This window comes from Ursus americanus, chromosome 16 (genome assembly GCF_024610735.1).
Source record: "Ursus americanus isolate L20-20 chromosome 16, mUrsAme1.1.p, whole genome shotgun sequence".
NCBI classification, from domain to species: Eukaryota; Metazoa; Chordata; class Mammalia; order Carnivora; family Ursidae; genus Ursus; species Ursus americanus.
The window spans coordinates 47,423,811-47,654,065 of NC_142142.1; the positions used below are offsets into that span (position 1 = coordinate 47,423,811).

The 230,255-nt window shown below is 44.0% G+C and overlaps 2 protein-coding genes and 2 long non-coding RNA genes across 12 annotated transcripts in view; 1 reads left to right on the forward strand and 3 right to left on the reverse strand.

Annotated features, from left to right (window-relative positions):
- The window catches only part of LOC148108804 (uncharacterized), a 10,476-nt gene extending 6,498 nt beyond the window's left edge, over positions 1-3,978 (reverse strand). Inside the window, exons 1-3 of one of the 2 annotated variants that reach the window (XR_015727041.1) lie at positions 3,720-3,978; positions 2,869-3,075; positions 127-216 (exon numbers count right to left, since the gene is read on the reverse strand). This is a non-coding gene — a long non-coding RNA (uncharacterized LOC148108804). The remainder of the gene's footprint in view (positions 1-126; positions 217-2,868; positions 3,076-3,719) is intronic. The other variant, XR_015727042.1, reaches the window with a different exon arrangement.
- A 22,154-nt stretch (positions 3,979-26,132) lies between these two features.
- LOC123792674 (uncharacterized) lies at positions 26,133-157,877 on the forward strand. 8 transcript variants are annotated; one of them, XR_015726990.1, is made up of 6 exons: positions 26,133-26,247; positions 42,778-42,906; positions 57,414-66,753; positions 66,963-68,017; positions 151,397-151,496; positions 154,923-157,877. It is a non-coding gene; the product is annotated as an uncharacterized LOC123792674 (long non-coding RNA). The 8 variants fall into 8 exon arrangements; XR_015726989.1 differs by lacking the exon at positions 154,923-157,877 and having other exon boundaries at positions 151,397-154,016; XR_015726994.1 differs by lacking the exon at positions 154,923-157,877 and having other exon boundaries at positions 57,414-65,207; positions 67,922-68,017; positions 151,397-154,016.
- On the reverse strand, positions 50,678-58,070 carry SC5D (sterol-C5-desaturase). The gene is made up of 4 exons (XM_045797998.2): positions 57,861-58,070; positions 56,950-57,082; positions 55,257-55,357; positions 50,678-54,710 (listed from the first exon to the last, which is right to left on the reverse strand). The coding sequence occupies exons 1-4, from the start codon at positions 58,068-58,070 to the stop codon at positions 54,255-54,257; spliced, it is 900 nt and encodes a 299-aa protein (XP_045653954.1). The 3' UTR covers positions 50,678-54,254.
- Positions 154,219-221,220, reverse strand: TECTA (tectorin alpha). The gene is made up of 23 exons (XM_045797992.2): positions 221,157-221,220; positions 217,829-217,962; positions 214,868-215,155; positions 210,903-211,040; positions 210,430-210,595; positions 206,378-206,790; positions 200,252-200,822; positions 197,679-198,271; positions 195,746-196,319; positions 189,818-190,419; positions 181,690-182,251; positions 174,372-174,571; positions 170,328-170,711; positions 168,095-168,381; positions 166,207-166,502; positions 163,309-163,419; positions 161,902-162,104; positions 160,757-160,920; positions 160,069-160,317; positions 156,653-156,815; positions 155,409-155,496; positions 155,026-155,142; positions 154,219-154,352 (listed from the first exon to the last, which is right to left on the reverse strand). Exons 1-23 carry the CDS (start codon positions 221,218-221,220, stop codon positions 154,252-154,254), a joined length of 6,468 nt encoding a protein of 2,155 aa, XP_045653948.2. The 3' UTR covers positions 154,219-154,251.
- Positions 221,221-230,255: the final 9,035 nt, after the last annotated feature.

Here is a 230,255-nt window from a genome sequence, read left to right on the forward strand (position 1 = left end):
AGCTGCTGCTCCAAGTCATGGGGCACACTGCGCCTTTACAGCTCCCATACCTGGTGGGGAAGGAGGGCACCCCTACCCAGGGAAACCCCGTATCAGCCCCACTTGAAGAGCAAGTCAAGTCATCACCTGGTCTTTGTCCTTGTCATTCCTCTCCAGGAAAATTTGGAGTGGAGCCAAGGAATCTGTATTTTCTTAAGAGTTCTCCCGGTGATTTCACTGCACAGACAGATTCGAGAACGTTAGTGCAATCTTCCCAGTCCAATTAAAAGGGTTCGTGAAAGCGCGTCTGGCTGAGCCCGCTGGCTCAGTCTGTGTTTCGCAGCCGGAGATCGGCAGCTCAGGAGCCCCATGAAACAGACAGCTGTGTGATCAAGTGTCTTCTTTTAAAGAGCACTCGGGCCTTGATGTGAGATCAGAGTCCTAGCGCTTAAGATCAGATTCAACAAGTGTACAGAATTCTTAAGAGGGAGAGAGGCAAGAGGTGATTTAGGGACGGGGTGATGTGGGGACAAGAAGGGGGCTTTGGGCAACATAAAAAAAGAGGCCACGTGGGAGGCAGACAAAGGGAGTACGTACACCGGGAGGTGGAGGGAGGGCCCAGGATGAAAGGAGTGAGGATCCCGAAGACAGGCCTGCTTCCTTAACCAGCTAAATACAACCTGGAAACTGCCGTTGACAGGGCACCTGCTGGTTGACAAGCATTGTGCCAAATATTTTAACACCTACTTGATTTTCCACAGCAGTCCTACAACAAAGGCACTGCTAGTCCCCTCTGGCAAGTGCAAAAGTTGAAGTTCAATTACCTTGTCCAATGAGGTGGGAGGGGGGAGGTGCAGGCTTTACAGCCTTAAGGTAGGGTGAGGTTGGGCAGGAGGGGCAGGAAGGAGCATCTTTACAGAAAAACTCGAGCTGGTGACAAGGACTCCTGTTGTCTTTGGTCCTTTGTTTTCCTAGACCTGTCCCTCTGTGGACAGTCTCAGCCCAGCCCATTCCTGAGCATGGAAGGAGGCAGCTAACCCCAGTGAGCGCCTACCGCGTGCTAAGCACTGTGTCTAGGGATCTTTTAGAGCAAGGAGCTACCCAAATATTGTCCTCTGCTTCTAGCAATGGCGTGCTGTTGTCACCAGTGGGAAATCTATTGACTAACCCAGCCTGGTCTGCGTTACTGGACTGGTTGCCTGTGATATTTACTCACTGTCTTGAGCCTTCACAGACCCCGCTGGGGCCTGGATGCCATCATACCTCGTCCCCATCAGCCCTCTTCCCTATATGTTGGGTTCTGTCCCCTGCGCCACTGCTGCTCCGATAGGATAATCACTTGTAGACGGAATGTCACTGCTCTTTTAGCTTTAAATCTGTGTTTCCCGGAACTTTATGCTGCTGTCCTCTGTCCACTGGATTTTATCACCCAGGGTTGCCAAGCTTCTCTAAATACCATAGACAAGGCTGCAGACTCTTGGGAGACAATCCTCCATTCAGTTCATTCATTCATTCATTCATTCATTCATTCATTCATTCACTCATACATTGTCACTGAGCTCTTTCTATGCCAAAGGTGCTGAACCAGCAGCTGGCTAGGATTTGCGAATAAAATGTAAATGAAACAGTCCCACGTCCATGAAACTTAGAGTACATACAGTTGACCCTTAAACAATATGGGGGTTAGGGACACCGACTCCCATGCAGTAGAAAATCTGCATATAACTTTTTTTTATTTTTAAAGGTTTATTTATTTATTTATTGGAGAGAGAGAGCATGAGAGCAGGGGGGAGGGGCAAACGGAGAGGGGAGAGAGAACCTCAAGCAGACTCCGTGCTGAGCGCAGAGCCCCACACAGGGCTCGATCTCACGACTCTGAGATTATGACCCAAGCTGAAAGCAAGAGTCAGGCGCTTCACTGACCGAGCCACTCAGGTGCCCTGAAAATCTGCGTGTAACTTTTGGCCCCCCAAGAACATAACTACTGACAGTCTACTGTTGACCAGAAGCCTTACCTATCCCCAGAAGGGATAATATGAGTAGGAGATTAACTTATATTTTGTACGTTTTATATTGTATTCTTACAATAAAGTCAGCTAGAGGGGAAAAAATGCTATTAAGAAAATCACAAGGAAGAGAAAAGACACTTGAAGTATTGCACTGTATTTACTGGGCCAAAAAATCTGCGTAGAAGTGGATCCATGCAGTTCAAACCCGTGTTGTGCCAAGGTCAACTGTATCAGCTCCCACAGAAGACAGCAGGGGTACCTAGACTCACGGAGAAGGGGAAGTCTCTGCGGGAGTGCATTTAAGTGGGATGAATTAGCCAGACAGAGATGGGGAGAAGAGGATTGCAGGCCCAGAGAAGAGAATGCATGACGACTGGAAGTAAAATTTGGGGGTAGGGGGGCACTGAAGAACCTGGAAGAGGGAGAGGGAGAGGGGGAGGGAGAGTCTCAAGCAGGCCCCATACCCAGCATGGAGCCCAAAGCAGGGCTCGATCTCATGACCCTGAGATCACGACCTGAGCCAAAATTAAAAGTCAGATGCTTAACCGACTAAGCCACCCAGGCGCCCCAACGTGTTACTATATTTTTTAATGCATGTGTCACATTTTGTCATGAGTATCTGGCTGCCTCTCTCTTCCCACCAGCCTAGGAGTTCGGTGAAGTCCCTGTCTTTACATTCTCAGGGGCCAGTCAAGGACACACCACATAGTAAGTGCTCAATAAATGCTGTACCAGCCCACTGGAGCCAGGGCCCCGGCCTTGGCCTTGTCTGGTGCCTTTCCCTTCCCCAGCACTCTGGTTCCCAGCTTGTGTCCGGAACTTGCCTGAGTTATGGCAGTACTCCCCTAGGTAAGAGCAAGGCAGCAGTACTCGCAAGTACCTCGCGGTATCTCGATACACCAGCCATTCGGATTTTGGTAGCTACAAAGTTTATCTGGGCAAAACTCTGAGGACAAGGTGAGGGTGTGTTGACATCGAAACCTGCTCTCCTTCCTTACTTGCCAGAAAAAAACTCTGTACGTCATTGTTTTTTTAGGTCCTGTGTCCCACAGGATCTAAAGGCAATTCATTTTCTAATTGTTCTCTCCTAAAAAAAAAAAAAAAGAAAAAGCCAAGAATTGAAAGACAAGTCATGTTTATGAAGCTATTAAGAAAAACCACATGCTTAACAACTAGCTTCTAAAAATCTGTTTTTGTGTAAGGTTCTCCTTGGCTTTCAGTGGGTCTGAGGGGATCTGCAGCAAAGCTGTGTTCAGAGCATCTCACTGCCCCTGCTACTTTGGAAGTAACGGCCCGTGTCAGCTTTTGCTTCTTGAGTTTTCCTGCCCTCCCCATGTTGGGGGATCCCCTTATTTTTGGACAGTCTCTGGCTTTAGTCACCAACGGACACGCTCAGCAAATCATTCTGCCCCCCCCCCCCCCCCCCCCCGCCGCCCTTCAGGGGAGACAGTCCTGGTCCGTCCTTCCTCTTAGTAGTTTTCCCTTCAGGAGTCCCATACTTCAGTCACATAAATGACTTAACTATTTCACACACTCACCGACAGAATCACAGCCCTCCTAGACCCCGTCTACCCTTCCCACCCTCCTGATGGACACACAGCAAGGAAACCCAGCCCGCTAGGGCTGCCATTACTGCCCCCGCCATAACGAGCGGACGTTTAATTAGCACTTAGACATGCGAACTCACTCCATCTTCGTCACCATCTTCCAAGGCAGGGACGTCATCCTTACCTGAAAGACGAGGAAGCTGAGGCAGTTGGGTTCCAAACTGGGCTCTTAACCATTCTGCTGGGCTGCTTTCCCTGAACGAGCACTGTAGCAAAGTGGAAGGAAAGCGACCTTTGAGGTTGGAAACTTCCTCGGCTTTGACATTTGTCAGCTGAGTGATCTTGAGCAGCTTACTTGACGTCTCTGAGCCTCCGTTTCATTATCCGTAAAAGAAGTAGAATGTCTACCTCGCGGTAATGAAGAAATAAAACCAGAGGCTCTCGCATCTCTGTCTCTTGAGTCAGCTCTGGAGATTTATTCCTGAATATCTAGGCTGTGTCTTTCATTGGAACCCTTGCTTGGCGGCCATTCGCCTGAAGGTCCTTGGAGGCCAAGGCCTCAAACAGCGAAGGCCGCAGATCTGAAAACCCCTGAAGGTTTCTGGAGGACCACGAAAGCCTTGGAACTTTAGTCCAGGGCCTCCAAGAAGGGGTAGTCCAGGGCGGGATTAAACGTGCAAGGACTTTGGGGACACCTGGGTGGCTCAGTCGTTAAGCGTCTGCATTCGGCTCAGGCGTGATCCCAGAGTCCTGGGATCGAGCCCCACATCGGGCTCCTCTGCTGGGAGGCTGCTTCTTCCTCTCCCACTTCCCCTGCCTGTGTTCCCTCTCTCGCTGGCTGTCTCCCTCTCTGTCAAATAAATAAATAAAATCTTTAAAAATAAATAAATAAATAATAAATAAATGTGCAAAGACTTTGTTAAGGGCGATGTCGGTATGAGAGAAAGGGGAGAGGAGGTTAAGAAGGACTAAGAAGAAGTGTTTTCAGATCACAGATCAAGTCTCACCAGAGGTAGGAAAGTTGGGGAAGGCATCCTGGACTTCTGTGCAGTCTAAGAAGGGCCTGGCAAGGCTGTCAGGGAGTCATTGAGCCAATACTGCTGTCAAAGATGGTCAGCATCCCCCAGGAAGGGTCTGCCTTATGATCCCCACTCCACTCAGTTCACTACCTGGGAATGGCCCCTGGAGGCATGTCCTCTTTGCCCCCACTGGATTCCAGAATCTGGGAGCTGGGGCCCTGGTCCATGATGCTCAGTAACCCTCCTAAATCAAAGTGAGCAGTGATATAAAGGAGAAAGATGCATTTCGTTGTCTTAAGGGTAGAGTATTAGTCTACTACTTTTCCAGCAGCTGGGAAGTTTCCGTCAAATAAAAGATTGGGAATCATTTGGTTTTATTGTGGAGTGGTCCCATCTTTAATATTATAATACTAATCCTCATAGTCTCTGAGAATTCTAGAATGTCAGAGCTGACATCAGATTTTAGAATTTCCTCTACAAAATCTCTGTGAAAGGGAGTCCAAATGTCAAGAGTCCGTCGCTCAGTTTCACTCTTTCTGGGAAGGAAGAGCCAGGGCCATTGAAGCCCTATTAAGTGGCCTTCGCTGTGGTTCTGCCCTTGACTGTGAGCCTCAGCTTCCTTCCTGATCACGTTCTAGCTACATCGTTATCTACCAGTGTGATTCAACCTAGCTATGAATCAGCTAGAATCAGCCAAGGAGCTATTTAATAGTACACATGCACAGACCTCTTTAATCGGTGTCTCTGGGGGTGGGGCACAGAAATCCACAGTTTCAAAAGCTCCCTAGAAGCTTCTCATGGTCAGCCAGGTATGGAAACCCTGAGGAGGCCCATAAAACCTTCTGTTAAGGGAGACGGTGAAGCTGGCAGGAAGAGACTGCCTAGCTGCACTTGAATTCCAAACCAGGACTTCTTCCTTGCTTGGGAACTGCCCTTCCTCTCAGCAGCCATGTTCCTTATGTCTGACCATGTGTCTTTCGTGGCTCAGGCTTGTTTGCATGTGTCATTGCCAGGCCCACGGTTACAGAGCTAGATGGTTCCTTCTGCACTGACCTGACCCTTGGCGCCCTGAGAGGAAGGCAGTCGAGATGTCTCTCTTGCATGTTTTCAGAGGAACTTTTACTAAAGGTCCAAGCATTCCGTAAGCTTGTTACGCTCTCTCGTAGATGAGAGCCATCTTGGTCATGAAGTCAGTAGCATGTCCAACCCAAACAGACACTCAAAGGAATCTGACATAAGAATGCATACCCTCGGGGCACCTGGGTGGTGCAGTCCTTAAGCGTCTGCCTTCGGCTCAGGGTGTGATCCCAGCGTTCTGGGATCGAGCCCCACATCAGGCTTCTCCGCTAGGAGCCTGCTTCTTCCTCTCCCACTCCCCCTGCTTGTGTTCCCTCTCTCTCTCGCTGGCTGTCTCTCTCTGTCAACTAAATAAATAAAATCTTAAAAAAAAAAAAAGAATGCATACCCTCCACGTACCCTCCTGTGGTTATACTGCCGCCTGACAGGCACCCCGCTGACCTCAGAAAACTGACCTCATCTCACTGACAGCTGGCGGCTTACTGCTAGTTATACAGCACTATTTTCTGGAAGCCCTCGTTCTCCAGGCCCCTTCAAAATCCTTGTATATCTGGCTTGGCACCCTCTCCAGCACAAACCCCTGGACTGTCAGCCCTGCTGCCCTACCCCCCTGAGTTCCTCCCCCTCCTGGCTCCTCTCCTTCCTTCTCAGATCCCCTGGTGGCCCTGCCTTCTCCCTGCCTCGTGGTCTGGAGAAGGTGCTGGCCCACTGAGTTTGGTGGCATGACCACATCACTGCTCTATTCCTCTCCTGCTCCCTGTGGGCCTCGTTTCTCTCCCATGTCACAAGGACCATCAGGTGGTGACAGAGAAGAGAAATGGCCATCTTCTCATGGAGTTTAACTTTGTTATTACTTTTCCACTTTGTGACCTTGTAAAGTTAGTTACAATGCCGTCCTGTCCAAGTAATAGTTACTGTAATAGAAAACTCTCTTTTTCTCCCCACTTCCCCCAACTTTGCACAAGTTCCCTCAGCATCTGCAGGATCAGGGGATAATATAAATACCTTGTCCATCTCAACACTGAGCCTCTCCCCTGGACCTGGGGGGGGATCCCTGACTGGGTGGACACTGTGAAGAGCTCCTGTCAGGGTGAGACTCCCTTGGTCTCTTAAGGACTGAGGAGGTCTCATTTCCCTTCTTTGAGAGAGTGTCAGCCCACCCGGAGTGCCAGCTGCCTCCCGAGGTCAAGAGCCAGCTCTAATGAAGGGTGGTGCCGCCTGGCCTTCTGGATGAAGATCGAGTAGACAAGGCTGAAGTCCGAGGCTAAGGGCTCAGCTCTTACTGTGCTTGAGAAATGGCAATGCTATGCTGGGAGGAGTCGATAATTGTTGACAGGCTTTAGAAAACAGAATTATGGGTCAGGCCAGAGGAAGATGAGGTATTGGGTGCACTCAAGGTTCTGACATTCTGTTGCTGCTTTGCCCTGGACATGTGACCTGTCAGTCATTCTGTCATGCGGTACTTTGTAGAGGCCTCTTCTAAGCCTGGGCCGTTCACCAGGAAGGAGACACGCAGAGCCCTGGGCCTCATGGAGCCACGAGTCAGGGGACACTGACTGTCTCTGGGCCACTCTTTGCCCTCCTGAGAACGGCGTTGAGTGATGAAAAGCTAAGAAAGTTGCTTTTTCTACAATGTTTTGAGTATCTGGGAGGTAGACTTTGATTTTGCTTTATCAGTTATGCCCTCTGGTGCCCCGTAGGTTGGGACAGCACAAGGTTGAGATGCGAACGGGGATGCAAAAGGAAAAGATAAGCAGGTAAATAGTAGGGCTGACTTGTCCCTGATGTGTTTAAATGGGGTTGTTGACATAACCTCCCCGAGCTATGCCGTCCTCAGGGTACGCTCATTACTCATTCATTCAGTCAGTCATTTATTAAACATTCTCGGTATGCCTACTGTATGCCAGGCACAGAGCTAAGTGCCAGGAGCTCAAAGTCAAAGAAGACATAAGCCTTGACAGCCTTGACCCTGATAAGCTTGAGTCCAGTAATTGAGCCTGCCATGGTCAGTAAGCAAGTGCATAGGCAGAGGGATGTAAGCTGTAATGAAGGTATATACAGGCTACAGTAGGACACAAAAGAGAGATTGGCCAGTTCTACCCAAAGAAGTCAGCATCTCTTGACCTGATTTGGAAGGGTGGATATGAATTCACCAGGCATCCAAGAAGTAGGGGCAAGGGAAACATGAGCAAACAGCAAGGCATAGTAGAGAAATGACAAGTGTGTTTGTAAAGCTGGGTATGAAGAGTGAAGATAGAGTATGAAGCATATGGTGTATGAAGCAATAGATGTGAAGATAGTGTTTAGGGGCATAATGAGGGCACAAGAGGTAATGATTAATGATGCGAATGGAAGAACAGCCAGCAATCAGAACTTGAGAGACTAACATGCCATGATAAGGAGTTCAGAATTATTATGTAGATCATGTTGAGTCACTGATATTTCTTAGATAAGGAAATGACATAATCATGTTTGTATATTATAAATGTCTTATAAATCATAATATATTGTATGACGTTCCCTCTGGTAGCACCGAGAACAGATTGAAGGAAGGGGGGGGTGTGAAACTAGAAGCAGGGACACCATCCAGAGATGTGTTTGTCAATTTCTCCAGTTAACATTCATAAAAACCTAGTTTGTTTGTTTATTTATTTATTTATTTATTTATTTATTTATTTTAAAGATTTTTTATTTATTTATTCGACAGAGATAGAGACAGCCAGAGAGAGAGGGAACACAAGCAGGGGGAGTGGGAGAGGAAGAAGCAGGCTCATAGCGGAAGAGCCTGATGTGGGACTTGATCCCGTAACGCCGGAATCACGCCCTGAGCCGAAGGCAGGCGCTTAATTGTTGTGCCACCCAGGCGCCCCATAAAAACCTAGTTTAAACTAGCTTAAGCTGAATATATATAGAGAGAAAGCCCTATAGTAGGTTGTAAAGGCTTCAGGCATAGCTGGATCCAGGAGTGCAAACAAGGCCATCAGATCTCTCTCCACCTCTTGACTCTGCCAGTTTTCTCTTGTGTTGGTGTGTTATATTCTGTCGCACTATAGACAGATTGTGTCCACATGGCAGGGATGACGGTTGCTGGAACCCTCAAGACTATATCTTGATTCAGAGGTGAGAGACCCTCTTTCCCCCAGAATCCTTATATCAAATTTCATGGAAGCACTCTGATGGCTCTACATGGAACATATTCTCCCTGTGGGCACCATGATTGTCCAGGCCCTAGTGATGCACCCACCCCGTGGATCAGGAGGACATTTCCCTAAAAGAAAGGCTGGTTATCAAAAGAAGGAGGAACTGAGGGTATTTAGGACAGAAGAAATTACATCTGCCACAATCAACTTCATATAGGTAAAAACTAATGAAGAACTGGGCTTGGGGAGGAAGGGATCGATTCAGTAACTTCTTTTTTTATATATATTATTTATTTATTTATTTTAGAAAGAGAGCATGTGGGGGGATAGGGGGGAGGAAGACAGAGAGGTAGAGAATCTCAAGCAGACTCCATGCTGAGCGTGGAGCTGGAGGCAGGGCTCGATCTCACGACCCTGAGATCATGACCTGACCCAAAACCAAGAGCCAGTTGCTAAACTGACAGAGCCACCCAGGTGCCCCAACAGTGTCTTAAGAAACAATGTTTAAGGAACAGATTTCCTGTACATGACAGTTTCTGTGCAAAGGCTGCTACTTCTGGCCGCCAGAGCTCAGGGGATCTGTTTGCTGAGACTGTTGGGGCTCCTTGCGGTTCAGACTGCCTGTCAGGTGACCAGTTGCGCTGCTAGGAGGTCGTGGGGAGGTGCTGATTTCTGGAGCGCAGCTTTCTTGCCAGGCTTGTTGGCAGAGGACACGAGGATGGTGGCAGTCCCCTCGGGCCTGGGGAAGGGCTGGTTGGCAAGGCTACAGGAGGCTCCCAGCTGCTAAAACTCTCTCAACTGGCTTCACGGACTGAGAGAGGCCGTGGGGGCTGCCAAGGACATGACATTTCTCATGCTAATTAGGGAGGGAGGCAAGAGCCACAGTGCCACGGATTTATATTTCGATGCTGAACATCAGGCTTTAGCTGAGGTTAGGTGAGAGCAAGGACCTCTGCTTTTGGAATCCCTGCCATAGTTTATGTTCCCAGAGCTTTAGTGCTGATCTGTCTTCCAGCGGCTACAGGGGCCTGAGCGCAGCCCCTTCTTACGCTGCCCCTGTGGGGTCTCCTAGCCTGTCCTTCCACCTAGCGCGGACCAGAGCTGAGACTGGGAGGACCCATGGGAGGCAGAGAAAAAGGTCATCTTCCTGCACTTGCTAGTTAGCTAGACTCACCCCTGACCCTGAACTTCTGGAAATCTGTGGGCATCTTTTGCAGAAGAATCACCTTCTATTTTCAGGCGATCCCGATGCTATGTGTCTGTGTGTGTGTGTGTGTGTGTGTGTGTGTGTGCATACACAAGTGCAGAAGGGTTTCTATGGCCTTGGAAGGATGTTCACAACATATTGTTAAATGAAAAAGAAAGTTTCAAAACAGTGTACTATGAACCTGATGTCACAAAATATGGGTACTTCCCTGTGCGTATGTAGTTACAGACAGACAAAGTCTAGAAGAAAGTACACTAAAATGTGAGTAGTGGTTTTCTCTGTATCATAAGATTCCAGGATGGTTTGTATATGTAGATTTTGAATTTTGGCTTCTCTTATTTATTCTTAATTTAAAATTTTTCTTTAATAAAATGTTATTGTAGGATAATAACAATACTGCTACTAGTAACAAACACAATCTAGAATCAAATACCATCCCGACACCTTTTTCCGCATGAGGCCTGAAAACAGTCAGGATGGAACTAAGAGAAATCAAGACCATTGCATTGAACTGAATGTTGACGTCCCCACAAAATGTATGTGTTGAAATCCTAACCCCCAGTGTGAAGGTATTAGGAAGCTTGCCCTCTGTAGGCGATTCTGTCGTGAGGTCATGAATGGGATTTAATGGGCCCTTATAAAAGAGGCCCCAGAGAGCTCTCTCATCCCGTCTGCCACAGTGAGAAGATGGCCGTCCACGAACCAGGAAGTGGGCTCTCACCAGACACTGAATCTGCCTTGATCTTGGACTCCCAGATTCCAGAACTGTGAGAAACGAATTTCTGTTGTTTATTATCCACTTAGTATATGATATTCTGTTCTAGCAGCCCGGACAGACCGAGACAAACTTGAATGTGAAAAGATTCAGAGGACTCTGGCTCTCAGTCCTACTTGGGCTCTTGTGTACGTATGTGACCGACGAGCAAGGAAGTCCAAGTGTGTGGCCCCATCTTGAGGCTCAGCATTCCCTGAGTCTATCCATGTAGGGAATGAGAGATAGGGGATAACTAAACTGACATGGGACTGGGGGTGGAGGTGGAGGTGGCATAGGGAGGTAAATACAAATATGAGAAGAACGTTTGCTGGCTGCGTTGGCGAACTGGAATGACCCATGAACAATGTCCTCGTGATGGGGCTATGACACGAGTAAAATAGATGGAACTCATTCCGTTAAAACAAAGTTTTTAAGTTAGAAAAACCCTTCTTATACTATATTACCCATCTACCACCCAACCCCTATTTCAGGACCATAAACCCCACCACGAGAATTTGAGTTGCTAAGTTTTTTGGAGTCTGACACAGTTGGAAGTGTGAAATGCAGCCATCTGGCAGGACAGAAAGCAAGTGGTTTTGAAATATTTATTTCCATGAAGCATTAGCTATGATTTTTAACCATGTATTGGGAGTTATGAGCAGACTCAAAGCTTGGGGCTCTGGTCAGCCAGCCAGGAACCCTTGGCTGAGCTATTTTTCCCCTAAGAGAAAGCAGGTCTGAGGCTTAACGGCAAAATAATGGCTCCCCTTCAGCTTTGTAGGCCTTTTCGTATTTTTTGGAGGAATCTTGGTTGGGAGAAAAGTGTGCCGACCCTGAGATTAATAACCCAGGATACTCTTGTAGGTCCCATGAGCTTTAAAAATGTTTTAGAGAGCTGGGTAATCAAGAGGAGGGGGGAAATGTCCATCTTAAATCAGTAGCATGAGTTTAAATTTGGGGCTCCCTGGTAAAGTACCTGCAAGGGCCATTACCTTTCGTTAATTACACAATAAACAACTCTTCAGTGAAAAGGGCCCACTGGTTATGGGAGGGAGGCGAGGGAAGGCAGTTTGGTACCCTCTGGACAACAGCCACATCCTGGACCCGGGAGACAGCCTCCCTTTTGCATCTGCGTGCAGCGATGCTTAGCTCTGATGGACCAGCCCCCTTTCCCAGGGTAGGACATGGGTCCCCTTATGCATATCTGGTAAAGTCGTTATGTGCTATTCCTCCATCTACTGTTGTTGGGGGGAAATGGGGGCAACAAAGGCTGAAGGAACTAAGAACAAAGACTTTTTTTCTTTTCTTTTTTTTTTTTTTTTTACATTTCCAGCTGAAGCTGTGAATATCGGATCCCTTACATGGGAGATGTTCTTGGGGCTTTTCCAGATCATTTCAAGAAGGCAGGTGCTTTCTGAAAATGAGCATTCTGCTTCTGGGTTAATTTTTGAAGGCCATCTGTGATTGATTTACTAGAGTGCTAATAAGGTGTTGCTTTCCTCTGTTTTTTCCCCAAAGCATCCTAAACTCCTTCCCGAATCCTGCGTACCCAGCTCAGCTGTAGAGAGGCCAAAGTCGCAGGCTGCGTGGTATTTACGGTTTTATGGGAAGGCTAACTTACGGGCCAGTGGTCTTCCCCTAACCCTAGTGTTGGGCGGGGACGTGGATCTTCTGTTTAGAACAAAACTGCACCTGAGATTTCAGGATTTGTATTAGGAGTATCTTCTCCGCCGTGGAAAATAAAACCACACAAGAAAAGAGTGGTAAGTTAGGGTTGCAGAGAAGGTAGCAGGAGGTAGTGTGTCAACTACGGCTATAACATAATAGCTGCCAAGGAGTGGTCAGATCCTATGCTAAGCCCTTGTCGTGAATGATCTCATGTAATCCCTAGAGCTCCGTGAGGAAGCTACTATGACGACCATACCTATGGTCTAGAAAGGTTAAGTACCTGCCCGAGTCTTTTTTTTTTTAATTTTAATTTTTAATTTATTTTATGTAATTTTTAAAAGATTTATTTATTTATTTTAGAGGCGGTGGGGTGGGGGGAGAGAGAGGGAGAGAATCCTCCAGCAGACTTCCCACTGAATGCGGAGCCTGACTTGGGGCTCGAGCCCAGGACCCCGAGATCATGACCTGAGCCAAAATCAAGAGTCAGGATGCTCAACCAATGGAGCCACCCAGGTGCCCTTGTTTTAATTTTTTAAATTGAGGTATGATTGACAAATAAAATCGCACATATTTAAAGTATACAAGGAGATGGTTTGACACATACATACACTGTGAAGTGATCACCACGATCAAGTTAATTAACATAGTCATCACTTCACATGGTTATCTTTTTTTTTTTTTTTTTTTAGCAGGGGAGGGGGGCAATGCTTCAGGTCTACACTTGTAGTAAATTTCAAGTCTACGATACGTATTACTACCTACAGTCACCATGTATGTCAGATCTACAGAACTTGTTCACCTTATTACTAAATGTTTATACCCTTTCACTAGTATTTCCCTGTTTCCCCATCCCCCAGCCTCTGGCAACTGCCATTCTCTTCTTCCTTTCTTTGGGCTTTACTTTTTTTTTTTTTTTTAAGATTCCGCATGTAAGTGATACCATACAGTATATGTCTTTGCCCAAGGCTGATGGTAACAGGATTTGAACCCAGATCATTTTCCACAATAACTTGTGTCCCTATGTCCAACACTATATTCTCTGGAAGGAAGTAGGGAGAAGGCATTTGACAATTAACCCACCCTCTTAGGAAATTGTCCTCTGAGTTAAAAGAACCATTTCCTGTCTTTAGTCCACCTGCTACCTCAGCTCTGGATGTGGAGCCCGCACTCAGTGGTCTAGACGACCTTGGGTCTCTTTGCACTGGGGCGAATGGGTGTTAACAGAGCTTATTTGCTTAAAGGATTGAGGACTCTCCTGCCAGAGAATTTATCCTGAGAGAAATAGCAGCCAGAGGTGGGGAAACTCTTCGTGTGGTGCCAGCCACTGGGATTTGTCCCTTAATCCCGTCTGAGTCCCACTGAGAACAAGGAAGGAGCTGATTATCGGGTCTATTTCCAGTCTTCTGTTGACATTACTATTGTGTCCATGTGACTTGTTAGAGAAGCTTCTTAGAGCATCACAGAAGACACTTTTAGGGTTGTTTGCCCAACTAGCCCATTTTCCCTGACATTTACAACCACAGGGACAACTCTTGGCAGCCACGGTCCAGCGTTGTGATGGTGCCCACTCCTCGCCTCTCCCCACCCCTACTACCTCGGAAAGTGCAGGCGTGGGCAGCTGACTGACGCTGAACCAGTCAGAGTCCCTTCCAGGAGCTAGGAACTGGGACTGAGAGGAGGTTAATGGCTGGACACACAGCATGTAAACTTGGGAGCGATTTCCACCAAGTGGATTGATGCACCAAGAGAGCTGGTCTTTGGACAGGAGAAAAAAAAAAACAAAAAAAAGCAAATTAATTAGTTACAGAGAGAAGAGCAGAGGCAAAGGTAGAGAGCAGACGCAGACAGCTTTCTTGTCTCTGCTTCCAGTTCCCTTCCTCTGGCCCTTGGCCCTGGACACCCCCGGTTTTTTTTTTAATAATAAATGAATTTTTTAGTGAAGATTTTTATTTATTTATTTGAGAGAGTGAGGGAGAGAGAGCACAAGCGAGGGGAGGAGCAGAGGAAGAGGGAGAAGCAGACTCCTTGCTGAGCAGGGAGCCTGACACGGGGCTCCATCCCAGGACCCTGAGATCGTGACCTGAGCTGAAGGCAGACATCCAACCAACTGAGCCACCCAGGTGCCCCAATAAATGAATTTTTAAAAAAGATTTATTTATTTACTTGAGAGAGAGAGCACGAGCAAGGGGGAGGAGCAGAGGCCGAGGGAGAGAGAGAATCCACAAATAGACTCCTCGCTGAGTGTGCGCTGGACAAGAGGCTCAATCCCAGGACCGGAGATCGCGACCTGAGCTGAAACCAAGAGTCGCCCCTTAACCAACTGAGCCACGCAGGTGTCCCAAGGATAAATGAATTTTTATCTTAAACCCTCTTGAGATGATTCCTAAACTTGCGACAGGGAATTCTAACTTTCCTGAGTTTCATGATTAGGACATCGTATCTATTCACTAAAGCCGTGGTGATAGCTTTGTTTCCCCTGTAGGTACATTGATTCTGCTCAGTCCTGAAGCAACAGTTTATCTTCTTATCTCTTTCCACAGGTGGGAAAGGAGGTATGGGGTCAGCGCCACTGGGAGAGAAACAGCCTTACGGCAAATGTACCTTTGATAGCGAGCCTGTATTATTCTGGAATATGACTGACAACACATTATCTCACTATTTTTTTCCCCTTTATCTAGCCTACAACCCCGAAGATTCTAGGAGAACAAATCATGTCCACAAAAGGACTTGCTTTTCTTTATGTCCCTAAAATGTGAGCCAAGAAGACCAAAGGTCTTGGGGCGCCTGGGTGGCACAGCGGTTAAGCGTCTGCCTTCGGCTCAGGGCGTGATCCTGGCGTTATGGGATCGAGCCCCACATCAGGCTCCTCCGCTACGAGCCTGCTTCTTCCTCTCCCACTCCCCCTGCTTGTGTTCCCTCTCTCACTGGCTGTCTCTATCTCTGTTGAATAAATAAATAAAATCTTAAAAAAAAAAAAAAAAAGAAGACCAAAGGTCTTTGCTTTCATCACAAATCAAATAGATAAGCTGAGGGGCCTACGGGGGTCTCACAACCAGCACGGCGAGGGGAGTGAGCACGAGTGAGGGCCAGGTGGCTCTGGGGATAAATAACCCAGCTGTAGGGTCAAAAGGACTCAAGTCTGATGCAAAGTTTCATGACAGAACCCCACTGCAGTCTCCCTCCTTCCTTCAAGTCCCCTGGAGGGATGGCCGAGAGAGCACCATGGCATCTAAATTAGTTTCCTAGAGCTGCCATGGCCAACTACCACAGACTAGGTCGTTTACAACAGCAGAAATGTATGGTTCCACAGTTCAGGAGGCTAGAAGTCCAAAATCAAAGTGTTGGCAGGACCAGGTTCCCTCTGGAGCCTCTAGGGGAGGATCCTTCCTTGTTTCTTCCAGCTTCTGGCAACCCCAGGCGTTCCTTGGCTTGTGGCTGCCGCACGCCCTGTCTGGCTCTGTCAGCTCCTGGCATTCTCCTTGTGTGTCTTCCCACTGTCCTACGCCTGCACATTTGTATCTACTGTCCTTCTCCCGATAGTGACGTCGGTTGTGTGGGGTTAGAGGCCCACCCTACTCCGATAGGACTTCACCTCAACTGATTACATCTGTGACAACCCTATTTCCAAATAAGGTCACATTCTGAGGTACTGCAGATTAGGACTTTAACATATCATTTTCAGGTAGGGGGAACAATTCAAATCATGACGTCATCCATGGGGGGGTTCGGCAAACTTGAGCTTGACTTGAGGCAGTATAAACGTCCCAAGGGGCCTGACGTCGTTGGTCTGTTAAGCCAGCGGATGCACCTCAGCAAATCTGGTGAATTGATTGGACAGCTTGTCAGGAGACAACTTTTCATGAGGCCCCAAGGATGAGAATGTATCCTAACAGAGGAAATCACTGAGCGGGTGACTTATTTCGTAGTGGTTTTTTTTTTTTTCTTCGTTATCTATAAAATAATACAGCATTTATAATAGATAGTGACTTAGAGTCAGTGAAATCCAATCATATAAACTTGCTTGCTTTCCCTCTTTCTCAAAGTAGTTTATCCCAGTGACCTCAAATCAACTTCCTTAGGAAATGACTCTTCAACTGACTTTGAATTTATTGTTACAAATGATAGCTTTTGTCAAATGCCTTGATGAAAGAAAAGATACAGCATTTCCATTATCTACCAGTCTAGTGACCGTGATTTTTTTTAAAAAAGGCATTAACTCAATCAGCAACTTTTTACTGAGCACCTGTTATATACTATTTATGTTTCTAAATGGGGTTATGTATTTATAGTAAAAAGCACAGATAAGGTCTTGTTCTTAAGCTTTTTTCCCTAGGGTGTTTCTGTCCAATGGAAATATAACAGAGGCCACATGTGTTATTTTACTTTTTGAGTAGTCGTATTACAAGAAGTAGAAGGAAAGAGGTGAAATTAATCTTAATAATGTGTTGTATTTAACTCAATATATGCAAAATATGTTATGAATGAGGCATTTTATATCCCTTTTTATACCAAGTCTTCAAAATCCAGTGTGAATGTTTACCTACAGCACATCCCAGTTGGGACCTAGCCCACATTCAAGTGCTCGATAGCCACTGCGGCTAATGGCTACTGTGTTGGTCAGCAAAGCTGCAGGGAGTGCAGAGAGATAATAAAGAAATAAAGAAATAAGATCATTTTAGATAGGGATATGATCTATGAAGAAAATAAAATAAGGTCATGGGATCAAGAATGACTGGATGGGGTTCTTTTATTCTTTTTTTTTATTATTTTTTAAAAATATTTATTTATTTGAGAGAGAGAGAGTGCAGGTGCAAGCAGGGGGAGGGGCAGAGGGAGAGAGAGAATCTCAAGCAGACTCCCCGTTGAGCACAGAGCCAGACCCAGGGCTAGATTTCATGACCTGCGGGCCCTCCCTGACCCCCCCCCCCCCCGCCAGTCCAAGAGATCACAACCTGAGCTGAAATTAAGAGTGCAATGCTTAACCGACTGAGCCCCCCAGGCATCCCTGGATGGGGTTCTTTTAATAAAGTGATCAAATGGATGAGAAGGACCCCGCTGTGCTACACTGAGGTGGAAGAGGGCAGGAATAATGAGAACAAAGTCTCTGCAGCAGGAAAGAATTGGCAACAGTGCAGGAACAGAATGGAGGTCAATGTGGCTGGAGCAGTGGGGGGTAGGGGATGGGAGGTGAGGGTGGAGAAGGTAGGAGGGGTGGGATGGGACCAGGAAGGAGAGGTAAGCAGGCATCTTGTGGATGTTGAAAGGACTTTGGAAATGAGGTTGATTTAAAAGCCTCCTTTCTTTGTGAAATCACACTTGTTTCTGGTGACTACTACATTCTTTTTTTTTTAAGTATTTGCATGCATTTATTTAATAATCAACTCTGGAATTTTGCTGGGGATTGATATCTACATTTTCCATGTGAAGTTTTCAAAAGCCATCCCTTCTCCCCTTTTGACTGTTGGGACGTTGTCCTTTGGTGTATCCCTTAATTTCCGTGATTTTCCACAGATCTCGAGTCCACACCCGTAAGTTCCTCCAATACTCAGGGATGTAATCCAAATAGGTCTGGAGATGTACACACATTTTCACTGGGTAGATTCTTTTCTTTACCAGGTTGTCCCATATCTTTGCTTTCATTTATCTTTTTATAGTCTTTACACTCTTCAGTTCAATGATATCACTTGATGGAAAAGGCAGAAGGACAATAGCAAGTGAACTCATTCTGCTTTCTACTGGTTGTTTAAATCGTACCATTTTCCCTACCTTCTTTTTTTTTGCTTTGAACATACCAATCTTGGTTGGATTTTTTTGCATGCGTTTCAGCTCATAGAGCATATTGCTTTCTAAATATCAGTGCTTTCATTAATTCTTTGTCTTGGTGTTTACAACAGTCGATCGTGGTACCCCTTCCTCCCATATCCCCACACACCAGGGTATTTTGACTCTTCACTTTTCCTTATGTCCAACATTTGGACAATCCTTATGTTAGTTAGGACTGTCCACGGACAGTTCGAAATACAGCTCAATCGATTTAAGCCAGAAGAAAATGGACGAGTTTGTATGATTGGGAAATTGACTGGTTCCAAGCACAGTAGGATCTCAAATCTCAAAGATGTTAACAGGACTCTGCTTTTGGTTTTGGTGGCGTTTTGTGTTTGGTTGGGTTTTTTGGTGCATGTTTTCTATTTGATTTCATCCTCAGGAGGCTCTTCGGCTTTGCCACGCCAGCAGAAAAAAAAAAGTCTCATTTCTGATAGCACCAGCAAAAATCAGTCCACAGGGGGATATGGTGTTCTCATGGGCCAGGTTTGGGGTCCAGGTGCCACGCAAGCCAAATGGCTTGCAAATGGTAAAGGTGGTTCCTCATGGAAGATTTCTCAGAGCTGTGTTCTGAGAAGAGAGTGTGGATATTATCTAAGTGCAAAATAACACCGGGTCCCTACAGTCTGGTCACAGCGTGGCTGGTACTTGTTCTCTTCTCCCCACGCTCTCCGCCTGTTTAGCTGAGCTGCATTCGATTTTTGCCTGGATTAAAAAAAAAAATGCTCTTCACTAGCCTTCTGGCTTCTGCTTCTTCAGCACAGCTGAATCACGCAATTTCATGGGACACACATTGTAGGAAAATCTATGTGAACACACTGCAACACCGTGGACCTGACTCTTCCCAACTCCCCCTGCCCAGGTGGGTGCCCCCCCAGGATAATGTTCTGATGTGTGATTCTCAAGGCGCCAGCATCTGCAGAGCCCACCAGACCAGGAAGAAAGTCAGAAAGCTCATCCTTGAGAAGGGGCAGAGAGATACCATATTGAACAGGTGGGGCCTGGAAACTGATAGAACAATGAGAAAGAAGATCTGCACTGTATTGGACTAACTGATGGAAGGAACACAAAGCAATACAAGAAACACTGGCTAACCACGAAGAACTCGCGATATGGTAAAGGGAGAGAACCTCACACGTATCTATGATAGATGCGAGTATGTAGGAAGGGCCACATGAGGGGTCCTGCTCATAGCTCACAGATGACTTGTGGCTGCAAGGATGGGGGGGGGTGGGCACCATGATAGAAATGCCAGTTGAGCTGGCCCTGGAAGGATAGGTAGGGTTTTATTGGCTAGGAGGAGGTGAGAATTGGGGTCTGGCAAAGTGAACGGCTCAAGCAAAGACATGGCAAGTTGATATGAGGTCAGAGAATGGTGAGTTGCCCAGATTAGCGGTGTCCTCGGTAGCTAGAGACCTGAGCCCAAGTTTAGGTGAGATTGTGGAGAGTGTTGAATGCATTGGATTGGGGGGATTATGGAAATGTGACATGTGCCAAAAAAGAAGCACAATCCGAAGGACAAGCAGACATTGTCTGGTGGGCTGTGGGGCCATCTGCCCTTTCTGTGCTTTCAAGAGCGCCAGGAGGAGAGCTCTTGAGACCTGGCGTGGGGAGCCCATCTCTCAAGCACTGGGTGGCTGGCATTCTCCTGCTGTCTACGTGAGGGAGCCCGCCTGTACTTTGGCAGCCAGGACTCATGCCTCCACAACTGATTTTAGAGCTATCCTGATATCGAATCCTTATTCTTGGCCCCATCTTTGCCCCCTCCAGCCAGGCTGTGTTTATTTCGGGTTTTCTGGTGAAACTGAGGTGGCCCCAGGGGTGAAACAAGGTCCTGGGGCAGGCAGTGGAGACAGCGTGGGCCCTATTTGTATGCTCGGTGTGTGGTATAAGTTCCCAGCTGGCCAGAAAGGTCAGCCAGGGGATCTTGGTTGTGAAAATAGAAAGGAGCATAAGTTGCTGACTATTTCTTTCTTAATTCTTTCTCTCTCTCTTCTCCCCTGGGTCTGGGAGTTGGGTTATGCTCCTTGCCAGGAGCGTTCCTTCCTTGTCAACTGACTGCCTCTCTTTCTTCCCTTCTCAAAAGGAAGGATGGGTTTCTTGGCTGTATTTCTGGGAGCTTCTGAAAGGCTTTCAATTCTCTGCTGGCAGAGAGGCTGGCTTCAGTGTGACTCGTTCAACATGACATGTTATGTGCGTCAGGACTTTGCCCCAAGGTGTCCCGGGAAACATGCTTCAGCAAGGCGGTCCCTGCTGTCCCCTCAGGGGTTGCTGAAATGGGGGGGCAAAGCATGGCAGAGTTAAATATACATCTGCATGGGGTGACTGCGTGACCAGTGTGGGCGGCTTCTCATTCTCCATGATCCCAGGCCATTTGGACGAGGTCACAGATGTCTCTTCTCGGATCAGGACTGGTTCAGAAAGTGCTGGGCAGTGAACAGATGCCCAGCTGTCCTGTGGGGAGGATTCATTTCTGTAAGACTTTCCAAGCCCTGGGCTGCATTTCAAGAGCCTGCTTCTGCTCTTCCTCCTTTGTTCTTTTGATGGGGTAGGATTAGGAGTCGATCTAAGAAACCAAAGGCAGATGCCTCTCCCCCAGCCCATCGGAAGAACAGGTACTGATCTGTTGGCTGGAGAGATGTCTGGACTTTGGTTGCAATCTACTCAAGAAAGCCCACTGACCTATGTGAAGGAAGCCCACCGCTGAGGTTTGTACGAAGGAAGTCTACACTGCAGGGGGAGAGAGCATCTTAGAGTCAGACAGACCGAGGCAAAAGTCCCCAGCTCGCCCACTTGTCTGTGATACTGGCAAGCCACGTTCAGAGCATCCGTCTCCGTATTTGTTAGACAGGATACTAGCAGTGCTCACGTCACCATGATCATAGAAGGAAGAAACAAGACAATGCGTAGAGGGTTTAGCACAGTGCTTGGTGCTTAGTAAGCCCTCAGTAAGTGATAGGTATGGTTGATAGGAAGGCAGTGGTTTTGTCTTTATTGTTTGGCGCTGATTACCCAAAGGGGGGAATGGTCCCGGGGCAGGTCTCTGCATGCCCCAGACTGCTGTTGCTCCCCCAGTGCAGGCAGCTGTTACAAAATAGCATTAACATGGGAGCTAATTTAACACAGTATTAATTTTAAGATGCAGCTGGGTCATCCCCAGGCTCCAGTGCCTCCCGCTCACGTCTGGCACACTGCCCTGGAGAGACAGTCCTCTCTGTGACTTCCGGATCGACCTCAGGAGGGTGTTGTGGCTCAGTGATCAAAGGGTTGTTAATTTTATACGCATACCATATTAACACACATTTTAAATGGTCTCATTAGTTTTTCTGCTGATATCCAGCTTTGAAATTATTGCTTTGACTGCAGAGCCCCGGCGGACACGAGCTCTCATTATTTTTAGGGATAACACCCCCACACACCCATAAATCTAGGACAGCTGCCATTGGGGTTTTTCTCTGTGGTTCAACTGGTCTATTATATTGGAGAGGTGGTAAGTCAGAAACCACTGCTTTGATGTTTGGTCGGGATAAATGCAGGTAGAGCAAATCAATTGCACAAACGCAGGAAGTGAGCAGGGTGTGTAGGTGAAAAGAATCCGGTGCTACAGTGGACCACAAGCTTGAGAGCAATAGGCGTGTAACTCAGTAGCGACTAACACTGATTATGGTAAGCGTGTGGGTGTCTGTCCCTTACACTCAGCCCAGTTAACCCCCCAGAGAAGCAACATTACACAAAGTAGGGACTCAGTACCTCTTAAAAAATTTCAAAGGAGATTTTCTTTAAGGCTAGCCCAGGGGAATATCTTTGCAACAACCCTTTCAGCTATGAGTGCCAGAATGTTACATTTTTAATTTTGTCTCTCTGCAAGTCTTACAACCATTACTTCTCAGGGATTGCTTTTAAAATAAAAGTTAAACATTATAAAGCCTTGATTGTTGAAATACCTAGCGGTGCACGGTGCTGTGCTGAGCCCCTTTCAAAAACAAAGGTGGCGGGGGAGGGTACAAAGCTCACACTAGAGGATCCCATGGTTCTGGGGGTGCTCTCCCCTATCTGCAGTCAGTGGTGGGTGGTTAGCACTCTCTGTGGCTTCCTCTAACCCTTGGTCTAGAGGCATCCAGTCATGCGGGGCACCCCCAGACCAGGCGTTTAAGTCCCTCCGCCCGCCGCAGAGCAGCCTGAAAAACGTTCGTCTCCCTCTCCTTTGGACAGGTGCCTGGAACAGTGACCAGCTCCTTCGGGCGGGGAGGAGGCATGAGGGATGGGAGCTGAGGACGCGGGGCGGGCCGTCAGAATCAGGCCTTCCGTCAGAAACCGAGGAGATTGAAGGTCATTCTGCAACTTTACACGGCTGTCATCCTTGGCGTGGAACCCTTGCCAAGGAACCCCCGGCTACCTGTAATCCGTCCCGCAGGCAGATGACCGTGCAAACCCTGCGTGTGTGTCTCAGGGGCACCCCCGATGGTAGTCCGGGGACCTTCCGCGAGCAGCCCCCCCGCGGGCGACGCAGAGCCCGCACTAAAGCAAGGGGCAGGGGCGGGCGTTTTGCGGAGGCAGCGCTGCGTTCTCGGTATCATTTGATCTCACAGCAACTCTGTGAAGTCAATGTCGTTATCCCCATTTTACAGATGAGGAAACAGAATTTGAAAGGTATTAAGGAGGGCACGTATTGCATGGTGCACTGGGTGTTATACGCAAACAATGAATCATGGAACATTACATCAAAAACTAATGATGTACTGTATGGTGACTAACATATCAAAATTATGAATGAATGAATGAATGAATGAATGAATGAATGAATGAATGAATGAATGAATTTGAAAGGTGAAGCGAGCTGTTGTCCTGGGTCTACCCACTAGGTGGCAGGATCAGGATTCAAGCCCAGAATCTCTCTGAAGCAATTCCAAATTTTCTAGGGTGACCCAGGTAGGATCTGACCAGTGGAGAAGCAGATCTGGTGTCGCCCTGCAAACTCAGTGTCAGTTGGGAAGTAAGGCCACTAGCAGTTTTATTAACAACTGTCTGATATACTCTGGCTTTTGATTTTTCTTCCTAACACAGGTAAGCATTTGATCGAAAGGAGTCATTAATAGCATTTGATTGTGTGTGTTGAAAGATGTATGTATGTATGTATGTATGTATTTAAGAGAGAGCGAGCCCAGGAGAACAGGGGGTGGTGAGGAGGGGCAGAGGCAGAGGGAGAAGCGACACCCCACTGAGCACAGAGCCAGAAGGGAGGAATCTACCCCAGGACCCTGAGATCATGACCTGAGCCAAAACCAAGAGTTGGCCGCTTAACCGACTGTGCTACCCAGGCACTCCTGATTGTATGTTTTTAACATTTTTTTTTTTAAGATTTATTAATTTATTTGAGAGAGAGAGCACGTGCACAAGCAAGGGGGAGAAGCAGCCTCCCCGCTGAGCAGGGAGCCCAGAGTGGGACTCATCATGGGACTCAGAGATCACGCCCTGAGCCGAAGGCAGATGCTTAACTGACTAGGCCACCCAAGTGCCCCAAGATGTCTGAAAGTATATCAATGTGTTTGAGGTATCTTATCACAGAAAATTTAGAAATACAAAAAAAAAAAAAAAAAAAAGGAGAGAGAGAGAGAGAAAGAGAAGAAATTACCTGTTGCTTGTAATCTTACCAAAACTTAGTATTCTGGTCTTTTTTTCATTGTATAGGCATACAAACACATGACAAAATACAAATTAGACTATAAAAAAATCTTTATTCCTATTATTCCCCTCAACTTTATATAATAAGCATTTTTTGAGAGTAATATTTCAAAAGCTTTCCACAGGTTCTGGGACACAGTAAGTGTGTAGCTATTATTAGTTATGACACAATATTCCACTACATGAGTCGACTATAATTTATTTGACTTTCTGAGTTTGATGAACATTTAGGTTGCTACCCTTCCCCCACTATTATAAACAATTGTATCAAGAACTTTTTGCGTATAAAATTGTGCTTAGGGGAGCCTAGGTGGCTCTGTCGGTTATCCGACTCTTGGTTTCCACTCAGATCATGATCTCAGGGCCCCTTTTGGGCTTCGCACTGGGCTTGGAGCGTGCTTGAGAGTCTCTCTACCCCACTCCCCCTCCCTCTAAAATAAATAAATCTTCTAAAAAAAAGAAAATATTTAAATTGTGTTTATCCATATGTTGTATACCTGAAACGAATGTAACTTTGCCAAGTATAGTCAAAAATGAAAATAAAATAAAAGTGTATCTACGTTTCTCATCAATTTCTTAGGCTAGACCCCTGGATTACTGGGTCAAAGCCTAGGCACTTTTTAATTTATTTGGGACACACATGGCCAAACTGCTTTCCTGGAAGGAGCATACCCATTTAAATTCTTTTTTTTTTTTTTTTTCCCTTTAAGTAGGCTCCACCCTGGGCCCTGAGATCAAGACCTGAGCTGAAATCAAGAGTCAGAATCTTCCCCGATTGAGCCACCCAGGTACCCCTACCTGTTTAAATTCGAACAGCATTGTGGGAGAGGGTCGTTTCTCCAGTTCCTTTCTCACGGAACTTGGGTGAGAGTGTGACTTTGGCGAGAGGGGCTATATTTAAAAACAGTATGGCCCCACGTGCTTCTCGCCCGTGGAGGAACTCAGCAAAAAGGTGAGTTGGCCTTGAGACAATGCCAGTGAGATCTGGGGTTTCCTCTTCGGGTCAACAGTTTGGGAGCTAGCAGAGTTCTGCCCTAACCTGACCCTTGTTATGTATCCCGAGAAGCCCTGCGCTGCTTTTCATGGAGTGTTCGCCCCACTGGTAATTACTTGCTTATCATCCATCGTCCCTGCTGGACCGCAAGCTGCGCAAGACCCGGTCTCTTTCAGCGCACTGAGGTCCAGCACAGAGCCTGGTGTGCAGTGGGCACCCAGTGACCGTTTGCAGTGGGAAAACCACGGCTATACAGGAACATGGCCTCAGGGAAGAGCTTTGAGCTGAATCATCCTCCCATGGCTGTGTGGGGTTACAAATGGAAAAAATATTTCTTTTTTTTTTTTTTTTTTAAAGATTTTATTTATTTATTCGACAGAGATAGAGACAGCCAGCGAGAGAGGGAACACAAGCAGGGGGAGTGGGAGAGGAAGAAGCAGGCTCCCAGCGGAGGATCCTGATGTGGGGCTCGATCCCATAACGCCGGGATCACGCCCTGAGCCGAAGGCAGACGCTTAACCGCTGTGCCACCCAGGCGCCCCGGAAAAAATATTTCTTATATATGATCAAACAAAATAAGCAAGTTACAGAACATTCTGGACTTTATGATCCCAGTTCTGCCGCAGAGAGGGAGCAAGACAGAGAAAAAGGTAGGGAGGAGCGCCAAAGACCATCACAGAGGTGGGGAGACCCAGGGGAAGACTTAAACCCTGAAATATTAACAGTGGTCATTACAGGGAGGGTGAAAAGGTTTCCTTTTTTTGAGTTTGTCTGCATTTTCCAGACTTTATAATGTGCATGAGTTGGAAACGTTTTTTATTAAAATTATTACCGGATCTCAAATCCTTTGAAACCTGTGTGGTATTAATGGTGATTCAGCAAATGTTACCTTATTCACAGAGCCCCTTTAATCAGCTGGAGCCACTTTATTTATGGGCCCTCTTTTTTCTTCCCAGGGCTCTGATTTTTACTTTTACTTGAAGACCCAGGGTGCAGAGGGCACAGAAGAGCTCGCAAAGTTCCTAGCCCTCGGCCAGGCTCGTTCTCCCCAAGCCTGCCAATCTCTTTGGGAAGGCGAGGGAATGATTTTACTGAATGAAGAGGGGATCTGAGGTCAGCATTAAATAGATGTGTTGCTTTTCCCAGAGTTCCCTGGAAAGATCAAGTGACTTCCTCTAGCGAGAAGTTACAATTCGATGATTAACAGAAATTCCTCACAGCTTTGCAGGCTTCAGTTCCTAGTTCCCAAGCACTGGCCTCATTACCATCTCTCCTCTCCAGGGAACAGCAGTCAGAGAGCCCAGTCCCCAGGGAAGAACAGCAGACTTGCAGTTTAAACTCCAGACAGGTAGTAAGGGGAAAGCACGGGGGTGGGGGGGGTGGGGGGGCAGGGGAGAGAGGAGAGGGCGGGAAGGGGAGAAAAGACTGCCTCGATCTCTGAAGGGCTTCCAATCTGTCCAATACTTTTTTTTACTGCTTGAAAATTTCCCTCCTCCTACCCCCCCCCCCCCCAGTGATTGTAGGATCTTATGGCGATAGATACAATATCCCTGGAAATACAGAATCCTGGCACTTTCTGAGATCATACAGAAGAAAACATATAATTCTTTATCAGACGTGGTTTAGAACCTGTGTTTCTCTTTCTGCCTTAATTTCTGGGCACGTGTGCCTTAAACTCATCACAGGCTACTTCGGTGCTGTGACTAGTTGATCCTGGAACTTTTGCCTCCTGCTCTTGCTCCTGGGATCTAATGACTGACTGACTTGGTTTTGTATTGTGATTCGCCTCACAAATGATTGTAATCAGCCTTAGATGCCCTTTGGGGCTGAAGCATGGTATGCATTCTTCGGTTCATTCATTTTCTCTATGGGTTGGGTAAAGGGTGAGCTGCTTTGACGAATGCCTGGCCCCTTTCTTTCTAATGAACAGCCCCTACATGAGTGCCACGGGCTGGCAGGTGAGCAGGGGCTCTGCCCCAGGAGCTCCTTTGAGAAGCCAGTTTCCCGAGTGTTGTGGACGTGCCATCGAATGGGGTGATGTCACTGGGTGATCAAAAGAGAGCCAGAAGCATATGTGCATTTCAGCTTGTAGCAAAGTGAAAGAGTGAAACTCCAGGGCAAACGGGTTATCTTTTTTATATATTTTTTAAATAATAACTTTATGTTTTGGAGCAATTTTAAATTCGCAGCAAAATTGAGCTGAGAGTACAGAAAGTTGCCATATACCCCCTCCCCCAACACATGCATAGACTTTTCCCGCTACCAGCACCCTCCCCCGGAGTGGGACATTGGCTACAATCCGTGAGCTTACACTGACACATCATTATTATCCAAAGTCCATAATTTACATTACAGTTCACTCTTGCTGTTGCACGTTCTGTGGGTTTGGACAAACATATAATGACACGTAGCCACCACTGTAGTATCATAATAGTCTCGCTGTCCTGACAATCCTCTGTGCTCTGCCTATTCATCCCTCCCTCCCCTCTAATCCCTGGCAACCACTGATCTTTTTACTATCTCCATAGTTTTGCCTGTTCTAGAATGTAATAAACTGGGAATCATACAGCATGGAGCCTTTTCAGATGGGCTGCTTTCACTTAGTCATATGCATTTAAGTTTCTCCATGTCTCCATTGGTACCTTGCAGACGGTACGTCGTGAGACTCCTCAGCTTGTGAGCCAATTCCTCATAATAAATCTCTTTATATACATACCCTATTTGTTCTGTTTCTCTGAAGAACCCTGCCGAGTATATCCCGAAATACAAAATCCTCTGTAGAATCCTAGAAATGCAGTATCCCCATTTTGAGCTCCTTTTCTGGACTCTAAATTCCTTGAGGGTGGGAGTTGTACCTTTATTTATTGCTGAATTCATTCAATGATGATTTTTTCCCAAATAACATATAATTTACCAATAAGAATAGCAGTGATAGTTCTCATTTATTTTGTGTGTATGCTATGCCAAGCACTAATGAGCTAGGTAATTTATTTTACCTTAATTATCATACCACAACAGACGAATGGATAAAGATGTGGTTCATATATACAATGGAATATTACTCAGCCATCAGAAAGGATGAATACCTAACATTGGCACTGACATGGATAGAACTGGAGGGGATTATGCTAAGTGAAATAAGCCAATCAGAGAAAGATAATTATATGGGTTCACTCATGTGGAATATAAGAAATAGCACAGAGGATCCTAGGGGAAGAGTGGGAAAACTGAATGGGAAGAAATCAGGGAGGGAGACAAACCACGAGAGACTATTGACTCTGGGAAACAAACTAGAGTTGCTGGAGGGGAGGCAGGTGGGAGGATGGGATAATCGGGTGATGGGCATTAAGGAGGGCACGTGATGTAATGAGCACTGGGTGTTATACGCAACTAATGAATCATTGAACACTACACCAAAAACTAATGATGTATATATCTTGGCTAATTGAATTTAAATTAGAAAAAAGAAAAAAATAATTATCATACCAAACATACCAAAAGGTAGTAGTATCCTTATTTTGCAGATTAGAAAAAGACAAGTTGTTGAGTAAAGACACAGAGCTAATAAGTGGTAGATCTAGAATCAGAAACTAAATCCGACTTCAAGTCTTACTCTTTTTTTTTTTTTGCTACTAATACCCTCAGTATACAAAACACAGCTTTTAGAGGTCATTTATCAAATGAAGAGGCTTGTCTAGATGACCTCAGCCAGTCCATCATGCATTTGTTAAGTACCTACTATGTATCAGTCAATGTGCTGGGTGCTGGGAACACAAGGTTGAAGGGCATGATGTTTCCTAAGGGAAAATGTCTAGTTAATAGACCTTAACTGCACTAAGGTGAATGGCCTGGGAGAGACATGGGAGCACAGACAAGCGGCCCATCCTAGGAATTCATGGAGGGCTTCTGAACGAGGTCTTATCTGACTTGAGTCTTAGAGGAAGAATAGAAGGTAGACAAAAGGTGGGAAATGTAGGGAGGATACGCTAAGGAGTCCAAGCAGCATGAGATCCGGGACTTGGAGGGACCCTCCTTTTCCTTTCCCGTGGCTTATGTCCTTGCAGAGGAAGCTCCCCTATTAATTCCTACCCTCTCTCTCCCTTTACTAATCATAGTGGCTTCTGATGAGTAAATCTGACAAGAGTGATTTGAATGTGCCTGATTCAGCTTTCGTGTCTTCCAAATGGTAGTGAGCTCTTTATGGGGAGCTCATGTTTGTCTCCTTATGGGGTCCACAAAGAGAAAGCCCCCTTGTGTACAAATAAAAGCCACTTCCTCTAGGATAGACTTTATCTGTAATAAAGGGGGTATGTTGGTTTTTCACATGTGGTATCCTTGTTGTATTTACTTAACTGATTCAGAACTCCAGCAGGGAAGAGAAGTGCTATGTAGTGGGCCTTCTAGAACACATGTAATGGGAATGTAAGGTATAAAGTGGGAAGGGCAGAAGAAGATGAGTTTCAACAGATTTGGAAGGGCCAACTCATGGACTACCTTTGTCTTAAAGGCCATGGGAGGGATCCCTCTGACTTTGGTTTTAAGGTGTGGGGTAACCCACTCAGAACTGCATTCTGTAGATTAGCCTCTCTGGCAACAGGGTAGAACATGGATGTTGGCAGAATGACAGAGATAAAGTCAAAGGTGGAGAGACCAATCTGTAAGTTACTACAGCTGTGTGTATCAGAGAAGGTGAGACCTGAGTTACGTCAGGGGACAAAGCATAGAGAATGATCCGGTAGCTGGCTGGGAGACCACATCAGTGAGACTTAATGATTGGCCACTTGTGGTGGAATGAATTACAATAGTCTGGGGTGAGTCCCCGTTTTCTGACTTCAGTAGCTGAGTGGATCATAATGCTTGTTACCAAGAGAGAAAACAGGAAAACAATCTGGTTTGGGGAAAGTGAGGCGATGATGCATGTAGTTTGGGCCATGCTGATTTTTATGTTTGGGATCTCCAGGTGAGATGTCCAGCAGCCTACAGTTGGGAAGGGATCTCAAGTCCAGTGGTGATATTCGTCAGTCTGGAAGATTTCAGTTTGGAAGCCATCATCCTCCCTTCCAGGGAGGGGAGCCTTGAAATCATGACTGTGTGAAGTAGAGTAGGAAAATAAAACAGTGGGCCAGAAGGAAACCCTTTGGGGAACGCAAACATTTTAAGAAGTTGGCAGAGGAGGAAGGCCCCAGGAAATAGGACAGAAAGGAATGATCAGACATGCAGGAGGAGAATTATGAGAGATGTCAAAGAAGTAGAGAATTTCAGGAAGCACTGAAGTCAAACCAGCAGAAAAGCCCAGTTAGACTAAGACTGAGGGGTATTCAGTGACCATTTGGAGGTAATGCCCTTGAAAGCAGTTTGAGTTGAGTGGTATGGTCAGAAGCTGGGGGCAGTGCGTTGAGAAGTGGGAAGTGAAGACCCCATGGAGAGGGGCTATTTTCAAGATGCTTGTCTGGGAAGCCAAGGGGACATCCAGAGAGACTTTCTCCTCTTAAAGTCCTTGAATCTTGATGTAGGGCCGAGGGCAAGAAAGTAAATTTATAGAAGAAGGGGGATTATGGATGGAGCAAGGCCCCAAAGAGGAAAGGGGTAATGAATGAAAGGCTGACATGGGGGTAGGGAGGAGGCTGTGTGCGGGCTTGCGGGGGGTGGGGGGGTGGGGGGGGTGGGGGTGGGAGGAAGGATTTGATGGTGGTGGTTTTCCTGAACAGGAGAAGAGATGCCTTCTTCCCTAAGACCCTGAAGGTGAGGGAAGGGCGTGTCCAAATGAGGTAAGCATTGTTTCGTTGTTGAAGCAGATTTTGGTGAAGGCTGGAGGAGAGGACAGAAGCAGAAGTTCATGCCCATGGCCTCAGTTTTTTTGGTGAAACAGGAGGCAAGCCTGTGTGCTGACATGGTGTTGGGACTTGAGAAAAGACCAGAGGTTGGTCATGAACACCGGGCAGAATGGGAGAGGAGACTCTAACCAAGGGAACGCTTATCTACACTGGAATTGGCCTGGTTAGAGAGGACAGAAGACAGGAGTTTGCCACAGACTGGGTGCAAATGGCAAGAGTGAGCTCGCTGAGTGATGTCCGAATTACTAGTGGTGGCAGGAAGGGCATGGAAGCAATGGAAACACAAGAGGGCGTCAGCAGGTGGCGGTTTTGTTCAGTTACCCGACTCTGCAACAATAACTAATATTTGAACAGCTCTTTACGTTTGGGGAAATGTTTTTGCAGACATATTTCACTTGGTTTTCAAAGCGGTGCTGCGAGGCATATGTTATTGTGTCCCTGTTCTGCCGAGACAAAGCGAGCCTCCCAGAAATAGTCTCTTACTCAAGGTCAGGCAAGTAGCAAAGGCAGGTTTTTGGTCTCCAGGCTTCATACACATACAGTTTGATATTTAAAGACGTCGGTGATTCAAGTCAGGAATAAAAATGTATACTGTGGGTTGCTTTTTCTAAGAGTAGGGACGAGTCTTTTCTTCTCTCCTCGTGACCCTAAGTACAGGGCAGCCGAATGGCTCACTGATGCGATGTTTACATCAAGGTGAGTGTTGGCTTTATCTGGCTAATTGGCCCGCCCAGCCCACACTGGTCCTCGTTCACACCTCCCCGCTTCTGTAGCTGCTGGTCTTCTGCCTACGAGATTCTCCCCGCGGATGTCTCCTGGCCAATTCCTACATCTTTCACAGCTCCCCCATCACCCTTTCCAGAGACTAAGCCAAAGACGCTATTTTGTGCTCCTAATAGTACCCTGGACTCTTATTCCATCACATTGAAATTGTGGCCTATACACCTGTCTCTCTCACTAGACTGAGAGCTCCTTGACACCAGGGACTGTGTTCTCTTTCCATCTCCATATAAAGTGCCTAGCACAGTACTTGGTGCAACTATGGGTCAGTCACCTGCAGATACGGAAACTGTGACCCTGTAGCATGACTCCCCCTGGAAGCCAACTAAGAGCATAAAAGTTAGTTCATCACACAGTCCGTCTTAACTGTTCTTCTGCTGAGAAGACAAGATGTGGCAGAAGTATTGAGGGGCAAATAATGAGCAAAGCCTTTCCTTCCTTCCCCCAGACTTGTCTTCTTTTTCACATGTGGAGTTCTAGTATTTCTGTCCATCCAGAGCCTGGCTCCTTTTCCCCACCTCTGCTGCTGCTGCTGGGCCAAACCCACGTCCTCTCTGGCCTGGAGGATTGCAGCAGCCTCTTCGCTGGTCTCCTGCTTTCCCTTTCCCAGGGGACAACCTGTTCCCCACATAGCAGCAGAGCGGTGCTGGTACGGGGCAGGTCAGAGGAAGTCGCTCCCCAGCTCACGAGAGATGGCGTTTTCTCATGCCGGTAAAAGCCAAAATGCTTTCAAATCCTTTCCGTGCTCCAGGCGAGCTGGGCCTTGCAAACTCATCGACTCCGCCTTCTGTTCACCTACACTGGTGTCCTCATTATTTTTTAAGGCACCAGGGCCACTCCCCCCTCAGGACCTTGCCTTGGCCTTGCCTTGCCTGGAATTTTCCTCCTCCCGATTTCATTATCACTCTCTTCTTTGCTTCCTCAGCTCTTTGGACTCGGCGTGTCCTTGGCATCACCCCTGGCCCTCCATCAGACGTTATAACTTCTGACTCCTAACCCCTGACAGGGGGTATCCATCCCCTGCTTTTATTTTTCTACTAAGCACTCAACGCTGACTAGAATGCTACACATTGTACTTACTTGTTTATTTTCTGCCTCCCCCAGTGGGGCATGACTTAGAACCTTCTGGTTCATTTCTGTATCCCTCATGGGCAACGGTATCTGGCACAGAGTGGGCACCCCATGAACATTGAGCTGAATGAATGATTTCTTTTTTTTTTTTTTGAACATTTTTAAAAAAGATTTTATTTATTTATTTGACAGAGAAGGAGACAGCCAGCGAGAGAGGGAACACAAGCAGGGGGAGTGGGAGAGGAAGAAGCAGGCTCCCAGCACAGGAGCCTGATGTGGGGCTCGATCCCAGGACTCCGGGATCACACCCTGAGCCGAAGGCAGACGCTTAACGACTGAGCCACCCAGGCGCCCCTGAATGAATGATTTCTGATTCATGTCTGACCTCTTATCTCCTGGTTAAAAATGATGGTTCTCCAAAGCTTTCATACCCATTGATTTGGCTTGTTTAATTAGAGTACATTCTTGCCAGAAGTAGAGAGCTGGTTTACACTCTGTGCCTGTTGATTAACGTGACAGTCCTCATAGCTCAGCTGCATCTGTCCTGTGTCCCATCCACGCCTCGGCTTGTCCCTGCCCCACCACTGTTTCCTTGGACTCCCTCTACGTGTCCTGTTGCCTTATCTCGGGAAAACCTCATCACTCCTGGAGAAATCCTGCCTTCCCACCAGCTTCTGCTGATTTAATCCTTGCTTTTTAATCAGATAAAAGGAGGTGGGGGTGGGAGTGGAGAATGTACTCAGACCCTCATACATCATTTTGTGGAAGAGAAAGGCTGACATTTTCATTGGCAAATAAATCCTGGAGCTCTGGGATGGAAGGGACCTAAGAGGTCAGCTCATCCATCTTCACACCTGTGGGCAGTTCTGTATCGAAAAACCAGCCCCCAAATGCAACTGTCTAGCCTTTTCTCTGACTATTCTCTAAGGAAGCTCCTTCCCTGACCTCCTTTGATAAGACATTTTAGTATCTTACTGGAAAATATAGAATTATTATAGAAGCACTTGCAGCGTAGTGAAGGGACTGGGTGACAAATGGACAATCTGGAGCCCCAGGCAGGAGGCTGGGCTCAGAGGCCAGACCACCTTGGGTTTGAATTTTGAATCGACCCCTAACGAGCTAGGTGACCTTGTACAAGTGAACGTCCAAAACAGAGATACTTACCCACGTATGTGTGTGTGTAAATAATAAGTCTATGTGCTCCACGGAGGCTTCTTCTCTTCTTCCTTCTCTTCCTCTCCCCTCACCCGCCCAAATGCATTTCATGTTTAAGAAACCAGCCAAGTCTTCATTATAGAATTTTCGAGTCCAAGAGAACCCCCAGCTTGGTGATCCCCCAAACATTCGCAAAGGACTATCCCTAAATCATTCCCATTTGAACATAAATACAGTTGATTTAGAGGACAGACAACGCAGGCTATAGAGACTGTATTTCAATCCCAGCTTCAAAATGTATCTGCTGTGGGACTTGGGGCACTCCTCTTCTTACACTCTTCATTTCCTCATCTGTAAAATGGGTGTAAATTATCTGCTACCCTATGGAGTTCTTGCAATGATGAAATGAGATTATGTATGGAAAGGGTTCAGCATGGTGCCCTGAAACTTAGTATGTGCTTAATGCACGGTAATGACTTAGTATGTGCTTAATGCACGGTAATGATGATCATAACAATATAGCTAACATTTAATATAGGTCCGGTGTTAAGAAGGACTTTATAGGGATTTTGGCTCAGGTCAAGGTCTTAGGGTTGTGAGATCGATCTCTGCATCAGGCTCCGTGCCCAGTGCAGAGTCTGCTTGAGATTCTCTCTCTCCCTCTATTCCTGCCCCTCCCACTGCTCATGTGCATGCTCTCTCTCTCTCTCTCTAAATAAATAAATAAAATCTTTAAAAAAACAAAAGAACTTTATAGATATTAATTCATTTAATAGTAAATGCTGGTACTGTCATTACCATTACTGTGATCATGTTTTAAAGACCCACGAAGGGGCGCCTGGGTGGCTCAGTCGTTAAGTGTCTGCCTTCAGCCCAGGGCATGATCCCAGGGTCCCGGGATTGAGCCCTGCATCGGGCTCCCTGCTCTGCTGGGAGCCTGCTTCTTCCTCTCTCATTCCTCCTGCTTGTGTTCCCTCTCTCACTGGCTATCTCTCTCTCTCTGTCAAATAAATAAATAAATAAAATCATAAAAAAAAAAAAAAAAGAGAGAGACCCATGAAAAGGGGCCCCTGGGTGGCTCCGCTGGTTAAGTTGAGGTCATGATCTCGGGGTCCTGAGACTGAGCCCTGCTTCAGCCTCCCTGTTCAGCGGGGAGCCTGCCTCCCGCTCTCCCTCTGCTGCTCCCCCTGCTTGTGCTCTCTTTCTCTCTCTGTCAAATAAATAGATAAAATCTTAAAAAAAAAAAATTAAGACCCATGAAGAAACGTGGTTGAGTTCTTTCCCCCTCAAAGGATCTATTATTTGCTATTAAAGCCAGTGAGATGCTTCTAAGTCAGTGTGAGGGGTTGATGTCTATTCTGATAAAGAGAAGGGATGGCGGGCTCAGAGAGCTGGGGTGGAAGGAGCAGTCTGCAGGAGGAGCTGACCCACTACCCTGAGTGTAGGAGCCGGTCCTTCCTGCGGAAGCGCTGGACACTGACGTTCATTTCTCCAGTCTGAAACAGTAAGGATCGGCAGGGCAGTGGTGTCCTGGGTCGGAGAGGGGAGACAAGGGCAGCCGTAGGACTCTGGGGGGAGTGTCCCTCAGTTTCTATGGGTTGTGAGTACACGTCTCTCCAGAAGTATAAGTGACAGGAAGGGAGGGATGTGTGATTTCAATCCGCAAAAAAGCCATAGCAGGTCACCCTGACCTAACAAGTAGAGAAGCTTGATTTGTGCCTACCAATGGCGTTAATAGGGCTGTCAAAGCATTCCACAAACATTTTCATTTGGCTGCAGACAGTTTCTTTTTTTAATTATAAAAAAAAATTATAATGATTATTTTTAAAATCATTAAAGAAGACTGAGCAAGAGAAAATTTTGGAGACTCTGTATTTCAATTCATCATGAAAGAGAAAGACTGCTTCATATTAAAGGTGCCTGTGGCTTCTGAATACCCAGATGATTCCTGACACAGAGAGATCTTAGGTGTAATTGTTTTCTACACTAAAAGGTGGAGATGGGCCATTTAAAAATAATAATGCAATTCCAGTTAGCAATTCAGGTTACTGAGCCTGAAATGTCCTTCCATGAATTGTTACGCTCTATTGAAACTCCCAGTTTGCTTTAATAATGTTTCAACTTTTTCGACTGTGAAATATGAAGGCTAGCTGCTTTCTGAGAGCATTGCTGAATGGGTTCCTGAAATACTCAGGGAGACAGCAGGGGAACGGGGATCACGTTTATTAGAAAGTGCCCCTCCCACTCACTCCCCCAGCTCCAGACACAGCAGCCCTCTTTCATTCAGCTCCTACCGCCACACCCAGGACCTCCGAACCCAGCCCCTCCCTCCTGCAGGTGCCTCTTTATGGGACAGTTTTTCCCTCTCCCGTTCTCTTGGTTGTTGGCTTCCTATCCCTTAAGTTCAGGATTAAATTATCATCCCCTAAGAGACATTTGCTGACTACGTCGTCTACGACTCCAGCTTGCAGTGTGCTGGTGTTCCAAAGCAGGCATCAGCTTATCTCCTGTTTGTTTCCTTGTCAACAGGAAAGTCTACTAGACCCTAAGATCCATGAGGACAGGTGGACGGGCTGTCATCTAGGGGAACCCAAGAAATATTGGTTGAATGAGAGACATAAAGCTCAGTATTTCCTTTTAATTTATCACACACTTATAGAAAATATACTACAACACAAGTCCTTTCTTAGCTCTGTTCTTAGATCTACGTAGGAAATTCATACAACTTTATTTAGCTGAAGATGGGTGGCATTTGACCTTGGGTTATTCAAGACCCAGAATAAGATTGTCAAAATGTATTACTCAGTGACATCAGCCTTAGCAAAGAAAAAAAAAAAGTATATATATTTAGTTATGTCTCTTCAGGCAAGGCAACAGAAGCAAAAATAAACAGGACTGCATCAAACTAAAAAGATTTTACACAGCAAAGGAAACCATCAACAAAAACAGAAAGGCAACCTACTGAAAGGGAGAAGATATTTGCAAGCAATATATCCAATAAGGGGTTGATATCCAAACTATAAAGAACTTGTACAACTTAACAACAAAAAATCCCAAACACCCTAGTTAAAAAGTGGGTAGGGGATCTGAATAGATATTTTTCCAAAGACGTCCAGATGGCCAGCAGACACATGAAAAGATGCTCAACATCCCTCTTCATCAGGGAAATGCAAATCAAAACCACCACGAGATACCACCTACATCTGTCAGAACGGCTAGTATCAAAAAAGACAACAAATAACAAGTGTTAGGATGTCAAAAAGAAGGGAACCCTTGTGCACTGTTGCTGTTGGTAGGAATGTGAGATTGATGCAGCCACCGGGAAACAGTATGGGGGTCCCTCAGAAAGTTAAAAATAGAAGTACCATACGATCTAGCAATTCCACTTCTGGGTATTTACCCAAAGCAAATGAAAACACTAATGTGAAAAGATAAATGCGCCACTATGTTCATGGCAGTATTATTTATAATAGCTGAGATATGGAAGCCACCTAACTGTCCATTGATAGATGAATGGATAAAGAAGCCTCGGTATATGCGTGCACACACGCGCGCACACACACACACACACACACACACACACACTGGAATATTACTTAGCCATTAAAAAAAGAAATCTTGCCATTTGTGCCAACATGGGTGGACCTATAGGGTACTATGCTAAGTGAAATACATCAGAGCAGAGAAAGACAAATACTGTGCGATTTTATTTATATGGAGAATCTGAAAAACAAAATGGAAATGCACTCATAGAAACAGAGAACAAACTGGTCATTGTCGGGGGGCGGGTGTGTGTGGAGGGATGGCTAAAATGGGTGAAGGGGATTAAGAGGTAAAAACAATTCCGGTTATAAAATGAATAAGTCACAGGGATGTAATGTAGAGCATAAGGAATATAGTCTCTGATATGTAATACCTTTGGTGACAGATGGTAACATGTTGGTCATTATGTAATGTATAAAAATATCAAATCACTGTGTTGTACACCTGAAACTAATATAATATTGCATGTCAACTATAATTCAATAAAGAGGGTATTACGGAACTAAATAGAGTTTGATATAAGGCTCATCTCCATTTGAGTAGTTGAGGACAGAGCTCTCTTACTATTTAAAAGAGAAATGAGGGGCTCCTGGGTGGCTCAGTTGGTTAAGCATCTGCCTTCGGCTCAGGTCATAATCCCGGGGTCCTGGGATCGAGCCCTGTATCAGACTCCCTGGTTAATGGGGGGGGGGGTCTGCTTCTCCCTCTCCCTCTGCCCCTCCCGCCCCCCCTCCCCCATTCATGCTCTTTCTCTCTCCTCTTTCACTCTCAAATAAATAAATAAAACCTAAGAAAAAAAAGAGAGAGAGAGAGAGAGAAATGAAAATGCCCTGACCTCGGGCCCTTCATATCTACAAAGCCAATGTCTTATACAGCACGGGGACAAAAAATCATGGTCCCTTTCCTTTCCTTATAAAACTGTGAAAGGTAAAGATCAATCTCAGACTCTTAATCACAGCTGGATTAAGAATCCACTGTGTGCCAGGTACTGGGATAATGCTACAGAGTCCTTGGTGTAGTGATTCTCATTTTACTAATGATGAAAATGAGGCCAATAGAAATTAAATAACTTTCCCCAGTCTCCAGACTTAGAAAGTGGCATGGGGCAAGATCCAAAGCCAGATCTGTCCAATGCCAAAACTCATATACTTAGTCCCATAACAAATAAACAGTCGAGCTGTGAACAGCACCGTCTCAGCCTGCACTACACAGAGCTAGCAGGGAGCATCCTAGGAAGCAAGTTAAAGAGAGAGAGAGCTGTCTAGGTTGTGACCTTTCCTTGGAATATGTCATCACAACACATACAGAACATCCTGAAAATGCACCCAGCGAAGGCAAGGGTGACATTTCTGAATAATTAAATGCAGAAGGACACAAGAATGAGATAACAGGAGTAGGTAGGATGATTGGAAAGCCTTTGAGAAGGTGAATATAATTCACAGATTTTAAGAAGAGGAGAAAGGGATGAAGGAAGGGAGCCCAGGACTGTGGTTTCCAGGGCGGTGACTCCTGGCCCCTCCAACACCATTAGCTGGATGGCTTGTGGCTTGTGGCCTGAAATAGAGCCAGAAAGGATGAAAAGGATGGACAGGATATCACGTGTCCCAAGTATAGCCCACATTGGCTGTGAGCTTCTCAAAGAACCAGGGCAGTGACCTTCAGGAGATGAGTAAATCTTCCCTCTTTGCTGTTGTGAATAACTAGCTCCACTATGATGAAGGGACACTGGCCTGACATCAGTGGTTGCTGGCACTTTCGCTGGAGTAGGACCCATGTGAGTATGGCTTCCAAGACGGAGCCATCAACGCTGAAGTCATTAGAGTGTATATTTAGAATGAGGTGAAGGAGCTTCTGTACCCTTGTATAACTGTGGGTTCCCGAGCTTGCTACACGGGACAATGAATACAAGGGATTTTTGCAGAGAAGGTTCCCAAAGAGCTAAGATCTGAAGGAGTATCATGACGATTACTTGGGGAATGTTCCTGTCTATGTAGCTGGGTTGGAAAGAGAGAAAATGGTAGATTGAGTTCTAGCAAGGGGAATTGGGTTCTTGCTGCTAAAGAGTCCTCCTAGGAGGAAGATTTCATAGGTCCTTCTAAAAGGAAAGTGCTTCCTCTTCTCGAAAATGATACCACCAAAAAAAAAAAAAAAAAAAAAGATCTCTGCTTCAGCTGGGAGGATTAACTCTTCCTGGCTTGGAACATTGGATTCTGCCTGATGTTAAGACAAGGAAACACCAAATTTGTGCCGCCTCCCTGTGCCCTCCCTCCCACCCTCCCTCCCCCAGAATGAGCTCCAGATGAATAAAAGCAGGATTCATTTATTCTGTTGAGTTTCTTCAAACTCTTGGGCTCTGTTTGTGTATATTCTTCTTGGTCCGTGCTGTGATATTTAGTACGCACTTAAGGAGGATATCAAAGAAAGCACTTGCTTATTGCCAGCGTTTCATACAAGTGTCTGATCAAGTTCAGGTTACTGTGCTAATTATCATCCTGTTCTGTAAAGTTTAATAGAATTCGGCTGCCATTCGTGATTACGTGTTCATTCAACTGCTCAGAGGGGGGAGAAACATTAAATCTGGATGTGTAAGGTGAATTGTTTTAATTCATCTAACCATCAGATTTGATCATAAAATATTTGTTAGAGTAAGATACACAATTTTGGTCTGAGCTAGTATCTTTAGTAAGCCCACCATCCACCACCAATTTTCACGAGTCTCTTACCTTCATAGTCTCTCTTGACCATGAATTACATTTATCTAAATTTGTTTTTAAAAAGACATTTTAAGAATTTTCCCTCTGTATCAAATTCCATGAATGCTTTTTGGAAACTTTCTCTTCATAAGGAGTATGTTGAAAAAGGTACCCCTTATTCCCTTTTCTCCCTCACAGAGAAAAAGAGAGTGGCCAGACAGGAACACTCTCAAATGCTTGCTAGTGAACCCACAGACGTCGCAGCACCCACACCCATTCTCTGCTCCTTCCCTCCTGTGTCCACAGACACGTATTCCTCCTCCTGTCCACCGCCGACTGCTCTCCTTCTACTCTGAATCTCGGCCTCGCCAGCCTCGAGCGACCTCCGCCCAGACTTGCTTCAACTCCCCCCGCGCAACCTGTCACTTCCTTCAGTACTTAAATATCCTCCAAGTTTCTCGTGTTTATAAAACACCCCCCACCTTGACCCAGTGCCCAACCATCCACCCCCTGGCTCCATCCTTGCCTCACATTTGCTGCTGGACTTTGTGAAAAGCCATCTGTCTCCATGTCCTCACCCACCAGTCACCGCATGCCCCCCCACCCCGCCCCCGGCGGGCTAGCTCTGCTCCTTCTATGCCACCAAGCTCACCTGAGACCTCCTTGCGTTAAATGCATTAGAGGCGCCTCAGCCCTGAGTTTGCTTGGCTAGTCGGCCACATTTGTTACTACTGACAGTTCTTTCCATGTTGACGCAGTCTCTTATCTTGGCTCCTGCAAAGGGCTCTTTCCATGTTTCTTAGTTGGTTCCCCTTCTTCTACTGGACCTTCCAATATGATGGAGGCTATTGTCTTTGGTTCTTTTTTCACTCAACACATATTGCCTGAGCCCCCTCTCTCAGTGCCCTTACTAACATCTGTATGCTGCTAACTTCCAGATCTAGACCCCTGCCACCCCTCCATTCACACAGCAGCCAGCGTATTTCTCACGCGCTGACCTCAGCCTGTTACTCCATTGAACACACTATTTAGTGTCTTCCCATCACTCTTAGGATAAAACTGAACCTCCTTACCTTGCACACTCCAGCCTCAGTCTCTTCCCATGCTCCTCCCAGAATTCCGTATTCCCACCATGCTAGACCTCCATCCTCGTCTTTAATGGCCCACGCTCCTTCAACTCCCAACTTCTTTCCTCCAGTTCTTTCCATCTGGAACCTTCTTCTGGCCCGTCCACCTGTCACCTGCAGATCTGTGATGAATGTTGCATCCTTTTGGAAGACCTTTCCTCCCCACCAAGCTAAGTTAGGTCCTGCTGCCTTGTGACCCCATCACATTTCTGTATATTTCCTAGGAAAATATTCACTATACTTTATTGATATTCCTGTTTAATTGCTCACCGCTCTATCCCACCTCCCAGCCCAATGCCCAATGTGCAGCAGAGTCTCACAACTAGTAATTGAATGAACAAATTTACCTAAACGATGGTAATAACATTATGCGAACGTTCATATCTGAGAATTTTCACATTCCTTCCATAAGGCAGTCCTTGCGCATTCTCCCATTTGCTAATCAACTGCTAGTTCCAGCCCAACCTGTTCATCCGAGAACAGCTAGGCTCTTTAATAAAATTGTGGAGGAAAAGGCTGCAACACGAAATGACAGCTGTGTTCCTCTCCTGTTGTAGAAAACTGGAGGGAGTTTCATTGAAAAGGTGTCTAACATCCGATTTAAATAACTCATGGCTTTTATTCCCTTTCAACTTGCTGGCTAATTGGCACATATACTCTGCAACCTGCTTTGAGCGGTATGATTAATGGCCGATCATGAAAACACTGTCCCTTAAACATTTAAAAATGTCTATTCCCCTGGCTTTATTAACTCTTAGACCTTCGTTTTTCCAAGGAGAGGGAAGCACTGTGATTTCTAATGGAAAAACAGGATTAACTAGGCAGACACTAGAGCTTCATAGAAAAAAAAAAAATTCAGGAGCATACTAGTTTCATATAATTGAAAAAAAAAATCTTTTCTACCTCCTTCTGGGTGAGACACATGTAATTGGAGTAAGTGTCTTCCTGGGGCCGGTGGTGGATGTTCATCTGTCTAAATCTTGCCCTACTGCTTTTTTAGACCTGCCATTTTGTAAATATATTTGCCTGATGTTTTCTCTCTCTACATCAGGACCCCAAACAGTGGAAAATAACCTGAGACCAACACGATGCTTTGTGAGAAGCTGCAGTTGACGTTTCCTAACCCATCAGAATGTGGAGAATGGCTCTGATACCCCACAGCACCGAGGGCGCCATGCTGCCCCACGGGGAAGAGATGTGGGCATGTGCATATGCTGGATTTTATTTGGGGGGTGTTGGTTTGTGTATCTCATTGTTGAGCCTAAAATAAATGGCCAGGAATAGAACGGTGGAGATTTAAACTCAGTCAAAAGGAACATTGCAGGGAGGCTGGTTGAGGGGTGAGATTTTCTAAAGACAAGGAGGGAGCAGATGACCTTTCCAGAGCCCTCCGTTCGGCAGATTTTATGATTCCGTGCACGTCCTCTGTCTAGACATGAAGTGTGGATGCTCTTGCTTTTGCTGCTGTAGCGTGGGGGAAAGCAAAACCGCTCCACCTACAGTCTGTTCCGGGAAACTACTCAGCCTCAGCCAGGAAAAACAAAACAAACAAACTGGGGAGAAGAAAACCCATTGGAAAGACTGTAATTTCAGTCTATGATATTCCCTCCAAATTACATGTAATTTTACTTCAGCCTTTCAAAATGACTGTCATTTTAATACCTGTGTTTTGCAGGTATTAAACTGTGGCTATCAGTATTTACTCGTATATTTGGCATCTAATATGTAAGACCGGTGCACGAGAAAAGGAAGAGATGGGAAATCTGGCTCTTCCTTTGACAAGGGAGGAACAAGCCCTGGAGAGGTAAGTTAGCTGCCCCATGTCAAGATCCAAGTGTCTGACTACCCAATAGACAGGTGTACGGATGTCTACACTTTTGAAACTGAGCCAACATTGCAGTACTGTCATCAAACTTTTGACCTCAAGTCCTTTCTTCTTCCACTCACACGTCCTGCTAGTCACTCTATATTTCAGGCAACCTGAATGCACACCTTGTCCACTTCTGGCCTCCTTGCCTTCCTTACCTCTATGACTTGCAAACTTCCTTCCAGTTCCATAACTTTCCAGATCTTACCAGGCTCAGGTCACAGAAGCCATTATTCTTTCTCAGACACACGGAAGACCTGCCCAGCATGCTTCCCTCTCAGTTGTTCACATGGCTGCTCTCTCTTTCCATCTGGGTCTCTGCTCAAGCGTCACCCCCTCACAGAGGGCTTTCTCAACTACCTTATCTAAAACAGCACCCTGGGAGTTCTTCATTCAACACGAATGAAATGTATTTTTAAACTTTCATTTATTCTGAAGGGTAATACATATACTGAGTGTTGCCCGGAGCGCAAAGCCTTCCTCAGCCCGCTGGGGTCCAGCTCTTGCGCCAGACCCTCGCTGACAGGGAGTCTTCCTTGTTTGACACCACCTAGTGGCTGCAGGTCTGAATTACTGACCCAAAGGAGGAAGACAGGACGAGGAAGAGAGGAAACACTTCCCTACCACTTTTGAGTCCTCATTCTCGGTCCTAACTACATTCTAAGATTGAGCCTAACATAAGCCTTTCTCTATCAATAGGCACCAAATCTCTAATTTCTACTTAAGTAGCTGGAAGCTTGGCACCCCTAAGGGAGTGGGAACTTCCCATGCCAGCTCTTAATCCGAAAGTCTGATAAACAAATTCCTTAATTTCCTATAGGATGGTACTAGGAACAACAGGATTTTGCAAGGATTGCCCATAACTATCCGATAGGTAATTACACAGTCGTCAAGGGACTTTTTCTATAATTCCAGCTCTGCAAACCCCATGCCAGCTCTTAATCCGAAAGTCTGATAAACAAATTCCTTAATTTCCTATAGGATGGTACTAGGAACAACAGGATTTTGCAAGGATTGCCCATAACTATCCGATAGGTAATTACACAGTCGTCAAGGGACTTTTTCTATAATTCCAGCTCTGCAAAAAAGTTTACATTTGGAGCTGCCCTGCATGATATCGTTAGCCTAGTTGCGTTAGAGGGAATTTGAACACCTGCTTTAGTGATGGTTTGTCTTTCTCTTAACCTTCTCACCAGAGTTACCATGCTGCCTACAGACTCACAATGTGCCATTGAGTAATTCAGCTTATCGCTTTGGACTTGTTTCTTCTGCAAACAAAGGGTTGAACTCATAATCCCTAGTGTCCTCCATAGGCCTAACATTTCATGATTCCATCTAGAAGAAGGGTTACGATGTTAGTCATTCACCCCTGCAAGCAAATTCATTCTAGAGGCTTTAACCTAGAGAAGGAGACGGACAGTGGTGGGAATTGAGCAGTTTTAAGAGCCTCATCACCTGAGGGAAGTAAAAGAACTGGTGAAAGGGCTTTGGTTAGCCGATGTAGAATGAATGATAACAAGGACAACCACTTACTGTGTGCCAACCAGCAGACACTTTGATCAACGTTCTGTCAGTTTCTCTTTATGTTACAGCAGTGTATCCTAGCTCAGAACCAAAGGCTGTGAAATTAAACAGACCTCAGTTTAAGTCCCGAGTTCAAATCCTGCCTTTGCCATATGTCTGCTCCGTGATTTTGCAGATTACCTTCACCTTCCCGGTCTCACATTTATTCATCTGTACGGTACAGAACTTGCCCCCATAGGTTTTTGGGGAAGATTAAGTAGGATAATGCATGTAAAGAGCTCTGTACAAGGTATTACACAAAATATTATTCAATAATGGTAGCTATTTACAATCCTGGAAATGTTTTAATCTCTTAATTACAGGAGTAAAAGTATCAGCTCAGAACCAGCATCTGAACCCATATTACTTTTATGCCATAGATCTTTCTGCTATCTAGTGCTGTCCCAATACTTTGCCTATTACACAGTTTTCTTCTTCTATTGGCAAAGGAGGCTCAGCAGAATTTATGGGCCCAAGGTCCCTAGTCGCATCGAATCTGCCTATATAGCTGTGACGTTGTGATTTTTAATAAGAAATATATATTTGGTCTTCCTCCTGTTTCCGGCACACACAGCTCCTATAACTCTTGGAATTTCTTAAGTGAGGATAGTCATAAAGGTGTCTTTTGTTATGTTAATGAGCTCACTTTTGGACCACACCTAAGGATGGGGTCTGATTGCCAGGAGAACCAACCATATGCTTAGAGGGATGAACTTTCAGTTCCACTCCCTGATTTCCTGGGAGCGGAGAGGAACTGGAGGTTAAATCAATCACGAATGGCCCAACACTTAATCAATCATGCCTACGTAATGAGGCCTCCATAAAAAAACAAAAGGGTGGGTTTGGAGAGCTTACAGGTTGGGGAACCAGAACCTTTCTGCATGCTACCAGGCCAAGCCATGAACTCCAAAAGGACAGAAACTCTTTTGTTTGGGGACACGCCCTATTAAGTCTCCAGCTGGCTGTTGCTTGGTATCCTTTCATATCCTTAGTAATAAGCCAGTGAGTAAACAGGTTTTCTAACATCTAGCAAATTAATCAAACCTGAGGAGGAGGTTGTGAAAACCTGATTTATAGCCTGTGAGTCAGGAGTCCAGGTACCAACCCGGACTTGAATTGGCATCTGAAGTGGAGGGCAGACTTGTGGGACAGAGCCCTTAACCTGTGAAATCTGATGCTATTTCTAACTGGGTAGTGTCAGAATTGAGTTGAAACGGAGGACACCCAGCTGGGGTCAGAGAATTGCTTGGTGGTCTGAACCCCCCTCCCACACTCCCGCACACACCTTGGAATTGGGGTGCAGAACCCTTTTAAAACCCCTATCTCATTTGCAGAGTCCTACTCTTTCCCCATCAATGCCGTAACTTTAACAGACAAAACTCAGTAAGATGGGGAATTCAGCCTGCTACCAGCACAATTCAACTTTGACGTGCATTTCAGAAACGTGGCCCTACAACTACAGGAGATAAGAATTTATTTTAGGGCAATCGTAGAAGCATTTGGGTTCCTTAATTGGACCCTGAACCGGGAATTAATTAATTAATTATTTTTTTATTATATTATGTTAGTCACCATACAGTACGTCCCTATGAACCAGGAATTTAAACTCATGAACTCAGCATCATCTTTGCCTAAGTTCCTTAACACACTTCGAAGCAATCAACCAACCCCTTAACCTCAGCTTCCACTGAAACCTTCTATGCCGCAAGTACTTAGTCCTCCGGAGCCTTGCCTTCCATAGGCACTTGATTACAGGTACCTGCAAGTGATTCTTTCAGTAACTGTTTTGCTACTGCATATCATGGCCTTCCAACATCCCCTTTCATTTTGGAAACAGGGTCATTAATGACTTTAAAGCTCATCGAATCAGAGAAGCAATTGCAGATTAACACAGGATGAATTCAGAACGGATTCTTTTCTAAATGTTTTAATTGAAATATGGTTGACACCCAGTAGTTTCAGGTATCCAACACAGTGATTTGAAAAGTCTGTAGAGATCTGATTCTTAAGATTCTGACCTCCCTCTGGAACCACTTTGAGAGAAAACCCTTTATCAGTATTCCATCAAGAAAGCAAGGATTTGACCACAGGTAACTGTGAAAGCTGGCCACAGTTTATATGAGGTGACTGATTCTGTGTCTGGTGTTGGGATCTGAAGTCTGCAGGGGAGGAAGTCAGGAAGAAAAGATCAATGTGAGGTGGGCATGAGGGGGTGGCAAGGGCAGCCTAGAACTTGGGAGGCTGTGCTGGAAATCGTGATGGTAGACTGGCACCTCTGTCGTCCCCTCACAACTCTGAGACGGAGGGCGTCCGAGCCTTAACCACACATCAGGCCCAGAATTGGGAGGAGCTGAATGGTATCAGAGGGGAGCTGCAGCTGCCATGGGCCCGGATGCTACCCTCTGGCCAACCGGGCGAGCCAGCAGATGAGTTACAACACGACGGGGCAGCAACAGGGTTTCACAGACCGCGTCGTTCTCTCCAAGCACAGAGGGTAAGATGGTTGGGGCTCCATTTCCACCTTCTAAATCTGACATCAAACGACTTGGGTAGCCATGCTAACCTAGAACTGGGTAGGAAAGTACTTCTGGGAAACCCAGTTCTGGCTCGGCGAAGCTGACATGATAGAAGCCCACCGTATCACTGGTCACTGAAGAAATCTCATTGAAAATAGAAAATACTTGAAACTGAATAATAATGAAAACGCAACATATCAAAATTTGTGGCATACAGCCACAGAAGGCCATAGAGGGAATTGTGCGGCTTTAAACATTTATGTTTTTAAAGGAAAAAAAAAATTAAATCAATGATCTGAGCTTCTACCTTAAGAAGTTGGAGGAGGGAAAAGGAGGGAGTGGAAGAAAGGAGAAAGTGAGACGGGCAGAGTGACAGAGAGATCAACTTAAACCCAAAATAAATAGAAGGAAAAAGAGGGAGAAATTAACAAAGTTGAAGACAAGCAATAGAGAAAAATCACCAGAGCCAACAGTTGGTTCTTTAAAAAAGATCAATTACATGCATATTCTCTCAGCTATACTGAGCAAGGAAAGGAAGAAAACAAATTTTCGGTATCAGGAATAAAAAAAAAACCACCACAAAGATCCTGTAAGCATTGAAAGCATAATAGGGGAATGTTACAAACAACTTTACGGCAACAAATTTGAAAACTAAAGTGAAATAAAACAAATTTCTTAAAAACAGTGTATCAAAACTGACAAATGGAGAAATAAAACTATGAAAAGCCTTGTATCTATTAAGAATTTGAATTCATTATAAAAAATCTTCCCACAAAAAGAAGTCCAAACTTGCTTTGAGTAGGCGAAGACTTCTTAAATAGGACATAAAATGCAATAATTATGAAAGATGTAAACCGATAAATTGGTCCTAACCAACATTAGGTAACTCTCCTGTTTTTAATTAAAAAAACACAATTAAGGGGGCGCCTGTGTGGCTCAGTCCATTAAGCACCTGCCTTCGGCTCAGGTCATGATCCCAGCATCCTGGGATGGAGCCCCTCGTCAGGCTCTCTGCTCAGCTCTCTCTCAAATAAATAAATAAATAAAATCTTTAAAAAGAAAAACCACAATTAAGGACACGAACAGGCAAGCTACAGATTGGAAATAACATTTGTAATACATATATACGACAAAGGACTTGTGCCAATATGTAAAGAATTCTTCTAAATCAATAATAGAAAAACCACCTGATCTAAAAAGTGGCCAAACAACTTGAACGATACTTCAGAGAAGAAACACAAAACGCAAAACGGCCGAAAAGCATGAGAAAAGCTGTTGAACATCATTAGTCATAGAAAATGCAAATTAAGCACAAGGAGAGACATTACTCCCCACGCACTAGAGTGGCTACAACTGAAGACTGACAATGTAAAGCGTTGGTGAGGACGTGGAGGAAATGGGCTTCTCATCACTCGTCGTGGGAATGTAAAATGGTACACTTTGGAGAAGAGTTTGATGGTTTCTTATAAAGTTAAACCTCTATCTCCCTTAGGACCAAGCAATTATACGAACAGATATTTACCACAAAGAAAGGGAAACGAAGATCTATACAAAGACTTGTCTGCTTGTTTGTAGAAGCTTTATTCATAATAACCTCACCTAGAAATAACCCAAATACCCATCAGCAGACATGCAGATTAATGAATTGTAATACACTGCAATCGGACAGCAATGAAAAGGAACAAAGTACAGACGTACGCAATAGCGTGAATTTCAAAACATGTAAGCTAAAAAAACCCTAAACGCAAGAGTACATACTTCAATTTATAAGAAATTCTAGAACAGGCAAAATTAATCTCCAGAAACAGAAAGTAGGTCAGTGGTAACGTAGGGCTATGGAGAGATGGCAAAGAAAGATAAAGCTTTTTTTCTGGTGAAGAGAATGATCTGTATCTTCATGGGGCTGGTGCTTCCATGGCGTACACATTTGTGCAAACTCGTTGAACCATGCGGTGAAAACGAGTACATTTTACTGTCTATAAATTATACCTCCATTAAGTAGATTAAAAGGGGAAAAAAAAAACCTAAGGAAGGGTTGGACAAAAGTCACCACAGCAATGGCTCTCGAATATTGGAATGTGCACGGTTTCCAGGGTCCTATTTCTTTCCGTGTTTGGGAACACACGTCAGGAGGCCAAGTGTTCATCTAAGTAAATGGCTGAGTGTGTAAAACTCTCATGCTAAAATAAAGCGATCACAAAATGATACAAGAAGTGAATGAAAGTCTATAGTACAAATATTTTAAAGTTGAGTGATGAACTCTGGATATCATGATGCTATCTTGTGGTTAAGTATGTTTAAGTCTCTGTGAATCCTGAGTTGTCAAGGAGCTCAGAAAACTGTGCTGAGGACACAAGTGTGCCTTTTGGAAGGAGATGAATCAAATGTGTTAAATTTCTTACCAAATGCTTAAGAAAATGTGATTAATCAAATATGTAAACAGTGTCAAGCATTTAGGAGCATTTCATCAGTCAGACTTCTGAGTTAATTGTTGATCGAATAACTGAAAACATGATTTCTCTTTTATACAAATTTTACTGTACTTGTATTTTAATAAGATCAAGTTGAGCCTAGATTTAAGAAACACTATGACTTAAGTGTATTTTAATGACGTATTAACACTACAAGTGTTTTTCTTTCCATACCAAAACTCTGCTTTGACAATGAAGCTCGACAATATAGTTCACACGCGTCCTTCTTGGAAAATTTCTTAAGAAATTTAATTTCCAGGAAGTTAAGTTTCTTCTTATCTCAAAATCTTTTAAACTGGCCTTATGGCTTACAGTAATGCCTTTTTAAAATAAAATTATACAGCAACAAATAATTTAGCTATTTTACAATTCTTATAAAAATATTTACAGTAGATAATGTGACAAGTTTGGTTTTCCTTATGATTTCCCCCTATTTCTAATTCACCCCATCTTTCACCCTCCAGTATTAAGGTGAGAGGACCGAGGGGCTTTTTTCTCCCAGCAATTGATTTCCACTGAGGGCCTATCCTAGGTGTAATGACTGTAATCATTGAACCTAGACAGCAGAGGCATTGAGTGCAATTTACATGAATAATGGCCTCTGCTGACATTTAATTGAGTGTTTCTAACCTATTTAATCTTATTAGGTAGGCAGGATTTTCATCAATTTACAGATAGAGAAGCCAAGGTCATGCAATCTGCAAGTGGCAGAGCCAGGACTCAAAACTGTTTAACTCCAAGGCAATTAGTGTCTGTAGTTCGTCTGAGGTGAATTACGCTCCAGCTGAAGCTATAGGGTGTCCTCCCTGGTTGGTCATTTCTTGGGGTCATCAACCAATAATTCTGATCTATTTTTTTTTTTCCTTTCTGTATCCACAGCACTGTTATGTAGTAACTGCACACTGATTCATTCAACCCTCAGATCAGTACTCACACTACTGTTTCCTATATGGTCAGAATCCACGGTACTGGTGGGTTTTGTGGGTTCCCAGTGGAGGCGTGACTTTGGGGGAAAGAAAGGATAGTGCGTCCTTGGTGAGGACCCATCTGATTCCTCTTTACTTCCCCTTTGACTTCTCCCAGGCACTCAGCAAATGTCAGTTAATGAATAAGAGGTGAATTATTGGTCAAAAAGACAGTGATAAAGAATCTACAGAATTCCTTCAGCAAAGTATTTATTAAACCTCAACCGTGTCTTTTAAGGACACACAGTTTAATACAGTGATGATTCGCACACGGTCTCTACTTTGAGGGAATCTGGGGTCTAGAATAAATCGGGTGCACTTAACAGTGTTAGAGGACAGAAAGCAGTGACTGCTGATAGAAGACTGCCCATCAAGGTTTTTGACTTTGAAGAAGTTGCAAAGACAAGGAAAGGAAGTTCTTTACCCCTTACGTTGTCTTGTTTCTTTGGACATCTTTTTTCATGCTCTCCTCAGCAATCTCCTGGCCTCCAACTTCTCTTCTCTCTGGGTCAATCCTAAATCTTTGTTCTGATTTGTCTCCCTACTTTCCCCCTTCCCCCCAGACACCATCTCTATTTAAATAATCTGCCAGCACTGCGGACTCCGTGCATCAAAACCGGCACTCCGAATTCTCTGCCAGGTCTGTCCCTGACTTCTTGAAGATGGGAAGAGAAAGAAACGTGGGCCAGGGCAATGCGAAGTAGGAAGTTCACAGCATGTAGGGGCAGGGAGACGGAGACACAGCAAAGAACAGGACGGCGCCCAATATGAGTCTCTGGGTTTTTGAAATGTGTTCTTACACCACCTTCCACTTCCTGATTTCTACCGTAAAACTGGAGAACGGAATCTTTACTTTCCCCTTCTGATCTTGAACTATAAAAGGTTTTCCAAGTCAAGGGGAAAGGCCTTTCACTTGATGTTCCTATGGGAAGGAATTTAGATCCTCACTTCCATGAATACTGTCTGAATTCCTCTAATGGAGACGCGGACAATGCAGTGGGCATACCAGGAACACTGCAGGACCACTTAGCATAATATTGCCTAGTAAGACTAGAATTTAAGAAAAAAGGAGGGAGGGCAGAGACTAGTTTGATTATGACTAACATCTTTAGGAAGCTTTCCTCTCCTTATACGTTACGTCCTTTCTTTTCTAGTAGCTATACAGTAGTTAAGAATCTGGAGGAAATGAACACTCATACTCAGAGTAATGGAATTAAGGGCGCCAAGACATGTAGTGGATGGATAACTTGAAATATTCTGGGGGCTCATTCATCTCTTCAGTGCCTTTACTGGGACCCCCAGAAGGAGGAGGATAAATTATGTGAGTATGGCAAACAGGCTAGTAGTTCCAGAAAGCAGTTGCCCCGTCCTCCCAGGCACAATGAAGACACATTTCCCAGAATCTCTTTCAGTGAGATGGGCCATTCAACTAAGTTTTGTCTAAAGGAACATGGGTAAGGGATATGCAGGACTTTTGGGCCCTCTCCTCCTGTGGACTCCTCCAACAAAGAAGACTCTGGAAACTGGAGACAGGCAGCCCTCAAGATGGGAGGAACCTGGGTCTCAGAATGACTGTGGAAAGCTGTCCACTGACCAGAAACATCCACACTGGGCTTTAACGAGACAGAAATAACCTCGGAAAAGTCAATGCAACTGTGTCCCAATTCCCTCATGTCAAGGACTTGTAATGGTGCCTGATCAAGAGTAAAAGCTCATTAAATCTTAGCTGTCACTCACGACAGCCCAAAAGCTTGGGGATGCAGCAGAAGCGGTCCCAAGAGGGAAGTGTAGACCAATACAGGCCTACCTCAAGAAGCAAGAAAAATCTCAAACCACCTAAATTTACACCTGAAGAAGCTAGAAAAAGAACAAATGAAGACTAAAGCCAGGAGAAGGAAGGAAATAAAGATTAGAGCAGAAACAAATAATCTAGAAACAAAAAGAAACCACGCAACAGATCAATGAAAACAGGAGCTGGTTCTTTGAAAAAATTAGTAAAATCGATAAACCTCTAGCCAGACTCATCCAAAAGAAAAGAGAAAGGACCAAAATAAAGAAAATCACAAGTAAGAGAGGAGAAATAACCACCGACACTCTAGAAATACAAGGAAGAGAACATTATGAAAAATACCAACAAATTAGACAACCTGGAAGAAATGGATAAATTCCTAGAAACATACACCACCAATGCTGAAGCAGGAAGAAATAGAAATCTTGAATATTAGCTGTCATTATCCCAGAAAACAACGCCGACTTCTTAATTTCCTCCTTCTGGTGGGGGGCAAAGTGGAGCACTGGAGGCAGGGAGTCAGTGAAAATCACAGGCTGTATCTGTCAGTTACAAAACACCAACTGGTTCTCTAGGATGTTTAAGCAGAGCAACACTGTGATAGTAACTCAGAAAAAAACTATTTTCTTCTGGATCCCAAGCATTACATTTTATGACTGGTCTCTTGCTAAAACACTCAAGTCTAATAAGATATGCAATATAAAAAGAATGTGATACCCCCTTCTTTCTCCCCTTGACATTGAGCATTTGGGGACATTTAAAAGTTCTGACAATCCATGTCATTTATGTGGTTTCAGATTGACACAAAATTTGTAAAAGAATACTTTGTGCTGTTACAGTATTTAACTGATACAGTTTAATAATAGTAATAACCAACTTTTATTGATTTTACATAAATAGCTTATAGAATGCCTTTCCAAGCCACCTTTCTCCAACATATTTATGTTACAACATACAACATTTCTTTATGAAACTATTTGTTAAATCTTTTTGCACAGAAAGTGGGGAAAAGTGAAAGGAGAAGAGGGAAAATAAGATTTCAAAACTAATCTTCAGTGATCGGCTTAAATATTTGGCAATTACTTCCTTTTATAGGAAATTATAGGATTGTAACTTTGAAACATATCAAAAGTGCAGTGCATCCATTTAATTAAAAAAGCAGTAGTGTCAAATATATTATCTGGGCATCAAATTTCCCTTTCTAAATATATTTAGGTTCACATAATTTTATACTTATTAAATAATGGTTTAAAATAATAACCACCAAAATCTTTAAATAATCCCAGATCTGGATTAAATCATGGTAGTATCAGTATTTTTTAAAATTCTAATTTATTTTCTCATCAGTAAAATGTAATATTTGACCATGTCCCCACAGAATAAACTTCCTACGTGTAGGAAGATGATAATCTTATTAAACCTGCTACTAATTGGGTCATTTACTTGGCCATTAATATGTTATATCAGATTTTTGTTGTTTTTCACACTGATGTATCCACTTGAACAAAATACTACAGGTAGTCATTATCATACCCACATTGAAGACTTAACCATTTCTGAAACAAGGAACCATGTTTATATTAGTATCTCTTTGTTATGATGCGCAGTCTTGGTATTATCAAGCACAATGTATTTTTCTTAATGAATATGGGTGGATTAAGGCAAACGGACATAACCTAGTCCCCTCAATAATTTATTCTCTATCTTTATAAAAATTGTTGTTGAGGCTATACAAATTACAGATATGCCCGTACCGAGACACGACTTGTCCTTGAGACCAACACCTAGTATGGTAAGCAGGAGGTTAAAATCTCGGTGTTCACAGCATTCTTTCCTTGATCTACCACCACGATCACTCCTCCGCAGTACCTACCATGTGGACTCTCAAATACCATTTCCTTGCTATGTCTCTTGTTGTATGTATGTAGATTATTTTTCCTTATTAAAAATATTTCATAATATTTAATAATAGGGCAACAATCTACTCAGTCTTTGTCAACTCTCCACTGAATAATTTTTCATTTTTACAACCATTTTCTACATGGCTGTTGCACTTTTCTTCTGTCATCTTCTTCACATAACTAAGTGGTCCCTTCCCTTCAAAGGAGGAAGGGTTTTTGAACGAGCCTCCAATTCTATCCCACAAGGTGAAATACTGTCCAAAGTTATAATCAAAGAACATGTGGTGGTCTGTATGATGGGCTGAGCCGTTAATAAATGGCCTTAAGATTCGGGGAACACGGAAATCACCATCATGAATGGAAATCGTCCAGATATTGACCAAGATGTACAAACTTAAGTAGACCACCTTGTGTAATGGGAAGATAAAAGGGTATATATGGTAAGGCAGACTCTGAAGGAAGCCATCCACAGGGTGAAAAGCATGACTTGCAAATGGAGAAGGAATCTTCCAGAGATGATGAGGTTTGTGTATGCGCTACAGAAGAAAAGAACACAGTTAAGAACCACCTTTATTTTTCAACTTAGCTTTTCATGCTCACATTGTGGAAATGACCTAACTTAAAAAGTCTCTTTAAAGTCCACAAAATCACTTTATAAAATGCACCCCTTTACCTGAAAACAGTACTATTTTAACACAGCCCCTCCAGACTCATAAAGAATACAAACAAAATGCACCTGGTATCTGTCATGACTTGGCTACCCAGGTATTTAATAAGTTAGAGGAAATTCTTGGAAACAGGAAACAGAATTTGGGGGCACCTGGGTGGCTCAGTTAAGTGTCTGCCTTCGGCTCAGGTCATGATCTCGGGGTCCCAGGATCAAGCCCCGCACTGGGCTCCCTGCTCAACGGGGAGTCTGCTTCTCCCTCTACCCCTCCCCTGTGCTTGGGCACTCTCTCTCAAATAAATAAAAATCTTAAAAAAAAACAACAACAAAAAAAACCAAACTAGAAAAGAGAACTTGTAACCACACACTGCTGAAATGTATATATATTTTCTCTTTCCCCTAAAAATGACTCTACCTTATACACAAGCCTGTGATGAAGGCCTCTGTGAATCCAGTAGATCAGCATGTCAGTGAAAAAGAGGAAGGACAGCACACTAACAATGAGGTGAAACCAGCCTAGAAGAGAGAACACGTTAGAGCAGAATCAAGATCTGGCTTCCAGGACCAGAGTTTACTCGGTACTTGTCCATCTAAGGGCACAAAACGTGATCCTAGACTCAAACACTATCAACTGTTTTGGCTAATGCAATACATGATAAATTAATCTCCCTTAACTCTCTGGTATCTGCTGCTTTCCTCATTTCCCTCCCACAAAAACTTGAAGTTAAACAATGATGGCACTTACGAGACAGAAAAAGCATATGCTTAAGGCATCTTTCTTATTTAAATCTCTAAGCATAAATAACACCATTTATTTTTCCTTCATATTAACTTCTGTAAAACATATCTTTACATACGATTTTCCTGCTTAGAATTTTGTTTTCCACTAAATACCTCGAGCCCAGCATTTACCCCATAACCCAACACTTCCCGACCTTTCCCAGCCTCATCTGTTCCTGTACTAACTGCGCTGGTTTTCTCAATGACCTCCCACCATCTTGAAAGCCTTACCTCTGTACCTTGACTTTTTCTATTCCGGGTATCTAGAACACTATTTCTCCTTTTGTTTTTACTCACAATCCTATCCACTTTTCAAGGCCTAGCCAATTCATCACCCTACTGTATAATTTTTGTTCCTTTCCTTAAATATCCAACCTCTTATTTGGACAACAGGTGTGCTGGCACCAGCAAGCCTGGGTTCCAGTTCTTACTTGCTGATCCACCACTTACTTGCTGAATGACCTAGGCAAGTTACTGTACATTAATTTACTCACCTATAGAAGGAACCTAACAATAGGACCCATGTCATAGAAGGGATGTGGAATAAAACAGATTGATACATGTGAAAAGCTTAGAACTGTAGGTGGTACATATTAACACTCAATAAATGTTAACTACTGTTCTTACTTTCTAATACTAGATACTAGAGATGTATCTTCATTAAATAATTTCAGAATTTCACAAAAATTTAGTTTAGGCACTGCAGGACTATCTATAATAGAAAAAAAAGAGGAATAATCTACAGGGGATCATTTAAATAAACGGGATATCTACACAATACACTATAACTAATATACTATATAATGAAAATATGGGCATATATACTACTAAGAAAAAAATCAAAGTCCAAACCAGCTTGCATGGTAGGGTTTCATTTTTGTAACATAAATAATGAAGTAGACAGGCATAGACAAGTGGAAGGATATATGTCAAAAGAGGTAATTTCTAGGTAGCAGGATGGCGGATTTTTAAAACTCTGTCTTTTCTGATTTTTTTCTAATTATCATGTACTACTTGAGGGTTTTTTGTTTGTTTTGGTTTTCGTTTTTTTTTTTTTTTTGAGTCTGAATGCACTAAAGAGAATAGTGAACAAATGCAAAGGTCTGTCTCTGATTATACTCAGCTTCCCCTGGGCACAATTCTATCTACAACCAAGACTTTAAAATTGATCGATTAGGAAATGTATGTATATGGCAAGACATAATACATAAAAACAGAGCACTAAAAACAAGTAAACAACTTGTAATTATTTTCAAAGAAGGAAAAAAGAGGCAGATCGGTTCTTTAGAGAAACCACTCTGTGCTTGATGTTCAGATTACTTACTTACCGCTGGGAAACTCTCCTATGTCATCGTATAATTTGCTGTAACCTCTCAACTCTAGCAGGAACAGTGACACAGTAGGAATACTCATCCATGGCAATGATTGGACAGTAAATGTAATCTCTCGATAGACTTGATTCTGAAAATGAAATTGCCAGTACTTAAAAAGTCACAAAATCTATGTTACACAAAAACTAGCATAAAATTGTCTTGGATTGGATTTTTACAATCTCTTTTATATGAAGGAGCTTGCCACCAAACTGTTTCTGTGAAAATGTTAATATGTGGGAATGCATGAGTAAGGAGAACATTCCTTTTGTAAAGAGCAAATGCAGTAAATAAATTCTGAAACTTTCTCTCCTTCCAACAAAATCTGCATGCTAGATTTCTACATATGGAATAATCATGTCTTTCACAAATAATGTCCACTCCCAACCCTCTCTTGATTTTTTCTTTTTTTTTTTTTTCAGTCCTTGGAGTCACTGATAAATACAACTAACTGGAATAGAAAAATGACTGTAAACAAATCTACAATCGCCTATCTAGCCAAAAAATAGATATGTAGTAAAAACATATTTCAAGTTTGTGAGAGTCAAACATTAAAACAATTACACAAATGTGTGTATTTATTTATTCATCACTATTAGCAAAGAAATTCATTCCTATGTATCTAGGAAGACACCAGGCTTCTAGTTAAAAAAAAACAAAACCAAAAACACAACAAAGTTGGATTCATTTATTTGTTTAAATTCAGAGAAGGAGAGAGGGGATTAGCCCTACCAAGAATATCGAATGCATCTGAGGCTGGTTGCAAAAATTTCACTTAATGGTTATAATCAGTTTAATCTGAAAATCTCACAAATACCTATTATTTTTACTGTAACAGTAGCTAAAACGTAGGTAAGAAAATCACTTACCTTTAAAAATTGTGGATGCTTCATTAATGAATGATCGTAGACAAAATAATAGCTCAGTGTTGCAAAGAAGAAGTAAAGGACATAAGCACCAAGATTTGTTATAATCAGGAGACTAATAGTTTGTCGGAAGATGTCATCCTCAGACCATGAGGCTGGGTAGATGTACGGTGTAAAAAAATAATAATCTGCAGCATTGAGTACAAGATCCATCTTAGCCCCTAAAGGATAGACACGTGCAACAATTATTTACCGATGCTGATATTTCTCAATAAAAAACTTTTGGAAAAGCTATACATGAAGTTCCTGCTTTAATAAGCACTTTTAGTGTGAGGCTGTAGCTACCAGAGTCCCTGAAATACCATCTTTAGAGCCAGAAGTGTTCTTAAATATCATCTCTAGTCCAATCTCTTCATATCATACACAGGGACATCAAAGCTCAGAGAAACTGAGGCCCAGAAAGTTTTTTTTCTCTAACATCCAGCTGATAAGTGGCATCAATGAGGATCTAATGCCATCTTGGGGTTCTGTTCCAATGTCTCCTATGGCAACGTGGCAAGTAGTAAAGATGTGGAACGAGGGCAGGAGGTACTCAGATGTTTACTCCTCTGGCAACAAGTTGCAGCGGTACGTCTCTTCTAAAAGCGCTCTGATTTCAGAGTTTTCCTTCAGTGCTGAGACTTAAAGATAAATTTGCTAGATGGATCTATGCTGCCATCTCAGGGACTACCTGTTCTTGTGACAGAAGGAAAGGCCACTCCCATTGACAGAACAAAAGGAGACAGATAATTGACATTAGGAACTAGAACACATGTATTCCTCTCTCCCCAATCAATACTCTAGATCGGGGGCTGGCAACTGCAACCTTGTAACTAAAAGTCGAGGAGGAGAATGCACAAAAGAGTTGTCTGGGAATAATCTGAAATTTTCAATGGTCTTCAGTCCAGCCTGCCTAGAGCTTGGATCACCCATACGTGCTAGTGAACCAGCGTGAAGATGTTTGCCCAGGTATTTTGGAAGGCTCATTTAAACACCGTGGATGTGAATATATACTGAGATCTCATTTCTTTGCTGTCAGAATAAGGAACATCCTACAGTCTGATGATATTCTCTGCTGGTAAGGTTGTAGGGAAATAGGCACGATCCTACCCTGCAGTGGGCTTGCGAAGTGGTGCCTCGCCTACGTGGAGCAATTTAACAATATGCTACCGCGGTATTCCACCACCCCTGCAAATCTATTCAGCGCTCAGGCTGTCATCCGGTATTGTCTTAGCTAATTCATCAGGGTTATGTTTAGCTGTTTCATGATCAGCAGAGTCATTTTCACCATACTTTCAGACATTTTTCACTACACAGCTTCCTAAATTTCGAATCTTCCCTTCTTAATACTAACATTTGTCTTGAGTAGAGTAGTTCTTCATGATATATCCTAGCTTGTTTCACGATCAACAAAGCAATCAGTGGCATTTATTTATGGTCTTGTCAAATCTACTTAATCAAAACACGGTGAGGATCTTCATTTGCCGTCCTGGGCTGTGGTTTCCCCGTTTTTCATTAGTTCTTGGTCCTCACCACCAGTGTAAAACTTCAGCCATCTGTTTTTCTAGTCTTTAAGTCACTTGGGGTGGTAATGCCCACGCTGCTTTCTTCAGTAGGAGGCCTCACAGACACCATGCCCAAGCTCCTGCAAGCACTCCATGTCTGTGCTATTCCTAATGACAGACGCTTCCATTCATTCTGTTATTCACATAGGCTATCTTTATTTAAAAAAAAAATTTCCTTCTGCAATTAAACCCAAAGGAACAAAAACAGTCCCAGCAAAGACCAGAGATAGGGATACCTGACAGGTGCACCAACACACGGGGGACACCTCAGTCAGCTGGGGAAAGCCTGTACCATCAAATGACTTTGAGTGCCAGTGTTTAAAAAAAAAACCGCAAAAACCAAAAAAACAAACTTCTGGTTTTTCAGGGCTTTTTAGACTCTGAAACTGTGGCTAAGGGACTGGGGACCTGTGTTCCTTTGTGTGACCTCGTTGTTTATTTAACTCACGTATAAACATTTGGATTCTCACCTTATGCTATTTAAAACAATGCAACAATGATTAACCCAATATTGCATAAATGTCTACAAGCAGAAGAGCCAGGACCAATATGAGCTGCATCGGTAACTTTGGCAGATATTGTTAAGTTGCTCCGCATAGGAGCTGCACCACTTTGCAAGCCCATAGCAATGTAGGACCGTGCCCATTTCCCTACAACCTTACCAACAGAATATCATCAACTTTAGGATATTCATTAATCTGATAGCAAAGAAATGATATCTCAGTAGATACTTCTCTTTTCATTATCATGAGTGAGGCTGAGCATCATTCTATATATTTAGGGTAATTTATATTTTTTTCCTGTGAAATTTTGTTTTTATCCTGTGCCCATTTTCCCACTGGGCTTTTAATTTCTTAAAATCAAATTCTAGAAGTTCTTTATTTATTAAGAGTGTTTATTCTTGTTTGTGATAGGAGTTGCAAGCATTTTTTTTTTCTCACTTAGTCATGGAAAGTTTTCTTTTAGAAGATTTATTTATTCATTTGAGAGAGAGAGGGAGGGAGAGAGATGAGAGAGCATGAGCATGGGGTAGGGTCAGAGGAGAGGAAGCAGCGGACTCCTGGCTGAGCAGGGAGCCTGATGCAGGGCTCGATCCCAAGATCCCAGGATCATGACCCGAGGCGAAGGCAAACACTTAACTGAGCCACCCAGGCATGCCTGTCATGGAAAGTTTTAATTAACTGATGTCAAATGCCAGATATTGGTATATATCCTTCATTATACATTGTTAATTCAGTCAAATAACAAGTATCAAGCACTACACTAGGTAATGAGCACATAAATATTGGAAAGATACAGCCTAAATCCATCTGAAAGGTAAGGCAACTATAGAAACAAACAATTACATCAATGCAAGTGCTATAATAAAGGTATATATACACAAATTCTATATATCTAGAAAAGACAACACAACTACCCCAGCTTATAGTAGAAGGCTTCATAGTGACAACATCTGATTCAGGCTTTAAAGGACATTATCAAAAGGAAAAGGTTAGGGATGGCCATTTCAGGTAGAAATAACTTGCAGGGCGTCTGGGTGTCTCACTGTCTTAGAGTTAAGTGTCTAACTCTTCTTGGTTTTGGCTCAGGTCACGAACTCTTGGGTCGTGGGATGGAGCCCTAAGTCGGGCTCCGTGCTCAGCAGGGAGTCTGCCTGAAGATTCTCTCCCTCTGACCCTACCCGCCCCCCAAAATAAATAAATAAATAAATAAATTAAGAAAACAAAAAGAAAAGAAAGAAAGAAAAAGAAATAACAACTTGCAAAGGGATGGAAAAAGTCATGGAATATTCATAACTCACTGGGTGCCGCTGGTGGGTGCAGAACAGTAAGACAGGAGTGAAACAGAAGGGGGAAACTGTTCCAGAATAAAGCTGGTAAAAGGAAATTGGTATCAGGCTGTGAAGAGATCTGTTGCCCTGCTAGGGAATATGACTCTCCCTCATACACGATGGGGAGATGCTAAAGGTTTCTGAGCAGGAAAGAGGTTCTAATCGGACCCATATTTCATAGAAACCACTCCATTAGGAATATGAGTATTGATGAGAAGCAGAGACTAATTTGGTTGCTCCCGTGGTATACTAGCTCAGCAGCTCTGAGAAAACACATACACGTTCACCGGAGATGTAGCAAGTATAAAACCCACAGGGATTGATGACCAATTAAATACTGGAATGTGAACAAGGGAGAAATTTAGGCTGGCTGTGAGATTTCTGCTGGCCTGAGTGGATGCTGATGTCATCATAATCACAACAGGGAATGCTGGGAGAGCTGGCAGATGTGGTGCCACAGGGACAGGGGTATAAAAGGAATGAGGGATTCAGTTTGGGTCTTAAATCTAAATAAGCATAGACTAAAAAGCTTTAAGTCTATATTTACTCTTAGACATAAGCAGTAGACTACATACAAATATGAATCTGAAGTTCAAAAGTGAGCTTGGAGTAGTTGAAATTGAAACCATAAAGAGTAGACACTGCCAAGGGAAATAAGGTAGCAAAGAAAGTACATGAAGTAATAGCCGGAAAGAGACATTTCAAAACAACCTAACAATTGAGAAAGATATTGTGACCGGTAAAGGTTGGTTAAGAGTTTACAGACTAATCTGGATATTACCTACGGTGTCCCATAGCCCTAAATCAATACAGTATGGTACAACCAGAACAGCACAATGCAGCCAAAACCAACTCAAACATGAAGACTCTTCTTTATTCAACCTTTAATATCAGATGCAAGTACTAACGTTCAAAAGATCTCAGTCCTTAACTTTAAAAAACTCTTTAGTTTTGCTTCCATCTGAAGACCATGCTAATTTTGTTGATTTGTATATTCCCTGGACATAATTGCTGTTACAGTAAACCAACACCTGGACGGGAGAAAGAAATGTACTGCAGTCAATCTAGCGGCAGCTTAGATACTGTGAAATAAAACCTGTTTTAAGTGTTTTTAGAATTTTGGTTTCAATTAAATTTGTTGAATGTAATAATTAAATATTCATAAACATGTCACTATACTTTCTGACATCTAACAAAAAATCTTCTGAACTCAATAACAATATGACTTCAAATTTGAAGTTTATATTCAAACCCACATTTGTAAAATAGAGATAACAGATCTTCGTTATAGAATTGTTGTTAAGGTTTAGAGACTAAGTTCCTAGTGTTTGGGCACGATCTGACAGATAAAATAGGAGCTATTATTACTGCTGTTACGGGGCCAAAGCTGAGTCAAAATGGCTTTAAACTAAGGGAGAAAAAGGTGTCATTTGATTTTTCTTTGAAAAATAATTGATGATATCTAATATCAATATTTATTATACACTTGGTACCATAAGTATTAGCTCCTTTAACACTAAGAGTTTGGTACTAGTGTTATAGGTACTAGTATTATGGATGAAGAAGCTGAGTACAGGAAATTCAAGTCATCTGGGGCGCCTGGGTGGCTCAGCCAGTTAAGCATCTGCCTTCGGCTCAGGTCATGATCCCAGAGTCCCAGGATTGAGACCCACTCAGCTCCCTGCTCAACAGGAAGTCTGCTTCTTCCTTTGCCCCTCATTCAGTTCATGCTCTCTCTCTCTCAAATACATAAGTAAAATCTTAAAAAAAATTCAAGTGATCTGCTTGGGATTATCAAGTAAACAAATGCTGGGGCTGGAACTCAAACACATGCAGTCTGGTTACTAAGTCCCAAGTTGTTTTTTTTTTTTTTTTTTTTTTAAGAGTTTATTTATTTGAGAGAGAAAGCGAGAGAGCACGCACAAGCAGGGGGAAGGGCAGGCAGAGAGGGAGAAACAGGGAGCCTGATGCAGGATCGATGTCAGGATCCTGGGATCATGACCTTAGCCAAAGGCAGACACCCAACCGACTGAACCACCCAGGTGCCCCTCAAAATCCCAAGTTCTTAAAGAAAGACTTGAACCAAGTTTGACTGCCTCTTCATCACTATCTCAACTCTTCATCCTTGATTTTTTAAATTCTCAGTGACTACAAACTCACAAAATTTTGCATATAATTTTAAGGCATTTCTACCCCCTTAGGTCAGGGGCTCCACTGACCCTAAGTTAAATATCCCTGACTGAAACAGAAGCTTGTATTATTTTACCTTTACAGAAACAAAACTTTTTCATAAAACAGTTACTAATAAAATACAATTAGGCTAGAATGACTGAGTCTACTATTACTTTGGCTTTACTTTAAAAGTATAGATAATAATATTTAACATTTGTTGAGAAACAGGTATTATTTAAAAGCATATTTTATGTATCACCTTGCTTAATTCTCACAACCCTACTGGGTAGGTACTTCTATAACTCCTACTTTATAAATAGGGAAACTGAGGGCAGGAGTATTTAAATAACGTGTCAAGTAATAACTGGGAGGTATATTCCAGAGTCTGTTCTCTCGGCTTCTACATTATATTATCTCTTAACTTGTATACATACAGATGGGGAATTCTGAGTATCTCATGCTAATTACGTTACATAATAAATGGAAAAGCATTCTGTAAGTGATCAAGGATCATGTATTTATCATTTTTTAGATGCTTATCATTAGAAACCTAAACACACACACACACACAACGACGGTGATATTTAAAGCCAGGTAACTTGCTGGAAGGTTTTGGTTAAAAATATCTGGCTAGCACAAGCTTTCCAGGTTGGAAACTTTTCGTACTGACATTTGGAACTTCACCCATTTATACCATCTCCAAATCCACTGTGCTATAACATATGGATGCCAGTAGACATTATGTTTTCCTTTTACGATGCTAACTTAATAGATTATTTCCCTTCCCTTTTAGTCTTCTCAAACCGTGGATTGTTGTCTCCCTCCATCCTAATTACGCTGCAGTAACTGGGGTTTGTGCTGTAATGGTCAGGAGGTCACAACCTAATTTCTTTGCTCCTTTAAGAAAGAAAAATCTCTCCAACACAGAGGGATATCCGTCTCAAAGTAAAGCATTAGTGTGTTCGCTGGACAGACTGCCTTGGATGACCGATCTGCAAGAGCCAACATCAGACATTTCGTTTTCTGCACGCCTATCTTTGTGCCTGTTTCTTTCGCGTGCGGGCCTCCTCTGCGCCCCAAACCTCCTCTGGCCGGGCAGAGCCCCCACACCACAGGTCTCCGGGCCAGCAGGTGTCCCCTGCGCCCCGCACTCGACGCATCACGGCCCCGCAGGCTTCCGCGTTGCCCGGCTGCCTGCCAATCCCTGCTGCTGGTCACCGAGATAGCCCGGCGCCTGCCGAGAGCCTGACGCTCCCGCGGCGTTCCACCCACGCCTGCCGCTGGTTGGAAAAGAAAGGGCCAGCCGCACAACTTCCCCACCTGAGACCCATCCTGCTGACTGCTCCCCTTCCACTTTCCTCCCCCTCCTCGCCCTTCCCGCTCAGGTGTATTCCACCGCCTCCTCCCGCCCTCCAGTCATCCCTACCTCCAGAGGGTCAGTGGCGGATCCGGCCTCCGCGGGGTCGAAGGCTGCGGGGACCACTGGGCAGCCAGCCGCGGTCAGCCTGCGGGCGAGGCCTGGAGGGGCGTAGCCAGGCACACGCTCCTAGCGGCAGGAGCCGCCAGCCTATCAGGGCCCGCCGGCATAAGCTGATATGACGGCAGATCGCGCGACTTGGCTGCGCGCGGCTCTCAGTGGTCACGTGGGCGCCGCGCGCTCGGCCACGCCCCCTTCGTCCTCCCGTTGGAAGGGAGGGCGGGACGCTGGTTCAGGTACGGAAGCGGCGGAGGACGGAGTTTCAGGTTTTGTTTTTGTTTGCTTTTCAGCGGCCACTACGGGTGTAGTTCAGAGTCTTGCACGAAGCAGGCTTACTGTATTTATGCAGACAGTCCTAAAACCGATGCTTTACCTTGAGGGTAATAGGTATTTCCTTTGAGTTGACTGTCGGAGGCATTTTCCCACTCATGTGAAGGAAGCTCAGTATCTGTAAAACAGTTACTAATATTTTTCAGTCCGGAGCCTGCCCTTTTATATAGCATTGAATGGCTGGAATTTGGCTGAACTAGTTTAGGTAGGTGTTTAAATGACAGGAATCTTTTCATAGAACAGATAAAGCCCGTCTGTGCAAACTAACCGGGAGTATGGGTGGCTTCCTAGAAGTCTGCTTTTGTCTGGGAGTGTGTAGTTTTGTTTATTATTGTGGTTGTTTGCTTTTCTAAACGTAAATTGCGGTCGTCATACTTGTAAATCGAATTCCTGGGAGCCTCAGTGTAGTGCTTCTCAAAGGCCAGCCAGCAGTGTCAGCATCACCTGGGAGTTGCTTGGAAATACAGATTCTGGGGAGCCACTAGACCTCCTGGATCAGAATCTCCCGGGGGTCCCACGAATCTGTATTTTAACAAACCCAAAGTGAGTCTAATGTTTGTTAGAGAACCACTGCTCTAATGAATTTGACCAGTCAGAAGAAAATCTGCTCCTTCGGTTTTGCTCCCTTCAGAGTGTCAAGTAGAAGAAAATGCTGGAAAGTGGGAGATAACTAAGTTTGGGAAAGATCCATTTCTGTTTCCTTATAGGACCATCAGAAGTGCTACCATGTAAGGGGAAAAATTATTAGACTCCAATCATAAAACGCTTTTATATGAATATTGTTTTAAATATCGTGGCTTGCCTCCTGTTTTCTTTTTTTAAATTGCCTTGTAGCAGTATATTTGTTTCAGGTGTACAACGTAATGACTTGATAACGGTATATTCGATTCAGGTGTACAACCTAAAGATGTGAAATTGGTTCCTAATTTCCAAATCACATTTCTTCTTTGTTCTCATTTAATCCTTTAATTTTGGGGATTAAGATTTTTATGTATCATTTCTGAGGAACATAAAAATGTGGTTTGTTAACCTTAAAAATAAAACAGCCAGTTATTTTGCCAGCAAAAATGGGTTTATTTGGGATTAGTAGAGAACTGCAATTTGGGACAAGCAAACTATGGCAAAATCATAGGCAAATCCACAGAACAAAAGAGAGAAACTCTAGTTAATAGAGGAAAAGGGGAGGTTGGGAAGGCTGTTGTAAATAAAAAGTCCATTGGAATAAACTGGGAGTTGGAAGTAGAATGGCTTTTCATTGGCTGAGTTGTGACAGTCTTTCATTGGCTGGGTTGTTGCCAGGGCAGAGGGAAACGTTCCTCTTACTGGGGTAGTAAAATAATAGCAAAATTAAATGGACTTGAAAGATTAGGCTCTTCTTGGGGTCTACAATTGACTAGGAGCGGTAGAGTGTGAGAGCTCCCCCTGCTGGCCTCTCAACTCCATTTTTAGTGAGATTTCCTTTTATTCTCACAGATTTAAAAGGTATTTATCTAGTACAGGGACGCCTGGGTGGCGCAGTCATTGGGGCGTCTGCCTTCGGCTCAGGGCGTGATCCCGGCGTGCCGGGATCGGGTCCCACATCGGGCTCCTCCGCTGTGAGCCTGCTTCTTCCTCTCCCACTCCCCCTGCTGCTGTGTTCCCTCTCTCGCTGGTTGTCTCTCTGTCACATAAATAAATAAAATCTTTAAAAGGTATTTATCTAGTACAAAGTTTCCGCATTTTGTGGCTGTTGTAGGCTTGCCTATGTGGTTTGTTTAGTCCACAAGTATATTTTTCCCTTCACTTGCATTAGGTAATTTCACATTTAAAAAAATGACCTATCGTGAAAGATTGGGAAATCTGACATTGAAATTATAAGCAAACTTCAAATATCCTGAATAGCTAGAATTTTATCATTGAACATGTACTAGATACAATACCACCAGATGGTGATACATGCGTTGAAGAAAACATAAGGGTGAAAGGATCACAATTGATGAGGGCTGTTTTTAGACAGCAAGGTCAGAGTCCCATTCTGTGTGGGGAACCTTTGACCTGAGTGGAGTTAGGGGACTTATTTACTTGGAAGACTCTAAACTGAGATTTAGAGTCTAAATGTTTTTGATGAGCTGGTAGGGCCACTGGCTCACAAACATCTATTTGTATGAATTTAGTTATTAGAGAGAAAGGAATATTCAAGAAAAAGGTAGGTGCACAAGTATCCAAAAACGGATGTAGGAAGAGAAGATAGTTATTTCTCAGCCTGGTGCCATGGATTAGGTTTTAACTTCCAGTATGGTACTTAATATTTTAGGGATCAGAGATCCCTCTGAAAATTAGATGAAATCTGTGATCTCTGTGCCCTGAAAGTACACGTTGCATACAGTAGAAACTCTTCCTAACCGCTATCCACTTAACTGATGTTCTCAATAGCCTTTCTGAAATGTGCCAGCTGATCTCTGGAAAATACTAAAGATTCACAGCTGGTAGCCTTCGCTTTGGTTCACTCCTGCGTATCTGCTTCCACCAACTGAGTGGAATGCTTTGCAAGAGTCAGTTATGCTTGTTACCAATCTATTGATTTCTGATGTACTCCTCATAATTATGTAAATTACACAAATTGATAAAATTTGAGTCTGCAAAGAAAAATAATTATTTGGATTTTTTAAAGATTATTTGAGAGAGAGAGAGCGAGCAAGAGAGCGAGCATGTGTGCACAAGCAGGAGGGGCAGAAGAAGAGGAAGAGAACCTGAAGCAAACTCTGTGGTGAGTGTGGAGCCCATCGCAGGGCTCGATCTCATGACCCCAAAATCACGACCTGAGCTGAAACCAAGAGTCAGAGGCTTAACCGACTGTGCCACTCAGGCACCCCAAAAATTGTTGTTTCTATGAAGACAAAGAATGCTTTGGAAAGACAGCATAAAGATGAGTGCTAATAAAAATAGCTATTGATTTGGGTGTAGGCAAGGTGGTTATGAGAGACTAGAAAGACTTTTTCAAGCCCCAAATCTGGTAGGAGTCTGTACTCAATTTTTTTTTTTTTTAAAGATTTTATTTATTTATTTGACAGAGATAGAGACAGCCAGCGAAAGAGGGAACACAAGCAGGGGGAGTGGGAGAGGAAGAAGCAGGCTTCCAGCGGAGGAGCCTGATGTGGGGCTCGATCCCATAACGCCGGGATCACGCCCTGAGCCAAAGGCAGACGCTTAACCGCTGTGCCACCCAGGCGCCCCTCTGTACTCAATTTGATTTGCAAGAGTCTTTAACTTGTCTCTACTGTGAAGAAATTAGAACTGAAAATCAAATGCAAAGCAGTGGGCATATAGTTTAGGCAATAAAGACTACCCAGAACTCCAGTCAGAGGGACTGTACTCAAAAGAAAGGCCTTGGGGAGTGACTGGGGGATAAATATCTAGGTAAAAATAAAATTCTTTGTGTGTGTGTCTCTCTCTATATATAGATGAGGATGTAGGTTAGGCTTCATGTGACAGACACCCAAAATAATAGTGGTTTTCTCCAGAGAAAAGTTTTTCTTTCACATAAAAGTGTTAATTAACATACTTATCTGTGGTAACAGACCCCCAAATTATAATGACCCCAACACAATAGAAATTTTTCACTAAAAAAAACCAAAACAAACAAAAGCAGTTCAAATGGTTGATCCTGGTCATTGGGTAGACCTCCTTTAAATGGGATCCAGGTTTTTCCATCCTGTAGTTCTACCATTATAACTTTCTGTGTCTTCTCTAGAGAAATGGGAAAGAGGGAATGGAACATGCATAGCCACTCTTTTAAAGGCTTGGTCTGAAAATTCCATACGTCATCTCTCACATTCTGTTGGCTACAACTCAGTTCCATGGCCACTTCCAACTACCAGGGGGCCTGAGAAACGTAGCCTTCATTGGTAGTCTGTTTGTTCAGCTAAAATCATAGTTTCTAGGGGCCCCTGCCTTCAGCTCGGGTCATGGTCTCAGGGTCCTGGGATCAAGCCCAGAGTCGGGCTCTCTGCTCAGTGGGGAGTCTGCTTCTCCCTCTGCCTCTCCCTCGCAAATAAATAAAATCTTAAAAACAAAATAAAATCAGTTTCTACTGCTGTAGTAGTTATCTCTTGCTTTGTAACAAATCACCCCAAAATGTAATGGCTTAAAACAAGAAACATTTACTTCATGGTTTGTGTGGATCAGGAATCTGGATGCAGCTCAGCTGGGTCCTCTGGCTCTGGCTCTCTCAGAAGGCTGCAGTCAGGGTGTCAAGGCTCTTATTTGGAGAGGGCTGCTTCCAAGCTCACTCAGTTGTCTGTCAGCAGCCTCAGAAGACCCACTTCCAAGTTCACTCACAAGGCCATTGGCAGCCGTTGAGTCCTTGTTGGCTATTGCCGGAAAAATTGACTTCTTGCCATGTGGTCCTGTCCAAAGGGCAGCTCGTAACATGGAAGCTGAAACAGAGCAGGAAGGGGAGAAAGCAAGAGAATGAACAAGACAGAAGCCAGAATCTTTTTGTGATCTAATCTCTTCTAGAAGTGATTGCAGTATTCTTTTGTTAGAAGCAAGTCATAGGTCCAGCCCACATTCAGGGGAGTGGATTTCACAAGGTGAGAGTACCAGAAGGCAGAGAACATAGGTAGTATTTTAGGTGCTATCGCAATTGCTCTGAGAGAAGGGAAAGTAGATATTGGGAAACAGACAACCTCTTCCAATGTGTTTATCATTCTTTTTTGTGATTCCACACTTGAATAAGCTTTTATCAATCAACCAACCAATCCCAAATACGTTGGATAATAATAAAAGTTAACACTTCACAAGTGTCAGGCACTATTTTTAGTCTTTATTGGTATTAATGCTTACACCAACCCTTTGAGGTAAATATTTAGCTTTGAGCAATTTACAAAGAAATTGAAGCACAGAGAATTTTTTTTAAGATTTTATTTATTTATTTGACAGAGATAGAGACAGCCAGCGAGAGAGGGAACACAGGGGGAGTGGGAGAGGAAGAAGCAGGCTCATAGCGGAGGAGCCTGATGTGGGGCTCGATCCCAGAATGCCGGGATCACGCCCTGAGCTGAAGGCAGACGCTTAACGACTGAGCCACCCAGGCGCCCCTGAAGCACAGAGACTTTAAATAACTTAGCCAAGGGCACAAAACTTGCAAGAATTAGAGGAAGAATTCTGAGCTCTTTGTAGCTGGCTGGTGGGTAGATTGGCCCTGTGTGAGTGTTGGGCCCTTTTCCCTTGGTCCTCTTTGGATGGTTTTTGTCCCAGGCCTTAGGTAGTTTCCTTGCATGCAGGTGCCAGTCAGTGCTCACCAGGGACCTTCTGCAGGTCTCTGGGATTCTCTCTCTGTGCAGCTGTCTCTTCTCTGACACTCTGTCCGTGAACTTGAGCTGCCTTGGTGTCTCTACACTCTTCACTCCATCTCCTCAGCTCAGGCAGCCCGCTGGGCTCCACCTTCTGTCCCTGCCCTGCATCCTGGAAACTCTCTCGGGCAGAAAACTGGGGCAGTCACTGGACTCAGTCATTTGTTTTCCATTTTTCAGGCCACAGTGTCCTTCATTACCTGACATCCCGTGTCTTGAAAGCCATTCTTTGATTGGTGGTTGTTTCAGGCAGGAGGGTAACTCTGGCCCCTCCTTCATCTTGTCTACTAGCAGAAGTCAGAACTCGTGCTTTAAGTGCGTCCCCGTATCTTCTACAGCATGTAGGAAAGTGCATAACATTTTCGAGAAATTTGTGGCCATCCTTATTGACATCCTGGGACCACGATCCCGTGTTATGGGGCTGCAAGCAGTAACTGAAGGAGTTTTTGTAAAGACTTCTGTGAAGCACGGAGAACAGAAGCAAGGCCTCTTTAGGATCAGGTGACGAAACAAGACACACAGAAGAGAGGCAGCCTTCTCATTTCTTCACGGAACACAGCCTGATTGCAGTGCAGAAGGGACTGGAGGGTATGCTATGTCGTTTTAAACAATCTAGTCTATTTTCATCAAAGATGCAGGTGTGTATTATTTAAAAACAAATCATATATAATAGCTGATAAAGGAAAAAAATAGCTGTGTCTACCACCTAATGTTGCCCTGCCCAGGTAACTATTCTTTACAGTTCCAGCTGTATATTATGCCATGTACCCATGCATTCATATATTAATTGTACTTGCTGTGCCATTTAGGGTTATCTGTCTTTCTCACTTTGAAGCCCTGGGATTAGGACTCTGGGGGAGAAACAATGCTTTTACAGAAAGCTGGCCATGTGACTCCTGTTAAAAACCAAAATTCCGCTCAGTAGATCTGAAGATCTATTGGGCTTTATTCAACCACTCATGAATCGGGCAGCATCCCGTCTTGCAAGTAGAAAGGAGCTCCAAGGAGGTGTACAAAATGGAAGGTTTTATAGGCAGGAGGAGGGTGAGACAAGGAAGTTAAGAGTGAAATGTTTCAGGCAAGGTCTCCTTCCCTTAGGGGAAAGCAGGGGGTCTTCTGACGCAGATCACCTCACTAATGCTGATGAGGACATGCCAGGCTGATTGGATTCAAATTCCACTCCTGGGAGGCTGAAATGCAGTTCAGTTAGACAGGAAGTCTTGGTTGGGCTTAGCCAAAGTGGCTCCATTTTGGGTCTGTTGTTTGTTTTTAGCACTCCATTAGATGCGTTCCATAGCAACAGCAGAACCTAGGATCATTCACAGGCACCAATGGAAACACCTGTAAGTTTCCAAAAATAACGAAGGGAGAGATTTGGTCTGAGACTATGGGTGAAGGAGCAAACGATCTGTGACATTTGAACTGTTAATGTTGATGTGTTGTTATTCATAACTGTGGGCTGGTGGGTCCTGAAGAAATTTGAGTTATAAATAAAAAATATATGCTGAAATAGAATAGTGCACAGACAGAATATTGACTTTCTCTAAGGAACTCCAAGCAGCTTCACAGGTCAAGACTTGAAGGAGAAATGGGAGTTCACCAGTGTCAGGTGATAGGTAGGACTAGAAGGAAAGGAGTCGTTTGTGCTGTGGGTGACAACGTCAAAGAGCATAGCATGTTCTGGAATGTGAACATGGGACTATAAAGCTCAAGTTGAAAATTGTCTTATAAACGAGACTGTGGAGGATGGACTGATGAATGAATTCTATTTGTTGGAATTCTTTTGAAGCCTGGGATGAATTTCTTCATGGGAGAATTTAATTAGCATCTGCCAGGCTTCTGGGGATTCTGCTAATCCAAGATCTCTCTAACTTAAATTGTCAGTTTGAGGTCTTGAATGCTACCAGGATAACAAGAATTTGCCTGAGGGCTGGCTTTCAGCTCTAAATTCTTTTTTTTTTTTTTTTAAGAATTTATTTTTAAGTAATCTCTACCTCCCACGTAGGGCTCAAACCGACAACCCTGAGATTGAGAGTTGCACGCTCTACTGACTGAGCCAACCAGGCGCTCCTCAGTTCTAAACTCTTGCCAGTGATTTCGTCCTTTTGCTCAGTACCAACATTTGAATCTATTTATTGACTTCTATAGTCCCCTGGAGCCAGCGATGAAAATTTTTTAGTGAAGAAGTTTATCCAGACACCTAAGTCACCAATAATCAGAAACAGAATGAAAACCATCTTTCTGATGAAAGAGGCTAGCATTTTATTTACCGGCTGAGAAAATGATTTCCAAATTTCTGTGCTTTATAAAATTTGAGGAGAGGGAAGAACATGGAAATGGCTAGTCCACATGACAGCTGGACTTTTCCAAACGTCTTTTATCTACTCACTGCTTTGCTTATCACCAGTGGACTTTGAATGCCAGAGCTAATTTATTCTGGTCCCAAGGTTAGTTCCAAGAACAATAGTTTTGAAGACTCGGGTCCAATACCAGCATGGTTACCCATAAAGTTTGTAACTTTGGGGATTCATTCCTCCTCTGTAAAACAGAACGCTAATACATACTGTCCCTAGTAGTTTGCTAGGGCTACCATAACAAAGTTACCACAAACCGGGCGGCTTAAAACAACCGAAATTTATTGTCTGACAGCTCCGGAGGCTGAAAGTCCAAAATCAGGGTGCCGGTAGGGCCCCCTGAAATGTTTAGGGAAGAATCCTTCCTTGCCTCTTCCTGGTTTGAGCTAATGGCCCTCAGTCCTTGCTGTTCCTTGACTTGCAATTGCCTTACCTCACCCTCTGCCTCTGCCAGTGACGTAGTGTTCTCCCCATGTGTGTGTCCAAATTTCTCTTCTTATTAAGGACATCGGTTACTAGGATTAAGGGCACATACTACTCCAGTAGGACCTGATTTTCATTAACTTATTATTTCCACAGCAATCCTATTTCCAAATAAGATTACATCCTGAAACACTGGGAGCTAGAATTCCAACATTACTTTTTGTGGAATTCAATTCAATAACGATGTTACTCCCTTCTCTGTGTGCGTCAAAACACATTATAGGTATTGTATATATAGCACTTGTTTTAAAGGCTGCTAACCTTTAAAAAAAAAATTCCTGTATAATTAACATACAATGTTATATTAGTTTCAGGTATACAATATAATGATTCAACAATTCTAAGTGTTACTGTGCTCATCAATGTAAGTGTACTACAAATCCACTTCCCCTATTTCCCCACCCCCCCACCCACCTCCCCTCTGGTAACCATCTGTTTGTTCTCTATAGTTAAGACTCTGTTTTTTGGTTGGTTTCTTTTTTAATTTGTTTGTTTTTGTTTCTTAAATTTCACATAGGAATGAAATTATGTGGTATTTGTCTTTCTCTGACTTACTCCACTTAGCATTATACCCTCTAGATCCATACATGTTGCTGCAAATGGTAGGATTTCATTCCTTTTTATGGCTGAATAATATTCCAGTGTGTGTGTGTGTGTGTGTGTGTGTGTGTGTGAGAGAGAGAGAGAGAGAGAGAGAGAGAGAGAGACATCTTTTTTAAAAGATTTTATTTATTTATTTGACTGAGCACAAGCAAGGGGAGTGGGAGAGGGAGAAGCGGGTTCCCCACGGAGCAGGGAGCCCAGTGTGGGGCTCGATCCCAGCACCCTGGGATCATGACCTGAGCCAAAGGCAGCTGCTTACTAACTGAGCCACCCAAGTGCCCCTACATACGACATCTTCTTTATTCATCTACCAGTGGACACTTGGGCTGCTTCTATAGTTTGCCTATTGTAAATAATGCAATAAACATTCAATTTGGTGTAGTCATATTCTTTGATTAAATACCCAGTAGGGGAATTATTGGATCATATGGTAACTCTGTTTTTTATTTTTTTGAGGAACCTCCTCCGTGTTGTCTCCCACAGTGGCTGGAGCATTTTGCATTCCCACTAACAGTACGCAAGGGTTCCTTTTTCTCAACATCCTCACCAATGCTTGTTGTTTCTTATGTTTTTGATTTTAGCCATTCTGACAGGTGTGAGGTGATAACCTCATCGTAGTTTTGATTTGCATTTCCGTAGTGATGAGTGCTGTTGAGCATCTTCTCATGTGTCTGTTGACCATCTGGATGTCTTCTTTGGAAAAATGTCTATTCATGTCTTCCTCTCATTTTTAAACTCGATTATTTTTTTAGTATTGAGGTGTATCAGTTCTTTATGTATTTTGAACACTAACCCTTTTTTGGCTGTGTCATTGGCAAATACCTTTGCCATTCAGTAGGTTGTCTTTTTGCTTTATTGATTCTTTCCTTTGCCGTGTAGAAGCTTTTTATTGTGATGTAGTCCCAATAGTTTGTTTTTGCTTTTATTTCCCTTGTCTCAAGAGGTATATGTCAGAGAAATTACTGCCTGTGCTCTCTTCTAGGAATTTTATGGTTTTAGGTCTCATATTTAAATCTTTAATCCATTTTGAGTTTATTCTTGTGTATGGTAAAGAAAGTGATTTTTAATTTCCTCGTTGATTTCTTGGTTGACCCATTCATTGTTTAGTAACATGTTATCTAACCTCCATGCATTTCTGTTATTCCAGATTTTTTCTTGTGGTTGATTTCTAGTTTCATAGCATTGTGGTCAGAAAAGATGCATGGTATGCCTTCAGTTTTTTTGAATTTTTTGAGTCTTGTGATCTATTCTGGAGAATATTCCATGTGTGCTTGAAAAAGAATGTGTATTTTGCTCTTTTAGGAACGAATATTCTGAATCTATCTGTTAGATCCATCTGGTCCGATATGTCATTCAAAGCCACTATTTCCTTGTTGATTTTCTGTTTGGATGATCTGTCCATTGTTGTAAGTGGGATGTTAGTGTCCCCTATGATTATTGTGTTACTATCAATTACTTCCTTTATGTTTGTTATTAGATACCTTATATATTTGGGTGCTCCCACATTCAGTGCATAAATATTTACAATTGTTATACCTTCTTGTTTGTTCATTTTGATTATGCAGTGTCCTTCTTTGTCTCTTGTTACAGTCTTTATTTTAAAGTCTGTTTTGTCTGATATAAATATTTATACCCCAGCCGTCTTTTCACTTCCATTTGCATGATAAATGCTTTTTCATCCTTTCACTTTCAATCTGCATGTGTCTTAAGGTCTGAAATGAGACCCTTGTAAGCAGCATATAGATGGATCTTACTTTCTTAGTTTTTTATCTACTCTGTTACCCTGTGTCTTTTGATTGGAGCATTTGGTCTATTTACATTTAAAGTAATTATTGATAGGTATGTATTTATCGCCATTTTATTACTTGTTTTATGGTTGTTTTTGTAGTTCTTCTCTGTTCCTTCTCTTGCTCTCTTCTCTTACAATTTGCCTTCTTAGTGTTATACTTGGATTCCTTTCTCTTTATTTATTTTTTGCTTATTTATTAGCATTTTTTGATTTGTGGTTACTGTTAGGTTTATATTTGACATTTTCTGCATATAGCAGTTTGTATTAAGTAAATGGTCACAAGTTTGAACCTATTCTGAAAGCATGAAATTTTTACTCCTCCAACTCCCCCCCGAAATTTTAGGTATATGGTGTCATACTTTACATCCTTTTATTTTGCAAACCCCTGCTTTTATGCTTTCCTTACTCTTACTTATGGTCTTTCCTTTCCGCTCCAAGAGTCCCCTTTAACATTTCTTGTAAGGTTGGTTTAGTGGTGATTAATTCCTTCAACTTTTTTTTTTTTTTTAAAGATTTTATTTATTCATTTGACAGAGAGAGACAGCCAGTGCGAGAGGGAACACAAGCAAGGGGAGTGGGAGAGGAAGAAGCAGGCTCTCAGTGGAGGAGCCTGATGTGGGGCTTGAACCCAGAATGCCGGGATCACGCCCTGAGCCGAAGGCAGACGCCCAACCGCTGCGCTACCCAGGCGCCCCTCCTTCAACTTTTGATTGCCTGGGAAACTTTATCTCTCCTTCTCTTCTGAATACTAGGCTTGCCAGATAGAATATTCTTGGTTGCAGGTTTTCTTTTCTTTTTCTTTCAGCACTTTGAATATATCTTGCCCTTCTGGCTTGCATAGTTTCTGCTGAAAAATCAGCTGATAGTCTTAAAGGGTTTCCCGTTTCCCTTGTATGTAACTATTTTCTCTTGCTGCTTAAAAATTCTCTCTTTATTACTACTTTTTGCTATGTGTCTTGGTGTGACATCCTTGGTTTGATTTTGGGAACTCTCGATGCTTCCTGGATCTGGATTTCTGTTTCCTTCCCCAGGTTTGGGTAGTTTTCAGCTATTATTTCATTTCTTCAAATGAATTTTCTGCCCTTATTTTCTCTTTCTTCTCTTGCTGGGATCCCCATAATATGAATTTTATTATGCTTGATGATGTCACTGAGTTCCCTAAGTCTATTTTCATTTTGTATCATTCTTGTTTCTCTCTCCTGTTCAGCAGCTTGGCCTTATAATGAAGAGGTCCTGTAGGGTAGTGTCCCGTTCACCAGAACCTGGCACTACAGGGGTGTTTTTATGGGCCCTACTGTTGTGGCTGAGCTGCTTTTCCTGTGGTCCAGTCGGCTGTAATAGCTTCCTTTGCCTGTTGTGGGCACGATTTGGTCCCTGTGTTAGTGGGCCAGTCTGGGACCACCTTGGACTTGAGTTGAGTCAGACCAGAAATCTGCCAGAGCTATAGTAGCACCAAACTGCAGGGTACTCTTGCTGTGTTATCTCCTGAGAAGCTTTCATTGATGGGATTGGGCCTGTAGTCAGACCAGGTATCTGTCCCCAGCCCACTGCTGGGGCTGCAGTCAGACTGATATGTGTGGTTATCTTTCCCTCTCTGGGACAGGAGTCGCTTTGGGATGGTGCTGGCCCCTAATGGGGCTGTTTGCACACTGGTAGGCTTGTGGCACGACTTTGGATGGACTCCTACCAAGGGTGTGTTGGAGCGAGTACGTCTGCAGGAGAATGCTGTGGTGGGGTGTGCCAGTCCACTGTGGGAGCAGAACTGCAGCCACCCTGGAAAACTGCTCAGCCCAGGAAGTGTGTGTGGGGGGGAGTGGGTCCACAGGAGAGCACAGGGGAGGGGCGTACTGGTAGCAAGCTACGTGAAGAATGTTCACTCTGAGCCAGTTTCCATAGGTGTCCATGTATCTAGGCTGGAGGGTGGGGGAAGGAAGTGGTGCCCACCCACTTTTTTGTTCTTGGAGAAGTCTCCCAAAGATCCCTGCCTCTCCAGCACATGCTCTGAGATTAGTAAATAAATCTCCTTCCCATATACCCCAGGCATTGTTCAAACTGCTGCTTCTATGCTGTATCTCAGCAGGGCTGTTTGTTGTGCTGTCTTTTTAAGGGCAGGGACTCCATTTCCTATCACCCTCTCAGATCTTCCAGAGCCAAGCTTGCGGATTTTTAAAGTTCTGGGTGTTTAGCCCCACTGATTTCAAGAACTCATATGTTAGGCCCCTCTGCTTTTGAAAGCCAAGTGTTATGGAGATTTGTTTTCCCAGTGTGGGTCCGCTGTGCCAGGGGTACCTGGTGGGGGTCTGCTTCTCTCCCCTGTTCACACTAATGGCTTCCCTCCCTCCTATGGACAGTTCCATGGGTCAGTTTGGCTCCGGACCATCTTCTTAGATACGGCCCCTTCTCTACATTTAGCTGGGAGAGTCTGTTCTGCCAGTCTTCGGGTTGTTTTCTGGGTTATTTACACTGATGTGGATGTTATCTGGTGTATCCATGGGCCAAGGTGAGCCTCGGATCTTCCTATCCCACCATCTTCCCCAGAAGTCCAGCACTGACCATTGTTTTAAATAAGCTATTGTTGACATACAGCATATCTACTGATAAAAATATACAAATTATTACTGTACATCTTGAAGAATGATCACGAAATTAACACACATGACCATCACCCAGAAAAAAAAAAAAAAGAACATTACCAGTACCCCAGAAGTCTCTTCATGCCCCTTCCTAGTCACAACCATCCTAACCAATGGGAATCACTATCCTGATTTCTAACATCATAGATTTGTTTTTGCCTGTTTTTGAAACTTATATGATTAAAATAATTCACCCAGGTCTCTTTCTGGGCAAACTGAACAGCTAGATGCACTGTTTATACAAGATGAATGGTCTCGGTGAAGGTGTCATTCAGGGCCAACGTGAAGGCAACTATAATGCTACAACCATTTACTTCGGGCTAATGGTAATTTATTGTGCATAACCTGTAAACTAGTTCAATGTTTTTTCTTCCTCAACTGACTGGTGAGAGGGCTGAGTTAAAAGAGAGCTGACAATTCATCAGGAGTAGGTGCCACTCCCAGCTGCTCAAGCTAAACGTTGAAAACAGAACCTCTGTTATATTTATCCTTCTCAATAAATTCCTACCTAGTCTAGTGCTCTTGTAATTCATTCTCAGATTTTGTTCATATAAATTGGCAAAATCCTGCAGTCTTTTTCGTGTATAAGTTCTCTCTTCCTAGGTCTGTCCTGTACACATCCCTAAAGGACAGGGATTAGCAAATTCTGGTTTGTGAGCTAGCTACTCGGTTTTGTAAATAAAGTTTTATCAGAATATAACCATACCCATTTTTTTAAACATATTGCTTATATCTGCTCTTGCCCTACAGCAGCAGTGTTAAATAGTGGTGACAGAAACTATGTGGCCTGCAAGCCTAAAATATTTATTATGTAGCTTTTTAAGAAAAAAAAAATGCCAGCCACTGCCTTAGGTTGTGATAGGATGTGACTCTAGTTCTATGTCTAGATGCAATGAGAGATGGTGGGGGTGCATTTCAGAAGAATCAGAATCTTCTGTTAGTGAGAAAATTAAAGGATCTTCAAGTCTGGGAGGCTAATCTCAGGTGGGAAGATGGACTAATTCCATTGGAAGGGAAGCATACAGATGTTCAAGGGTCTCTTTTTCTTGAAGTGCATAAGAAGTTACATAAGAAACGTGACAAAGCTGTGACTTTAATCTATACTGTAATTCTGCAGTTTTTATTGTGATAATTTAAAACTAGTTTTGTTTTTGGACATATCAACCCCCAAGACTACAAGGGATAGAAGGCTTCTTCAAGGGACTTCAGTTCTCTGGCTCTCTAACAATGCTTTGACCCAAGATTTTAAAGAAATGAGCTTTTATTTTACTTCTGTGGGATCTCCAGTATGGTCTGAAGCAGCTAGCTCACCCATACCGTTATTGTAGTCCTCATTTCCACCTTAGTTTCTATTGCTTCAACAGTGGGTAGTGATTTTTAGTACTATTATTTTTCACTGAATTCCATGGATTACTAGTGTCATTTTCTACTAGGAGGGTCATCCCTGAGTACATGTGTAACTAGGAAAGAAAAGCAATTCTTCATGATATTCAATTCTAAGGATCTGTTTCTTAGAACCCATACTGACCTCAAACTCTTTATAGTTAGGATTCAGATGGGAAATTAGGAAACAGATATTTGACAAGAAGGGATTTAATACATGTATTTAGAGGCCTGAAAAACTACAGGAAGACCTGGAAGGAGTGAAAGTCAGGGAGAATGGCTGTGAGCTTAGAGAAAAGTAGACTGTAGAATCACAGGAAGCGGTCATAGATGATATCAGGTACCTATAGTACTGAAACAGGAAATTCACAGAAGGACTTCCTGGAAGCAAACCTTTTATCTGCTCTCTGTCTACAAGTCTATCTGCCAGTGCTGGTAAATAATGGCTTCCTCATCTCTTCTATTCTTTTTTTTTTTTTTAAAGATTTTATTTATTTAGTTGACAGAGACAGCCAGCGAGAGAGGGAACACAAGCAGGGGGAGTGGGAGAGGAAGAAGCAGGCTCATAGCAGAGGAGCCTGATGTGGGGCTTGATCCCAAAACGCTGGGATCACGCCCTGAGCCGAAGGCAGATGCTTAACGACTGCGCCACCCAGGCGCCCCTTGAACTGCAACAGATTTCTGTATAATGATTTTGTATCCTGTGACCTTATTGAATTCATTTATCAGTTCTAGTAGTTTTTTTGGTAGAGTCTTTATGGTTTTCTACTTACAGTGTCATGTTTTCTGCAAATAATTTCTTCCTTACCAATTTGGATTCTATCTATCTATCTCAGTATTATACTGAATGAAAGTGACGAGAGTGGACATCCTTTTCTTGTTCATGACCTATTGAAATGATCTTATGGTTCTTATCCTTTCTCTTATTGATGTGATGTATCATGTTGATTGATTTGCAGATATTGAGCCATCTACACATCCTGGGAATAAATCCCATTTGATCATGTGAATGATTTTTTTTTAATATGTCATTGGATTTGGTTTGCTAATATTTTGTTGAAGAGTTTTACATCTATGTTCATCAGAGATATTGGCCTGTAGTTTTCTTTTTTTGTGGTGTTTTTATCTGGTTTTGGTATCAGGGTGATACTGGCCTCATAGAATGAATTTGAGAAGAATAGCTATTAACTTTTCTTTAAATGTTTGGTGGAATTCAGCCGTGAAGCCATCTGGTCCTGGACTTTTTTATTTTTATTTTTTTAAGATTTTATTTACTTATTTGAAATAGAAAGAGAGAGCAAGCACCAGCAGGGGGAGTGGCAGGCAGAGGGAGAAGCAGGCTCCCTGCCGAGCAAGGAGCCTGACATGGGACTCAATCCCAGGACCCCGGGATCGCCATCCGAGCTGAAAGCTGACACCTAGCCGACAGAACAACCCAGGTGTTCCTAGTCCTGGACTTTTGTTTGTTGGGAGTTTTTTGATTACTGATTCACTTTCATTGCTGGTAATTAGTCTGTTCAAATTTCCTTTCTTCCTAATTCAGATTTGGGAGGTTGTATGTTTCTAGGAATTTATCCATTTCTTGCAGGCTGTCCAATTTGTTGCCGTATAATTTTTCATAATATTATCTTAAAATCCTTTGTATTTCTGTGGTGCTGGTTGTTATTTCTCCTCTTTCATTTCTGATTTTGCTTATTTGAGTGCTCTCTCTCTTTCTCTCTCTCTCTCTCTCTCTCTCTCGATGAGTCTGGCTAGAGGTTTATCAATTTTGTTGATATCTTCAAAGAACCTGCTCCTGTTTCATTTATCTGTTCTATTGGTTTTTTAGTCAATTTCATTAATTTCTGTTCTAATCTTTATTATTTCCTTCCTTCTACTGATTTTGGGCTTTGTTTTTCTTTTTCTAGCTCCTTTAGATGTAAGGTTATGCTGTTTACTTGAGATTTTTCTTCTTGAGGTAGGCGTGTACCGCCAAAGCGTAGAACAGCTTTTGCTGCATCCCAAAGATCATGTCATTTAACCGCCATGTATTTGTGTTATTCCAGATTTTTTCTTGTGGTTGATTTCTAGTTTCATAGCATTGTGGTCAGAGAAGATGCATGGTATGACTTCAGTTTTTTTGAATTTGTTGAGACTTAGTTTTGTGACCTCTTCTGAATCTCTTCTGAAGAATGTGATCTCTTCTGGAGAATGTTCCAGAATGTACACTTGAAAAGAATGTATATTCCAGTTTTAGGATGGAATGATCTGAATATATCTGTTAAATCCATCTGGTCCAAAATGTCATTCGAAGTTACTGTTTCCTTGTTGATTTTCCGTTTGGATGATCTGTTCATAGTTGTAAATGGGGTGTTAATGTCCCCTCCTATATTTTATTTCTATCAGTTACTTCCATTATGTTTGTTATTAACTGCTTTAAGTATATAGGTCCTACCATGTTGGATGCAGATATATTTACAATTGTTATATCTTCTTGTTGGATTGTTCCATTTATTATTCTATAATGCCCTTGGTCTCTTGTTGCTGTCTTTGTTTTAACGTCTATTTTGTCTGATATCAGTAATTTTTACCCTGGCATTCTTTTCACATCCGTTTTCATGATAAAGCCTTCTCCATCCTTTCACATTCAATCTGTGTGTGTCTTTAGTCTCTTTGTAGGGAGCATATAGATGGATCTTGCTTTTTTATTCACTCTGTCACCCTATGTCTTTTGATAGACGTGTTAAGTCCATTTACATTGGAAGTGCTTATTTACAGGTATGTATTTATTGCCATGTTGTTACTTGTTTTACGGTTGTTTTTGTAGTGCTTCTCTGAACCTTTCTTCCCTGTTCTTTTCTCTTCCGATTAATTGGCTTTTTAGTGATATACCTGGATTCCTTTCTCCCTCTTTTTTCATATCTACTACTGGTTTTTGATTTGTGGTTACCATTCTATTTCTATATAAAAATCTTCTACATATAGCAGTCTACACTAAGTTGATGGTCGCTTAAGTTTGAACCCATTCTTTACACCTCCCCCCGCCAATGTTTTAGGTATATGGTATCATACTTTACATCCTTTCATTTTTGAGTCCTTTGACTGAGTTTTTACAGTTATGCTTATTTTTACTGCTTTTGTGCTTTCCTTACTCTTAGGGTCTCTCCTTTCCACTCCAAGAGTCTCCTTTATCATTTCTTGTAGGGCTAGTATATTGATCATGAATTCCTTTAGCTTTTGTTTGCCTGGGAAACTCTTTATCTCTCCTTCTACTCTGAATGATAGCCTTGCTGGATAGAGTATTCTTGGTTGCAGATATTTTCCTTTCAGCACTTTGAACATATTATGCCAATTCCTCTGGCCTGAGAAGTTTCTGCTAAAAAAATCAGTTGATAGCCTTAAGGAGTTTCCCTTGTATGTAACTGTTAACTTTTCTATTCCTGATTACTATATGTCTTGGTATGATTTTGTTGGGGGCACTCTGTTCCTCCTGGATCTGGATTTCTGTTTCCTTCCCCAGGTTTGGGAAATTTTCAGCTATTATTTCTTCAAATAAACTTTCTGCCCCCATTTTCTCTCCCTTTTCCTTCTAGGATCCCTATAATACAAACGTTATTATGCTTGATGGTGTCACTGAGTTCTCTATGGCTATATTTATTTGAGAGAGAGTGAGAGTGAGGGAGGGAGAGAGAGAGAGAGAGCACACGCGCGCACGCGTGCATGAGCGAGGAGGAGGGGCAGAGGCAGAGGGAGAAGCAGACTCCCCACTGAGCAGGGAACCCAATGTGGGACTTGATCCCAGGACTCTGAGATCATGACCTCAGCAGAGGGGAGAGGCTTAACCGACTGAGCCACCCAGGTGCTGTCTAAGACTATTTTTGCTTTTATTTATATGCACACACACACGCGCACACACACACACACACTTTAAAGATTTATTTATTTTAGAGAAAGAGAGAGAGGGAGAAAAAGAATGTGAGTGGGGGGAGGAGCAGAGGGAGAGGGACAAGCAGATTCTGTGCTGAGTGCAGAGCCCAGTGCAGGGCTCAGTCTCACGACCTTGAGATTGTGACCTGAGCCAAAATCAAGAGTTAGACACCTAATTGACTGAGCCACCCAGGCACCCTTCCGCCTCATATATTTTTAATTTCAGTTATTGAGTTCTTCATCTCCGATTGGTTCTTTTTTATGTTTTCTATCTCTTTGTTAAGGTCTCACTCTTTTCTCATGTCCAGTGAGTATCTTCATGATCATTTCTTTAAATTCTCGATCAGGCATATTATGTATCTCTATTTCACTTAGGTCTCTTGCTGTGATTTTGTCCTGTTCTTTCATTTGGGACATATTCCTCTGTCTCCTCATTTTGTTTCTGTCTGTTTCTGTGTCCCAGGAAAGTCAGCTATGTCCTGTGCTCTTGAAAGTTGTGGCCTTATGAAGAAGAGGCCCTGTAGTGTCCTGTAGCACAGTGCCCCCTGTTCACCAGAACCTGATTCTTCAGGGGTGTCTCCTGTGTGTGTTGCGTGCACCCTGCTCTTGTGGCTTGGCAACTTTTTCCTTCAGTCTACTCATGTGTGATGGCTCTTTTCCTGTTGTGTGCAGTGGTTGGTCTCCGTGGTGTTAGTGGGCCAGTCTAGGGCTGCCTTGAGCTTGAGTCGAGTCAGACCAGGCATTTGCCACAGATGCAGTAGTACCAAAGTTCAGGGTACTTTTCCTGTGTTGTCCCCTGAGAAGCTTTCATTGGTGCATGGGGTTGCAGTCAGACTAGATGTCTGCCCCCAACCCATTGCTGAGGCCACAGTCTGACTTTTGTGTGTGGTTATCTTCCCCTCTTTCCGGGGAAGGAGTCACTTTGGAGTGGTGCCAGCACTTATTGGGGCTGCTTGCACACTGCCAGGCCTATGGCATCGCCCTAAATGGGCTCCAGGCAAACAGTATTGGAGGGCTTGGATTTGCCCTGTGAGCAGGGGAGCAGGGTGGCAAGTGTGGTGGTGTCAGCAAGGCTTGTGTGCTTCCCGTCCACTGTAGGAAGGGCACTTGCAACACCGGGCCTGAGACAGGACTGGCTGGAGGGGGCAGATCCACCACAGGGCAGGGGCAGTACACTTGGTGTTAGCAAACTAGGCAGCGAGTATAAGCACTGCAGTGGTTCCCACAGGTGGCTGTGTGTTTATGCTGGGGGATGGGGGAGGGAAATGATGCTTGCCAGCTCCTTTGTTCCTGGGGGAGTCTCCCAGCCATCTGTCTCTCTGGGGACGTGCTCTGAGATTAGTAAGTAATCCTTCCATATGTCCCAGGTGTTTTTGAAACTGCTGCTTATCATCTTCATCTCCATAGGGCTCTTTGTTGTGTTGTCTCTTTAAGGGTGGGGACTCAGTTTTCTATCCATTCTCCCAGTTCTCCCAAAGCCAAGCCCAGTGATTTATAAATTCCAGGGTTTGGGTGATGGGTATTAATGAGCACTGGGTGTTGTTATGTAAGTGATGAATCACTAAATTCTGCTCCTGAGACCAGTATTACACTATATGTTAGCTAGAATTTAAATAAAAATTTGGAAAGAAAAAAATAAAATGAGATTCCAGGGTTTAAGTCCCACTGGTTCTAAGAATTCATGAAAATTCCCTCTTATTTTCAAAGCCAGATGTTATGGGGACTCATCTTCCTTGTGTGGGCTCCCCTGTGTAAGGGCCTGTGTCTCTCCCCTCTCTGCCTGTGGATCCCCCCCCCCCCAGACAGTCCTGTGATCTGTTTAACTCCCCACTGCATCTCTGCCCTTCCTGCCTCCTTCGATGTGGCCTCTTCTCGGTCTTTAATTGTGAAGCTTGTTCTGCCAATCTCCGGGTCATTTTCTGGGTTATTATACGATGTAAATGTTGATCTGTTTGTATCTGTGGGAGGAGGTGAGCTTAGGGTCCTCATACTCTGTCATCTTCCCTGGAAGTCCATTCCATAGTCTTTTAAAGAAATGTAGCTATAAATGTAAAGATCTCTCTTTAAAAAGATTAAATTTGTCTTTTTTACTTACCCACATAATTTTCTTGTGTTCATTCCTTTCTTCAGGCCTAAGCTTCCATCTGGTATCATTTCCCTGCAGCCTGAATTACTCGTTTAGTATTTATTGCAATGCAGCTCTTCTGGAGATGAAATCTCTCCACTTTTGTCTATCTTAAAATGTATTTTTCATTTGTTTTTGAATGATATATTTTGCTGCATGTAGAATTCTAGGTTATCTTTTTTTTTTTCCTTCTTCTTCAGGCACTTAAAAGTGTCTTTCCATTGTCTTCTGGACCACCTGGTTTCCAATGAGAAGTCAGCAGTAATGCTCACTGTTGTTTCCCTGTACGTAATATATGTGGCTGCTTTTAAATTTTGTCTTGGTTTGCAGCAATTTGAATCTGAGGGGCCTAGGTGTGCTGAGTACTCTGTGTGTCTGTGGTGTGTGTGTGTGTGTGTGTGTACACACTTCTCTTGCTTGGAGTTTGCTAATTAACATCTTTCAACAATTTTGGAAAACTCTCAGCCATTGTCTCTTCACCAGTTTCTTCTACCCCATTCTCTCTTCTTTTTCCTGGTATTTGAATTACATATATGTGTCTCATAGATCTCAGATACTTCATTGCATTTTCTGTCTTTCTAATTTTTGTGTGTTGGTTTATATGACTTCTGTGCTCCTTAAGTTATAGATTGTTTTCTTCCTCTGTGCCCAGGCTGCTTCTGATCCTATCGAATGAATTCTTCACTTAGGATATTTTATTTTCCATTCTAGCACTTCCATTTGATCACTTTTATCATTTCAGTCTCTCTGCTGACATTCCCCATATGTTTGTGAATGTTGTCTGGCTTTCCTATTAGATCCTCTGACATTTTCATGGTTATTTTAGAGTCCTTGTCTCATCATTCCCATGGCCTATCCATCTCTTGGTCTGCTTCTTTCCTCTCATAATCATGAGTTGCATTTTCTTCTTTGTATGTCTCATATTTTTAATTGTACATTGCCCACACTGTATAAAAGAATAGTAGAGGTTAAAGGAAATAGTATTTTCCCTAGAAAACTACTCAGCCCTTCTTCGGTCAGGATGCCTGGAATCCCTAACCCTGTAGAGGCACCAAGTAAGTACCAGTAAGACCTCAGAAATTTCTTTGTTAATTCACAGACTAGACAGCAGCTTTTTGAACCATGAGAGATTTCTCTCTGTTTCACAGCCTATATTCTAGCTTTTCAAGTCGCTAGAAATTTCTATTTGCTCTTCGGTTCCATCCTTATCTTTATATACCCAAGGAGAGCTCTCTCTGTTCTAGTATTCTGCTTTCAGTCTTTGGAAGTTGCTGCTTTGCACTCAATAAAAGCCCAGAGTGCCTAAGAGAGATTTCTCTCCTCTTTCTGCCTTGTTCTTATGCTTCACTGAGTATTATATTTACTTGGGAAAGGTCTTAGCACCTTATATGGGATCTTTCTAAGCTCTTCTGCTCTTCTCTCAGCCTTTAGCATATTATCCATGTGCCCTCTGTGAGGGCCTATGGTAAATAGGCAGGTGCACACTCTGTGGTTGGGCCTCCTTGGGGTTCTAGTTCATCATGCTAGTTCACATGCAGTGAATAGAAATTCATTAAAATGTGCCTGGCTTAACCTCCTTATCGCCTACTTATGATGATTCTTTCATCTTTCAGCATCTCTACTAGGATGTAAACAGCTATAGGTCTCTACTCTTAAAAGAAGGACTCTTTACTTTCTAGAGCTTCATTTAGTTAGATTTATTTTCTGTCCTCAGGTCTCTGTTGGGTTTAAAAACTATGATTTTGTAGCTTATCTGGTTTGTAATAATTAGGGTAGCACCAGCAATCTTTTGTGAGTCGAAGTTGGAAGGCCTGGAGTTTGCATTTTAATGCCTCTAATAGACAGGAGGCAAAGTCTAGATCCAAAGAAGGGTAGAAAGTAGAATCCAAAATTCTAGTATAAGCCAGACAGAACTGTAGAAAGCGTTGTTGTAGAAACTAACCACTCAAAGGCAAACTTATCTGTTTAGGCTAGTTCTAGAATGAATAGGAAAAGGAAGAAAGAATCTACTTGGGAATTTTGAACCACAAGCCCACACTCATGCTGTTTTGGGGACAAAATTCATGCTAACTATGTGGTCTGAATACTACCAAGGCAGATTTCATTTGAAAGTAGCTGTAGGTTGGTATTGTCCCTAAGCTCCTGGCTGGGCAGGAGCAAACAAATCTTCCCTGTACGATTGATGCATGGATTTCAGCTCTTTCTCTACCTAGAACAGTCATGAGCCATGGTCCTGAAGCATATAGCAGCTCCGAAGCATTAGATAATAAACATACTAAATGATGTTTTTGTCCTTTGTGCATCCACTGGGCCCTCTCATTATTTTACTGAAGAACAGACTCAAGTGTGTTCTGAGAGGAGAGAAAGTAGATCTGCATGCTGTGATTCCTTAAGCTTGATGGCAGGCTGCACACCGAGATAGGATACCCTACCAGTTTTATGAATGTCTTCAACATTGACAAGAGTGGCGAGGATTTTCATCTAATCTGTGACCCAAGGGTCACTTTGCTGTTCATCATTATGTCTGAGGAGGCCAAGTATAAGTTCTGTGACATGAGAAAGATCTTTGTGGGCACTACCCAGGTTGACAATCCTCTAGGTTGATTTAGAGCTTGGCCAAATCAATTAGGATTCCATCAAGTTCTGCTAGTCTGTGTTATGTTGGCTGAATGTGCTAACGTGGGCGACTGACAGAGAGAGAGAGAGAGAGACAAGCTGCTCTTGATATGGCTCATGTGAAAGATGGCAGTAGCTTTGCTGCCAGGCTTTCTAAAATATTCATCTTTGGAGAAGATGACAGACCATGGATTTCTGTGCCCAAAAGAATGAGTAATCACCCCACCATTACTGAAGGCAGACAGAGACTGTTATCCAGCCAGAGCAATGGGTGAAATGACTTCCAGATAAGAGAAATGGGGAGCTCCTTGCAGTTAATTAAGGATATATTAGCATGGGGGAGAAAACAAAACATTATTTTGAGAGACCTGCCACCTAGGGAACGTGCACTCACAATTTTTTCTTAATTACTAAAGCACATGAAGAAACAAGCCCGAGTAAATGAAAGTCAGCAGGAAAAACATACAAAAAAACTGAAGGGTCAGAATCCCAAGATTGATATTGGAATTACTAGATACAGATTACATATCAACAATGTTTAGTCTGTTTAAAGTTTAGCTGCGTAATGAAAAATGAGAATCTTAAAAATCATAAAATTGAATGAAAAAAAGCAAGCCTAAAATCGGTAACACAAAGGATTTTTAGTCTGTTCATACAGCACCTTATCATAGAGCAGTTTGAAAAAAATGCACCAGAGCTACACGTACCAACATGGACGGATCTCCGAAATAGAATGAAGAGTGAGAAAAGCATTTGAAAATATGTATAATAGTTCTTTTAGATAAGTTTCAAAACCTAGAAAAAGTAAACATTATATTGTTTAGTGATACATCCTATATTGCAAAACTAATTTTTAAAAGTATCTGCGAATTTATAATTCAGAATATTGGCTTCATATGGATGGGGAGGAAAGAGAGAAGACCAGAGAGGGAGCGCAGTTAGCTTACAAGATTCATTGGATTGTGTTTTATTTCTTAAGCCAGGACGTTTAACACACAGGTGTTTGTTTTTACTAACATTATTTAAGCACGTGAGTATTTTTTATTCATTATTTTGTATGAATGGTTTACTTTTTAAAACTGAAATCTTGTTTTAAGGTCAGTGATCTGAATATTTTCTTTTTTTATTATGTTATGTTAGTCACCATACAGTACATCCTTAGTTTTTGATGTAATGTTCCATGAAATCTTATTAGCAAGACTTCACTGAATATAAAGCCGTTTTTTCTCTGAACACAGAATATCAGATAGGTCCATCTAGTGGTGGATTACAGAATCTCAAACAGGGATACTCCAGCTAAAAGGAATACACGAGGATGTAAGGCTTTTGCTCAAAGATAGCCCCTTCAGCACATAATCCAGTTTGAAAAATGGGAAGAAGACATGAAGAAGAAGAAGAAGACATGAAGAAGAAGAAGAAGACATTTCTCCGAAGAAGACATTCAGATGACAAACAGACGTATGAAAGATGCTCCACATCACTCATTCATCAGGGAAATATAAATCAAAACTACAATGAGATGGCAGTTAGGATGGACACCTGTCAGGATGGCTAAAATGAACAACACAGGAGACAACAGGCGTTGGTGAGGATGCTCGTACACTGCTGGTGGGAGTGCAAACTGGCGCAGCCACTCTAGAAAACAGCGTGGAGGTTCCTCAATGAGTTAAAAATAGAGCTACCCTACGATCCAGCAGTTGCACTACCAAGTATTTACCCAAAGAATACAAAAATACTGATTCGAAGGGATACATGCACCCCAATGTTTATAGCAGAGCTGTCAACAATAGCCCAATTATAGAAAGAGCCCAAATGTGCATCAACTGATAAATGGATAAAGAAGATGTAATATATATACAATGGAATATTACTCATCCATAGAAAAACAATGAAATCTTGCCATTTGCAATGCTGTGGATGGAGTTAGTATTATGCCAAGTGAAGTAAGTCAGAGAAAGATAAATACGATATTTCACTCATATATGGAATTTAAAAAACAAAACAGATGAGCATGGGGCAGAGGGAGAGCGAGGCAAACAAGAAAACAGACTCTTAACTATAGGGAACAAACAGGCTTACTGGAGAGGAGGTGGGTGGGGGGATGGGCTGAATGGGTGATGGACATGAAGGAGGGCGCTTGTGATGAGCGCTGGGTGTTGGGTGGAAGTAATGAATCGCTAGACTCTACATCTGAAATTAATACTATACTGTATGTCAGCTAATTGGAATTTAAATAAAAACTTGAAAAAAATGGCCATGAATACAAATAGAAAAAAATCATGAAACAAGTGATAAACATTTTGTTTTCAGAAGCATGGTAAAAACGTTTCTAATTTGTTGAAAGATTAAAAATCAACCTTAGGCAATTTGTGGGGCTCCAACCTCCTATCTGCACCACTTTTCTCCTTTGTTGGTAGATTTTCCTCCTTACTTCCAGGGCTGTGGCACTTTCCTCCAGACCTTCTGTTCTTTATTGCATCTTCCCTGCCCGAGCACTGGAGAGCTCCTTCCCACCCCATTTTTGCCGAAGCTCAAATGCTGCCCTCACCTCTACAGTAAGGTCCAGAGATATATTCGTGCAGGTATTCAAGATTCAGGTCACTCTGTATGTGTGAATTAATTCTCACATGAAAATGCACAGAGGACAGAACTATTTGCAGCATATGTTCCCATTTGTATTTTTTAAAAAGATTGATTGATTGATTTAAGAAAGAGAGCGTGCACAAGCAGGGGGAGAGGCAGAGGGAGTGGGAGAAGCAGGCTCCCCACTGAGCAGGGAGCTCGATGCAAGGCTTGCATGGCTCAAGGCTCAATCCCAGGACCCTGAGATCATGACTGAGTCAAAGGCAGATGCTTAACTGACTGAGCCACCCAGGCAACCCCCCATTTGTATTTTTAAAAAGGATATATATGTATTTTCATATATAAAAACTATCTGGGGAAGGACACACAAGAAACTGATAACCTAGGCCTTTGGGGCGGTGGGGGGAGGACTCTGGGGAAATTGAGAAAGGGACTTTTATTTTATTGATTCTGAGTTTTGTTGCAGTGTACATATATGACTTCCTACTACAAATTTTAAAGCGAGAAAATGCTATGTATTGTATACATGTAGATGCTAGGACACTGATAAACTTCCTGCAGATAAAATACATTGATACTTTCTAATGGATTTTATTTATATCTTCTGCACTGGATGTATTTGTGTAGACATGTATATGTTTATGCACTGTGGCTGTAGTGTAAGACAAACTTCGGTTATGAGGGGAATGGTCTTGCTCGGATGGAAAGGCGCTCTCTTGTGTCCGTCTTTGGACATATTCATTGCCCTTAATATTTAGCTGTGACTTTTAGCTTAAAATGATCTATCTTACAATTGACCTTTTTTTTTTCAATTAGGTAAAAAAAATCAGTTTACACTTTTTATTTACATTTGAGTCTTGGTACTTTATCAACTGCGTAAAATCTAACTGCCATCTCAGACTGGCACATAACCTTTGCAAAGATCTGATTTCAGACACTAACTGGAAGATACACCATAATTCCTTTTATCTTAGCAAACTCCAAAATGAATGTACAATCAAGTATCACCAGTGAAAATACAAGGGTTTCTGAGCAAATATTTTGTAGTGGGTGGAGCCATGATTCTTCAACATACTCTCCCCCTTCCCATTGTATGGCAGCAGTAAGCTTTGAGGAAATGCCCTGAGCTCGACTGATAGGCCCTGGTTAGGAAGCCAGTGACTGTTTCAAGGACCTAGCCCTACCATTGTTTGGGGGAAATGTAAATTAGCCCCCAAAGACTGAAGATAAAGACTTCCTTTTGGTGGCTCTGGGAGAGGCAATTGCTCTCCTCTGCTGCATGTAAACAGAGGAGTAAGCGGGCCTTATTGTAACCGGCAGCTGTCCTACAGCCTGGAGGGGAAACCAGTCATGGATTGATACAGATCCTGTGGTTATAGAGCAAAGAGAGGGCAAGAAACTATGTTCTTGATGACACGAGTTGCTCAACCAATCAACCCTGGAGGCTGCCCCGTCTCTGGAATTCATGTAAAAGCCAGCTGGTCAGTTTTTTATTGTTTGAGTCAAATTGCTTTGGTTGGTTTTTCCCATTACTTCCAATTGAAAGCATCCCGATGCATATTTCAGTAGAACAGAAAGAAATTACTTAGTAAGTAAATGACACAATATCAAGGCTAGATTTTGAGTATCCTTCTCCTGTTGAATTACTTGAATATTTTAATTATTTCAGAGCATGGATATTTATATGAAGGATTGGCTTGTACGTTCTCATACTACCATGGTGGAGTGTCTTCCAGCCTCCAGAACCATGAGAAAGAAATGTTTGCTGTTGGAGCCCCCCAGTCTGTGGTAATACTGTTAGAGCAGTGTGAACAGACTAGGACACTCCCCATGCATGGGTGCCAGCAGGGTCAAGTTCTTGGTGAGGACCTCTTCCTGGTTTACAATGGCCACCTTTTTTATTGCATCTCACATAGCAGAGAGAGATCCTTTCTTTCATGGCCCTTTTTATAAGAGCACTAATCTCATTCATGAGGGCTCCGCCCTCATGACCTTATTATTTCCCAAGGTAATCTCCCAATCTCATTACATTTGGGATTAGGGTTTCAACATATGAATTTTGGGTAGTCGTAGACTTTCAGCGCATAGCATGGAGTTTATAACATGGATAGTATTAAACGTTAATCCAGATATTCTATTGTGAGAGACAGATAAAGAACCCTATATTTAAGCAAAATCAGCCCATGCTTAGGTGTTCTAACAAAACACCTGTAACATAATTCCATATTACTCTATTAAAAAATACGATAAACTGGATAGCTTATAAACAACAAATATTTATGTCTGACAGTTCTGGAGGCTAGGAAGTCCAAGGTCAAGGTACTGGCAGATTCAGTATTGGTTGAGTGTCCTCTTCCTGGTTCAGAGATAGCCATTGTTTTGCTTTTTGTTTGGTTTTCCCTATGTTCTCATATGGAGAAAGAGGTAGGGGAGCTCTCTATGTACGGCCTCTTTTATAAGGGCACTAATTTCATTCACAAGAGCTCAAGACTTACCTCCCAAAGGCCCCTCCTTTTCCTATCCTCACGTTAGGGTTCAGCACATGAATTTTGGGAGGATGTATTTAGTCTATAGCAGTAGGGCACTAGAGGAAGAAGGATGTCACGGAGCTTTTTCAAATTGTAATAAGATCAGTTTTAGATGAGGTTTTAGGAATTCAGTGTGCCCTGATGCTTAATCTAGAAATTAGCCTTGTGATTCAGAAGCTCCATATAAGTTGGCTGGGTTTTCATCCATTATCTAGCCACTCTAGTGACTGTACATTGTAAACTCCTAATTCAGCCTCTTCCATGGTTTTAGATACATTCAAGTTTTCTGTTTTCCTTTGAGTCAGTTTTAACAAATACCGTTTGTATCTGTAGGAAGTGGTCCATTTTGTCTGCATTTTCTAATTTAATGGCCTAAAGTTGTTCACAGTGTTCTCTTATTTTTAAAACCCCCACAGCACGTGTTATGACCCCTTTTCTCTTCCAACAATTTTGAATTTTTTCCTTGTCTTTTTCTTTACCAGTCATGTCAGGGTTTTTATTTTCTCCCATCTTACCAGTTTTTCTAAGCAACCATCTTGACGGTGATAAATAATCTTAAAAAAAAAAAAGAGTAAAGAAAAAGGAATATTTCTTCCACACATTAGAACACATTTTAAATTTAGGACTGATACAAAAACGGAAACTTCAAAGAGTATGACAAAGTGGAAAATCTATTAATAAATGAAATTGCACATAAAATTTAATATATAATGAGTGTCATAAATGAGATTAATATGTGTACATGTCTGTGTACATATGTATATGCGAATATTTTATAAACCTCATCAATAAAGTACATGAACAGTTCATTCACACAGAAGGAATTATCAACTCATAACATTTTAAAATCTAATATTGTTAATCACAATAACACAAATCCGAATGGTAATAAAATACCATGTACATGTAATAAGAGAAAAAGTAAAGTAAGTATAATATCTAATTTAGATATGTCTTCGAGATAATGGGTTAATTCAACATCTGTTAGAATGTTAATTCATTTTGGATCCCTATTTGACAATATGCATTAGAACCCATAGAAATAATATCCACATCCATTATTCTAATGAAGTGCATCATAAGGATTTATCTTAAAATAATTCAAAAGATAAAACTGTATTCATGATGATGTTTAATGCAGCATTAATCATAAAATTGAAAATGGAAAAAACCGAAATGTTCAACAGTAGAGGGAGTGGTTAGGAAAAGCATCATCTATAAACTGGATTAAACATGTGCTTCTTAAAAATTAAAAATGTAGAGCTTGATGTGTGTGTATCATCATTATTGAGCACTTGCTATGAAGCAGATAGTTGATATATATTATCTCTAAATCTCATAATCACTCTGCAAATTACTTTTCGTTCTCAGTTTAAAGGTGCTAGGTCCAGTGCTCTATGACATTAAGTCGCTTGTTCAAGACAGCACAGCTAGCTAAGTGGTGGAAGGGGGCTTGATCCCATGCCAGTGCGGTGCCTGCCACGCGCATGGGCCAGTGAAGGGGTAAAGGCTCTGCGCACCATCCCTACTATGTGATTTCTGCACCTGTACCTCAACCACCCTTCCTACTTCCATCAGGGTTGGGGTCCTGCCCAAGGGCAGTCAACTCAAGGTCAGGCTAGTATCTAGTGAGATGGTCTGTCATGGAATGCTCTGCTAGAGAGGAGAGGCGTTTTCTCCGTTCTTGCTCTTTGTTTACTTTTAGGAATAATGAGCAAATCAGGCAGTTGTTGGGAACCGAAGCTGGGAGAATGTGAGACGAGCTTCGAGGGCATTTGTAATGCTATCGAGAGCACTGCTAACTGGGTGCGACAGAACTAGACTGCTAGATCACCCATGTCAGAAAGACTCGGTGGGCTCAAATGGGGCAGGAAAAAGGTAATCAAAATATGAAGTAAAGGGAAATGATCGTCAGCCACACTCAATTCTGCAAACAGTGCCTACATCTATAAAGTCATGCTCATTATGTAGTCTAGTCCCTTCACAATCTTGTCACTTCCCCAGGCTCATCTCTGAACTCCAGCTAGGTTAGACAGCTCGGGCGTCTGTCAGCACACTGTGCCGGGCATCAGGTCACTGCTGCACGTTCAGAGGCACCCTTTGCCTGAATTCATAAGTACACTGTGTGTGTAGTCCTCTCCCAAGAATGCATTTCCGTTGGCCTAGTTTATCCCTTTGCATCTTCCAAGTGTTGGTTCAAGAGAAACTTCTTCTAAAAAGCTTTCTATGATCTTCTCCATCACACTGAATCCACCTGAGCACAACTCCATGGAGACCCTCTTGCCTCTAAAGGTTTTATATCAGACGCTCATTTGAGTAATGCTCAGGTGTGAAATAAGCAGAAAACAGAAGAGAGGATTAAGTAGCAGCTGTTGCAAGGACTGACTCAGGAACGAAGATAATACCAGCCCCTAAAAGTGCTTCCTAAGGGGGGGAAGCAGACACATGAGTTATAATGGTTCACACGTTCTTATTTTACCTCCTGAGTTAAAGTAGATATATAGTCTATATTGACATATGTATTATATGTATGTATATACAAAATAGTAATTATTATACTTCAGTATATATGTATATAGAATTGAAAGCCTGAAATGGACACACTTTTTTTTTTATCCATTTGTAACTGGGGCAAAACTGATCTGGCTCTAAATTAATGAGAATGACACACTATAATAGCAATTTGTGTTACAAACTGTTCTTGAGGCAACCATCTGTACTACACAAATAAATTTGCCTCTGAAACTGCAAAGCAACCCTTTCCCAGAGTCCTACAGAGAATCCAGATGCAAATTTGCCTGGCTCGCTGCCTTTGCTCTATCTCTTTGGCTCACCAGTTTGTGAGTAAATTTATATAGAAAATTTAAAAAGCTGGCTCAGGACTCTAGTGTGAGGCAGAAACATAATAACAGCAATTTGTATTTATGTAAGTAGAATATTTGTCCTAAATGATCAGATCATTTTAAAATATGCTCCCGTTCGTTTACACCACATTATCAAAAGCTGAGAAGGTTTAAATAAATACTTGAAAGTGATTTGAACTAAGGAGTCTTTTCAACAGTCTCCATTAGTTTGCACCAGACATGGGTTTTGTAATTTGTATGTTCCTTAGGGAATGTTCCTATGGAATAGTTCTTTCAATCCAGAAATTTTCTCACCAACTGATTGTTTGAAGTCCCATAAGGTTTTATTTCTTCATCTATTATGCCTATGGTCTACCAAACACTGAGCTCAGAACTAGAAATAAACAAAATCATAACACCCAAACTTTGGAACACATAAAACTTACAGCTTAATTATTCTTTTCTTTCCCAAGCTTTATTGAGATATAATTACATAGAACATATATAAATTTAAGGTGTACAGTCGTAATGGTTTGGTATGTATATTGTGAAATGTTTACCACGGAAAGGCTGGCGAACACATCCTTTACCTCACATAATTACCATTGTTGTTGTTAACCTAAGAACATTCCAAATCTCTTATGACAACTTTTAATATACAGTACGGTATATTGTTAAGCACGGTTGCCATGCTGTGCTTGGATTCCTGTAACGTATTCCTTGTGTAACTTGGAACTTTGCACCCTTTGACCAACATCTCCTCAATTCCCCCCCTCCAGTCCCTGCAACCATGGTTCTACTCTTTGCTTCTATGAATTCACCTTTTTAAAATTCTACGTTTAAGAGAGATCATATAGTATTTGTCTTTCTCTTTCTGTCTGACTTAATTCATTTAGCATAATGCCCTCAAGGTCCATCCGTGTTGTTACAGTGGTAGGATTTCCTTCTTTTTAAAGGCTGAATAGACGTTCTGTTGTGTGTGTGTGTATGTGTGTGTGTGTATAATGTATGTGTATATATGTATGTATATACATAATATATATACAATTTATTAATCCACTGATAGACACTTTGGTGGTTTTCATGTCCTGGCTATTGTGAAGAATGCTGCAGTGAACACGAGAGTGCAGATACCGCTTTGAGATAGTGATTTCATTTCCTTTGAATATATAGCTAGAAGTAGAATTGCTGGATTGTATGATAGTTGTATTTTAAAATTTTTTCCCCCATTTTTGATTTTTTTGAGTAATCTCCCCACTTTTCTACAGTGGTTGACACCAAGTTACGTTCCCAGCACAATGCACAAGGGTTCCCTTTTCTTCACATTCTTGCCAACACTTGTTATCTCTTGTCTTTTTGATACTAGCCATCCTAACAGCTGTGAAGTGATAGCTCGTTGTGGTTTTGGTTTGAATTTCCTTGAGGATTAGTGAAGCTGAGCACCTTTTCATGTACCTGCTGGCCATTTGTATGTCTTCTGTGGAAAAATGTCTATTCAGGTGCTTTGCCCATTTTTTAATCAGATTGTGTGTGTGTGTGTTGTGTGTGTGTGTGTGTCTTTTGTTTTGCTGTTGAGTTGTATGATCTCCTTTATTATTTTAGAGATTAACTCTTTGTCCAGCGGTTTGCAAATATTTTCTCCTATTCCATAGGTTGCCTGTTCATTTTGTTCCTTGTTTCTTTTGCTGTGCCGAGCTTATTTTTATTTTTTCATCAATTTATTTTATCATAAGTGTGCTCCTTAATCCCCATCCTCCCCGCCCACCTCATCTCTGGTAGCCACCAGCTTGTTCTCTAGAGTTAAGAATCTGTTTCTTGGTTTGAGTCTGCTTTTTTTCTTCTTTGCTCATTTGTTTTGTTTCCATATATGAATGAAATCATATGGTATTTATCTTTCTCTGACTGGCTTAAACTCAGTCTGATTTCTCTAGCTCCATCCATGTTGTTGCAAATGGCAAGATTTCATTCTTTTCTATGGCTGAATAATATTCTGTGGTGTGTGTGTGTGTATCACATCTTCTTTATCCATTCATTTATTGGTGGACACTTGGGCTGCTTCCATATCTTGGCTATTGTACATAATGCTGCTATAAAAATAGGGGTGCGTGTATCCCTTTGAATTAGTGTTTTTGTATTCTTTGGGTAAATACCCAATAGTGTGAATACTGGATTGTAGGGTAGTTCTATTTTTAACTTTTTGAGGAACCCCCATACTGTTTTCCAGAGTGGTTGCACCAGTTGCATTCCCACCAACAGTGTATGAGGGTTCCTTTTTCTCCCCATCTTCATCAACACTTGTTTCTTGTGTTGTTGACTTTAGCCATTCTGGCAGGTGCGAGGTGATACCTCGTTGTACTTTTGATTTGCATTTCCCTGATGATGAGTGATGGTGAGCATCTTTTCATGTGTCTGTTGGCCATCTGGATGTCTTCCTTGGAGAAATGTCTGTTCATGTCTTCTGCCCATCTTTTAATTGGATTATTTATTTGGGGGTATTGAGTTGTATCAGTTGTTTATGTATCTTGGATCCTCACCCTTTATTGGATATGTCATTTGCAAATATCTTCTCCTATTCAGCGAGTCGCCTACATGCAGAGCTTTGTAGTTTGATGTAGTCCCCACTTATTTTTATTTTTGTTGCTTGTGTTTTTGGTGTCGTATTGAAAAAGCCTTGTCAAGACCAATATCAAGATTTTTCTCTCTTTTTTCTGCTAGGATTTTTATAGTTTCAGGATTATATTTAAGTCCTTCATTTCATGATAATTTTGTGAGTATAAGTTAGGGGTCCGGTTTTATTCTTTTGCATGTGATTATCCAGTTTTCCTGGCATCATTTATTGAAGAGACTATCCTTTCTCCATTGAATATTCTTGGATCCCTTGTCAAATATTAGTTGACTTGTATGTGTGGGTTTATATCTGGGTGCTCCATTCTGTTCTGTTGGTCTGTGTGTCTATTTTTATGCCAGTACCATACTGTTTTGATTCTTTTTTTTTTTTTTAAAGATTTTATTTATTTGACAGAGATAGAGCAGCCAGCGAGAGAGGGAACACAAGCAGGGGGAGTGGGAGAGGAAGAAGCAGGCTCATAGCGGAAGAGCCTGATGTGGGGCTCGATCCCATAACGCCGGGATCACTCCCTGAGCCGAAGGCAGACGCTTAACCGCTGTGCCACCCAGGCGCCCCTATACTGTTTTGATTCTTAAAGCTTTGAAATATAGTGTGAAATCAGAAAGTATAATAATTCCTGCTTTATTATTCTTCTTTCTCAAGACTGCTCTGGCCATTTGGGGTCTTTCGTAGTTCCATTCCAACTTTAGGATTATTTTGTATTTCTGTAAAAAATGCCTTTAGAATTTTGATGGAGTTTGCTTTGGATATTATGAACACTTTAACAATATCAACACTTCCAATCCATGAATTGGAGTATCTTTTCATTTACTTGTATCTTCTTCAGTTTCTGTGATCAGTGTCTTAATAGTTTTCACTTCCTTGGTTAAATTTATTCCTAAGTATTTTATTCTTTTTGATAATATTATAAATGGGGTTGTTTTCTTTATTTTTGAGATAGTTTATCATTAGTGTACGGAAATGCATTTGACTTTTGTATATTGATTTTGTATCCTGCAACTTACATTTAAGTCCTTAATTCATTTCATGATAATTTTGTGAGTATAAGTTAGGGGTCCGGTTTTATTCTTTTGCATGTGGTTATCCAGTTTTCCTGGCATCATTTATTGACGAGAATATCCTTTCTCTACATCAACTTACTGAACTAATTTGTTCTAATAGTATTTTTGGTGAAATATTTAGGATATTCTAGATGCAAGATCATGTCATCAGCAAATAGAGAGAATTTTACTTCGTCCTTTCTGATTTGGATGCCTTTTATTTGTTTTTCTTGTCTAACTGCTCTGCTAGGACTTCCAGTACTATGGTAAATAGGAGTGGTAAGAGTAGGCACCCTGGTCTTGTTCCTGATCTTAGAGGGAAAGCTTTCAGCCTTTCACTGTTGACTGTGATGTTAGCTGTGGGCTTGCCGTATATGGTCTTTATTACGTTGAGGTACATTCCTTCTATACTCACTTTATTGAGAATTTTTATCAAGACTGAATGTTGAATTTCGTCAAATGCTACTTCTGCAGATGATGTGCATCATCTTCGCATCATTTCTAAAACGACCATATAATTTTTATATGCTATTCTATTAATGTGGTATATCACACTTATTGATTTACAGGTGGTAAACCATCCTTGCATCCCAGGGATAACTTCCACTTGACATGATGTACGAGCCTCTAAATGTGCTGTTGAATTCAGTTTGCTGGTATTTTGTTGAGAATTTTTGCATCTGTATTCACTGGAGATATTGGCCTGTAGTTCTGTTCTCTTGTAGTGTCCTTGTCCGGTATGGTATCAAGGTAACGCTGGCCTTGGAAAATGAATGTGGAAGTATCCCCACCTCTTCAATTTCTTGGACGAGTTTGATAGGGATTGATATTAATTCTTTAAATGCTTGATACAATTCATCATGAAGCCATCTGGTCATGGGCGTCTCTTTGTTGGGAGGTTTGGTTTGGTTTGGTTTTTTTACGTACCATGCCCAGTGTGGAGCCCAACACAGGGCTTGAACCCACGACCCTGAGATCGAGACCTGAGCCGAAATCAAGAGTCAAACCCTTAACCAACTGAGCCACCCAGGTGTCCCTGCTGGGAGGTTTTTGATTACCGATTCAATCTTGCTCAGGATTGGTAGGTTCAGATTCTCGATTTCTTCCTGATTCAGTCCTTGGTAGGTCATGTGTTTCTAGGAATTTATTTCTTCTAGGGGTGCCTGGGTGGCTCACTCGTTAAACGTCTGCCTTCGGCTCAGGGCGTGATCCCAGAGTCCTGGGATCGAGCCCCACATCAGGCTCCTCTGCTGGGAGCCTGCTTCTCCCTCTCCCACTCCCCCTGCTTGTGTTCCCTCTTTCACTGGCTGTCTCTGTGTCAAATAAATAAATAAAATCTAAAAAAAAAAAAAAAAAGAATTTATTTCTTCTAGGTTGTCCAGTTTGTTGGCATAATTGTTTATAATTGCTTATGATCCTTTGTATTTCTGTGTATCTGTTGTAATGTCACCTCTTTCATTTATAGTATTATTTGAGTCCTCCTTTTTTCTTGGTAAGCCTAGCCAAAGGTTTTGTCAATTTTACCATTTCATAACACCAATTTCTCATTTTGTTGATCTTTTCTATTTATTTCTGCTGTGATCTTTGTTATTTCCTTCTTTCTGTTAATTTTGGACTCTGGGCTTAGTGTGTTCTTTTTCTGGTTCCTTGATGTGTAAAATTAGGTTGTTTATTTAAGAGCTTTCTTTTTTCTTAATTTAGTCATTTACCACCATAAACTTTCCTCTTAGAACTGTTTTTGCTACATCTCATAAGTTTTGTTTCATTGTTTCCTTTTTGGTTTGGAGATTTTTTTTTTTAATTTCCTTTTTGATTTCTTCTTCGCAAGTTGTTCAGAAGTGTGTTAACTTCCACGTTTGTGAATTTCCTAGTCTTCCTTTTTTTATTGATTTCTAGTTTCATACCATTATTTGATATGACTGCAGTATTTTAAATTGCTAAGACTTGTTTTGTGGTCTAGCATATGATCCATCCTGCAGAATGTTCCATGTGTGCTTGAGAAGAATGTGTATTCTGTTGTTGAATGGGATGTTTTGTATATTTCTGTTAGATCCATCTGGTCTAAAATATAGTTTGAGTCCGGTGTTGCCTTATTAATTTTATGTCTGGGCGCTCTTTGCATTGTTAAAAATCGGGTATTTTTAACATGATAGGGAATTTCCCTATCATAATTGTATTGTTGTCTATTTCTCCCCTTATATCTATTTGCATATACTTAATACATTTATATATAAGTTTATGTATATTAACTTTGTAGGCTTACTATGTTCCTCTGGTGGTGGCATGTTTCCCTGATTCTTCACCATCCCTCTAGCCTTGTATAGATGTCTGCACATTTGAAGACACAATCACCTCTTCCAGGCTTTAAGGACTGATTTTGGTTAGGAAAGACCTTTACCCCTGTGGGTGGGGATGTGCCAGAGCGTGTTGGAACCCTGGGTCTAGTGGTAGAGAGCACCCCGTGTGGGGGCTTGTGATGGTCCAGCTTAGGCTTCTGGGGTCCATGACATTAATAGCTACATGGTTCCAGACATGGACTGCAGAGGGGTTGCAGTGGCTACAAGGCCTGTTGGAATCCTCAGTGGTGCCTCCAGGTCCAGTGGCCAGGGACCAGGGTGAGCAGAGCTGGTGAAGTGCAGATACTCGGTTGTGGGGACCAGCTATAAATGCCTTGTGGTGGCAGGGGTTGGATCAGGCACAGAGGTGTTGGCCAGGGCTAGCAGCTTGGTACTGCTGCTAACTGTGGGTACACTAGCAGCTGTAGGGGGTCCTGGCTGTCAGTGTGCACTCTGTAGCTGCAGACTCACCCTACAGGCACAGCACAGCAGTACAAGCCAATGACGGGAGTCAGCCTGGGGGCAGGCTCATGCATAGCGGGAGGGGCTAACTGCAGGTGAGCCCAGTGGTGCAGACCGGTGCTAGGAGACAGGGCTGCATCCAGACCCATAAGCAGCTCTAAGGGCCCTGGCTTTTGGTGTTCACTGTTAAGGCTGTAGGATCTTTCCATGGGTGTGCATGTGCTGGCGGAGGCTGGCAGTGGAAATCAGGCAAAGGGTGTGTAGGTGCACAGCTGGAGGGGCTAGTTAGCCCCAAATGTGCACACAGTGGTGGGGTGTCAGCCCCCAGCATCTAGGCTGGCATTTTGTACTCACACAGCCGCAGAAGCCAGGGCTGACTGCCCGCATATATACTAGTTCTGGGAGGGGGGCAGGACTGGGCACAGAGCAAGAAGGGCATCAGGCAGCTGTCAGCTGTGATTGGGAAAACCTTTGGGGAAAGTCTCAGTGGTGAAATCTGTAGGGGTCCATGCAGGCTGTGTTGGTCATTGGTTTCTTCGGTGGCAAAAGGTACTGCTGTCCTGTGCAGAACAGTTCATTGGGAACCACAGTCCCTCCTGCCGTGTGGCTGCTACTGGCAGCCCTACTCTTCTTCCTTGCTCCTAGCTACCTCTATACGTCACAGCCTTTGCCACCTCTGGGTGGGATGGGACCAAAGTGGGTCCCTTGTGCAGTGCCCCAAAAGGCTCTGGGAGCCGGTCAGTCTCCCCGCTCACCCTTTGCCAGTGAGGGAACTCTGGGTACTGTGCAGTGTTGGCCTGGGGCTTGGGATGATGCAGGCAAAGCAATCCTGTTCTTCCTTCCTCTTTTGTGTGGTGGTTCTCAGGGGGTTTTTGTTGCATTGTGTTGCTTGCTGAAAGTTAAGTGGACCCTGAGCTCTATCAGAGCTGTTTTTTTGTTGATCTTTATGAGTGGATGAAGGGTGGGGTCCCCCACTCCGCCACAGTGGTGAGGACACTCAGCTTAATTATTCTTAGCAGTAACTTGGCACCTCTTCTAAAAATAGGATGTTTGCTTTCTAGCATGCTTTTAAAAGTATTATAGATTTAATACAGACTCATTTTAAAAATTTGAAAATATAAAAGAGCAAAAGGAGGAATATGAAACCATCTACAATCTTAACATTTAGGAATAGCTACTGTTAAAAATTTGGTACATCTTGGGGTGCCTGAGTGGCTCAGTCAGTTGAGTGTCCTGCTGTTAATTTTGGCTCAGGTTATGATCTCGGGATCGAGCCCCATATCGGGCTCCCTGCTCAGCGGGGCGTCTGCTTGTCTCCCTCTGCCCCTCCCCCTGCTCTCTCTCTAAAATAAATAACTCTTTTTTAAAAAATTTTTATTTATTTTAAAGATTTTGAGAGAGACAGTGAGAGAGAGTACGAGCAGAGAGGGGCAAAGGCAGAGGGAGAAGCAGACTCCCTGCTGAGCAGGGAGCCCGATGCTGGGCTTGATCCCAGGACCCTGAGATCATGACCTGAGCCGAAGGTGGATGCGTAAGCGACTGAACCACCCACGTGCCCTGGTAAATCTTTTTTTGATAATTGGTACGTTTTGTAGTCTTTTTAAAGTCCTCATGTTAAAATATAAATTTTATGTAGTTTATACAGATCTTGTTTTCCAAATGAAACATAATGGGAATTTTCAAAAGTGGCAAAATATCCTTCACAAACTTTATTTTAATAACTGCATGGTTATTTACACAACCGTTAAATATTTTTTATACATCTTATTATGTCAGTTCCTCATTGCTCGCAGGTTGAAGTATAAACTTGGCAATGCCTCCAAGACTATTACTAAACTTGGCCTTGCCTCATCTCATGCTTTCCTCCTTCACATTCTAGACTAGCTGTACTCAGTTCCCATGTATCAATCATATTCTGTCTCATCTCCTGGACTCCACCTATATGCGTCATTCTAAGACATTTTTATTCTTTTTCCTCCTCATTCCCTCTCTCCACTTCTCCCACTCCTTTTTTCTAATTAACACCTACCAATCTTCGATGGAGGAAGAGTGTGTAGTTAGAAAAATAGAGGGAGGCCTAAGACTAAGTCCTTGATACCTCATTTATAAAAGCAGAGAACCAGGAGAAGGAAACAGAAAAAAAGAATGAGACCTGGGCAAAGAGGAAAACCAGAAGAATACAGTATCACAGAAAGTAAGCAAGGAAAGGAAATGTCAAAATTTATAGGCCAACAGAACAGAATAGAGTCCATAAATAGACCCATGCATATATTGCCAATTGATTTTGACAAAAGAAAGTAAATAAGGGACAAAAATAGACAAATATATTCATCTCTGTACCAACCACTACCACAATCAAGATATAGAACTTTTCCATGGCCCCAGAAGGTACCATTGTGCCCATTCCAATCCATCCCCACAATCATCCTGACCCTAAACAACAACTGATAAAGCTGTTACTATATTTTAGATTTTTCTTAGAGCTTCATATTAATGGAATCATGTATGATGTATTTTTTTTTGACTGACTTTGCTCAGTATGGTTTTATCTGTTATTGAATGTATCAGTGGTTCGTTCCTTTTTATTAGTGAGTAGTATGGAGATTGTACAGACAAGCTACAATCTGTTTATCCATCTGTTGATAGACATTTGGGATGTTTCTGGTCTGGGGCTTTTACAAATACAAATGTTATGAACATTCATGTATCAGTCTTTGTGTGAACATATTTTTCATTTCACTTGGATAAATAATTAGGATGGAATTGCTGGGTCATAAAATAAGTGTATGTTTACATTTATAAGAAATACCAAGCTGTTTCCAAAGTGGTCGTACCATTTTACATTCTCACTAGCAATGATGAGAGTTCCGGTTACTCCATACCCCACCAACACTTGTCATGGTCAGTTTTTAAAATTTTAGTTGGTCTAATAAATGTTTTGTGGTATCTTGTAGTTATAACTTACACATTTCCCTGATGACTAATGATGTGTGCTCATTAACTATTTGCATATCTTCTATTTGCATATCTTTTTTTTATAAAGTGTTCAAAGCTTTGGCTTATTTTTTTATAGGCTATTTGTCTTATTGAGATGCAATGTTCTTTATATTCTAAATAAATCATACATTTTTTCCCACTTCATGGGAAAAAGTTGCAATAAACACAAGCGTGCACGTATCGCTTTGAATTAGTGTTTTTGTATTCTTTAGGTAAATACCCAATAGTGTGAGAATTGGATTGTAGGGCGGTTCTATTTTTAATTTTTTGAGGAACCTCCATACCGTTTTCCAGACTGGCTGCACCAGTTTGCATTTCTACCAATAGTGTACAGGGGTTCCCTTTTCTCCACATCCTTGCCAATACCTGTTGTTTCTTTTGTTGTTACTTTAGCCATTCTACTTTTAATTGCATTTCGCTGATGATGAGTGATGTTGAGCATCTTTTCATATGCCCATTGGCCATCTGTTTGCCTGCTTTGGAGAAATGTCGGTTCATGTCTTCCGCCCCCCCCCCCTTTTTTTTAAATTGGATTAGTTGCTGTTTGGGTGTTGAGTTGTATCAACTCTTTGTATTTCCTGGGTACTAACCCTTTATTGGATATGTCATTTGCAAATCTCTTCTCCCATTCAGTAGGTGACCTTTTAGTTTTGTTGATCATTTCCTTCACTGTGCAGAAGCCTTTTATTTTGATGTAGTTCTAACAGATTATTTTAGCTGTTCTTTCCCTAACCTCAGGAGACATCTAGAAAAACGTTATGGCTGATGGCAGAGAGATTACTGCCTGTACTCTCTTCTAGGATTTTTATGTTTCTGGTCTCACATTTAGATCCCTAATCCATTTTGAGTTTTTGTGTATGGTATAAGAAAGTGGTCCAGGTTCATTCTTTCGTATGTAGCTGTCCAGTTTTCCCAACATTTGTTGAAGAGAACTGTCCTGTTGCATATCCTTGCCTCCTTTGCTGTATAGTTTCAGATCTCACATTGAGGTCTTCAGTCCATTTTGGGGTTTTTGTGTGTGTGCTGTAAGAAAGCGGTCCGGTTTCATTCCTTTGCATATGGCTGCACCATTTGTTGAAGAGACTTTTTCGCTTTTTATGTTCTTGCCTCCTTTGTTGTAGGTTAATTGACCATGTCATTGTGGGTTTATTTTTGGGCTCTCTATTCTGTTCCGTCTGTTTTTGTGTTTGTTAGTACCATACTGTTTCGATTATGACAGTTTTGAAGTATATCTTGACATCTGGAATTATGATACCTCCAGTTTTGTTTTTCTTTTTCAAGACTGCTTTGGTTACTCAGGGTCTTCTGTAGTTCCATACAAATTTTAGGATTGTTCTAGTTCTGTGAAAAATACTGTTGGTATTGTGCTAGGGATTGCATTATATCTGTAGATTGCTATGGTAGCATGGACAATTTAATAGTTTTTTCTCCCAATCCATGAGCATGGAATATCTTTCCATTTGTTGTCTTCAGTTTCTTTTATCAATATTTTATAGTTTTCAGACTACAGGTCTTTCACTTCTTTGGTTAAGTTTATTCCTAGGTATCTTATTTTTTTTTTGGAGCAATTGCAAATGGGATTACTTTCTTAATTCCACTTTCTGCTGCTTCATTATTAGTGTACAGGAATGCAACAGATTTCTGTACATTGATTTTGTACCCTGCAACTTAATTGAATTCATTTATCAGTTCTAGTAGGGGTTTTTTTTTTTTTTTTGGGTGGAATCTTTAGGGTTTCCTGTCTATAGTATGTTGTCTGCAAATAGTGAAAGTTTTACTTCTTCCTTACCAATTTAGATGCCTTTTATTTCTGTTTTCTGATTGTTGTGGCTAGGACTTCAGGTAATAGGTTGAATAAAAGTAGTGAGAGTGGACATCCTTGTCTTGTTCCTGACCTTAGAGGAAAGGCTCTCAGGTTTTCCCCATTGTTAGATGTGTTTTTCCATATAAGGCCTTTATTCAGACCTACTTTGTTGAGGGTTTTTATCATGAATGGACATTTGTATTTTGTCAAATGCCTTTTCTACATCTACTGAAAAGATCAGATGTTGAGTGACTTGCAAATATTGGACCATTCTTGCAGGCCAGGAATCCCTCTTGATTGTGATTTTTTTTTTTTTTTAATGTATTGTTGGATTAGATTTCCTAGTATTTTGTGGAGGATTTTTGCATCTATGTTTGTCAGAGATATTGGCTTGTAGTTTTTTTATTGCGGTGTCTTTATCTGGTTTGGGTATTAGGGTGTTACTGGTCTCCTAGAAGTAATTTGGAAGTGTTCCTTTTTTGGAATAGTTTGAGAAGAATAGGTATTAAAGGTTTGGTAGAATTTGCTTGTGAAGACACCTGGTCCTGGACTTTTGTTTGTAGGGAGTTTTTTGATTACAGATTCAGTTTCATTGCTGGTTATCAGTCTGTTCACATTTTCTATTTCTTCCTGTTTCAGTTTTAGTAGGTTATAGGTCTCTGGGAATTTATCCATTTCTTCTAGGTTGTCCAATTTGTTGGCATATAGTGTTTCATGATCTCTTACAATCTGTTCTATTTATGTGGTGTTGGTTATTCTCTCATTTGTGATTTTACTTGGGTCATTTTTCTTTTGATGAGTCTAGCTAGAGGTTTATCAATTTTGTTGAGCTTTTCAAAGAAAACCTCCTGGTTTCATTAATCTGTTCCGGTTTTTTAAGTTTGTATATCATTTATTTCTGCTCTAATCTTTATTATTTCCTTCCTTCTGCTTTTGGGCTTTGTTCTTTTTCTAACTCCATTAGGTGTAAGGTTAGGTTTTTTGAGATTTTTCTTCTTGAGGTAGGCCTGTATTACTATAAAATTCCTCTTAGATTTTGTTGCATCCCAAATATTTTGGACCATTGTATTTTCATCTTTGTCTCCATATATATATATTTTTATTCCTCTTTGATTTTTTGGTTGACTCATTCATTGTTTAGTAGCATGTTATTTAACGTTCATGTATTTGTGGTCTTTCCAGATTTTTTCTTATGGTTGATTTCTAGTTTTATACCATTGTGATCAGAAAAAAAATGCAGGGTAGGACTTTAGCCTTTGAATTTGTTGAGACTTATTTGTGGTCTAACCTGTGATCTCTTCTGGATAATGTTTTATGTGCACTTGAAGGTGTAGTCTGTTTTTGGATGGAATGTTCTGAATCTATCTGTTAGATCCATCTGGTCCAATGTGTCATTCACAGTCATGGTTTCCTTGTTGATTTTGTTTGGAAGATTTATCCACTGATGCATAGGGAGTGTTACAGTGCCTCCTTTATTCTATCACTCTTAGTTACCTTGGTATTAACTGCTTTATGGATTTGGGTGCTCCTGTGTTATATCAATTGTAAATGTTTACACACATATCTTCTTGTTCTATCTCTCCCTTTGATTATGCAGTGTCCTCCTTTATCTCTTGTTACAGTTTTTTTTTTTTTTTTTTAATTTTGTCTGCTGTTTCTATGCTGGCTTTCTTCTCACTTCCATTTGCATGATAAATGCTTTTCTATCCCTTCACTTTTAATCTGCATGTGTCTTTAGATGGGTCTTGCTTGTTTATCCATTCCATTATCCTGCATCTTTTGGTTGGAGCATTTAGTCCATTTACAGAAAAAAAATGGGCATTTTAAACAACATAATGTAGCCATTCTGGAAAGCAGATTCGCCTCACTCTCAAGGTTTGTTGTTTCTATAGATCTTGGGTTTTTCTGAATTATGTAATCTAATCTGTGTGGCAGAGTTCTCTGATTAGCTTAGTGGTGAGCCAATAATTGGACACAAATTTCCTTAGATGTCTAAAACCACTGTCTTCCAGTCTTTGCAGAAGTGCTTTATATGTGGATTGGGGCAGGCCTTCAACATTCAGCCAGGCTGTTTACAACTGTTTTTGCCTTTACTTTCTGTTTGAGTGGAGCCTCAAATTTACCCAGAAGTGAGGTCTGGTACCTTCTCAACCCTTTCCTGAGCGTGGTGTTGGCCTTGCACACAACTTTATGCATCTGCATCGCCTTTTGGAGTCCTAGGAATAGGTCAGAGCATATCAATAGATATTAATCTCCAGATTTTTGGTTATCCTTATCCTATTATGTTTTGAACAAATAGCTCCTTTCTGCTGTCTCTAGTAGTTGCCAGGCTGCTGGTTTTCAGGGCCGCCCTAGAGTTGGAGGTAGAAGGGGAATAGGGCAAGTTAAAATGCCACAAGGCTTATTGATCCTGCCAAGTTTCGGTCATTTTTTCTTGAAAATCTTTGCCGGTGTTCTCCTTGCTTTTATAGAGAATTTTTAGATGTCCTTTGTCATTTTTACTAATACTATCCACGTTTTCTTAAGCTTATTTTTTAGACAAAATATATTGTCAAATGTTTTAAATAGTAAGAGGTCTATTTATACTGTAAAGAACATTGATGTAGATTTCTAGTAGTCAAATGTTTATTGTGGAAAGAGATGTTGGAAAAGAGGCCATGAGGGAATGACGAATTTTACATCCTGATTCTGTACGTGCTCTCTCCGGTTAGAGGTACATCTAAATATCTGCTTGGAGGGAGGGTTATGTATTAAATGAAGTAGAAATAAATAGCCATACTCCTCAAAATTCATTAATAAAAAATCAGGAACGTTATTAGGAATTAATATCTTTGTTAAACATGGAGTATTTTACTCTGGAAAATTCAACCTCCCTAAGCAGTTGAAAAAATAGAGCAAGGGGGCTTCCTTTATTTTCCAACAAATCACGTTAGAACAAAATCTCTTATAGTGTCTCTTTTTAATACTCTAAACTTTCAGACATTCAATCTTAAAAAGGTGTACTGGGTCACACCATCATCTGGCTGGTAGGCAAAATAAGCACTGAACTGCAATGTCTACCCTCTAAAGCAACCTCAGTTCTGAGCCTTTTGCTGCCATGACATGTTTGATAAATGGTTCTCTTATGTAGGAAACTCTCTCAAGGGCACATTCATATTTTGACAAACATCTCCCAAATTTGGAAGTCACGCACTGGGATAATTTGTAATCATCAGAACAGTTAAGTGCCCATCTGTAGCGGTGGCTCTCTGTGATCTATGGCAGGGATGGACTTGGGCTGTAGGGCAGGACAGGTCTCAGCATTGTCTCTAATGCCTTTCTCTGGTAGCCCAGAATTCATAGATACGTTTATAATTTCACACTTTGGGCTCCAAAGATTTCAAGGTGACACGTACTCACCACACTCTTGCCTCGAGGACAATCAGAGAAATAGTGGGTTGGTTTTAGATTTTGAAATATGAAAGTTAAGTAGCTACAATCATGTTATTGAGTCTAAAATTCAGTTCTTTTTGCATTTACTATTCAAGAACTAAGACAAGTTTCTGGTGAAGCGTGACCCTTTGTATAGCAGATGTGGAAAGGGGAATTCTTGTTTTCCATGCTTGAGCAGCAAGAACAGTAATAGAAGTTCCTGTAAATGGTTTTCGTTTCTGTTCCTTTTAAAGTGTAATTAGAATGACTGGTCTATCATGTAGGTTACGATATTTGCTGGTAAACAACTTATTCATCTGTTTCTTCTGAAATAAGTGATTAAAATGCGTAAGACTGTTTTCTGGAATGAATCATTCAGGCAACATTTCTGATGGTGGGAACTGAATTAGAAAAGCATATTTAAGTTGTATAAGCTCTCACTTAAGTATCTTCATATGCTGTTTTTCATGTAAGAGGATTTTTTCCCCCACCTGAAACATTTGCTAACACCAATTTGTTTTATGTAAAATCCATTTTGAAGAACGAGCTATTGAAAAATAAAAGCCATTTCCTGACCAGTGCCTCATGGCCCTTGGTATATCATTGTATCCTTGGCTTTTCCTAATTTTTAATTCAGATGGAAAAAAGAATGGAGGGTGAAGGATTTGGGAACTGTGGAGAAGGGAACTATAATAGCTTATGTGTACTGAGTATAAATATTATAGAACTTTGCTCAATTGTGTGAAAAGTGATGATTCCCTTTCTTCTTGGCAACACAACAGAGCCTAGCTGATCTGAGTGTCTACCGTACAGTATCTGTTCTGTGGAGGGAAAGCACTTCTACACAGCAAAGATACATAGTTTAGTTGTTCTGTGGTATAGATCAATGTTTTTAATACCAAGGCCTCATAATATGAAAATCTTACCCCTCTCAGATTGCAATGATTCGCAAGGGGAATGCACATTGCATCCTTTGCAAATTTCCACCAGTCAAGATGTCAATCTTTTGTATAGTCTATATTATAAAAGAAAATAAAATTACAGAATTGAATAACAAAGGTCATCTTAAATATGCTTTGTTCTATAAACATTGCCTCTTCCCCCAAAATAACAAAATCCATTTGGGGGATGATGTCTTATTACCATCCCTGGATAAGAATTACTGCTACAAATGAGTGGTCCCCAAATTCATTGAGGGTGGGCAGAACCTGTTAAACTTTATTAATTAATCAAAGTTAATGCTGATACCAATCAATTGAGAGTAAGTCAACACTTACCTGTGACACCCTGAATCTCAGTATTCTGAGGAAAGAAAGGGAATTTGAGTATGGAAGGTTTAACAATGGTACTTTCCTTCATTTGCCACTTTTTATGACATCGTGACTTAGGCAATTTAAGTGGAATTTATAAGCCTAAGCACAACACAATAATTAGATTAAAATTAAGCATCTTTAATGTGAAAATACCTGTACCATTGAGGTTTAGAGTCATGAAGTAGTAAATGTTGCAGTGCAAAGTAAATGAGTAATGAATACACTTTAGGGTCAAGCTAAAGCAGTTCTTAAAAACTTACACCTACACTTTGGGGAGTTAGGAAAAGTAGCAAAATTAACTCAAAGAATGTAATAAGAACAAGCCAAAGCTAATAAAATAGAACACAAATACAATTAGAGAAGACTTATAAAACCAACGGTTATTTGAAACAATTGATGAAACTATTTCAAAATAGTCTAGCAAACCTCAGGAATGAAAAGATTGCTGCAGATGTTGCAGACATTTAAAGAGATAAATATTGGCATTAAATTGATTATTTGACAGAGCACGAGCAGGGGGAGGGTCAGAGGGAGAAGCAGACTCCCCACTGAGCAGGGAGCCCAAGGTGGGGCTCCATCCCAGGGCCCTGGGATCATGACCTGAGCTGAAGGCAGACGCTTTACCCCTTGAGCCACTCAGGCGCCCCTAATGCCAATATTTAAAATTTAAATATGATGGAAAAATCTCTAGAAATATAACTGCTAAAGTCAGTTCTATTAGAAGTATAAATAGAGAATCAAAAATTCTTCCACAAAGAAAACTCTGGGGCTATATGGTCCATAAAACATCAAAGGAAAATTTCCAATCTTCTAAAAATAATTGCAGAGATTTTTTAAAATAGGAAATATTCTGGAACTCATGAAGATAGCAAAATTTTGGCATACAATTCCAATGACAGTGTAAGAAAGAAAAAGTATAGGCCATTATAAACTCTTAGCAATGCAACTGTGTTCAAAAAGGTTAATATTTCACAAGCAAGTTTTACATATCCAAGGAATGCAAAATTGGCATAATACTAGAAAATTCACAGTAAGAGGAGAAAAACCATACAGAATTCTATAGATGATGGGAAAGCTTTTGAGAAAATTCAGCATCCAGATGTAAAACACAGTAAAAATAAAGGCCTTCCATAAACTGATAAAGAACATTCACAGAATTTGGAAGCAAATTTCCTACTTACTGGAGATAAGAGTTTTCATTTGTATCAGGAACAAAACAAAAGTACCTGCCATCACTCCTATTGAAGAGTGTCCTTGATATCCTACCCAACACAGACAAGAAAAATAAAAAGGATTGGAATGAAAAAAAGATTTTATTTATTTGACAGAGATAGAAACAGCCAGCGAGAGAGGGAACACAAGCAGGGGGAGTGGGAGAGGAAGAAGCAGGCTCATAGCGGAGGAGCCTGATGTGGGACTCGATCCCATAATGCTGGGATCACGCCCTGAGCCAAAGGCAGGCGCTTAACCGCTGTGCCACCCAGGTGCCCCAAAAAAACAATTATTTTAATAAACAAAAGTCAATCATATTTCAACATAGCAGCACCCATTAGAAGATGTATTTAGATACAAATACTACTTAAGCAATTTTTTGTTAAGGTTTTTTTTTTTTTAAGCTATGAAACCTTAGGAGGAGAACAAAAACTGCATTATTTGGAAGATTTAAAACCTAAATAAAACCTACTGTATTCATATCAGTTTTCAAATGGATCTTTGGAGTCAGTGCACCTCCAATGGAAACCCCAACAGAAATTTCCCGAAACAACACAGCAAACCTAAGTTTTGTTTATATGAATGCATATGGAACAGCAAATGCTAAAGAATGGCCAAGACACTCTTGATAGAAACTGTCAGGGAACAAGAAGTCCTGTCCCCTTCAAGGTCCCAGGTGGACTAAGAATCAAAATTAACATGAGACAGACTAACGGGAGAAAAAAAAAAACAATAGTGTACATATGGGAACCCACCTAGACACAAAGTCCAGAGACAGGCAAAATGAGGTGAATAGGTCATTCTGAACTAAAGAGAAAAGGGTAGGGGGTCTGGGATTTCAGAAGAAAGGACTGTACTTCACAGGGTGATGAGAGAAGTTGTTTGGTAATTAGATGTTCCCCCTGCCATACAGATGGCTCACTCGGATAAGATTTCTCTGTGCTAGTAACTCTTGTTCTGGGGGAAGATGACCAATTTAGACTCTTTTATGTAGTTAAGGGAGGAGCAAAAATTTCTCCTGATCCCATAGGTCTTGATTGCCTTCAGCTCGGAATAACCTTTATGCCAAAGTGGTTCATTTTGGGGCAGCCTGCCCTGGGCCCCTACAATTACCTCCTTTGAAACTTCCATGATTTTTCACACATAAAAGTTGAGCAGGTAGCAGATAGACCAAGGTAACAGCCACATCAGCGTAACCCAGAAAATCAGAGGCCACACTGAAAATGGTAGGAAGGGTGGAGATGCGGTCAGGGACCAAACTAATCCGCAAGGCTAACCACCAATGGGAGGGACACCACAAGCAGGGAGAGGAGCAGACCCCACAACCAGGCACCCCAGCCAGAGGGGTACCTATCCTGGGAAGACAAGTCCTCCCTTTAGCTTTAAAAACCAGAGGGGCTTGACTTTATGGGTGTTTAATAAGTGGGGCTTAACATCAGGAACCTTAAAAATCCGTGGGTTCAACTCAGAGCTGGAGAGCAATAGGAAATGGAGTCCCCACCCTTAAAGAGAACAGTGTAACAAACAACCCCACCCAGACACAGCGTAGAAGCAGCAGCTTGAGAAGAGCCCGGGGCCGTTGGGAAGGAGTGGTATTCACTAACCTCAGAACTGGTGGTCAAGGGGCAGGGATCTTTGGGAGACTTCTCAAGAACAGAAGATCTGATGGTGTCTCTTCTCTCCCTTGCCGCCCCCCCCCCCCCCCCGCCTAGATACACAGACACCTGCGGGAACCAGTGTGGGACACTCACCACCACGCTTTTGCTAACAGCATGCCTTGCCCCTGAGCTCTCCTGAAGACTGTCTCATCCAACCTGCCCCACTCCACAGGCCTCCCTCCAAAGTGATTCCACAAGGGCAGCCTCAGCGGGGGTCAGCACCACTCCAAAGTGACTCTTGCCCTGGGGAGAGGAGGAGATAACCACACACACAGCAGTTCAATGGCAGCCCCAGCAAGGGGCTGCAGGCACACATCTGACTATCTGCCTCATCTACCAACAGAAACCTCACGGCGGGCGGGGGGGGGGGGGGCGGGCAGCACAAAGAGAGCCCAGTAGTTCAGGGTCACTGCAACCACCACAAAAGACTGGGGACAGACATCTGCTCTGACCCCTGACCTTGCCCACCATCGAAAGCCTCTCGGGGACAACAGAGGGAGAGAACCCTGTAGTTCAATGCAACCACATTTCCAGCAAGTGGGCTGAAGACAAGTGTCTGGTCTGACCTAACTCAAGCCCAGAGTGGCCCCAGACTGGCACCTTATCAGCACAGGGACCAATCCCTGATGACACATGCAGAAGGCCACTGCAGCCAACTGGACTGCAGGCAAATGTGGCACAACCACAATAGTAGGGTATATGCCACACACACAGGAGACTTCGCTCAGGCACCAGGTTCTAGTGCAGAGGGGACATGCGCTACAGTGCATTTCAGGATCTCCTAAGGCCACTCCTTTAAGATCAGGAGACTGAGCTGATTTTAATACATAGAAGCAGAATTAGGAATTATGTCCCAAATGAAACAACAGGACAAAGAAGAGAATTTAAAGTAACTGTCATAAAGCTACTCACTGGACTTAAGATTGAAAGATCTCCACACGACCTTCAACAAAGATAGAAAATATAAAAAAAACCAATCAGAGATGAAGAGTCCTGAAATTAGACTGGAGGAAGCAGAAGAACAGATAAGAAGCTAGAAGGCAGTAAGGAAGAGCAACCAAGCGTTGAACAAGAAAAAAAAATAGGTTAAGAGAACTTAGCAACACTGTCACATGTAATAACATTCACATTGTAGGGATCCCAGAAGGAGAAGAGAGAGAAGGGGGAAGAAATTTTGATTAAGTATCTGAAAACTTTCCCAGTCTGGAGAAGGAAACAAATCTAGACCCAGGATGCACAGAGAGCCACCCCCCCCACCAAAAAAACAAACAAAACCCCAAGGAGGTCCACACCAAGACACACAATTAAAATGGCAAAAAGTAGTGAGAACTTTAAAAGCAGTCAGGGAAAAAACAATTATGTACAAGGGAAACTTCATAAAGCTGTCAGATTTTTCAGCAGAAACTGCAGGCCGCAGGGGAGTGGGATGATAGGTTCAAAGTGCTGAAAGCAAAAGAAAACCTGTATCCAAAAAAACTATCCAGCAAGACAATCATTCAGAATACAAGGAGAGAGAGTTTTTCAGACAAATAAAAGTGAAAGGCGTGCGTGACCACTAAACCAGTCCAGCAGGAAACAGTAAAGGGAATTCTTTGAGTGGAAAAGAAAGGCCGTAATCAAGTATAAGAAAATTAGGGAAGGAAAAAATTTCTCAGGCACATGTAAACATAATAAAAGTAGATTAATCATGATAAAACCAGTACAGAGATTAAAGCACAAACCAGTAAAATCAGATCTATAAGAAACTCAGTAAAGGGATTCACAAAATAAAAGAATGTGAAGTATGATATCATATACATAAGCATGTGGGGGTGGGGAGAGTAAAAGTTAAGTTGTCCACACTACTCATAGCAATCTACAGATATAATGCAATCCCTAGCACAATACCAACAGTATTTTTCACAGAACTAGAACAATCCTAAATTTGTATGGAACTGCAGAAGACCCTGAGTAACCAAAGCAGTCTTGAAAAAGAAAAACAAAACTGGAGGTATCACAATTCCAGATGTCAAGATATACTTCAAAACTGTCATAATTGAAACAGTATGGTACTAACACAAAAACAGAACAGAATAGAGAGCCCAAAAATAAACCCACAATGACATGGTCAATTAGCCTACAACAAAGGAGGCAAGAACATAAAAAGCGAAAAAGTCTCTTCAACAAATGGTGCTGGGATAACTGGACAGCTACATGCAAAGGAATGAAACCGGACCGCTTTCTTACAGCACACACACACACAACCCAAAATGGCCTGAAGACCTCGAGGTGAGATCTGAAACTATACAGCAAAGGAGGCAAGGATATGCAACAGGACAGTTCTCTTCAACAAATGTTGGGAAAACTGGACAGCTACATACGAAAGAATGAACCTGGACCACTTTCTTATACCATACACAAAAACTCAAAATGGATTAGGGATCTAAATGTGAGACCAGAAACATAAAAATCCTAGAAGAGAGTACAGGCAGTAATCTCTCTGCCATCAGCCATAACGTTTTTCTAGATGTCTCCTGAGGTTAGGGAAAGAACAGCTAATAATCTGTTGGAACTACATCAAAATAAAAGGCTTCTGCACAGTGAAGGAAATGATCAACAAAACTAAAAGGTCACCTACTGAATGGGAGAAGAGATTTGCAAATGACCTATTCAATAAAGGGTCAGTATCCAGGAAATACAAAGAGTTGATACAACTCAACACCCAAACAGCAACTAATCCAATAAAAAAAAAAAAATGGGGGCGGAAGACATGAACCGACATTTCTCCAAAGCAGGCAAACAGATGACCAACGGGCATATGAAAAGATGCTCAACATCACTCATCATCAGGGAAATGCAATTAAAAGTAGAATGGCTAAAGTAACAACAAAAGAAACAACAGGTGTTGGCAAGGATGTGGAGAAAAGGGAACCCCTGTACACTATTGGTAGAAATGCAAACTGGTGCAGCCAGTCTGGAAAACGGTATGGAGGTTCCTCAAAAAGATCTAGTAATCACATTACTGGGTATTTACCCACAGAAAATGAAAACACTAAATCAAAAAGATACATGCACTCCTATGTTTATTTCAACATTATTTACAATAGCCAAATATGGAAGCAGCCCAAGTGTCCTTTCATAGATGATAAGGAAGATGTGGTATATATACAGAATGGTATATTACTCTGCCATAAAAAAGAAATTTTGCTACTTGCATAGAATTATACCCTCTAGATCCATCTGAGTGAAATAAGTCAGTCAGAGAAAGACCCATCATATGATTTCACTCATATATGGAATTTCAGAAACAAGAGAAACCAAAAAACATACTCTTAACTATAGAGAACTGATGGTTACCAGAGGGGAGATGGGTGGGGCTATGGGTGAAATAGGTGATGGGGATTAAGAGTACACTTACTAAGCACTGAGTAATGTATAGAATTTTTGAATCCTCACACTTGAAATATAATACTATGTTTATTACATTTGGATTAAAAAAAATAATTTTCTTAAAAAATTGAGCTGGTATGTAGTTTCATTCAATTAGTCTCTTGGTCACCCTGACAATAAGTCAGTTTAGTGAAACTCATTTTAGGAGGCAGTAAAGCAGGTGTATTCTGGTTCAAGTAATCAGGTATCAAAATAGGCATTTCAATTGTCTATACATGAGCTGTTGTGATTTCTCTGAAGTTTACATCAAGTCATTTATACTTAGTTCACAGGGCTTCAGAAAAAAGGGCAGTTTTAATTTTCAAATGGTTCCAAATCAGCAAGGTGGGAGAAAAATCAAGACGTTAGTTTGGAGAATTATAGCCAGACATTGGAGGATACTAGAAGAAATCAGGGTCTAGTCCAGTTTATAATAACATTAAAATCTAGTATCTACAAAAATGTAATGACCTGCATTTTTTAAAATGAAAGATAGTCAAATTAACACTGGTGTGTTCACAAAATTAGTTTAAGAACAAACAAACTTGGCCTGCATATTTATGTAAGTGCGGCAGGAATACTGGTTGACCATATAGACGTTTTAAACCTTGCTTTTCTGGAACTTTTCATAAGGAATCTCTAGACTGAACTTTTAACAACATCTCGTGGCCTGAAACCAAGCTAAATACTTGACATCAGACTTTGCCTACAATACCTATGGATTTGGGTGAATTCAGCTCTGAGGTTTCTGCACCTGCCAGGAAGGGACCTTCTTTACTCACCTGGTAAGGCTTCTGGGAGCTCTGTAATGAAGGGTACCAGGCTGAGATTTCCAAGAGCCTTCATTGGCTCCATAAAGTCAATCTTTTTATTTTTTTTAAAGCTGTCTGGTCATATCTGAATCTATGCATGTCCCCTGCCAATATTACATTCCAGTCAAAGCCATATTTCCAATTGTGTCCTGTCCTAAGGAGAACATACTCTTATTGAACTTACGCAAATAAATACATTGCCATAAAAATCTAAGAATACTTAACTGAAAGTCTGAATTCTCAAGGATTCAGGTAGGGAGAAAAGATCAATGTTTCAATTTGTTCAAGGGTATATTTTATCAAATTGCTGGAAGTTAGCTTAAGAGAAAAAGTTCACTTAAATCTGGAGAAAAAGATTGCTGGGAAGATGGCAGAGTAAGAGGACCCTAGGCTCACCTTGTTCCATGGATACAACTCAATAACACACACGTTAGCACATGAGCGTAAATAACACAGAAAATGACCTGAAGGCTGGAGGAACAGAATGTTGAGAAGCCACATTAAAGAGTCATGGTGGGGAGCTAAAGGGACTGTGGGCCATCTGTGGGAGGGAGGGATCCAGAGGCACAGACAAGGGAAGAAACAGACTATCACACTGCGGGGGGGGGGGAAGCCCACATGGGGAAGACAAATCAGAACATTTGGCTTTGAAAACCAGAGGGATCGAATTCCCTGAGCTCTTACAACCAGCATGACTGAAGACCTGGAATTTAAAAATGAGCAGGCTCAGTTCTGGGGGAGTCCGGAGGGTGATAGGAAGCAGGAGTTCCCACCCGTAAAGAGAAAACACCACGAACAGCCCTGGGAGACCCATCATAGGAGCAGCAGTTCTGAAAATGCCTGGGACATTCGGGAGGAGTGTATTCATTTTGAAGCAGGTCCCAGAGGAGCAGGGATGGCTAAGAGAATTGTCCAGGAATGAAGGAGCTGGCAGGTGCCATCTCCCTTTCCCAGCCCAGGCCCAGCATAAACGTGCTGCCGCCGGTGGGAACCAGAGCAGTGTCAACATTTACTACCCAACTTGCTTCCACCAAGCCCCGCCCCCTGCACTTTGGCAGACCTACCCTGTCCAGTCACTCTTGTACTGTGCGTCTCCTCCCCCAGGACACTGGTGCAATGCCTGCCAACACCCCATGCATTTTGTGGGGCCTTGGTCCTGGCAGCGGGCCCTGCAGAAACCAGAAGTGCAGCCTGTTAAAATTGCACACCACACCCTTGCACGCTTCGCGGGTCTGCCCAGGCTGGTCCTCGTCCCGGCTGTGGCAGGTCTCATTCTGCAAGCAGGACCAGCACACCACACCCCAGCTGGGGACCAAACACAACCCCCAACAGTCAAAGAGCACTTATGCAGGAAAGGAAAGGAAGGAAAAAAAGGGCCAGGATACAACAGCAGGGCACAAATAACACAAATAGCAGACAAGCCCTGAAGTGCCAGGTTCTGAGGAACAGGCAACATTGCACTGCTGGGCACTATGGGACCGCTTCTTCGTAAGGCCATCATTGTCAAGAGCAGGAAACGTAGCTGACTTTCCTAGCACACAGACACAGAGTTAGACAAGAGGAGACAGAGGAATAGGTCCTCGGTGAGAGAACAAGATAAAGCCACAGCAAGAGATGTAAGTGAAATGGATACAAGTAATATGCCTGTTGGAGAATTTAATGATTATAAAGATATGTACTGGACTTAAGAGAGAACAGGACATCAGTGAGGCCCTTAAAAGAAAAAAAAAAAAAAACAAAAAACAAACAAAAAAAAAAACCCCCAGAGGTGCACACAATAAAGGAAATTAAAAATACACTAGATGGAAGGGCACGTGGGTGGCTCAGTTGGTTAAACTTCCAACTCAGGTCTTCATCTCGGGTTGGGGGTTCAAGCCCTATGTTGAGCTCCACACTGGGCCTGGAGCCTACTAAAACAACAAAACACCACCACCACCCCACACTCGAAGGAATAAATAGCAGGCTAGAGGAAGCAGAGGAACCAATTAGTGCCCTGGAAGACAGAGTACTGGAAAGTAATAGAGCTGACCAGGTGAGAGGCAAAAGAATTATGAAAATGAGAATAAACTTAGGGAACTCAGCGACTCCATCAAGCATTATAACATTTGCATTATAGGGATCCCAGAAGGAGAAGAGAGAAAAGGGGAAAAGGGGCAGAAAATTTGAAGCAACAGCTGAAAACTTCCTTAATCTGGGGAAGGAAACATCCAGATCCGGGAGGCACAGAGGTTGCCCAACAAAAATCAACCCAGGGAGGCCCACACCAAGACACACAGTAATTAAAATGGCAAGAAGTAGTGGTAAAGAGAATTTTTAAAGCAGCAAGAGAAAAGATGACCCTTACATACAAGGGGAACCCAATCCCCCCAACCCCTTGCCCAAGGCTGTGAGGTTTTTCAGCAGAAAGGTTGCAGAGCAGAAGGGAGTGGGATGAACTATTCAAATTGTTGGAAGGAAAACAAACCAACAAACCCTGCAGCCAAGAATACTCGATCCAGCAATGCTGTCATTCAGAATGGAAAGAGAAAGAGTCACTCAGACAGACAAAAGGTACAGGAGTTCCTGACCACTAAACCAGCCCTACAAGAAATATTACAGGGGGCTCTGGGAGTGGAAAGGAAAGACCACAAGAGCAAGAAAAGTAGAAAACACAAAAGCAGTAAAAATAAGTCTATCTGTACAAATCAGTCAAAGGACTCACAAAATAAAAGTACAGTATAGAAGCACATACCTAAAGTGTGGGGTTTGGGGGGGGGAGTAAAGAGTGGGTTCAAACTTAAGCGACCATCAACTTAATATAGACTGCTATATGCATAAGATGTATATACAGATCTAATGGTGACCACAAATCAAAACCCAGTAATACAGGTGCCAAGAATAAAGAAAAAGGTTCCAAGTAGATCACTAGAGATCGCTAGCAAATCATGAAAGTAAAGAGCAAGAAAAGAAAGGGTCAGAGAAAAACTATAAAACCCACCACAAAACAACAAACAAAAATGCTGATATATATATTAATAATTACCTTGAGGGTAAATGGACTAAATGCTTCCATCAAAAGACATCTGGTGATGGAATGGATTAAAAAGCAAGTCCCATTTATATTCTGCCTCCAAGAGACTCATTTCAGATCAAAGACATGTGCAGACTGAAAGTGAGGAGATGGAGAAACACCTACCATGCAAATGGATGTTAAGAGAAAGCTGGGGTAGCAATATTTATATCAAACAAATATACTTTAAAACAAAGACTGTAATGAGACAGAGGACACCACGTAATAATAATGGGGACAGGCCCACAAGATGTAACAATTGTAAATATTTATGCACTCAAACCTGGGAGCACCCAAATACATAAAACAGTTAATGGCAGAACGGGACTAATCAATAGTAATGCAAGAATATTAGGGAACTCAAACACCCCATGTACATCAATGGACAGGTCATCCAAAATAAAAACAAACAGTGGCTTTCAATGACACCCTGGATCAGATGGATTTAACGAATGTATTCAGAACAGACCATCCTAAAACAGCAGAATACACATTCTTCTCAAGAACACATAGAACATTCTCCAGAAGAGATCACATACTGGGCCACTAAACAAGTCTCAACAAGTTAAAACAGACTGAAGTCCTACCATGCATCTTCTCTGACTACAATGCTATGAAACTAGAAATCAATCACAAGACAAAATCTGGAATAACACAAATATATGGAGGTTAAATAACAGGTTATGAAACAATGAATGGCTCAACTAAGGAAATCAAAGAAGAAATAAAAAATTACACGGATAAAGGAAAATGAAAACAACAGTCTAAAAATCTTTGGGATGCACTATGATCCAGCCATTGCACTACTGGGTGTTTACCCCAAAGATACAGACGTAGTGAAGAGAAGGGCCATATGCACCCCAATGTTCATAGCAGCAGTGTCCACAATAGCTAAATCGTGGAAGGAGCCGAGATGCCCTGCAACAGATGACTGGATTAAGAAGTTGTGGTCCATATATACAATGGAATATTACTCAGCAATCAGAAAGAATGAGTTCTCAACATTTGCTACAACATGGACGGCACTGGAGGAGATAATGCTTAGTGAAATAAGTCAAGCAGAGAAAGACAACTATCATATGATTTCTCTCATCTATGGAACATAAGAACTAGAATGATCAGTAGGGGAAGAAAGGGATAAAGAAAGGGGGGGTAATCAGAAGGGGGAATGAAACATGAGAGACTATGGACTATGAGAAACAAACTGAGGGCTACAGAGGGGAGGGGGGTGGGGGAATGGGATAGACCGGTGATGGGTAGTAAGGAGGGCACATATTGCATGGTGCACTGGGTGTTATACACAACTAATGAATCATCGAGCCTTACATTGAAAACCGGGGATGTACTGTATGGTGACTAACATAATATAATAAAAAATCATTATTAATAAAAAAAAAAAATCTTTGGGATGCAGAAAAAGCAGTTCTAAGAGGGACACTTATAGCAATACAGACCTACTAAAGAAGCTAGAAAAAAAATCTCAAACCACCTAGCTTACATCTAAAGGACCTAGAAAAAGAACAAAATACCCCAAGATCAGCAGAGGGAAGGAAATAATAAAGATCAGGGCAAAAATGAATGCTATAGAAACTAACACCACCCCCCAAAACCAGATCAATGAAACTAGGACTAACACAAAGATACAATTATCAGAGAATATTTGGACAACCAGAAAAAAAAAAAAAAAGGATAAATTCCTAGAAACATTGAACTACCAAAACTGAATCAGTAAGAAATAGAAAATTTGAACAGATTGATTACCAGCAATGAAAAGGAATCAGTAATAAAAAAACTCCCAAAAAACAAAAGTCCAGGACCAGATGGCTACATGGGTGAATCCAACCAAACATTTGAAGAGTTAATACCTATTCTTCTCAAACTATTCCAAAAAAAATAGAAGGAATTTTCCAAATTCATTCTACGAGGCCAGTAACACCCTGATACCAAAACCAGATAAAGACACCACAAAAGAAGAACGATAGGCCAATATCTTTGATGAACATAGATGCAAAATCCTCAAATAAATACTAGCAAACCAAATCCACTATACATTAAAAAAAAAAAATCACCACAATCAAGTTGGATTTATTCCCAGCGTGCAAGTGTGGTTCAGTATTTGCAAATCAATGTCCTACATCACATCAATAAGAGAAAAATTAAAAACCATATGATCCTTTCAGATGTAGAAAAATCATTTGACAAAATACAACATACATTAATGATAAAAAGCCTCAACAAAGTAGGTCTAGAGGGAACATACTGCAACATAATAAAGGCCTTATATGAAAAACCCACAGTGAACATCATAATCAGGAAAAATAGAGCTTTTCCCCTAAGGTCAGGAATGAGACAGGTATGTCCACTTCTCGCTTCTATTCAGCATAGTACTGGAAGTCCAAGCCACAGCCATCAGACAACAAAAAGAAAAGGCATCCAAACTGGTAAGGAAAGAGTAAAACTTTCACTTATTTGCAGAGGACAGGATACTCTATATATAGAAAACCCAAAAGTCTACACCAACAAACTGCTAGAACTGACAAACTGAGTAACGTTGCCAGATAGAAAAATCAATGTACAGAAATCTGTTGCGTTCCTATACACTAATAATGAAGCCAAAGAGAAACAAGAAAACAATCCCATTTATAATTGCAAAAATAAAATACCTAGGAATAGATTTAACCAAAAAGGTGAAAGACCTGTACTCTGAAAAGTATAGAACATTGATGAAAGAAATTGAAGATGATACAAACAAAGGGAAAGCTATTTCATGCTCATGGATTGGGAGAATATTGTTAGGAGGTCTATAATACTCTAAGCAACCTACAGACTAAATGTAATTCCTATCAAAATACCAACAGCATTTTTTCCACAGAACTGAAATAATCCTAAAATCTGAATAGAACCACAAAAGACCCTGAATAGTCAAAGCACTCTTGAAAAAAGAAAAAACTGGAGGGATCATAATTCCAGACTTTAAGTTATATTCCAAAGCTATAGTCTTCAAGACAGTGTGGTACTGGCACAAAAACAGACACATAGATCAATGGAACAGAAAACCCAGAAATAAACCTATGATTATATGGTCAGTTAGTCTTTGACCAAGGAGGCAAGAATATGTGGTGGGAGAAAGAATCTCTTCAGCGAATGGTGTTGGGGAAACTGGACAGAACATGCAAAAGAATAAAACTAGATTACTTTCTTATACCAGACACAAAAATAAAACAGATTAGGGACCTCAATCTGAGACCTGAAATGAGGAAAATCCTTGAAGGGAGCACAGGCAATTTCTCTGACATTGGTTGTAGGAACATATTTCTAGGTAGGTCTCCTGAGACAAGGGAAGCAAAAACAGAAGTAAACTTTTGGGGCTATCAAAGTAAAAAGCCTCTGCACAGCAAAGGAAACACACTGAAAGGCGACCTACTGAATGGGAGAAGATACTGGCAAAAGACATATTTCATAAAGGGTTAGTATCCAAAATAAAAAGGGAGTTTATACAACACCCAAAAAACAAATAATCCAATTAAAAATGGGCAGAAGACATGAACAGACATTTCGCCAAAGAGAAACAGATGCTCAACATCACTCATCATCAAGGAAATGCAAATTAGAAGTACAATGAGCTATCACCTCACACCTGTCAGAATGGCAAAAATAAATACAAAGAAACAACAGGTGTTGCAAGGATATGGGGGAAAAGGAACCCTCTTGCACTGTTGGTGGGAATTCCAACTGGTATAGCCACTCTGGAAAACAGTATGGGGATTCCTCAAAAAGTTAAAAACTAGAACTACCCTGTGATCCAATGATCGCACTAGTGGGTATTTACCCAAAGAACACAAAAACACTCATTCAAAGGGATACATGCACCCTTACGCTTAGTGCAACTTCACAATAGCCAAACGTCCTAGTGTCCACTGATAGACGAATGGATAAAGATGTGGAATATATGTACACAGGAGAATATTATTCATCCATAAGAATGAAATCCTGCCACTTAGAACAACAGGGATAGATCTAGAGAGTATAATGCTACACGAAATAAGTCAGAAATATCATAGGATTTCATGCCCATGTGAAATTTAAGAAACAAACGAACAAATTAAAGAGACAAAACAAAAACAAAACCAGACTCTAAACTATAAAGAACCAATTGAGGGTTACCAGAGGAGAGGTAGGTGGGGTGGGAGGATGGGTGATTTAAGTGAAGGGGATTAAGAGTACACTTGATGAGCACTTAATGTATGGAACCGTTGAGTCACTACTGTACCCCTGAAACTATGTAACACTGTAATTTAACTACACCGGAATTTAAATACCTGGGGGGAAAAAACATTTTTAAGAGTCAGTGTTTCAAACAAAAAGTTGTAAAAAGTATAATCATCTTTCTTTATTCGGCCCCGTGTTATTAATTCTTGTTCTGCCTGAATCCAGTTTTTCTACTAGTTCTGGAAGTTTTTTTGTTTTTTTGTTTTTTTTTTAACACCTAAGTTCAGTTTTATGATTTTGAGGTTATCAGAAACCTCTACACTGTTTCCCCACCCCCCATGAGTCCCATTGAAGATGAAGGACATTCATGGGAATACTTTTATTCCTTTATAAAAGTTAACAGTCTGTAAGTAATAAGACAAAATGGCCATGGCTAAAGATCTGATTAGAGTTCATTACAAGGTAATTGACAAAGAAATTTGGTTATTTTTGTTACATACAACACTTCAAGATAACATACCAGGACATCAGATTTCTAGGCATTTCACACAAGTTAGAACACTTAACTTCATATCTACATAAATATAATCTAAACCCTAAGAGGGTTTAATATATCATTTCACAATGCTTCCCGTGTAATTTAACATACCAGATAAACCTATAGTTTAATTTCTCACAATTTTCTTTTTCCTTGAAATTTCCAGGGGCCTGCTGGAAAATTTCAGTTAGATCGGTCAAAAAGACTTCTCTTAGAATTTTATTTGAGGAAGTAGAGACACATAGACACACACAGACACAGAAACCAACCCTCCCCCTAAAAATGGTTTGAACATTTGATTAAGAGGATCATGAATCATTATGAAACAAAAATTCTACATTGAAGTCTTACTGTCACTTTGATTAAAAGGCAAATACAGAAGACTATGTATTTGTGAGCCAAATTTAGCTATTTTACTCTTAAGACTCCATTTTCTTAAGTAGTCAAAGATCTGATAAATATAGCAAAATACGGGAAACATAGAATCATTGTTTTTTTAGGTAGATAAAAAGGCAAAGAAAAATTTGTTTACAATTTCTTATGAAGAGCAGGTCAATAGTTCAAGAAAACTTACTTTTAAAGATTTGAGAGAGAGAGTGTGTGCGCACAAGAAAGCAGGGGGAGAGGCGGAGGGAGAGGACGAGAACCTCAAGCAGACTCCCCCACAGAGCACGGAGCCCAACTCGGGGCTCAATCTCGTGACCCTGAGACCAGGACCTGAGCTGAAGTCAAGAGTTGGACACTTAACTGACGGAGCCACCCAGGCGCCCCAAGAAAACTGTAACAAAGAGAAACCAAAACTTTGCATCGGCATTCTTTTGATATTAAAATTTGTTTACTTAAATTCATCCTAATCTAAGCCAGTACTGACCACACACAAAATTTCTTTAGAAACATTCTTTTTACATAAACCTTTTTGCAACTTTCTTACATTCAAACTTTGTCCTAAATTTTCCCTCTTTCAAAATTGGGGCAAAATTTTATTTTCCCATTATGTATTTTTATTTCTTTCTCAAAAAAAAAAAAAAAAAAAAAAAAAAAAAAAAAAAAAAAAAAAAGCAAACAAACCAACAAACCACACTTACTTTCCAGAGTTGTTTCCCTTAGTACTCCCAGTAGTCTTGCTTACATTTATTAGAATTCTTAATGCTTCAAAGCCTCAATTTCCAATGAAAACTAAGTAGTAAGCAATTGTGAACTATTACACCAGAACTCTACATTGGCAAATTTATGAATATATTTCACCATTTTTAGAAACATTTTTTCATAGTATAGTTTTGACGCGGAAAGGAAAGGCAAAAATAATTAAATGTCCTTACTGCCTACAGCCCACTGCCAAGTCCTTGAAACAGGCAGAGTGACATTCCTCTACGGACTCAGCCGCCTCGATGTTAATACGTTGCTAAGAGCAGAAGGCAAACCTAGTCTGACCCCAGGATCCTGTGGGTCTACTATAACATATAAAAATTCGTTTGGAAACTTCATTTCTCTCTACCCCCTAAGATACATGTTGGCAAACATCCCCCAACCCTATGGCCCACTGATCTACATCTGAAGGGTCTCATGTCTCAGGTTTTATTAGATAGTAATAAATAACCTTCTCCTAACAATAGCTAGCCCCTTCAAGGTCCTGGAAACCTTGCTTCCAAAATTCCTAAGGGACTTACACTATCCCTAACCCCCTCCCAACTTGAAAGTATATAATGGGCCACTCCTCGTAACCCTGGTGCAGCTCTTTCTGCCCATGGGTCCTGTCCCTGCGCTTTAATATAATAAAATGACCTTTTTGCACCAAATATGTCTCAAGAATTCTTCCTTGGCTGTCGGCTCCGAGCCCTGACTTCTTTTCTACATTAGTCTTCCAGTAAAGCCTAGGTTTAGTAACAAACCCAAATTTATCTTTAGATTCTCTATAGTAAGACAAAAGTAGATAAAATAATGCAAAGAACTGAACGTGGTTTATCTTATTTAGAAATGATCTAGAGAATCAATGAAATTAACTCATTTAACTTAGCAAAACTTAAAAATCTTAGGTTACCAAAGGCTATTTAAAAGATTATACAAAGTTTATTTACATTGAAGGCACTTGCTTTTAACAATTACGCTTAGACTACCCACAAAACTTCATGAGGCATTAGATAGTCAACCATTATTTTAACATTTTCGGACAAATTTTGCAAGAGATACCATGAGCTTTGACTTTTAGTAAACACAAGCAGAAGTTTTATATTTAATGCAGATAACTCCCAAATATGTCCAATTAAACCTACAACCTTAAATTAGCTTTAATACCAAATATTTCCCCAAATCACATGAAACTGAAAAACATTTGGGTTACTTTCTACAACATACACGGACATACAAAAAATACGGACAAGATGCAAACAAAATCTTAATTTTGTTTCTACTAATGTTTATGGAGAGACCATTACAGGTACAATTTCTGAATACTGCCCTATTTTTCTTCCAGTCTCAGGAGACTGTGGGCTGTGTCTACATTTCAAAGACATAAAATTTATTATTTCAATGGACAAAGGAGGTAAAAAAAAAAAATTTTTTTTTTTAGAGTTTCAGGATAATTGTTATTTAAAATTTACTTTTAAGTTCAGAACAATTTTGTTCCAGTATCCTGATTTTTTATAACATCTATAAACACTTTGAGAGGTTGGCAGAGATGGGTGGGCTTTAACTTGTTTCAAGCGTTTTAGTTCTGGTTTTGTCAAGACTCGTAAAACAAAGACAGCTGTTCCTAATTCCCCAATGACCTGGGTTGCAGCCTGAATATCAAAGGATTGGCTCATCTTTTTGACTAAACTTGCCTGTTTATATCAGGAAGAATGTTAACTAAAATGGGAACCAGAAGATTTATGCCTCTATGAAGTCTGTATAAAGCATTTTAACAAAAGCTCTTTTTTCTGGGTACATAACTTATTCTTGGCTTCTCTTAGCCCCGAGTATAGGCCCTTTGCTCATCTGTAGGAGGGTTTAGGAGGAATTTGGGTCATTTGTTTCCTCTGCAAAGGGAAGGTTGTAAATATAGTCAAGTAATTTTTCTAGTTACTCTCTAAATTCAGGAGAATCTCTTGAAAGTAGATGTAAAAGGCTTTGTAACTTAAAAGCTCAGCTGCTGTCTAGGGATGCAAATTCTTTTGCAGCGAGCAGGTCGGGGGAGGCTAGGATACACCTGATTACAGAGCCCTGGAAGGCTAGAGCAAAGCAAGCCTTATTGCTAGGCTCAGGCACTTCTGTGAAATTCATTTTCTGGCTGCCAGCATTTACACGTGCAACCTATTATCTCAAACCTAGAGATTAAGGACAGAGCGATCTGTCAATCTTGTAGGGAAAGGGAAGTTAAAACAGGCAGAGAAGAGGGCAGATTTTAAGAGGGGGCTTTACCTTTGATAAGGACATTTCTTTCTGTCTTAGGTCTAATTTATTCTTTTATCTGATCAAGGGAGTCCCTAAGTCTAGCTGTTATACTAATAAGACAAGGGAGAACTTTTAAAATATAGCCGATTTAAAGGATTCATCATCTGGCCATTGAGGAGTAGGGACTCACGCCAGTAAGCCTTTCAGTGGCTTCACCAAAGACGCAAGAGGCATCCAGAGAGGGCACGGAGGATGCAGACCCATGATCCGCAAGTTTACTCCTGAAGTTCGTCTCAGAAAACAAAGACCTTCGTTGCACAGGCTACAAAGGTAGTGAAAATGGGGTCTCCAATCTCCCAGGAAAACGTGAGACACCCTAGTCACAGATCCACTAACGTGGGCCCCGGGCCGGTGCTTCTGGAATGACTTTCCCTGCACTAACGAGCAATGAAGGCAGAGAGGACAAGGGTTGCTCTGGGCTGAAACCGCCCACGACAAACACCCTTACGAGATGGCACAGCCAGACAGAGACACACTCAGGTCCCCGGTCTATTCAACTGGCCTCCAAGGTACAGCTCAGTCAGCACACCTTCCGGATGGTGAAGACCAAAGAGGGTATTCTTGCTGGTCAAAAAGCCAAGCTCTCAGGTCATAGAACAAGATCGAAGAAGAAAATGTAACCGCTTTCTCTAAGCCTTGGGTCTCTTGGAGCCACGCTAATCGCTGGGAGGGCTGTGTGGCAGGGCTGGGGACTGTGTGCTCTACAACGGACCCCACTGCACGCATGTTTTCTTGATGTTGGCGGGGGACCTAGAGTCAATCTAACTCCAAACTGTGACCAACTTACCGTGTCCCAGGGGTCGTCTTGGGGTGGTGAGTACTCCTACAGCTCTGAAGTGCTCAACCCATGCCCATCAATTTTGCAGCATTGGCTTGTGAAGATGTCCCCTTAGCAACAGAGGACAGATAACCCACGACACAGACAAAGGAAAACAAAGATCATCCATCTCTGGGAGGAAATGGACTGGTAACCAAAGAACACGCTACCCAGTTTAACCAAAGAGCCACTAAAGCCCAAGGAACTAGTTCCACAATGATTTTCTCCTGCTGATCAAAGTTTAGTAAGAGAAAAAGGACTCTCACCCCACTCACTCCATCAGACTTTGCAGATGGATATTCTGGGAGGCTAACCTGGAAAGAAAGCGTACCTTTTGCTGGCTGGAGGTCAGGCTTCCCAAGGACCTCTCAGCTGCAGCAGTGTCTGGGGCGGGTGGTGTGTGGGGAGTTAAAGTGTCCTGACTAGGCCACCTGTCGGGAAGCAAGGATTCCTGTGGTTTCAAAGATCTTTCTAGCTGGACTAGGAAATGACATGAGACAGATTAACAGGGGAAAATCAAGTTTAATAGTGTACATATGGGGAATCCACACAGACATGAAAATTCCAAAGACCCTCAAGCAAAATGAGGCACCTAGGGCATCCTGAACTAAGGAGAAGGGGGCCGGGGTCTGGGACCTCAGAGGAAAGGAATCCAATTCGCGGGTGTTAAGAAGAACCGTTGCCCTGCTATAAAGATGTGCCACTCAGACAACACCCATCTCCACTAATAGTGCTTATTCAGGGAAAACCCACCAATTTAGATTCTTCTGTGTAGGTAAGGGCAAAAGTTTCTCTTGAGCCTGTTAGGTCTCGATTGCCTTTAGCACAGAATAACCTTCATGCCCAAGTGGGTCATCTCGGAGCAGCCTGTCCTTCTAGGTGTTGGGATTATAAAGCCATAGTAATGAAGACAATGTGGTTTTGGGGGCAGGGATAAAGAAATAGGCCAATGGGTAAAATAGAGCTCAGAAATAACCCACGCGTATAAAGCAGGCATTGCCAAACAATGGTTCTAGAAGATGGAGGTGGGTCAGTGAGGTATCCTCCAGCTGGAGAGGTCACCTTAACACCGAAAACCAGCAAGCTACTCCGTACCATTTACAGAGTTGTATCAGGGTGAACTTCTGACAGGAGGCATCGGGCAGATGGACAATCCGTGTGGTAAGCAGCCATTCTCCGCCCAGTCCAGACCTTAGTCCCCAGCTTCTAGGGAGCGACGGGCATGGTGGTCTGTCCACCAGCCAGCTCTACCAGTCACCAAGAGTGACGCTTTCTGTGTGCCACGTTAGGGGGGATCAGAACAAGCCTTCCCTCATTCTAATCAGGGCCTGCATGAACCTCCTCAGGGCCGGGAACACACAGCCCCGAGGGAAGTCATTTCATGGGCATGAACAAGATGGAGGGCCAAAGATGGAGTCTGTGTCGTCAGCCCTCCTACGCTCCACCCCTGACCTCTTTATGGCCTGTATCGTCTTCTACAGACCATTCTCCTGTGAGGACCCTAGAGTCAGATGGGGGGAGGGGGCTGGCATCCCTATGCCACAGCAGTGACAGAACAGCGACAGGAGACGAACCAGTACCACCCCTGGCTTTTCACCGTTCCTCATTCTTGACACCGAGACAGAGGGGCGATGGTCACTCTAGCTACTTCCTGCTGTAAAGGGGCATCGATGAGGATCTGAGGAATGGAACTGCCTTGTGTCCCGCTGCGGATTTTCCCCAGCACGAGGTTCAGCTCCCCTCCTTCGTGGAGCCGCTATTTTGATGCTCTTGGGTATAGTTTCAGCGTCTTATTCCACATTTCATAACGAGGCCCATTAGGTCTGTTCAGTTAAACAGCGGCCTCATTTCAGGAGGCGGTCCAGCCGGTGGGCTTTCAAAGGCAGCCCTGTCGTGTGCAAGCAGGGAGGTCAAAAATTAGCCAGATGTGCAAGGAAACCAGAAGACTGCAGGATCCAGCCTGGTTTTATAGGCAAACAAATATATGAGGATAATTAATCAGAACTAGAATCTAACAACTATAAAGGTGGGTTACTGAAGTGATTTTTCCCCTCTCTCTAAAAGCATCTTGATTTCTCGTTTGTAAAACAAGTCCGGTTTTAACACACTTGGCCTATTTACATAAGTGCAGCAAGAACAGGAACTGGTCATTTCGGTTGTTTTCAATCTCATAAGGAATTTCAGATTTAGCCCGAACAGCCTTTCAAGGCCAAGAGCCAAGCCAAACACATGTTGTCAGACTCGCCTTCAATACCTATAGATTTGAGTTTCTTCTTCTGCCAGGATGTGACCTTACTCACCTGATAATGCTCCTGGGAACTCTGTAAGCAAGGTACCAGGGTGAGATTTTTCCCAAGGGGCTTCATTGGCTCCATTAAAAAAAAAAAAAAAAAAATCCACCTTAGTTCCTTAAAGCTGTCCGGTGATCTGAGCCTATGCAATCGCTCTCAGATAGGACGCTCCAGTCAAAGCCTGGGTAATAGAACCAGTGTTTCCAGTGGTGTCCTGTTGTGAGAATTTTTTTTTTTTTAAAGATTTTATTTATTTATTTGACAGAGACAGCCAGCGAGAGAGGGAACACAAGCAGGGGGAGTGGGAGAGGAAGAAGCAGGCTTCCCGCCGAGCAGGGAGCCTGACGCAGGGCTCGATCCCAGAATGCTGGGATCACACCCTGAGCCAAAAGCAGACGCTTAACGACTGCGCCACCCAGGTGCCCCTGTAAGAATACGTTCTTATTGAACTTATGGAAATAACCAGAATTTATTTCCCTTTTAGCCACTATCACAAGTTCCAGACAAAACTTCCTGGATAGGAACTTACATCCAATTCACAACTCACGTTTGGCATTGACGCCTCCAGGGCCCACGCTTGATTTACTACCATCTTTGCCTTGACGAGAGCCTCTTGTTGGTTAGCACCCCAATCCCGTTGGTTGTTTGTTTTTTTTTTTTTAAATAAAGATTTTCTTTCTTTGAGAGCAAGTGCACTCGAGCGCATGTGTGGGGGAGGGGGGAGGGGCAGAGGGAGACGCAGACTCCACTGAGCAGGGAGCCCAACGCAGGGCTTGATTCCAGGACCCCAGGATCATGACCTGAGCCGAAGGCAGACACTTAACCTACTGAGCCACCCAGGCGCCGTTCCCCCCCCCCCCCACCATTGGCTTCCTTTCTTAACCAAGGTTTATAAAAGTCTTGCTGTCACGCTAGTGAAAAAAGCTCTCCAGTAACCCAGTACACCAACAAAAGCCTGTAATTTCTTTACCGTGTTAGGGATTGGGGAAGGCTTGTATTTTCTCAGTGATCACCCCCAGCTTCACTCCTGTCTTAGCTGCCCAGAGGATACCCAGCATCTTTACCGACTGACCTGGCCCTTGGATCTTGTTGGTATTTACCTTCCATCCTCAGGACTCTGTACGCTTGTAAGGGTAAGGTACACACCAATACTGTAAGGACTCTGTACGCTAAGATGCCGGAGACAGGGAGGGGAAATCACGAGTTAACATAGCATCATCTATAGAAGGATAAAACACCATCTCCACGGGCAACATTTTTTCCAAATCTCTGGCTACCATCCTGTGACAAATTGTGGGATTATGGAGATACCGTGGGGCAGAGCCTGGAAGTACATGGTCTCCCATTCCACAGAAAGGTGAATTGGTCTTGGGATTCATGTCCTAATGGCAGGCTGAAAAAGGAGGACACAGGCCCCAGTAGGAGAGGATGGGTCTTAATGGATGCCATGTTGTTTGTTTTCTTACAAACTATGTTAGGTGGCATGCGCAGGTGGGATAAATTTATGGTGTTTCCTATAATCTGTTGTCCTTCACCAGGTCCCGTTAGATTTCTTTATAGGTCAAACTGGACTACTGAATGGGCTTTGAGCAGGTCTGATTCCCCCACGGTTTGTAATTCTCTCATGGTGGTAAGCTCATTATGCGTGCCAATCTGTAGGCAGAGATTCTTTGCTTGATAGTTTGTCTCCTACAACCATCAATAACCTTTATTTCTCCCTGAAATTGAGGGGTCTGCAAAGAGAAGTGTGTGTTCGGCTCCAGTGTCCATTAGAGCCATTACAGCCCGTTCATAGGAGATTGATAAATGGTTAATGCTCCATGGGGCCCCTGGTGGCCCCTACTGCACACACTAGAGGGCAAAGTTGGCCTGACCCCTAGCCTGTAGGGGTAGGGGACATCCAGGCCTGAAATTCCTATGTGAGCAGAGGGGCCCTCAGTGACGCACCCGGCTTTTTTTTAATACATTTTATTTATTTTGACAGAGAGAGACAGCCAGTGAGAGAGGGAACACAAGCAGGGGGAGTGGGAGAGGAAGAAGCAGGCTCCCAACAGAGGAGCCTGATGTGGGGCTCGAGCCCAGAACGCTGGGATCACGCCCTGACCAGGCGCCCCAACGCACCCAGCTTTTTTAAAGCCTTCAAGAAAATAAACTGCCTTCCTTTAGGCAAAGTCTTTCCACAGTCTTAGCAAGACTGAGTTGGGTTATCTAGATTTTTCTCTCGGGTCTCAGATATTAGATCTTGCCACAACTGCTTAAAACACACCTCGATGGGCCCCCTTTCTGGCATTTTATTGTTAGCAGGATCCTTTGTTTTTCCATTTTTCAACCCTGCTCTTTCCCTTATGGTGGATTCCTTCAGTTCCCCTTAAGTCAGCCACCATAGCAGCCACTGTAACAAAGAGCCAATTAGCCCCAGGGGCCAGGACAGATAAGGAAGTCCCGAACCACGCCCCCAGGGCTGGCTCTGAGATTCCGTCTCTCCCACCAAGGGAAAACAACTGTCTGGGCTTCTAAGATGCTGGGCACACGAGGCATGTTTCATCCCCAGTTCACACACAATTTCAGGACGTCCGGCCTAACAGTGGAGGGGAGGGCGCATCCCCTTCCTGGGCCAGGTTATCTTACCGCAGCCTTTACCAATTGATCAAATTAGCGCCCGTGATTCTCGCCCACCCGGCGCACACGATCTCCACCATAAGGCTGGTGGAACAGCGACCGAGGCCATCCCCCACATCCCAAACCCCTCCAACGCAACCCCATCTCCCCCAGTACCCCCCAATCTCAACAACCAAGCTGCCACCGCTTGCTGGCCCCCCACTCCCACCTAAAGCAGCTGGTTAGCTCCACCAGCTCTGCGGCAGAACATTCCCTGTGTAAAGCCAACAAGTCTCTCTGTCCCAGGGCTCTCTTTACTCACAACTCCCCTGCCGCGGGAACTCACAAAGCACACATCCATGGCCAGGCTACACCCGCAAGAGTTTGTTCATTTCCTCCTCCCCAGTGTTTAGGATAAAGTAACAATCCCTTGGGTACTCTCCAGGCGTCCTCTACTCACACCCCGGTTCCAAACACTCCAGAAACCTGGCCGTCTTCCCATGTGGCTGTGACTGGCCAGCATGGGACTCCCCCCGACCATGGCCTCTCCCCCAAAGGCCTCTCTACCCACGCTTGTTCCTTTTTCGCTCTCCTGCTGGCCTACCAATGATTAGAAAGCGGAAGAGGACCAGCCAAGTATCCTCTAGCCTGAGAAGCCACTTTAAAACCGAAAACCGAAGCCAGCCACTCCACACCACACCCACAGTGTCATGCAGGGTAACTCACCAGGATTCAGGAGGGTGGTGACGCAGGCCGTAGACAGCCGTTCTCCGCCACTCCTTGCCCGGTCTAGCCCTCAAGCCACAGCTTTATAGCGTAGGAGCGCCGTGGTGAGGTCCCGGGGTAGTTACCCTAATGGGCACCATCTGTGGCCAGAGGGGCCATGCTCATTACCTAAAGTGGGGCCTTCTGTGCACCACTTTAGAGCTGATCAGAACAAGCCTTCCCGCATTCCAGAGAGGGCATACATTAACCTCCATGGGGCCTGGAACACGTAGTTCCAAGGGAGGTCATCTCAGGGTCATGAACAACACGGAGGCCCAAGAGTGGGGTCCGTGTTGTCAGCACTCCTGCAGATGGAGAAAGGACAATTCTCTAAATGGTGCTTGGGCTATTTGTTACCAACTGGAAAGAAAAAGGGAACGTCTCCCAATCTCACACAAAAATAAAACCTAGTGGATTAAAGACTTACATGTATAACTTGAAATTTTAAAACCTTTAGAAGAGCTTTATGAACTTGAGGTAAGAAAGGATTTCTTAAGGGGCGCCTGGGTGGCACAGCGGTTAAGCGTCTGCCTTCGGCTCAGGGCGTGATCCCGGAGTCCTGGGATCGAGCCCCACATCGGGCTCCTCTGCTGTGAGCCTGCTTCTTCCTCTCCCACTCCCCCTGCTTGTGTTCCCTCTCTCGCTGGCTGTCTCTCTCTAATAAATAAATAAAATCTTTAAAAAAAAAAAAGGATTTCTTAAAATACACACAGATGCTATAACCATTAATTGATAAATCAATTATATTAAAATTAAGAATGTATATTCTTCGCAAAAAAAAGGAGGGAGGGTAAAAACAGTTCACGAATTGGGAGATTTTTTTTTTTTTAACTAGATACTACACCCAGTGTGGAGCCCAACACGGGGCTTGAACTCACGACCCTGAGATCAAGAGCTGAGCTGAGATCAAGAGTCAGGACATTTAACAAACTGAGCCACCCAGGCGCCCCAGGAGATATTTTCAACACATGTAATCATAAAGATTATGGTCCAGAATATAAAAGGATTCTATGAATCCATAAAATGACAATTTATTAGGAAAATGAGCAAAAGACATCGACAGATGGCACAGAAGAAGAAACAAAACTGAGTCATAAATTCATGTAAAGATACTTAACCTTAATAGTAATCAAGAAAATTTAAGTTAGAAACGCAAGATGCTGTTTCGCACTCAACAGATTGGCGAAAATCAAAAAGCTTTCCAAAACCAGGTGTGCGCAGGGAGTCCAACCAATGGCTTCTCTCGTGCATCGTCCTTAAGGGGAAGCAGTGGGGTACAATCACTTTGGAAAACTGTTGGCCTCACACTGCAAGCTGAACACGCCCTACGAGCCCGCGCACCCACTCCTGGATATCTACCTGGAGAAACAAAAATGTGCCTGGTAGCACTGTGTGTAATCATAGTAGAAACCTGGATGCAATGAAATGTCCCTTGATAAGAGAACGGGACAAAGGGCGTGGGTCATTGCTCTACTGAAGTGCTGTACAGAAGAAAGAACGAGTGACTAGAGCTGCACGCGCCGGCACGGCTTGTTCTCCAAAGGGTGCTGTTGAGTGAAAAAAGCAGGTCAGAAGACGCACGCAGTATGATCCACCTTATATGTAGTCTGAACACAGGAAAAAGGAAGTGTTGCGTTGTTTGGGGATACATGTGTAGTGGTAAAAATAGAAGGATAAAAGAATGAAAGATGAGAAAGATAATGGGATGTGCGGGAAGGAGGGTTAGTGCACAGATGTGCTTTGGGAGAGCCAGGCAAAGAAGTTTCAAGGTACTGGTAATATTCTATTTTGTGACCTACGTGGCTGGTACACGAGCCTTCGGTTTATTATAATTATTTATCGTTATTCACTCTTGAATATAGATGACATATTTCACAACAAAAAATTTAATTAAACGTTTACAATACTGTAAAGGGCGCATTTGGACACTTTCTTTCATTATTTACCAACATGCATCTCAAAGCTTTTTAATAAATTAGAAGTCACATTCACAAGCAAAATTAACACTAACACTAGAGAATCTTATTAATTTGCTGGTATTTGCCTGATGACTACAGAATTCCTGGATAAGTATCTAAAATTTTCAAAAATAATGAAACCTATTCTATGACTTTGCTTCTACTCAGATACTGCTGCGTAATAATCATTTAAAACCTCAGCCTTTAAAAATGTATGTATGTGGTCCATATATACAATGGAATATTACTCAGCCATCAGAAAGAACGAGTTCTCAGCATTTGCTACAACATGGACAGCACTGGAGGAGATAATGCTAAGTGAAATAAGTCAAGCAGAGAAAGACAATTATATAATTTCTCTCATCTATGGAACATAAGAACTAGGAAGATCGGTAGGAGAAGAAGGATAAAGAAAGGGGGGTAATCAGAAGGGGGAATGAAGCATGAGAGACTATGGACTCTGAGAAACAAACTGAGGGCCTCAGAGGGGAGGGGGGTGGGGGACTGGGATAGGCTGGTGATGGGTATTAAGGAGGGCACGTATTGCATGATGCACTGGGTGTTATACGCAACTAATGAATCATCGAACTTTACATCAGAAACCAGGGATGTACTGTATGGTGACTAACATAATATAATAAAAAAACATTTAAAAATGTATGTATGCCTTATAATATACATAATAGTAAACCAGTAATGAGATCTAATTTGTTCACAAAACCACAAATGCTAAATGGAGGCCTGCCCCAAAAATGTCTTACTGCACAGACAATCAAAACATTTGGAGACCACTGCTCAAGAAACAGGCAGAGTGGGACGTCTGGGTGGCTCAGTCAGTTAAGTGTCTGCCTTCAGCTCAGGTCATGATCCCAGGGTCCCTGGGAGCCTGCTTCTCTCTCTCCTGCTCCCCTTGCTTGTGCTCTCTTTCTCTATCTGTCTCTCTCAAATAAATAAATAAATAAATAAATAAATAAATAAATAAATAAATAAATAAAATATATATATACAGGCAGTGTTTCTCTAATTGAAGGTGCCCACAAGTCTCCTGAGCACCTGTTTATTTGTTTTTTAAAAAGATTTTTATTTGAGAGAGAGCATGAGAGGCAGAGGGGCAGAGGGAGAGGGAGAAGCAGGCTCCCCACGGAGCAGGGAGCCCGATGCGGGACCCGATCCCAAGACCCTGGGATCATGACCTGAGCCAAAAGCAGACACTCAACTGCCTGAGCCACCCAGGGACCCCTCCTGAGCACCTGTTTCAAATGCTGTCTCCTGGACATAACCTCCAGGATTCTGATTAGGTTGGTAGGGAGAGAGACCCAGGATCATGTATTTTTAATACACACTCCAGGCTATTCTGATGCTAGTGGCTCCTCGGGCCCAATTTTGCTGTAAGTATAGACAACAGTTAAGCCACATCTTCACAGACCTATGTCCCCAGACTATGCAGAATTGCTTTTCCTGAATGGACCTTTGGCATGATGCCACTGGCTTGCACCAAGGGGCTCTGTAGGAATGGAATGGCCTTTTTAAATTCATGCCAGCTCCGAGAATGAGACGTAATTGATGACATATGTAGAGGGCGGATCACGGAGCCTCGTACAGGGTGCGTTTTTAATAAATGGTGGCTTCTTATTGTTATAATTCTGTTTTATGTATTAATTCTTCTTAGGAGAGCACTTAAGAGCAAGTTCTTTCTCTTAGTATAGGGAAGAATTATGCTGTTCTTTATAACACGGCAATTTGACAGTCTGGTTCTTAGTTCAATTTATTTTGATACTTGGTTTAAACGGCTGTCATAGCTGACAAAATGTACCTCCCACGGATATGTAGATCTCAACAGAAGAAGTGACGCATTGGTTGGACTAAATGATTATACCTATTTTTTCGACCTCATTAGTTATTCTAAGCAATCTGTGTGTGTATGTGTGTGTGTGTGTGTGTGTGTGTACAATACACACTCAGTTGAGTGACTTTTGCATTGTTTTCTAGGGAACTTGGAACCAAATCAGTGACTCTTAGCACGTAGGTAGAATTTTATGATGTGCAAAAAAGCATCGAATTTTTCATATTCTTACCCTTCTCACCTACTTCTTATAATGCTATTTTGGGGGTTATTTCTGTATTCCTTTTATTGCCAAAAGAGTCGTTGGAAGGCAGTGAGAGGAAGGGAGGAGAGCGTGGTGAGGGGGGACGCGGCTGAGCCGGCGGAGAGCAGGCACGGGTAGGCAGGAGGGATCGGAGGGTCTTGTTCAGCTCCGCTTCCTACCTTGTCCCGGAGCCGTAATCAGAATTTGGGGTCAGATATCCCATCCATATCACCGTCTTTCATGGCTCTTTTGCTTCCTCTCTCTGGATATTTCACCAATTCTATATTCGTTACATAAATACCACCAAATTAAGAAGCTCTTTTGTGGAGAATTAGCTGTGATTTTTGCCTCTAAAGTGCTCTCCACTGCGTCCTGAAAGGGTTTAGATGCAGCTTTTTAACTGCTTGGGGAAAATTTCCAAGGGTTCCATTTAGACCATGACAGAGGAGCAGTCCTTCGCCCATTTCTCTTGGATTCTTTTCGTGAACCTAGAAAATTTATTTTAATTAGTCTTTAAGTTTTCGTTGGTTGAATTTTCGTAGGCTAAACTAATTGTTACCATTCCAACTCGTCCTAATAGAACGTTGCGAGGATCACGGTTTTGAAAAGAAGTTTCTATTTTTAAATGCTAGTTCAGAACAGATTTTCATCTTCTATTTCTACCTGCTGGTAACATTTAGCAAAAAATATCCAAGTGCAATAATAATGGGTCTGAAATGAGTGTGTTTACATAATTTTTAATAAATGAAAGCTACTCATTTTCTTTTCATCAATGCTTCACTCTTTTTAATGGCTTTTAATTTCTCATGCCTTTTTGGAAAGCCTGCATGCTTGATAATTTTCCTTTTTAAATAGTACTTCAGCATTCCAAAACACCAGCCAGCTTTAGAGAGAGTACTCCCATAAGAGATATCTGGATGAACGCTTTTACAGTAAGTGGGCTAGTATTTTTTAAGATGTTAATAACTTTGCTGATTTGGTCCCTCCTAAGGTTGCAGTTAAAATTAATGGGGGGGAAAATCCCAAACAGTCATACACTTTACAGGACAGCCAAAGAGTATTCAGGCATGGTGGACAAGTAAAACAGGTTTTGAAGTAATAATGATAGGCTCTCTTGCTGACGATGAAAAGTGAAGTTTTACAAGAAGAAATTTATTCTTATACCTTTTTAATAATTGATAATGTCAGTAAGGAAAGAGAACTTGTAAAATGCCGGTTTTATTGGCGTTCTTATAAACACAGTCTCTGCTAGCTTCTCTTGGGTACGTGCAGCATACAAGGCTGATTGATGACATTGATAATAATAGGAAAACCCTGCTATACGCTTATTAAATACAAAGCCCCATGTGAGGGGGCTTAGATTTGTCACTGCGCTAAACACTCCGAACGACCACAGGGGATAATGGTATTATCCCTAGTTCGTAGAATTCATGGGTTCTCAGAAAGGTTAAAAAACTTGCCTAAGATCGTCTTGTTCTCAACATAGGTGGCAACTCTGTTCTGCTTGAAATACCCTCTTCCCTGGGTACAGTCACACTTCCTCTTGGGCTCTCCTTGGCTTTTTCTGGCCATTCCTCAGTTTCCCTTCGGTCATTTCTCCCTCTCGTCCTAACCTCTCCATGCTGATCCTGTAGATTTTCAGGCTCCTTGAGACGGAGGCTCCATCTAGTCTCTCAACCCCGTCCTCAACGTAAAATGCCATCTACATGTATACGATTCCTATATATGGTTTATCACCATCCCAGACTCGTCTGCGTTCCTGTCGTCTCTCTTACTGCCTACTTGACACCTCTACTTGGATCTCTCACAGACATCTCATGCTCAACATGTACAAAATGGAACACTCGATTTCTCCCTGAAACTATTTCTCAGTACGTTTCTCCATCTCGGTAAATGACATCATCACCCACCCAGTGGCACAAATCAGAAACATTTTTGATTTCTATCTTTCTCCTATCTTCAAAAGCAATATAAGACCTAGTCCCATAGCTTGTTCCTCCAAAACAGAGCTCAAAGCCATCCATTTCTTTTCATATCCTCGGTCCTTGGGCTTTTGCCAAGCCTCCAGCCCTCCACTAATACAGCAGTCACTTGTACTTCCTGCTTCCTCCTCTTTCCAAATCCAGTCTCCATATAGTATTTGGAATTGTTTTAAAAATGTAAATGGGGGGGGGGGATAAAGAGGCAGAGCATGGAGGATTTTTAAGAGTAAAGGATTTTCTATGTGATATTCTAGTGGTGGGTACTTGTCATTCTATGTACTTCAGATCTGCACCTTGTCAAAACCCGTCGGATCTACAACCCCATAATGTCAACTATGAACTCTGGGTGATGAAGTGTCACGTAGGGTCGTTGACTGTAACACACGAACCACTCTGGGCAGGGGTATTGATAGTGGGGAGGCTGTGCAAGTGTGTGGGCAGGGGCTATTGGGGAAATCTGTCTTCTCAGTTTTGTTGTGAACCTAAAACTACTCTAAAAAATTAAGCATTTTTTTAAAAAGATGTATTCATTTATTTTAGAGACAGAGAGCACGTGCAAGCGGGGGGGAGACAGAGGCAGAGGGAGAGACAGAATCTCAAGCACACTCCCTGCTGAGCGCGGAGCCAACACAAGGTTTGCTTTCACGACCCCAAGACCATGGCCTGAGCTGAAGTCAAGAGTTGGAAGCTCAACTGACTGAGCCACCCAGGTGCCCCCAAAGTAAAGTGTTTTTTAAAAAGTAAATTGGATGATACCACTCCCCTGCTTACAATCTTCCAGTGGCTTACAATTTGCCTTTGAAATAAAATCCAGGTGACTCTGTGGCGGACAAACCCCCTACCTACCTCTCCAGCCCCCTCTATGCCAGTCTAGAACTTTCCACCCACGTGGGCTCCTTCTCATCTCTGCACACGTGCCACTCAAGTCTCCCGGCCTTGCCTTTGCTCCAGCCTCTGTCTGAAAGGCCTCCTCGGATGTCCCCTCCTTCATCCTTGCTTATTTCCTTCTTTTTTTCTCAAATCTCAGCTGAAGCGATGCCATCTCCGAGGGCCTGCCCGACCGCTGTATCTAAATGAGTGCTCCGCCCCCATTTCTTCTGGAAACATCCTCTTTGTTTTCTTCACAGGACTTTTCTCCATTGGAAATTGCATCTTTACTAGTTTGCCTGTGTATTATTGCTCTGTCCCACTAAACTCTCAATTCTGTTGAGGGCAAGGACTCTATCTGTTCTCATACACCAACTGTAGAGCTGACGTCTGGTACAAAGTAGGCCATCAGTAAATATTTGATGAATGAATGAATGAATGAATGAATGAATGAAGTGCATCTGGCTGGCAAGTGGTGAAAGTAGGATTCAAACCCTGTACGACTCTGGAATCTGCGTTCTGTACCATTATCGTGAGCAAAATGAACCTGTCTTCGGTGGCGCTGTAATGTGAGATGAATTTTATTACACAAATCTAAAACTCTTTGACATGGGATAACCCATGTGAGAACCCTTCAGTGACAACACCGCGCTCGGTTGGCCTCTACCCTCCCAATGAACGGTGTTGCTGGATAACGGGAAGGGTGGCGCACGGGCATTTTGTTTACTAAGACGCGCAGACAAGGTCCCCTGCAGTGACTCTTTCAACTCGATCAAATATTCTGTGAAATCAGATAAAACGACTTCGGGAAAGTTACTTAACCTCTTCCGACCGCTGGTCCTTCATCTACAAAATAGTGAAACAACTACTTGGTGGGGTTGCTTAGGAGGACTAAAGGAAATCACAGATGAAACGTCCTCCCCGCAGCGTTAGTCCAAGGTGAGCAAAGAATAACTGTGGTTCTTTTTTTTTTTTTTAAAGTCTTAATTCTTCAGTTGACTGAAAAACTCTAATAATCCTACTTTAAGGGTAACTAACCAGGGTTCCTTTTTTAAGCGATTTCTAAGCTCTGGCGTGGTTCAGATGCTGGACTGACATGCCAATCGTCAAAGACTAACGATACAGGGAGACGACGGGCGGGAGGGCTACCCTGCGGGGACTTCGAAATCCCCAGGCAGGCTCTAAATCCAGACCAACCAGACTTCCAATCTCCCCAGAGTTCACGCTTTATCCACAGCAGCGACCGCCCCGGTTTGAAGCCGGTACCATTCCTGCAATTTGTGTTCGACTCCTAAGTTGACATTCCCCACCAAGGCACAGCTTTGAGGGAGGTGCAAGAAAAATAGGGCAACATGCCTGCTCTTTGCTAAGTCACTTTTCAAGAGAACTTTGATGCGGGTCATTGATTCGGCCTGAAACGACAATAGCAACAAAGTAAACACTGATACGTAGGGATGGGCAACTGTCTTTCTTTCTTTTGCCTCACAGGACATTGCTGTCCAGGATTTGCCAAGTGCTCTACTTCATGGGCTCAATGAAAGTCGTGGGTCCCCTTTTTCTTGGGATCAGTTGGAGGGGGCTATTTCTTTCTTAGGAAAAATGTCAGAATTTCTTTTCTCTCTCTCAGGTTTGGGATGTTACTGTGACAAAACCAGACAAGCTGGTGGAAGAAGCCACAGAGTTTTTAGAGAAAGTGGAAATGTAAAACAACAACAAAACCCAGAATAGAATAGATTTAAACAGTTTAAATTTGTAATTGAGGGTATAGCTGACACATAATATTAAATCAGTTTCTCACGTACAACATGGGCGATCCAACAATTCTACACCTTATGAAATGCTCACTACCGTTAGTATTACAGTGTCATTGACTACACTCCCCACGCTGTACTTTTCATCCTTGTGACTTATTTATTTTGTAATTGGAAGTTTGTACCTCTTCACCCCCCTTCGCCCACTTTGCCCGTCCCCCCACACCCTCCCCTTTGGCACCCACCAGTTTGTCCTCTGAATTTATGAGTCTGTTTCTCTCTTTGTTCTCATTGTTGCTGTTTGTTCCTTGGTTTTGTTTTTCGGATTCCACATATAAGGGAAATCATATGATATTTGTCTTTTTCTGTCTGGCTTATTTCACTTAGCATGACACCCTCTAGGTCCATCCGTGTCACTGCAAATGGCGAGATCTCGTTCCTTTTTGTGGCTGAGTAATAGTCCTACTGAATAGCTGCCACATCTTCTTTATCCATTCATCTATGGGTGGACACTTGGGTTGCTTCCATATTTTGGCAATTGTAAATAATGCTGCAGTGAACATAGGGTGCAATCTATCTTTCCAAATTGGTGTTTTCATTTTCTTCAGGTAAATATCTAGAAGTGGAATTACTGGATTTTGTGGTACTTCTGTTTATCGTTTTTTGAGGAAACTTTATACTGTTTTCCAGTGGCATGATAGATTCCTAGTGTCTTCTAACTCCAGAAAAATTAAATAGACCTTTTGCTAAGTATTTATTTGTTTTGGAGAAGAAAAACTTAGAGCTAAGTACTACAAATTTAAAGATTTATCATAATGATATTATTTCTTACAACTCACCCTGAGGCCCTATGTTGCTGGACGCCCGCACACACACACACACACACACACACACACACACACACACACACAGAAACTGTAAAATTAATGGAACCTTAGCTGCCCTTGATAGCTGGACCTTGGGCAAATGGGGATGGCCAAGGAAATAGTTTGACAACATCCTAGGGGAAAATTATTGGTGTTTCTGATGTCTCTTATGGATTGGCTTTAATATTTATTTACTTACTGTTCAAGGAAATCAGTTTAAAATTTTCATTTATAAAATCAGTGAAGTTTATTCCAAAGATAATTGTATCAAGACACTTTGGTTTTTTCTTCACATGAGTTTAGTGTCTGCAAGTAATATTTTATTAAATTCACACTTTCTTCCTCAGGGTAATCTTGTCTTTACATTTCATTTCTCAGTTCTGAGCTCCATTAGATTTTTACAGATTTTAAATCTGAGGGAGTCATTGTTCAGCTTTGTACAGTATTTCCAAGTATCTCAAAGACAATTAAGATCATTTTCTCCTACCTTTTAATAAAGTCTACTTAGGGGTTTTGTAGTAAAAGTGAACTTTCCTTTTTCGACATTTTTGGAAAGGGAAGATGCTTTGGATGCCATCTGCTCAGTCTGGCTTTCTCCCGTTCCCATGGGAAGTCAGGACCAGCCCTGCCTCCCCCCCCCCCCCCCCCCCCGCAACGTACTCTCTACCACCCCCAGCTGTGCTTTATTATGCACTGGAATGAAATGTTTCTTGGCCTTGTTACGCACTGGAATGAAATGTTTCTTGGCCTGCCTTCACAAAACTGAAAGGTTATACCAGTCTCATTTTTCCAACCCATGTGCATTTACACCCTTCTGGTGAGAGGGAAAAACCCAGAATGGGACTGGAATAGATAATGTGGGAACTGGTGAAAATGCTTACATTTACAATTATGTACACCAATAAGACAGCCATTGGAGGACTTTGCCAGTGATTAGTGCCTAGAGTTCATGGTTTGGGGTGGCATTTAAAGAACCTACTTCTAAGAGTCGGCTCAAAGAGAAGCCATTTTGTTGTTTTTGTTGTCGTTTCTACAACAGAGCACCTTGGAACGATGCTTCTTGGTAGAAGACTTAGAAATACACCCACACAGCTTATGACATTTTATTATGAAATTTTAAAAATCACCATCTAGTTTTAAGTTCTGTAGTTCATTCTCCCATGAAAGAATAGAAAACTCTAAAGCAGAGGAAGTAGAAATGGTTCACACTGATGTCGCTGTGAGGTCCTTTGATTTCTATGAGTTACGGGTGCCTCTTTGGAGGTCTACCAGGAAAGTTGATTTGTGATGACTTTGTGTTTCTAGAGTATAACGCCTAGAAATATCATCAGGTCCTCATGTGTTGCGACTGTTGGAAACCGCTTTTCCTAAAATAAAAACTATTTAGATTCGTACGATGATGAGTTTTCTGAGGATTTAGGCAGCCTGGGTCTTTCAGGGTGATTTGCCTAAATAGCACGAATTTAACCTGATTACAGTCGTTGGGTAAATTGTTCACTGTAGTCCAGGGCTAAGATTTCTCTCCCTCTGTTGACTCAGTTCTTAGATTCCACTTGAAGTTAATTAATGAAAGTCATTGTTTATGAAAAGGACGGGGCTCAAAGTATGATTCAAAAATGCTAACATGCGGGAGACGGGAATAAAGTCTACAGTGGCCGAGCGTCTCTGGGCTCTCCTGATCTTGAATTAATATTCAGAATACTATCCCAGCTCTTCTTCGCTTCATTTTATGCCTTGAATATTCTGATATGACACCTAGACGTTTTCACATTGTGTTCAATCATTTCCCCCTTGTCGAATTAGTTTGCCAAATTGCTTTCTGATCAGGATTCTGCAGGAGAGCGGGCTCCCTCCCTTGCGTGGACGCAGCTATTCCCCATGGCAGTTTGCAGACACGGACACAGCGGCTCACGGACAGCGTGATTGAATATACACTTGTACCTCTTTGATTTGAATGGTCCGTGCAGATACGTAGAATACATTTAAGGACCAGGACAGCCGGTTGCATTAAGAATGTTGATGGCTGGTCAGAGGAAAATACTGGGAACCGTGCATTTCCTGCCTTTGCTTAAGATATAATTAATAGCACATTTTTATGTGACTATAGTCTTTAAATAAAAAATGTCCAGGAGTTCTGGAGAGATCCAATGCAAAGCTTTTCAAGATCTAAAGTAATGAAATATGTTCTCCCTTTTGGTAGATTTTTGCCCAACTAGTATAAGGTAATATCTGTGGATTTTGCTAAACTCTCCCCGGAAGAAATTTAAGAGTAAGGGGGAAAATTTCAAGACTTCTGTATCTAAGTTTTTAGTTCCTAAAAGGCGTAAAAGACTTAAAAGGCTACTATCGTCCTAATTGTCTCATTACCTGTTGGAAATTATGAGATGAATCTACAGGCATGAGCCACATATATGGGTGGATGGGGCTTTTTTCTTCAGTTAGTACTTCATACGGGTGTGTGTGCAATACAACTGCGGTTAACACCCTTCCTCTAATTTCTCTGCCAAAATGCAGCATGAGTTAGGATTGAACGATATTAAATATAGGTAGGAAAGCACCACAAGTTATGAAAGCTGCTGCATGACCATAAGGTACTGTGATTTCATCTAATGAGAGAACATCTTAATTTCGAAACTGTTTCGTAATCAATGCTACACGCTAACAGATAAAACAGTAGCTAACCCAGAGGCTACATGCAAACAGAAACAACAACACAGCGAACGCTCTCCCTTCATTTGTTTCCTTAGCAAATAGAATTTGATTGCTGAGTTCTTCACGGAACGATGAGTCTTTTTGTGTTTTATTTCTATCTATAGACACAGAGATCTGTCCCTCTGCCATGGAGATGTTGTCTTATATGAGAATCGTATTTCAGCAAACATAATTAAACCATCACAAACAGAGCCTTCCATTAGTCAGACCAGAGTTATTGTTGTCGTGCTTTGGATGATGAAAGTATTTCACATTCTGCTGCGGGAAAAGAAAGACCGCTAAATATTTCATGGGCTTTTCTTGATCACATTATTTATTTCTCAACGTTTTAAAGAGATACTTAATTTTTCCCAACAGCTATTTTTGTCAACACGTTAGAGAAATAGATATTAAGGGCAAAATTTGCATGGGATGCCGAAAGCTGGTATTTTCCTGGAATGATACGTAGTGTGTGCATTAAAATAAATCTCACACTGTTCCCCAGAAAATGTCCTTGGCATTTGATGTGTTCTCTAAAGCTATATTCTGGTAACGTTCTGCATCTAAGGTTTCGAGGAGGGGGAGAAATCATATTTTGATTGGTGTGGTTCAATAGACATTCGGGTTTCATGCAAAAAATAAAAAGAGGACACTAGAGGGCGCTGTTTGATTTTATTTTTCCCCTCTGTTGTGCTGCAAATACCAGTGCATGGGGCACTGAAAAATGCCATCGTGTTCTCTAATCAGGGCCAAATTGCAATGAAATACAGGATGTAGAAATCCCCTGAGTTCCAGGAGGGAAGCTTTGGAATAGGGTAGATGCTAAATTAATTCAGAAATAGTAAACAAGTACTTCTTTATTACCCTAAACCTGCATGATTGTCATCTTTTGATAATTACTTAATTCCTTTGGTTGAAAGAAATTTTATTAGATTTCAAGCTCTCACTAAATGTCAAATGGTACTAAAAATAGCTAGAATATTAGACAATGTAAAACAATCAGTGCTCTCAAGTTTTGCCATCAGGATTTTGAGTAGCGCCCATACCTACTACTGGTTAAGAAACTAATTATAGAATTCCCAATTGTCAGAAATGCCAGACCCCAAGATGTTGTTTCTTTTGATATCAGACAAATACCAAGTTAATAAGATTCCCAATTAACTCCCTTTTTAACCTTTGCTAAGCGAGTGCCTTTCTTTTCCTCCTCTTCCTTGAGGCAAATCTTTTTGAGTGGCAGGAAAAGGCAATGTTCTCGAGTTAATCTAAATATATACTGTCGTACCATTTACATTTGTATAGTGTCACTTTCTAACATAAGAATATTTGAAAAGCAGCTTAATATTCTCCTTTGACAGAGGGAAAGTTAAGGCATCACTCTACCGAGTGATTTGTTCCAAGCAGAGAATTAGTAGAAGGGCCAAGATCTTTTTTTTTTTTATAATAATTTTTTATTATGTTAGTCACCATACAGTACATCCTTAGTTTTTGATGTAGTGTTCCATGATTTGCATATAACACCCAGTGCACCGTGCAATACGTGCCCTCCTTAATACTCATCACAATAGCTAAATTGTGGAAGGAGCTGAGATGCCCTTCAACAGATGACTGGATTAAGAAGATGTGGTCCATATATACAATGGAATATTACTCAGCCATCAAAAAGAACGATTACCCAAGATCATCTTCTGGTTCTGTCTTCCTGATAGTCAGCTAAGGGGCCTGTTTGGTTTTAGTTCTGTAAAGATATTTTCCTTGAATACAGACAGGAGTGGCTTGACTAAAAGATCACATGACAGCTGTCCCACGATTTCCAGTTCTTCTGCCCTCCAGGCTCACTGGAAGCTCGTCCTTCCCTGCTCTCAGTCAGTTACAGCCTTGCAACTTGCTTTGGACCACGAAATGGGAACAGAAGTGCCATGGTGTCCCTTTCAGGGTATGATTCTCCACCTTCTCTCCCCTTGCCTAGGTGAACCCCATGGCCTGGTGTTGAGCCGGCAGCATCACAAGATAACGAAGTCTCAAGAGATAACAAGTGCTGGAGAGGACGTGGAGAAAAGGGAACCCAGGTGCACAGTTGGTGGGAATGTAAATTGTGCCGCCACCGTGGAAAACAGTACGGAGGTTCCTCAAAAAACTAAAACTAAGACTAGCATACGGTCCACGAATTCCACTTGTGGCTAATTATGCAAAGGAAACCAAAACACTAGCTGGGAAAGGTATCTGCACCCCACATTCACTGTGGTGTTACTTACCATAGCCAAGCTATGGAAACAACTTGAGTCCATCAATGGACAAATAGATAAAGAACTGGTGATACACACACACACACACACACACACACATACACACACACACACACACAAGACAGAAATCCTGCCATTTGTGACAACATGGATGGACATGGAGGGCATTATGCCAAGTGAAGTAAGTCAGAGAAAGACAAATCCTGCATAATCTCACTTAGACATGGATTCTTAAGAAAAAAGAGAAAAGAAAAAGAGTTCATAGATACAGAGAATTGCCAGAAGTGGGGGGGGGGCAGTGGGCAAAATGAGTGAAGGGGGTCAAAAAGGTACAAATTTCCAGTTATCGAATAACTAAGTCTTGGGGATGTAATGGACAGCATGGCGACCATAGTTAATAATACTGTGTTGCATATTTGAAAGTCAGTAAGAGATCTTAAAAGTTCTCAAGAAAAAATATTTGTAACCATGTAAGGTAACAGATGTTAACTAGACTTATCCTAGTGTGCATTTCATAGGACCAGCGCCCACTGGCATAGGCAAGAAAGAAACCTTAGTGGGTTTTTAAAAAAGATTTTACTTATTCATCTGAGAAAGAGAGAGAGAGCACAAGCAGGGGAAGAAGCAGAGGGAAAGGGAGAAGCAAACTTCCCACTGAGCAGGGAGCCCAACGTGGGATTGATCCCAGGACCCCAGGATCATGACCTGGGCCGAAGGCAGACGCTTCACCGACTGAACCACCAGGCGCCCCAGAAACCCTAGTGTTTAAGCCCCTGAGATTCTGGCATGTTCTGTTACGACACCACAACCTAGTTTCTCCTAATGATAGACACGCTAAGGATGTCAACCAAGCGACAAACCAAAGGCCAAGAATAAAAGTGTGGCAAGAAGATGTTTAATTAAAAGAGTTAAAAAAAACCCCAAAACCCAACAAACTACTGTCTTTCATTTAGAACTTTCTAATGACTTTGATAAGAAAATCAATAAAGGGAAGTTATTAAATATGAAAACACTTCCTCCTGTGTTTTTAGTTAAGATTCATCTCAGGAAATCAAGTAAAACAGTCAGTGAGACATTCTTGTGTTCAACTCAGAATCTGTCTGTGAATGCCTAAAACTTCAGGGGTGTCACTGAGATGGTTTTTCAGGTGAAAGTAGGACACGCACGGAACACTGATTTCTCTCTCCGTGAGGAAGCAGCGTTGTGTCTCACTTGCAGTTGACAGTTGTGTCCCCTAACCCCTCTCCCTGCTCCGCATACGCCCAGATCTCAAGACGTCTACGCCAAAGTAACCACATCTTTTCTCCAGCAGTACAGCTGCTCTCTTAGCTACCATGTGTCACTGGCAAGGCCAGCTAGAACGTGTTGATCCTCCCAGAGGGCTGGGAGGTCAAAGCCCTCAGCACAGACTTGGTCTACACCCCAACCTCTTCAGCCCAGTGCCAGTGCGATGTGGTGCCTGTTACACGCAAGACAACACCGATCGTATCCACAACCACGGTCAAGGACGCGAGGATTTACGCTCAGCTTTTCAGAGTTCCCAGAAAAATGCAAAAATACCACCAGCTTAAATCCAAAACAACTTCAAAGTAAACTTGAACTAGGTTTTACTTTGTTTTTAACCTGAAACAGAGAGGCAGTTCAGGGATTATACTTAGCAGGCCCCCGGTTTACAGTTAATCACAGCAAATGCGCGTTTACCTACTACCTACGAGAGAGGACGCTGCCCGCTTCTCCGCTACCCCGCACATTCACGTAAGCATACGCGACAGAACACTTTCAAGCTCCGGCCAGCGGCGTCTACCAGGCCCAGCAGCTGCTGCTTTTTTGAAATCAGAGCACGCTATGCAGTACGCAAAGCTTAATATGAGTAAGAATGATTCCAGTCATCAAGTCCCGAGGGTCCTTGAACACGAAGTTTATTTAAGCATAAAACACATTAAAAATTATTTGGTTGATTTGTCAGAGAGAAGGGTCTGGGTCTGGGATGGGAGGTGGGGTTCCCCAGGTCTGCAAACAGTATCCCGAGTGGCCAAGCTGCCGTGGCAAGGTTGAGGGACACGAGGGTGGGGAGGGAGCTCATCATAAACAGGAGTGAGCAACACATGCAGATCACAGATCAGACGCTTCCGAACATCAGAAAGATTCCTCAGAGAGAGTCAAACCTTCCAGTCATTGCTTCTCAATATTGTTCCAACAGGCCCTTTCCCGGTAAAAAACTATGATCCGGAAATAGCACTGGTTTCTCCGGTTAGACTTCTGGACAGACTTCTCTAACCAGAATTTTGTTTTCCTTTACTGGTTTTTCATAGGAACCAAAGTTTCTAGTGACAACTGTTTGGACATCTTAGGCAAGACACTTGCTTTCCACACTGGCTTTGGAAGCCCTGTTGCATACTTTGAAAGAGGAGCTGGGAATTTCACACATTTCTGGGACTCTGACTATTGGAGGCAGGTGGTATCACTTTGAGATGCTGGACACTTTCAAACAGGCCTTGACTTAAGGGCACACACCTTTTACCCTACAGGGAGCTGAAGTAAGGAAGTTACAGTACTTTATGTAGCAACCTTGAGTTAATTATGAGGTCGTGCCTGATTTATAGACAAAACGCCATAGTGAAATCTGGGTCACGATGAGAAGCAGCGTCCAAACTTGAAGTTCAATGGAAGAACTGGAGGCTGTGAACAGAGAGGAACATAGTAAGTCCTGTGAAGAAAGATAGCTCTTTGGCAGGAATCAGAACTCTGTGGTCCTCAGCTAAATGAATGAACCCACTTTCTTCATTGCCAAGAACTCACTTTATCCGAATGGCGTTGACCGAGGCAGGAAAGAAGCAGAATTAACTCAATCCTTAGCAGAGTCCTGCTAACCTCAGGGAAACCCATGTGCTAAGGCGACTGCAAGAAATCTCGTTTGTTGGGTCCACCATCCAACCATCCCAACACAGCCCAGGTAGACCTGGTGACCAGAGTTAAGGCCAATGTTTGGTCCTTAAGTAGTTGGATAACTTATTTTTTAATCATCTTCATCTTTTAGATAAAAGAACAGGGACTCAAAGGTTTTTTGTTTTGTTTTTTAAATATATATATATATATATATATATATATATATATATATATATATACACACATATATGTATGTATGTATATATATATATATATATATATATATATATATATCCCCAAGATTGAGCTAGAATTCCTTGGCATTCCCCTCATTTTCCATCTTAATTTCTGGAATTTTCATAGGTCAGCTGCTGACTGAGTGGGCTTGACGTACGAACGTCTCCTCCTCAGGGGAAAGGGCTCCCTGCGTCCCCAGCCGCCTGCCCGGAACAGCGGGTACATCTACCTCTACAGCTCTTGCCGTCCTCCTGCAGGGTCCCCGTCACACAGCTGCACAGAGGCCCATCGACCCGGCTCGTGCAAATCTGCTCACACCCTCCGTTGTCCTCACACCAGTCCAGCCCTGAAAGAGAGCAGCTGGTCAGATCAACCGCAGGCAGGTCAAATCTTCAACGCGGATCTCAGGGCAAAGCTTTAAACAGAAGACAGGAAGAAGAAAAGCCCAGTGTGGCGTTTTCAGAGTCGATGAAGGTTTCATTGTGGTGTCCTCCACATCTGGTCGTCACCAGATTCACGTCGTAGTTGAAACACACCCAAGAAAGAGTTAGTCCAAGCCTTTAAATCCCATTGTTTCAATAATTTATCATGTGTTTTGGGGGACATACATACTTTTTCTCCTAATAGGTCCCACTGAAATGATCTGTTCCTTAGGTTCTTTGGTATAATCTGTGGCAATCCTGGAATTTTGTGGGCAATTCTGAAAGACAGAACACCGGAGGGAAAATTTCACACAATTAAGCTGATAACTTATTCTTCACCACGTTTCCAACCTCCAAACGAGGCAGTGGTTCCAGCCTCGAGCGCTGTCGCTGCTCAGATTAATTAGAACCAATGCATTCTTGATCCTGGAGCCCACTGGGACTCTGGGCTTTATGTTGAACAGAATTCAGTATATTCTCCACATAAGCCTTCGATTCAAAGACGCTCCCTTCCCAGGGATGAGGATTGTTGGATCGCATTCGGCAACAGGGTAGGCAGCCGCACGTGTAAGTGGCTTGACTGCCATTCACAGCTTGATTCTGCAAACGCTGGGGAAGCATAAAGCTGGAATGTTAAAGGTTAGGGAGCAGATCCCGGTGCAGTAAAATCTTGGGGACTCCGCTGTCTGTGGTGGGGATGGAAGCCTGGCATGGAAGAGAGGACTGGTTTGTCACCTCATTCCAGCAGCCCCACCAGGAGCCTCTGCGGAGTCTCTGGCACTAGCGCGGATCTGGGTGAGCTGTGGGAGAGACACTGTCTAAAGAACGCCCGGATAAAGTATCCTGAACCCAGGATTTGCTTCGATCGTGTGGTGCGGCTCGGCCCCCGCTGTTCCCTTCAGATTCAGGTGGCCTGGCTCCTTGAGACTCTGGTGCGGGTGCGGTGGTCCGCAAAAGGGGCCAGTTTTGCCCCTGCCTCCTGCAGGGGTGGTTGGCAATGCTGGGAGGCATTCTGGGGTGTGGCACGCGGGGAGAAGGTGCCCTCTGCCTCTAGTGGGTAGAGGCCAGGGATGCTGCTAGACATCCGACAACGCACAGAACAGCCCCTACGACCAAGAACAACTGGACCCAAAAGGTCAATAGTGCTGAGGTTTGAGAGACCCTGGTCTAGCGCTATGCCCACGACAGACTGACGTTTCAGAGACAGAGGAGTAAATGGACATCACTCTCCCACATTCTCTCTCTTCCTGTCTCACCAAAGATGATAGTCGCTCCTAAGCATCTGGGGAGGATTCCAACTTAGCCACTTCCAGGGGCTGTGAGTGCCACGGAACTCTCAGGAGCCAGCCAGATCCTGGCGACCGTGAGCCCTGTGCTGGGCAAACCGGGGCGGTGAGATAGGACGAGGCATCTCCTTTCCACGCCCTCACTTACTATTTTACAGGAGTACTTTTCGGAATCACACAGTGACACTGCGCAGTGAAGGTGAACTTCGTCGTAATCCCCAATGAACTTGAAGACAGTGACGTGAAAGCGACAGGTTAGGGAGACAGCGTTCTCCTCGATGCCAATGGTGTTATCTTTAATGTTCTGACACCTATTCAGGAGAAAATGGAATCTTTGCTTCACACATTGGCTTCCGCTTCATATAAAACTGTCATGATAGGTAAGAATGTCTTTGCATTTGAGAGTGACCTCTGGCCTGTGTGGGTTTCTCATTTACTATCACTCCTGTTTTCATAGTTTGCTTTAAAAGCATCGAATAACACCTCAAATTAGTACCCTAACTGCAACTAAAAGCAAGATGACTACAGGGACTGCCCCCAGTCTCCCTACGGCTTCGGTTTCTCATCCTGCCGCTCGCAGTGCCGTTTTACTAACTAACTCGGCAAACACGCCATCAGTCGTCCCCTTGGCTGTCCTTTCTCTGGTTAATTACCACGTGGGGGAGGGTCCCCTGACTAAAACCCTATTGGGCCATCTTCACACATGTTAACATAGGCAGGAGCAGAAGGAAGAGTAGTCCCGGATGAGGTAAGACGCATGCCGCAGGCAACCGCCTCTCCTCCTCCTGCCCCCCGCCCCCAACCCTCCTGGTATTGGGCTCCCTCAGGCACACACAGAGTTGCCCAAATGCATCATAGACCCTTCTGCCTCACTGTCTAGCCGTGTCCAGCTTCCCCATCTGGAAAGCCTCCCATGCATGCACACCCCTGCTTTTCCCCCTACGCCAGTCTGCGGCTCCCCCTTCTCTACAGATAAGCAGGCAGGAACAGGTGGCTTTTCCTGGATTCCCAGAGCACAAGAACCCGGTTGTCGTCCTCACTGGGTCTCGAACACACTGTCGGGCACACAGGACGCATCTAAACCTCTTTGTGGATGAACGCATGAGTGAACACACAAACTGTGTGCCGCCATGGCCAAGGTTGGCCTATAGGGGCTGAGAAGTTATCCAAAAATGATGAAGAGAAAAAGAGTGCCTCTTTTTTTTTTTTTTTAAATCTTTCCTTCCCTGAGCGCACAGGATTAAATAGCTTAGTGATAAGGAAAATTAAAAGCTGGAGTTATCCTCCAACATCCCCACACCTATTAGGTTTTGTAATTAGTCTTCAAGGCAATAGTTCCTCAAATGTTTTGAAATTAAAACTTACTTGCCATACTCTTCCTTGTCACTCTTATTCATTTGAATAATCTAAATTGTTCAAAGTTTCTAAAATGTTCACAGCCCTCCAAGCATCACACAGGCCTTTCCTTTTAACCAGACCACCCCCTCCCAGAGAGATGACTTGATATTCGGGTACTTCCGGTAGGGGCTGGGGAAGCAGGGGCAGGCTCTGTGGACACCTGCCTCGGCGCGAGGACACAAGCCCAGCACTAGAACCCTCTGTACATCAGAGGAACACTGTCCTTTCCTCTGTGCAGGTACTCGTAGAGGAGAGAGGAGCGATGGGCAGGACTTCTGGAGTCACTGGGAGATGGTGCTCCCATCGCTGCCCTCCAATGAGCTGGAGAGGAACAGCTAACTGCCCCAAATTCTGAAACGAACCCATTTTGCTGCTCACGCTTTCGTCACCGTGCATCTGTTTTCCCACTGGACAAGTTCACTGGGAACACAATAACCACATCCCTCTGAGAAAGGTCAGAAAGACTCATGAATTAAAATTCCCCCATATGATGAAAGCAAACAACAGTTTCACCTGGAGGCCTTTGTTCAGACCCTGGGGGAGGCTGAGATTTATGAGCTGTTCACTCACTCACTCTACTCTCTGGGTCAAGTCTATGAAACACTGTTTACAAACTGCTAAATGCCACTGCGTCCTCCAAAGGAGACACGGGCCCTATAGCTGGGCTGACATCTATACGAGGGCTCAGATCTGAGCTCTTCCACTTTAGGAAAGGACTTCGATCGGAAGAAGGGCCATCCGGGCTGCGAGCCACCGAGGAGTCACCAAATCCTTCCCTTTGCCACTGAAAAGCCCATGAACCAGCTCAGGAAGTCAAAAGCCTCCCCACCCTGTGCCCCAAGCCCCATCCGCCGGTTAGAGGGGTGGTGTGTCTCAATACTTGGAAGGACTGCTCTTCCGCCCCTGGCCCGTTGAGTCACCCTGGGTAAACTGTGTACCTAACTTCCCGGCAAAGTAGTGGGTATTCACTGTTTGCCCAGAACCACACCTTCTTTTGAGAAACGATTCCTTTTCAACCTTGAAGCTAATTATAGTGTCCATAGCACCCCCTGACCACCTCAGGGTAGGTGTCGACCCGGGCTAGTCACGGGGTCAGGACACACTACCCCCCAAAATCTGGCACCTTGGCATACTGCGTATTTTAAGGTGAAGAAGTTTGAGAAAACAGCAGAAGCAGAAAGGTCATAGTGACCTTCCCCCGACTCTTCTCCCCTGAAACAGGTCACAAAGCCCTCATGTGCCAGGGGCCCTCTCCCGCAGGAAAGGAGCATCCTTATCTCCAAAGACAGAGGGACACCAGGAAGAACGCTAACTAAGAGGCTTTGCTAAGTTCCCCCCAGTTTACTACACTTACCCATACCCTTTGCCCTCCCCTTTCTCCGTGGCTGTCCCCTCTTCATCTAACCTAGCAGAAAATACTCAGGCTCGACCACTTCTTTATGTCCCCATTTCCTTATGGAAGCTTCTGCACTTCCTATATGAAATAAATGTGTATGCTTCTCTCTTGTTAGCCTGTCTTTAATTTTCACAGCCGGCCACAACTACTGTTACTTGACATAACCCTTTTTTAAAAAAATAAAAATAATTGTCGTTAGTGTGGTTTGGTCTATAGTCTTTTCTTCTGATTCATTCCTTCTGTCGATTTTGTTACATAATCACTGCATTTCAGGAAACATAGTAGGTGCCAGGCATTTAGCGGTGAAGAGGAAGAAACTCTTTGATTTTATAGGCTATTGTAGTTTCTTCTACTCATTCTCTTATTCTCTTATTCTAGTTCTTTTCAAATTTTGACAGGTGTCCTGTTCACCAACGTTCGTCCTTCTCCTGACATGCTTTTGTGCGGGTGATTAAGTCTGAAGTAGGCAGGACACAATCCCCTCCTGGGTCACGTGGCAAATAAAGCATTTTGTAGTTAATGACACAAGGACTTGGGGATCTCCTACCAAGCTGCTGTGTGACTTTAAGCAAGTTGCTTGGTCTCCCTGAGCCCCAGCCTGCTCATCTACAAAGGGAGGCTCACAAGGTCTACCTCGCAGGCTGTTAAGAGAATTCTGGCGCATGGATGCAGGATACAAACATTAGCTCCCATTCTCTTCTCTAAAAACTGACGTTGACTGCTATCTATCCGAAGGCTCTGAGGCTGTCCTGTGATGGGAGGCCACTCACCCTCCTTCGATGATGAAGTACCGGAGTTTGTCATTGCTGTCGCGGGAGGGGGTGGCATAGCATTTGTTTAGTGTCAGGATCAAGTGTGTGGCGTCAGCCCCGACCACAAAGACCCCTACATACAGCACATCTCGAGTTGTCAGCACCACTTCACCCTGGCGGTAAGGATGTTTGTAGGAGGCGTTTTTGTAGAGCGCCATCTTGGTGGTGAAGCTGCCTTCTTGGGTTGGGACTGTGAGGTTAATGACACTAAAAGGGAAAGAATCACGCGGTGAGGGACCCCAAACAATTGTATGTATCCAATTACTACCATTTTCAGCTGAAAAAACAGAGGGAAGGCAAAGCAGATGATAGTAAAGTCTAAGTCCAAAATGGTACCCAAAATGGCAAGCCGCATGTGGCAATTAAAATTAAATAAAATTGAAAAAATCCATTCCTCAGCGCCCCTAGGCACACTTCAATTGCTCAGTTTCCACATACAGCTATTGTATTGGATAGCAATACACTACATTTTCATCATTGTAGAAAGTTCTATTGCATAGTGCTGGTCCAAGGCATTTAGGTGCAGAAAATATGAACTGTTTCTTCCCTAGTGTTTCAAAGACAAATGCTAGCAAGCAATTTTGATTACGCTAACCTTGACTGTCAAGGAAAAGACAAAGCAATGCGCGCCCATGAGATTCTTTACCTTAGCATAGGCTTCACAACAGAATCTAAAGAGATCTTGATATCCAGCTCATAAGCACACGAAAATTCCACACTGATCGTCCGGTCCCTAGTGATGATGTTGCCAGTGTTGTTGGCACTTTCGATCCAGACTGTGTTTTTATACATGATATGAGTGCCATTGGACTGCCGAGCAAAGGAAGGTCAGAAATCATTAAATGTGGGAGTGAGTATGTGGCCTGCATCTCAAATCCACAGCCCTGAAAGTGGAGAAATGGCTTCATTCCATATATAACCCAGAGGCTGGTATATCAGGATGGAGCTAGCTTCAGCATTTACTAACAGTAATAATGAAAGTATTTTAATAGATGTCAACAGCACCCTTCAGTCTGGTAACCTTGAGTGTCCACGGAGGCTCTGTATTCATGTACCTTGAATTCTAAGTACAACCAGCCCCAGTTATCTGTGGGAACCCAGGCTGGGGACAGCATGAAGTACTGCCATCCCAAGGTAATATAAATCTTGTTTTTTTTTTTTTTACAAGTCCTAATCCAAAATCTTTCCCCCACCAAATCTTCTACCAGACCTTACCACAAGGACCACAATGAACAAATGCAAGCTGCACCTGCTCGCTCCTTTCATTCCCTGATAAAGTGTTACCGAGCACGGTTTCATATATATATATATATATACACACATATATAAAGACAGCAGGAAGGAACAGAAGGATAAGCAGCAAGATGTTTTGCCAACCTATACATTGGATAATCTGACATGAAAAGTTAGGAACTTGACGTATTTCTGCAGCCAACTGTTACAGGTGTCCCAGACATCCTTACCCCCCAAAACTCTTCCTTCACCTGGAAGAACGAGAAGCATGAGCAAGATAACAAAAATGTGTCAACATGCAGGGCAAAGGATGACTGCAGACAGTGCAAACCGAGGACAGGAGCCTGTCACTGATCATGATCTTTCCGTTCAATTAACCACTCAGCACCAGATGACTCTTCTCCTTGATGTCTTTCATGTCAGATATGCCTTGTGCTATTTTCCACGGAGGTATTTCTAAGTAGACCACCCTGAAGTTGGCTTTAAAGACGCCCAACGTGCAAACACCGGGGCTGTCACTGCCTCAGCCAGATGGCCTTTTCGGCCCCAGGCTCTCACCTGCACAATGTTGCCGCAGTTCCCTTTGGTGTTGTTGATCTGAAAGGAGATGAAATCTTCCCCCTCGATGTAGGAGCACCGTCTGTCATTGATCCTCACGCCCTCCCTCTCAAAGCCAAGCTGGAAGAGTTTGCACTTAGATATGGACACTTCCATCTGGGCCGGCTTGCAGACCACCTCTGCATCAATGATGTCATGGGAGTCTGTGGGGAATAGTTATTACGAAAGGCAAGTCAGGGGGCGTTGGTGGTGCTGCAGGGGTGGGGTGAGGCATCCCGTGACCGTTTCCTTGAAAGGAGGCTAATGAGCTTCGCACAAAGGCCCGGCGTTTCTAATCAAGCTTTGATCCAACCAAATGCACCTATGAAGTCATTCAAAGCAATAACTGGGATGTTGTTAAGCTTATTAAAAAAAAGATGAACACACTAATAAAGTGCGTTTGGTCTTTTCTTCACAAACCCAGGACCTGGCCCCACTTTGCTGGGAGCCACCTTCCCGTAAGCTGTGTGACGCATCGGGCTTGTCCCAGAGAGGAAAAAGAATGGGCGCCCAGGGGACAGCAGCACCGGGTGGGCCACTCCTGGAGCCCCCCCCCCCGCCCCGGATTCCCAGGCACGAGCCAGGAGATTTTTGACACGATTATGCCAATTGACATTTTCTAGGAGTGCATAAACAGAGGCTAACGAGCACTACAGAAACAGAGAGAAGCATTTTATCTGCTCAGATGGAGCCTGTGAACAGCACCTCTCCTAGGGAGACTTTCAGTCAAGTATGCTGCTACGATTTAGCTCGAGCCTTCTGAGTTATTTGGTTCAGGCAAGGGCGTGGAGCTGGGGGTGCAAAGCAGCCCCCCACTTCAGGCCGACATCCTGGGTACACCCGGCGGGGACAAGGCCTTTCCTATCTTACACGCGCTGCCATTAGGAGCGGGACCTGGGGTCCTAGGTGTTTACTGTTTGCTTCAAACCCTGCAGTTGTCTCTTCAGGACCAATTAATCTGGCTTTCAACGAGTCTTAAAGCACCTGGCACTCTCACTCAGAGGGTTCGTGTTTGCATCAAACTGCCTGCCTTCCCTGTGAGACTAAAAGATGAATTTGGATCTCTCTGATGTTGCACAGGGCCTCAGATGGAACTGGCTGATTCTACTGACATACACATTTAGGGGTTATCATTTATTGAAGAAAAGTCTCCAGCTATGAGATGAACATTAGCTTACTTTGAAGACGTCAGATTGCTTCCTGGTTCTGCTTAAACGCTTGTGAAAGCTTCGCGAGGTGGGTCTCTAACTAGGATGGCCGCACAGGCTCTACCTCAGGAGCTGTTCTGCGCAGCCGCCAGGCCTCCTGCGTCAGGCCCGTCTGGAGGCGGGCGGGGCGGGGTGGGGGGAGGCGGCAGGTGTCACTCACTATTGCCGTAGGGAGGTGGCTCCACGCAGCCACACAGCTCTCCTCCGTTTTCCAGCTCACAGGTCCGGTTGGGACAGTCCACCCCCACACAGGGATCTTCAACCACTCCTGCTAAAAAGGAAAACAAACAGAAACACGCACGACTTGATTTTCACACCCATGCTCAGCAGCAGGTGGCCGCACTCTGGACTTGCCACGTTCATGGAACTGGCAGTGGTCAGATGGCAGCTGCGAATGAACAGACAGGGGCAGCTTTCCAGAAAGTGATGACAACACTAGTGATGGGGCCCCTGCTCCGGGCCCGGCACCGGGCTTCCTGCTTCAGCGGCCCTATGTCCTCCAACCCTCACGATCGCTCTGCGAACTAAGTACATTTTCACAGCTGCAACATGGCCAAGGTCCACACCGTGGAAGGTGCGTGGTGAGGCCGGAATGCAGAGACACCGCGAACTGCCAAGATCGACCCCGACCCGTCCTTACCACACTGGTCTACGATTACATGCATCTGTGTCTTCGCACTTGCACAGAGTAGGGTCCAACCATTTCTCTCCTCCTCATAGGGGCTGCTCAATAAATACTTGTTACGAATGAAAATTTTAGGGCCAGTGAAGTCCCAGAGAGGTCCTTCAGATAGGACTTCCTGGTCTGCTTTGATTCATGGTCTACTTTCCCCATAAGCTTCTATGTACTTAATTTTATATAAAAAAGACAGACCAAAACCTGCACAGAACTCACCAGCACTAACTTAGATTAATCGCACTGTTTTGCCAACAAGAATAAAACTCTAAGTAAAAACCAAATGTATGTGGAGTGCCATCATCATCGTATTATAAACAATTATTTCTGTAGCAGATGAGTCCACAGGCCACCTGCAAGATCGTCAACTCCCCAGTTTAAGAAACACTAATTGAGAGCATTTTCTTTTAGACACTCATTTCTTTAAAGAACCTCTTTCCCTATCAGATGTAATAATCCTCCTATTCATCATGGCATGGGCTAGTGAGTGCTAAAGAAACAACAACTGTTCAATCCCAGCATGAGCCAAGTTAGCTTCAAGAATTTAAAAACAAAGCAACACCCCGTGCTGTCTCAGATGCTTCTCCTGACTCAGCTGCCCTGCCCCTCTGCTAAGTAACTCGTTGTCATAGGTGGGAGTTTAGGGATGGCTTGGCATCGCCCTGTCTTAATTCTCAGAAAGACAACTAACAGAAAGCCATTAGCATAATTTAAATACATTTATCTTTATTTTTATTGTATCCATTGTGATTTTTATTCTCTGTGCTAAGACTCCACATTTTTGAAGTTCCACCACCACAATTATTGATCATAATACCCAGTTGCTCAGAATAATGAAGATAGTAAAATTTTCGAAAAATAATTGACATGAAAAGTAAATTTTGGTTGGAAATGAATCTTTAGGAGAGATGGATGGGATTTTTTTTTCGTCCCAATGAATTAATGTTTTCATGGAGAAGCATGAGGTGTGTGAATACGAGGCAGGATTATTTTTATAAAGGTCTTTTCGCTTGACCAGTGTGTGTGTGTCCAATACCTACACAGTGCTAAGCACACAGCAGCACTGAACGAAAGTTATGGTTGAATAACACAACATGAAAACAACCCAAGAGCATAACAAAGTGTGGAGGGTACCGCCCACAGAAGGAAAAAACACCTCACTTACACATATGGTGGTCCATATACCAAGGGGCAAATAAGACATGCCCTTAATCAGAGGGAGGTTTTTCAAGATTCAAAACAGCTCATTTTAAACTAATTGCAAGTACTGCTTATTAACAACAGGGTAAAATATTAAAGTCATCCAAAAAAATTATGTTGATCTCCAACAGAGACTAGTAATTTGCTTGTTAAGAGTTTCTGAAATCACTGGGCACGTAGTCTAATCAACTACAGTTTTGAGGTTCTGAATTAAGTGCATCCCTACTCTTGGTCAGGTTCAGTCTGCAAGTTTACTGAAATGCACGCAGTCTTGCAACATGGTGGGACCTGGATGCACACTGGGTTGGCAGAATACACATTCTGTTGGCCACAATATCATACTGCATTAATAAGACAGTACATGTATATGGACACATATATGTATACGACACATTTATATGTGTTTCTATACATATTTGCTCCATCTATTTGATTGACTTAGTAAGAAAATGAGCAAATAGTAACATGGATATACACATAAAAATGATTTTCTTACTACAGAAAAAATATAAAAATCTATAGATCTGGGTGACGGGCATTAAGGAGGGCATGTGATGTGATGAGCCCTGGGTGTTCTATGCAACCGATGAATTGCTGAACTCTACATCTGAAACTAATGAGGGACTCTCTGCTGGCTAATTGAATTTAAATTTAAAAAAGGAATCTATAGATCTTCAGTTTATCAGCTAATTCAATATATGTACAATCGCTTTATAAATCCAACCACAGATTTAAGGCAGGCAGATAGAGTCGGCTCAATTCCAACTCAACTTGCCGCTTGCCACACGCCCTCTTCCCTTTCTGAGCTGGGCTCTGACCCATGTTCGAGGAGGCGAGGAAGAGCGGGATTCGAGATTGGAAAGCAATCAGGATGCCATCTCTGTCCCTCTGCCTCATCAGCCACTACCCGGGTGCTCCTCCAACCCAAAGAACCTCATGTGCCCAAGCTAGTGTCCCAAATTCCAGAGCTGGGGAGGGACCACAGGTGAGTGAAGCTCCCCTGAAACGCCCCCCTCTTCCCCACAGAATCTCTGCTGTAGCTCTCAACTCTTCAAGCCCCGGGGGGCAGACCTACGGCTAAAGGAGGAGGCTGGCCGGCCAGACCTAACCCAAGCAGTGCTGCCAGCAAAGCTGTTCTTTTAGCTTAGAAAAGAACCCGCAGAAATAAAATAATTCTCTTACAGCAATTCTCCTTCTCAATCCACTCGGTGCTGAGGATCCCCAAGGAGCGACAGGACTCCCCGTAGGCGGCCAGGGAGCCACAGAGCTGGAACTTCTCGTAGTTGTAGCAGCCGTCCAGGTAGCAGGACTCGTAGAAGGGAAGGGGGTCGAGAAGCCCATAGCAGGGCTGGAAGAAGCCCTTCATGTCCGTGAGCTTCAGGCAGTAGCCGTCGCCCTGCATCTTCTGTATGTGCACGTTATCACACATGGCTGCGTACTGCGAGAACTGCAGCTCGTTGCAGCTGGGGGCGAGAAGTCTGGTCAGACGAAGCGAGGCCAAAACAGCCACCCGAGATCCCCGAAGGGAGGGAAGACCCCACCTGTTACCTCTTCTGCTAACCCGGAAGTCAGTGAAGTGTGTGGATTCCAGTGCTAATTGGCTATGTGAGCTACTGGTCTCAATCTACCCATCTAAGAAAGCGACACAGTATTCCTATTGTTGCTGTCACCGGAAGAAGAGAGGGTAAACTAACGGGCCGGTGGCCAACGTGTCAGGCGAAAGGCAGATATTGACATGAAAACTGTTAACCTTTGGTAGAATTGATACAATAAACCATGAAAGGGTATGGATATAATAACCAATAATAACCATAATGAGAGTTAGTATTATTATTAATCAATAATAGTAATAATGATAGCTGGTAGAAGCCTTTTTTTTTTTTTTTTAAAGACTTTATTTATTTATTCGACAGAGACAGCCAAGCGAGAGAGGGAACACAAGCAGGGGGAGTGGGAGAGGAAGAAACAGGCTCATAGCAGAGGAGCCTGATGTGGGGCTCGATCCCATAACGCCGGGATCACGCCCTGAGCCGAAGGCAGACGCTTAACGACTGCGCCACCCAGGCGCCCCTGGTAGAAGCCTTCTAAACCACTTCCCATATAGCTAACAGAGACCAAAAGCAAAACCTTCACAAGGAAACTGGTATCCAGCTGAAAGAGTTTATAAAGGAAGGCAAGAAGAAAGGGGGGAAGGGAGAAGCTCAAACAGAATCATAATTTCTCAGGAGGAGATTCTGGACTTTGCCACCTACAAGGCCTCTCATGTAACTCATTCTGCTCTAGCTTCCACTTCACCTAGAAAAGGACGAGATTGCACTAGATATTGCCTGAGGTTTTTTTCCAGCTCTGGGTCCTGTAATTCAGGATCGTCTAATTTATGGAGATAGTATTCCGTTCACACCTGCGTCATTTCCCCACCTGGGTATTTAGCTGATGCTAAAGGACATGGATGGAGCCATTATACAAGCAAAGAAATACCATGAAAAAGCAGCATATCTATAGATCCAGAAATGTTATTAACAAAATTCAGCAGCTCACAGGTAATCTGAATTAAGCACTTTTCCAATAACTTGTAAAACTCATTCTCTCTCAGCTGGCAAGAGAGGGTCTCATAGTAACTTTGGTGACTTCCATTTTTGAAAAGACTTTCCTGATCTCCACCAACCTCTACCTGCACAACCTTAACCAGGCCTTCTGGTGAGAGTCACAGGCACACAATTAGACCCAGCCCTGGGGAGAAAGGGAGAGCCCTTTTCCTCCCAAGTCCCAGCAGGCGGGCAGCCGGCCAACGCCTCAGTGTTTAATCCTGGGCACCCTCTTCTGTCCCACCAAGGGCTAGATGACATGAAGACTCAGAATCATATCATCGAAGCCCAGTTCCTTCCTCTGCCATTCAAGAAATTACGGAGGCATCTGATGTGCCTATTTGTCTTATGAAAATTCCAAAGACCTGGGGCTCAGCTCTTTGCAGGAGAGGAGCAATGGTGCCATAGAGAGTGCATTCCTCATTAGCACCTGTCACGGACATGAGAGGATGTGGGACACCGAGTCTAGCAGCTGGAACTCTCACCTCTTCTGCATGCCATTGGTTTTCCAGCTCTGGGCCAGCACCACGCTGCTCACCACTGGCTTCCCCCGCAAGGTCACATAGTCATCGGTCAAGTCCCCATTGAAGTTGCCACAGAGGCCACACACTTTGTTCTGCAGCCTCTCGCTGATGCTGATTTTTATGACGTTGAAACCATTGTAGTAGATCTGGATGTCGGGGCTGGTGTCTATCACCAGGAATCCCTCGCTGCTGTAGATTTTGGTTGCCAGCCCAGTTATAAATGGAACATTCACTTGTGTGCCATTCACCTATGGGGCAGGGGAGAAGGGAAATTAGAGTAGGGGTTGGCAGCTGTTACTATAAAGGGCCACTACAGATGTTTTAGGCTTTGTAGGATATAGGACCTCCACTGCTACTCAACTCTGACCTCAGGGCATGAAAACAGCCATAAACAATATGTAATTAAATTAACGAGGCTGCACTCCAATAAAGCTTTATTTAAACAAAAATAACAACAACAACGACAACACAAAACCAAAACCCAAAAACTGCAGCAAGTGATTTGGTCAAATTCTGTAGCTTACTGAACCTTGCCCTAGAGTTTAAGGGCATTTACTCATCACACTGTCCACAGTTCCCCCCAAAGCAGCATAACATGGAGGCAGAAAGATAAGAAAACATTATAAAAGTACAACCCACTACAAATAGCTGGATTTTTGTATAAAACTTTCCCCAGCATAAACCAATTACTGAAACGAAATCCCAATCCTGTGCTAAGGAGTGTCTAACATGGGTAATACGAATCTGGGGATCACTGCCATGTTTATTGTTTTCTTGTATATAATGTCCAAACTGGAGCCCCCACCCCCCACCCCAAAGGTCCTATAGGCACAGTATTTTCTGCATTCATCATTCTCCTACTTTCTAACAGTTTCTTTTCTTAGCCCTTAGGACAGCACATAACGTGCTTTTCCTGTACTTACCAAATAAATTGAGTTTTTCCCCCCCTGGTTATTAGTAACTTCTGTTTCTTACAAAAAAAAAAGCAGAAGCCTTTTAGAAAATATGATTCTTTACCATTTCGGCCAGCTTGGAATATTTTATTCAGCAATAATGTCAGTTTTGCTCTCCTGCGTGGTCATTTTGACTTTCTAGCTCCTGTATTGGGGAGCAATGCAGTTGTGTCTATGTGGGCCAATTTGTAAGAAGAATTGGAGTGTCAAAAACAGTAGCAGCTTTCATTGAAGTTAAAAACCGGTATTAAAATCCAGACTCTTCCTTTTAAGCTTGCAAAATACCACCAGTCTTTTGCCTAACACTGGACACTAAACTATTTGATGATTTTTCAAAGATACACTCAGTGCATGATTATGTGAGCCCATGGCAGAAAGCAGAATACACACAATAACGTTTAATTCTGGAAAATGTTAATGTGTGTGTCCTGGCTCTCTAACTGCCCCTCCCCAGCTGGAATCACAGCACTGGGGACTGGCTCTGTCTTTCAGTTCTGCTGGCTCGTGAGCAGCCTGGTTTAGTTGAGAGGCTGGAGGTGGCTTTCAGTAGTTTATCAGAGCAGATTACATCTTACATGGACGGGGTGGGAGGAATCCAAGTTGGGGAGCCATATCAGTTATGGGGGTGGGTTAGAGAGTCACATTTATTTACTACGCTAGTCTAAGACTCACGGGAGACCAGCCAGCCAGGCTAAGGAAGGGCCAACCTAAGAGAAACCCACTGTATTCAGCCTCCCGTTTTCCGTCACTTGCTGTGTCATCCTGGAGCCCTCTGATAGTGGGGGAAGCTCCATCAGGTTTTTAGCGAGGTCGTTATTTTTATAAGCAAATGCTTGCCTTCTAGTTTTCAGAAAGGATAGCAGACATGAAAGAGTTTGTCTTGGCACAGCTGAGCAAAGCCAAGAATACTTTTAAAGCCTCTTAAAAACAAACAAGATGCTTTTTGGAAATTAATCCAGAGTCAAAGCTGACTTATCTACCATTTTATCACCCGAGTTTCTATTAGCACCCACACTGTCATTACTGGCCCAGGATGGTCAGCGAAGGACAAAACAGGGCCCGTTCGCATGCCTGCAGAATCTTTATACGTTTATTCCTGAAAATCTGGTCATCTGTGTAGGGCATATGCGGAGGAACAACCTATTACCCTCAAACTGGGTTACCTGGGGAAACCACAACGGCCCCTAGCCAAGCCCTTGTTCCAGGGCAGGCGTCTTAAGAATCAACGACAGGCCCGTCACCTTGACAGTGTTCCGGTCGTTGATGAGAATCTGCTCTTCGTTGATGTAGAAGTACACGGGCGAGATGATGGTGAGGTTGGGCGCCGACCACTTGTCGAAGTTGATGATGAGCTGGAAGGAGATGTCGGGCAGCTTCTGGCAGATGGTGGAGAGCACGAAGGCGCAGTTGGCGGGGAAGCGGAGGAAAGCGCCGTCGAAGGTGCGGAAGACGCCGCCGCCGGCTGCCAGGCAGTAGGAGGTCTTGGTGCTGAAGCAGCCGCGCACCCCGTTGCGCAGCGCGCACTCCTCGTCTGACTTGCACTGCCGCGGGTCGCACTGGATCAGGTTGCGCCGGAAGCAGCGGCACCGCCGCGTGCAGTCGCTGTTCCAGAAGAGCTGCTTGGGCTGCAGGAGAGGAGGCAGATGTTAAATCCCGGCTGTGGACAGGGGCGGGGGGAACCCCCCCCAGCACCCCTTCCAGCCCCAGGGCGCCTCCATCTGGACCCTGTTTCGCGCTGGTCTAGGCTCCCTCTAACGGGGCTGGGGTTTGCAACAGGGAGCAGGAGGAAGGCTGCTTCCATGCAACTGTGATATCAGTTCCATGCCACTCAGATGCCAGACGATATGCAATTTAGTCTTTATTGGTTTCAATCAAGAACTTGGGAATCTTATACAGCTGGCTTGTAGAACTAATCACAGCCAACCTGTGAACGTCTAGCTGTTAGAGGAAGTAGGTGAAAAGGAAAAATATTTGGTAGGAAATTAGTCTGGCAAGTACCGGCTCCACCTCGAGGATGAAATGTCAGTTCGCTCAAGAATGAGAAAACTGGCCCTTCGTATCTTCAGTAGGTCAAAAGAAAGTTCTAACCAATTCCTACGATGAGTCACTTCAGCATTTGGTGAGTACAGCCATTCCAAACTTTGTCTTTATACCTATCTACTTGGAATTTACTGCCATGGCAAGGACTTCCATTCCTGCGTGTTCTGAAGTGAGGGATCTAGAGAACAGGGAGGTTCTGGGTTTCAGTCCCAGCCCTGGACCCTACATATCCACCCTGAGGAGCACTACCAACCTCCCAGAGCCTCGGTTTGCTCTGCTCTCAACTGGAGGTAATAAAACAGTCTTGCAGGGCAGCTGTGAAGACTAACTTAAATAAGACCTATAAGGCATGTTTCCTGGCATAGGTAGGCACTCAATAAATCGTAGCTGCTGTTCTTACTGGAGAAGAGCCACTCATCCTCTTTGAGAAGGAGAGAAATTATATAGTCATATAAAATACCTGTAGCAAAGTCTATCCCTCATGGTGGCAGCCTATAATTTCCTATTCTTCCCCAAACAAGCAATCATCTGTAGACCCAATTGTTACTTGGTGGAGTTTGTGCTCTTGAGCTGGCACTTGATTGAGAACTCCAGGGAACTGTTGGAAACTGGTCATGACTGTCCAGGTGGGGTGGTCTTGACAAGTAGACCATGTCATACAGATGTAGGCACTAATGCAATTGACCAGAACAGCACTCTCCCAAGAAGATGTTTTAGCTAGGCACAAGAAGGCCTCTGCTTCTGTCTGGTCACCATTTCCGGCTTCATCTATAGACCTATCAAAGTCCTGGCTATCACATACAGATAGGACTCGGATTTGAAGGTAAATAGAGAATGAGATCTCCAGGACAAGTTTGCTCCGTGCAGTGCATGTCAAGATGCCCCGGCTGATTCTTTCATCCTCAAAGTGAAGTCATTCCTGAAGCCAAGTCTTCCCTCCTTCCAGACTGTTAAATATTCTGGGTGCCAGCAGCCTCACAAATTGACTTCATTTCTCTTATCAGATTTGCAGAATAATTGAGTGGATGGTCTGGCCTCTCCCTGATAAGAAGTCAGACATTACATGGGCAGAAAGAGAAAAATAACCTGGCATATGTGGATATGATAAAGGGTAAATAACTCATCCCACAGGGGAACTTGATCATGAAGCTTGCTTCACAGGGAAGTCACTGGGCCCAGCGCGGCTTTCTTTACCTTAATTAGACCTGGCAATGACAGCTGGGTGATTACCCTACATGCTAATGGCTAGATGTGTTCTCCCTTTATTTCCAAAGAGATTTGTTGTATAAACAGGCCCCAAGCTTGTTTGAATGGTGGCAAGGAGATGTGGATTATTTGTTCTGTGAGTTTGCTACTTCCCAGATAGAAGCCGTTGTCAAAACCACTGACTGTCTGATGAAAATCGGATAATCATGTTTATAGTGCTAATAGCCACGGAGAGCTGTACCTGCATTTCCTGAGAGTTCCAAGGGCTTTTATATGCATCATTTCATTAACACGCCTGGATTTTTTTATTGACAAAATGCTACTCAAGGGAATACAAACAACGAACACAATAGCATCTCCCAATTACTGAGCTGCTAGGTGCCAGGCACGAGGCAAGGCACCTGGAAGAGATTATTTCTACAATAACCGTACGGAGCTGGTATTGTAGCCACATTTCATAGATAGGGCATCCGAAGCTCAGGGAAATGATACAGTTTGCTCAGTGTCCCACCACCAGCAGTGTGGTTCAGTGAGACTCAAACCCGACTCCATTCCATGTTGCCACAGACACCCGGCATCCCTGTTGAGAGGTGCATGACACCCCTGATGGATGCAGACGCTTCAGTAAGTCTCTGGACCTGGGAGCAGGGATTGCAAGAGCGATTTTTTTAGCTTTGAGTCTGGTTATCTCTCCTCCGAGACTGTGAGAAAAATGAACGTATTTTATTTTTTCTCACCTGTTCCTCCTTTTCTTTTCAAACGAGCGGTATTTCTAAGAGCTAAACCCAGCTCTTCCCGGAAGTCTTCCTTGATTACTTTTCTAATCTTCGGCTCCACTTCTGTCTTCCTACACTGAAGCAGATTTCCCACTGACCATGAACCTTTTAAAGCAACCCTTACTTTCCCTGTCTTTTACTGACTCTCAGAATAAAGTCAACCTGGTGGTTCTCGAACGAGGCAATGCATTTTTACAAAAAGGAGACATTCTTTATTTTTTGCCTAATTTATTTCCAATCCAGACGTTTCAATTAGATTTTTTTAAGTGCTGCTATTCTTTTTCATTTAAAATTGATTAGTTCTGTAGGGTATTATTTCTCACTCGTTGATATGTTATTTTGTAATCATTCTCTTGTTCTTTAAAGTGCATGTTTCTCTCTCCTGAACAGACTTTTACGTTCCTCAAGGCAGGGGACGTGTTTTATCATCCCCAGCAGCACCTCCAGTGTGGAGATCTGCAGATAGAAGATACTCGATACTTAACAGCTGTTACCTGTCTACTCACCAACAGAAGATGTGCATGTCATTTAAGCAGAGACTGGGCTTGAGGCAGAACCACAGACTAAATACTCTCTCCAGGCAGGCAAGGCCTTTTCTAGCTTAGTATTACGGCACATAAAGAAAGATTTCGAAGTACAAAAAGTAAATGAGTCCGTGAGCTGTTACACACTGTTTTACCGAGTGACCTCTGCAAAGGGCATCTTCCTCCACTGTCTGCTGAAGCCCCCACAGAGAGGGAAGCAGAGGGCAGAGTGAGGGGGGCACAGCAGGAAGCAGTCCAGATGGAACTCTCTGGAGGGCGGTCCCAGAGTGACAAACGGCACACGGGGAGATGGTAGCCTTCACACGCTTTCGTGGAGCTTCAATAGCCATTCCTCTTGGCCTCGAGCGCCACATTTCCCAGTTAAAAATGTCCTTAGCTAAGACAGCTACACATGTCAGATTCACAGCCACCCTATTTCCCAACTAGGGCCACCTCCGGAGCCTTCACTAAGATTCACAGGAGAGGAAATCAGAAGGGCCTGGAGAAAGGCACGGCGGGGAGAAAAGCGAGTGGAGAGCGTGGGCAAGGGTAGGAGGCCTTGCCAGGGCCAAGGCAGCACGTTTCCTCACGCGCGCTCCGTGAGCACGGGCCTCACCCGCCCTGTCCCCGCCCCACCTCCCTGGAGAGAAGCCCCGCCGTTTCCTACCCGCGGGGGAAGCCGGGTGGGCGGCGGCCGACTCTCGGAGTCGGACCGGGCGAGGAGGGCCGGGCGGCCTACCTCGTAGTACTTGCCGTCCGCGTAGCAGCCGCAGCTGTGCGGCAGGATGCAGCTCTTGCCGTTGACCACGTAGCCCGCGTCGCACTGGCAGCCCTCCACGCAGTAGTGGTTGCAGTCGCTCTTGAGGCGGATGGCGGCACAGCGCGGCTGGCACACGCTCACGCAGCTCTCGTAGTGGCTGTTGGGAGGGCAGGTGACGGCTGCAACGCAAGACACGCGTCAGGCCCCGCCCGCTCCCAGGACCCTGCGCGCTTTCCTTCCGGCCGCTGCGTCGCCCGCGAGGCGCGGCGAGTGTCCGCGCGGCGGGAGTGAGCGGCGCCACTTCTCCCTCCGTGGAAAGCCCCCGTCGGACCCATCGCTGCTTCGGTGATGGACCACAGAGCAGATGGGGTCCCTGGAGCCCCCGCACATGACCGGCGGCCTTCACCCCGCCTCCCGACATGCATCTCGACTTCAGTGGGGCACCCCCATGGCCTTCCGGGGAGCCCCACATCAGGCCCGCTTTTAGACGCTCGCTCATAATGGTCTCCCCTATGCATGCCCTCCTCGTCCTCTAGGCCTACCCAGGTTCCCCACGCTTCCAGTCCTAGGTGGAGCCCCCTCCTTTCGCTCTTCCGCCAATGGCAACTGGCCTTCACCCCAGAACGTCCACAGCATCTTTTCTAAGCCAGGAGCGTAGGCCCCTGAGCCCCTGGATTTCTGAGGAGGCAAGTGTGTGCTGCGCGTGCGCGTGCGTGTGCGTGTGTGCGTGTGAACTAGGTTCTACCGTTTTCAGATGCAGGAGAGTGGAGCCACCTACGTAGCCTGTCTGGGCCCCAGCTCCTTCCCTGTAAAACGTACTTACAGCACCCACTTCCTGGCTTGTGGGGAGGAATTATGTGAGCCTGCGTGCCTGGAACAGCACTTAGCACAGAAGTGTTCAGTGTTAGTCCATCATTAAGGACAGGTTTGCTTGAAAGTTCGATAGAGGCTATTATTTTAATCAACGTATATGAAAAGCACGAGTACTATTGTGTTAGAACTTCTCTATACCATATACAGGATACATTCGGGCCACATTTTATTTTGTATATTCCTTAATGGTAAAAATGGACGTTTTTGGTTCTATGGATTTTACATGTACAGAGTCATGTAACCAATACGACACGGTCTACTATATTTTTAAACATTTAATTTAAAAGGAAGTACCTGCCTGTGGTAGACAACGTAAGCCATGCAAGTAAAAGGGCAACAGGAAAGCAACCTCGGGTAACAAATTAGAGTTGAATCTTCTAGAAATTGTCTCTGCATATAGAAGTACCCAGGTGTGTGTGTGTGTGTGTGTGTGTGTGTGTCCCCGTGTGTGTGAGCATACATGTGTGTGTCCAACCCCATTTTTTCACATGAATGGGAGCATAATATACATATTTTCCTGCTCATTGCTTTTTCATGACAATTTTCCTTCCATTACCCTTGAATTACTGTTTTTGCACTGCTACCTGGTATGTGTATTTTCTGTGTTTATGATGCTGCTGCAGTGAACATCTGTAGACATATATCTTTGACCTTATGAGTAAATGACTCTGTATAATAAAATCCTGGAAGTGGAATTACTGGGTCAAAGGGTTCGTACATTTAAATTTTTGATAGATGCCACCGAATTGTCCTCTAAAGAGGCTATGCCAGTTCATCCCCTTACCAGCGCTACCTGAGAGCTTTATTTTCCCACATGCCCGCTGTTTAGCACCAAACCTTCTGACCCTTGGAAATGTGAAAGTTTAAATGTCATACATAAATACGATATATACGTATCTTCAACCCATATATATATGGGATTACTACCCAGAATATATAGAGAACTCGTAAAACTCAACACAACCACAACAACAAAAGCTCAACTCAAAAATGGACAAGGGACTTGAATAGACACTTCTCCAAAGAGGGTGATATACAAATGGCCAGTAAACACATGGAAATATGCCCAACATCACTAATCATCAAGGAAATAAATATCAAAACCACAATGAAATACCACCTCACACTCAGTAGGATGGCTACTATTTAAAAAACTCAGAAAACCCAGTGTTGGCAAAGATGCGGAGAAATCGGAACCCTTGTGCTCTTTGGTGGGAATGGAAAATGGTGTAGTTGCTGTGGGAAGCAATGTGGCAGCGCCTCAAAAAATTAAAAATAGAATTATCATGTGATCCAGCAATTCCACTTCTAGATGTCTGCTCAAAAAATTTGAAAGAAGTTTCTCAAAGAGATTATATGCCTATGTTCATAGCAGCATTTTTCACAATAGCAAAAGCATGAAAGCAATCCAAGCATCGCTGGATGGATGAATGGATAAGCCAATGTGGTCTATACACACAATGGAATATTAGTCAGCCTTAAAAAGGAAGGAAATTCTGCAATGCACCACAACATGAACGAACTTTGAGGACATTATGCTAAGTGAAATAAGCCACCCACAAAAAGACAGATGCTGTGTGATTCCACTTAGAGGAGGTATCCAAAGTCTTCAAGTTCATAGCTACAGAAAACAGAATAGTCAGCTGCCAGGGGAGTGAGGAGTTAGTGTTTAATGGGTATAGAGCTTCAGTTTTGCAAGATAAAAAGAGTTCTGGAGAAGGATGGTGGTGGGGGTTGACAGCAATGTAAATACAACAAGGTGAGTACCTAATGTCACTGAACTGTAAGCTTAAAAATAGTAAAGAATGTAAATGTTATGTTCTGTATATTTTACCGCAATAAAAAAATTGAGAAAAATTACTATATCCTTACTTCGTTTGCTTTCTTTGTGAGACTGATCAGCTTTTCACTTGTTTATAATACGTTTGTATGTCTTCTGTGAACTGCCTTTCTATGTCCTCTGCACATTTTATGGTGTTGGATTTTTTTTCTTATTACATCGTAAAAGCTTTTTAAAAATTAAAAATAGACTTTTGTCTGTCATGTGTTACAAAGTATTTACTGTTTAGCTTTTAAATTGCTGCTGCTTCCTTTTTTTTGTATTTGATTATGCTTTTGCCATGTAGAAATTTAAATTTTTAAAGTTGTTGATTTACCAGGTTTTTTCTTCTGGCTTTGGGCATTTTGCTTAGAAAGGCCTTCTCGACTGCAGGATTACCAAACACAAAAACAAAAATGCCTGTGTCTTCTCCCAGTACTGTTATAACGGACATTTTTATGCTTGATCTTGGTTTTGTCTGGATATTATTTTTGGGTGAGAAGTAAAGCAGGATTTAGCTCTTTCCCCCCTTCTACTTGTCCTTAGTCCCTTGCCTATTTATTAAAGAATACATTTTCCCCCCAGTAATTTGAAATGCCGGCTTTACGGAATACTAATTTCTCTTTAGTGTTTGGGCCTATTTCTGGATTTTTCTCATCTTCCCACTGGTTGATCTTTCTTTCATGTCCCAGTGTTAACTTGGCTTTGTTACGGAAGCTCTAGAACACATTTTAATGTCCGAGAAGGTACACCAGCTATTTAGAGATGCCCGTTGTTCCAAGTATGCGGGTCCCATTCCCCCAACTAGACTCTATTTTGTACTCTGATTCTTCCGTGACACCCAAAACAGTCCGAAGAACAGGGCAGGTAGGGTTCATAAACATTTGATTCTTGAGAACAAACTTTAAAATTCCTAATGCTGATTTTCTCCACCCAAATGAAGTACTGAGAGCTGTGGGGCATGAGGGCTCTTACCCCTGGATTTCCACTGTGGTCACAAATGTGGCTTGCCGTGGCCAGTACACTGATTTCTTTAGCCTTCGTGCCTCGGAGGGGGGGCGGGACGTAGTACAATGCAGTGGACGAGGGCTGTGGAATTGGGCAGACTGGTTTGAGCCCTGGATCCGCCGCTAACTAACGCTGTCACTTGGGCACATTACCTACTCTATCTAAACCTGTTTCTTCCTCTGTCAAGTGCAGCTAATATCTCCCTCACCAAGTAGCTGTTAAGAGAAAATGGGGTGTATTTTGCAAAGCTTCTAGTCCACTGCCTGGTACTTCAATGACAGCGTCTGCTAATAATAGTGGCAACAGTCATAGTAGGAGAAGAATTTATTCAACAAGAATTTATTGGATCCGCGGAGGAATCTGTAAGAGAAGCCCTAATTACCAGACTTGGGATCCAGGACTCTGAATAAGAAAGGGAAGATGAGAATGACACTCAGCTCTGAGTATTCACCAGGTGTCCAGCATGGGGTGGCACGGATTATGAGACATCATTCCACTGAATTCTCACAGTAGCCCAATGGAGTTGGAAGACACCCCCACAGCCCTGATCCTATGCAGAGGTCCTGTACACCCCCTCCAACATCGGTGGGGGGGGCCCAGTCCCCAAGGCCCCCGGCCCGCCCAGGGTCAGAGAGGCAGCACCACCCAGCAGAAAGAGCATGGCCTGTAGCCACTTTCCTTGGGAAAGTTCTGACGTTTCTCAGAGCTTCACTTTCCTCCTCTAGAATATGGGACTATTAATGGCACCTACTTTACGGGGTGGCTGGGCAGAGAATATGAGCAAGGACTCATATCACACTTAGAACAGTGCCGGGCACATAGTCAGAGCCAAATCACTGTTAGGCGTTATGATTTTCCTCTCCTATGGCTTACTGTATGCTCACCATCTTCAATGCTAATTTAAGACCCCCATTAAGGGGCTGAAGAAATGACGGACTCAGCTGAGTGAATTTAAGGAGGGGTTAGTAATTAAGACAATGGACCTCTCTCTCCCCTTCTAAACCCATTTGTTCAACTTGGGTGAAGAAGCTTTCCAATGCATTTACAAATACGGTAATTGGGTAATGAATTATCCCATTGATAGGAACAGCCAATATTGTTAAAAACCAACAGAAGTCTGCCTTGTCACCAATAAGGGGTAAGTTTAACAGACAGTTCCGGATTACCCCCTTTCCCTTCTGAAAACGCCATTTCTTGTATCTCGACATGTGAGTGTTGAATTGGACTAATTCTTGGGGAGTGGAGGGCAGGGGGACGTGAACCCTGCCCTCACTTCTCAGAGGTTCATGGCACGTCCCATATGGTCACAAATCACCCTGTTGAAGACAGGCTTTTTGTGTTCACCAGTCTCTCAGATGGAATGTCTGAGTTAGGACTCAGTCTCCTACAGCTTTTCTCTGCTTCTGAAATTCAAAATGGAAAACTCAGCTGCCTCCAACTGTGCCCGCCCCCCCATCCCCACCCACATACCTTCTTTAAAGTATAATTTTTCCTCTTATTTTAGCATTTCTTTTTTTTCCCAGTCACTACCAGCATCTATCTCATCAGGAGCTCTCTTTCGGATCTTTGCCCCCGTCCTGAAATGCCAAGTTCGGGGGAGGTCTAACTGGCCCTCATTCATCCCAGCCTCAGCCCTGCAGGCAGGCAGCTGGTCTAGGCAGGGATGGGGCCCAAGGCCAAAGGTGAAACAGGACAGACTCTGCTCTGAGTGCCTTGGATAGAGCTCCCCATTCCTATATATAAAGGAGGCAACCCCATGTCTGTGCAGAACTTTGAGGAGGGGAGAGGGAAAGGTTAGTGGTAGAGAGACAGAAGAACAAGAAAAAATGGTCTTCATATCCTATGGAGTCTTCCTTTGCAAAACTGTTTCCCCACCCTGCACCACTTTTAGCCCTGTGGGTCCAAGTTGATAGAGGTAGGGGCATTTTCTTCCTCCCGGGTAAGGAAGAGGCTTCCCAACACAATTCCTTTCCTTTCCATAAGTGACAACAATGGAGACCTGTCATCTAAGGTGAGAGTTCCAGACGTTAGCTCCCTCTAAAAACAGTTCTTGCCTATGATTTCCCTGTGCACGGCAGCTAGAAGCAATGGGTTTTGGCATCCACTATGCCCTGACCTCCATCCCAGCCGCCGCAGGGAGTGGTTCAGCCACCACAACCTGGTTGCAGGAAAGGAGAGAACTCCTTGCAGTAAGTCTCAAGAGGAAGCAGGCAGTCTCTTGGTCTCTTTCCCAGCAGAGTTTCCCCATCCTGCACCGTATCTAGGTCCCCGGGACCAAAGCCTGGTTTTCTGATTTAGGTGAAGGCAAGCTCTCTGGCTCCACTGTGCTGACCCCAATGAATCCAGGGTAGCTCTGGGGACTTATCCAGACCCTGAATTTTTATAGGCATATTTATTTCACTGAGGTCACCGGAGGCCAATTAGTCTGGACAGTCACTCCTGCTGGCATCATCCCCACAACCTCTCACTCAGGGACCAGGCCAGCTGAAATGGTATTGGCATCTTTCCCTCCCTCTCCCTACTTCCTCCTGTCCTTCCCCCACAATCTACATGAATCCAATTATGTGGAATGTCAATCAGCCATGGGAGCCTTAAACTACAACCCTGTTTCTGGGTTTTCCTCGAAATCCTTTATCAGGATGGGAAGGGAGTTTATTCTCTGGGACCCCCACTGGATCACCTATTTAGAAAGCCGTGCATTCAGCAACCATTTGTAAGCTTTTCATACAGTTAGGCCTAGAAGAAATTTGCTGTCGCTAATGAGATCAAGATGGGAAAATGGACCAAGGCAGACTGGCCAAAGACCACTCGTGGTTTCTCCGCCCAATCTTTTCCTCTTATGTGCTTGACACAGGCAAATTATTCCAGTACATGAGTTGACAGCATGAGCTTTGGGGTTAGAAGGTCGAATCCTGACTTTGCCACTGAGATTGTATGACCTTAGGCAAGTTATTTAACTCCTCTGAGTCTCTGTTTCTCCCTGACTAATTGGGTTATTGAGGAGAATAAACGAGATAATGTTGATAAAGTCTTTGGCACTGGGCTTGGCTCAGAGCAAGCCATTAATATAACAACACCAACACTTGGCATGCATACAGCGTGTTATGCTTTCAATTACCTAATTTGATCCTCTGGTTGTTTCTGTAGCATAAAGGGTGTAGGCAGTGGCATTATCAAAGCACTATCAGGGGGAAACTAAGAACCAGGGAGGAAAAGCAAATCGCTCCAAGGTCACACCAACCCTTAAGGACAGAGCAAGGCTAGAATCCAGGGGCTCTCATTCTTTTTCTCATGCTTTTAACATTCTGCTATGTTTCGTAAATATAAAGACTCACATATGACATATATGAATCGAACAGAATAGCACACTTAGAGAAAGTATGTAAATTACCAGCGCCATGATGGGCCCATGTGGTTCTAGAACCAACTAGCCTAGGAAATGGAGGCTCTGGGAGCTTACACATCCTGTTTCAGAGGTCAGACTCAATTCCAAGCGCATATCCTTAGAGGGCTCTGCTCTGTGGACGTCAATGGGGTGGAATACTGGCCTGCCCACAGCAACCGAGGTACCCGGAGAGAGGGGGTGGGGACACTCACAGCACGATGTGTAGTTCCTCCAGCCAGGCACGGCGATCCCCTGAGTCTGACAGGTGCTGGCGTAGTTCTGCAGCCAGTTGCAGGCGGTCTGCACGGCGCCCCCATCGATGCAGGCATCAAACAGGCAGTTCTTGTAGAAGAAGGTGGGGTTCACTTTGCTGTGACACTTGGCGAAGCCGGCGTTCTGGTTGGGGATCAGGCCGCACAGCTGCTGCACCTTGGAGAACCCTTCCACCTTGGTGCAGGAGGGGCAGCGGTCCCCGCAGCCAACCTGGCAGAAGGTGTCCCTCTTCACCCAGCTCTGCCCAAACTCATTGACGCTGGAAGCAAGCAGACCCATGGGCATCTCCAGGTCATCCTCGGGGTTGCTGTTATAGCGGCCACACAGGCCGTACGTGCCATTCTGCATGCTCCGGGGGACCGTGACCGACAGGAAGCTCTTCCAGTCGTACACGACCTTGAGGCCGAACTCTGTCTCCACCACCACGTGGAAGCCGAAGGAAAAGATATTTATTTTCCCTTGTCCCAGCTTCAGGGGCAGATACAAGCGTTCGTTGTTGACCTACAGGAGAGAGAGCTTGCGGTAGAGAAATCTGGCTGGCCCAGAGAACACCCACTTCTGCTAACGATCGGTCTCGAGAGCGGCAGCCCCAGAGGGGGTCTGAGCAGGTTGAACGTAATCTTGGCAAGTGGTGTCGTTTATGTCAGTCAACTATTATTATTAGGATCTAAACAGACTTAAATGACTATCCTTTGTACACTAAGACACCTATTTATTTCGTTGCCTTCTGTTTACATAGCATTATTTCCCCCAGGAGTTCAAACTGTTTTCTCCAAGGTAATGAGAGGGTAATAAGAATTCAATTAAAGTTTAGACGAAAATACCAAAATGTAGAACTCCAATGTTTCTATTTCCAGCTGTACTGTGGATTTGTTTTAGGTTAAGCCCCAGTTTATTCATTCCTTTGGGATTTTTTTCCCCTCTCAAGAATGACTTGACTTTGCTGGTCCTTCTACCTAGGATGCCACTGTTCGCTCGTCAAACCCCCTCTCTGCCCCCAGACCCTGCTCAGATGTCCCTCTTCTATAAAGCAAGACTGTTCGAGCCTGTGCTGAGGATTAATCACGCCCTCAACTAGGCAACCAGAATGTGATTGATACTCGCGTTCTTCTTCAGTTTTGGCCAAGACCACGCATGTGTGCCCACTGCTGGGCGTGCATCACCGTCTGCCTTATATTACGGTGCGTTGTCCACACTTCTGTCTCACCTACAAGACCATGAGCAGCTTGAAGACAGGAACCACACTTTGATCTTTATGTCCATCTTCCCCTTGCTCCCTGCCGGGTGCCCAGTGCAATGCCTCACGCTGAGAGGGCCCTGGACACATGTTTCCTCTCATATATTTTCCATTCGTAAAACAAGGAAATCCTTAACATACACCTCCGGAACTGCATTGCCCTTGCACTGCCCTATTTGGATTCAGATGAGCCAAATCCTCTAGCCCTTGGCTGGGTGGGTACGTGATGGAAAATAACACTACTGTGAGGGCCAGGAGAGCAGGTCTTCTTCTCCAGAGAGGCAGGGGGCTGCTCCTCTGGGTGTGTTCTAACACTGCTCCCTGACCAGAAACGCCTTCCCTTCCTACCGTAATCTCTCCCTTATCCGACACTCCCCCATTCTAACTGCTACTGCTGTGGTTCAGACCCTCACCACCTTCACCCTAACTACTGAATACTCTCCTAATGGGTCTCCCTGCTCTGGTATTGCCCCTCTCCTCCCTTCACTCACTGCTGCCACACCAGCATCTTTCAACGCCATTGAAAGCCATCTATCCAATACTTCAAACCCTCTCCATGGCTTGAGTAAAATGTCTCATACACGCAGCAGATCACGAACGGCTCTCCAGGAGCTGCCCCCACATCTCGCAGACCCAGTTCACTTCCTTCCCCTAGTCCAGCAATACCCAACACTTTGCAGTTCCCCAAATGAACGAAGTTGTGCCATTCCTCTGCTGCAAGTGTGGTGGTGCTTTCTGGGTCCTGCCCAGGACCTTAACCTCAGCCACCGTGACTATGAGCTAATGATAACTCACAGCTGGTCTTGGCCCAGAAGGTTATGACCTCACTCCATTGCCCCCTCCACTGCAAGGGTAGTCCTTGGCCGATGACAAACCCACACAGGGGACCAGGGGACCAACTCTGTGTTCAGGTCATGTGCCAGAGATCCTGGTGGCCCAGGCTGAAGCTGGTCTCCAGCTCAGACCATATCCTTGCTGACCTCTCTTCCCCTGGGGCTTCCTTCACTTTCCTAAGAATTCCCAGCTCAGACTCTGCTTCTAGGGACCCAGCCTAACCCAGCAATGATGCCCTTCCCCTTGTCCTTCCTCTCTACAGGGTGATATTCACCCTTCACATTGTAACCCAACTATCTCCTCCTCTATGAATATTTGTCTAAGTGGAATTTATTCATTCCTTTGGCACCACTGTGTGCCAGTCACTGTGCAAAATGCTGGAATAAAACACAGGACCCTTCCCCTAGTCGCTCACAGGCATGTGGCAGAGAAAGTACATAAATCGATACTAATAACATCATCTGATAAAAGCAACGATAACGATAAATGGATGCACCAGCCTCAGCCTGAGGACAGCATCGGGCATGCCTGCAAAAGATGATACATGCCCACCTGGTCCTAAAGGATGAGGAGTGTTGGCCAGTCAAGGAAGAATGAGATGAAGAACAGGGAATCCCAAGAAAAGGGCACAACCCAAGCACAGGTCAACTGGAGAGAAAAAGCCTGATAAATAGGAAGAACTACAGCAAGTTAGTACTGCCAGAGCATAAAACGTGGTCTTGGGAATCGTGGGACACGAAGATAGAGGTGGGGAGGGCCTGGATCATAGAAGACCTTGTATGTAACACGACACATGACAGAGGCCATGAGATCAAGCCTGACAAAGACCTATTCATTTTGCAGAAAAGAAGTCACTGGTGACCTTCATAAGAGAACTTCAGTAGAGCGAGGAGACCAGAAGTCAGATGGCACAGTTCAACAGCAACTCGGAGATATGGAACCAGATCTTCCAGGAAGATCTCTCTCTCCAGGAAACTGGAAAGGAAGGGGAGGTGAGGGACTGAGCAGAAGTTGGTGGTGAATCGGGGTCAAGGTTTGCTCTAGAAGGAACATGTTTATGGGTTGAAGAGAAGGACCTAACACAGGAGAGAGAGGAGATGACAGACAGGCAAGATCCCTGAGAGGGCAAAACAGAGATGGACAGGTGGAGAATGGCCGTGGAAGGGAGGGGATGCCTCACTCTCCATGCCTGGAAGGAAGGAAGTGAAGAGGATGGTGTGACAGGTCATTTCAGGACTGCAGGAGGGTGGAGCAGGGAGGGGATGGTGCCAGGGGAGCATAACTTTCTCAACCAGGAGACCCAGAGGTGGCGATACGGGCCCTGTGCAGACACAGAAGCCAGATGTGGAAGGTCACAGAGGGCAGCTGAGGGTGTCCGAGGGGACACCCGCCTGCCTTGAAGACCCACACCAGTAGACTAAGGGCTGTGCATACAAAGGCTCACGTGTACCAACCTGCTTTTCCTCCCGAGTTTCCTTGCATTCTGCATTCTTGGCTACAGGGTACCAAGCAGGAGGCCAGCCTTGGGGGTAGGTAATAGGATCAGACTCAAGCCAATAGGGCTTGCAAATTCTGTCACTGCCCAGGAGCACCCTGGGAAAGAAACCTCCTCCAACTCAGATGGGCAGGCATGGCTTCTCTCTGCCTCTGAAGCCTCATGAACGCCACCTCCATCCCAGCTTCACTGTCCTGTCTTTCTCTGCAAGTGACAAATGGAGGGAAAGATGAAGCAGAGGGAGAGGAGGCACCGAAAGGGAGAGGTTGGTATGGAAGCAGAGCCTGTTGGCTGGAGCAGGAAGGCCCAGAGGAGAAAGAGAACAGGGCATGGGGATGAGTGTCAGAACATGTACTGCAAATACTTAAGCATCAGGAGTAAGACCACGTACCAGATCTTTAGCAGAGAGCTTTCCTTTACACAACTGGCCCAGATCTGCTTCTACAGCTTCTCCAGCGGTCCTGAGGTCCCCTCGCCCCCCACACTTTGTTTTCTTTTCCTAGAATGCTTTTATCTCATTCTCAGCCTGCTTGACGTACTCCTTCAAGGCTCAGCTCTGGGTTACCTCTTCCAGAAAGCCTTCCCTGAATCCCCCGATGCTGGAGTAGGCAACCTGTGTGCTCACGACCCTCTACATGGCCCATTTTTGGAGCATTTCCCATTCCATCCACATAACCTGCTAACACGTCTGTCTCTGCTAGTAGACTCTGAGTTCTCTTGGGACAGAGGTCATGTCTGATTCATTCTTCTACCCCCAGAGCTTGGCACAGAATGGGCATCAATATAAGCCCATCAAACTAAACTGAGCGAGGGTGATGCTCAAAACCTCACTCTTCGCTGGTGGCCACAGGATTGCCAATAGGTGAATAAAGACACTGGCTGTGAGGATCCTTGTCAGCCTTCCCTCGTCCTGGACCATGAAGCGTTTGGTTGTGCTGAAGCCCAGGGGCCATGGCAGGGGAGAGCAGGTGTCTGTGGTGCTCTAGCTGTGGATGGCTGAGATGTGGGCTGCTCACCCCCATGACCCTCTCTGGGATATAGACAGCATGTTTATTTCTAGTGTCCCTTGTTTTAGTGGTTTCCCTACATCCTTCTGTACTGCTTAGTGCAAGGCAAGGTCAGAGTCATAGAGGGACCCTGCATTCCAAGGAATCACTTCCATGGCACCTCCACTTCTGGGAGTATCAGCAGTGACCCAGGGGCCCCTGCTGTGTGTCCCCCAACACTTCATTGCACACTGTCATTGTGATGGTCATTATTCTTTTTTTTTTTTAAGATTTTATTTATTTATTTGACAGATAGAGACAGCCAGCGAGAGAGGGAACACAAGCAGGGGGAGTGGGAGAGGAGGAAGCAGGCTCACAGCGGTGGAGCCTGATGTGGGGCTCGATCCCATAACGCCGGGATCACGCCCCGAGCTGAAGGCAGACGCTTAACCGCTGTGCCACCCAGGTGCCCCTGATGGTCATTATTCTTGACAGTGACTAATAATAACATTATTCTTGACAGTGACTAATAATAACATCACGGGAAAAACAAATGCAAATTATTGAACAAGCAGATCCTGGAATGCATATTAATAATTCAAAGTAAATTCTAAATCTATCCCTCAGGCCCCCAAAGAAAAGAACCTTCAAGCATCCTGAACTCGATCTTCATGTCAGAGATTTGCAAGCTATACACCGTTTGCAGCTTGAGTACTTAGGACTGCTGGGTGACTCAGAAAGACAGACTCTGGAGCACCTGGGGGCTAAGTTGGTTTAATGTCTGACTTCAGCTTAGGTCATGGTCTCAGGATCCTGGGATCGAGCCTCACGTTAGGCTCCCTGCTGAGCAGGGGGTCTACTTCTCCCTCTCCCTCTCCCTCTGCCCCTACCCCTTGCTCATGCTATCTCTCTCTCAAATAAATAAATAAAATCTTAAAAAAAAAAAAAAGAAAGAAAGAAAGACATAAGACATGCCCTGGCTAGGATTCCCCCCTCCACCCCTTTAATCAATTCCTCCTTGATGCCCATCACTTACTCCCTGTTGTGAGTTGAACTGTGTCCCCCCCACAAAAGACAGGCTCAAGTCTTAACCCCTAGTACCTGTGAAGGTGGCCTTATTTGGAAATATGGTCTTTGCAGGTGCATCACGTTGAGATGAGGTCATGTTGGATCAGGGTGGGTGCTATAGCCAAAGACTGGCATCCTTAAAGGGGGCGAGCAATGTGGCCCAGGAAACAGAAAGCACAGAAGGACAAGGCCACATGAAGACGAGGCAGGGACTGCAGTGATGCTGCCACAGGCCAACCAACTGCCTACAACCGCCAGAAGCTAGGAGCTGATTTGGGGTTCTTAGCCTCTAGAACTGGGAGAGAATATCTTTCTGTTGCTTAAAACCGCCTAGTCTATGATACGTTGTGATGGCAGCCCAGGGAAATGCATACTCCCTTCCCTCTCCATCACTTAAGGGGTGAGAAACCAGCTGTGTGGTGCCCATGGCTCTTGCCTTTAAGCATGAACACATACCATGAGACCATGGCAGGACACATGCTGGGAAGGTGAGCTGACCCATCAGGGCCTTGGCCCAACAGCAGGTAGCAAGGGAGGGAGACACTTAGGGAGAGCTGGGAATTAGCCACCACGAAAGACAGCAGGGACAGCACAAAAGAGAGGAAGTGTTCACGAGGCTCCAGTGGTCTCCCTGTGAAAATAACTGGGTCAGAAAACAGCATGCGAGTCTCAGAGATCCATAAACCTAAATGTCAAAGAGTGTGTAACATGAGGCAGAAAATGCAATTTCAATAATACAATGCATGGGACAGGACCTATGGGCAAATTATATTTTTAGAAGAAGAAAATGGTAGAATGGTGGAAAGGTGTTGAATGTTAAGGGGATAAGGAACTGCAGGAAAATGTATAAATCTAAGGGTAGAAATAGATCAGATGAGGAGAAAAAGACAAATACAATGTAAGCCACTTGGACAAAGTGACCCATGTGTTCGTTTTAACACATGTGATGACAAAATGGAGTTGAGGACTGTTACTGCAAAGGGCAGCTTCGGCTATCTGGACATCTGTGGGAAGACTTAAGCGGCTACAAGCAAGGCATCCAATGTATTCCTATCTTGCCTCTGTGGCAATTTAATCCCACAGATGATGAGGACGTGGTCAGCAACAAAATGAAAGTCCTAGGGACCGTAGGAGAGAGGGACTATTATGTCATCTCATTCATCCACTTGACAATGTGTTGAGTGTCCTGACATCAGAGCGCTGTAGAGTCATTTCACATAAAGATGAATGAGGTAGAGTTCCTGCCCTCAAGAAGCCCACGACCAGTACGGAGCGAGTCAGACATGAGCATCCCCCCAGAATGACAATACGATTCATGCAGTCGTGGGTGTAGGGACCAACTGTTCTGGGAAGCACAGAGGAAAGCAGTCAGGGGTTGGGTATAATATCCAAGGAAGGGAAGAAGAATGGGCACAGCGAGTCCCCTGCCTTAGATGCCAAGAAGGCACATTTTTGGATAAACGTGAAAGGGCAGGCATTTAGGAAGCTCAGAAGCCTCTCTCTGCCAGAGAGGGAGGGTAAGGCGATTCTAAGGAAGGAAAGAGATCTGGAGAGCTGTTCAGGGAACTCTCCAGTAAGAGCTCAGCATTTTTCAGAGAATGTATACAAGGTGGAAAGGAGTCTCCTTAGAGATAAATTACACCACAGGTCAGCAAGGGTCATGCCAAGAGGCTCACACCCCGTATCAGCTCCTCCAAAACGCTGGGCAGGGGCTGCTGGCTGGTTTGTCAGCACTCCTGATTCCACTCAGAGCAAGACCCTGGAGAAGGAGGGGCTGGGTCTGTTGCAGGGGCTGATGTCCTCAGGCCTGACGATGAGCACACAGAGCTCCTCCAGCCCTATCTTCCCCTATCTTTGTCAAGGGGGTGGAGGGTAGAAGGAGGGAACTGAGGCCCAAGGGGAAGATTGTAGGAGGCCCCCGAGGGCTCCAGATGTGTGCGAGACTCCTAAACTCCCGGATCTCATGGGGGCCAGTGGGGAGACAGGAAGAGGTGGGAAGAAGGCCAGAGCAGGGAGACACCATGCTGGTCTCCACAAAGGGAAGGAGGTGGTTGGGGCAGTAGTACCACTTAGAGACGTCTAAGCCGTGCTAGGCACGTGTTCTTTTCTGCAGATGGAGTGACTGTCCAAGGACACACAGCGGTAGCCCAGCTGGGACTCGAATCTAGGTCTGTGCTCTCTCCAACATACTCTGCTACATGAGGAAGGATACCATTTCTCTTCCTGATTCCGTGCCTTGGGCAGAACATTTTTCTCTCTGAGGCTCAGTGTCCTTACCTGTAAGATAGAGACAGAAAATCTCCAGGGCCTCTCTCTGCTCTAACATCCTATGTTTCTCCTTGGATTCTAGGCCAACCCAATTCAGGGGCAGCCTGGCCCGCTAACCCAGAACCCCCATGCTCACATCACCACAACTCCTTTCCTGCTGTCTGGCCTTGACTACTCACCAGCACCGTGTGCTTGTAGGCCCTGTGAATCACAATGCTGTAGTCAAACACAGTCACGTCCACCTGCTTGACCCACAAGGCCAGCGACGGGTCCCGGTCCTCATTCTTGGCTGTGACGACGAACTTGGGGAAAGTGTCTGAGCTTGGCCTGCTTCCTGTGGTGCACAGGATGAGGGGGCAGCTGGTCTGGAAGTCAAAGGGGTAGCCATCAAAGGTCAGGTAGTGGCCGTAGCCTGAGACGATGCAGGAGGCGTCGGTGCGGGGCTGACAGTAGTATAGGCCTCCCTCCTCCATGCAGTACTCGTCCCCCTTGCACGGGATGCTCTCACAGTGGACGCTGTTGTCTGTGCCGTTGCAATAGCAGAAGATCTGGCAGTCCACGTCCACCCAGAAGGTCTCATTGGTGGCAAGCTGGTGGCCCTCAAAGTTGCAGCCGCACTCGCTGCGGGTGACGCACTGGCTGCCTTGCAGAGCATAGCCCTCGTCACACTGACAGCCCTCAGAGCAGGTGTCCACACAGATGGGGCCCAGGGCCAGCGTCTCACAGGTCTCCATGCATGTCACGCACTCCTCGAAATGGCTGTTCTCCGGGCATTCCAGAGCTGAGGGTGGCCAAGGAGAAGACAGGCTTGAGCAAGGGACAGGGGTCAGAGAGAGCGTGAGTGCACTCGCTAGACGCATGTGGTGTGTACGTGTGCACACGCTGCACGTGACTGTCGTGTGCTCGACACTACTGTCATCCTCCTTTGGGGTGATCAGAGGCTCAGGGAACCCCTCGTGTGCTCCCGTGCTCCCGGGGCACTTAGCTTTCGTTGTAGAAGTTTCCAAGACCATGAGCCCTAGTGAGCACCCACTACATGCCAGACATCGTTGTGGACAGCTTGGTCTAACTTTGCTCAGCAGCCTGGGAGAGAAGCAAAGTCTTCTCATCCCTGTCTCACAGATGAGAAACTCAAGTTCAGGGACATAACTTAATCCAGCCTGTAAGGAGACTCGAATCCGGATCTCCCAACACTAAGTCCCCTGACTTGAGGACTCTGGAGGGAGAGTGTCCCAGAGAGAATCAGTGCTTTGGGACCATAGAGACCTGGGGGTACCATCTGTGAGCCTGGGCTCTTCTTTTATTAAATAAAGATGATACTTACCTAGCACAGTCGTTCTGAGGATTAATGACCTAATATATTAAGTCTACAGTACAGCCTCAATAAATAGAAAACCTTTCCCCTATTCACACTTCCTTCTATTAGGATATACTTTATGAAGGCATTTTTACTCTATAAATTGGCTTTCCCTTTGTCTTTCCTTTCTCTGCTCCGGGTGTCCTCAGGCCTTTTCTACCTCCTCCCCGCCTTCTGCCCCTGGTCCCCCCACCTTCTTTGCTCACATTCTTTCCCCCGCCTGGATGGACCCCACAAAGTCAAATCCTACACATCTGTCAAGAATCATTTCATATTGCACTTCTGCCCGGAAGCCTTCCTTGATAGATCATGTCTCCGAGCCACGAAGGACGGCACACAGTATGGTAACAGTGCGGGATGCTCACCATACAGTTCCGGGTCATCTTCCCATTTCTCTTTATTATTTCGGCCTGCCCAAATGTAACCCGGGCAGGGCATGGAGGAGTCCAGCAGCCGGGAGAAATCTACCTGCACGTATGTGTAGTCTAGAGCTCTGCGAAGGCCCCCACTATCCCCTGGGACAATAGGGGCCTATTCTTTACAACTTTCTTTAGCTTTTATGCATACTCTCACTCCTTGATAGTGTTTTACAATCCAAGGACAGAGAGGACACTACAGAGAAATAAATTGCTTGGCAATAACAGCTCTGCCCACAAGTACCAACTCAACAGTTCTGCACCATGTACTGAGAGCCAATCTTTTTTCCTCTGGGCTAAAGGACTATCTCCACTCCCGTTGACTACAATACCATACGGCTTTGGAGTTGAAGGCTAGTTCAGCACTGATTAAATATGTCCGTACAGAGGGATTTTCACATTTGTCTCTAAATTATGAATGTTATAACATGGACTGCAGGTTTATGGTGATAGCAAATAACATGACTTATTTAAATGGCTCTCACTTGATGACTTATTGTGTTGTCTGAATTTGTCTGAAAGTCTGGAACATACAGACGTGAAGTAATAAAACTTCCTCTGGCCCCTGAAATGCCTCTGTGAAATTATTTAATTGGGCAGCCTAGCTCAGAACACAGAGCGGTGGTCGTCTCTCCTCTCTCTCTCTCCGCTGGGCCCAGAGAAGACTGTGTTCCTGATTTGCAGCTCTTACTCAGCCCAAGCCCAGCCTGCAAGACCCTGGCCAGATTAACCCCTCAGTACCCGAGTCTTCCTTATCAAACGTTCACGCTCCAGTCCTTCTTGCCAGACCCTTGGCTGCTTTTGTCCACAAGTCTCTCTCTCTCTCTCTCTCTCTCTCTAAAAAAGGCACTGTAAAGAGGAGGGCTCTGTAGAGGAGGGGTGGTGAGAAGCTATTCTCGGCAGCCATCACACCCAGGAAAAGAGGGAATCATCCCCACTGCACTGTGCTTCACACCGACAATGCCACCAAAGTGTGCTCCGTGCACTACAAAAGCAACCCAGAAACATGGCCTGCTGGGCGGAGTTCATAGTCTGAAAGGACAGCGGACCTGGCGGGGCAACAACATGGATTTGGTAGGGGGCAGGCTCAGTAACCCCATACCGTGAATGAACTGCAACCAGAAAGCTGAGACCAGGAGAGGGACAGAGATCATAGTAGATAAGCTGCAGAGAGGACCAGAGAGGATATGGAGGCAGATTAAAAAGAAGGTTTTGGGAATGTATTACAAGGTGCCACGAGATGTGGTGGTCAGGAGAGAACTTGGAGCTTTTCTCCCTGTAGGTGACATATGAATGTGCCCAGAATTCCAGCTTTAGGATTCACAGCATCGACTGTTCACCCCTCCCTGGTGTGGTTAAGGTTCACTGAGAATATCATCACCTTTTCTGAGATGACAGCCACCAAACCATCCACAAGCTCCTTGGGCTCCCAAAGCTCAGAAACCAGAGATATAAAAAGACAAGCCTATATGAATGTATGCAATATGTGTGTGTGTGTGTGTGTGTGTGTGTGTGTGTGTGTGTGTGTGTTAGTTCTTAGCTCTAAGATGTTTCTGTTGAAAGGGCTTCATGGCAAAGCAAGAATACCCTTATAGCAATGCATAAGCCTCACCCAGATCCTGGCTTCTAGGAACAGTCTCCACCAGGGGGAATTAGGGCTTCTTGGAGTAATGGCTGATCCTAGTCTGAGGCAGGGAAGGTTACAGGATGAATGTGGAGCACCTTGTTATACCAGAAAGTGAGAAAGTGACCAAGGCATGCCCAAAGGACATAGGAGGCAGCTTGAAGAGCTCCCACAGGCCAAATTTGGAATAATTTTAGCACCAAAATCATGAACAAATATAATATGAAATATAGATAATTGAAAAAACAGGAATGTGTGTGTCCATATTGATAAGATAGATGACTGACACTTAGGTTGCTATGAGTCCATCCACAGCCAAATGGATAAAAAAGATGTGGGGTGTGTGTGTGTGTGTGTGTGTGTATGGTATGTATAGATATACTATATATATATATATAGAGAGAGAGAGAGAGTATAGAATAGAATATATAGAATATTACTCAGCCATTAAGAAAGAATGAAATCTTGCCATGTGCAATGATAGAGATGGAGCTAGAGTGTATTATGCTAAAAGAAATAAGTCAGTCAGAGAAAGACAAATACCATATGATTTCACTCCTATGTAGAATTTAAGAAACAAAACAGATCAACAAACAAAGAAAAAAAGAAACAAGCAGAAAAAAACAGACTCCTGAATACAGAGAACAAACAGGTGGTTGCCAGAGGGGGATGGAAGGAGCAGTGAAATATATAGATAAAGGGGATTAGAAGTATACTTATAGCAATGAGCACTGAGAAATATATAGAATTATTAAATCATATTGTACACCTGAAACTCATATAACACCATATGTTAATTATACTTCAATTAAAAGATGATTGAGATAAGATGGATGGATGGATAGATGGATAAATGGATGGCCGGATGAATGGATGGGTGGGTAGAAAAATGGATGGATGGATGGATGGATCGATGAATGGATAAATGGATGGATGGATGGATGGATGGATGGATGGTTGAATGAATAATAGATGAATGACAGGCAGACATGCAGAAGAAAAGGAAAGCCTCTTGGTTATAGTAGAATGGCATCTATACTTTGGTAAATAAGTGAACAGAGTGCTAGAGCTGGAAACCATCAGCTTGTAATCCTCATGCTAAAAAGACTCATACAAGCAAAGATCATCAATGGGCGTTAAAGAGAGGTGGAGGATTTTGATATCAGCCTACAGCTAGCATTTTGCCCTGTTTGCTTTATCATCCTCTCTCACACTCTCTCTGCAGGATACTTGTATGGTCTCCCCACTGGTAGCTGATTAGTTGTAAGAGAACAAAACAATGTGACCACAGAATGGAGATATTTGGCAACATCTGACCAGGGGACCAGCGTGCCCATCTCCACTGAGAGGCTGGACAGTGTATGCACTGTATGTAACGCAATACCATGAGAAAAACAGCCATTACCTATGCAGAAGTCTGAGAGAGGACACACAGCAGGACCTAATCACGAGGAAACATCAAACCCAAATGGAAGGTCATTCTATTTTAAAAGGTGGGAGGCTGTATTCTTTAAAAATGACAATAAAAGAGAAAGAAAGCTAAGGAATTATTCCAGATTAAAGGAAACTAAAGAGACATAACAGCTCTAAACACAACATATGGTCTTGGACTAGATCTGTATTGCAGGGGGCAAGCCATAAAGGACATCACAAGTCAATTGACAAAATTAAAATATGGATATTAAATGATTGTATCAGTGTTAAATTTCCTAAGGTCAGTAACTATCCTGTGGTTCTGTAAACGAGTGTCATTATTCTAAGGAAATACACACCAAAGTATTTAGGGGCAGAGGGGTATGATGTATGTAACTTACTTTCAGATGCAGAGAGAGAGAGCATGCAAGAGAGAATGATAAAGCAAATGGGGCAAAATGCTCACTGTGGGTTAATGTGAGCAATGGGCACACAGACATTCATGCAATGCTTCTATAACTTTGCAACTATTTCAAAATAAAAGGTTTTGAGAAATAAACAAACTAGATAGCAGGAGATACAGTGGAAGAGAGATGAACAGACGTAGAGGATGGAATCCTAATGGTGGCATTGGTTTGGGTTTGGGGCCAATCTTTTTGGTGGGAAAGGGATGCGTGCTGAAGCCCAGGTGGGGCAGTCCTTGCTCCGGGCATGGGTCCCGTCCTCTCTGCCACTCCTCCTGCCCTTCTACTTCATGCCTCCCTCTGGCCTCCCCCATTGCCACGGGTGTTATATGTCAGGGCTTCTCAGCATTATTCTAATTACTGCTAGTACTGCCACCGCCCTGCTGAGAGGGGTCAGATACTTGGGGGACAAAATGAAAAAACAGCAACATGGGACTCTCTTCATGGCCATTGTCAGGCTTGCCCCAGGGAGCAGTGCTAATCTCTACTCCGTGAAAGGCTTCTGACTGATCACCTTCTATTGAAAGAATGGAGCCGTTCATTGCCAAGAAAGAAGGCACCATTGCGGCCATCACAAAGCCTTCGAGTCTTTGGTATGACGCGTATGCTCCGCTAGCTAAAACCAGGAGTCAATAGGATGGCTAATTGCTCCACAATGAAGAGACACTGTGTGATCAGAAACAGAAATAAACGTGAGAAACAGTCTGGTTTGGGGTGAGGGACCTTCCAAAGGACACACCAGACTGGGAAGGTACACACAAGCATCCGACTGTCCTTGAGCTCAACTCCCGCACCCCCTAGGTGGCCTCCCACATCACGGAGCCCCAACTTACGGCAGAAGTCATAGGTCCGCCAGGGGCCCACCTCCACATCGGCGTTCTTGCAAGCGCTTGCATACCGCGCCACAGAGTCACAGAGTTCCGACTCATTGCCCCCGCTCTGGCACAGGCGGAAGAGGCAGGTGCGGTAGTAGGCGGTGACATTGACCACCCCGTGGCACTCGAGGAAGGAGCTGTTGGAGGGGTCATTGATGATGCCACACCTGGAGCGGCTCCGATAAAATTTGAGCAGCTCCGAGTCATTGTTGCAAGCCTTCAGCAGGTCCCCACACTCCCCGTTGCAGATCTCCTCAAAGGTTGTCCAGCTTTCCAGGAACACCGCCAGGTTGTCCGTGCACTTGCCGTTGGGGAGACAGAACTCATCGCTGGCGTTTGCATTAAAGAAGCCACACAGCCCGCCCGTGCAATTGAAGTAAACGGTGGAGAGCCGGATGTACAGCAGACCAATGTCCGAGTATTGGACGCTCACGACACCCCTGGACTCCACCGTCGTGCTGTTTTTGTTTCGATAGATTTCCAGCTTCCCCGAAGGATGGAAAAAAGGTAATTCCACTTCCTGACCATTCAGCTGAAAAACCAAATCACTATCATCAATTCCAGATGCACACGGAGTACCCACAATTTCCGCCATGAAATAAAGACATGGTTCTGCCCCGTGACTCGCCCTTTGAGAAATGTCAAGAAGCTGGCAGGCTATGGAAACCACAGACACACACAAACTGTTTCTTCATGGGCATCTCTCTTTCTTTCTTTCTCCACTCCTCTGATTCAACACACTTGCTGTTTATTTGCGTATACATGAGACCCTACTCTAGCCACAGACAGAGGTGAAATGTGAGGAAATTTGTCTCCACATACATGTGGCTTCTTCCTGCTGCCCGACAGCTCCTTTTCACTGATGGCACCCTTCCTTCCCCACCTTTCTGGCTCCTTCCTTTCCTTCATATGTGACTGTTCCTGTGTCCTAGCCCCTTGGGACCATATAGTTTCTCTCTAATTATCTAGCTGTCCATCTACCTATCTACCTTTTACTATTCTTTTAATAAATTAATCTCTGCCAGTGGGTCGATGGGAATGAAAACAGCCTCTTTAGTCTGTGGATGTGTGTTTTCCAAGCTCCTGGCGCAAGACTGCGTTGACTTTTATTTTCTAAATTAGACCTCCTGTGATATTACGACATACACTTGGGCTGGGAGCAGGGAGAGCTGCCCTCGCATCATGCCAGCTCCACCACCACTGAGCTGTGAGATCCCCCATCCCTCACTTAGCCTTTTGGGATCTTCATGTGCAAACAAAGAGTGGCATTAGACGATTCCTAATGATCCTTCTAGAACGAATGATCTGGATGCCTAATCAGATCAGAATGATCTGATGCATATTTTGGACCAGGTCAGAGGGGCAGGAGGTGCCCCTGTGGGCACTGTCTGCATTACCCACATGGGTTCCCATCCACAGGTAGGCAAGTCAGTATAGTACAGGGTAAAGAGCACAGACTTGGAAGCCAGCCTGCCTGGGCTCAAATGCCACTTTATGGCTATGTGTCCCTGAGGAAGTTGCTTAACCTTTCCGTGCTTCAGTTTTCCCATAGGTAGAACGTAAATGAGGATGAAAACATATCCCTCAGAGGATTAGGTGTGGTACTGCTTAGAATAGTGCTTGGCACGTAGTAAGCGTCCTGTGAACATTGGCTGTTATGGAGAAAGCTAGTCCTGCCAGTGCTATACCTAATTTGCAAGATTCCAGCCTCACCCCGTTTCACCCCCGAGAGACTGATTTGGTGCGGAACGTTAGGAAATGCCCCCACTTCGGAGTCATTGCCTTCCTGGAACCCACCCGTGGTCAGAGGCAGAAAGGCAGGCCTGAAGACTATGGCTCCTTCGCTTGGCGAGACTCATCAGAAAAGCCGCACGGGCATCAGGAGTCTTACCTTGACTTCCGAAGCCCCGACTCCTCCTATCTTGACCTCCTGGTCAGCCACCAGGATGCGGAGTCCTCGCAACCACTCAGGCCCCGTGTCGGGCTTCTTCTTGTTGATGTCGATTTCTAGATACTCGGGCCGCTCGGGGCAGGTCTTGAGGAGGGTGTAGGAGAACTCGGTGGGGAAGGTGTACGTGGCGCCGTCGAAGGTGTGCAACACCTGGTTCTGGCTGAGCAGGCACACGGTCTCGCGCTTGGGGAAGCAGCCCTGGTAGCCGTCCTCCACGGCGCACACCTCCCCACCCTGGCAGGTCTTGTTGAAGCAGTAGACGTCCCCGCCCTCCTCACACAGGCACTGCACCGTGCAGTTGGCCGTGGCCCAGAAGAACTCCCCCATGGTGTAGTAGTGGCCGTCGAAGTCACAGCCACACTTGTGCAGCGGGACGCACTGGCTGGTGCTGAGCACGAAGCCTTCGTTACACTCGCAGCCCTCCGTGCATGGCGTGGCGCAGTTCCGGGAGGCCGTCAGGTCCGCGCAGGTGTCCGGACAGCTGCTAGTGCACACGGAGTAGTGGCTGAAGCTCGGGCACTGCACCGTGGACACTGACGTGGGGGAGAGGAGAGAGTGCGACAACAGGTGAGTGCCCCAGGTGCTAACCACAGAGATCCAGCACCTGCAGGGGCCTACAGGAAGGGCGCTCCTTCTGGAACGCTTAGCTCCTAGAATGAGGGCCCAGTGGCCACGCGTCAGGGAAGAGACTTGAGTTGAAGTCTGTAGAAACAAGCTCCACTGCTTTGTGATAACCACTGGGAAACGAGATTGAACTGTGAACTTGACTCTCATTTGCTCACCTTGGCTGAATTAAACTTCAGGTTGTTATCCTAACTAGACTAAACAGATTGTTCAACACCGATTTATTATTGGACGATCTACAAACGTCAAGATGCTTTAAGATCTTCGACTGATGGACATAGACATTGATCTGAGCTTATACAGCATGGCCCACTCTTAGGAGGAAATAAATTCAACTTGCAGGACAAATGAAAAATGGAACCTTGGGAGCAGTCACTTGAAAACGTGAAATTTCTGACAGAGAGGCGCTTGAAATACCTAGGTGACCAAAGAAGACTGTGAAAATGAATACTCTGGGATCTTAAAAAGAAGAAAGAACCTTGGTTATCTGAAAAGAATGTGTGTGCCTGTTCCTCCAGGAGGCTAGGTTGGAACTAGGTGCCTCCTCAAGGCCCTTCTTGCCTCAGAAGCCTCTGGTTCTTACATGAAAAGCATCTGAGTCTATATAAATGTTTGAGTCTGGTTGAATCCAAGAGTCAGGGGCTCAAGGGACTGGTAAACTAGCTGTCTGAATCAACTAGGATTCATCCTACTAACATGAGAGAGGAGTGGGGAATGTGGAAGATAGGGAAAAAGTACCATTAGAGAAAAAAATAGCTATCTTAGGCAATTTAATTAGGCTTAGGTTATATAAGGATCTTAGATTAAACCAAAAAAGCCATGTTCAGTCTCAAGTTGAGTCAGGATCTGGATGCTCCAGGCAGAATCGAGGCTGGTCAAATCACACAACCAAGCAACAAGAAAACAGTCTTAGTGGTTTGATCAATTCCCTAAGAATTGAATCTGATACATGATGATTTTGTGAATCTAGCCTATACCGATAGGAAAAAATTCTCCCTTTAGTCTTGGAACTGAAAGAAACTTTGAAACCTTTTCACCGGCACGGGAATCTAAATTGCATGGATATAACGTTCTGTGGAGAAAACCAAGGGCCAAGAAAAAAAAAAAAAGCAGAATTCTAAGAAGCTGTTATTTTGCTTGCTTATTTTAAAAATTTATATAACCAGGATAAGAGAGTTTAGGGGGGATAGAAGGAGAAAACCAGATAACTAAAGGGTACAAAATGCTTAATGTTAAAGGTAATTCTAAAGGAACTGAATTTCCCCACACTGTTGGAGCTTTTCCTAACTACTTAGCATTTCTGATAAAGGGCTTTCTTTCCCGATGTTCTATGCTCTCTGTCTGCAGCCCTTTCCCCACCAACACCAGTGGGTCAGAGGAAAGCTGTGGAGCTAGAGACAGAAACTAGAGGGAAGGAAGGTGGAGAAAAAAGAGCCACGGGACAAATGCTGTTGGTTCCACTTGGGAGGTGAGTTTTTTCCCCCAAAGCTAGGTTTGATTACTCAGAGCAGTGTCTGTGTTTACTCAAGGGCCACAAAGATCACTGCCTCCACCTCTGAAAATGCTACCACCTTGCCTAACTCTGGGAGAGCCATCCCGGGGACAGGGCCTTCCTGGAGCCAAGCACTTCCTGCCACGTGTTCGGGGTTTCCAGACCACTGAGGCTCATCAATGGTTTCTCATTTTCTGGCTATGGTATTGGGTGTTGGGGGGAGGGAGAGTAAAGATCCTTTGACCATTCATTCTTCCTAATGTCTGGCTATTTTCACCTCCCCCTCACTCTTGGGCAATTGGTCTTAACAAGGAGATTTTTTTGATGGAGCCCAGAAGCCCTCTCCCCGGCCCTCTGCGTGAGCGTGGCCTTCCATTTGGACAGGATGCCGGCTTACCACACCCCGTCTGGACTCGCCAGTCTCCGATCGGAATGCCAAGGGCTTGGCACACGAGTGCGTAGGCTTGGATGGCTTGACAGAGGAGTGTCCCGTTGTCCCTCACGCTGCACAGGTCATACACGCAGCTGTGCACAAAGGCCGTGGGGTCCACGATGGTGCCACACTCCCACAGGGGGCCGTCCGTCTTGTTGAGGAAGCCACAGTAGTCCGGGCCAAAGAAGAGTGCTTCGGTGGCCGCGTCACACACGGTGCAGTTGTCCACGCAGCCCGAGTCGCATTTCCAGTCGGCATGGTAGACCCGCCAGCTCTCTCCAAGATCCAGGACAGACATGGCCGGCCTGCCATCCGGGCGCAGGAAGTCGTCCAGGGGGTTTTTGTTGTAGTTCCCACAGAGCCCGCACGTGGAGTTTATATAGGAGCCTGGGATGGAAATGGAGGCGTAGTGCTGGCCGTCAAAGGTCACTAAGAGCCCAAAATCCGTTTCCACGGCAGTAGACATGCCACTCTGGTAGACTTTCACCGCCCCCAAGTCTAAGGTGACCGGCAAGGAAGTCACTAGGTCATTAACCTGCCAACAACAGTAATAGTAAAAGGCAGGTAAGCAGGTGCCAGAGCAATGGGTCCGGCTGAGGTCGGGAAAGGGAGGCAAAGCAACTCAGTGCTCCAGAGACAATGGCCCCCCAAACTGCCCAGGCTCCAGTAAGCTTGCTTTCCATGAAGGCTGAGGCCTGGGGGAGCCCTCAAAAGAAGGGTAGCGTGGGCCAGCCGAGCACAGTGCATTTGAGCCATGATAGACATGCATGGCCACCACCGCTTGAGACTCCTCTGGGGACCAGGTGGTTGTCAACCCTTCCTGGCTGGCTCTAGAGCTAGCTTCACGGAAGACTAGTAAGCCTATCATTCCTTCTCACCCCTCTAAATTCATTCCTTTAAGTCTCGACTGAAGTCACATATTTTCCATGACCTAGTCACTGCCTATAACAGTCCCTGACCCCTCCTCCCTGCTGAAATGTGTACCATAAACTGGTCCCCACATTTTAGCTTGGAAGCTGCCCTGGTATTTTTCTCTGAGTGTTTCACTCTGTTACCTCCTGATGCCAGGGCTATGTCATGTCATCGTTCAGCAACGACCAACAAATCTAAACGCCTACTGGGTACCAAGCACTATGTGAGGCGCTGAGAAATAAAGAACAAAGGAAATAATTGTCCCTGGCCCTCATGGAGGTCTCAGTCTACCAAGGAAGAGAGATAAAATAGATATTTATAATATACTGTTTTAAATATGTATTAATGGATCATGCAATGGGAGAATAGTAAACTAACCCTATATCTAGCCTCGGGGACTCATACAAGCCTTTTTTGGAGGCCGTTAAGCCTGCCCTGGGTCTTAAAATGAACAGAAATGGCCAAAGGAAGAGTGGGCAGGGAATTCCAGGACAAGAGAATAAAGGCAGGGGTTTAGAAGCAGCTGTGTGAGCGTGGGGACATTCATCAGGGTGTTACTGGACTGCAGAGGGGAAGGGGTGGCCGGAGATGAGCTGGAGACATGGGCAAGGTCTGTGGTCTTTCATTCAACGAAGGGTGATTTAGGCCTTTCTGTGTGTCAAGCACTGTTCTGAGAGTTGGGGATTAGCAATGAGTGAAAAAGACACAAATCTCTGCCCCACGGAACTTATATTTTAGTTGAGGAGACCTACAACAAACAAACAAAATAAATAAAATAGACGCAAGCAAAGTGCTAGGGAAGAGGGTTTTTAACTTGAACTAGGACGGTCAGGGAAGGGGATGTGTGAGATGAGGAAGCAAGCCACACTGTTATCTGGGGTGAGAGTGGATCCCACAGACATGACAGCCAGGCCCTAAGGTGGAGTGTGCTTGGGTGCTCCCGGGACCTCAAGGGGCTGGCATGTAAGAGCAGGCACAACAAGGAGAGGGCGGTGGTAGATGACGCCAGAGAGATATGAGCAGCCAGAACAGGGAGCCCTTTGTCGGCCATTGTAAAGTCTTTGGCCTTGACTCTGAGCAAGATGGGGAGCCAAGAGGGCAGAGCAAAAGACTGACATGATCTGATTTCCGTTTTAAAAGAATTCCTCTGGCCTCCGTGTTGGGAATAGATCTCAGAGGGCCCTTTAAGCCATGTTTTAAAACAAAACAAACTCCACAAAAACAAATATAACAACTTGGATTTCTATTCTGCAGACAGACCCTGAAAGGTTTTAAGTACGGGACTGCTCGAGTCAGATTTGCATGTCAGAAAAACCACGCTGGCCAGCATGTCAAGATTAGAAGCAGAGAAAGCAGACAGGGAATGGATGCCAAAGTCCGAGGGAATGGAGCATGGGGGCCTAAGCTATGTACAGACATGCGAGGGTGGGATGAGCTCATGGAGTCCACTCAGAAGGACCTGGTGGATTTTTGCAGTGGGGAGCGAGAAGTGGGGAGCAGTCAAGAGGGAGTCCCATATGCGTGGCTCATGTGAGTAGGTGGCTTGAGAAGCCTCCAACAGAGAGAGCTCACTTTCTTCTTTTTTTACACTTAACATGCCTAGCACCTGTAGACATCACATCTGTGGTCTGGGATAGAATGGTTAGCCTAGCTCAGTCCCCTGTGTGGCAGCCTGTCAGTGCATAGTCAATGCACTGGACCCATACTGATTTCGGGCACACAGGAAGGACAAGGGTCTTCACGGCCATCTTTGTGCTACTTCCTGAGTTTTCTAGGAAGTGAGGCAGTAGCCTGTCCAAGCATCACTCCAAAATTTATCATGGTAGATCCCATGTGCAATTGCCGGTCTCTAGAGGTTAGCAGGACTAAATGGGGGAGGGGACAAAAAGGTAGGCTTGGGAAATAAGCCATCCTACAGAGAGCTACAAGTAGAAAGAAAGACCTAGGAATTGATTGATCCATCCTTATCTCCTAGGTAGCAGGTTAGCCAACACGGGCGAGAAAATCCATACAATAAGGAAGGTCAGCTAGCAAGAGCACAGGATACGACTTTCATGTACTGTCCATGCTGAGATGGAAATGAAATCTTCCCCAAGGTTGGTATAATTTTAAGTGCCAAACATGCCCATTGCCGAGCGCCCTCCTCCACTCTCACTCAATCTCCTGCGAACAAAGGGCAGTCTTCTATGTCTCGAAGCAGGAGCCATGGGGTGGACCATCTCCAGCTGTCTCTGGATATTGCAGCAGCCCCCCCCTCCCCCACCCTGGGTTTCTCTGCATCGGATCTTGTTCCAGCTAGACTGATTTAAGCCCTAGGCTGACCATAGGCACCACTCTGGCCCAGTTTATACCTTCCTTCCTGGTGTAAGTGTTCATTGTACTCCCATTCACTCCCACATGAAACATGTCTCAGTTTAAACCACGAATTAGAGAGTCACCATGTTTGTCCCCGACAGTGCTCAGACAAGGAGCTCCTGGTTGATTTCTTATTTCATTCCTCCAGTCTCAGGTCTCAACTCTCGACTAGCCAGCAGGACATGAACCCCACCTATTTGCCTCCTTTCTTCTCCCTGTATTCAAGTCATTTCCTCTTTGACAGGATGTGGGTAAGGGAGAGGTTTGGAGAGAGAAGTAGAATTGTAGAAGCGTAAGGTCTTAGAATTAAAAGGGATTTTGGTGGTGATGGCAATGTGGGAAGCACCATGTATAAAGTGCCTACTGTGTGCCAGGCTTTGTACTGGATATCGCACATGTGGCTATTCCATTTCATCCTCACGACAAACTTAGAAGGACCTTACCATCTTCCCCTTTTGCAGATGAAGAACTTGAGATTCGGGGTTTGCATGACTGTAGGTGACAGGGCCTGACTTTTACCAGCTGGGCTCCCATGCCACTGCTCTCTGCTGCCTCTGTCCCAGTGCTGGGTGGAGGTAGCTAAGTCCGAATATAGCCCGAGAGCCCTGCCTCCTAGACACTATTAACCCATTTTACAGATGGAGAAGATGAAGCTTAAAGTACACTCAGCCAGCAGTGGTGGCACAGGGACTGAGCAGATCTGACCCCAGGGTCAGAGTTCTTCATCACTCCCTGCTATTTGGCCTCGACGGTCTTTTCACTGCAGCACCCTAAACTATGTGGGTTTATTTGGGGGAGAAATAGGAAAACCGGGAAGTATTAGCTAAGAGGAGACATTTATTATATACGGATTTTAGCTGGCTGTCTTGAGCCCCCATTAGCATAGACAATCCTAAATTGCTTGTTTTGTTATTTGAGAACAATCCAAAGGGGGAAAATCCATATACAGAACCAGTCCCCAGCATATGGAGAAAGGTGATCTGTACTTTGCAAGAACAGATCTTGCTGGCCATTTCCGGCCAGGCCAAGCATGTCTGGAGAAGTCAGCTGCCTCACAGACATTTCCTTCTTGCTTGCCATCCCTCTCCCTGCCTGTCCCCGCTTCACCCTGGGTGGGGGCTCCACCGGCCACAGGGCCAACCTCCCAGCAGAGCAGGTGTATTCAGAGACACTTGGAAGCCATTTGGCAAAAGGAAAAGGAAGCCATTGTTAGCTCGCAGTTGGAGTCACATAACCTTTTCTTCCTGAAACATTTACATTCACATCCACATCTCCCTGTCGCTACAGAAAATTGAGGAATCCGTGCCCTACGCTTGGATGACGGAAAAGAGCCACACAAAATTAGCAGAGCTGCTGGGCCTGAAAAAGATGACAGTACCCCTTTCCTTCTGAAAAAGACTCTGACTGTGAGTGAAAAAGCACTTTAATCAAAACGGAAAATAGAAATAAAGCATAAAGCTTTCTTCTTCACCTACGGATATGGTACACATCATCCCCAGAATTCAGGCGAGCAGCGGAACGCCAGAGAATGTTTTTCTAGCTTGAAATAGTAGCATCTATCTACAAGGGTAAGTATCTTGCTCAACAGCACGATAGACATTTAGAAGGGGGACACTCCAAACTTCTGCACCCACACTCCTACCTCGATTTGATATGCAGAGCCGTCCCTAGAGAGACTGACTAAATAACAGGCAAATTGGCACTGCAGCCACAGTAAAAGCTCACTTTTCTAATTATGACCATGATAAACAGTACAGACCTACGACTGGCAGAGCTGGGAAAAGTAGAATTAGTTCCTTGGCCCTGCCTTTTGTTGGACATGCTGTGTCAATTAAAACTACAACACATATTTAAAAAAAAAGAAAGAAATCTCTGCATTGGCTTCAGTTCTGGTTTGTAATCTCCGTAATGACCTCTGTGCATGGGGATTGAGGATTGCATGGGGTTGAAGCAATCAACCCCTTGTGGTCTCGGTTGTTAGTGCTTGAATAAATACATGGTGGCAACAAGGCTGGCGTGAACATTATGAAAATTGGGGCCTCCACAAATTGAGTAATTGCTAGTAGCTCTTTGCTTTCCCTCCCTTATGGATACCCCTGCTTGAAATCCAGGTGGGCAGCGATGGGAATCATTTGCATATGCTAAACAGGCCAGCAGAGACCCACCTTCTTCGCTCTTATTCCAGGCAGGAGTGGGGATCCTGTGAGAGGGTGTTTGGACAAAGCTCTCAAAGAACCGCCTCTGCTCCCACCTCGGTGAGCCCTTTTGAGGTGCCTGCACGTGCCTCTGGAAACACCGATCAGTTCGGAGTTGCTCTGACAAGGAAGCAGCAGCTCTTAGGCAAACAGGATGGAGGGTGGCTGAGGATTGTTAATGACAGGCTGTCCTGAGTTATGAGTGTGTATTCTGTGTTTGCACCATCTCCTGGGCATGACCCTGTGGCTACCACTATTGCAAGCCAGGTTCGTAAGAACCTGAGCGTACCTCTCTTCCCAGTTACTACTGAGCTTGGACGTGTGTGTGTGTGTGTGTGTGTGTGTGTGTGTGTGTGTATACCCATGTTTATGAGGTAACTAGGAATGCAAATGGACTTTAAGTTATAGAGCAGATAGGCATATCAAGGACAGAGCTTAGGCTGGCTCTTGTACAAATGAAATTGAACCTTGTAAAAAGGTTTTACAAGATATTTGCAAGGAAGGAAGAGCTGTGCACCTCTTTGGTACGAACATCACACAGCAGAACGAGCAGATCTGAGGAAGTCTTCCCCAGGCTGAAGAATCTCCAGCTTCTCCATCTTCCCAGGAGGGATGGAGAGGGTCTCACCTTGACTTTTCCGTAGCTTCCTTTGGGGATGAGAATCTTGTAGCCATTGACCTCCACCGAGAGCTCCTTCACCCAGGACACAGCTGAGCCCCCACGGTGCTCATTCTTGGCCTCCACGCTAAAGAAGGGGAGGCTGGAAGTCTGCAAACACTGTCGGGCCAACAAGTAGGCGCAGGAGCCTTGGAAGTGGAAGAGGAAGCCATCGAAAGTGTGGTAGTGAGGCTCCCCGAACACCACGCATGTGCTGGTCTCCACGGGGCTGCAGTAGAAGAACTTGCCTTTGGGTTCGCACACTTCGTAGGGGCTGCAGGAGGCCTCCTGACAGTAGATCTCATTGTTGAAATCCAGGCAGCGACACTTGATGGTACAGTTCAGGTCATCCCAGAATACCTCCCCTCGCCGAAGGAACTGTCCTGGGGAAGAATGACATTAGAGCCAACGTTTATTGAGCACTTACCCTCCGTGCCACACATGGGGCTGATGCTTTCCCTCCATCATACCACGTGATCCACACAAGAACCCCATTTGGCAGGTGTTATCGACCTTGCTTGACAAAAGAGGAAACTGAGGCTTCAGAGCGCTCAGCCACTCAGGGGTGAAGCCAGGTTCCAGGCCAAGGCTTGCGGGCCTCCAGTCTACCTCGTGGCATCATCGTCTCCACGGCTGATGAGCACGTCCTCACTCAAGGAAGGACACGTCGTCTTAGTCCATGGCAAAGACTGTGACCCACAGGAGTCATATCCTTCCCCTTCAGGAATAAGAGGAAGGGAAGTCCAGAAACAGGCCCAGCTTCCCCTGCTAACTTAGCAACACAATTGCTTCATGTGCTAATTTGCTGTCTCCTTCACTCACCCATTCACTCAGCAAACATTTGTTGGGGGCCCTGCATGTACCAGAAGAGATCAATAAGCATGAATCAGGAGTCAGGCATACAAGTTTAAATCCCAGGCTCCCTGGGAGGATTCTGGAAAAGGCTGAACTCTGACTTCCAGGGCTCGTAAATTCCTGCAGACACTTCTTAGGCAGAACCTACATTATATAAGCTATCTTCTCTCTCACCCCAGGCCCTGTCCAAATCTAATACTTCTCTGTCTTTATCCACAGGGCAGAACTGCTCAACAGAATCCAGGTCAGGAGGAGAATGGAGTTGGGGGGGGGTGTGCTGATTTAAAATTATTTGCTACTCTTTATTTGGCAGACAATCAGTCTTTAAAACCATTTCCCGAAATAAATGATCTCCCCTACCAAAAACTTCCAACTTTGCCAGTTAATCTCAACCCTCGATGGAAATAGAAGTGTCTCTGGGCCGGGGCTTGCGATCTTGTCCTTGGTTGGGTGTCAGAGCCAAGAGACCTGGAAAGTGGTCACAACTCTGCAATCAGCTTCCAAGACTATTGGCTTTTACTTCCCTCTGCCTCAGGTTTCCAACCTGTAAAATGTGGGCAGTGCTATTTTCTCGTCCCTCTCCCATGGGGAACAGCAAGGCTCTCACAGGTCGGCGCATGATGAGAGAGGGAGAAGCGTTTGTAAATTGAGAATGCCTGCAAAGGGACGTTTCAAAGACGCAACATTAAGAAACGTTAATAAGGTCATATGCCGGGAGTGCACCATAGCTTGAAACTGTAGTTTGGAAAGATCTCTCACGTTCTTTTATAAAACTGGATACTTAGTGAAGAGCACGGGCCGCGAGATTAACCCAAGCAGAAGGCAAGGCTGCCTCGGGAGCAGTCCTTTCTGTGTGCAGCAGGAACGAGGATGTCTCCACAGGCAATTATGTTTCATACCTGTTGAGAATAGAGCCCAAATATGGGATAATAGATTTATTCACATTCTCAGCAGGTCAGATGCATCGGTCCCGATGACGGGCCCCGAACCTCAGTGCTCTCTGGCACTGGTCCAGGCTGCATACATTTTAACAGCCTCCGCTACATATGATTTCCAGTCTCTGCTCTCTCAGGCTTCCAATAAATGAGAGGAAAATGCCTTTGAAGAGAGGAGGTTCGGACCAAAAGGTAGGCTCTCTGAGATAATTTTGTTTGCAAAACGATGATATAATAAACCAGCTTGATGCAAATTTTCCCCGGCTATCCCCTAGGCCAAACCCAATTCTCATTAGATTGATATATGTCCAGTGGTGCATAAAAATGCACAGTAGTCTGTAGCAGGATATTGAATTTGTTCTGTATGTGAAACTCAAACCCATTACTCAAGGGGGGAAAGAATGAAGTCAAAGCGGAGGCTTTGTACACGGCTGGCATCTGATCAACTCTACAGCTCTGCAAGCCCATGTCTTCCATTATCACGGCATTTCATGCCCGGGACGCAGGCGAGAGGTTGTCACCGGGCGCTTAGGTTGCACGGCCACAGCCAGTCAGCTCTGTGATGCCTGGACACAGGGGTGGAGGCGTGGGGTAGGTCCCTAGTCCAGGCCATAAAAGGGAGAGAGATAACGTGGTATTGGTTTGGTATCTCTTGCAGACCTTAAGGGAAGCGGTCTTTACACTTTGTTAGGCAGGAGGGCACTGTCTCTGAAAGATGGGTGAGCTTTAGAGCTGGGTTCTTTCCCACCCGGTTTCATATCGGCTCAGCTCCAAAACATTTATTTGCTATTTGGAACATGGAGGACTTTACAGAGTCCACAGAGACAAGGATGCCCAGGCAGGGCCATCTGTACAGATGACCCTTTGTTAGAGCAAAAGTCTGGAGGTTTGATAAGCCTGACTGCAGTGCAGGGAATGCGGCAGAGAGCGTGGGCATTTCAGGCCCAGGGAACGTGGTTTTTCTGTATATTCCACCGACTGAACCTGAGTCAAAAGAGAACTGAGGCCTCCCAGAGCTGCTGAGACAGGTGGGTCCCCAAACCGTGCTTTCTATCTGAGGGGACAAGAGATCTCCTAAAATCTGCAACCCAACCCAAAACTTTCTTAAACATCTACACACATTTTCTCCAGGGTCTTCCTCTGTGCTTCCGCAGCCCCCTCCCCTCTCGCCCATCACAACATGTCCTATATCGTGTCATCATTGTTCCCGTGGCCGTCTGCTCTACCACAGCCGTGTCGTGGGAGCCAGAGCTCCTCCTTCTCCAACACCTAGTGGAGTGGCCAGCACCTTGTCGGGGCTTTCAAACACTCTCTGGAAAGAAGCAATGGCTGGCTGGCTAAATGCATAGATGAGTAGACGGTCGGGTGGATGGACAGACAGCTAGATGGAGGATTTCCTACCTCTCGTTGCTGTAGCCTCCACTCCGGAAGCAGAAATACCAACAGCCATACGGTTTCCTGAATACTTTTAGATACGAAAGCAGCAGGAATCTGTAAGCCAGGATGTTCTTGGGAGAGTCCTGGGCTGTTTTGCACATGCGAAGAGGTTTCGGTAGTTCAGAGAAGGCCCCAAACTTTGGATGTCAATGTAAAGAAAACTCAGCGAGGCTCAACTACCATCTCATCCCACGGACCTAATGCCAGCTTTGATTGTCCCCAAATTCCTGCACGTTTTGCTGCTGCAGAGAGGAGTTTAGGAGATGCCCCCTGAAGGAGGATGACACTCTCTTCCCTTGCTTTCTAATCATACTAGGAAGTGCTGCTTTACTCTCGTGGAGACTTGGCAATGCTCTGAGCTCGCCCACCCTTGCGGATCGACGATGTGCAGATGGCAGAGAAGGAGTAAAGAGGGAAAGAAAAATGGAAAGGGGTGGGGGCAATGGCAACAACAATAACAACAACAAAAATAATGTTAAACAGGAGGGTTCCCTTCTGGCCCTCTGGCTGAGCAATCCCTCAAGAGCCACGTCCACGCTGGAGTTATTTCGAAGAGGAAACTCTGTTCACACCCCAGGCAAGGACTATAGAAACAGCCGTGGAGCAAATGCAGGGTTTCAGCTCCCAGTGTGATGAATGTGTATGCTAAAACTACCTTGATCTCCATTACCCAGCTGGGAGATGTCAAAGGAGGAAGGCATCAGGAACGAGCCCGCCCCCGTGGCTTAAAAGCCTGCCTGTCAGTCTACACTAAGCAAACCCTACTTTGCCATGGAGAAGAGGAGAAGTCTTTACCTCTGGAAGTGCAGCCATTGGCTGGGTCAATTTCCTTCCCATCAACTTTAAATGCCCAGCGGCCTGGAACATTGACATTCGTGGTCTCTTGTATATTCACAATATCGGGGGTTCTTGACCCTGGGAGGCTGAAGAAATTGGTGAGGTTTCCACCATTAAATCCTGCCTAGAGAACAAAAGGAAGACGAGACTTGAACACAAACATCACTCTTGTTGGTTAAGGGGCCCCAGCACCTTATTTGCAGCACCCGGCACACTGAAATCAGGAGACCCCTTTTCCAGGGGTCCCCGGGGACACCGTTCCAGGTGAGAAAGGCTTGCCTCGCGCATGCCACGCCCAGATGAAGATATCAAAGATGGGCAAAATTAGCCTCTCGCTCCACCTGCAAAATCAGACACACTTCTCTAGTTAAAAGCTAGAGAACTTGGCAGGATGCAGAAACACGATGGAGATGACATGGAGAGCCACCTACCTGTGCCATCACTCCCCCAAGGCCGGTCAGGGGGTCGCCGCCACTTGCCGTCCCAGTGGTCCAGTTGATTTCATAATAATTGAAGAGCGTGAAAGTATAGGATCCGTCAGACACTAGGACAGCCTGGAAGGTGTTCACCTATGGGATGGGTGGGAATGGATGGTCTCATGACTTCCCTCCCTGGAAGCTCCTCTCCACAGCCCCCCTCCCCTGCACCCTCCCCACCGCCAAGCAGCTCAGAGCTGCTCTAATGCCAGCCCTCAGGCTCTGCCTCCCCTCTGAATGTGTTCTCGCCCCCACTGGGGGGAGGGGCAAGCAAGACACGTGGGAGCACGCACCTGAAAGAGAAATTGCCTGAGAAGAACCCAAAGGCTGACTCAGCGTCCCTCTTAACAGCTCTGATTTGAATCAGATGGGAAAGTCAGAGGCCCGGCTCAGCTTGTGATAATACGTGAGCACCTATAGATGGCAGCATGAGAATAAACTATAGGAAGTGGTCCAGGCAGGGAAGGGGCTGAGCAAGCACCTGTTCCCAGAGCGGGGTGGGTGGGGTGTGGGGAGCCAGGGAGGAGAGCCACCAAATGCTCGTCAGTGTGACTAAGGCCAAGGTCTGCACTGTGTTCCCTCGCTTCCTAGAAGACACCACTAATCATGGTGAGATGTGTCCCATTTTTAAAATGGGAGTTGGAAAATGATTTTTAAAAAGCATTTTGTGGGGAGAAATTGCTCTTCTAATTGAGCATTTGTGTATCACTTTGTGTCTGCAAAATTCTCCACGCCGGTCTGTACCTCAGATCAAGGCTAAGGTGGGCAATTCTGTAGCCCTTTCCCATCCGAGAGCTTAAAAGCTGAGGGCTAATGGAAATGAATTGCTGGAAATTTCGCAAGGACCCAGCAACAGAAAATGGGATTGGGGCTGGAGCCCCCAGTCTATCTCTTCGTGTGCTGTTATTATGCGCCGTCTTCATTATAACCTTCTTAGGATAGAGACGTTATACAAATTCAAACAACCCTCACACAGTTTCCAGAAACAAGCTGTAGCAAACTCTGTCCTTTACTATTTCCCTTTGTGAATCCCTACCCCTTGACACAGGTTTTCAGGCAATGTAAATAAAAGTAGAGTTAAAGGAGAGGCTGCTTTGACCTTTTCCACTGAAGCCTTGCACTTTTCCCTGTGGCCTGATACCATCCTGGTTAACATCCCGTCAGACACAGAGGAAGACCCAAATCCTTATCCTGTGTAATCAGAATGGGGTAGAGGATCTTGGAAGCCCCAGATCTCCCATCCTAGATGGTCCCGGGGAGGGAGACGAGGTGCAAGGAAAGAAAAGCCCTTTTTATAAACGAGAACTCTCTCTTCAAGCTTTGTGCTGGCCACGGCTGATGGCATTTATGATAGAGTCCTGCAGGTATCTGCCTCCATTCTTTGGCTCAGTTCAACAAAAGAGTTAAGTGGGGCATAGGGATGCATGAGCCGTCAGCTCAAGATTGCTCCAGGATCACCGCAGGGTCAGGTTCTAGAGTCAGGCATCAGGTCAAGGTCACACAAAGTCTAACGGGCAACCCTCCTGCAGACCAGGATTCTCCTTCAGGAGGTAAATCCCTTCTCCTACAATAAAGTTGAAATATCTATTCTGGCCCCAAGTGGGTCTTGAGAACAACCCAGAAGTCACCTCAAAACCAACCAGCTACCCTAACAATACTACAAGGGCTGGCTCACCCGCACATACGTTCTGGCTTGCTCTCACATTCCCTACACATGTATCTCTCCAACATTCGCTGTAACGCTCCTCCAGCTCTGTTCTTGTGAAACTGTCTTCAATTCTCGAAAAGCCCCCTTTATGCTTTAGAGGACTGTCAGGGATGCCTGGAGGAGCCAGGTCAGGAATTAGAGTTAGAGGACGTTAGTTTGAACCTTGCTTGGCCTCCTGTGAGGTTCAAATCTCTTTGTTTGTCCATTGGGCGAGTCACTTAACTTCTTGGGCCTATTCCCTCACCTTTCAGGTGGAGACAGTTCCGTTTACTACACAACATCCTTGTGGCATGACACACATAAATAGCCTATCACCGTGCTGGGCTCCCAGTAAGCCCTTGATAAATATTAGCCTTCCTTCCTTAAAGTAAACATGCCCCCTTCCCTCTCCCTTGTTATTGGGCTTCAATGGCACCCCCACCTCTAAGAGACTTCTCACCCAAGTGCTTAGTTGGCCTGATGATGCGTGTTCCTACAGAGGAGAGGAGTCCTGGGGAGATGGGAGAGGAGTCAATTTCAAAGCTAGGGATGGATAGACACGTACCATCTTTTCTCCAAGGAGCCCAAAGCACTTAGATGCTACCTCATTCATCCTCATTGAAAGAGTTCTTACCTAGTCCAGAAATTTGCTCCAAAGTACAAAGCAGAAAGTATCTAAATTATCTTGCCATTTTTATGGCCAATGGAAGTTTTTTTGAAAAAATGGTGGTCAGCATTTGATGGGCATTTCTTCTCTTTTTTTCCCCCCACTGACACTAAAATTTATCGATCGCTGGCATCCTGCATTTTAACGCTGTAAGGTATGAGGTTTAAAGGACATAAAACATCACCCAAGGAGTCGTTAGCAATCCATAACATGACAGAGGGAAATGTAGGCTTCTTGAAAGGTTATTTTCTAGCCAATGCATCCACTGTTTAAACTTGTGTCTTTCTGGGGCGTCTGGGTGGCACAGCGGTTGGGCGTCTGCCTTCGGCTCAGGGCGTGATCCTGGCGTTGTGGGATCGAGCCCCACATCAGGCTCCTCCGCTAGGAGCCTGCTTCTTCCTCTCCTACTCCCCCTGCTTGTGTTCCCTCTCTCGCTGGCTGTCTCTATCTCTGCTGAATAAATAAATAAAATCTTAAAAAAAAAAAAAAAAACTTGTGTCTTTCTGTTCTCCAGAACCTCTTAGCGATAAAGTGTACCTTCATGCTCTGGGCAGAAGGTGCTAGAACACGCCATGCTCACTGAGGGGCAGCCACAGATGGCTGGCCCAGAGCTTGTCCACCTCTGTCTCTATCTCAGGAGTTTCTATTCCCTCTCTAAACAACTGACTCATTGCCAAGGAAATTGGAAAACAGATGGAAATGGAAATAATGCTAAGAAAGCAGAGGGCAGATTTTTTAGCGTCTTTGCTTATTGGAAATTATACAGTTGGAGATGCGTCTGCGGCTTCAAAAATCTCCACTGCCAAAGTCATCCGAACGAGCCGCAGGCTTTCGTGAAAACTGTGTCCTGTCCCTTTATGTAGAAAGTTGATTATCTCTACGATAATGCCCGTGATAATCTTTCTTATTTGACTTTTATTTGACTGCTCATTTGGGATTTCAGAGCAGATGTTGAAACTTTATTCATGAAACGCTTTAACTGCCCACTTCCATTAGCATCAAATATGAATAATTCCAGACCTGGTCACAATAAAAAAAAAAAAGGTCATCACATAATAAAATGAGCCAGGTCATTTGTACCCAAATCCAGCCCCTTATTTTCCTCTTCCTACCAGGCTTTGTGAAAAAAAGAAAAAAATAAATGCGGGAGGAGGGGGAAGGAAATTAGCTGATGGAGAGAAGCATTTGTGCCTCTGGCAGGAAAAAAGGACCTTTGGGTTCCTGATGGGTCTGTGGATCATGTGGCCTGGATGAGGTCGCAGGGCCTCACTCACTCTCCTGCAAAATAGGAATACTACCTACTGCAAGAAAACTGTGGAGGGCTCTTTGTAGACATTCGCAATGATTAGTGATTGGGATGACATGTCTGAGATACCGCTGCTGACGGGCCTGGTTAGGTATGATATCTCCCTCTGTTTCCTGGAACGAGGGTGGCAAGACTCATTAGTTTCACTCAAGAAACTGACATTCCTCAGCTCTAACAATTAGACTCCATCACAGTGGTGAAGATGGACAAGAATTAGATGTCAGGATATGAAGCGGAAAACAGAAAATGTGAATTATTACAGGTGTGGTGCTGCTCCCTCCGTAAAACGTGACTTCCTCCCATGTCACGATGAAAACCCAAGTGGCAGAGAAGGTTGCCATGTCTTTGAAGTACTTCCTGATGTCCTTGGTGGCTCTTTTCAAGATGACAGGGTCCATGGTCTCTCTGTAATAAATCTCGCCTCGAATTCCATTGTGAACATCGGCCCAAAAGGGAGCAATGAAGGCCCTCCCATCCGTCAGGGGAAAGGATTCAGGCGTGAACTGGCTCACTAGCACATTGAAGGAAACGACTCCGTTGTTATTGACCTGTGAAAGTAAGACAGGTTTGGCAAGTGCATCTGAAAATGTGACAACTTCAGAGTCACAAGCCAAGACAGACGTTCGCCTAATCATAGGAATGAAAACAACTTTTAAACTACTGAATTAGACCCCCCCAAACACCGCTTCCATCACTCAGCTAGGAGGTTCGTTTACTTCCAGACAAACTCATTGGTTTTCTTTCACTTTCAATTTGTGGTCGGCTTCATTTCTTATTAATAATCAGTCTCATTTTCATGTTCTCTATTCTATCTCTATTTACGGTTATCAAATGTGTGTGTGTGCGTGTGTGTGTGTGTGCACGTGTGTGTTGGGCCGGGCAGGAGGTAATGTAGACCATAAAAAAGATCCAGCATCACAGATGTGAAATAGAAAACCAAAAAAACTCATGGAAGCAAAAAGTTAAATTAAAAAATTGTTGAACTGTATATTAGACCTTGATTCCTATATCTCTTGTATATGACAAGAGAAGAGCATCAGTAAAAGATAGATCAAACACTCCATTATCGAACCCAGATCTCGGGATCAGCCATATCCTGATCTGGATGAGGCATTTAAAGGACTTCTATTGATTTGATTGACTTCTCAACCACCCTGCACCCAGAACAAGGACAAGGTGACAACCTACAGATGGCCAATTCCCTGAAAACTCTTGCAGTCTGATGTCTTCTTTGTATAATCTCTGCATAAAAATGGAGACATGAAGTCTTTACATTGTCTATATAAATGACTATCCTATGGTGATTTCTTCATGATTTGCAAAAGACTTAGTAAGCTTATTAAACAACTAAACCTACTGCAAATCACAGCCAATATGAACACACCATTGATGCAGGACCTGTACACAATTCAGCTTCTGCCTGTGTCTGTGGCTCCACGAGACTGATTTAACCCTGTGGTTTGTATGGCTTCAACCGCAGACATGTGGGATGGGAATACGTGCAATTCCTGGATACAGAAAACCTGGAGATCACTTTCCTATACATTTCAATTGCTTGGTATGTTCCTATTAGTCAGTAATATAATGGACATTAACAGTGACCTGGATCCTGGAGGGAAGTTATCAGCACCTGGGCCAAAGGGCCATCAGCCTGTTTTGGAAGCAAGGGTGTGGGGTTTGGAAAGGAAGCTGGAGACCCAGCTACAAGGACCGTAAGAATCTATTGTCTGCAAGAGATAGTGAACAACCCAGAGGCTTGAAAAAGATTGTACCACTCAAAGTACCGGAAACCCAGGGAACAATTTGCCCTTAAATAAGTCTGCTCCAAATTAAGGACCCTCCTTTTGCAAGGGCAAGAACTGTTCAGACTCCATGGTATGAGAGAGGAGAAAGAGGAGCCTAATGAAATACATATCTTCTAGAGGTCTGGGAGTCTAAGGCTTCCAGAATGGAGGTCCTGTACACCTTCCTCATCTCCAAAACCGCTCAACACATCCTGAACCTTACAATCAGCTGTTATAGACTAAGGAGGCACTGCTGTAAGTGGAACCTAAAAGGCAGTTCAGGATGCCTTTTAGAGCATCCTGCCAATGCATTTGCTAGGGAGTAACAGCTGGCAGTAAGACACAGACCAACAGAGGGAGTTGGTATTGACTCCGATGTATTTTGATTATATTCTGTAGTTAAGATCAGGGGTTCTCAAACTCTGATGGGCATCAGAATCACCTGGAAGGCTCATGAAAATCCAGATGATCAGGCTCCCTTCCCAGTTTCTGATTCGGCAGGGTGCGGATTGGCCTGAAAAGCAGCATTTCTAACAAGGGCCGAGGCGATGTGGTTCAAGGACCACTGGTTAGGTAATGGATGAGGGAATTATTTTCGGATGGGAGTCAGTCCTGAGCTATACATCAAAGTTTGGGGAATATAGAGGTCCCAGATGTAGAGATGGCCAGAGACAGAGGCGTGGGAGTTTCAGCTCTTCCTTCAAGGCAAGACGCAGAATAGAATAGGATGTGATAGAATCGACATAGGGCTTGCCCCATGCTTTGAGGCCCAAGATAAAGACAGGTTCAGTTGCTCTGAACCTTCTCAATGTGCAACAGTCTCACTAGCAAACTCAAAGATCCAAAAAATAATAGCCTGAGAACACAGGTGCCCAGGAGGGCTCTGACAGAAAATGGTACCATTTCTTCATGGCAGGTTTGACGATGGGACCCCACGGCATATCTCAGACCCAACAAGGATGGCCTATTCTGCAAACAACTTATATATAATAGTTGACTACCCCTCTCCTATGCTCTGGCTCTGTTCCCAATTGGTAGGAAGCCTAAGAACAGCAGATGCCTAAACTTTTCACACCCCCAGAAGGGAAAGAAAAATGATATTGCTCCTATCGTGGTTCAGTGTATCTTTTTATCTTGTCGAGTAGCAGAAATAATGTTCATGGCATTGGGGCCTCTGCTTCACTTCTGTGTTTAATCACCCACAAAAGCAATTTATTGCCCTGTATACTCCTCTACTATGAACATTAGCCATTAAATATACCTTTGACTTTCTTAATCATAAAACCTATCAGCTCATGAAATCTCAGAACTTGTCGTTCTGGCTGCCAATAAATCTTCCATTCCTGGAGCCCTGGATGAAGGTATTTAAAATGTTTTCCTTAATGACAAACAAAGGGGAGACCCACAGAGCAACAGCTGGGCCGCTCCTCCACTTACATAGACGGTGCGGTAAGGAACGCCAAAGAAGAAAATGGGGGTGGCCAACTTAATCTCAGATGAGCTTCCATCATCTACTTTAGGGGTTTTGGTGTCATTCTGCCAGAATGGATACATGAGCTCCCTGGGCTGAGCTGTCGAGAGAGATGGTGGTTAGATAGATGGCAGAGCCGTCGTCTGCTTGGCAAGCTACTTCCCTCCCACCCACTAAAGCCAGCTTCCTTCAGTAAAGTCTTACAAACAAAATGCAGTTCAGACGGCTTTTTCATTTATCCTAAACCTAAGCCACACACAATGCATTATCTTCTGCCTCTGCAAAGGGGAGAATGGGAGCGATGCCATTGCTCCTTAGGAGAAATCACTTCATGCTTCATTGCTATGCTTCCATACGTTCTGGAGAGAGCAATGGTTACAACTAGCTGGAAGGTTGTGAAACCACCCCTGTCTGGAGCTCTCAGAGCCCTGAGAAGGGGGCCTCTCGGTCTGGCATTGTAGGACAGCTTCATCCCAGAACACAAGGCGAGTTGAGAGAAGGTGGCCCTGTGGCTATGAACCTCCTTCTGGCTCCAGAATTCCACTATCATGTCTTTTCCTGAAAGGAATCCCCTCCCTCCTGCTGCACAGTAGGGGAAGATACCAGATCCCAGAAGGAAATAAACAACAGTTGGATCCAGGACAGAAGTGGGAGGAGAGGGGTTGTAGTAACTGGCCCGTGAATGACCTCCATTGAGCACCAGCCCTGTGAGAGGGCTCTCTGCCCAGCTCCTGTTTACAAAAGACAGACATGGGAGCCTCTGGAACAAGGGAGGCTGGGCCCCGAGAACCCTTTGGAGAGGATGCATGGGGCTCTTACTCATCACCGTGGTCAAAGGTGAGAATCATTGCACAAACACACACAGCTCCCCTCCGGTAAACCACACCACCACCCCTCCCGGCAACCTGGCTTATTCCTCTGAAGTTTCTTGTCCCCAAGCCTTGCAAAGGTGGCCCAGTTCAGTGAGAGAAATGCAGCAATTTTTCCAGGGTCTATGTTACTCATGATCAAGTCCAATGGCACCTAGGAAATAGTCTACATTTGGGGTGTATCTCTTCTCTGCTGCCGTCCTTTCTTTTGAATGAAAATAGAAAAATAGAACATCATCTTTTCTTTCTTCTTTTTTTTTTTTAACTGTTAGTTAGTTTTCAGGGATGGTGGAAAATCCACGAGGGGCTTCTGGCCATAGTTCTTGAGGTAACTGCTCGCTGTAATACAGACGCTAACACCCCCTTCTCGGGTCAGTGCCTCTCCTTGAGAAAGTCCCCGCTCCGTGCCGATGGAGCTGAGAGGCTGGCGAGCACCTGGCCAAGGAGCATGCCGCTCCTTGGGGAGTTTTTAGCGAGGAGGATACAACTGCTCATGGAGGGGAGAATGCAGAGTGGCCAGAAAGAAGGACAGCAGGGCCTGGCCAAGTGCCAGCTTCTCTCCTTCTGGAGCAGGGAACCAGAGAGAGCTGCCTGGTCGGACAGCTAATCTGTTTCCAATGGCTACCATCAGAGGAGAGCGGGGAAACCAGCCGAGGCATTAGTGCATAAGCATTATTCCCCAAGTCCTGGAAGTCTCCTGGAAGCCAACCAAATCTGAACCACAAGGAGTGCTGTAGCTAGTGCAATCAGAGGAGCCCTCGGTCGACGTCCTTTATTTAATGCTACAATCAGTAGGCCAAAGGGGCTCTTTAAAATTCGTATTTACACAGAAGTAACAAATTCCAAATTCCTAGAAGGTAGGATTTAAAAAAAAATCTCTTTATAATCCCTAAGTATTATACCTAAGTACTTAGTAAATGTGAAGGGTGATGTACTTTCTCAAACTAATGATAACAAGTCAAATCGTGTCATTGGATTTACCCTTCATGCAGAACATTTCAGGAGTCATGCCCAAGCGTGAATAAGAGCTGGAATTCGCACTGAATTGTAATCGTTTTAATGAAAAGATTAATTCATGTTTTGGGAAGCGTTGGCCAATCTGCCTAGGAGAAGGAAAATCCCTACCTCTCATGGAGGAGACAAGAAAGTATGGTCCGTGGAGGTTATCCCTAACTTCTTTCTCTGCTCCAAAGGTAAGGCAAACATGCAAGATTCTTCTCTTCAAGTGACCTAACTAGTTCATGATGTTAAACAGGAATGAATGGACCACTCGAGTTTCTCCATTTTAAGAAGAATACAAAGAGTAAAGATATCCAATATCGTAAATACTTGATAAATACTTGTTGAATGAGAAAGGTGCTTTATAAAGGGAAGGGGGTTGAAACTACGGTAGTTTCTATCTTCAAAGCCCCTACTATCATAAAAATATAGCTTGGAAACAGCATGGCCTATCATTAGCATCAGAGTTAATAAAAGAAAGACTACCCCTCCCCACGCTGGCTTTAGGCTGAGAATTTCACAATAAATGTAACTATGTTCCCAGAACTTTTTTTTCCCCACTGAATAAAACACAATTTTCTTAGAGCAGGAGTCAGAGGCTAGAGTCCGTGGGACTCTCATTATTGTGGGGTTTCACACTGTCGTCTATATCACTGTTTAAGTGTATCCAACCCTAGAAAAATGTCAGGGCCACGCGTGTCTTACGAATCTGTTTACTCAGACTTGTAATCGTGTGCCAGCTGAACTCAACAAACAAAACAAAGAATGGGTCTTAGAATTTTAGTCATAAAAGTTTCAAATCTATATACACCTTCTCATCTTTCTTGTCTAAAATATGAAAGCGGTAGAAAGAAATGTTTGTGGCCTCTCGCCTACCCTGGGGCGATGCTACTGAGAGAAGGAATCGCTGAGGGGAAGAATTTTCTTGTTTCACTTCTCAAAAGTTTTAAGATTTTTGCCATTGTAAAAGGCCACTGAGTCACACATTGAAGACATTAATGCCATTGAGACCTCCTGAGTTGAGCTAAAACAAATGTATTTTTCGAATACGCTTTAAAACTTGTGCCACAAGTTAAATGCCCTAATTGGGACCACTCACCAGGCATGGGGTGCACACATTACCGACACCATATACTTTTAATGAAAACTATTTGCATTCCTTTTAGAGATCTCTTCCATTAACATGGGGCAATCTGGCATATATTAATTGTGCTTGAAGTTAAATAAGAAAAAGTAAGAATATACGTGAACGTCACTCCAAGTTAATGTATTTTGCCCTTGACGACAGAATTCGATTTACTTTTTTCTTGTTGTATCTGTACGCACATGTGCACCTGCCCTGACAATTACAGTCCCAACAAAAGTACCTCTTTATAAATTCAAGAGCGTGGTAATCAAGAGCTTTATGGAATTCTGTAGTACTCACCTTGGTGCCGTACGAGTGCGAAGATGAAAGAGACCCAAATTCTAAGTAATGATGAATAATTCATCCTGGAATTTTAAAGAGAAAAAGAAAAAAAAAATCCCCAGCTTGCCAGATTAAACAGAACACCAGGTGTGTTTGGTGGCAAATCCCAAGACACATCCCAACCATCATAGAATAAATTCACATAACAGCATCAACACTTCTGCGTCAGGTTGAAATTCCCCAAATGCTGGCAGGTCCTCCTAAGTTCAACGTTTCATGAACAAATTAGACTCCCCTCCCCCCCGCCCCGGAGAAGCCAGTTTGGAAGTTTAACAAGATCATCCAAATTGTCAGGAAATTATACAGAATCAATGGGGGTGGCAAAGAGTACAGGAAACTCATTCATCCTGCAGCTGCTAAGCACGAGAGATAAGACCAGACTCTAAAGACGCAGGTCCTGTGTTGTGTCTCTAGAACCCACATTCATCCTAAGACCTGGCTCTCCTAATTTTTAAAAAGCTTTTCATCAGGATCAAATAAAAGTCGATTAAAGCACAATGTGTTTCTGCAGTTAGGAGGATTTAGAGTTTTGCCATCGCCTTCTCTATAGTATGGAGCCAATCCATCCTTTTTAAGTACTGACCAGATTCACCACTAATATAAGACTGTGCATTGACGTTCCATAGTGAAATGAAGGATAGCCTTATAGGTAATAAGAAGGAACCATGCCAGGGATGGCTCCTTGGAATTACAATAAAAATAAAAGCCAGTACATAGTGAGTAATTAGTTCCAGCAAATTAGTTAAAGAAGGAACATCACAAAAGTGAACTCGTTTTCATCTTAGTTCCGATCAGTTGAACTGGCAGCTTTACCCTCCGATAGGAGCATGGATGGTCTGTGCCGCTCCGTAAAGCTGAGATGTAAACACACATGCGAGCTCCCAGTTCTGCACACACCTGCATGAGAACCAAGTGCGTGGGGGAGACTGTGCCGTTTGCTCCCGACAGAATTCTCAAAAATAAAAACCCTCCTCCTAGGATTGGAAGCTACTGCAATTCTTCAGCCAAATTTTCCTGGAAAATCAGTGAATTTACCCTGTGAGAGTTTTATTGTAAATCTTCAACATCAGGCAGACACATTGACATCTCAAGCACAAAATAAATATTAGTCCGTTTGCTGAAAATGGTAGTAAGACTAGCAGAGATCACACGTAGCTTTAGCAGAGTGAGATGCCGTGAGAGGGGAAGGCTTGAGCCCTTAGGGAAACAATTCAGAGAGCAGTAAGGAGGATGCATTTAAGTATTTGTATTTATGAAAAAAATGTCACTAACCTGTTCTGTAGAGACTGGAGGAACTGTCAGAAATATTTAGCCAAATCTTGGTAAACCAGGCAAAAATTAGGTAAAACAAGAATTCATGTCAGTTCTCCCCTACTTGCTGCCAATTATTTCTGATTCCTGAAATGATGTCTGAATCCCCTCCTCGTAAAACCAAAAATTCAGTTAGTCCTGCGCTAGAGTCAGATAAGTGTTGGGTTGCAATCAAGTTTTTTTCTATTGATTAAGGAAAAGAAAATCTAAAGATCAGTTTCAGGATTGCGTAGAGAGGTTCTTTTCCTGAAAAACTAGACCTTTCTTTCCCCTCTTAAAAAAAAAAAGTAGATTCAGATGGAAATGTCAGGTACTTGGAGCTGAAACCTTGGTCCTTTCTGATCAGAATCACTTTGCACTGAAAAACACAAAAGAAAACCCCCCTTCTACCTTTGTACCCAAAAAAAAAGGCAACTGTATAATGTTACAGAATTAGCATCCACCAGCATGGGATTAGAACTGCGGACAAAGCTGCAGCCTCTAACATTTAAATGAAGTTGGTTTTCTCCTAACGTCTTTTTTTTGTGTCTCTGGTTTTGAATGCTTGCCACAGATAGGCTCTACTGTGGTTTTTTCACAGGTATGCATGAAGTATTTAAAGGCACTTTCTCAAACTTTTCTAGCTTTTTTTCCTCCCCCTTTCTCTCTGATATGCCGTTGTGCAGCGTGATAGGGCCACGGCATGTTCCTGTAAAACCCAAGGAGGTAACCAGTGCAAAGCACGCTCTTTCACCAGGGAGAAAACCAAACTGTGTCCTGAAAACCTCCAATGATGCACTGGGAGGGTCCTGGGAGGGAGAAGGGGGCGATGGACCCCTCCGGATGACAATTTGCAGTAAGTAAATAATTTAAAAGGCATTGTGAGCCAGGTAAAGACATGTTACAGTTGATACAGGATGAGGAAAACTACCTAAGGCATAATATAAGGAAAAAATATTATTATAAAAAAATGAAGAATCCACTTACACTAAAAAAAAAAAAAAAAAAATTACTCCAAGTTTTTTCTCTAACCAGACATTTAAATGCCCATTGTATGAAAAACCGTAATTTCGGTTTTGAGCAAGTTGTCCTAAAATGATCAGGAGTGCTTGGGGAACTAATTTTTTAGTCTACCTTATTCAACATTTTCCCCCAAACCTGTAGGTTTTGCACATTAAGCCTACTCTATTGCTACTATTAGGAATCTTCCACGTAGATTTCACTTACAGATGTCAAAGGACTGTTTGCGTCCAAAAGGCACATATCTATAGAATAGAAAATCTAACTTTTGGGGGTGCTGATTTAAAATAAAATTAAATGCAAACCTAAGACCTCCTAGTAAAGAGTTCTCCTTGCCCGGTCTGTATTAAGACTTCACTCCTATAGTCAACCTAAACGTCTTAAAGCAAAAACGGTTGGCTCTATTTGAAAAACTGCTAGTGGCATTGTAATTGCTTTGGTTTTCTTTCTTCATGCACTTAAGGATATTTATATCTCAGCCCTTTTGACCCCTATTAAATGCATCCTTCTTGAGGCAGGACTGGGATAAATGCCATCTGGGCATAACCAAATACACAAGATGGCGGTGTAAGTGAGTCAGAGTGACTGAGAATCTGGGTGCGGGCTGGTGCCAGGTGCTTGAGGAGATGGCCTGGCTTATCACTAGCTGGGCTGGGAAGCTGGTCAGTGAGTGTGTGTTCTGGGTGTCCGCTCAGCAGTCACAGACAGGGGAATGATAAAGCTCTCCTTTTCCGCCATGTCATGTCAATAGGAGGGCTGTTTTGTTGAAGGTGCGAAGTGAGCGAAGATTTTTGACAAGATGTAGACTAAAGGTGGTGTGTGTGTGTGTGGGGGGGGTGGCTTGGAGCTGATAACCCCAGATGCGTGTGCTCTGAAAAGGTGGCGAAGATTGATGCTGCTTTTCAGGCAGGAGGAAAGATGCCTCAAACAAAACCAACAAACATAACCCCCTAAAATGGAATGGGCCTTACGTGCTGTTTTGGTTTTCTTTTACTTTCCTAGGTTTCCTGTACCTTTTCCATGAAAGAGATCATCAGATTTGAGCCAGTGGGAATTGATGGAGTGAGAGGCGTGCATGGTTGGCCATCAGCCTCCAGCTATTAGCTCCTTCAGATTCAGCCTCAGTGGGGGAGCCAAGGGCACACTCTTCCTGGGGCGGCCCCCAGCCAGTGACAGGGCAGATGGTGGAACAATAGTCTAGCACCCAAAGCAAGCCTTCTGTAATGGGCAGTTTTGCTCTGGAGAGCCTAGTTGAGCTGACAAAGACTACAAGTGCTCAACAGAGGCAGCTCTAGCATGCCAGAGTCAGGACCTAGTCAGAAAAAGCTTGTATATGTATATTTAATGTATTCTATATATAATTATATATTCTATATATAGGTCTATCTATCTTCTCTCTCTATAATTATATATTCTATTTGTAATATATATTCTCTATATAATTACATATATAGAATTTATTATATATATGTACATGTACATACGTGTGTGTGTGTGTGTGTGTGTAGATAGATTTTGACTCTCCAGATTTCTCAAAATTTCCAAGCCCTCAGACACGTCCCGCTCCACCTCATTAAGAGCTAACATTTCTCCTAGCACAGGAAGACAACAGAGAGGATTCACTCCCCTTAAGAAGCTGCTCCCATCTCCTCTCCTGACTGCCAGGCCTGTAATCAAGGTCAAGTGGCAGCATAACCCAGCCAGGGACATGCTGGGCCTGACAAGGAAGGAAAGGGACCACACTCCAAAGGGGATGCAGGACCTACCAGCACCTTCTTGCACGGGATGGGGAGGGGAGTATCCATGGGACTGGATTGTGAGGGTGCTCAGTCAAGGAGACTAGGCCATCACACAGAATAAAGGAAGGTTTATGGACTTGGGGGCACTCTGTAGGGATACAGGCCTTAACATGCAGGGACCCCAGGGGGTGGGGCAAACTCACTGCTAGGTCAGCTGCTGAAAGCCTGGGAAAAAAGTGATGTCCCACACTGAGTGATGCTGAAATGTCTGAATTACTGTGGCAGATGATAGAAGGGATTAAAGGCTCAGAGTAGTGAAGATGCTGGATCAGATATATTATGTGAGTCTGGGAGACCCACCAAATGATCATGTCCCATGGGAAGGCCTGGAGGACAGACACGTCCTCCACCAAAGCTAGCTGGTGAGAGAAGCAACAGCATCACTAAGAAACTCAGTGGTGGCTCCCCTCTGCAGACCAGGGCTGATGGCAGGAGAGGTGATCATAGAACTTGGCTACCTGATAGCCGTGAAGAAGATGGGCCCCTGAAATGATTGAGACCAGGGGGCAGCATTCTACTTCCTGAAGCCAAGGGGGGTCATAGTCTTCATAGTGACCAAGCAGACCACAGTGGCAGCCAAGGAGGCCTGATCCATAGAGAGTTAAGGAGATGATTAATAGAACATGGCATTTCAGGGCAAAGTCGATGAGCAACTGACAAGGTGATTGCTTACTATATATAATTAAAAAGTGCAAAAAGTGTTGATTGAGAGACTGAAGGCTGTTGTCTCCCCCCTCCCAAAATGTTTGATCCCTTGCTCAGTGGGGGATCTGAGTCAGTTTTCAAATCTGGATCCTGTACACTAAAAACGTAACCAGGCCCCCAAAGAGAAAGAATCTTCAACACCATAACAAGTATGGGTAGTAATGATTCTCTCTCTCCTTCCCCCCAAAGACCTATGGCCATTTACTCTAGGGACTGTAGAAAGAGGTAAGGAAAATGCCTACATAGTTGGAGGACTGTTGGACAAGGGGTTTGAGTTAACATTGATACCCAAAGACCCTGGTAGAGTGAGAACACCTAGGGCCCAGGAAAAAAAGTGGTTCTGCCCAAGTCCAGCTTATAGTGGGTCCACAGGGGATACAGACCCACCTGGATGTCATTTTCCAAGTCCCAATATGTAATTGGGATTGATGTACTTGGCCCATTGGGCCCTTTGTCTTCGGTGTAAGAGCTATCACAGCAAGGAAGGAAATGGATCTCCCCACTCCAGCTAAGGTAGCAAATATAGGAGTATTGCATCGGGGGTCAGAGGAGGATAGTAAAGATCAGCTCGCTCTTACAGAGCAGGGGTGGTGGACTCTATCATATTTCCATTTAGCTTGCCAGGATGGAACCTGAAGAATGACTGTTGACTACTGTAAGCTCAACCAAGCAGTATTGCTAATTTACAGCTGCTGTGCTAACATAGTATCTTTGCTAGAGTGGATTAACATGGATTCAGGTACGTGGTATGTGGCCATTCATTTGGAGTTTTAGAGCAAGGTCATGCCATCTGCAGCAAAGAATAACCACATCTCCTGAAAACCCACTGCTGACATGTAACTAGGCCCTGCCATGGAACATTTGACAAGATACAAGTGACCGTGTGTCCAGAACTTCCCATCATGACCTGAGTCCTTTTGGACCCACCAAGTCATAAAGTCAGGTGGATCCAGTAGCAATCTATCATAAGATGGAAATGGTAAATTTGGGACTGGCGAGCTGCCGGACTGGGTAGCGTAGACTCCACGCCACCTGCCATAGCTGCACCAGCACCCCCTTAACCCAAATTACACATATGGCTCTATGTGGGGTGGGGGGGTGGTGCACACAACGAGCTGAAAGAGGAGGAAAAAGCCTAAACTTGGTGTATGGGTGATTCAGCTTGGCGTGTGTATGCAAGCCTAAAGCAGATGGTAGCTGTTACAGCCTCACTCAGGGGTAGCTTTGAAATACAGTGGTAAGGGGACATCTTCCTAATGTGTGGAACTTGAGGCAATATATCTTGTCACGTACTTTGTGTCAAAGGAGAAGTGTTCTGAGGTTAGGCCATGCGCAAACCTCTAGGCAGTGGTGAATCATATAGCCAGCTAGACAACGACCTGGAGAAAAAAAGCTTGGAAAATCAGTGACAAGGAGGCCTGGAGTAGAGACATGTGGATAGACAGATGGGAATGGACACGAAGTGTGAAGATCTTTGTATCATATGTTAACACCCGCAAAAAAAGGCATCCACTACAGAAGAGGGACTAAACAACCGAGTAGGCAAATTGACTTTGCTAATTGCTGTGAGGCAGCCCTCTGTCAGTGTTGGTACAACGAGGACATGTATGAAGTGGCCACAACAGCAGGGATGGAGCTTATGAATAGGCCCAGTAGCATGAACTCCCCTTTAGCAAGGTTGGCCTAGCTTCCTTTGCTTCTGAGCCTACATCTGCCAATTACAGAGACTAAAGCTAAGCCCCTCTGTATGTCTCTGCTCCTTGGAGGGTCCAACTGGCCACTTGGAGGTCAAATGACTACTTTGGAGGGGCCAGGTGTTCCTCCTCCCAGGAAAAGACCTCTACTCTGGGTGATGGGTCGCCTTTCCTGCCCACAGGGCTGCAGCCATTACCATTAATAAGAGGCTTGCAGAATGCCTGATCCATAGGCAGAGAATTCCATGCAAAATAACATCTGACTAGGGAAGCCACTTTATAGAAAGGGGATGTGAGTGTGGACTGTGACACTGGATCCACTGGCTAAAGTACAAATACCATGGCACAAGAGATACCAGCTCGATCAAGCACTGAAAGGAAATGCCAAAGGAGCAGGGGAGGCACCACCTCGGAGATAAAACTGAGAGGATAGGATGCTACCCTCCAGGATACTGTGTGTGTATTGAGTCAGAGACTTTTGTATGATGCAGTGTCCCCCATAGGAAGACTATATGGATCTAGGAACCAACGTGTGGAAGCAGAGGTGGCCCCACTTGCCACTATTCCCAATGATTACTAAGGGACTTTGTGCTTCCCACCCCTCATCTCTGGATTAGGCAGTTTGATATCATGGTCCCCAATAGGGCACACTCAGCAGAGGACACAGCAAGAGTCCCACAGAGCTATAAACTATGGCTGTGGTGCTGCTTGGGCACTTGGGCTCTGTACTCAGAGACTAGCAGGAAAGAAGATGAGCTACCATCCTATTAGGAGTCATTGACCCTGATAAGCAGGAGGAGGTGTGGCTGCTGTGATATGATAGATTCAAGGGATAATGTGTGTGGAGCTTAGGCGACCCATTTTGGTGGCTCTTAGGACTCCCTTGCCTGTGTCTGAGCAGCATATGGTTCCCAGGGTCTCAGACTACTTAGGAATTAGGGTTTGGGAAAAACCACTAGGTAAACACTGAGACGAGCCGAGGTGACAGCTAAGGTGATAAGATGGATTGTGGAAGAGGGAGAAAATGGGTACTAGTTGTGACCCTGAAATCAACTGCAGTGCCGGGGCTCTGGTTCATTCCCCTAACCTCCCTCTTCTAAGGTTACACTCTGGAAGAGAGGGTCACCAGAGCGTGAGAGGAGCTAGCCCTCATCACGGAGAACTGGGTCTACATGTTGCATGGAGTGGTCTGCAGTTGATAGAAAGGAGAACTTCTCAGATCTCCCTTTGAGAAAGGAACGCTCTCCTGCTACAAGGAGTATGGTTAGCGGACAGCTTCCAGCTGTTGGCTCCTTCAGTATTTACATCAGTGTTCAAGTGGAAGTTATGTTCTTATTGTGTTTTCCCACCTGATGACTGAGAAAAGCGTTGGTCCAGGGCCCCAGACAGGACTGCTCTTTGCCCCAGAGCATCGTACTGGCCTGGCAGACTGTCAGGTCTGCAGCCTGGGCTGCGGCCCCTCCTGTGCAATCCTTCTTCCCCTTCACATTCACAGGGGTTATTCCCCAATAAGCCTTTTGCACTTCTAACTCTACCTTAGTGTCTGCTTCCCAGAGAACTGAATCTGGGATGCTGGTGTCTTGAATAAATTTACAAGCCCTCTATAACGGAATGTTTTGCTTTGTTGTATAATCTGCCGTGGAGGTTGCAGATATTTCTGTAGTGTTGTTGTTTCTACCCCTTAACCACTGATTCGATGATATTTGACTGCCTACATATAGTTCAGTAAGATGGTTAGATCTAAGGCTATACTTACATTCTCCCTGAAAAATGGTAGTTATCCATAGCAGGATCCTTGAAATGAATGAGGTGCTTTGGAAGCAGTTATGTTCCTGAAGACTTCTCCTAAACAGTAAAGACATTCAGAATGAATTGATTCTGAAGGGCATCGCATCTGGATGTTTGCTTCTTTTACTGCCTTGGAATCCTCATTCTTTTTTTTTTAAATATTTTTTTTATTATATTATGTTAGTCACCATACAGTACATCCCTGGTTTTTGATGTAAAGTTCAATGATTCATTAGTTGCGTATTACACCCAGTGCACCATGCAATACGTGCCCTCCTTACTACCCATCACCTGCCTATCCCAGTCCCCCACCCCCTCCCCTCTGAAGCCCTCAGTTTGTTTCTCAGAGTCCATAGTCTCTCATGCTTCATTCCCCCTTCTGATTACCCCCCTTTCTTTATCCCTTTCTTCTACCGATCTTCCTAGTTCTTAAGTTCCATAGATGAGAGAAACCATATGATAATTGTCTTTCTCTCTACTTGACTTAGCAGAGAAATGCTTCACTTAGCATTATCTCCTCCAGGCCGTCCATGTTGCAGCAAATGTTGAGAAATCGTTCTTTTTGATAGCTGAATAATATTCCATTGTATATATGGACCACAACTTCTTAATTCAGTCATCTGTTGAATCCTCATTCTTAGACATTAATGTTCATAAAATGGGATGCTTATGTAGTCTGTTGGGTTTTCATTTTTTTTGAATTAAAAATTAAATGTAATTGAAGTATATAGTTAACATAAAATATTAAATTAGTTTCAGAT

Coding starts and splice junctions, on each gene's coding strand:
- SC5D (XM_045797998.2), bottom strand. CDS start 58,070: ATGGATCTTGTACTCAATGCTGCAGATTATTATTTTTTTACACCGTAC. Junction 55,358..56,949: donor CATAGGAGAGTTTCCCAGCG/GTAAGTAAGTAA, acceptor TCTCTCTTCTAG/GCTGGTTTCACCTCATTGTT. Junction 54,711..55,256: donor ATCACAGGCTTGTGTATAAG/GTAGAGTCATTT, acceptor TTTCTTCTGTAG/CGCATACACAAACCTCATCA.
- TECTA (XM_045797992.2), bottom strand. CDS start 221,220: ATGAATTATTCATCATTACTTAGAATTTGGGTCTCTTTCATCTTCGCA. Junction 196,320..197,678: donor TCGGGGCTTCGGAAGTCAAG/GTAAGACTCCTG, acceptor TTGGTTTTTCAG/CTGAATGGTCAGGAAGTGGA. Junction 166,503..168,094: donor ACCAATGGCATGCAGAAGAG/GTGAGAGTTCCA, acceptor TCGTCTGACCAG/ACTTCTCGCCCCCAGCTGCA.